The sequence below is a fragment of the Panthera onca genome, chromosome D1 (assembly GCF_046562875.1).
Source record: "Panthera onca isolate mPanOnc1 chromosome D1, mPanOnc1 haplotype 2, whole genome shotgun sequence".
Taxonomy (NCBI): domain Eukaryota; kingdom Metazoa; phylum Chordata; class Mammalia; order Carnivora; family Felidae; genus Panthera; species Panthera onca.
Genome location: NC_138348.1, coordinates 30276967 through 30565324, shown reverse-complemented (window position 1 = coordinate 30565324; position 288358 = coordinate 30276967). Strand labels below are relative to the sequence as shown.

At 40.3% G+C, this 288358-nt stretch overlaps 1 protein-coding gene across 9 annotated transcripts; it reads right to left on the bottom strand.

Moving 5' to 3' along the window:
- Positions 1 to 51057: 51057 nt before the first annotated feature.
- On the bottom strand, positions 51058 to 227667 carry MPPED2 (metallophosphoesterase domain containing 2). 9 transcript variants are annotated; one of them, XR_009602302.3, is made up of 9 exons: positions 226823 to 227514; positions 220788 to 221036; positions 178334 to 178515; positions 139715 to 139940; positions 58629 to 58744; positions 55335 to 55448; positions 53090 to 53150; positions 51970 to 52458; positions 51058 to 51847 (listed from the first exon to the last, which is right to left on the bottom strand). XR_009602302.3 is itself a non-coding variant. In XM_060606269.3 (8 exons), the coding sequence occupies exons 2-8, from the start codon at positions 220913 to 220915 to the stop codon at positions 52365 to 52367; spliced, it is 921 nt and encodes a 306-aa protein (XP_060462252.1). In that variant the 5' UTR covers positions 220916 to 221036; positions 227532 to 227667; the 3' UTR covers positions 51058 to 52364. The 9 variants fall into 9 exon arrangements, 8 of the variants coding, with proteins under 8 accessions (XP_060462252.1, XP_060462253.1, XP_060462246.1 ...); XM_060606269.3 differs by lacking the exon at positions 226823 to 227514 and adding an exon at positions 227532 to 227667 and having other exon boundaries at positions 51058 to 52458; XM_060606270.3 differs by having other exon boundaries at positions 51058 to 52458; positions 53090 to 53147; positions 226823 to 227515.
- Positions 227668 to 288358: the final 60691 nt, after the last annotated feature.

The window sequence follows — 288358 nt, the reverse complement described above, 5'->3', positions numbered from 1 at the left end:
CATGTATGTATGGTACTTAGAAATTTTCTAAGTGCTTTTGCATTTGGTATTTCATTTTCAACTCAAAAATTTTGTGAGTAAATTATTCCTATGATAAAGATAAGAAAATTGAGGCACAGTAAGTTTATGTGACTTATTTGAGGAAACCTACTGAAGTAGTAGCATAGCTGTTGTTTTCCTCCACCACCATTCATTTTTTTCCCTATCAAATCCCATGGCAAACCAAACATCTACAATTACTTGTTTAGTAACCATTTTCTCCTGCCCTATATATTAGTTATCTATTGCCATATAACAAATTACCTTGAAACTTCGCAGCTTAAAATAATGAACACATACTACCTCACAGTTCCTATCAGTCAAGAATCCAAGTGCCACTCAACTGGGTTCCTGTGACTTAACAGTCTCTCCGGAGGTTGCAGTCAGGTGTCGGCCGGGGCTGCAGGCTCATCTGAAAGTTCAACTGAGCAATGATTCACTTCCATCCCGTTGGCAGGACTGGGTTCCTCATGAGCTCTTGGATGAGGGCCTCCATTCCCTTCTGGCTGTCAGCCAGAGACCTCTCTCAGTTACTACATGGCCTCTCCATAGGGCAGGTCACAACATGGCAGTTGGCTTCCCTCAGAGTGAGCACATGGGAGGGCAAAACAGAGAAGCCCAAGGCAGAAGCCACAGCACTTTGTGTAACCTAATCTTGGAAGTGACATCCCATTACTTTTGCCATGTTCTATTCATTAGAAGCAAGTCAAAAGGTCCAGCTCACTCTCAAAGGGAAGAGATTACAAAAGGGTGTGACTCAGGAGGCTGAAATCACTGGAGCCTATCACATATCACATGCTCCAAATTAAAATTACACCCTCAAGAAGCTTAAGGTGAAATAACTCTAGAGTTAAGTGTATTATCCTTCAGTTTTTTTAAGCAAAAACATTTTTTTTTTTATAGTAAAGCAGAAAGGCTTATTCATCCAAAAATTATAGCTGGCAGCTTGTCTGATATTTTGGAGCCATTGTGCAAAGTGGACACGTATGGATGGATCTGTGATTCCGCCATCCATCTCTCCCTCTCCTCAGAGCATGCTAATTTCATAGCTTGATTTTTTTTTTCCATCTGAACCGAAAGTCTTGCCTTCCAGACAGCACGAGTGAATGACACTGCCTGCACGTCAGAAATTGCAACTGACATTTCAATTTTGCTTAATTTTTTTTTCTTTCTTTGATAGTATTATGGAGAGAATTTACATTTGAATAAAAAGCAAATAGTGCATGTCAGAGTAAGCATCAGGGAATGTCAAATTGTTTTTTTCCAATTACAACTCTATTTCAAATAGGGTAATGCAATTAAAGGATAATTACCAGAAGCACAAAGCCAAGGTTACAATCAGAAATGGTTACCCTTTCACTTGAAGTCCTGTCTTGCTAAATAAAATATTCCTGAGGGGCAAGTTACTGTTTGAAAATAGAATACACTCATCCAGGAACAACCAAACACTTGGCAGTGTTGACCAAAACATGTATTTGTGCATAAATACCAGTGTTTGAGACAGATGAAAAGACAGTAAAGGTGAGCCGCATTTTCCCTGGTTTTATCACTCTGATTAATAATGTGATAAATTAGCTTTAGGATGCAATATTAATTAACAGTATATTAGTTGCATTTTATTGCCAATAACATAACAAGCTCTGAAATAGTAGTCAGAATAAACTGCTGACGTGGGCTTTTCTGCAAACTGAGCTGTAGTTTGATTTCTCATTTGTCCAAGTGAAGCATCAGCAACTGAGTAAAACCAATTACCTCAAAACCCACCAAGCCCTCGGCAGCAACTTAGTGCATCTGAGCTTTGCCCAAATGTTATTACTTTCAAATTAGAGCCTGGTCTGAGATGGGGCACCGAAGAATTTCTACTGCTGAAAATAATTCAATATGGCAGTCTAGTTTTGTTATACTTTGCAGAGCCAGATAGAAAGCAAAGACTCCTTCCAGGCCCAAGACGTCTTGAATCCGTAGCTGTCCCCTTCCAGAGGCAAGCTGGAGGTACAGAAGTCAGATGTAAAAGGAGAGGCATTTTCCTGACTCCCTCGAGCAAATTATATTGTTGAAAAATTCCCAGATTGTAGTGTTCGTTTTTGAGGTGAAGTCCTGGGTTTGGGTGGGGGACACTTTAGGAAAAAGGATGCAAGGCATACGGAGGTTTGGATAATGGGAGTTACGTCACCTCACTACATAGTGACAAACTCTGTAGCACGAAAATCCTTAGGTAAAAAGAGAAGTTATTGAGTTAGCACATGGTCAGGGGAATTGAAACAAGCTGGGGGAGGTGCATGATGGGTACTTGAAGAATTTCTGTACAGTTATTTGTTCACTTGTCTCCCCGACAGCCCCTTGCTCTCTGCCTCCCCCACCCTGCTCTTCTCTCACAGACACAGTTACTTCCTATTCCTTTATCTTGTTTAATTTCTTTCACAGCACTTATCACTATCCTAAATCACATTTCACATAGTTTAGTCATTCATTCCTCATTTACTTATTGCCTATGTCCTCACCAAACTATAAACTCCATGAGGTCAGGGGATGTGTCTGCCTGTACCCTGCAGAACCGTGGCTGGCACGTAGCAGGCATAAAAATAGCTGAAGCAAAGAATGAACCCATTCACTGAACTCCATTTACCAAATGCCCAATGTCTAAGCTCAAAAGATTCCAAGATGATGAACTCCTAACTGTCCTTCTCTGGAGTTTACTATGTGCCCTCAATGAGCTAAAAAGCTTTGAGTGTAATGAGTAAAAGCTTTACAGTATCTTAACTTAATCCCCAAACAACTCTGCAAAGCCTATGTTTCTTGTACCCTTTTTATTTTCTTTTAGGTAAAGACATAGCAGCCCAAAGCGCCTGGCTCACTCAATGCCCCACAGCTAGAAAGAGGTTAAAGTCATGAATTAAATGCAGTTTGCCACTCTGACTCTGGGCATTGTATTCAAAGATGAATAAGACACAAACATCCTTTTTTGAAAACCTCACAGTCTCATGGTTTGGATTTGAAACATTATGTCTGAGAAGGTCATCTTTGCCCTGCTGGGCCAGGGGAAGAATCTAGAGAACAGGAGATGGAACATTTGCCATCCTGGGAATTTCAGGAATGTCCTCCTTCCTGGCAGGATCTGGTATTCCATGGTGTTTTGCCTTTGGGTGAGATCAGATTCTATTAGGGGTTCGTGAGAGCAATATATATTCTCACATCGCTGGTTCCAGGTCTGTGTGTGAGCTCAGCGTCTGTCAGGGATCCTATTTACTTTTAATAAATCCAACAATGAGTGATGAACGAGTGATGAGTCTTCCACCTCAGAGAATCCAGCACGGGTAGGACCCAGCCAGGTGCATGGGGAGCCAAACTCTTTTCCAGCATTCATTACTGAATTCTAAACAGCCGACACCAAACTCCACAGTCAGTTCAGACCACAGACTTTCTGTACAAACTATCCCTCTCTCTGGTCCTGTGGAATAAAAGAAAGTTCCTCAGACTATTCATTCCATGAATTAAAAGAAAGAAAGAAAGATTAAAAAAGGTCTCCCTCAGTTACAATGCTATTCATGTCCTTTGACCAGAAAGAGTTAGAGAAAAACTTCAGGATTGATCTGAGGGATGCAGAGCCCAGGTTCCATTAAAGTGTATTAATGCCAAGGTCTGTGCAATTAGTGAAAAGTCAATCCCCATTACTAGTTAACACTATTGAATATCTGCTTTCTTTAATAAAAAGCCATGTCCAGTACAAAGAGAATAAATCAATAGGTTCGCTGCATTTAGATCCATTTTGCTTTCTTCTAAAATGCACAGAGAAACTCCCTGTCAGAGCTCCACTGTCTGTCTGCCAAGCTCAGTCTGTGAGCTGGCAGCTGGCCCTGACGTTTTTGCCTGGAATCTTTCATTAGCACTCTCTTGCCTCAGCTCTCATTTCTCTAATCAAAAAATTCGAGTTTACCCCGTGCCTAAAAATCCTCTATTTGAGCTTGGTCTTGATCTGTCTCTGATTTGGACGTGTTTAGAAAACAAGCCATGAAGCAGCTATGGACCTACTTCTAAGCCCCAGGTTGGCTAGCTTCAGCCCTCCCTCAGGCGAGGAGAGACTGAGGTGGACAGAATCTCTTACAAGAGGCCAAAGCATCCCTAGGGCATGAAAGAGTTTGCCCCTTTAGATATACCTTTTCCATTCTTTTACAGCTGGTTAACCTTTTTTTGCTGCCAATTTTGGAGGCAGCCTGGAATGTTCCAGATCCTCAACTCTGAAGAGCAAAAAAAGGATACACCTGTCCCTTGATGTTTACAAGCCCTCTTGGTTCCCAGCATTTTCCCAGAGGAAGGACACATTCACCCCCCTGCTTAGGAGGCTGCTTCTCTGTAGCTAAGCCAGGCTAATCATCTTCTTTGGTGTAGACCACAAGAAGGGGAAAGCCGTTTAGATACTACTCTCATTACAATGCTTGGCTTATTACAGATTAAAAGGACATTTTGAACCCCACTGTCTCTCATGTACTTGATTATATGTAAGTTACTCTTAAATTGGAATATTGTATTTCTACTAAAGTAAATTACATTTCCCCAAATCACTTCATTTTATTTACCAGAATGCTTAGTCTTTGATTGAAAAAGGAGGATTGATATCATTTTGCTTCAGTTGGGTTTACTGCACAGAATGATTTGATATTCCTTTTATATCCTTTGGTCCTTATTTTTACTAGCAGGTCCTCATTCATTCACTGATTCAACCCTCCTGCCCCCTCTCTCCCTTCCCAGAGTGTGTGTTCGCCAGTGTGGGTAGGTTTATTGATGATAATGATTTGGGTCATTATTAGTAGGAAATATTGGGTCATTATTAGTAGAAAATAGTAGAAAACAGTAGAAAATATTTCAATTCCATTTTTCCCCAGGATTCAGCAAATAAGAATAGATTATTTTTTTGCTCTATACTAATAGCAGAGATTGTCTAATTGCATAATATTATACAGATAGTATAGGTAGTTTTTAGTTGGTTCAAGTCTCTCTGCAACCAAGAAGGTGGCTCTATCTAATGAAGCGAGAGCTAGCTAAACCCATGTCTGCATATTCCTGTCACAGAGATCCTTTTACACCACTTGCCACAGCGCTCTCCCTGGTCCTGAGGTCTGCGTCTGCCATTGCAGATGATCACAAACTAGACCCTACCCTATGAAACCAAAGAATGATCCACTACTGTTGTGGATGCTTCCTGAAGCCACTGACATCACCTGTTTTCCTGTCCCACTTCACAGAACAGCACTGAAACAAAGAGTACCAGTTTATACCTTCCTAACACAAGGGTGGGAAATGTTCTGTTGTGAGGAGGCATTTATGGCCACACAAACAGCCAGGTTTTCTTCACATTCAAGGTTAAAGATTTTGATAAGGCAGGTTGATTAGTGACAAGAAAAGACTTAAAAGTCATCAGACAGGCTGGTAGCACCCAATAGCTCAGGTGCCTCAGCTAAAGGGACGCTGACTAAGGAACAGATGACTGGATCAAGGGACCGTAGATCTTTGTCATCCCAAGTAGATGAAGGCTGCCCTCTGGGCCGGAGGAAGTGATTCAATTCCCATTTTGGGATGGTGCTCACAAAGTGATCAGTCAGCATTGTCAAGAAATTAATCTAAGATGAAGTATGGTAATGAATGTTGGGAAATGAATAAATGCAGTCCCAAGCAATCTGCCTATGTAACATTTATAGAGGAAAACTGCCTTTTAAGGGGTTCACAGTTGTCTTTGGTCCTTTAGCAAACCCTGCTGTGACAATCTTGAAATGAATAGCAAAAGGGAGAATTGAACTAAACTATTTCACTTTTCAAAATATAAAGAGATGTTTTAAAAGTTCAAAATTCACAGAATTGCCTCCAATGCTGCAAACCTTAGGCAACACCAAGGAATCAATCCCTCTTGCCTTCAAAGTGGTGGGGGGTGGTCAGAGATGTTCCCTACTCTGTAGGCACTCCTGAGAACTGTCTTTTGCAAGAGAGTCAAGGTGCCAACCTGGAGCTGGCAAGAAAGTTACTCCATAAAATGAGAATGGAATGGAATGCACTCTCACCTTTGAATTCAAGTGCTTGTTAAGATTTTTATCTGAAATGAATTCTGATTAATATCAACTTGGACTATGGAAAAAAAGACATTCAAACATGTGTTTATACTTGTCGACACGGGTAAAGGATACACCTTAAATCTGAGTCATAGTAGAGAAAAGCATATCACTGATACAGTTACCAAGAAAGTCAACATTCCAAATCTGCCAAGAGACGGAAATTTGTTTCAATGATTGCCCCCTCTACAGCCATAAGAACAAGCTACAATGGAGTGCCCTCAACCCTCCCCACACGACTTTGTTCTTTTTAGTTATTGTCTCAGTTTCTCACTCCAATACTTTATTTTCTAATCATTTCAAGAAGAAAGAGAAATAAACATACCCTCCATGGATGCTTTAGAAGACTTGTTGCTGGTACAGAGAGAAGAGAGAGGGTTGAGTTTCATATTCTTAGGAGAGAATTGTGTCCATGGCAATGGAAGTCACACACACAAACACACACACACACACACACACACACACACACACACACGAGAATAAAACAAGCTCATCTCCTTGGATGATGATGATGCCAGATGCCTGCAATCAGCTATCTTCATTAAACTTGAACTGTTACCTTCAGTCAAATTAGGTCTTTCAGTGGAGATAAGATGGAATTTCCAAACTGGGAAGATCTGGAGGGTGGCTGGATAAGCCCTGTCAACAAGCAGCAGCAGATTTTTCCACTTTTCCACTGTTAGCATATGGTCTACATCCCTTGGACACTCTTCCATTGCCTATTTCTTCTTCCATGATTTTGTATCAGAAATTATTTTAAAGGATATGAAACAATTGTATCTAATGGCTTCCCATCTCACTCAAAGTCCCTCATCGACAAGCCACCAACCAAACACTCATGCACCATCTTCATTCCTTCTACAGCCTCCTCCAGGACACTAACCTGTGTGCTAGTCCTTACACACTCAGCATGTTCCTGATTCAGGGCCTTTGCGCTTGCTGTTCCCTCTGACTGGGTTGCTGTTACTACAGTGCATGCATGGTGAAATTGGGTCTTAACTCGAATGTTGCTTTCTCGAGAGTGCTTTCCTGAGGTATCGCCCCTAAAGCTTTAACCTCCTCCATCTCCCAAACATACTATACAATTCACTTTTTCTATCTTATTTAGTCTGTCTCCTGACTTGCATGTGGAAAGGACAGTTTTTTTATTCACTGTGGTGTCCTTAGTGCCTAGAACAATACCTGGTATGTAGTAAGGGCTCAATAAATACTTTGAGTGAATAAATGAGTATCAATGATTTACCAAGGGAGATACTTAACATCTCTCCTTTATTGACATAAAAAGGCCAGATCTTTTTATGGGATACTAGAAGCATTAACATGGTGATCTTCATTATAAATGGCTATGAGCTCTTACCATGTGCCAAGCATTATGCGAAATGCCTTACATGTGTTGTCAACCCTTGGGCTGAGTGTGATCGTTTCTAGTTTACAATGAATAAATGAGGAGCCAAGGAGATCAAGTAACCTGCTCACATTGGCATATTACTATGAGGTTGAGCTCAAATAGAAGTTGAAGTTTGTCTAACACATAGGTTTCAATCAAGGGTGATTTTTGCACACCGCCTCCCCAGGACATTTAGCAATGTCTGGAGATCTTTGTCATTGTCACAACTGGAGGCTGTTATTGGCATCTAGTGGGTGGATATGAGAGATGCTGCTAAACACCCCACACCACACGAACCAGCCCTCTACAGTAAAGAATTATCCAGCCCAAAAGGTCAATTGTGCTGAGGTTGAGAAACCCTGGTCTAACCCCATAGACTGTTTTTAGTCACTTTGCAGTTTTGCTCGATTAGTTGCTAGTGGCAGTGAAAACAGCATCAACTCTTTCATAAAGCAATATGATGATAGTGTTTCTCAAGAGTGTCACATGTTTCCATACCTTTTGAAATCATACTTCTGTAAATCTGGCCCCAGGAAGTAATCTGAAATGTAGCAAATGTCCCCAAATATTTATCATGACATTATTTGTAATAGCAAAAAATTGAAACATCACCTAATGTCTTGTAAAGGAATCATTAAGTAAACTCTGGAATATCCACTTGTGGGAACATTAAGCAGCCATTAAAATATTTATTAGCAGTTTATAAGGAAATAGGAAAATGCTTACACAGAAATGGTAAATTTTAAAAATTAGTTTCAAAATTATGTATTCAGTAGGACTATTTGAAATCTGAAAAATATTATATAAAATTATATAAAAGAGGTGAAGCAGAAATACACTAAAATATTAACTGTGTGGTAGGACAATGGCTGGTTAATTTACTTCTTTTCTCTTTCAGTACTTCCAAAATGTTCTATAATAATAACATATTCATTTTATAATATGGAAAAATATTTTTTAAAAAGTAAGCCTTTTTTTCTTTTGTAAGAAGAAACAGTGGTAAATAGAACAACTGTCCCTTATGTGAACTTCAGACCTGTTGTGGTGGATTTGTCTTGTATGTGGATTTATTGTGTTTATTAGCTTTTATTATGATTTTTTCTAGGTAGCTGTCTTTGTTCTAGGAAGAAAGGCATGGTTAGTTATTTCATGGTAGCTGGAATTAGGTCCACCTTTGCCAATTGATAGCTCCCCAAAACACGTTACTTCCTCATCTTAAATTGTTTAATGTTTTAAAAACAGTTGAGCCCGTTAGATCAAAGAATTCCCACCCTTAGAATCAGGGCCGCTGTCAAGACAGTTGCTGTTCAGGACCCTGAGGGATGCGAGAAGGAGGGCATGTGCATGGTTAACCTCCTTTGTATGGACATCCAAAACTAGGTGCCGTCTGCTGACTAAGAGTGGACTCTGCACTCCAGCAGGCCTTGCTTCAAATTCAGGTTCACACTCACCAATGTGTCTTTGAGTCAGCTCTTAACCCCTCTATGCCCTCTCTGGATTCCAAACCTATGTTTAAATCCTCCACTAAATGCTGTTAATGTCTGATACACTCCATGCTCCTTGGATACTGTGACTTGGGACCATCCACTGAAGAAAACCTGTCCCACAACCAGCCTCGTCCTTTTCCTACACCCCACTTTACAGATGTCTTTAATTGGAAGGAAACTTTAGGCTTATCCCACAAAAGTCATGACACCACCTATGAAAGCCTAATTAAAGAGGCACTACCTTCGTACTTTGCTTTAATTCAAACCTACCTTCACCCCATGGATGGCCAAGGGTAAGGCTTGGCTTTCTGGTCCACCCGAGGTGGCAGCCTAGGATGAATAAGGAATACAGACAAAGCAGCTGCAGAGGTAGAAAGAACAGACAACTCAGTTATTTAATTAACCCACAGAGTCTCTGGAAGGTAAAACATTTTCTTTGTAAAGCCCTGAGACCTCCTCTTTTTTCCAACCAGTAGGTCTTTATTTCCACCTCTCCTGTTCTTTCCGCTCTTGACCCTTCTGCAATGCATTGTTAGATGACTTGTTTGCACAGGATTTTTTTACCCCAAATTCTTGAGGCATTAGAAATTTTCTCCCTTATCAATTTTCCATGGACTTGCCCTCTGTTCCCTAATGGCACTGGATTGGTACACACCACAGACATGGCCTCAGAAACAAAAGGAAAAGCAAGAAGATAGAGATACACACAGCCAGCCTCCCTGGCTATTCCCAGTGTGTCCCATTGACAATGCTGTGCGGAAGGGAAATTGTTCTATCAGCGACTGTGTTAGATTCATGACCCCACCACAACCTTGAATTGGCCTTTAGTTGTCGCTGATGGGAACTGAAGAACAGAGCCTGTCGACATGATTGCTACTCTCCAATGAATCAGAACATACAGGGCGAGGAGCAGCACATTAAACCAGCAACAGAAATATATCACTGTACTTTTATATAGATGTATTGCTTTTGCCCAGGCATATAAATGATTGGGCCAGGCACTTACTTTTTTTTTCAAGGACTATAAATTAAAAATAAGCTAAGGGTTTTTAAATTATGTTCTTTTAAAAAAAATCAGGATAGCTATTTTAAGGCAACAGTCAAATATTTAAAGATCATTTTATATGGATATTTCAACCACTGTCATTTGGGAGGAAAATCAGCCCTCGCCACCTGCACTCAGGTTACTTAATACATGAGCACTGATTTCTCATGTGCTGTCATTTGCTAATTGATCTTTGTAAAAAGTAAATGTTTCCCATATTTACTTCTTGGCTTGCTTATTGATAAAAGTATAGTTCACAAATTTAAGTTGTGATTTTTTTTTTTAAATAGACAGCAAGCATACTCAACCAGCCTAGAACAAGGTGCTCTAAGAGTCAAGGTGTTCAGAGAAAGCTAAGAGAGGGGATCAATAATTCTTAAATTTAGAGGTTTAGAGAGCCCCAGTGAGAATATGCTGAGGCCACTGGACACTCTCCCCAGAAGCACACAGGCATGCTTGCACTTATAAGCAAAACTCTTCATTTCACCTCTAGGACGCACAAACTCCCTAGAGCCAGGGCTGAAAGATCCCTTGCCTTTGAGCTCATCATGTAAAGCTATAAAAGGTCATGACCCCAGGATGATGATGATCAGCTCTGAAGCATGTCTCAAGTAGTTGGTCACTAACAATAGGTAAAGTGTGGATATTTGCAAATGATTTATTTTTTGGAAGTATGTATGGTTGAGGAGCTTCAAAGGCTCTCCTGTGACAGGATCATTCTCACCTCTCACTATGCCAATAAGACCTATGTGGTCTAAGCCCTGCCTACCTCTCTGAATCACCTCTTACAGCTTTTCTCCTCACCCTAAAAGCTCCAGGTACACAGCTTCCTTTCTAATTTTCAGCCCACTAAGTTCTTTCCTGCCTTGAGGCATTTTTGATGCTGGGTGATGTTCTAGGCACAGTTTGAACAAGGACTCAATAACTCTTTTTTGTGGATCTTACAATCTGTGGAGGGAAACAGACGATGGGTATCTGAATAAATCTACAAGTCTGATCATTTCAAATGTTATGAAGCAATTGAAATAGAATGATAATGGAATACAGAGTAATTGATAAGTGGCCAGATAATGCCTCTTTGGGGAGATGTTATCTGAGATTATATCTGAGATGAGAGAAATGTGAACTAGCTGTGGGTCAAAGGAAACATTTTACAGTAGCAAGTGCAAATGCCCTGAGGCTGTAAAGAACTTGGTGGTTTGGAAAGTCAGAAACAAAGCTATGTGGCATCTGATATGTTCTCTCCTGGAAAAGCTTAAATGATCTCTACTGCTGCCCGACTCATGGATATTCCATAAAGCATTTGTGGTAATTTCAAATTAAGTTCTATATTTCCCTGCAATAATTTTGAGTTTTGGTCAAAATCTGGATATGCCAATTGAAGTAATCCAAGACCTGGTTTGAGATGGAATAATATGAGGCCCAGAGAGGTTAAGGAATTTGCCTGAGATCACACAGCCAATTAACAAGTCAACTTAGTGAAAGAGACCAAAGAAAACCCTGGCTTCTGCATTTGCAGGGTGGTTATTCTTGCATCATAGCACTGCCTCATTGACTGGGGGGGAGAAAGCAGGTTATGTAACAATGAACATTTGATTAGTCTAATTTTGGAAAAAAAATGAATATATGTACAATTATACCAAAATAATAACATATTTGATCTCCTGGTGATGGAATTACTGATGGTTTTAGTTTTTTCTTTGTGCTTTTCTAAATTTTTCTGATTTTCTATAATCAATAGGCATATATTTTAAACTTTTATTTTGAAATAATTTTAGAGTTACTGCTATAGGCTGAATGTATCCTCCTCAAATTTATATGTTGAAACCTACTCCCCACTATGATGATATTTGGAAGGTGATTGGGTCATGAGAATAGAGCCCTTATAAATGAAATTAGTGCCCTTATAGAAGAGACCCCTAAGAAAATCATTAGCCTTTCTTCCATGTGAGAACATAGCAAAAAGATAGCTGTCTATGAATCAAGGAAGTGGGCTCTCACCAGCTACCAAATCTACTAATTGTCCTTGGCTTTCTCAGCCTCCAGAACCTATGAGAAATAAGGCTGAAATCAGATCAGCACTGATGGAATACTCATTTGAACTCACCAGGGTCCCCACTAATATCTTCTTGCAGGTTCAAAATCCAATCCAGTTTCCCACATTGTATTTAGATGTCATGTCTCCTTAGTCTCCTACATTCTGTGACAGTTTCTCAGTTTTTTTTCTTATCTTTAATGACCTCAATACTTTTAGAGAGTCCTAACTAGTTATTTGTAGAATATTCTTCAACTTGAATTTGTCTGAGGTGTTCTCAGGCTAGTTTCATGCATTTTTGACATTTTTGCAAAAAGGTCACAGAATTTGTGATGTACCCTTCTCAGTGCATCATATGAGGAATTACATGATGTCAGTATATTTTATTACTGGTTTTGTTAATTTTGATCACTTAATAAGTATCTTTTGGAAGGCTATGTTGTACTATGCAAATCATCATACTTTCACCTACTAATTTTAGTATCATAATGATTCTTATCTATAAAAGTTATTACTGTTGGGGTGCCTAGGTGGGTCGGTCGGCTAAGCATCCAACTCTTGATTTTGGCTCAGGTCATGATCTCACAGTCATGAGATTGAGCCCCGCGACAGAGCTCAATCCACACTCAGAGTGGAGCCGGCTTGGGATTCTCTCTCTCTGCCCCTCCCCCCTTCATACTTGCTCTCCTTCAAAATACATAAAAACAAAATTATTACTGTTTTGTTTCCTAATATTATTCCACATTTATTTATTAGAAATCCGCTGTAAGAAAGACTTGTCCCTTTGCTTCCATTTATTTATTTATTCAACTATTTTTATGTATGTGTGAACTAATAGTTATTTATTTTATTCGTGAGTTATCATTAATGATTTTGGTTTCTTAAACTGCCCCAGATTTGGCCAATCAGAGCCCCTTTAATTTCATTCCTGTGTGCTTTTAACATGTCCCCGTCCTTTTTTTCAGCACTCCTTTACTTTCTGGCATACAAGATATTCTAGAATCACCTTGTGCTTTCCTCTCTTCACCTCTGGCACCAAACATTTCTCAAAGAGAAACCAAGATATGGGCACAAGATATTCCCACTGGTACCAGGGAATCATTGTTTCTAAGCCCTCCCAAGTGGATAGAGCTTGGAAATAAACAAAGTGTACTCACACATGCATGCAAAAATATCTTAATTTTTATATCTACCCGTCTATCTATCACTGATTTCATGCTGATACCTATGATTCTAGTCAAACTCTATAGCATTAATTTTAGGATCCCCCCTTTTCTTATTTATAACCCCTTTCTCCAACAGTGAGCGACCTTTCACTATGTACATTTATTTATTTGTTCAAGCCTAGAATGTACATAAAGAGTTTCAGAATTTCTAGTACATGCCCTCTGAAAAAAAATAAACTTACCAACTGGAGTATAGTCTTTGTACATAATTACTTTTGTCTTTAGCTGAATCATATCCAAGTACTGCTCTTCAATGTTACTCATATTAGTTCTTTTCTTCTTTTCTCCTTTTGGAGTAGTTATATAATTAATTTGTCATACAGTTAGGTTCATTTTTATTGTTTGTATTCCATTGGGGATCTCCTCATATCCTGTTTTTTTTTTATAAACTTCATAAATTTATTTTGGGAGTGTGCAAAATGTACCTAAGAGAGCTATATATTTTTTAAAAATACACTCAAAGAAGTGTCGCTCTCTCTGATCCTTACTACCCTGTCCTGTTCTCCCATTCTTTCCATCCTGTTCACCCACCACCTCTCAGTAAATAATTCAATTAGTTTCTAGTGTTTCCTGTCTGTATATCTTTTGCACAAATGACTGATACCTATATATTTTCTTATATCTCCTTCTTTCTTACACAAGAGGTAACATGCTACAAATACCCTTTACACTTTGCTTTCTTTTTTTTCATTTAACAGCATATCCCAAAAATCACTCCAATTCTTTTTTTTTTATAGTTACATAGCACTTCATTGAGTGACTATGCCACTTCCCTATGTATGCGGATTTTAATTCTTTCTAATATTTTGCAATTACAACTAATGCTGAAATGAATAAACTTGTGCAAATGTATTTACATATTGCTGGACATATATCTTCAATATACATTCCTAGAAGTGAAACTGCTGCATCAAAAAGTAATTGAATCTGTAGTTTTGTTAGACACTGCCAAATTATCCTCAAGAACGGACATGCCAGGGGCACCTGGGTGCCTCAGTTGATTAAGCGCCTGACTTTGGCTCAGGTCATGATCTCGCAGTTTGCAAGTTCAAGCCCCACATCAGGCTCTCTGCTTTCATCATGGAGCATGAGAGCCTCTGTCCGCCTCTCTTTCTGCCCCTCTCTGCCTTCTTTCTCTCTTCTTCTCAAAAGTAAACATTTAAAAAATGGTCATGCAAATTTGCATTTTTATCAGCAATATATATGAATGCTTGTTTCAGGGAGCCTACCTGGTTCAGTTTGTAGAGCATGTGACTCTTGATTTTGGGGTCGTGAGTTAGAGCCCCACATTGGAAAAAAAGGAATACTTGTTCCTCCATCATCTTGACAACAGAATGTGCTATCTACTGGTTAATTTTCACCAATATAATTGGTGAGAAAAAGCATATAGTTTGTTGGTTCAATTTGCATTTTGCTGATAATGGCTGGTGGGTTTGAATATTTTTTTTATATGTTTAAGAGCCATTTTATATTTTTTGTGTTCATTTTTTCTCATTTTTGTATCATACTTCTGGTCATTTATCTCTCAATTTTTAAGAGCATAAAGAACTTGAGTGGATTAGTCCTTTGTGGTATATATGATAAATATTTTTTCCCAGTTCATTCATTACTTTTGACCTTCTAAAAAGGTATTTCTGCCCTGCAAAATTTTTACTTAATTTTATGTAGTCAAATTTATCAACTTTTTTCGCCTCTAAATTTTATTATATTTATGTATTTTTTATTTTTATGTATTTTTTATATTGATGTATTTATTTATTTATATTTATGTATTTTTAAACATGTGCCTATTCTATACCTGAAAGACTTAGACACTACTTCAGTGCCAAGAAAAGTAAGAGCTTATTCTGGGATATCTTAAACCTGAGAGAGAGGAAGGAAGTAGAAAACTCAAGGTCTCTGCAATCAGGTGGACTTTCTTCCCACCTCGTTCACATTTGTCTTTTAGCTGTGAGCACTCTGGCAAAGTATTTAACCTTGCAGAGCTCAGTTTTTCTATAAAATGGGATGGTAAAACCAACAGGGTGCTGCTGTAAGGATATGAAATGCTTATTTCAGTGCTTTGTACTAAGGAAGTATTTGTTGTTGTTGTTGTTCATATTACAACTAATTCTAAGTGATAATTTTATGACAATCTCAAAAGATGTATCTGATATTTTCTTCCCAACATTATCTGACCAGGACTCTATGACTTTTATAAGAGCAAAGACTCTAAGAGATTTTCACCCAGTTACCTGCATGCTCATCAAAATTGTTCTCCTCTTTACTTTCTGAAATATTTTATTTTTTGAAATGCTACCATGTCTCTGTTCTATAATGCATTCAGAAAATAAAAAGTGAGGATGAAAGATTTAATATCCATAGGACACACTGAACTGGCAGATAAGAGCATCAAAATGAGTTCCAGAAAGGATCCTCATTAACCCAATTTATTATCACCTTATCTCTGTAAAGCTCTTTCCTGCCCCCCAATCCAAGTTCAAAGTTTTGTGGGCTTTCCCAAAGGACACGTGTTCCGCAGAACCAGGAATCTTCAGCTGACACTGTTTATTGTCAGCACCACAAAGGTACTCATTGGAAATCCTGTTGCCAAATGTGCTCTGGCCTTAACAGGCAATTCCTTTTCAGTTTCCCTGTGAAATGAAACAGATGCCCATAGGGAAGTCTGATGTCACCTTTGTTTTCAGTACCATTCAAAGCAAACACAACCAAGACTATTCCCCTAATCCTTTGGCAACTGCCTCTAAATTACTTGAACATGATGAAGTTCCCATCTACCAATAAGTTAATTAGGTGGACGTGTGTCCTTATAGAGTACAGATGTCTTGCAGGGCAAAAAGAGAGAGAGAGCGAGAGACAGAGACAAAAGGAAAAAGAAAAAAATGTTAAAGGGCCCCATGGATGAGAATGGATTTTCTTCTACTTCAGTCATGTTTGTTTTTCCCATTGTCTTATTCCTAAACGGGTGATTTGGACATAGTCCTCCACCACCCTTTTATAATTCCTCAATGCCTCAGGACTCATGCAACTGATAGAGGAAAAAGAGAATAGAAGAGACAAATAAAAGGCAACTAACTTTGATTGTACATCTACTACAATATGGGCACTACATTAGCTACTTAGAGATATATTTCAATGGTCCTTAGTCAAGGGGGTACCACCTTCAAGTGGCGTTTGGAAAGTTTGTGTAGCCATTTTTTGTTGCTATAATAATTTAAGAATACTACTGACATTTATGGAGTAGTGTGGTAGAATGAAAAAAATAAACACTTGCCCAAGTTTTCTGGCACAGAGCCCCTAAAATGCTTGGAATCTCCTGAGCGATGAGTGTCTTGTCTTCTAATGAGATAGCTGTTAGGCAAGGAGTACGGAATGAGATGGGGAATGGGGGAGGCTATGGGGCCCCTAGATACCTTCAGGATGAGGGGTGGTCACCAGAAAGACCAGCCACGATGATATGGTTAGAACTTTCTGTGCCCCTCCCCTCCCCTCCCCTCCCCACCTCTGGGGAGGAGACAGGGGCTGGATATTGAGGTCAATCACCAAAGTCCAATGATTAAACTAATTATGTCTACATAATAAAACCTCCACAAAGAAAAGAAAGAAAAAACAAAACAAAACACCTAAACAAATGGGGTTTAGAGAGCTTCCGAGTTGGTGAACATATTTCCATCCCAAAAGTGTGGCATGTCCATAAAGGGCAGGGAAGCTCTGTGCCCCCCTCTACCCTAGACCTTGCCATGTTCATATCTTCCATTTGGCTATTCGTAAATTGTATCTTTTATAACAAATTTTTAATGGTAAGTGTAGTACTTTCCTGAGTTCTGTGAATCATTCCACCAAATTATTGAGCCTGGGGTGGGGAGATGGTGGTGACTCCCCATCTGTGTCGGTAGGGCAAAAGTGTGGGTGACTTGGGCATTCCATTTGAAGCTAGTGTCTGAAGTGGGGGAAGCCTTATGGGAATGAGCCCTTAAATGTGGGATCTGCCCTGACTCTAGATAGTTAACATCACAATTGAACAGAACTGGATATCCAGTTGGTGTTGGGAGAATTGGTTGTTGGTGCTGGAAAACAACAACAAAAGTGGGGACCAAAGATGAATCATGCTTGACATCCTTCAGTGCATGGAACAGTTCTGCAAAAGGAAGAATTGTGCCAGAGTCCACATGGCCTTCAAGGGGCTCACTAGTGCACACCTGTTTATAATTATCTGAGCCTAGAACCTGACTTCATTTGATTTACAGAGTATGTTGGCATATTTTTATATACATATAACTTTCCAGAATTGCAACTATTACGTAAACTGAGGGAAGACTGCATTTTATTTTGTGCTCCATGGTACTTGAGTTGCTAATATAACACACTTGTATTGGTCTGCATTTGTACCTGACAGATATATGGTGAAAAATGTAGGTATAAACACTGGGCCGCTTCATATTGTCTAGTGGAATTGTGCCTGAGTATTTATAAGTTATTTTATTATAAATTACTTTCCTTTTATATCTTCTTTATATCACATATGGGCATTTGGGATTTTTTATGTGTGCATATAGATTATGTTATTTATGAATTTTATTTCAGGATAGTAAAGGAGGCATTGCAAAATATTTGTAATAAAACTACAGCATTTGTTCTAGGAGAGTTGAGACTCACTGTATTATTTTATCAACTCCTTACAATGATTTTGAGAAGATCTCTTATTAGCTCCATTTTATAGATGTAGGAATTGGAGATCAGAGTAGCTAAGTCTCTTGCCCAATGTCAGTCATGCCAGGATTCAGTTTCTTTCTAGGTCCAAAGGCCCAAATATAACAGAAATAAAAGGACAACAGACAGAAGGATGAATTAAGGAAGGAAGATAGGGAAAGCAAAAAAGAGAGAGGCAAAAATATGGAGGAGAAAAAAATGAAAACTAATTTTCATTTCAATTGTTAAACTCAGATGACTAATCTAAATATATGTAAGAGGTTTTCACTGATATTGTTTGGAATCTGCTATACATAATATATACTAAAGATACTGAGGATACAAAAAATAATTTTTAAGTGCATGAAAAACTTGTTGTTAAGAAGAAGGAATGCATTCACTTAAATAAACAAACAACATGGTCCAGGATGTGTTAAATGGAAGAGAGGGGCAGCATGATTTATTCATCTAAATGCACAGCCTAGTTTCAAGACAACCTTGCCCTTTCATGCCATAGACAAGGAATGAGAAGCTAAATGGTTATATGTTCAATGAAAACTTCATGTGGTGGGATGATAATTTTTTCCCTCCTAAGTAAAGCTTTTTCCTGTATCTGAGGTTGATCCTGGCTTTATAAGACACAACTTACTGCCAGTTTTACTTTTCTATAGCTGATGCTTGGGGGTATCCAGACTTTTACTGGAAAAAAAATACCACATCCCAAAAAAGCGAGGATCAGTCAAGCTGCCAGTAAATGTGTCATGCTTGGTGCCATATCCAAAAGCCACAGTAACCACAGGGTAGATGAGTGGCCCACTTCCTGATCCTGTCTGCTGCCATCGGTTTTCCAGGACCAGTGTTAAGGGAACTGCTGTCTCTTTGGCCCCATGGGAGTTATTTACCTTTGAAGACTCACAGGCAGAGTCAGATTTCTGTGAAGCTAAGGAAACTTAAGATTCAGGGACCTTCATTTGGGAGGGGGCACCAATATGTTTCACATGGTCACAAGCTTTAATAACATTCACTAAAGTAAGATATTGTAACTACAATTGGTTAAAGCCACTGTCTCTTTCCATTAGGGCATCCCCTCCCACCCACACCCTTTTGTGTCAAGACAGTGTTAGAGTGACAGTGTGTATTTTCAGTCCCAGCTAAGAACTTGGGATGGGAATATATTTAGTTTGGGTATAGTGGGATATATGTTGGTGGTTCACATTTACTTTTCTTTTCTAGATCATTGTGTTTCTTTTCCTCTATTATCTATCTATTATTGACATATATTGACATATAACATTATATTAGTTTCGGGTTTACAACATAGTGATTCAATATATATTGTTACATGACTCATTTCTATACACGGTTAAGTATGGCTAACCGTACTGAGACAAAAATGGCTTCCAAGAATATTCTTTTCACTGATTATGCTGGCTAACCTTCATCACTGAGCATGTCATAAAGATACAAGGCTGGGGTTTCATGGCACTTCCAAAGTCTCAGTACCTGGCATCAGATGTTTATAGGTAATGTGGAGAAGCAAGGCATGAAATGTTTAGAGCCAGATGTTGGTCTGTGGAAAATTCTTCCAAATCCTAGAGGTCGTATATAAAAGAAAATTACGTAGGCTTTCTCAAATTTGACAGTACTAAAAATTTATTGATGTTACCCATCACAACTGGCAACCAGCATGTTTGAAAAAAATACTTCTAATCTATCAAAAATAAAAGACACATTTTGATATTAGAAGAAAGATTGAGTTATCTTTCTCTTTTTTTCCTTAGATAACATTACAAAATAATTGACAAATAGAGTTATTCAGAATACTGATACAAAGGTGTGCCTGGGTGGCTCAATTGGTTGAGGGTCTGACTCTTAATTTCGACTCAGATTGTGGTCCTAGAGTTGTGGGATTGAGCCCCACATCAGGGTCTGCACTGAGCATGGAGCCTGCTTGGGATTCTCTCTATCCCTCTGCCCCCTCCTCCACTCATGTGTGCGCTCTCTCTCAAATAAGCAAACAAAATACGGATTTTGTAAGAACATTTATTTATTTGTTTATTTTGAGAGAGAGAGAGAGAGCATAAGAGCTTACAAGTTCAAGGAAAAGGCAGAGAGAGAGAGAGAGAGAGAGAGAGAGAGAGAGAATCCCAAACAGGCTCCGTGCTGTCAGCACAGAGCCTGATGCAGGGTTCAATCTCATGAACCATGAGATTATGACCTGAGCTACTAGATTATTCATTTATTATGAAAGGATGTAACTCAGGAACAGCCAGATGGAAGAGATGCCTAAGGCAAGGTATGAGGATGGGATATGGGGCTTCCATGCCTTTTCCAGGCTCTACTTTCTCCAAATTTCCACCAACCTGGAAGCTCTTTGAAACTCATCCTTTTGGGGTTTTATGGAGGCTTCTTTCTATACATACGATTGATGAAATCATTGGCCATTGGTTCAATTCAACTTCCAGCCCTTCTCCCCTCCCTGGAAGTCAAGGGAGGTAAGACTGATATTCTAACCCTGTAATCATGAGATAGGTTCTCCTGGCAACCAGCCCCCTTCCTTAGATGCATTCCAAAAATTACCTCATAATATATAACAAGACACCTTTATTGTTCTCTTAACTTAGGAATTCCAAGAGTTTTAGGCCCTCTGTGCAGGAAATGGGGATGAGACCAAATATGCCTTTCTTATTATAAATCACAATATCACAGTGGTGTTTTGGATAATTTAGTAATAAAATTGTTATGTTCTTTTTCTGGAATTTGTGAAGCATGGATTATTGTCAGTTTTTTTTTAATGTACAGTTGGTCGAAATTCATTTTCTTATTCAAAATAAATATTTATTTTTGTACCTAACTTTTCATGAGTAATTTTATATCATTTACCTTAAAGAGGGCCTTTCAAATTGCATAAGCTTCAGGTCTCACAAGACTTGGATTCATCCCCGCTCCTGAGGCCTGTGTTAGCTATTTTCAAAGTGTTAATATGCAAAGATGGCTCATTTCATATGGTACCAGAAAGCTAGAGCTTTAATTAATGGTGGGAGTTACAGAAGGAAAGATTTCAGGTCAATTTAAGAAAAGCATTTTATTATTCAGAGACTTATAAAGCTGAAGAGGGAAGCTATGAGGAGTAATGAGTTTCACGACAGCAGATGTATTTAAGTAAAAGCTGCACAATCATCTGGCAGTGGCCATCGTCCTGTGGGCCCACACTTGGAAGGCTGTTTGGGCATAATGAACTTTTAGGTATACTTTGATGCTGAGAGCTTCTGCTTCTTCTTGTTTGATATACCCCTGGACCCCTCCTTGCGTCCCCAACAATGCTCTCACAGTAGAATCTTCGGGAAGGGTGGGTGGTGAAACAGGCGAGAGTAATGAGGGCAGAAAACAAGGAACACAACAATCTTTTTCTGAAGAGGATCGGAAGGCTCGGAAGTGAGATTAATGCTGTGGCATGTTCAGCGGTTGAGAGGGAATCCACAGCAGACAGTTTCAAGAAACACCTTCTACAAGCTCCCTGAAGACCTAATCATGTCCTAAGGGAAAGGCCCAGCTTCTCACTAATGGTGGAGGCAGTTGCTTTGCCATTAACCTTTTCAAAGGGTCACTTCCACACTATGAGCCCAACATGCCACCCAGAAAATGTAACTGAACATCAGTTTTGCTTTTCCTCTTGCTTAACTGTTTTAAATGTCCTTGAACTGCATTTCTCCACCAGGCTTAATTTTATGGATTGTGGATTACATTTACTGCTCAGCACTTCTTGCTCAACCCTGGACAATCGCAGACCTACTGAGTTGTTAACTCACATGGTCAGCATTAATGTCTGAGACTAGTTATACCAAATGACCGTAGCATAGTGTGATTAACACCTGGCCTTAGAGCATCCCAATGAAATCAGCACTTTGCTTCTTCTTTTTCACCCAGCACAAACCCAGGAGGAATGTACAAGTAATGGCTTGGGTTAACTGTGCTTATCTTCCAAAGAGTTCAAATTTTTACCCCAATCTTACTAGATGCCTTATCTTGGAAAACCGTATTTGAAAGCTGCAGGATGGCCACTTTTCCATTCCTGCATGCAGGTTGCAAGATTTCAGAGAAAGATGTGACTTCTTCGTTATCACACAGAGTACAGTAGGTTTTCCTGTTCTTTCTTTTCCCCCACTAGCCCAAGTTACTTGGTTAGGAGAATTCCAAAAGGTTGTTGTGGAAGCTACCAAAAGCTTTAGAATCACAGAATCTTGAACTTGAAAAAGACCTAAAAAGTCATTTATTATTTGCATCTTTCCGTCTCAAATAGAGGTGACAGAACCTGCTGCATGTATGACCTGTGGCCAAAGCCACCTTATCTACTGATCAAGATAGAAGCTCACTACTGTCAGATGAATGCAGCCCAGAGGGCGGAGCATAGTGAGTGTACCTGCTCTCCGAGGGCACACGAGATCATTACCAAAGGGTTCCCGGTTCAGTGTTAATAACTTCGTCAACTTTTCTGGGTCTTTTTCTCATTTTGTCAGCCCCATTCAGTGTCGATTGTCGTTCTGTGAAAGTATGACATATGTCAGGATGCTCAGGTTAAGAATGTCAGCAATTCTATTTAGGAGGAGGACAATCTGCAGCTGCTGAGAGTAGGAAGAAAATTCTGAAATGTCCTCTCTTGGTTCACTTAACCATCCCTCCCACCGCTCCTGTGAAGGGGAGGTTGACAAATTCCTGATATCAAAACCAGCTGTCAGAACAACATAGGGTAATAGCTGTCCTTGTCAAATGCACCAATTAATTCACCTGACTGTCAATGCTAGGATAATTGATAGACTCCACAATCTGGCTGAGTAATGAAAGTCAAAGGCATTACTAAGTCCATTTCACCCCCTAACAGGTCCTGTAGTGGAACTGGGGCTGTCAGGGCTGGAAAATATTAATAAACCTCTGCAAAAACTAGAGCTTGATTTTTAAAAGTATGTGTGTAGGCACGGGGAGGGAGGTTCCCTAATCAATTGTATCTGTTACTTTGTGACCAATTCCTAAAAATATTACCAGAAAATGCTCAATTCCTAAAAATATTACCATGGTAGATAAGTAAACATTCTACTGACTTATTCTAAGGTCTGTTTGCATGTGACTACATCACTGCTTGGGCATGCCATTTAAGACTGCAGTAGCTGAGGGGTGCCGGGTGGCTCAGTCCCTTAGGCTTCAGACTCTTGATTTCAGCTCAGGCCATGATCTCACGGTTCATGAGTTCAAGCCCCACATTGGGCTCTGGGATGATACTGTGGAGCCTGCTTGGAATTCTGTCTCCTTCTCTCTTTGCCCTTCCTCCATTTGCTCTTTGTATCTCAAAATAAATAAAAATAAACTTAAAAAAAAAAGACTGCGGTAGCCTGGACCTTTCTGCACTATTTACTCACTTTGCTTAAAATAGAAAATACAAGTCTGGATCAACAGAAGTATCCCCAAAAGACTGGGTAGAAAATATTCCTTATTCTTGTGGCTGGATAATCCAAAGACTACCATGCCATGAGAGAACTCTCATGGTGAGAGATCTCTGCTGAACATATGGTGATATAAAATGTGGAATTCCAGGGTGACAGTCACAATTAAATCGTTCTGGCAGGGAGGACCAGGGAAATTAAATGCCTGGTAGATTCCCTAGGAAGGTCAGAGGGTCATTTCCAAGGAAGTCAGCTAAAGAGAGGCAAGTAGGTACACTAGGTCTAAACAGGCAAGGTGTCAAATAGAAGAGTCGTAAGATCTATGCCTGTGAACAAGGTTGAACTCTGGTCTGTGCATTCTAATTTTGCGATGTTTCTTATACTAAGGTATACTATTTGCTGAGCAAGGACCATCATCAGCCCACAAGTAATAGTGATAACAAATAACAATTTACTGAACACTTGCTATGTTCAGGTACTTTGCTTATATTTTATGTATATTAGGTCATTTACTTCTCACAACAACCTTATGAGACAGATGTAAGCGAAGGCACATTTTCAATGTTCATAGGCTTCTAGCCTAACAGAAAGACACCTGTGATCTCCATCTCAATTTTCCCCCAATTCCTCCCTTCCAAAGAGGAAGGATTCTTTCTTGCTGGTAAAGGGACAAAATACTGATATAATTATTAAAATACTGATAGAAGGGTAGAAGAATGCCTTGCTGCTGATGGGGGGTGTGGGGTTAGATTTTCAGGAGTACATGAGGAGAGAGGCTTAGAGCAACTGTGGGAGTAAACTAAGTGGGTGGGAGAGTATAAGAAATGAATAAATACTGCTGCGAACCAAGTATTTAAATTGTCTATAACATCTTCTGAGGAAAGCCAGCGAACACTGGAATAACCTTTCAACTACTTTTGGGCTGTTGAAATCAGTATGCGACATTACTCTGAGATAGAACTACATGATCTGTGAGTTCATTTGCATTAGGGTATAAATATTACCCATTGAAAGACAAGGATATTGGAACTCAGAGAAATTACATAATTCACCCCAAGCTTTCAGTACACATTTGTGGAACTGTGATTTAGCAGCACAGACGAAACTACCCATTTTTGCATTCCTTCCCATGATATTCTGGAAGAGTTCCATATTCAAGGATTGTCCTTGGCCAATTACACCAAATCCCTTAAGCCTCAACTCACAATTTAACTGCTTTTCTCTCCGTAATAATACTTTCAAACACAGAGTGCTTACTATGTGATAGGCTACGCCAAACACTCGACTTGTGTTTTCTCATTTCATCCTCCTGTGACCCCCTGAGGCAGGTATCATTGTCTCCAGTGCACAGAAGAGAACACTGAAGGTGCAAGAGATCAAGTGAGTTGCCCATGGTTGCACAGCTAGCAGATAGCCAAGTCCAAAGCTGAACCCAGCTCTGTCTAAATGCAAGCCTCTCCCTCCCTCTGTTTCCCTGAGATTACTGTGTTGCTTCAGGTAATTGCAAATTGTCTGTTGAGAGTGGGAGGATCTCGAATCTTGCTCAGAAACACTTGAGGCATCCTTCTCACCTCTGCCTGTTTTCTTTCTGACTGTTTGGGTTGTCTGTTCGTCTACAATGGCTACACCATTTGAACAAGCTATATATGTGCAGGAAAGAAATGTCAGGCAAAAGAGCGAGCAGTGAATCCCAGGCAGGCTGGGGCACAGGGGATCTGGCATTGGGAATTAGCTTCCCTGGAACAGCCTGATCCATAAGCTGGGATTTGTCTACGCAGTCAGCCTTCAATTTGGATTTGTGTGAATCAGGAAGATTTGTTTTCTTCTGTAGTAACGTGAGGTTCAGAGTTAGTTCAGGTAATCTTGGTTCACCTTGATTATGATCCTTATGACCATGTTTCTCAAACTACCTACCTAAGAAAACACCAGCATAGATTTGTGTGGTGTCTTCCAATGGGAATAGTTTCTCTTGAAAAGTAAAACATTTTTCTTCATTTCTATATTTCCTCTTGAGTGAAGTTGTTTAATGGAAAAAATAAAAGATACAATGAAAGAAAGGAAAACGAAAGGAAGAAAAAAGGAAGAAAGGTCCAGTCCTGATTTTTTGACCCAAGGATAATGAGGATGAGCTCTCCTAATTGGACCTTGTGTCAGTGAAAAGTAGATACTTGGTGCCCACTAAAGTCATCCTTCTTCTCCCCTATCATCCCAAAGTCAAGAGGCTTTCATTTCATTTCATTTCATTTCATTTCATTTCATTTCATTTTTACATTGGCCAACTGAAGCTGTCGTGTTCAGGAGCTAAATGTGTTGTCCTGTGTGGGCATCACATCCATCAATTAATGTTTCTGCCTTCTGTGCTAAAGGAATTATCTCCAAGTTCATCTTGATGAATTTTTCTCTCTACCTCATTACCCAAGCTAGATACAGCAGAGACTTTTCATGTTTAATGGCAACCATCTTACACACATTCTGATTCTTTTGAATGCACATATGCCTATTTATAGAGGCCCATGAGCATCCATTGACTATTTACGCATTAAAGACCCTTAAATTACAACAACCATACAAGTCCCTTGTAAAATAAAATCAAACATTATAGAAGTGTTTTCAAAAAGTGAAAATCCCAGAATAGAATTTCTTTTCAATGAATAATCAAGAGTAGAATCACACTATATATATACTGCAATTTGATTTTTTTTCACTTACTTTATTTCAAATCTGAATACATAGTAATAAGATGGACATTAATAACTGTTAAACTCTCCCATTTTTAGAGTGTATTTAACTTTTACAGCACATTCACATTTAATTTCTTAGTTGTTCCTCAGACGGACCTATGAGATTTTATTAGAGAAGACTCTCAGCCCCTAAGATTCCTGAGATAAATTCCTTATTTATTTCTCTGTGTTTATTATATTCTTGCTCTTTCAGTAGAATGCAAGCTCCGTGAGGGCAAGGGACCCGGTTTGTCTATGTCAGGACTATTTCCCCCTGGTATATAGTAAGTGGTCAATAAATATTTGTGTACAAATAAACAAATAATTTATTTGAAATAGCTCTATCTTCTGGATAATTGAGTTTGGGTTTTTAAAAATGTAAATGAACTCATTGCTGAAATATATAAAAGGCTTTCTCACCTTCTTAACTGAAGCATATTGTCCATAATTTAGCTATTTTGGAGAGGTACAGATCATTGTTATATCATTATTAATTACTTTGTTATGTATCATACTACCATGATTTTAGGGCCCTTTGCCTCTACCCTAAGAGACTTAGACATTCGTTTAATTCTTCTTGGCTTTATGAATTTTCTGACTTTAAAAAAATCAGTAACAATTGATAATATCAATTTTATTTCAGCGAGCATCTACCTCAAGTACCCAAAATATGCTAGATTTCATCATAAGTACAAAAAAACAAAGATACAGTTCTAAGGCACAATATCATGTAATCATAGTTCCTGGATGTCAGTACACAGGAATCCTTCTCATTTTGTATTTGCTTCTGCTATGTAATGCTATGTATGTGGTAAATTTAGGAATGGAAAACCAAGTGCGTTAGCAATGTGTGTAAAGTATGAGAAAACAAGTGTAGAAATAAGGTATCTCCAATTTGTATTGTTAGGAGATTTTGTATGTGGATTGTAGAAGATCTAGCCTGATGCCTATGGAAGAGTTTTTGTTTTTTAATTGCATTTGATTTTCAATCATGCATAGGGGACCTGGGTTCTTTGTAGAGAGGTATTACTCTATGCTCGTACAACAGAAATGAAACTGAAATCTGAAAGAATAAATATCTCGTCTAAGCTTTTATTGCTTGTTAGAAGCAGAGCCAGAACCAAACCTCACCTTTCTTAATCACTCATTCTATAGATTTCCTACCGGACCACAGACTCACAAGAATTTGTTACATGGGGCACCTGGGTGGCTCAGTAGGTTGAGTGTCTGACTCTTAGTTTCAGCTCAGGTCATGATCTCATAGTTCATGGGATCGAGCTTTTAGCACCGAACCTGCTTTGGGATTCTCTTTTTCCTCTCTCTTTGCCCACCCCCGCCCCCCAACTCATGTCCTCTCTCTCTCAAAATAAATAAATAACTACTGAAAAAAATAAAAAAAACAGCAATAGGACATAGTAGCCGATTCAAAAGATAATCAGGTATAATCTCTTGCTATTCTCAAATCTTAAGCTTTTATAGTTGCTCTAGATACTTGCTTGGTGGAGCAAAGCACCAAGCCCATAGAGAACACAATGTCGACACAGCTTTACAGCTAATCTTCAGCACAGGCTTTTCTTGGGCTTCTTGCTTATATTAGTTTCCAGAGCCAGGTCACTTGTGGATCAGGCCTTCTACTGTCCTGGGTGTTTGAATTTTCATGATAGGTGGTAACATTTGTGTTGACGATGCTGTGAAGGGTCTTCATGCAAGTGCACTATTACTAGCCAGAAGGACCTTCCCGACATATAAATGAAATCATGTCCTTTGACTACTTAAACCTTTCACTGTCTTCCTATAGCAATTAGAATGAAATCCTAAATTGAAATTTGCTAAGAGAGTAGAACTGAAATGTTCTCACCTATATGTGTGTATGTGTGTGTGTGTGTGTGTGTGTGCGCCCGCATGCACATGTGTGTGTGCGTGTGTGCACGTGTGTGGTGATGGATGTTTTAATTAACTAGTTGGGAGGAATCCTTTCACAATGCAAATGTGTATTAAATCACCGCAGTATACGCTTTAAATATCTTACAGTTTGATTTGTCAGTTACACCTCAATAAGGCTGGAAAAAAAAAAAAAAAAAAAAACAATTCAAACTCTTACCAGAACCTGCAAGGACTTTCGTGATTTGGCTCTTGCCCCAGTCCCTCGCCCTCTGCTCACCAATTACGGCCACACTGGCCTCTTTTTCTGCCTCTCTCTTACTGGAAGCTCAAAGCTCTGCATTTGCTGTTTCTTCTGCCTGAGCATTTCCAGATCTTCACGTGCCTGCCTCATTCTAATTGCTTAGGTTTTCACCCAAATGTTTTCCCATCAGAGACTCTTTCTTTCACTACCCTCCTTAATGTCACCCACCCACCCTACCCTGTCAGTCATCTTCTATCCTATCACTTGGTTATTGTCTTCATAGCATTTATCACAATTTGAAATTATTTTTTAAATTTACATTTTATTTTCTTTCTTCGCCCAAAGAATAGGAGTTCCACAGGGGCAAGGACTTTTAGATTTTCACTTACTGTTGTTTTCCCCAAAAGCCTAGGATAGTGCCTAGCACATATAGAAGTTCAGGATTCGGTTGTTGAGTAAATGAATAAAGAGCTCACAGATTAGATGAACATGGACCTCTCATCACTGCTCAAGCGCGTGTTATGCTCTCAAACTCATTCACAACAGCCAAGCCCTTCTGACTGTGGTAGATTTATAGTCAATAATTCTTGCCCACACTCATGCCAGTAGGATCGTTATAGAGTCCATGTTAATAAATGTGTTTACACGTCATATATAATGACTGCAGAAGCAACAATAATAATAATCATAACTATTATTATTATTATCAACATGCATTGAGTTCGTGCCAAATGTTGGAAACAACACTTGCCTCACATTATTTCTAATCCTCACCACAGCCCTACAAAGTAAGTGTAGAATCCATGTTTTCCAGCATAGAAAGCAAGGGTATGCATTCATTATGTCTCAAACCTATCTGCAGACTCCCACATTCCTCTCAACATGCACAGGAATGCTTATTAATAAACTCCTACTCTGAACAGATATTCTGTTAGGGACTGGGGTCTTGGGGAGGGATAGGAAATGAGGGTGGCCTCAGTGCTGCTGGCACACATGGGGCTGGAGAGGCACTGTCTTCATGCTCTGTACCAGCCAGAAAAGAAACTGAGCAGTGGGATGGAGCAGGGTGTGGGAGTGACCCCCATAACAACTAAGGGTTAATTAATTTCCTGTTTGGGGGGAAATAATCAAGAGTATGATAAGCATGCCAGGTTTTTTGAGATTCTGCCTGCACAACCCTATCCCCTTTTTTCTTATAGTGAACACTTCTAGCAGAGCCCCATCTGCAAACGAAATTTCCACGGTGCCCCCTCCTGTCCAGCTCTCCACTGCACTTCACTCTGTGACAGTGATGGCCCTCACTCCAAACAAATGCCCAGATCTGGCCCCTTCAGAATTCAGAGTTGGGGACCAATGGGGGAGGGGCAGCCATGTCGTGTCCTTGGCAGATGCCCGACATTGACACGGTGGGGAGGGCTTTGTGGGAGGAAGGTGGGAGCTGGGGTGTGCCCAGCTGGAAGCCGCCCGTAATTTAACACTCACAGATGGAGACTGAGGGTGATATGATACCCCCAGCTGTCTGCCACTGCCGCCTTCAAGGCCCCCTTCGGCTGCCTGGGACTCGGGATGCTTTAGGAAGGGCCTGGTGCGGGCGGGGGCAGCCTAATAAAGCAGCTGGTCTATTAGAAGATAAGCTTTGTGGAGAATCACACAATCATTCCGAATCCCCCTAATCCCAAACTTTATTGCCCTAGATAATAAGCTTTGGTGGCGACGCTCCATTGAAATATGGAATTGTCTGCAGGCTGGAGGCACCTGCTGTGTCACTCAGCTCCGGGGGGGCGGCAACTGCCTTGAACACAATTCAGGGGCAGGTGCACGGCTCCCGCCTGGGCTCCAGGAGGGAGGGAAGGGGGACAGTGGAGGGAGCCAGTCGCGCTCCCACGAAGGGCTGCAAATACTCTGTGCCCAGGAAGCCTGGCTTAGGCCTGAGAATGTTCTCCCTGAGGCTTGTGTATTAAGCGGTTTGGGCGCTTGAGAAAGAAGGTGCAGGAAGGAGCATTTGTTTGTTGGGGATGCTAAGGCTTAGAGAAGGAACCAGCTCTGTCTGCAAACCTCTGTGGTCAGTGGATGATCAGTCTCTCTCTTCCTCCTGTAATTCCTTCTTGAAGTTGCCCCTTAGGCCCACCTTGGCACAGGTTGTTTCCTCTTCTGGCAGAGTTATCTTCTGCCTTCTTCCCTACATGTCCACCTGGTGAGCTTCCCTGTCTCCTCCTCCATGATGCCGTCTGTGTCCCCACCGAAGAGAATTGTGTGTCTTCTCCTATGTGTCTAATTCTTGATTCACTTCAGCATTGTATCCCACACAACAATTAATCAAATAATCAATTAATTTCTTCTATTCCTGTTTCTTCCACTACACTAGGGCATCTTTAAGGAGGCAAGGATCATATCTGATTCATCTTGTCCTCAGAATCTTTGGAGGTGTTGAGAAAGCATCCAAAAAAGAAGGAAGAGGGAGGAGGAGGAGGAGGAGGAGAAGGAGGAGGAGGAGGAGGAGAAGGGAGAGGGGGAGGAAAGAGATGAAGAAAAAGAAAAAAGAAAAGGAAAAAAAAAAAGACTAGAAGCAACCTAAATGTACATAAAGTGAATCCTATATGGCCACTGAAAATAATGAGGCAGATCTAAGCATACTCACAAGGAATGAGGTTCAAAACACATTGTCAAGTGAAAATAATGCAAAATGTAAACAGTGCCAAGAATGTTATCTTATGTTAAAAAATAATAATGATAATAATGGTTGTCTCTGGAAAGTATACATGGAAAGGGGTCAAGATGAGTAGAAGGGAGACATATTTTACCCTTTAGCCCCTCTTGTAAACCTGAAATTTTTAGCATATGTGAATATTGCCTTTTTGAAAGGGTAAAAATAAATAGACTCATGTGTAGAAAGATAGTTGCTGAATGCACAAACAACCTGCTCATGCTCAGGTCTGTGTTACTCCTCTTATTCATTTTCCAAACATGATCTAAACAGTGGGATGTGTCTACCCAAAGGCATGTGTAGCCTGTTCAGTTCCCTGAATGCAGATGAACATCTTGGGCTGAACAGGAATTGTCAGTTGCCATCAATGAGCTAGGAAGCTATGGATGAGAAGCTTGGAAGGCCTGATGCAGGAATTCCATGCCTGCTCCAGAATGTTCAACTATGGATGGGAAACAACCAAACTGGCCTTTGAAGAACCTCTTAGGAATAATAGATCTGACAGGAAACATGTTTAAAGAAACCTGTCAACTTTTCCTAATTGTTCTGATTAGGACAAAAATGTTCAAATTCCCCTGATGAACATATTCTTTCTTGCTTCTCCTTTCCTTCCCACCTCCCTTCCTCTCTGTCCCTCAACTACAGTTACAGATGCCCTTTCCAGAAGGTCTGCCCTCCCTCAGATGAACATGACCTAAGTTATTTGAATCCATCTCTGATGGTGTATTGATTACTTCCCCATCCCCATAAACAGCCCTTTGGCAACTCTCCAGGGGACTGCCTGCACTAGATTAAATTAAGAGCAATCTTGGCTTTTAACAGGGCCTCTCCACCAAGCAGTTGCTTTGTAGGAGTGATTCATGAGTTTAGTTAATGATCCTAATGGCCTCTAATAAGACTGATCCCTCCTTGCAACATAGTCTCTGGGCTATATAGACTGGATTTAAGGAAACTTCATTAAGGATGGGTATATTCCCAAATACTGCAGATAGAATATCAGAACAAAAATAGCGTGTGTGGTCACTTGCAGAACCAGACTGAGAACTCGACTCAGGCGGAAATGGCAAATTCTCATCTTTGAAAATGGCATCCTGGAGATTACCTATTCTTTGTGGATTAATGTGGCAATAGAGTTCTTTTGGTCCCCCTACTAAACTGCTATGCCAGCTTTTGCTTCTATGTTCTCATCAAATGTGTGGCTGTGGTTACGATGTACAGAAATTCAGGTATTCCTTGCTTCCTTTCCTCTGGTGGGATTTAGATTTTAAATAATTCTCAATTAGCTAATGAACAATTTAGGAATCTTTAATGGCTTCATTTAAGTATCCCATGATGCACTTTGCCCCACAATCCTCTGTTTCTCTAGAAAGAAAAAAACATACTGCTTTTCTGTGACCTTTCTGCTGATGTTAGTCACGTTGATCTGCCTCACATAGCATCTGAGAGGCTAAGGCAGGTGTGGCTGGCTTTTTTGGTAACTGACATGGGTAGATAGGGTGCCCTTAGTTTTAGGAATTCCATAAATTATCTTCTTCCCAAAGGTAGGAGAGTATAGCACAGTGAAAGTTTGGGGCATTGGATAAACCTTAATGGCCAAATATACAGAGCTCCCAGATCCATCAGCACACAAAATGCCCAGGCCACTAAAAATCTTCCTATGCCCCAGATCATCTACCTTTTAGGGAAACATCCTATGTCATTTATTCAAGTACAATGGTTCCCATTAAATATATTTTGTGTATCATTGTGAGCGTTGAAATGTAAGTAACCAGTTGGCATGTTATTACATTTTCAGATATTCAACTATTTATTTTAATTTTAATTTTAATTTTCCACTTTAAAAAATTTATTATTATTATTTTTAAGTTTATTTATTTATTTTGAGAGAGAGAGAGAAAGCATGAGCAGGCTCTGTGCTGTCTGTGCAGAGCCCAACTTGGGGCTCGATCCCATGAACTGTGAGATCATGATCTGAGCAGATATCACAAGTTGGATACTCAGCCAACTGAGCCATCCAGACACCCTGAATTTCCACTAAAAAAAAAAACCAAAACCATATATATATATATATATATATATATATATATATATATATGAACAATGTTTTTCAGATCTCAAACGCTGTCAATCTAATAGTCCGGGTGCCTATGTGGCCTAAAGGATAAAAGAGCCCTGAAACCATCCTTTGTTCCCTGGAGGAGCTTATGGTAATGAAGGCAGGATTCTGGAGGGCTTCATTTCATTGAGTGAACAGTGGCAACCTTTGGAGCGTTCCAGAGAAGTGTGTTGACCAAGGGTGCACCCTTCCATTGCTCTGAACTTCAAAGGAACACTGTTTCAGTTAATCTTTGCTGTGTGACAAACCACCCCAAAATGTGGCTAAAACAATGATTTATTATTTTTCATGATTCCGTGAATTAGCTCCAAGGTTTCTGCCTGGGTTCACTCAGGCAGCTGCACGTGGCCAAAGGGCCAGCTGGGCTCAAAGATAAAGACGGTAGTGCACCTGGCATGTGTGGCAGTGGGTGCTGGCTGTTGGCTGGGATGCCTCACTTCTCTCCCATTTGACACCTCATCTTCAGTAGGTTAGATCAGCTTCTCTGTATGGTGGCCTCTGGGAAGCATTCAAAGATGGTGGAAGTGGATTGGTCCCAGTAAGTCACAACCCCAGTCCAGAATCGAGGGGTGGAGAGATAGACTCTCCTCCTAGACAGTGGAAGGTGCAAAATTATAGGGCAAAGGGGCCCGGACGCTGGAATGGAAGGAATTCGCAGCCATTAAGCAACATACCACAGCCATGCCACACAAGGACTGCAGGTCCCAGAAGCTAGGGAGAGAATGTCTACAGCCTGCTCAAATAAGCATTCCATTCTTTTTCTTGAGCTGCTGCCGCACCCTGCAGAAAGGCTGCAGATCAGTCCTTAGGTTCCTCACTGAGGAAATGTGGAATATTATCTGTCAGGGGAGGTACCATGGCACCTAATGAAACAGCAGAGAAGAGTAGGTTCTCCAATCAAAATGCTTGGTTTGAATTCTGGCTCTACCATGCACTGGCTGTCATATATAAACAAGAGACATAAACTCTCTAGGCTTCAGCTTCTTTCTCTGTAAAATGGGATGATAACGGAATCTTTTTTTTTTTTAAGTTTATTTATTTATTTTGAGGGAGACAGGGACAGCACGAGGGGGGGGGGGTGGGGGCAGAGAGAGAAGGATAGAGAGAATCCCAAGCAGGCTCCCTGCTCCCAGCGCAGAGCTTGATGTGGGGCTCAAACTCATGAATCCAAGAGCTCACAACCCGAGCCGAATCTAAGAGTCGGGCGCTTAACTGGCTGAGCCACATAGGCGCCCCAATAATTGAATATTTTATTTTTATTTTTAATTATGTGTATATGTGTGTTCTGTGTAGATTCAATGAGGAATGTCATTTTGCTTCGATATCTGATATTTAGTCATAAGTATTATTTCTCATTATTTCTCAAAGAGACAGAATTCCAATTAAAGAGAGTTGTCTGAAATAAGTATCTTAATATATATTTCCAGAATCTAAAAGAACAAAGAAAAATTCAACGTCCCCAGTTACCCTGACATTTAAAACCCTACTGTTGTGCTGGAAGGTGGGCCAGGGAGTAGTGTGAAAAGGGTCCACATATTATAGTGGGACCAAACTGCGTTCTAATGCTGGCTCTGCCAGTTACTCACTGTGTAATCCTGAGCAAAATACTTCCCTCTCTGAGTCTCAATTTCCTCACCTGCAAAGTACTCTTAATAATAGAATATACAATTACAGCAAAGGGGTAGATGTGAGAATTCAGGTAATTTAGGCAAAGCAACTGGAACACAGTAGGTGTTCAAAATATACTAGTTCTTGGGGCGCCTGGGTGGCGCAGTCGGTTAAGCGTCCGACTTCAGCCAGGTCACGATCTCACGGTCCGTGAGTTCGAGCCCCGCATCAGGCTCTGGGCTGATGGCTCAGAGCCTGGAGCCTGTTTCCGATTCTGTGTCTCCCTCTCTCTCTGCCCCTCCCCCGTTCATGCTCTGTCTCTCTCTGTCCCAAAAATAAATAAACGTTGAAAAAAAAAAAAAAAAAACAAAACAAAACAAAAAAACAAAATATACTAGTTCTCTTCCCTCCAGTTTTTGAATTTCTAATTTGCCACTTGAGTTCAAATAACAAGTTCAACAATATTTTTTGAGTGCTGGCATGTGGAAGATCAGACTTGACTTCAAAAGTTTTTTTGTTTGATTTTGGGGTCTTTGCCAGAGGCCAAAAAAGCAGCAGCTTCTCTCTTGAAATGTTAAATATGTTTTGTCCTATTGGCAGTTCTTTCTGCTCTGCCCCTTTAAGGAAAAGACCCTGAATGTGCTACTCACCCCATTAGTGCTAAAGGCTGTGAGTTTTTCAGTTCTACTGAACTCTGCATGACCCTCGCAGACAATAATTGCTTTAACATAGGGTTAGACAACAGCAACAAACTTGTCTAAAAATAAGCCAGAGCTTAAAATACAACTTAACCTGGGAGATTTAAGTAGGTAAAGAAGATGGCTTCTCTCTGGAATTGCTTCTTGATTAATCACCCCATCTGAGGCTGTTGGAAAAATGACAGTTTTCAAACAGGGCTTTAAATGTCTACCGTTCTACTTTTCCACACTGGCAGGGAGCCAGTCCCTGCAAGCTCCTGGTTCTTAAAGGGGACGGGTTCTTTTGGATTTTCCTGAGCTATAGTTCAGAAGAGAGTAGGATAGTAGTGGACAAACTGATAGGAGTTTTCATGCTTTTCATTGAAGGTCTGTCCATCTTCAAGACAAATTCAAGAAACAGCCATTGAGGCTAGAGGAGGGAAGAAGCAGTATCTGGGGATATTTTCAGCTGTGCTCAGTCAGGGATCAAGTCAAATCAGCTTTGATGTGTCCACTAGCTTCTTTCCAGTCACATTATCCAATATTTTGCATTCTACAATTGTCCCAGTCTTTCATCGACTTGTTTCTCATCAGCCATTGTCCCTCCTGCTGGCCTCTGTCAATCTTAGGGTTTTTCCCAGCCATTACTTCTCTAACAATCTATGCCTTGAATTTGGGAATCTACAATTTGCAGCCAATCTGGGATCACCTTCCATCCACGGTTGATCCCCTGTCCCAAATCAATTATGAATCATTTGGGTTAGTCTTGCTTCTCCACCACACCTAGTGGGTAACCATAGCATCACTGAAAGATACCAGTGGCCAGTCTGCTCCCCTCCATGTCCTTGATATTGGATAAGCTGGTTTCTGCCCCCACCTCACACTGGACATAGTCTCTGTGGTCTTTAGGTAACTTTGGCTTTATCATCTAGACCTAAAGCCTGCCTCCAACTGGTAGGATTTTCAAAGAGTTCATCTTGTCCTTGGGTCAGGGATTTTTCTTACCTAGGAGAGCATTCTTCTTTGCTTGAAACCAAATAAGCTCTTTATAGGGTTGGGTTGGCTTAGTGGTTTTGCATTGCATTCTTCATCCTAACCCTAGAATTCTGCAAAGGATTCTCTAGGGATCTCTCACTTCGTTTCAACTAGAGTGGTTTAACTCTGACCAGTGTTGTGTACCATAGTGGAGGAGTTGCCCCTAGGATTTCCCCTTGTGCCTGCACATTCATCCCAAGATATTCGTATAACTTGTTCTTTCTCTTCCTTTGTGTCTATGGTTCAATTGTTCTCTACAACCACGCTACATAAAATGTCAACCCTACCTTTCCCAATATCCTATTACTTTTACCATAGTATTTATATTGATGTACTATATGGTTATTATTTATGGTGATTCATGGTCCCATGGGTTTTCATTTAGTACTTCACCCCCTGCACCTAAAATAATGTGGACATATAGAAAGCACTCAGTAAACATTTGTCCAATAAATGAATAAACTATACTTACAGAAGAGTTCCAGAGTTCTAGGGTGTTATGTCTTATTTATCAGAAGTCAAAATGACTTCTTGCTGGAATAATTTTCTTTCTTTTTACTTTATTAAAAAGTTAATATAGTCAATTTGACTTTTTTGAGGGTGGGAAGAATGTGGCTCTTTGAGTTTTAACAGATGTACAGATTTATGTTAACAACCTCTATCATCACAGTCAGGGTACAAAATGGTTCCATCACCTTTCCGCCCCCCCACACCCCAAAACTTCCCCACTCTGCCCAACTAAAGTCACATATCACCCCCACTCTAATCCTTGGCAATCATTGATCGCTATAATTTTGCCATTTTGCCATTATCATATAAATGGAATCATACAGAATATAAACTTTTTGGTCTTCTTTTAGTCAGCATAATCTCCTTGAGATTCATTCAAGTTGTTGTGTGTATTAATGGCCTATTCTTTTTCATTGCCAAGTTGTATTCCATTGTATGGATGTCACACAGTTTGTCTAAACATTCACCCACTGAGACATTTGAGTTGTTTCCAGTTTCTGGTGATTGAAAAAAGAGCTGGTATAAACATTTGTGTACAGGTATTTTGTGTAAACCTAAGTAATCAGTTCTCTAAGGTGAATACCCACGAGTGGGTTTGCTAGGTCGTATGATCGATGTATATTTAATTTCATAAGAAACAAGTCATTTTTCAGGTTTCTGTACCATTTTACATTCCTATCATTAGTGCATGAGAATTCTAGTCGTTCTGTATTCTCATCAACACTTGGTGTTGTCAAATTTTCTTTTTTTCTTCCCATTCTTTTACTTTTTTTTTTTTTTTAGCCATTTGACAGGCATGCAGTGGTATCACACGGTTTTAATTTGCAAGTAGTGGCATCTCATTTTCTTAATGGCTAATGATGTTTAACATCTTTTCTTGGGCTTATCAGCCATCCATATCTCTTCCTTGGTAAAGTGTCTATTTAAATCTTTTATCATTTTTAATGTGATTTTTTAGACTTTTAAAAATACATTCTAGCTTATAAGATGTAATGTGATTTGCAAATACTTTTTCCTAGCCTGTAGCTTGTCTTTTCAATATCTAGTGTGTCTGACAGAGCAAAAGTTTTTGATTTTAATGAAGTACAACTTACCTTTTTTTCTTTTTTAGAATATGCTTAGAATATGTTATTTCTAAGAACTCTGCCTAATTCCAAGTTATGAATATTTCCTTTTATGTTTTCTTCTGAAAGTTTCACAGATTTATGCTTTACAATTCAATCAAAGATTCATTTTGAGTTAATTTTTGTATAAGATATGAGGTTTAGGCCTAAGTTTACTTATTTTTGCACAATCACATTTATTTATTTTTCAAGTTGAATTGTTCTAACATCATTTATTGAAAAGACCTGCCTCTCTTCATTGAATTGCCTTTGCACCTTCATAAAAAAAAAAAAAAAAAAGAATTGGTTATACTATACAAGTCTATTTTGGACTTTCGATTCTATTCCATTCAAGTATATACCTATGGTGCCTTTGGTGAAGGCACCAAAACCACACTGCCTTGAGTAATGTATCATTATAGCAATTGTTAAATTGAAATAGAATGAGTTCTCCAACTTTGTTATGGAATAATTTTCTAACTGCTGTCATTTGGTGCTACAAAAGAAGGAGAAAGTAAAGAGAAAAATCTTTTATTGAAAACTATCTATGTGATATAGACACTGGACCATGGAAATTTATTCTACTTAATTTTTCAAACAATGTATTTCAGGTAGGTATTATTTTCCCATTTCTGAAGATAAGAGAAGTGAACCTCAGAGAATTTTAATAATATGCCCAAGGTTATGTAATTAATGAGGCTGAGCCAGGACTTACCCCCAGGTCAGACTGACCCTCAAGCTCACAACCTTTCTACTACACAATAGTTCATGTCAACTCTTCTGATTCTAGAAGTATGGGATATGCCTGGGAATACCTTGAATCCTCAGCTAGATTTAATTTTCAAGAAAGTATTTATATTTAAAAAAAAAGCCCTCAAAAAAAAAAAAAAAAAAAAAAAAAAAAGCCCTCTGTGATTTCCCAAAAGTTATTTTGTTCCCATGGTTGAGATGCAAACATACTCTTATTTATACAGTCTGAACAGAAGGTTCAGTTTGACCTCTTGAAAAACAGTGCTGAGTTAATAATCTAAGAGTAGATTGTCACACTGGCTACAGGAAGATAAATAATCAAGGATTTTAAGTCTTTAATTTAATATAACTTATTCTCATTAATTAAATGCCAATTACCTGCTTGTCTTTCCTGGGAACTGGCCTTTGCAATTAATCTTTTCAGAAACGTTGTACACACATGCTCACAGAGGTATTAATATCACTCTCAAGATTTACAGGCACTGGACTCTTTGGCTTAAACCATCCTCAAACACTCTCCACTGTAACCGCAGATAATCGTCATAAATTTCCTGATCTTTGACCTAACCGGTTCTTAAATTTCCATTCCCTAACGGGCTTGAGGAGTTCGTATTTATCATACTGAGACGCTTACTTCTAAGGATCAACGCATTCCAGCAAGGCCTGGATTTCAGATCGCTGACCCATCTTCCTACTTGGGGTTTTTGCTAGTCACAACAGATAAGACTCCTTGGGGACTAAGAGAGTACTCTGTCCTCTGACTCCCCTGAGTAAAATCATTCATTCACGGACAATATAACCTTGCAAAATACTTGGAGCAACTTGACCCCTCAACAGCCTTTTGAATGCCCCTTCCGTATGGATTTAAGCATTTGACGGCGGCACATATCCACTGCTGAAAATATTCCCATTCCAGCCTTTAGCAGCTGGCTGTATCTGCAATTTTTATTAAATTTCTTATCCTCGAGACTTTTTATTCCTTATGCTTGTACATAATAACTATACATTTTATGGGTGCTATAAATTTAAGTTTTGCAAGTGGCTGGTGGTTTGGTTCTCAGAGCTGGTCTTGAACAAGTGCCTTCTCTTTCTGTATTTCAGCTTAACAAAACAAGGAGACCGAGGAGGAAACCAAATTTATTGAAGGAAATCTCAGGTTTACTTGCAAACTCAGAGTCACAACTTCCTACATCTGACCAGCTTCCATTCTTTCTTTGTTCACATTTCTATTTCAGTGCCCAGTATACACAATCATCTTCATCTCAATCACTAATCAAATGTTCTTTTTTTTTTTTTTTGTTTGCTTATTTAGAAAAGTTATGCATGCACATGCAGAGTGAATTTAAAGAGTGTAGAAAAGGACAAGGGAGATAAGTCATAAATCAACCATTGGAATATATAAAAAGGTCTAATAAATGATTTGATAATGGTAGCACATATGTGCCAGGCACCATGCTAAGCTCTTTGCATCCATTTTCTCATTGACTCCTTTCAATAATCTTATGAGATCAGTACTGTTATCACTCATTTTAATGAGGAGGGAACTGAGGCTCAAAGAGATTAAAACTTGATCAAAATCTCATAGCTAGTGAGTGATGGAATCCTGTCCTGAACCAAATCTGCCTGGCCCCAAATCCCGTGTTCCAAACATGATACTAAAAATGTGAACTATTCGCCACCATTATCATCTCAGATTCATCTTTTCAACCATATACCGTATGACTTAGCTTAACCATGTGACTAAAAATCTGTCTATTATGGATCTTTAATATGGGCAGGGCAAAACATCTTGCAAGAGATGCTTCATAGATTAGCTGGTATGATTTATTCCTTGAGTTTCACTAATCTATTTCTCTAATTTGTAGGAAACAAGGAAAACTGGTCTGGGGATTTTTTAATAACTCATTATCCTTATAAATAAACATGGGGTACTATGATCCCTATGACCACATCAAGGGCTATGAATTATTGTAGCCTTTTTCCCTTTCCGTAGCAGAGACAGACTTAACCTCTATCACTTATATTCTTTCAGCTAACCTTCATGGCCACACCAATGAGTTATTGGGAAGGTGCTAGGGATGAAATTGTGTGGGGCTTTGGACAAGAATATGTAATGTTTGTCCTCATTAGTATACTGCTGACCTAAACCCAACCTATTCCACTCGTTCCCCAAAGGGGTGGCTCTAGGTTTTACGTGACTCTATTGCTGATTATATCAGGGCTGGACACATGACCTGGGGTACCAATTCCTTGATTATGAAGAAGATGATCAGATAATATTTTTTATTAAGCATCAGATAAAAGATCCATGAACAACTACTACTGACGTGCCTCAAGATTCTTGGTTTGTTCTCTTGCTAGGCTTGCTTGTTTCTTGCATTTATTATGTCTGTATCCTTTAAATGACCCTCCCCACCTTTTTTCAAAGTGAATTAGAGTGAATTTTGGTTCCTATCCAGTATCACTTAGACAAGAGAGATGTATTAAACTTCCTTTACTATAAGAAATAGCCCTTTGCTAGTACAAATGTGTACAAATGGGTAAAGATCTACCAACTAAAGAGCATAAAATGATATGTATCAGACTTGAAAGAGTTAACTCCCCACAAGGAACTAGGGGTTGACTTCCTTCTCTTCAACTGGACCCAGATTAATTTTGGTTGGTTGCAAATGGTGTTTTTATTCAGGAGGCATGGGACATATGTGATAAATGTGAGGACTATCATATGTCTTATAAAGAGCTAATTGTTTGTGAAAGATGCTCTCCCAGTGACACACACAAGTCTGATGCACACTGGCTGCTGGCTCTTCTATAACAATTTCATTAAACTATCAACCCTTATACCAGAACATAATGTGACAAAGCAGAGATTGTCTTCTTTGACCTTGGTAGGATCTGGAAACATTAAAAAGAGATCGAATACTTTTTTTTTTAAATAATAATAAACAACTTTATGAAGACGTAATCACTCTGCATACTAAATTCAAGCATAGGACTTATAAGCCAACCATTTTCTCATTAACACTGCTGTTAATTTTTCATGCTGTATCCAATTTTCTCTATGTCTCAGACTAACCACTTACTCTAATTTATTAGCTTAGGAATTGCTGAATTACAAAGGTAAGAAAAAATTGTATGTTTCGCCTTCCCTCTAGAATTAGACTTCCAACCCAAGGAACTGGAATTCTTCACTCACAGAATCATTTCTCCCCATCCTTTAAATTGGTGTTTTATCAAATCCCCAGCCTCTGGAATGTTGGCAGACATTACTCAGAGTAGAATGTAATGTACTGTTTCGGGTCTTCGTAAAAGTCATTTTGCATTTATCTTCAGAATTATTTTATCATTTTACGAATAGTTTAACATATTTACTCATGTGTAAATGGACAATGGTGAAGATTAGAGAGACTTCATTTGCAATGAAGACCTCAGTAGAATCTCAAAAAAAAAAAAAAAAAAAAAAAAAAAGGCTGAACTACCAGCTAAAGATTATAAATTGTGGAAATCAAATTATGGCCATAATCTCTAACCTTTAAGATACTGCTTTTTAAAAAGACAGAAAATTTCTGGAAAAAAAAAGAATATATATATCTCGGCCTCACAAACAGAGTCTTGAAATTTAGCGCTGTTGTGAAGAAATATGTAAAGTCTTGAGTTTGTAGTTAATTCTTTAATTGTAATTAGAGAGACATATTTGTGGAGAGGAGTTTTGTGACTGACTTATTTGGGAGAAAAAGGAGGGATCCTAAAACATTAGGAAAATTCAGCACTGTCTCAAAGCTTTAAAGTAGTTAAGGTCCAGAACCATGGGAATTATATTCCATTCTTCATTATGTGGGTGTCCCTTTCAACATACTTTGCTGATATCAATGTTAGTATTAGCCAGTGAAGTTCTAAATCCTTGACGAATAGAGAGTGCATATCTGTTTTAAGAGATATCATCCAAACTTTGAAAGCGTCAAAAGGCCTAAAACTTTAACTTTTGAGATGTAACATTAGCCAGACTTCTCTGGCTTATAGACATGCACTCCTAACTACATGATCCAAAGGCCAATTGCTTTGTATTCATTTCTTTTTCCAATAAAACATATTTGTCATCAAACCTTCTTAAATGAATTTACTGACACAGTTTCTGTTCACACACATCATGGCCCAAAAATGAAAGTTATGAAATGTAAGCTGTGGCCAGCAAAAGCCACTACAGGAGATTGAGCCTGTGTGTTACAGGACAGCAGGTGGAGAAAATGGAGTAGCATCACTGATTTTCAAACACGTCACTTGGAGGAACACAGGTACATTTGCTCTGATTCAGGTTAGACCAGGTAGTTAAAGCTTTGGTTGCAGACTCTCTTTGGCCCAACTCCGGGCTGAGGACTTATGCTAAACAGAGTGCCTACACGATAAATATTAGTTATCTGGTGCATGGATGTAGAGATATACATTTGCTTCCCTGGCCTCAATCTAATATCCCCCAGCTATATGTTCCTGGCCACTAAAAACACCTGAAAGACATCTATTGGGTGTGCCACCCCACTTCCAAACCTCCTTTCTAAAATAAGGACTAGGGGTGCCTGGGTGGCTCAGTTGGTAAAGCATCCGACTTTGGCTCAGGTCATGATCTCGCAGTCCGTGAGTTTGAGCCCCGCATTGGGCTCTGTGCTGACAGCTCAGAGCCTGGAGCCTGTTTCAGATTCTGTGTCTCCCTCTCTCTCTGCCCTTCCCCTATTCACGCTCTGTCTCTCTCTGTCTCAAAAATAAATAAACGTTAAAAAAAAATTAAAATAAGGACTAAAACAGAATCTCTTCAGGGAAGTAGTAGAAACATTTTTGTAGCAAACTAAAAGAACTGTATACAGATTCAACTGGGGAAAGACAATTACAATTTTACAAAATTTTCAGATGAAAGAGAACTGCATAAAAAAACAAAAATGACCAACATACATCTACCTCCAGAAGGCCTCTAGGTCAGCAGTAATTATTTGGGGGAGGGTGGGGTGGTAATGAAAGGAGAATGCCTCTATTGAATTACTTTTAACACTGGGCCAGAGTGGTAGGGATGAAGGGGTTCTTTAAATAGCTTTGAGAATGCTGAGCTTTACAAACAGTAGGTGATGTCCTCAGCATCCCAGCCAAGCCATTCACTGCAAATACTACCAACAACCGCAACACTACTGGTGTGGATATAAATATTCATATCAATAAATGGGATACTGCTGAATCCACAAGTATAGCTGGAATAGCCTGCATATTGTCACTTCGCCAGAGATACATAATTTATTTCTTAGGAAAAGTCTTCTGTAAGAGGAACATCCTCACCAAATAGGTTCCCATGTGCCATTGTGTTGACTGTGTTGGAAAAAGCCAACACATAGAGACTGTGATGAGGGGTCTGGCTCTCCTTTCCCCCACAAAAGCCAGCAGACCTCCTATTAATAAAACCACCAGGCAACTCACTTGCCCCCTTTGTCCGAGGGTGTCCTAACATCAGAGAGGAAAAATCTATCAATTCATAGTTTAGAGAAAGAAAGTGATCAAACGACATGCACAGGTCACACCTCTTAACCTGGGAAGTCAAAAGGTTCATTCAGGTTTGGATTCGGATCTCTTGCTTTCTCTCCTTCCTTCCCCCACTCCTCCATCCGCACTTTATTTTTTTATTGAGTAAATTTCTCTGAGCAATCTCTAAACTCAAATAATTTTACTGCCATTCCTGGATGCGAAACCCATAGACCTCACCTTTCCTCGGGAAGGTGACCTGTTAAATGCAAATGCAGGAGAAATACACGTCCATCTACCTTAGTTTCTGAGTCTTTGCAGAACACATAGCTTCCATTCATATGATGTGAAACCAACATATCACTCCCAAGGCAACTAGTGGTCTTATGATTATCTCCAGATTTTTAATTTTCATTATTTAGTCCTTTAGAAAACAATATAAGGAAAGTTCTTACCCTTCTGTACATCTTATTTCAATTGCATTGGTAACCAGAAATATAGCCAGTCAAGGAAAAAGGTTAATTGGTTATATATTGGGCATAATATTGTTGAAGTAGACACACACACGCGCGTGCGCACACAGACACACACTTTCATGAGAGAAACTTTAATACGAAGTGAAAAGTATCATTTTTCTTATTTCTTATTTCTACGAAATATATTTAAACAAATTTCTCAGGTGAAACCCTCCAAGCTGTATTTTTCAACTTTTTACGTTAAGAATTAAGATAAACCTAGTATTTCACATCTCGCCACAATTTATTAATGCTACAGATAGGAGTACTGTGTTTAACATTTCAGGGTCTCTGTATTATTTGATGCTTCTAACTGTTAATTTCATTATCACCATCATCTAATAAGACAAAAACTTTGTGGAGGTGCCCCTTCTCATGTTCAAGTTAGTACTTGAAGACCTTATTTAGAGAATGTCATACCATGCCTCCGCTCAAGGAACCTGCAGCAGATAAGAATTATCTTGACGTTCCTGTTCTTCTATTTCTGATCTCCCAATCTATGCAAAACTGAGGGGTTAGGGGCCAGAAGTCTCCAGCATGGAGAGTTCAAGGAAGTGGGGCAAATTGAAAGAAGGAAGGGGAACTGCACTCATGCATGAAATACCTTTTCTCTTCCTGGTGAGTGTGACTTGAAGAGAGCTCATGGGGGGGGGGGGGGTGGGAATCACTGCTTGTTCAAATGCCCATACACAGCTTCAAAGGCCAAAGCCTTGGCTACCATATCCCGTAATCCAAATTTAGTGGTCACACTCACAGGAACACAAGCTCTTACATCTGAGAGTCACAGACCACAGGGGACACCTGGACTAGCTACCCGGGAAACACTGGTCAGAAGGACAGCAGTACAGCCCAGGCCAAAGTCACCCTCTAACACAAGTTGAGAACAGCATAAAGAAACATGTACTTAGTGCAGTATTTCTCCAGAGAGCTATTTCAGATTCCACATAAGAGTAACTGGTGGCCTTGGATAAATCATTCCTCTCATTTATGTGCTGAACGGGAGAAAACAAGTCAACAACTGATGCATGCAAAAGCATTTGGAGGTGATGGATGGAGACATTATGGTGCATTTCGTCAATGGCATGCCATTAGAGAAAACCATTTCATAGAGTAAATTAAGAAAACAAACCAGCTACGTGACACACTTGGAATTGCCACTGGCCAGACCGGTTTTTCTCCTGCAGGAATGAAGCTGCATGGGACTGACATTATCATTATCACTCAGACTTCCTCTCCTGGGTTAGCTGCCAGTGCCTTGTCTGAGACTTAAATCCCCAGCTGGCACTTCTCATAACAATGGCTACTCACAGAACTGGACAAACCTGACTATCACAGGCCCTGATTTCCTTTCATTGCTGTTTTGAACTATTATTTAAATCTTAACTGCTATTTAGCTTCATGTGGCAATATCTTGTTTTCTTCACCAAATTACAAGGACCTTTAGTGACAAGAATGGAGTTTTGCAGCTGAAGCTTACGAGTACGCCACTAGCCCTACAGTGTTCAGATGTCTGTCGATTTTATCTGTGATTAGTTTCTCCTACCTTTCTCACATACCTGGCTATTGTCTGCCAAACATTGATTAATTCACTGAGAAAGCATTCTTCAGACCTAGATGCTGGGAATGCAGTAACAGAAGACCTGGCCGCTGACCTCATGTAGCTTGCAGGCAGACAGCAACAATCAGAACATGGTATAGGTAGAAATGCTTGTGGGGGCTATGGCAGTACCAAAAGGAAGTGTTCTGGGTATGAGTAGGAGGATTCAGGGAAGGCTTCCAGGAAATATAAGTCCTTTTTAAGAATTAAGTAGCTGGTACCTAAGCATTATAGCCAGTGTATGCAAGGGCATGTTGGTGAGCCCAAGCATGGAGCATTTGGGTTCCAAGTCATTTGCTATTTCAGAAGCTTCTACTGAAAAACTCAACCTATTCTCAAGGTCAGCCACTAAGGTCAGGACAGAAATGGGCTATGAAATTACAGGCCCCTTCCCCTGGTAAGCGGGCTCTGAGAGCACTCGGATGCACCGCATGGTAACCGTGGCTTCATAAAAATCAAAGCTGATTGATGGGTGCAGGCTCTCTGCCTTCGCGTGTTTAGTCTGTTCGTGCTTTTAGTACCACTGTGGCCATGCTTCCTAATGGAAATGCATTTCTCTCTCTCACCATTACCCAGATATAGATGCTTTCAGATATGAAAGGCCTTTTACCTCAAGATTTTTGTCTTGTAAGACATCCTTAATTCAGGAAGGAAATGAGGAGGAGTCAAGAAGAACCTACTACAAATGTTTTGTCTTATAGTTTAGAGAGAGAGAGGGAGGAATTTAAAAAGCTCGATTTATGTATGGCTTGAGTTTGTAGCTCTACAACCTTGACTCCGTCCAGCTGAAGGAATTCACTTTCTCTTGTGAGGGGCTCTGAATAACCTGGAAAAAGAAGCTAAATGTTTCCTTTTGCCCCCCCCCCCCTTTTTTCTTTTGCTTTAAGAAACTATGAATGACAGCATAATAAAATCTTCTGTGTATTATAATAGCTCCCTGGGCCCAGGAACTTAGTGATATTATCATAACAACTCTGACAAATCCATCATGAAGTAGGAATTATCCCCATTATACAGGTGTGGAGTCTGAGCCTGAGGGAAGTAGAGTAGCATGTCCAAGGTTACCCAGATGGTAGATAGCCATCAGTGAGATCAGAAGGCAAGCACATCCAATTTCAAAGTCAGGGGTTCTTACTGATACCCAATGTCTTCCAGACTGGACATAAACATGTGTGTCAAAACATGTGACAAAGAGCAACATCTCTCTTGTGGGAGGAGGAATTGGGTGCCCATCAGAACTGTTATATGTGGACTAGTTGAGGGGAAAGAAAGTGAATCTTCTTGGGAACACCTGGAGGTCAGATTCTTAAGTTTTGTTTTGTTTTGTTTTGTTTTGTTTTAAATAATCTGGTTTAATAATAATAAGTCACAGATGGCATGTTTTTCTCTGCTACAAAATCACATTATGTCTGGCCAAATCGATCTCTCCATCTTTGATTATTCCTGAATATCAAACTGAAAAAGCAGTTCATGCTCAAAGTTAAGAGCCCAAATGCCAATGTGGGGCTATCTCTTGATTTTCTGTGACCATGGTGGTGCTACTGACCCTCTCTGAACTTCTTGTGAGTTGTAGAGGCTGACTTTACAATGGGCACCAGGGAAGAGGAAGATTTATCAGAGAGGTTTTTGAATCAGTATGGTTATCTTTCCATGGAAAGGCAGGATAGGAACAAAATGGTAGAGGTGACATCTTGAAAAGGAAGGGAAAACAGCTCTAAGCTTCTGGAAGAGCCTTGTCAGAGTGGACACAGGCAGCAATCTTGCTACTTTATCACAAAGTAAAAGAAAAAACATTTTGCATTAGGAAGCTGACATCCAGAAGTGGGTTGAATACCTTCTCTAAATCCTTCTCTAAAACCACCCATTAAGAATGTCCAGTCCTGGAACCCTCCCCACATCCCATTGCCTCCTGTTCCATGCCCAGCAGTGTTTCCAAATGCCTCAGCTTACAGCCAAATTCTCAAAACAAAGTAGACCTTAATTCACTTTGGTTTAATAATTAAACAAAATGTACTTAAAACTTTTAGGAAAGTGGGAACAGGGCACGAAAAGATACTGGGAAACCAAAATAAAAGATGGATGTTCACTCCACTGGAGCAGCACATCCTTGCTGGTGGAGGGCTGGGGGAGGGGGCATTATTCTGGGCACAGCAAGTGTTTTATCTGCAAGTGACAAATCCCAAATCCTCCCAGCTTCTGTTTCTCCCTACTTAAGACCTGGGTCACAGTATTTATTTACTTAAGTGATGGAGATGAAGGCAGGCTTAACGCTGGCCACCTGTCAGAATAACAGTGACCTGCCTCTTAAGGGGATTTCAGCAACCCCACATCATCTATATAAGACAAAAGGGGATTGGGAGAAAATGTAGAGAAAAAATTCAGTAATTGAGCTTGAAGGAGATGGTGACATGGAATGTAAAGACTCCACAGGGAGAAAGATGCTAAGATCCACGGGTGGCATTTAAAGCAACTCCGAAGAGTGCAGACTCCTTCCTCTCCTGAGATTAGAAGGGATTTGCAAAATATGACCCCCAAACTGAAAAGTCAGGCCCCCTTATCTGCCTCTCACAAATGCCCTTGGGGTTCTTCATAGTTTAGAAAGAGAGGTTCATTATAGTTTCCAAGGAATGCAAACAAATACACTCTCTTGGAAATAATGCTACTGGGGCTCTCAAGGGTGAGGAGGCAATAGACAGGTCCTACCTGGAGAATCTCAAGGCAGCATGGGGGACCTTATTTAACAAACTGGATGCCAGGTGGTGATCTCCGTATCACAACTTACAACAACTTCATCATCAGCCCTACTTTACAGTGATGCTAAGTACCCAGGCAAAGACATCAGAGACAGCTGGAGGAGGGGTTGGGGCTTGGGCAGGCACACAGACTCCAGGCTCTGTGCTCCTATCCACTGTGCACTGTGCTGTGTGCCTCAAGCAGAAAGGAAGTGGTCCAATTTGATGATGTAAGGCCACACTGAAGGATGCTCCAGTAGCTCATACATACATGATAGAAATGTCCCCAGGCCCGTATCAGTTTTCCATCAGCTGCTGAAAGGCATCAACTTTTCTAGTCCAGAGGCAGGGTGATAAAAAGGGCAGAGGCTATGAATTCAGACAGACCTGGTCTTGAACCTTCCATTTTCCTAGGGAAATTTATTTAACTTTTGGAGCCTTGGTTTCCTATCTATAAAGTGGGGCTTACGTGACCTCTCCCAGGGTTTTGTGAGTATTAGAAACAACATAGGAGACCCGCTCAGCAGAGTGCCTGGTGATGAAAGAGTGGAAAGTGCCAATTTGTAAGAGTTATTTCAAATGTTCCTTTGTTAGAAGGCCCAGTGGAGAAAGCTTCAGGCCTTTGGATGGTCATTCGGGCCCTCCTGGAGGTAGTTCATACATACGGAGTGGTGAACCTGGACCACGAGCCAGTCTAGCCTGTAGATTTAGCAGGCTGGACTGCTTCCTGCCCACTCACAATGGAAAGCAATTTTGGTAAGTGCTTAGCTTAATTAGTTTGGGTCCAGACATGCTGTCAAGGGCTGCGCATGCACACTTGTCATCGTGATCATCCACCTGTCTCTGGAAAGCCTGCTTTTCCAGAAGTCTGAGCTTAGCTCCTTGTTCGGTAACCAGATGAAATTTCCATTCAGTCACCTCTCACTCCAGCTCCCTAGGGAGTGCCCTAAAGTCAACACCTTCTTCTACTGATGTAGCAGATCAGAGGAGGGCTGTTAACCTCTCACAGTTAACCTCCTTTGACCTCTTTTGGCCTATCATGGCTACTCTGGTCATGGACCACCTCTGCTCAGGAAGGGAGGTCAGACCAAAGCATCCACCACAGGCTCTGGGTGGCGTCTAAGACACTTAATAAATATTACCAACTATGATAGCCCCAGATGATTACATGGGCATCTGAGCTGGAATTCTGGCCTAAAACACTCTCTCTACCCTGCTGGTACTGAAATCAAAAATTCTTCTCAGCAATGACACCAAAGAGTCCACAATGGGAGGAGGGAAGGAAGATGTGTCAGAATACAATCCGATGGGCACTGGAACATAGACTTTTGGGATACACTGCAGATTCAAGATCATGTCGCTTTTTTTCAATGGCTGTTCCAGAGAAAATAAAACAGACATAACTTTATTTTCCACACCCCACCACTGCCTGGGGCCTCCTGGCTACCATAACATTTTAGCGATGGACGTCAATAAAAATAAATAAATAAATAAATAAATAAATAAATAAATAAAACAGTGAGGAGGCGATGGTAACTGCTCCTGGGGAGACTGTGTAGTGGCCACTCTATTACCCATTGGTTCACCTTCTCACTACCACACATCCACAATAGCATCTCCAGCCTCCACTGCACCGGGACCCTTCCTATAGAAATTACAACGGCCAAGACGAGATATTCACTCTCTGAAACCTACGGCAAGGTAGATGACAGTGCGATGGAAGGAAAGAGTAGACAGAGTGCCTTATCGATCTACCTGCCAGCCTGGGAAAGGTGGGCAATAAAAGACTTATTGAAAATCAGAAAAAAAAAAGCACTTATTCTAATTCTCCTGAGAGGGAGTACTAATGTTGCATATGAATAAATCCACCCCCTTTCCCCACCTGGGGATTAAAACCACCATCCTCCTAGCCAATCCTCCAAACAGGACAGATTTAAAAATCTTGCAATTTTATTTGCATATAAAGGCCGCTAGATATAGAATATCACAATAAATTTAAAAGAAACAACTGCTTTCCTAAATTTCATTAACAAGGTAACATAAAATAGGATAAAGCTTAACAGCATTTACAATGGGAAAACAGAAATGACTATTAGCGACAATATTTTGTGCTAGCGAAGATTGCATCGACACACAGTGCAAAATGGGGGGAGGGAGAGGAAGTAAGAAGACAATTCAGGGTATTTAAATATAAAGGACAACTAAGCCTTATTTTAGTTACCTTCCATTGCATCCATGTATAAGTCTGTACACGCCTGTAACTGTAACCTAGATTTAACTCAAGTTCTTTGAGATCTTGAGTTCTGAGAAAATGTGTCAGCCCCTTCGGACTTGCGATGCCCTGCTATAAAGCATCGCTTTGCAGTTGTACTGTCCTTGGCAATATTAAACTCCTAACTTAGTCATAATACACAAAAAATATTTATATATATAAACCCATACTGAAAAGGAGTCTGCGCGCTCAATTTTTTTTAACTGCGTGAAATACCTGCTCTTGACAGATTCCATTTCCATATTTTTAAAGCTAAAATAATTTAAAAGAAAACAAACAAACAATGAGACCTTGTATAACCACAACATGGATCTCACTAGCTAAGCCATCCTTTAAACGAAGGTCGTTTTCTTCTCCGGATGCAGCTTTCTTTATAGTGAGAGTGTGAAGAGAAGTCTTTCCACGCCTACTTTTGCCGAAAAGATTGTTACAAATCCAGGCCACGTCTGCAAAAAAGAAGCATTACCAAGAAAACAACAGCAATAACAAAACACCAAAAAATAAAATACTTCAAACAATACTCTTAAACAGTTGTGCAAATCTGGGTGGTTTTTAAAACACTACCTACCTGTTTCTTTTTTCTTTTCTTTTTTTTTTTTCTTTTTCTTCCAGCTTAAAGCATATTAAAATAAGACTTTCATCACCTTTTAAAAAGAAAGCTTGGCTGTCCTTTGGCGAATACTAACAATTTACAATGGCGTGGCCTTTGAGAAAACGGAAGTCATTTTACAAATTCACAATGCTCCTTTCATTTCGAATGGACGCCCCATTTAAAAAAAAATAAAGAAGCACAACCTCTAGAGTCATTTGTGTTCCAGTAATTTACAAAAAGAACTCACAGGATTTGGAAATAAACAAGTAAGAGAATGTAAGTTTATAATTAGAAAAATGACAGTTTATAGACCTTCCCTCACATTCCAATTGGGCTTTTTAGAGCTTCAGGAACCCTGTGGGTTTGGAAGGTCAAATATAATTGGAGGGTTGGTCGGTTGAAAGCTGACTGTACACGTTGAGGCATTGATGTACGTTGTATAACCGTCGGTCATAATGCCGTAACCTGTGGAGACAGAGTGTCATGCTTACTGTAATATATACAAATGACAGTGACTCAGTGGTGAGCTGTCAGGCAAGGAAAACTGAAAAAATCTTTGCCAGTGGGCAGTGAGATGAGATTCAATGAAGCCTCCCCAGATGATAACAGCTTTCAGAAGCTGCCTTCCAATTACATTCTGTTTTCTTTAAAGGGAGAATCCTCTACTTCAAAGAAAAGTGATTCTTTTTTTCTTATTTAAGCACTAGATTTGTCAGGGAAAGACTGTGATTTCGTTACTAGTGAGAATAAAGAAAAAACATTTCTTCCCCTCTTTTTAAAATATGATTTTCATTTCAAAGCCCTGCATTAATTATTGAGTTCTAGGGAACAGAATGAGTAACATAAGCGACTCCTCAGGGCACAGGCATCCAAATCCCAAATGGGCTTTGGGACAGGTTGGGGGGGGGGGCGTGGGGGAGAGCACTGCACTGGGATCCAGGAGGGTGGATGCTCAGCTTCCTTATCTAGGAGATAACTGATCTTAACTTACTCGAATTGTGTGGCTTTGATTCCATTTCACTCAAAAAAGTCAAATAACCGAACACCCGAGTGATTTGCAGAGACATCACCATAAGACCCTGTTTCCTAAGCTCACCTGGGCACTGGATCAAGCCAAAACACTTCCCACATGCAGAATATAAATCTCTTGCAACCTACTGGAAGAAAGTTAAGAAAGTTTTTCTGGGTCTTTGGTATGTATGCCTCTTTCATAATTTTCTTAAATGTTTATTATTTATTTGCTTATTTAGAGAGCAGAAGAGGGGCAGAGACAGAGAGGGGAAAGAGAGAATCCTAAGCAGGCTCACACTGTCAGCGCAGAGCCCAATGTGGGGCTTGAACTCATGAGCCATGAGACAATGACCTGACCTGAAATCAAGAGTCAGACACTTAACTGACTGAGCCACCCAGGGCTCCCTTCCAGTTTGATAATTTTTAATTCGTTGAAATTTTTAGCATGTTTGCAAGTTAGCACATATCCCTGGATACCCTATATCTACCTGAGAACCTCTACAATTAAGTTTGTAATTCTGTGTTGGTATCAGGCTCTTATGGCATAGAAAAATATGTCCGTGAAAAATTATCAGGACTTACAGAAACAACAGGTTTTTCTTTCTTTCTTTCTTTCTTTCTTTCTTTCTTTCTTTCTTTCTTTTTTTTTTTCCTTTCCATTTGCTAAAATTTCTCCAAGCAAGCCTGTGGAGAGCTTAATGAGGGTCAATGGAAAAATCTCTTAAGAAAAGAAAAGAGGCATTTAAAATGTGCACTGTTTAGTTCTGGGGTCATAAAGTCTTGTTATCTCTCTCCATCAAGAGGTTGGTATTTGCCCTCTCTCTGCCCTCTTCAGCTGTCTTAAGTGAATAAAAGTGAGACAAGTTTATTTGAATATGATCTCCTCCCTTTTAAGCAAGTTTATTATTTTGGGGCTTCAGTGGAATTCCCCAATAGTCTGGCTAGTTTAAAGTTAATTAATGATTTAAAAAAACCGGATGAAATGCAAACTCAGAGGTATGCTGTAGGTGTTCAAGCCTGATAACTGTCCCCCAGAACTGCTGTTTAGACATGAGCTCCCACCCATTCTCCCCCACCAATCCGGTATCATGCCTTAAAGAAATGCCCTCCTTTTCAGGGACTACGGCTCCAAGTCAGGGTAGGATGATGTCTACTGCGGAGCTGCACCCCGCATTCCATGCACTCAGCTGGTGCCTGCACTTGGGGCAAGCTGAATTTTCTCTGGCATTAGGAGGATGATTTTCAATACGTATGCCTCTAATGCCTAACCTGGAAGCCAATGGATTTGTGGGCTTTGAAAAGCAAACTTGGTTTTCTTGCTTCATCAGACACGTAGGCCTCAACAACTCACCTGCAGATTCATAAAGAACTCCAGAGTACAAGCTGTAAGCAGGAGCTGGAGAAAATATGGAGGCTGCCTATGTAAACGCACCACTGCACACAAACCCGTGAAACCGGGAGATACTGGTGCGGCCAAGAAAAATCTAACGCCTGCTGAAAGACAGCTTTGTGTCTGTCTAAAGACCCTAGGTTTTAAAAAGGAAGGACAGACGAAACCTAGAGCCCTAAAGTTTCCTGGGAGGCTTTTGGATTCTGTGAACTTGACTCCACCCTACCTTGAAAGGCAGAAAGAGGCAACTGGACCAGTTTCCAGTTGGGGGAGATTTAATTATTCCCTTTAGCCTCAGCCTGACCTAATAGCGCTGATGATTTCTGAGAAGTCTGAAATGGTTTTCGGAGGTTCATAAGGAAGTGACTACCTGCAAATCTGCAGGTTCCTGCCATTTCTGTTCTATAACTTTCACTGTGTGTCCAAAGTTATTTTTCAAAGAAAGTCTTGTCTTCCTGGGTCCTGTGTGTATTCCATATGAAACACAATATTTACAGGTAGAAAGAGGCATTGGAAGTTGTTTAGTCTAATATCCAGGCCATTTCTTCTAAATGTCTTAAAGAAAGAATTTGTCCTTTTTTTACCTCAGGGCTGTTCTACAGTGGTGGTTAGCAAACATTCCTCATCAGAGCCCTGAGATTCCAGAAGTTGCCTTGGGGTGTGGGGGTGGGGTTGGGGTTGCTGGGTTTTCCCTAAGGTGAACCAGACCTACTTCTTTCTCTCCACTCTGCTTAAAAGAGAGAATCTCCATATAAAATATTTATCAGCTTTACATGCAGGTATTTCCCCTAACAATTGATATTACAAAAGGTTCTGCCACTGGTAAAAAGAGTTTGACAACACTATTCCAGTCATTCCAACTGTACCCAAGGTCCCCATTCTGGAATGAGATCATGAATAATGATACAAGACCTTGTGAATGCCTTTCTGCTGGTCTTACCTTCATGGATTCCACCAAATACATGGAGCTTGGGCCGGACTCGCCTCTGGACTGTGTTTAAAAGCTCCACACAGCCGACTCTTTGAAGCTCCTTTGGAACCCAGTCTCGAAAACCTAAGGGCAAAATGCAATCAATACTCTTAATTTTCCTTCTTCAGGTAAGGTTTCATTTAGACTTTCAGGAAGCCATAACTCACAGAAGGTTTATTACATTATCTGTAATCCTAGCCTCTCCATTAAAGCTCACAATGGCTTTTAAGGAACTTTTCACTTGTCACTTTGTCTTCTTTAGGTTCTTGAAATTTTTTTTTGGTTTCCATTTTTTTCTTCCTGTTAATTAACATTTTTTTTTTTCTTTCTGTAAGGGATTTGATTTATGCAGCCCTGGTTTCAAATCTTCATGGGCCTAATGACATTTATTCCCGGCAGTCCTGCAATATCTCTTTCTTTCTCAATTCAGTTACTTTTCTCTCTTTTTTTTTTTTTATTACGTCTTTCTTATAGCAGTTTACCTCTAAGATGGCTCAAAAAAGACAGGCTGGTAGGGACTGTCTGTAAACTGGCCACAAGATACCTTGCTCTCCTCAGGTACATCAACTTTAACCCTTGGTAGTTCTTGATGACCAAAGCCTGGAAATGGCAAGTTCCTCCTCCAGTCTCCTCTCTGGGAATAGGCAGCAATGTGACCACATGGTGGCATCCAGTCAGCTGGGGCTAACTGACTACCTTTAAAGTAAAAGCCACTTACTTCCATGTTTAATGTAGAGAATCCATAAAAACTGACATTAATTATAACAAAAGTCAGGTATCTGGATGATTATGGCCAGAAATAGACCCCATTTGCCTGAGCAGGATGGGTGTAAAGAAGGCAGGTTGGACTAATGGCTAAATCATCATCAGTGGGAATCCATACCACAGCTCTGTTGGTGATTTCTACTATTCAGAAATGATCAGGCAGAAACGGACTGATAAGCTTATTCCACTTTGTTTGACGGAACTGCAGCAATGAAGACAGAGCATTTCTGTAAAGACATGTTAACTGGGGTGTGGGGAGTGGCTAGAGAGTCTGGTAAGAACATCAGATGAAAACGGGGCCCTATAAAAATTCAACCGGAGGTTTGATTCAAAATTCTGTTTGTTAGGGGAAAAAATCCTTAATCCACAGTGATTGGCATATTCTATCATGGATGGGTTTTCCTTGAAGGAAGAAATTATCTCATTTCATATACAATCAACCTGAGAAGGCATCCTGCTTATACCATGATAGTAAAGTCTCACGGTGAGATTGCTACTCAACAGGAAAGAATTAAAGGCCCCTCTCCATCCCCACCCCAAACCAGCATTTTCACAAGAATCCCAATAACATACTTTGATTAAGGTTCAACTTTACCTTATGAAAACCTCACCTGACCTTTTATTGTGGAACTCCTTGAGGTAGAACTTACTTTGCTACATGCACAACCACTCTCTGGATTACTCCATATTTACTACAAGTAAAGTAGTATTCAAAGTTTCTGGGATGTCTCAATTCTTTGGAGGCTAGAACGCAGACTTAGGACTACCACCACTTGCTTCTGTACCGACATTAATGGCCTGATGAGTCTGCGAATCAAGTGTTCTGCTCAAAGTTATATTCCAAATAATACTTCAGTCACGTAAAGCTGTCTGTGCTGAGGATATCCAAGTCCTGTTTACAATAAACAGCCTGAGGAGAATCATGTCTGCATGGAATAGCCTGCTCAGGGAAAGGACCGAGTTGGCTGAGATGCTCTCTCTGTAGGGTCTCACTGGGTAACTCAGGGCTGATCAGAATATTTAGCTAGCAATTCAGGATTTAGTCTCTAATGGCTGCAAAATAGGGAGCTTAATTCATTATGATGATAAATGTTGTTGGAAGTGTGATCTTTTAAAACATGGGGTGGGATGGGATGGAATAGGGGGAAAAAGGCATGGGGATGGTGATTCTGAAATACTGAAAAAGTCAGGAACGGCTAGATCCTGTGCAAATCTGGACAATTCCCCTGTCTACAACACAACCTGCTTCTCTTCTCTTGCTTCTCCACATCATTAAAATGTGCCACCATGACTCACGCCTTGGCCCTCCCTTCTGCTATTTCTATGTGAAACACAGAGCACTCACTTTCCTTGGAAGGGATGGAAAGCAGCCCTAAGTGGGCTGGAGGAAACAATATCTACAAAGATTAAATTCACAGTAGGGGATGTGTGTTAGATTTTTTATTTTTCAGGTTGACAGAGGAGGGAAGTCATATGGACCACAACCTCAAACCATAGGGAAAGACTGAAAATAATTTATTTTGTAACAAGGGTTTTCTTCCTTTCTCTAAACCAACCTTTGCTAGCATTATGCATTTGAACATTTATTAAGAGTGTAGATTTCATCTTATATGTTTTTTACTGCAATCTAAAAGAAAGAAAGAAAGAAAGAAAGAAAGAAAGAAAGAAAGAAAGAAAAAGAAAGAAAAGAAAAGCTCTCCTACTATAAGTGAAGCATCTGAATTTCCAGAGTTACACCTTTGTTGAATGGGGATCCAGGTGATAGTCCTGTTTGACAATGTTCTGTGGCTAAGCCAAGGAGATAACAAGTTCATGAATAATTAAAAGAGAATTATAAAAGTCAAAAAATCATATTCTGGCCCATAACCTGCGTAACTAAAGGTAGCTTTGAAGCATGCTGGCAATCTAAACCTGGATGTAGGTTTGAGGATTCTGTAGGTTCAAGGATTCTGTAGGATGAGTATCTTTAAGTAACTTTCAATGTAAGTCCTTACTTAACACCTTAGTTTTTTTTTTTAAAGGATTCTTTGCTTATATAATCAGCTCAAATGTTTAACTTTAAAGATTTCCCAGGTCCCACTATTACATGGGAAAAGATAATGAGCTACTTTAAACAAAAGTTTCCATTATTTCGTTGCCATTCAAAAGCCCTGCAATTGAGAGGTCTGTGCCTTCTTCCCTCCAGTCTCCACTTCCCTTACTCCAAAGTGAATACAGTTCTTAAAATAAATGATCGAGCTCCAAAGACTGTGGTGCTCCATACTGATTTGATTTTCCCTGACTCAACTAAATTAAAAAAAAATTTAATTTCAAAAACACCTGTAAGCCTAGCAGAACTGCTGAGTTTAATTATCATACCGGTTTCTTTAAAGACATTGGCTTTTCTTTTTGTATTCACTTTTTATTTTTTGAAGGAAATGATTATATCCCTGAAGCATTGTTTATTATGCTTGGGGAAAAAGACATCTATTATGACAAAAGGACATTTGCTTCACTTACCTAGAGGAGGTCCGTGTGTCATGAGTATGTCGATGCCCTCAGGGATGAGGTTCCACTTGTCCAGCAGAGACTGACCTCTGGGCAGGTTAAAGCCCCATCCATTAAACCACGGGGTCCTTTGGGGGAGATAATGCACACGGTATCAGGCCAGTGGAGCCACGTTTCTGCTCTACAATATTTCTCTCTCGCACATTCCCCCACGGTTTGCATCGCTCTCTTGTCTCTTTTTGATGATTGGCCCTGGCAGCAGGATGCTTTTTTGTTGACTGCTTCAAAACCAACGCATTTGAAAGCAAGTGTGGAGCCTGCGAATTGTTCAACCAGAAAGGGGCACAAGAGTCTTTACAGTGGAGACTCTACCCAGCTGACCTCTATCAAAATCTTAACAATGTTTTGTCTTCTCCCTCAAATCTCCATGCTTCCTAAGATGCCTAGCTTGGATCCAAAGCATTTCTACCCTTCCTGTAAGAAATTCCATCAGTACCCCTTCCTCCCCATCACTGCAAAACTGCTTTGCTGGAAGGATTCTTACAGAAGTCCTTGGAGAAAAGGACAAGGGCTCTGAAGGCAGAGCATGTACCTCCGTACATGGAGATGTTTTGAAATCCTGGACTGAGAAAGCTGAAAACGTTCGGGGCTCTGACAGGTGACAGGGGATCCAGGGAACAAAGAGCAAGCGTGGCCTTTTCCTCCTGTTCTCAAAAGGAAGGTTTGAGGGTCATTCTGGAATCCACTCTCCTGACAGGGAAGGTAAGCAGTCCACCCTCCCAGGAATGAGTTTCTGAGGTTGATGCTTCAGGCAGGCAAAAGTGAATGAATGGGGGTTTTGTCCTCAATGAGAGCACGTCTAATTGGAGCTGAACATGCCTCTACCATTTATAATAATAGAATAACCAATTTTTCTCTGCACATACTACTGGCTAAATCACACCAGAACAAAGCAGTTCCCAGTGCTGTCCTATTCCCAAACATCTAGATATAACCTTTATTTGTTGAAACTGACTCTTTCCCATTCTGTAGGAAAACTCCTACTTGCTAGCACATACATGTAAAAAACAAGTTGGTCAATTTTCTGGCTAAGCTCAACTTTCCTCTTCAACTTAAGCTGCCCCTTTCGTGCCTATTGAAAGAGGTGACCCTGTGTCCAAGGTAACTTGGTCAGTGACAGCAAATCAAAAGAAGTTCAATCTTATTTAAAGCCAATCATGGGCCAGACTATCAGATTCTCTCAAGACTTGGAACTCAGAAACACTGACCCAGCATTCATTTGGTGGTGGGCACGTACAGGCAAGGACAGAGTGGAGAGGGCAACCGAAAACCATGTGAAAATCTGCCTTACAAGTGAGAAACCTGAGTTCTCACTGAGATGCTTGAAAGAAAGTTCCAGAGGTAAGAGACTGTGTGTCCCCAGTTAGAAAAAGAGAAACCAAGAAAGTATCTGACTTGGGTCCTACAACTATCTTCCAAGTTCCTAAGCCATCCTAAGGGGCTTACTTATAGTAACAATAATAACTTTTAAAGCTATTAATTGTTGAGGGCTTACTCTCTGTCAAGGTACTACTATTCTAAACACTTTATTTGTATTAACACATTTAAATTTCACAATAAGTTCAGGAGGTAGGTACTATAACTAACTCCATTTTACAGATGAGGAAATTGAGGCACAGAGAGGACAGGTAAACACAACCAATAAATTGGATATGAATCCAAACAATCTGGTTCCAAAACCCATATTCTTAACGACTGCACAATTCCTCTTCTTCCGTAGACTTGAACTAACTTCCTACTTGCCCTGGGTGAGCCTCTTCTGTATTCTTTCAAGTTTAGTGTCTTGTTGCCTGAAGTCAAATGAGCTCTGACCATGGAATCAAGTACTTGGTTCTAAAATCCAGCAATGAGATGGTGGAGTGGACATCAGTGGTTTTTGTCTGCCTAGCTCTTTCACCTTTCTTTTTGTAACAGTGCCTGAAATTTTTTGGAGAACCTCTCCCTCCACCTCTTAGTTCATGTGCTCTGCAAAGGCTGACCCAACCCTGTTCTAGGATCTCCCTGACCAGTGACTAGTCTAGGGATGCACATGTGACCCAAGCTGGGAGTCATCCTCAGGCTTTTTCTGGTACTACCTAAAAAGAGGTCATGGGTTCCTCTCTGGGATCCTGGGTCTTGAGAACTGTGTAGGCCTGGAATTGCCTGGAAGCTTTGTCTTAGCTACCATGCAGACAGCCCGGGCTTGAGAATCAAATCATCATCATCATCACACACACACACACACACACACGCCAAGCAAAGAAACAAGAGTACCCTGATGACCTTTTGGACATACGGATCCAGTTGTGCCTGAAGCCAATCACATTTTTCCTTTCAACTATATAAGCTAATAAAATATTTTCCTTTTTATTAACTTGAGTTAGGTTCTGTTTCTGCAATCGAAAGAGTCCTAATTCAAACAATTATTGTGTTTAGTGTAAAAACGACCTATGTACTTACTGCAGGTAACACTGTCCACCCCCACCCTTGAACCGACCCCAGAGATGTCCATGTCCTGACCCCTGGAACCTGTGAATATATTACCTTGCATGGTAAAGGGGAATCAAGGATACTGATGGAGTTCAGGAGCTAATCAGCTGACCTTGAAATAAGAAGATTACCCTGGATTATCTGGGGGGGGGGGGGGGGGGGCGCGATGTAATCACCTGCATCGCCAAAAGCAGAGGAGGGAGGCAGAAGAGGAGAATGGAGTGATGTAACCTAAGAAAAACCCAAAGTGCTGTTGGTGGCTTTGGACATGAAGGAGGAACAACACAAGCCAGGAGATGTGGGCAACCTCCAGAAGCTGGAAAAGGTAAAGAAAGAAAAGGAATTCTCCCATAGAGCCTCCAGGAAAGACACTTTCCGGTTGACATCTGGATTTTAGCCTAGTGAAATCCATGTCAGACTTCTGACCAACAGATTGCAACATGGTAAACAGGTGTTATAAGTCACTAAACTTGTGGTAATTTGTTACAGCAGCCAATAGGAAACTAATACAGTACCTAAAATGTCTGAGCTGTAAACTTCAGGACCTGTGACTGGCCCTGGGCCTCACCTAGAGCACAGCACGTGTTCAATCAACACAGCCCTGGGGTGCCTGGGTGGCCCAGTCAGTTAAGCATCCGCATCTTAATTTTGGCTCGGGTCATGATCTCATGGTTTGTGGGTTCGAGTCTTACATCAGGCTCTGAGCTGACCGTGCAGAGCCTGCTTGGGATTCTCTCTCTCTTCCTCTCTCTCTGCTCTTCCCCTGCTCTGTCTCTCTCTCTTTCAAAATAAATAAAAAAAAAACTTAAAAAAAAAAATCAACACAGCCCTCAGCAGCCACACTGCCTTGTAGCTCAGCTAGATGCTATGCTTTTGGTTTCTTCGGAGGATTAGGAAGTGCTGGCTTTCTTATCCCAGGCTGCTGGGGAGGCACCAGGTACCACAGGCCTGAGGGAAGCAGCAGGTAGAACCTTTTAGGGCTCAATTAGTCAATCTTGCTTACATTTGTCTTCTAGGACTTCCTGTCTTCAGGTTCTTAAACATTTTCATTAGAATCTGAAATAGAGCTGAAATGCCCATTCTTTCCCTTCATTTCACAATGACCTCTTTCCAAGATTTGTCTTAAAAGTAAAAGAAAAAAAAAAGACAAGTTCAGAACCCAGTGAAAACTCAGTGAGCATTTTGGCATGAGAGAGAGAAAAATAAGCAAAAACATCTGTTTTCCTAGGTTTTGAAAACAAGCTTCTGGGCCTATGGTTCCTGTCTGAATGGCAAATAAAGAAGGCTTGAAAGAGTCCCAAGCACACCCAAGTAGTTGGTACAGTGAGGGGTTCTGATTTCGCTGCCAGAGTCTGTCTGAAGGCAGTCAGCCTCTGGACCCCCAGGTCATCCCAGGGGCTTCCAGAGTCAAAGAAACAAGACTTTATTTTCCAGTCTTTCTGAGCTTCTCTCACAGAGTCTTCTTGGGAAACCTATAGTCCTATTGCCCCAGGAAGTGCTCCGTTTTTTAAGTGCTTTGCGAAAGAGTAAGACAAGCCCATTGTGTACAGACACTCCAAATTTCATGTTAATGTAAACTTTAATGTTAAGCTTGTGACAAAATCCAGAAGTTTCCAAGTTAAGGGCAAACTTTAAAAATATCTGGCATTTATTTTGACTCAAACCTGTATGTATGTGTATGAGAGTGTGAGACAGAACTTAAATTATAAGAAAAGGAACATTTATCAAGTCTCTGATATGCTTTATATAGAGGTTTTACACAGACTATTAAATTTAATTCCTCATAACAATCCTTGAATTATTATTAACAGTCCTTGAGTACTGCCAACTCTATTTTTAGACAAAAAGGCTGAAGATCAGTGATATCAAGTAACTTGTCAATATTCCCAGGATTGGTAAGTAGTGGAGTGCAAATTCAAACCCGGATCTTCTGGCTCCGAAGCCTCTGCTTTTGCCTGCACAGTGCTGAACTAAAACCTTCTAGCCCAGTTTTGGTTTTGGCTCACACACTTGTGAAGTAAAAACAGGGCTGCTCCGTTCAGTCTCTTAGGCTGAGCACTGTACAACTTCAGCCGGTGCCAGGGCATTGTGTGATTGAAGTGGCTCTTAGTAAAAATGCAGTGTGACTTCCAAGATGTTATTATGGCTTTTCTGGGAAGTTTTCTGTTCCTTTAGATCCTCCAGATAAGGCCTTTTCCACAAGACAGTGGCCAGGCAATGGTAAAAAGCAGCCCAGTGATGGGTTCCAGAATTATTCCAGCATGGCGTAATAAATGGGCATACAGAAGAGACCTGGGTGCTAATACTCATTCTGGCATGAATTTACAAACTCACATGAACCTTCGGTAAGAGAAGGCCCCTCAGTGGGCTCCTTTCCTCATCTGAAAAATGAATGAGTGCATGGACTTGATGACTGGGTTTCAGGATTGCTTGTAGGTTGCAGAAATCATATGCAGAAGCCCCACACCCAAAGCAGGGACATGAAGGGGTGCTCTTGCTGAAGGGCTGGTAAGAAGGGGCTGCGAACCTACTCACTCATTTAGTCTGCTCCTCCTTTCTGGCCTGCGCTTCTGAGCAAAGCCGGCAAAACCCAGCACTTGATGGTCCTTCTATGATCAAGAAATCCTAACATTCTATAAGTCTGTGCAGACTATCAATGTTCTAAATAAATGCCGTGAATTGCTCTCAATGAATTATCTAAATTGCCTGTAAGGGACCGAGTCCAGTGTGGAAGAAGTAACTGCACAGAGCAGAGACCAAATGTGTCAGCATCAATGAATAATGCTTTATCCAGTTGAGTTTCAACCTGAAACATGAAACCCCAGCAGTGAGCCCATCAGGGGTTCACTGGAAAATATGTGCACAGTCGACCTCCCGAGCCCCACAATGGGTTTTGTTCTGTAGCAATGGGGGGTGCGGGGGGGAAAGGAGGAGGGAGGAATCCAGGGGAACAATGTCTATTGCCTCAGCCAAGAACTTAATAATTAGCTGTGACTAACAAATACCACATGGGAACCAACTTGTAAGAAAATGTCCCACAAAGCGCCCTATTGCCAGTGGGCCAATCAGGACCTGTAACCCATCTCCTTATAGAGAGGGATTAGAAAACTCAGGCAGCTAGAGCTGCCTAAAGCCACTGGACCAAAGACATGGATGGAAGCTGTGGGTGCTCTCAGGGCTCCCTCCCCCTTGCTCTTGCAATTAGGGGCACTTGGCCTCTCCAGGCTGAAAGTTCAGGAGCAGGAGCTAAGGGAGTTAACATAGGCAGAATTTGTTCCAAACAATGTCAACACAAAACAGGTTTTCTATATGGAAGCAGGTTGAGATGAAATCGCTACAAAGGTCATCTGTGTTTGCAGTACACGGTGCTGTGGTGTGGGCAGAAGGGAGCTTGCTGGACCATAAATCTGAGGTTGGGACAGGTGAATGGCTGTTTACTCCCCTACCCACATCAGTGGGGGCCAGGAGCGCCCCAGGAAAGCAGGATTTGTTAAAGAAAAGTTGGCACTTGGTCTGCTCAGATGGGCTATTCAGGTTCATGGCGCTGGTACCTGCTGGTCAATGTCTACAAATTCCCCCGGGTGCAGACGGTCCTGGGAAGGCTGCATCACGAAGACTCAAGATTGGGATTGTGATTAACCATCTCCTAGGTGCCTCCTGCAAAGATGAAGGCTTGGAAGCCTGGTGGGATCCCCTGGGATTCTGCCTGGAAAGTGTGAAGGGGAAAGTGCAAGGGTTCACAGCTGGGGTAGCGGCCATGCCACTGCTTAGGACTGTGAGAACCTGGGGATTCTGTAAAAAGTTAGCCATTCTTGTTTTGGAGGGAGGAGGGACAAACATGGATTATGGAATCACAGACCAATAAAGCCCCAGGTCTGCTACTTACTGGCTTCTCAGTCTCCTCATCTTCCAAATCGAAATGGAGTATCTGCCTATGTGGGTAAAGTGAGATCATTTATGCAAAACGTTTGGGAGAGTACTGGCACAAAGTGTTAATGTGAAGCTTTTAATTTATATATAATATATATGAGCAATATATGTGTATGTGTATATACACATGTACACACACACACATGCACGCACACAAACACAAACAGTCGCTCATGTTACATTTTCTTCCTACAACCTCCCAGGCTGCGGCCCATCAAGTAAACAGACCCTCCTGCTCCAGACTTTTGAAGAGTCCCCAGTGAATAGGCAAACATTACTAGATGGCTAGATAGAGTCTGATTTCCTCGGGCTGATTACTTATTAAAAGGCACTTCCTCAGCTCACTTTTGAGTGGAAGTTTTCAAACAGGCACTCGCTCACTCGCTCGCTTGCTCAGTCTTGCATAGACAATCCTGTGGAATGTGAGAGCACAGGGCAAAACGTTAGTCAAGGCTGCTTAGCTGGCTAGTACAGGTGGTTAGATTTTGACAGGATCTTAAATTGGGGGAAGTTCAAGGAAGGGTCCTTGGGTCCTTGGAATATTAATAACAGGGCCCTTGGACAGGTTCACTGGCGGCATTGACAAGCTACTAATTAACACCATCACCACAGCCTGGCATCTCCAGTAAGCAAAATTCAGAAACCAGGGGCCAGTTTCCACATACACTTTCTTTCCTAAATGGCGGCACTTTAGAATTGCAACCTTCCTCATGCCTGGCACTCCCAACCTCCGTCGGCCCCTCTCCCACTGCACATCGCACCAGGTCTAACAGAAGCTAATTTAACCACCGCTGGTTAAAATCACACCGCACTTCACAGCCCCTTTCACATGCCATGAAGCTGTCATGATAATTCTTGATCTCTAGCTCACCTGACAGCTCAGCCCTCCCTTGACTGCAAAGCTTCCCGTCAGTTAGAAATAGCAGTTTCCCTGGCACCACATGTGTCATCCCGAATATCCAGATGAAAGGCAGACGCCTGCCCCACTCCCTTTCTTGCCTCCTTTTCTCTTCTTAGCTCTGGAGTTTGTTAAGAAGCCAGCCTTTTCCCCCAAGTCCCTCCACTTGGCAGCCTGGAAGTTACTCTTCCGTGCAATTAAAAAGATGCTTTGCATTAGCTCATGGAGGAACATCACACCTTGTGCAGCAAAGAGACACATGCACCAGTTGACATGGCTAGGAGAGAGGGACAGCTTAACTTCAGGGCAAGATTTACAGCCCTGTGCAGCTGCCTGGGAAGCCTGGCTGGCCCAAACCACAGGCTCAGCTGCCTGCAAAGGGCAGTGGTGGCTCCTCTCTCACGCCAGCTGTCTAGTCCCGTCTCTTCCCTGTGACTCTGTAACGCGCTCTTTCGTTATGAGGTCCTGGGGATGAGAACAGATACTGTTTTGATAAAGGGGAAGGCCTGAGTGAATAAATGTGGTCTATGTGCTCTGGACGGGACAGGAACAAATCATACCTAAGGCGGTCACCTGAGGCCCATGAGCTGTGGGCAGGGGCTTCGTAAACCAGGTAGGGCACACTGCGGTCTTTGCAAACATGCCAACTGTGTCCCTTTTCTGTAACTAATAAGGAACAAGTGTCCGAATGAAGCCTCTGTTACCCATTTTCCTCTCCCCTGCTGGAAAGGAAATAGTGTAAGCGGAGTTTCCTTCAGGAACCAAGAAAACAAAACCCACTATGACCTGTTTTCGAATGTGGTGTGCCTTGAATTATTAAAAATAACATTACAGTGTCTGTTGCCTTCCCATTGGGCTGTGCAGGAGACTATGCTCATCAATTGTGCAAAGAGCCTGACAGGGCAGCAGGAAGGCCACGCAGAACTTCTGTCTTGGTGGGCAGGTCAAGCAGATTTGGGACATGCCCAGGTGCATCCAGAAATAGCATTTTGTTTTGCAGCTGAGGAAATCTGGTGCCCGGACCAGAGAATGGGCCCTGCCTTGATCTTTAACCCCCGGCAGGGGAATTTCTCAAAGAGGGATACCAGCACCACTGTCTAGGTTTAAAAGAAAAAGGGGTCAGTGGATGGAGAGGAGTAGAAAAAGAAAAGCAGCATTCCTCCGTTTTTCTTTTTTTGCCATTTTTAAAATTGTAGTAAACTATATATAACATAAAACTGACCATTTAATCATTTAAAAAAAATAAAAATAAATTTTAATGTTTATTTATTTTTGAGAGAGAGAGAGAGAGACAGAGAGCGAGCAGAAGGGCAGAGAGAAGGAGAGACACAGAATCTGAAGCAGGCTCCAGGCTCTGAGCTGTCAGCACAGAGCCTGATGCGGGGCTCCAACCCACAAACCACGAGATCATGACCTGAGCCAAAGTCAGACGCTTAACTGACTGAGCCACCCAAGCACCCCCATTTTAACCATTTTTTAAAGTGTATAATGCAGTGGCATTATATACATTCACAGTGTTGTGCAATCATCACCACCTTCCGTCTCCAGAACTTTTTCATCATCCTAAGTAGAAGCTCTGTGCCCATGAAAGGACAGCTCCCTCTCCCCACCCTCCTTCCAGACGCTGGCCAGCACTGGTCCAATTTTTGTCTCTATGAATATGACAACTGCAGGTGTCTCATGTAAGCAGAATCGTACCACATTTGTCCTTTTGGGTCTGGCTTATTCTCTTTAGCACAGTTGTGTTCAGGGTTCATCCATGTCATTGCATTTGTCAGAATTCCACTCCTCTTTATGGCTCAATACTACCCCCTCGTATGGCTTTACTGCATCCATTTTTTTCATCTAAGGTTTCTGAAAGTCTAGGATGTGCCAGGCACTAAGCTTGGCCATAGGGAGACATGAAGTCTCTTTCTTTGTGAGGTGTGCAGTTACTGAGTTGAAAGCCCAGTGAGGACGGGCTCAGTATGGTACTTCTGGGGCATTTATTCATTCAACAAACATAACCTGGATGCCTGCTGTGAGCTAGGGTCTGGCAAGGTAGGTGCTGGGAATACAAAATTGAATACAGTTCCCAGGATAAAGCCATAGCTCACCATTTTCACAGGTAAAGCTGCCTTGGACAGAAGTCTTTAATCTCTGGCCCTCATTTCTTTTTTATTAAATCTATTCTTTTTTCTAATGTTTATTTATTTTTGAGAGAGAGAGTGGGAGAGGGGCAGAGAGACAGGGAGACACAGAATCTGAAGCAGCCTCCAGACTCTGAGCTGTCAGCACAGAGCCCAATGGTTCAATGTGGGGCTCGAACTTGCGAACCATGAGATCATGACCTGAGCCAAAGTCAGAGGCTTAATCGACTGACCCACCAAGGCTCCCTTGGCCTTCATTTCTAAGTAACCTAATTTCAGAGGAAGTTGGGGAACATCAGAATGATCTGAGAATTAACCCAGTGACTTCAAGTGAAGACCCGCCCCCAGGCCACGAGGTGACCAGGAGCATACTTGGCAGGAAGACTTTTGGGGGGAGATTTCCTTCCATTTCGTCCTGCACACTCCTTCATAAGGCTGGGCAGCTGAAGCCAGGACCACAAAACACAAAACCACATCCTACTAAAGGCAGCCTGTGAGAGCAACGTGTGTCACATGTCTGGCTGGTTCTACAGCACAGGACGAACAGGATGGGAGGGGCCAGGAAGATTGCCAAGTACTCCGGCAACTTGGCAGAGAGCATCTGTACCTTCCTCTCCCCCTCTTCTACCCTGCAGACACGTCACAGAAACCTAGCAGGTGGAGGAGTTTCTTAACTTAGATTTCCCAAAAGAGTAAGAGGAAAAGTGGGTCCAGGATTAGCTAGACTTTTTGTTACATAGCAAACTCTTAAGAACTGATGTTAACAGATGGGATGGCCTGATGAAATGTCTGCCCCCAACAAGAGACTTTATTACGTTTAGTTTGAGAATGTGTCTGTGTGGGTGGAGGTTGTCACACATTTATCTTGACAATAATGCTGGTTTCTTTTTATACTATTTCATATTTTGGGGGCACCACGGGGATATAGCTAGGGAGGACCACACTGGCAAGAAAGCCTGCCGCCTGGAAAATAGATGGTAAAAGAATAAGTAATAAGTGGACAATATAAAATAACTTCTCCATGAATATGATGTAACCAGGAAGACCGGAAGCTAGGTGACTTCAGTCTGGTTCAGTCTGCATCCCTAGCACCTGGCACAAAGCAGATGTTCTAGTATTTGTCAACTGAGTTAAGAGCGACTGTCCATGAAGTTTGTAACTTCATGAAAAAATGCATACACCATGATGGTCAATGGAAAAGCAAAGTATTAATTCACATATCAGTATGAATTCAAGTATGCAAAACATACTTAGAAAAAAGACACAGACCAACATACTGAATGGTTATTTTGGGGGTGGGAGGAGGATTAGTGATGATTTTTTTCCTTCGATTTGTCTACTATTTTCTCCTTTTTCTATGAGGATTAATATCATTTGGAAAGAAATCATAATTTGGTGTAAAGTCTTCATACAGCCAAATGCAAGCTGAATATGAGCAGACAGATCCATGGTCTACTTAGACTCTACTCTGACTGCAAGGTGGTTCCCCCAGGGAGTGGAGCATTTGGGACACTTTTGCTCAGGAAGCTGACAGGGCTTGCCTTAGGGGGCTTCCCTCCCCCGCAAAAGAAAGGCATCTTTGGCAACAGAAGTCTTTCCTTCGTTCAAGTAGTTCAATACATGTTTGCTGAGCACCTGCTATATGTCAAGCATCACTCTGCTGGTGGTGGGTATGCTTTTCATTTTAATGAGGAATTTCAGTTTTAAATGTAGACAATATCATGTTATCTGCACATACTTACTACAAATCATCTCACATTTCTTCGTTCACAATAACTCCAAGTGGTGAGCAAGGTATGAGGTTTAGAGAAAACAGTATACAGAATTTTAAGGACTTGCCCATGGTCACCTGCAGCTGAGGTGGCATGAACATAACTTTGTTGTGCAAAGGATTAAACATTAGACAGGTCTGGGTTCAAATTCTGACTGCTTTCTGCTTAGCAATGTAACCTTGGGCAAATTTCTTCCATCTGATCTCAGTTTTCTCGTGTATAAAGTGGAAACAGTAACACCAACCACATAGATTTATTGTGAGGATTAGACGTGATAATATACGTAATGCATTTGGCAGAATGTGTGTCCTATATTGAGCATTAAATATTAGCTCCTGTCGTCATCAGCATGTTAATATCACTACAAATATTAGTATCATCAATCCCTTGCTCTTTGTTCCCTAATCTTCTTCTTATCAACACAAAGTGTACCTTCTCTCCATTGCTCAGATTTAGAATGTAAATACCAAAGAACCGAATGATTCATTTGAAAGCACTGAGTGTTAACATTTAGGTACAGGGGACCCAGCTTTGGTTAATGCCAAGGCAATGAGTTAAGAGACAGAGGACATGAGTTCCAGCTCTAGGTCTTCCAACTGGCTTGCCATATAACCTTGGGCAAGTAACCTCTCTGATCTCTCGTTTCCTTAACAGTGCCACAGGGATAACAATCCTTATGAACCTTGCAAGGCTGTCAAACAAAAGCCCATAAAACCTAGCTGCACCTAAAGGGAAAGTGCCTTCTAATTCCCATGTCACTGGCTGTCTGTGTTGCCTGTTTGTGCTGTTTGAAAAGCTCAGAGGAGCCGGAATAAGTGACAAGGAGGTCAGATGTAAGTTAAAGTGTTGGCCCCCACTGATCTACCATCTTGGCTCTAAACAACTAGCTTCGGTCCAGACCTATTTAGTACAGTGAGAAAACGGTGAGTGCAAACTGGCAGGACACACAATCAGAGGGCTGAGTGAGACGCTGAAGCTGCCCCTTCAATTCAGAGGTTAAAGCAAGCAGAAAGACCCTGGTGTCTCCCTCACCATGCCAGCCAACCATATATTATTAATTGGGCTCAGCAAACATTATTGAGCACCTTCTGCTGCAAGGCCTTGGCAAGGAGCTCCAGGGAGATCTAAATGCAACGCGAGACCATCCCAACCTGCCACCTGGCTGGGATAACGAGATAGTCACGGGCAAAACTGTTCTCCCCTGTCTCTGCCCATTAAAATTCTACTGAGCCCTAAGGGCTCAACTCCTATATTCCTCCAAGAAGCTTTCCCAGATCCCCTCAATGCTGTAATTGTCATTTGTAGGATATATCGTCCTCTGCATTATTACTGGGTTGTGTGTATGCATGTGTGTATTTGAACTGATGTCCCACCTCATTCCAACAAGCATTTGAGGCAAGGTCATGTTATGGGTTTGTCTATCTTCCCCAATGGATTGTGAGCCATGCCCAAGATCTAGCATGATGCCTGAAACATAATAGATGTCAAGAAAATATTCATAATAACGAAAAAAGCAGGAGAGTTTAGTATAAGCGCCCAAGGAAGTGATCCAAATAATGTGTGACTGATGGTTAGAATGGGGCAAGACAGATTAATGTCTGAGCTTGTTTAAAAAAAAAACAACAAAGGTCATTTAAAAACACTGGATGATATGTTTCATAGGCCTGTGCTGCCACATACAATAGTCATTGTGTGGCTACTGAGCCCTCAAAATGTCGCTAGTCCCACTTGAAATGTACTGTAAGTGTGAAACATGCTGTATTTTGGAAAGTTCAATGAAACAAAACCCTAGGTGACAATATCATCATTTTTATACTGATTACATGTTTAAATATTTTGGATATATTGGGTTGCATTAAATATATTGTTAAGTGAATTTTATCTTTTTTCACTTTTTAACGAGGCACATTTAAAATTACATATTCGGTTCATGTTAAATTTATATTGCACGACACAGTCACAAGGCACAGAAATATTCATACGATGATTCAGAAATCCCTGTTTAGGGACTGTACCTTAATGAAAGAATCCAAAAGTAAGTAAAAATGCCATGCACAAAGTTATTCACTGCAGTGTTATTCATAAGCGCAAAATATTGGAAACAAGTATATCCTCAACTCTGCATAAAAAATAGGAATGGTAAGACAATTACCGCTATTGGAATATCTAGTAAAATGTATATTATGCAAATGCTAATTACCAAGAGTAAGTAGCAACACAGAAAATTCTTAAAACATGATACTGCTTAGATAAGCATAGGGGAAGGGGAAGGAAAAATAAGATAAAAAGAGAAAGGCAGGCAAACCATGGAGACCCTAAATACAGAGAACAAACTGAGGGTTGCTGGCAGGATGTTGGGTGGGGGTATGGGCTAAATGGGTGATAGGCATTAAGGAGGGCACTTGTGATGAGCACTGGGTGTTACGTGTAAGTGACGAATCACTAAATTCTACTCATGACATCATTATTACACTATATATGAACTAACTTGGATTTAAATAAAATTTTAAAAATGTTTTAAAAAGGACTGACAAAAGAAAAAAATATAATGAATATGAAAACAGAAGAAAAAATATTGAAGCTTCATTCGTGACAAACAAAACGACATAATATTGCTTGAAAAAGCACTCAATGTCTGAATCTATGTATAATCTGCATGCAGGCATGTTCTTTCATCCAACTCATCATACATTTGCTGAACTATTACTACACCCCAGGTTCTGTGTTCAGGGAAGACTGGAATTAGAGATAATAGGGGATGGGGGACAGCCAGGTAAACAGACAATGGTGTCTGCAAATGGAAGTACCAGGTAAAATGGCCATCTGAAGGAGGCCACACCTAAGCTTTCCTAGGGTGAGCAAGGACTGGGGGAAATGTGAAGAAAACAAGAAAGCTATTCTTCTGGTGAAGGGTGGTATGGGGTTTTTCTTGGAGTCCCAAGCTTTCTGGGGTTTTTACCATGAAAACACAGAATGGAAATCAGCATTTGACTCCACAGTGCCTCTGGCACTGAGCCGGGGTGCGTTGCTGGCTCAAAGAAGAACTGGGCAGCCCTTGCCAGAATGGCTCTGTGGTCCGACCTGTGTCGTAATAGGTGCTAACACCTCCCACTCCATCGCCCTCAGTCTCAGTTTGCTTATCTGTAAAATGGAGATAATTAAAGTATCTGCCTTATCTATACATTGCTGAAAAAATTAAACGCAATAATATGTGTGAACTTCTTAGCTGGGTGTTTTTGCTCATAATAAGCATTACATAATTGTTGACTTTTATTATTATTGTAAAGATTACAGGAATAGCATGAAATAATTGATCGGGAAGATAAAGTAGAGGATGGAAGCCATCTACTCCCAACACTTCATCCGAGTTGAACTGGTTCACTTACTTTCAGTTTCTAGAATCGTTTACAGCCATTGAATTTACTCAACCAAGTTTTCTTCTTCTTCTTTTAAATGCCTTGAAGGATGATGAAATTATAAATGTTCTATATAATGTGACAGCGAAATAAGTTAACCAGAGAATTATTTAGGTCTGCTGTCTTTCACTCAGCAACATAAGAAAGCCAGACTGTCCTTTCTCACTTAAAATTTCACACTCCACCCCCCCGCCCCCCCCCCCCCCCCCCCCCCCCCCAGCAAGCTACTCATTCGGTCCAAACTCTTCAGTCAGAATAGTAAGTGTAATTTATCAATCTCTAGGTGACCTCCCTTAGACAAAAACAAAACCAGGTCAATTGTTTCATTGTTTCTTAAAGAGTTGCTAATGAATTCAAGAAATCTTGAAAAAGAAACATATCATTTTTCTGATACTCAGTCCTGCTCTTTTTCTAATAAAGAGTCTAAGCAAGTTTGTGTGAAAACAGACTCTTTGTTTTATAAATAGAACACCGTTTAAGTTTTTTTTAGAGGTGTCTGCTAAAAATAAAGAGGGTTATGGTTTACTTCTTTATAGCTCTCAAAACAAAACTCAACACAACAAAAAAGCCTGAGCTTAACTAAATGTTATATTTCTATTTTGAAAGGTAGCTTTATATGAGTCAGGCATGATTTCTTGAAATGAAATTCCCCAGAAATTAAATTTCCTGTGTTTATCCAAGGTGTGCCTATGTTAAGTAATGACACCATAGTGTTTGTCTTTTTTTTTTTTTTTTTGACACCATGGTGTTTTGTTTTTTTTATTTTTTAAACATATGCCCCAGAATGAATACAACCGAATGCTCTGCTTCCATTCTATAAAGTCCTCACACAATTCCTCTTTGGAAATTGCTTCCTTTGTGGAGTACAATAACCATTTTTAGGTAGAAGTTCTAGGTGATCTGCTCCCAAATTATCAGCATTACTCTGAAACTGTACCCATTGGTGCCCAAACTGTGAACTGTGATCCAAACTGTTTGTAGGTTGCATGGATGCACCTGTCAAGTGTCATGGTGTGGAAACAATGCCAGGTTCCCAGGGAAGTCCCCAGGAGCCAACAAGGCCTGTTTTTCAACTCTGGATGCTTGGCACATGGCTCTCCTTGCCCTGGCTGGCCAGAGGCTCCAGGACCAGGGGCCGCAGACTAAGAGTCGGACACCGGTGAAATGAGGTTTCCTTCCAGGGCGGTATTTTCCACAGTGTATCCAACAGATGTGATCTGTTGAGACTGTTCTGAGTCACAAAGGGTTCTAGGGTTAGAGAAGTTCGAGAAATGCTACTTACTGCATTTCCCTTCCACTTTGGCGGTGTAAGGTGAACATAACCATAGTAAGACCTTGAGAAGCCCTGCAGAAAAGAAATCTGTTTAACTTGATATAAGTGTACATGTTCCAAACAGATGAGGCTCCTTTCAATCCCACTGCACTTTTCTCTATCATGCCTATTAACGGTAGCTAACATTTATATAAAGCATATGATGTGGCAGGTACTGTTCTGAGCACTTTACAAACAGGAAATCATTTAATGCCCACAGCATCCTTTTGAGGGAGAGGTTAAGATTAACCTTATTCTATAGATGTGGAAACTGAGATAAAGAGAGGTTTCCAAAGGTACAGAGACCTGCGTTTAATCACCATGCCAAGCAAACCTTGGAAACCAATCTCCTTGAAAGTCACTTAGGACACAATGTCCCATGGGCAGGCCCAGGCCTGTCCCACATGGCCTCTGTCACCCTTTTCTTTTCTTACCCTGGCCCCTCCCTCTCATGAGTCTTTTGAAGCTAAATTTGGAAATTTCCTTCTTTTGCAACAGAAAATAACAAAGTCAACATGGGTCTTTTTTCAAAAAGACTGAAAGATTCACCCACACTTTGAAGGAAATCAGGTTTACTTCATCCTGGTATATCAGTTTCTTACTGATATACTTACTATAACAAATTACTACAAATTTAGTGGCTTAAAACATCTCAAATTCATTATCTTACAGTTCTGGAAATCAGAAGTCCAAAATCAGTCTTGCTGGACTACAATCAAAGGATAGGCAAGGCAGGGCTGGTGGCTTCTGAAGGCTCTAAGGGGGAGAACCCATTCTCTTGTCTTTTGCAGCTTCTAGAAGCTGCCAGCATTCTTTGGCTCTGGATCCTGCATCAGTCTGACCTTTGCTCTGTGGTCACATCTCCTTCTTTCCACTTTGACCCTCCCACTTCTCTCTCATTAGGACCCTTGTGATTATATTGGGCCCACCCAGATAATCCAGGATAATTTCCCCATCTCAATCCCATCTGCATATCACATCTGTTATAATCACATCTGCAAAATCAATTTTGCTATGTAAGGTAACATTCACAGGTTTCAGGGATTAGCATGTGGCCCTCTATAGGGGGCCATTATTCTGCCTACCATATTGGCATTGCCCCAATGGTGAGCTGACAAGGAGACAGACAGGGGCCTGGAATTGATGGGGGTGGAGTGGGGGATAGAAGGAGATGGAGATTCCTCAGGGGCCCCCAACCGTGGCTGCAAGGGGAAGGGGAAGAGACAAGGCCATGGGGCTTCTCCCTTGCTCACCCGCCCGGTTTAGCATCACCAGCTCAGCTACCATGGCCCCTGAACAGCAGAGGTGAGATGAAAAAGAAAGGCAGGGCTGTAGTTCTCAAACAGATGCATTTAGTCCCCAGGGTTGGTTCTATGCTGGGAACACCTGAGTCCACAGATCATCCTGATTTATCATCCTGGATTCATAACTTTCCTTAAAGGTGTTAAAAATTTAAAAACTGAAACCACTTCTTTCATATTAACCTAAACCTAGGTACGTTTCTGGTTCCGCTTAAAAACAACACTTTCAAAATCTCCCTGGTTGTGTGAGTGTATGGGAGATAACACAATCTATCTCCAATGTTAACAGTGGTATTTAAGTAAATTAATACCTATGAGATGCTTAGATCAGTGCCTGGCACATAGGAAGCTCTCAGTAAGTGTTACAATTTGATTTGATTGTTTTATTCCACCACTACCCAAACCATTATATAGTCTCCTGCCCGGTGCTTTCAATACATTAGCTGCTTTTAGCCTCACAACAGCCCTAGGAAGACAGGACTGTTATTTTCTCCATTTTACAGATTTTCAAATGAGGCAAGGTGTACTGTGTGTAAATCATTTGATTAGGGTCATCATACATCTGACTGACAAAGTTGGGATCCAAACTCTGTTTGCTTGCAGAGCACAGTTTCAGTGTTTCTTTGTTTCTCCTGCACATGTGCTGCCCAGGTTCTGAGCAGGTTCTGGGGCTCTACTGGCCCCAGTCACAATCGCATGTTACATCAGCATTAGCAGAACTTCTAGTAAGCTCCTACGGGGCTCCTGGTTGTAGGTTTTCAGCGTTACTAATTCTGCAAAGAACACATTTCTGCTTACTTCATGGTTGGTGCCAGTGTTTCAGAAAGTGAGGGAAACAGTTTTTATCCCTCACACTTCCCTGGTCACCTTTACTCTCTGATGACACACCATCTCCTATGTGTCATGGCCACAGCCTTTAACTAGTCAAATATCTTCCTCCCAAAATCTTTTGTCATAAACAGTATCAAAAGTGGCACTATCTGCCCTCAACAAATGGAAATTTCTAGGAGTCGGATTTTTCCTGGATCTCCTTCAAACAGAAAACTTTGAACCTGTGGCAGTAGCATTCAATCACGGTGGCTCTAGATTTGGAAGAATACTTTATGTACACAAACTTTGTGGTCTTCGGAGGCTTCTGACTAAGTAGACCACAGGGAGAAACAGAGAAAAACATATTTCCTGAAATCCTCACAAACGTGAAGAACACGAAGCTTTCCAAGTCCATGAGCAATGACACTTGGCTGGCCAACAAAGGCTGACCACCCACTATCCCTATCTCTTCCCTAGACTGGAGTCTCTCTTGGTTTTATGAGCTAGAAGTAACTGGGGGTTCGAATTTCCAGCCCTGCCTCTACCAGCAATGCCAAAGTCCCCAAGTTAATCTATGTGGGGTAAATCTGTAAGTAGCCAAGTAGGGATCTGGTCAGCTCATCAATAAACTTCATGTTCTCCCCCCTGACAAGAGTCAGGGCAAAGTGGTTCAGGAAAGCATGGTCAGCAGAAAGGAAAGCATGGTCAGTAGAAAGACACTAGAGTCAGGAACCAAGACCCAGAGTTTTAAGCCAGCTTTTGAATTATAAATAGATGGGTCACCTGCGTAAGTTACTGAACTCCTTATGAATCTATTCTTCATTAGCCCATCAGTGGGTAGAATGCTGAGTTTCAGCATATTTAAAAAAAATTTTTTAGTGTTTATTTTTGAGAGAGACAGAGAGCATGAGCGGGGGAGGGCCAGAGAGAGAAGGAGACACAGAATCTGAAGGAGGCTCCAGGCTCTGAGTTGTCAGCACAGAGCCCGACGCAGGGCTCCAACCCATGAACCACGAGATCATGACCTGAGCCGAAGTTGGACGCTTAATTGACTGAGCCACGCAGGCATCCCTCAGGATATTTTTTATTTCACTCACTGGCAACATAATCTGCCCACCTGAGATAACAGGGCTTGGTCCATTAAATACCTAATTTTCTTTAGTGTTTCTAAACTGTAAGCTCTATGAGGGAAGGCATTTTGTCTTTGCTGTATCTCCAACAGTGCTTGCCCCTTATTGGTACTTGATGGATATTTTATGGGAAACAAATTCTAGAGAGGTAGCAAGGTGTAGGGCAGTGGTTCTCAAATACTAGAGTATGTCAGAATCACCTGAAAGGCCTCCTCCAAAGTTTAGTAGGTGCAAGGTAGGGCTTGAGAATGTGCATTTCTAAGGAGGTCCCAGGTGCTGCTCTTGCTGTTGCTGGGACCAGAGTTTGAGAAGCACGGTAAAGAGCAGGCTTCTGTGTCAGACTTCCTTCGTTCAAATCGTGGCTGTTAGTTTAACTTATTTCTCTGGGCATCAGCTTCCTAATCTGTAAAAATGAAGACAGCAATGAAACCTACCTCACAAGGTTCCTGTCTGTAAACCATTTCGGATAGAGTCTGATACTTCATAAACCTTGTGTGTGCTATTATTGGGAGATTTTTCTCTTCTGCTTTGATGTTTTAGTCTGTGTTTATATTAGTTCTTCCAACAACAAAATTAGTATGTATAATTTGGAAATCTTGGATCTCACCCCGGTAGTTACCCTGGACACCACTGGGGTGCACATTTTCCCCACTGAGATCTATGTGGACTTGGGCCTTTGCTGAGTAACAGAAAGATTTCTCACTTAATAAATCAACTTTATCTTTAGACTTTTAAGGTGACCATCTATATTTTCCGAATCAGGTAACATCGAGGTTCTAGTCATAAGTAAGGATGTCACCTCCTGCCTAGAGAGTGTGGCCATGCTGGTCATTTCTAGATGATCAAGGCCACGATGGATATCACCTCTTTGAGACCACCTGTGCTGGGAGGTGCAGAGAGCTTCCTCTATTTAAGCTGAAGGAAATTAACAGTGGAACAAATTAAAACAACAATCAGATTTAAGTGGCCTCTATCAGGAAATTAACTTTAATGGATATTGTCATCACCAGGCCTACCTCAGAGCTGCTGGTCTCCCAGTGTTGAGACGCAATAAAAACTAGGGCCTAAACACTCAGTTACCCACCCACAACTTGGAATGAATTTTCTTTTTACTACCTTATGTTTGCTTTAATATGTCCCTTTCCCTGTTCATTGAAGCTTTTCTGTGATTCTATTAAACTGATTACACACCTCTGCAAGTGATTGCACACCTTACCTGAGACAGAAGCTCAAATGGGGACTGGGAGATGAATTCCCTTGTTTTGCCACTTTCTTTCAAGTGGGATCTAAACTTCTCTTTCCCCCAACAAATTCCAACTCTAGAATGGCACGGGGGCTTGGAAGGGACTGTTCTAAGTCCTTTCTCTTCAGGAGAATAAGAACCAGCCTTGTTATCCAGGCCTGGGGTTCAGCTGTCATCTTTACTTCTTCTTGTAGTAAGTACTACAAGATCCAGAGATCAAGACCAAGATCACTAGATCGAGAGTAGTGCAAGGGAGGCAGCAGAGGGTATCTGACCTGATGGGATAATCTTCTGACTTATTAGCAAAATGAGCCTCCAGGACCAACGAGCAGGAATCCTGAGGCAAACAGAGCTGATGGGCCTGGCCACCCAGTCCACCTGATGGCAGCACAAAGCATGGACTCTGGAGCCAGTCAACCGGGTCTGAACCCTTCTTCTACCACTCCGCTGGGTGAACTCTGGCAAACTTCCTCATGCTTCAGTTTTCTCATCTGTATAATTGCAACAGTCGTTCCTCTACCTCAAGGGTTTATCGTGGAGTTTAGTTAAAATAAATAAAACGCTTAGAATGTTGCTTGACATACCTTAAGCGCCAGTTGTTTGTTAAATGACTAAAATATGTTGAGCCCTCCTGTGCATCAGAGATCACCAGGACTTGGTTCTTATTCTCAAGGAGTTGGTTCAGTAAAGGAGACAGACTTGAGAAGGAGTAAGCAGCGTGAGCATGTGTAAAATGATGAACTCTAGTCAGAGGATAATTATAACAGCTTCCTCTTATTAAACACCTGCTAGGTGCTTTCCACATGCGTCCTCTATTTAATCTCTGTAAGAGTTCCACAAGGTAGCTATTATAGTCTTCAGTTATCAGTGAAGAATAAGACTAAGTTTAAGTTACGAAATGAAGAGTCACGGCCAAGCGGTTGACCTTGGATTTGGACGCAGAGCTGCCGGACTTCACGCTCTTTACCGGGACAAGATAAAGGGGTGAGAGAACTTAGGAAACCACCTGGAGTGCAGGAGATTAGTTTTTATTGTAATTCATAAAAAACTGTGTGACGCCAGAGAAATTACCAGACTCCCCTGTGTTTCCACTTCTTCAGGCATAAGACGGTACTATCTGGGTCCTACATGTACAGCCTTGCACGGTTATTGTGAGATCAACGGAGATAACCAGGACGGCCCTGAGAAGCATCTAGAGAGCCAGAGAGAAGTAGGATGCTCCAGCTCTAAACCTCAGGGGCAAAAGCCCTCACTGAGTGACCTGCCACCTTCTCCTCTATTCCTATACAGTCCTGGTTCTTCGACAGCAGGACAGGCCTCCCCCCCGCCCCCGCCCCACACCCTCGTATTCCCGTGGCATTTTGCCCAGTGTTAGCCACAGAGAGGGAACACACTGAACAGTTGTTCGGAAACAGGACTCTAGCAGGGGAGAAAGATTTAAGTCAGAAATGGCAAAAGTGTCCAAGGACCTCATAGAGGGATGGGGATTCTGGTGAAACAACCCAAATGACACTGAACAAATTAACTGGGAATGGAATGTTGTCTGGTTTTGAAATGTCCTGGGTTCAGAGAAACTCAGGTTAGGCCCTTGCACTTCTAGATTCGGAAAAGAACAAACCCTCCAAACCTTGAGAGATTTGCCAATCACTAATTATATGCCAATTATTCTATTTTGGGCTTTTGCTAATGAGATCTGGGAAGTGTCTTAATTACCCAAAATTATGAAAATAATTTCAAACTTGACTCTAGGGCTAGTTTTACTCCACTTAGGAAGAAAAATATAAATGAATGTACATGGGGTTATTTTTTATTAAGAACTAGTTTGAATTTGCTCGAACTCTAGCTTTTGTAAAACCCACATCTCTAGCTCTCAACGCTTTAATGCTCAAAGTTTCAGGCACTTTGGCAGTGTAACTATTATCTTCTGCTTGGGGGAGGGTGGTGTGGTAATTTCCAGAAAAAGGCTATCTCTTTAAACTGTGGTGCCCCAGAAATCCCAGTCCTTGCCAAACAAGGAGAAGGTGAATAATACTCCATGATCAAGGGGGTTGGGGAGATCTGGGACATAGGACAGAAGCAGGAGTAGACTCAACAAGAGGAAATAATAAGCTTATTATTTAATATGTGCTTTCCCTCATGAATTGCCTCCTATTGCACAATAAAAGGGGATTGCCTCAGATAACACTATGTCCTATTTGTATATATGTTTGTAATTTATAACCTGTCTTTGTGATGTCACAGGGAAGGGAATCTAGTATGGAAAGTAGGAGCCCAGTTCTTGGTCCTACATACTACTCTATTACCTTAAGCAAGTTACTGAACATCTCTGTGCTTCCGTTTGCTTGAGTATAAATCAAGGTTATTCATTTCTTACCCCACAGTGTTAATTAAAGGTAATATATGTAAAGCTTTCAATGTGCCCTACACTAGGGGTCAGCAAACTATGGCCTGTGGACCAAATCTAGCTTGTTGCTTGTTTTTGTAAATAAAGTTTTATCGGGACACAGCCATGCCTGTTCATTTACATACTGTCGTGGCTACTTCCACACTGTAATAGCAGAGTTCAGGAGTCACGGCAGAGACCTTATCGCCTGCAAAGTCTAAGATATTTACAATATGGCTCTTAACAGAAGAAGTTATCCTACCCACTATAGACTCCAGAGCACTGAATGAATGATGTTATTAGGGCAGTTGTGGAATGTTACAAGTGCACTGCAATGACATTCTACATATAAAAGAAGAAAAGCTCAGTAGAGTTACTTTCCTTAGTTAAGGTATTAAAGCTAGTTAGTGCCAGGCTAAGACTGGGAACTGACTGTCTGACTCTAAGTCCAATATTTTATCCATTATCCTCTGCTGACATATGCTTGTTCTACTCAATAAACAATCAGGATGGAGTTAGCACTGCTGATGAAATCAATGGCTGAGGCCTTGCCTTTGGCTTCTGTGTGAGGCATGCCTGCTTATATGTCCTGTCAGCTTGGAATCACCACGAGGATGCATCCAGAAGATGCTAAGAAATCCCACTACAAACACATTTTCCAAAGAGTGTACTGTGGAGTGGTAATAGGTGTTGGGTGAAAAAGAGGGTTTCATAGTCAAACATATCTGTGAAAGGCCAAGTTAAAAACTTTCCTTCCTGCAGGACTTCTCAGAGCCTTTAGTGGATTAGCACACATTGAGAATCTCCAAGAGGACAGAGTGCACAGTACTTCCCAAATCAATCCCTCCCCCTCCCTCCTCATTCCAAGGTTATCCAATAGGTCTGAGAGCCTTCAGACACTCTGAAAAATACTGCATTTTGGTCTCAGAAATACTATTTCTCCATTTCTAAGAGGGACTATACATCCCCATACCCAGATGACATATTTTTTAATTAATTAAAATAAATTAAAACCAAGGAAATGCCCTTTTAATTACAGCTGAAGCATTTACTGACCAAATAGTTCCCAGGAGTTATTACTAGAAACACATGCTTTCCAATGCTGCTGAGAAAAGACTTAAGTAGCAGTTTGTGCTCCTTCTAATTTTCCCGGACTTTCATAACTCTGGGTTGACCATGAGACAATCAAGATCATCTGTTCCGTGTGGAAAATCAGAAATGGAACACGTGAGGGATCATATTTTTATACATTTGCCACAATTCCCGTCTATGAAACCAATCACTCTCAAAAACATCTGCAATGTATGAAATACTTACAATTGACTACAATCTTGCGGTAATAGCTTAATTATGCCTCCAAAAGATGCCCCCTCATTCCAGGAGCCTGGCAACAGATCTGTGAGTCTGTGGTTCAGTCTCATATTTCTCTCCTACTTTGTCCTTTAATTCAATCCCAACTATGAAAGCAAGAAACATTTCTAAAGCTTTGGTCCCAGGGCCATCGCCTGCATTTTCTTGGCCCCCTTTCTTTTTCGCATTGTATTTCCCCATTTCTCAGGCCCAGTGGGAACAAGTTGTGGCCCCACCATAGTCTTCAGAACCCCACTCCAGGATGGCTTAGATGGCCCTCTTCTCCCCTGCTTATCACTCTGAAACATGCATCATCCTTGAATTGCTCCTTCACTGGAGTGTCCTATGAGACAGGTCTTGTCTACCACTGTATCCTTAGAGCCTCACCTGATGCCTGGCACCCAGATATAAAAGAAGTATTTGTGTGTGTTGATCTCTGGCTCATTGGAACAACTGGCTCAAAGAGGGCAAGAAGGGAGCACTTCGTATATATTCAAGATACCTGGTTTAAGTAGAAATGCAGAGATTGCTGGAAAGTTGTGGATGGAGATGGGAAGAACTGGAAGAACACAGATGTTCCCTCAAACATGGCGGGTGAAAAAGGAAATCCCAAGAGTTTAGATGGGAAGAAAGAAGAGTAGTCACCGAAATACTCTGGGGATGTTTTAGAGGAAAAAATGGATCCCACTAATTAAGATCCATGATGTAGGTACCTGGTTAAATGAACTCCGTGAGTGTCTGGAGAACTGTCTCTGGTAGGAAAAGAGCCTATAGGAGCAACAGAAAAAAACATTCTCTGATTTCCTACTAGGTGTGAAGAACTATCTCAGGGGAGCAGGGATGTAGACGTTGTAGTGTACAACTAATTTCATGGTCTGATGTGGGAACCAGATATGAAAATATTTTAAAACAATGTGGTAAGTGTTGGCATTCATTCATGACTTCATTCATTTGGCCACACAAACAAAAGTTACCGAGCACTCACTGTGTAGAGGCTGGAGTGACCACCTCCACCAGGAAGAGTTCTGCAATATCACACATAAGGTGACAGACATGTCCTCTGATTATGCACGGGGGCTCCATTTTTAAAAGCAGTTATCACTATTAAGCTCTGATTGTAATCTGCTTTAGATCAATCACATGAGAAATTCCTCAGCTATTAATATGTCTCTTTGCGCACAGAAATGCAGACTCCTGAAATCAGTCCTGCTTCCCCATCCACACTCTGCTGGGGACCTACGAGGAAATGATAGATATTAAGAAGTCATGAAATAGGAGTGCCTGGGTGGCTCAGTTGGTTAAGTGTCCGACTTCAGCTCTGGTCATGATCTCATAGTTCTTGAGTTCGAGCCCCGTGTTGGGCTCTGTGCTGACACATGCAGAGAGTGGAGTCTGCTTTAGATTCTGTGTCTCCCTCTCTCTCTGCCGCTCCTCTGTGCTCTCTCTCTCTCTCAAAAATAAATAAACATTAAAAAAATTTAAAAAGTCATGAAATAGAAACAGCATTTATGATGAGGAGATGGTAAAAGTAACAGTAGTTCACATTAATGAGCATTACCTCTGTGTCAGACACTAGGCAGAGTGCCTTACATGCTGGAACTTATGATTACTACTTTTAAGTATCAGTTTCCTTTGGTTTAGGCAGAGGAATCCACACCTTAGTGAAGTTAAATAACTTGGTCCAACGGCACTCAGCACAGGTGGCAGTCAGGTTCTGGTCTGCCTGGTTTCAGGGTCAGTGTCCTGTCTCACTGAGCTCACTTCACATTGTAGGAGGAGAGGGAGGGAAAAGAAGGGACAGAGGGTGGAAAGGGGGAGAGAGAAGGCAGAGGAGAGAGAGTAAAGGGAGACAGAGGCTAACCATTTTGGAAAGGTATCATGGTGATGTGGAAAGTGCCCAGTCTTTGCAGCCAGAAGATCTGGGCTCATATCTTAGCTCTGCAGAATGAACTCAGGGAATGGGTCATGCTTTATACAGAGTTGGGGGTCATAAATAGTGGACCCCTCCTCTGGCACCTTCTGTCTCAAGAGAATGACCAGTAAAGTAGTTTGAAGGAGTTCTGCTTACCTGAAAACAGTGTGAATCAGCAACATTTCTCACTAGGAGAGAGACTGCCTAACTAAATAAAAAGCTCCTCTTAAGCAGGGATGAGCCCACCTTATGTTTCTCTTAGCACCCAGGTGCTTGGAAGGGCACCCTGTTCCCAATCCACATTTGATATCTGGATGAATGCAGATTGCTAAGGGACATAAGATTTTCTGGAAAAAGCACTACCTTCTTTCTTTTTTTTTCGAAAAGGTACTAAACAAACATCTTTTTGTGTTCTTGTCAAGTTGTGAAAGTTAAAGCAAAAGCAAGGAAACTGATTAAAGCTTTCTGTAATGAGTTCAAAAATAAGTAACATATACACAACGGCTATTCACTGGGAAAGTCGAAAAGAAACCAAACAGGATGGACTCCTAGTGTTAGGTGAGAAGTTTACCCTGAAAGCACAGAAAGATGGAATATATGAAATTGAGGGCGGCATGATTTGCATTCCACCTACATTGTGAAGTAATGAAAATAAAGCCATGCGCTCAGGGCACAGCTGTCACTTTCAATGTCTCCGAATTGTTTTGCTTGTCTCACAAAATGCTTCAAACGTATCAAATGCACTTGCCTTCCTGAAGTAGTCCATAACAAGACTGGAAATTAATAGTGGTTTCTGAATTACTCTCAAACACATGAACATCATCCCTGGTTTTTTTTGTTGTTGTTTGTTTTGTTTTTTTAAACAGGACACATTTTTCCAAGATGAGCTAACTCCACGATGGCTAATCCATTTAAAATAAACATTCCAAATAAACTCACCTCAGGGCTGACACAACAAATAAAATGCACATTTACAACGGTCTCAAATAAGCTAATAAGACTTAAAAAGAATAAATAAATTAACTCACTTAAGAAAAGGACATTTATTGTCATCTTGCTCCATTCCACTTTTCCTTTTGGCTTCATATCTGTATTTTTGGGTTGTGCTGGTTTGTGAAAATTTTCCCCACTTGCTTAACTTATTCGAGTTTAAAAATGTTTAAATTATTCAGTAACCCACAAAACATTAACAAAATCTTAGCTGCCTTTATGACAGAATTAATTTCTTAAAACCCCATAACTGTGTAGGACATGGAAGCAGCCACTGTACTACCTTAATTAAATAAATTTCAGCATGTCCTCCGACTTCACTTGTCAGGATTTCTAGGAGTCAGTGATCACCCACATTGGGATGAAAGAACAGGACACACAGCAATTTCTTAACAGCAACCATATTAATTTTTTTTCCTCTGTGGGAATTGAGAAATTAAGTTTGGGGGAGATAAGCAGTCCCTCTAAGGCTTCTGTTTTCTCATTCACTTTTTTCCCCTGACAACACCTAGTTTAGGTATCCAGTCACTGACTGAATGACCTGTGACAAAAAGAAAGTACAGAGAGCAAAAACCAGGCTGGCTGGCCTCATTAAAATGTCTAGTGGGAGAACTCAGTAGGTGAGGAAGGGCTCTGGGCGTGTAGGGCTGGCACAAGGGAAACACTGTTCAATCTTCTCATATCATAAATAGGAAATAAGGCTCAAAGGGCTGACATGACTTGTGGGTAGACCTTCAACTAATACGTAAAACTAGACTGTATTTTCTGATTCATAAACCAAATTCTTTCCATCCTGTTTTTGGACTGGGGCTCATGGGACCTGAATTCTGATCTAACCTGTTACTGATTAATGTGACCTTTTTTTATTGTGGTAAAATATACATAACACACAATTTACCATTTTAACCATTTTCAAAGGTACAGCTTGGGGACATTAGGTACATTCACAGTGTGGTGTAACCATCACCACCTTCCACCTCCAGAACTTTTTCACCTTCCCCAACTGGAAGTCTATACTCATTAAACAATAACTCTCCATTCCTCCCTCCCATTAGCCCTTTCTACTTTCTGTCTTTATGATTTTGACTACTATAAGTACCTCATATAAGTGGAATAATATGATCTCTGTCCTTTTGTGTCTGGCTTCCTTCACTTAGAATCATATTTCCTTTTTTTTTTTTTAACGTTAATTCATCTTTGAGAGACAGAGAGAGACAAAGCATGAGCGGGAGAGGGGCAGAGAGAGAGGAAGACACAGAATCGGAAGCAGGCTCCAGGCTCTGAGCTGTCAGCACAGAGCCCGACGTGGGGCTCGAACCCACAAACCTTGAGATCGTGACCTGAGCCGAAGTCAGACGCTCACCCGAGTGAGCCACCCAGGCGCCCCAGAATCGTATTTTCGAAGTTGGTCTGTGTTGTAGCATGTATCAGAACGTCCGTTCTTTTTAAGACTGAACAATATCCTATTGTACGTACATAAATTTTGTTTTTCCACTCATCTGGTGATGGACATTTGGGGTGCTTCCACCATTTGGTGACTGTCAATAATGCTGCTATGAACATGGATGCAGAAATACCTGCTTGACTTAACATAACCTTTGATCAAGTAATTTCCCCTTCCCTAGGGTCGCTATTACCATCTCTAAAATGATGGTAGAGGGATATGTATCTTCTTGAGTACCCTATTTTCTACTAGTATGATCATTTCTCCTTGTACCATCTAGTATGTCACTAGGCTGGTTGCAGATAGCTATTAATCGAGCCCAAATTTAGGTTGATACGAAATGAATAGCTTTGTAGTCAAGGTCAACGATTTCAAGTTCCTTTCTGGTCCTGGAAATTCTAAGTGTATATAGAAAATGGGATATGCTACAGGGCACTGGCAAGTTTCCTCTCCTACTCTCCCTTCCCAGTGTTTCACCCATTGGGAATTCATCCTGAGCAAAGACTCTTAATTCAGCTCAACCTGACAACTACTTATTGAGCACCCAGCAAGCAAGCACGGGAGCTCTGTGCTAGGTATTCACTGACTTGATCGCAGCTTCTCTGAAACTACTTTTTTGGGGAAGACACTGTGATGGAATGACGCATTTTAAAAATTGCTAGCTATTACATAGCATGACTTAAAAAGGATAAATTAACTCACTGCAGAGGAATAACAAAACAAAACAGTGTTAAGTCAGCAGCAGAAACAAACATCTCTTCATCTCCTGGAATCTTTGTCCATGTTTGCTTGCCTGCTGCAGCCTTCACACTCTGCCGGGCTGCTCCATTCTTCCTTGCAGGCAGGATTTAAAATATCTACGGAGCCTGCTCGGCAAAGCAATTAGAGAGCCCCTTGTATATTTCAATCTGGCTAATGGCTTCCCAAGCCATTCCCTCGCTAAAGAAGTGCCTACCAGCAAAGGCAGCAGAGGAGCACCCCTTGGACTCCACACTCCTGTAATGGAAAATGAGCAGCCCAATCTGTTCCCCCAAGACTGTCAGAGTGTGCCCCTCCCCACCCCCCAACGCCGAGTTCCAGCCTGAAACGATGTTTTATGTCCAAGTTACTGATTTCCCTGAAAACAGTGACTTAATAATGAAAATGTGGACATTTAACTTAAGTGCTCTTTTGTAATGATTTTGCATTAGTGTTCCGAGGGGCAAAGCAGCCACAAAGTTAACATATTGTGTTGTTTTAGCAGGCAGGGAGGGAAAGAGGGAAAGAACAGCTGTTGAAAACAAAAGGTCATTTTATCTGATAACGTTAAAAGAACATTAGATTTGGACTCTATGAACAGGACTGCATAAGCAAGGGGTCATTCCAGGCAGACAGGCCACTGTTTGTCAGGTGGGCTCTCCCCGAGAGCCCTGTCTGGGTGTGACAGAGCCCACTGGATCAGAATCCGTTCTCCTGGGCTGATGCACGCCATGGAATTTCACACAAGTTCAGAACTTCTGACAGTCTGATTTGATAAAAATCCCAAACCCACAGTAGCCCATTATGTGGGCAAACTATTCATTTTATATTCACCTCCTTGTCGTGTTAGTGCAGAGGTCATCTAAAGAGGAGGCCTAATTAATCAAACTGTCAGAGGCAATGAGGAGGAGCATGTTAATAGGACTTTTATTTCACCCAGGAAAGCGGCGGCCTGACAGGGACCAGAAAATATGGCCTTGGTGTTGCTGTTTATTAGCAATTCTGAGATCAGTGGTAATAGGAGCCAAGCAGTGTGTGGTTGATAAAGTGCAGGGTGTCAAGAAGCAGCAGCAACTCGAAATTAGACTGACAAGAGCCAGCACTCGTTGGATATTGATAGCTGATAAAGAGGAAGCCCAGTGCGAAGGGGCACATCAAAGAGGGTGGCAGAGCTGAGAAGGGTTTGTGCAGTCGGGTGGGCGCAAAGGAGAAGAGGCAGAGTGGGGATTCTGTCCTTTGCTGATGGCTCCAAGGGCCTGCTTCCAAATGAATCTTTACTTCATTTAACCAGTATTCTTCAGAGGCTGCTCTATACCAGTCCCAGTGCTAGATGCTGGGAAGGCCAAGATGCCACCCCCACTGGCTAATGCTGTGCTTATTATTTTGGGGGAGCAGACCCCCTTAAGAATATAAGGATGACTACCCACCTTCCAAAGAGAAAATTCACATTCACACCAGAGACACAAAATTAACATACAATTTGGGGGGGGGTGTTTTTAGAACTGGGGTTCCCTGAGCAACTCTGGTTAAGAGTTCCCTGTCTGCTATCACTGTCTACTATGGAGGCGGCATTTTTTCACAGGTGAATGAGCATGATTTGGGGGGAGAATGGGACAAATCACAAGGACACTGTTCTCATAACCGCGACTTCCACCGGAGGTCTAGAGAATGCCTTTAAGTCATTCACACTGAGCCCCGTCTTGTGCTTCCTGCAGCAACAATCTCGTTGCTGAGGAGGGAGTCATGATGATGTACACAGGAATCTGCCAGCAAAGGAATCAACATCTCCTGGAAGGAGAAGGGCTCTGAGAATCAAGGGCACAGTAGCACCCAAGGAGTTCCATACAGTCGGGACTGAAGCCAGGCACCCACCAGGAAGCCTCATTCTCTACCTCTGGGCAGAGACCCATGCTTATGATTCTTTCATGGGTTCCACACATGACCATGTTGAGCACTCAAGTTTTACAGCTTTATCACACTGATTTTCACCACAGCCTTTACAAAGGCTCCTGCTGTGTGTCTGTTTTGACCTATAAGGAAAACGGCCTAAACTATTTTAGACAACTTTCTTTAACAAAGACGAAATGCAAGGAGTTAATTTTTTTGTGTTTAGAAGACATTCCCTCACAGCCTGGAAGAGCATCCCCCATTATTTTTTTAACCTCCTTTTTCGGTTTCCTTCACAGCACTTGTTCTAATTCATAACTGGATTTATTTGTTTTACTTGTCCATTTAGTTGCTTGTGGTTCAGTCTCCCCCCTCCCCCCATTAGACCTGAAGGTTACCATAGCAGGCTCTGGGTCTTTTTTATACTAATAGGGATCCATTGCCAAGCACAGAGCCTGGCACATGGTAGGTGCTCAGTAAACGTCTGTGGAATGAACGAATGAGTGACTCTCCCTAAGCATAGCTTAAAATAAAATTAATCAGAGTACCATGAATCTTAGAGTTCTGCTGTGTTTGAATATGAAATCATTATTTCATTACAAGATATTTATGGACTCTCTATTACTGCAAGGCCTTGTCAGATCTGGGAATTCAGTTAACAAGAGAGCCTTGACCCTGCCTTCATGTGGCTCTACAGTCTTACTCCTTGTCTGGATCAGAGTAAGTAAATAGAATGAGTGAAGCAATGTGGTGATAGCAGGTGTAGGTGGTATAGCACAAAGTGATATGTGCGTATTTTCTTACTGATCCTCACAACTATTTTTTAAATTAAATGCTGCTTTTGGTCCCATTTTACAGATGAAGATCTGAGCTCTGGGAGGTGAAGTGAGCTGCTGATAACCAGCAGTGGGCAAATGGGGGAGCTGAGATTTGTCAACAGCCAAGTCTGACTCCAAAGCCTGGTGTATAGAATCAGCAATAGAGCCCCTTTCTAAAACACCCAGAAAACAGACACAGAAAGATAACAGCTACACTTGTTAGGGTTTTGCACCAAGTTTTGTAGTCAAGAGTTTAATGGCATGTGTCATAATGGGCATTTTCAGTTTGCAAAGAATTCCCATGTAAAAGGACACATTTCATGCTCAGAGAAACTCTTTAGGAAGGAAGAGAGAGAATATTGGCCCCGTTTTCCAGAATAGGCAACAGGCTCAGAGATGGGCTGGCTCAGGGCCACCTGGCTGTTAAGCAGTAGAGACGAGTCCTGAACATGGTCTTGAAGGCTTTTTTAATTTTGCATTTAAAGGATTCATAAACTATCCCAGTGGATCCCTGGAAAATAATGTGTGGGCAGCACAGAACCATGAGACAGCAGAGCGGCAGCGTGGTGTGGCACCAGGGTCACCTGGGTCACTGTCCCAGCCTCACCACTAAGTAAAAGTGGGGGTCTGAGCAAATCACTTTTGCCCTCCGGGCCCCCGTTTCTCCCCCATAAAGTGGGGATGGGGACCTTGAAGACTTGCTCTGACAGTAATTTTCTGGCTGTGAAACTCACTGTGAAGCCCTGTCTCCTCCCTTGTTTCCTTATCCTTTTCGGCTTCATCTTTTAGATGCTTTGATGGCATTTGAGAATTAGATGTGACACAGCTTGACCCCGCATGACTAGGGACCTTGGCCGTCAGGTCTCAGAAACACACTTCCACTGCGGACCTGACCCACGTGCAGTGTAAAGTAGGGGTTCGGAGTGAGAGGGGGGTCTTTGCCAGCAGGCAGCACTGTCCTGATGGATAACGGAGATTCTGAACGGCCAGTGTCCTCCTATTTGTCATTCAAACTGGGCTGATTCAGGGACTCGGCTACTGAGAAATCTTCACCTTCGGGCCAGAGATCTCATCTATTTAGAATCTATCAGGAACCCTCCCACCCCCATCCCTGCGTGGGAGATGCTATTTTAATGTTAAAAGAAGCCTGTTATCACAAAGTCGATTTAACTTTTACCATTTTGCCTGTGTGTTCCAATAAATGTTAGAGGAACTTTCAAAAGAATACAATTGCTCTGTGCAGTGGGCCTCATTATCACAGAATTTAAAGGGGTGGGGGCGGGATACTTTTTTATCTCCCCGACTGGCAGGCTGCAGCGGGAGATCCAGCTGGAGGTTTGGAGGCAGGAGACCTGTGCCCTAGTTCCTGCTCCCCATGTAACTTGATGTAATTGTGGGCAAGTCATTTAACCTTGATTTCTTAAATTGGGAATAGAATCATACCAATTAAGCCTGACTCAAAGGGACGTGGGGAGTGCAGGGAAGCCAGCGCAGGATTCCTATGTCCTGCCTCCTCTCAGTTCGCCCTTTCTGCTCATGGAACGCTGCTTGCAACCACCTCAACTGGTCACTACAGAAGGAAAGCAGGAATCAGACTGTTTCACTGCTCTGCTTAAAATTCTTCAAGGGCTTTTCACTGCCTAAGAATAAACCCCAAATTCTTGAGTTCCTCACACACAGTCCAGCTGTGCTGGGCACTCTGTGCCCTTTACCCTTTCACCTCTGTCTCCTTGATCTTGTTATTTCCTGTTCTGAAGGCCTTCTCTCTCTAGCACTGCCAAGTGGCCAAGGTTCAGTCACCCTTCAAGGTCTGGCTTCAACAAGACCCTGTCTTGGGGTGGGGGGGATCTATGGACCTGTCCTGGCCCATCCTGTGGCATGAATACTTTCTCTGTTCCTACAGCATTCCATGGGGGCCTTCATTCAGGCCGTTTTTGTAGTCCTGGAAATAGCGATATTTCTATTTCCTCCCCTCTCACTGTAATCAGTTTCTCTTGTGGTCCTCCCATCTGGATTATCTGTGGTACTTGTTAGAAACGAGGCTTTCTGGTCCCACTCAAACTCACCAAATTACACCTTCTGGAGGTGTGGTGTGACCCGTGCCCACTAGAGTCTGTGAATCCCTGTCCTAGCATGAAGCTCTCCAGTGGGAGGAATCATACCTGCTTCACTGAGTGTCTCTCCAGAGCTTAACACAGTACCTGGAACACAGTAGGTACTCAATAAACATTTGTGAATGAATAAATAACTTAAGCCCTTAGGACACATGCAAGTGGAGTTTTTGCCCTGGAGGTCTGACTCAAACATGACTGGCCTTAAGATGTCTCTAGAAACACATTTTGTCTGGCAGTGTGGGCCCATAAAAATTGCTGTGAGGAAGAAAGAACCAGGAGAGCATTGCCACGCTTCTTTGCCAACATTATTCCATATGGTTCTGCAAAAAAGATGGCAGGGACTTACAACAAAAGTGGGGTTTGAGAAAGAAAGGACTTGGGGGCCCCAGCAGATGGAGACATGACAGAGGAGACCCTCCTCACTGAGGATGTCCAGCATGCACTGTACCTGTTTCAAACGTGGTTTCCTGGTGAAGTCAGCAGGCATTCCCTGCAAGGACGTACAATCCAGTCCTGTGCTATGAGCGCTGAAGGGAAACACAACCCTTTGAATTGTTCTTTTTTTTTCCCTATGCAGAACATTAAATAAATAGAAAAAGCTAAACTACCAGCAGTTAAAATTAAGCCTCTGGTGATGACCAAAATAGATGCAATAGAGTTCCTCAAACCTTTCCGTCATAAAGAGAATTTGGGGACCAAACCTACAGAGGTACCACTGTCACATCAAGCTGCAGGCTCCGTCCGGAAAGCCTCCACACCCCTAGGGGATCCTGGTCCAGAAAGACACAGGAAGCTGCAGAGGTGGGTGAGGCGCCTCTATGTTATCCATTTAGTCTTCTTCAAAACAATCCCTTTGAATTGAGGCTTTGCAGGGGCCATAGCAAAATGAAGATAGAGACCACTTTATTTTATTTCTGGGGCAATCAAGTTTTTTCTCCAATAGAGCAATTTCAAGACTGCCTATTTTTGTAAATAGTGTACTGCAGCCCCAACAGTAACACCGCACCCCTCGTACTTGCTTCTGGCTGCGTATGGTGACATTCTCACTGAATTCGTTTCCTTTCACATTAGGAAAATAACTGATTTTCCCTTCCTATGGGGAAAATTGAGTGCACCAAAATTTCTGGTCATTTTCTACATTTTGCTCTGTGATTTTAAAATGGCAGATTTCACTGGACACTGATAAGACCAAGAAAAAAGACTGTTTCTTCTACCTGGAGCTTCCCCATTTGGCTCAAAAGGGCAGCTGTACTCCTGCTCAGTCTAACTCTCCATCACTCCCTTCAAAGGCTGGCCAGGAATCTCAGTCTCGGTCTCTCTGGAGCTATCTTTGCCCTCAGTGAGGTGGGACCCGGACAGTATCTGGATAACATTTGCTTGTGGCCGGGATCAACAAGGCAACTTCCGGTGCTCAGTGTTTTTGTAGTACACAAAAGAGGTCAGGGGAGTGTCATTTTTTTTTCCTCCCCGGTGAGGTCATCCGCATCTTGTCTCCGTGCCACACACCTTTGTTTCATGCATTTCTGTGAGCAAGCAACAACCTCTTCAAAAGATTCCTTTAAAAGGGAAGGGGCTTCTTTTTACCTTAGCAAGGAGACTATTGTTGCTTGAAAACAAAAGGCATCTGCACCTTAATCCTGATGACATTGCTACAGGAACCTTATTTACAGTATGACAAAAACCCGTTCCATTCTTACAGCCTCATTAAATCTAAGCCTCATTTAACTAGCGGGACATTTTTACAATGGGTTTACTGGCGTACCGTGATAAATGGCTGTCTAACATCTTTCAACAATAGTCGGGCTACAGCCATAACCATGATGTGTATACACACAGCATCAGTTTAACAATGCACAGTGCTGAATAGCAGGAAGCAGAGGTAAACATTTTCCCTGGGTGTTTCTGTATGTGTATGTGGAGGGGGGGGGGGGGTAGAGAATTCACCAGAGGGAAAATGTATAAAAAAATTTTTTACAAGTTTAATGTTTCTGCTGAGGAGATGACCTTTGAAACTCATGACCTATTAAAAAAAAAAAACAACAATTTCCTGAAATTTGATAATTTGATCATTTGATCCCTCAAAGATAAAAGACTGGCAATAAAATGAAAATGACCCTGCTCTCTATTTTAAAAAGATCTTGTGTCTAAAAAAATGAATACAATGGCTTGTGAACATACACAGTTCACAAGTCCAGCTTGCTTATTCAAGAATATAGGTTAGGATGCAGGGCAAATCAAAATAATCATGGCCAAGCCAGATTCTGAAGACCAAAGCACTTTAAAAAAATAAATACAAGCAAACAAACACACAAACTGCATTTTTTCTTTGTGATAGAGAACCTAACCATCACATGCATACTCAAGACTGTTGGGACCTCTTCAAGGTACTTCCAGGTGCCAAAGGGTGGAGAAGCATAAGCTTTCCTAAATTAGGGGAGAAACATAAATGTACTCAGCACATTTAGATCCTACCTGGATTTTCACTGGCCTCTGATTTAATTTCACACCAAATGCTATTGCATAACTGGACAGAGCAAAGCCTCTAGTATTTACACTGGAGACTAAGGTCTGACATTCTGTCTAAATGAAATTTCCCAGTTGTCCCAAGCAGTTTTTACCTTGTTTCCATGCTAGCGGTTTGAAATGTCACTACATATTGTTGCAATGACAAGTGAGCAGGCCAGTGCTCAAAGCAAACAGGCCTGGGAACCAGCCTCACGTCTTCCACCCCTCTCGCCTCAGGGGTGCTGGCCCATGCTCCGTCCCATCACATGGCACTGCCAAAGGGGGACCAAAAGTTCTGCCAGTGACCCTCTCCAAAGGCTAATTAGGAGGGAGTGTGGACAATTATCACTGACAAGAATGGACACTTGATTTCTCTCTGTCTGCTTCCCTCACTCTGTTTTTAAGAATCAAAGGCTGTCTTTCAGAGTGAGTTTTGGCAACAGCTCTATTTTTATTATTAGAATATACATGTAAAGCAAAAAACTAGTTTTCCATTAAGCTAATTTTCATGGTGCTAAAAAAATTAAAAAGCGAAGTATATGCCCTTAGGTTACTCCCATGTCTTGTTTTTTCTTCCTCCTCTTAATACCAAAAGGCAGCTTCTACAACCTATGCCTTCCTCTCCATATGGGATGGGAGGTAATCAGAAGGCACGGCTGCCTGCTTCATCAACAGTGTAAATCAATTAAGCATCGCTATTCCCCCCAGGAAGCCATCCCTGTGCAGATCAGCCTGGCTTAACATGATGAGATGTGGGAACTCCCCACTCACAAAGATAAAGATTCCTCACCTGGACAGTCCTGCCAAGATGAGAACAGTCTTCGGGCATATCCAGAACTCATGAACCTGCCAGCCATTCTGCTCTTGGAGACTCACAAACTGATGCTCTGACCAAGAGGCTCTGTGATTGTTTCCCCCCTCTCACACTGACAGGACTCTGGCCTGGGTAATGTTTCATCACATCCTTAGTGCAAAGCCTCTATGTCTTACCTTCGAAGTAGAGCATAATTTGTAAGAATTTAAAACTCTCAGGGTGCCTGGGTGGCTCAGTCGGTTAAGCATCTGACTTCAGCTCATGTCACGATCTCATAGTTCGTGAGTTCGAGCCCCACGTCAGGATCTGGGCTAACAGCTCAGAGAATGGAGTCTGCTTCGGATTCTGTGTCTCCCTCTCTCTCTGCCCCACCTCCTGCTCATGCTGTCTCTCAAAAATAAACATTGAAAACATTTTTTTAAATTAAAAAAAAAGAATTTAAAACTCTCTCCAGACATGCCTCCAATTGTTCTTTATAAATATGATTTCTGTATAGAAAACCTACACTCATATAAATAATGGAGGAAACAGTGTAGCAGGTCCTTCTGTTTTGTGTGCCTTCCCCTAAAGTGAGGAGCAAATGAAGAATCTGGGGAAAATTCAGCTGGGGAAGAGACAACTAAGGAAAACACCAAATTCCTTCTGAATATCTTGAGGAACTATCTGACCTGTGGAGAAAGGCATAGATGGATATGGGTTCAACCAAAGGATATTGGAATAGAACATCTAGCTTTGCCTGACGAATGGTCCTTAGCTGAGAGGAAGAGAAGCAGACAAATGCAAGGGGAAGGAGGATCAAGGAGCATGCAACCAGCAAAATCAATCCTGACCATATATGGGGGTAACAGGTGTCCTGGCCACATTCCATTTACTACTTGGGTGATTCAGCTGAGAGTAGATGAATTCATCCATTCTCATTCTCTCACTCATATTCTCTCTCTCTCTCTGTCACTCTCGTTCCCATGTGTGTGTGTGTGTGTGTGTGTGTGTGTGTGTGTGTTTAGTGGAGCACTGTTGGTAGAGGTGCTGGCTGGCTAGATAAACTTTAAAGAATAGGCGATCGTGAGCTTCTATAATCCTAAAAATCAAATGGAAACAGGAATGAAAAGAAATGGCCTTGCCTCTGCTTCCTATTTTTTTTTAGCATCCCCCCAACTTTTTTGTAAGCACAGTATATCTACTTGGGGCCTTTCCAATTTCTTAAATAGTGTCATAATAGTTTTATATATAAGACCCTTTTCACCAGCAGTTTTAAAGCACTTATGTGAGCACTAATTATTCATTAACCACACATATGAACGAAAAGTATCTAGACTGTCAACTACATAGCAATAGGAGCTAATTCACACCCGGAAAAAGTGACCTATACCCCTGTGAAAATTAATACCTCATCGAGAGGAGTAAGTTATAGAAAGAAAATTCAGTTCCTGGTAGCAGTAATTTTTCTTCCTAGTCTTTGATAAATTTTATTCTCTGCCCTGTAAAGGGACGGAGCTCACTCATATGGTCTCAGTCTGTCTGTGAAAAAGACTCATCAGCATTTATGGAGTAAACCAACATGCTTTGAGAATGTACCCCCAGCACTGCTCCCTGGACATGTTCTAAAGGAACTTTGACAGCAAGAAGGAGTGGGGACTAAGTGAAGGAGAGATTTTCTGCCGTGGTCTGTGACAAAGTTCTCTCAGGGACTAGGGTCCTTAATGATGACATAAATGCATAATAAGAAAGCTCAAAAGGAATTTCTCATTCATGTATTAGTCTGGCATTTTGACCTTCTGGTTTTTCAAAACAATCCCTTCTTTTTAAATTGCTGAAAGCTGATATCCTCCAAAAGTCACATGAGAAGCTTAAAATGATCCTTTGGCATTTTCAAATTGTTGACATGTGCCCCAAGTTTGTAAAGTTTCAGACCCTAATAGTCCCAAAAAGTAAACAAAGGGCCATGGAAGAAAGCTAGCATTTACTTGGTGCCCACTAAATTCCAGGAATCTTTACATATGCATTTAATCTGCAAACCAGCTATTTCACAGCTTTTATGCAAGAGGTAAAGTAACTTGCTCAGAATCCCTGTTAGTAAATAACTGAACCAGGGTTCAAACACAGTTCTAAGTCCAAAGCCATGCTCTTTCCTACACTCGAGGATGGCAATAAAATGTGTAGTTTACACTGTCTTGGCATTCTGGAGCTGGTAACAAGAGTCATCTGGCATTTATGTGTGGACCACCATTATTCATATTTCCATCTTAACTCATGTTTGAGTCTTCCCAGAATCTACGTTCTCAGAGTAAGGATACAGCTTGATGATTGGTGAGCCAATATGCATTAAATTCCTAATTTCCTAATGCCCAGGGCAACCTCTGGTATTGCAGCACTGAATGGAGTCCTTCCCGTGACACGCAAGCAATTCACGTCATCATGGAAGGAGCCCTCACTTGAGCTACTCCCTGGGCTCCTGTTCCAGCTCTTCCAAAGCAGCACTTCCCATCTCCCTCTTAGTCTGCTTTCTCTTGTGCCAAATGAGAGGTGAAAATCAAAGGATCTCCAAGGTCCTTTTCAGTTCCATGACTGAGAAAATGTTTTGAGGTTGGGAGAGAAAAAGTTAAAAAATAAAATAAGGAAACATAGAATGTTAGAGATGGAAAGAAACTCACAGATAAATTAGTACAGTATTTTCATTTTATACATGAAGAAAGTGAAAGCCAAAGGGACAAGGGAACATCTAAAATTACATAATGAGGAGGGTGCCTGAGTGGCTCAGTTGGTTAAGCGTCCAACTCTTTTTTTTTTTTTTAATGTTTATTCATCTTTGAGAGACAGAGAGAGGTAGAGCATGAGCAGGAAAGGGGCAGGAGAGGGAGACACAGAATCGGAGCAGGCTCCAGGCTCTGAGCTATCAGCACAGAGCCTGACACGGGGCTTGAACTCATGGGAGATCATGACCTGAGCTGAAGTCGGACGCTCAACCAACTGAACCACCCAGGCACCCCAAGCGTCCGACTCTTGATTTTGGCTCAGGTCATGATCTCAAGGTCTGTGAGTTTGGGCCCCGCTTCGGGCTCTACATTGACAGTGCAGAGTCTGCTTGGGATTCTCTCTCTCTCTCTCTCTCTCTCTGCCCCTTCCAAGCTTGTTCTCTCTCAAAATAAATAAATAAAAACTAAAAAAATAAATAAGATTACATGACTAGGAAGTAAACATGTACACAACTGGGCTGCCCTTGGGTTTCATGTCAACCTTCGTCCTACAACATAGAGCAGAATGAGCTTGAAATAAAACACTGAAGGGAAAACTATTTAAAAATCAGTAAAAAACCACAATTATCCATATCCCAAACAACACAGATCCCGAATTAAGAGAATATTAAGTTACTTTGTCCTCTACTTTTATAGGAAGGAGGCAGAAAGATGCCCCCCATCAGGAGTCGATTTACAAGGAGTGGTTCTGGGAATAAATACACAGCCAATTCAAATACCTATAGCTTCAAAGCCAGTTGTTCTCACATTTTAGTAGGCATAAAAATCACCCTGCTAAATCATCCTGCTAAAGTGCAGATTTCCTGCTCCCCACCCTCCTCCCTCCAAAGATTCTGATTCATGTCTAGGTAGGGCCCAGGCAGTGGAATAGCAAAAACTGAGGTCAATACAGGTTCCTATATTCAGGAACCACATGTTCTAATGCTAAATGAGTGGGGCCAATAAAATTGTCTTACTTATGATCACCTGGAGACACTAGAAAACCCTGACTTAAAGTTCCTAGGGCAATTCTGCCCAGTTATTAAAATAAAACATTTTTTATTTAATCTTCAAAAATGTAAACTTACCCAAACATCCCGTACACCAAAGATGCCTGTTTATCAGCGTTGTACTACTGTCTGCACAATGTTAGTACATTCATAAATAAATCCAATTTCCTTAAGTGGGACTTTTATGGAGCCATGGAATATTTGGTTTGAAATAGACAAAGTCACTATGACAACTCTCATTTTATAATAAGAAAACCCACAAACATCCCAGCAGACAAAATAAAAGCTAAACTATGGCTTCTGAAATGCTGCATCTCTTGAGGTTTTTCTGCAATTGGAAATGTTCGAGTCTTCCTAAGAAAGAAGGCATGGCAGTGCCTTTGGGTCATGTTATAAGGAGAGGCCTTGACAAGAAGATCATGAAATATTCAGTATAACTGTTTTCAAATCCACAAAGTTTCACACAGAAGCTCCTTCTCTGGGTCTTATTATTCCAAGATATATCGTGAGTTACCAGAGTTATGGGAAATTGCAGAGGACGTTGTCCTGCCTCCTCCTCTTCACCCCAAACCTGCCACGTGTGTGGCTAGGTTGGACTAAGTATAGCAGTATCAAACACTTCCTTCCCTTTGAAAGTCCTGAGCAGAACATGTATATTGTGACAATTAGTTTTGGCCCAGGGTGGCAATTGTTTTCAGAAAGCCCAACTGACACTCTCTTTTTCCAGAAATGAAAGGACATGGTTTGAACTATCCAGAGGCAAACAGCAGCAAGGAGTCTTTATCTGAGAATCAGCCCAGCATCTGCTCCACTTTGCAGCCCACATGGACACTTGTGCAAGAAAGAGAAAACACCGGGGGCTTGGCCATTACAGAGGCACACGGAGCATTTTGTACTTGGCATAACCAAGACCAGGTGCACCCTAAAATGAAACAATGGCAGGCAGGTGAGAGTTTCACACCCTGCTTATGGCAGTTTCTGTTTAAATGCAGAGTATCCCGTGTTCTTTGTGAAAGTGGGCTCTTCTTCTGTGTTCGTTATGCCATAGTTTTTGCTTTGTCTTTTTATCCCCCTTTATCCATTTCTGCTTCTCCTGGTCACCATATAAATGTAGACTCCAATTCCCCATCCTACTCACACGAAGTGGAGAAAAACCTTTCTGGACAAGAATCAGTAGTCCAACAGTCCCACATTTTGGGGGTAAGGTGGGGTGAGAATTATGTCTGCTGAATACATATGATGTTGTATGTGTGGTTGGTGAGCATGTAAAATGGTGTAGCTGCTGTAGAAAATGGTATGGCAATGTCTCAAGACATTAAATCTAGAGTTACCATATCATTTAGCGATTCCACTTCTGGCTACACACCCCCCCCCAAAAAAGAAACTCAAACTGATATTGTACACCCATGTTCATAGCAGGATTATTCACAATATTCAAGAGGTAGAAGCAGCCTAAGTGTCCATCCACAGATGAATGGGTAAACAAAATGGGGTATGTACATACATGGAATGTTGTTTCGCCTAAAAAAAGGAAATTCTGACACATGCTACAACATAGATGAACCTTGATGATATTAAGCGAAATAATAAGCCAGATGCAAGAAGACATATTGTATGATGCCACTTAAATGAGGTACCTAGAGTAGTCGGACTCACAGAGGTAGCAAATACAATGGTGGTTGCCAAGGGCTATGGGAAGGGAGACATGGCAGTTCTCGTTTAACGACTACAGAGTTTCAGTTTGGGATGACAAAAAAGTGCTGGAGACGGATGGTGGTCATGGCTGCGCAATATGAGTGTACTTAATGCCACTCAACTGTATGCCTGACAATGGTTAACATGGTAAATTTTATTACATGTATTTTGCCACAATAAAAAAAGACCTGATGGGAAAATTATGATGTTGCACCAAGATACTGTTGAATGAGACTCAGCACATCATTTGTGCCACAGCAAAGTTGAGAGCCAGCAAATCCATTCCTGCTGGAGTGGAAAGGATGCTTTCACTTCCGCAGAAGGACAAAATCCAGCACCCCACAGTAGGCATATGATGAAAAGGACCCTAAAGAAGAGAAAATGTTCCCTGGAAGTTCACCACAATGGCTAATTCTTCTTCTTTACGAAGAGTAAATGTTCTCTCAGCCTTTACATATTTAAGCAAAAATCATCTTGACAATTTAACCTCTAAAATTTTTTTTCCAAAGTCTCATTTCAGATTCTGAAGGTAAGCACCATATATTTCCTATCAAAAATGGAAACTGAGCTATGTTTCAGGAGATTATCCTGTGTAAACATTCAGGCAGAGATGCGGGCCCTCACGGTCCTGCATAAATTCATCTCATCAACTTATCAATTGTAATTCAACAAGTCTGTGTGCCTCCTTCAAGTATTGCCAGATTCAGAGGCATGGGAAGTGGAATGTCGGGGGACACGCAAGGAAATATTGCAGTTGCCAATTAAGGTGATCTTCACTAAAGGGCTCGAAAAGCTCTGCCCTGGTCTGAGCACATTTTTGAGAACATAAAACAGAAACTTCACATGTTATACCTTATTCTTCATTACCCCTGTTTTCCAGGGTAAAGACATCCCCGTTACCAGGGAGTAATCAAAGATAAAAACATTCCTTTGACAATAAATGGAAAACAGCAAAAAGCAGAATGCAAACAAAACAAATTATACAAGCACTATCCCCCAGCACAAACTCATTTATGTTATTCTACGACCCATAAGGAAAGAGAAAAAAAAAGTCACCCAGGGCCTAGAGTTTCAACTTAGGCATGAAGGAATAACAAGACTTCAATATATGCTTTGCATAAAAGTCACTGCCTAAATAATGCATGTAATTTAAAATAATGTAAAAATACCAAAGGTCTTTTAAAAGTATGTTAAGAAACATTCTTTAAAAAGAGAAGGAAAATTAATCTCTTTTAAGTATTATTTTAAACAATGACTTCCTTCATTTAGGGTAAAAAAAAATCCTGTTTCTATTTCTAGCCCTCAATCTATTTTCCTGGACTGGATCTCTGAGAGACGTTTACTAACGTCCAAGTCCTTGTAAACAAGGAGTCCAATAATACCCCATTCCCATCCACTCTAACTCCCATTTAACAGATAAATAAAAAGCCACTATAGTATGTTTAATTGATGGAAACTGAAATATATAGATATATTTATTACCCACATGGCAAAAAATATGGAAAGGGGCATAGTTCCTATCATCTGGTATTTATTTGATGGATGGAAAGTTTAATGAGAAATTTAAAAAGGCACATATGAAGAGATTTTAAATCTGGAAAGAAAAAGGTCATACAGAAGGGAGTCAGTTGGGGAAAAAAGTACTAACTGTTGGAAAGAAGAAAGATGGATTTTCCTAAAGAACCTGTGGTTTAGGAAAAAATGAAATAAAATTGTTAAGAATAGTTGAGTGACTATGGGATGGAATCTCAATTTTTATGCAAATGGTAAACTTATAAAAGAAGAAGAGGTTAAAAATCCATAATGCCTTTTCTTTGTACAGATTTCTGTCAATACAAAGGTCTCTCTGCCACTTATTCAGACCAATTCTGAAATATCAGTTACAATATACTACTGAGAACCACTGAAGAAAAGACACACCAAATAATTGCCAATTATATAAAGGAAACAAGCTTCAAAGGAAAGCTGCCCACTTCCTGTCTCCAGTCAATAGCTCAGAGTGGACATTTGTTGTTGCTTTCCCATGCCCATTCCTCCATTTCCTCTTCCCCACAGTCTTGGCTTCCACTTGTAGATCCACGGTGAGCTGACTGGACTCCAGGCCAGCATCATAGATCTTGCAACCCAATCTAAGGCCATTGGTGCATTCCATCCTGTTGGCTCTAGCAACTAATACAAGGGTAGAGATATGCAGAATCAGCTTCAGGATTTTACTGAGTCTGCCTTCTCCCTAGATGTGGTCTCCTTTCTCCCCCTTAGTCCCTCAAAGCAGTCATTTTGAAAACATGAGGAGATAGTATGCCCAAGAATGGCACCAACAACGGAAGGAATGGAAAGGGAGAAACAGTTTCCCAGTCACATGTTAAGGCCACACTAAAACCTCTTGTAAAGCCACATCTACTTTAAAGTTTTTCAAATACATAAGCCAATACTTTCCATTTGTTCAAGTCAACTTGGGTTGAGTTCTCCATCACTTGTGGCATAAATATTTTCACTGATATGATATTATGCCCAAACTATTATTATACACATACGCATACACATTTTACAAACAGTATTATATTAGTTTCAGGTGTACAGCATAGTGATTTGACATTTGTATATTGTGAAATGGTCACCACAGTAAGTCTAGCTACCATCTGTCGCCTTACAAAGTTTATATAATATTCTTGACTATAATATATTTTAATTTTTTATTATTATTTTAAAGCTTTATTTTTAGAGACAGTGAGAGAGAGCAGGAGTGGGGGAGAGGGACAGAGGGAGGGAGAGTGAGAAAGAAAGAAAGAGAGAAAAAGAAAGAGAAAGAAAGAGAGAGAGAAAGAAAGAAAGAAAGAAAAGAAGGAAGGAAGAATGAATCTCAAGCAGGCCCCATGCTCAGCATGGACCCTGGGATCATGACCTGAGCTGAAATCAAGAGTCAAATGCTCAACCAACTGAGCCACCCTGGTGCCCCTACAATATATATATTTTTTAATTTTTTAAATGTTTATTTTTGAGAGAGAGAGAGAGAGAGCACAAGCAGGGGAGGGGCAGAGAAAGAGGGAGACACAGAATCCAAAGCAGGCTCCAGGCTCCAAGCTGTCAGCACAGAGCCTGATGTGGGGCTCGAACCCACCAACTGTGAGATTATGACTTGAGTCCAAGTCGGATGCTTAACCAACTGAGCCACCCAGGAGCCCCTACAATACAGTTTTAATAGAGTAAAATATCTTTAATCGGACCCTATACTAATGAATTTTAGCAACTGTACATCAGGGAAGGGCTAAGTTGACACTTATTTACACAGTTTAAAGAAACAAGACTCAAAAAGAGCATTTATTATTTTTTTAAGTATTTATTTATTTCGAGAGAGAGAGTGCACATGAAAGTTGGGAGGAGCATAGAGAGAGGGAGGGAGAGAGAGAATCCCAAGCAGGCTCTGTGCTGTCAGTGCAGAGCCGGATGCAGGGCTCGATCTCACAAACAGTGAGATCATGACCTGAGAGGAAATCAAGAGTTGGCCACTTAACCAAATGAGCCACCCAGGCACCCCCCAAAAAAACATAAGCTACTAGATTATAAGTGATATACAGCAAGCTTTCAATAAAAATTTGATTAAATAATTATATTGATATATATTTAAGATGCCTTCACTATGCAAATACTCATTACAGACCTGCAAAATGAAAAATACATAGCAACCTCTTTGATTTGACATTTTATTAGGACCAGAGGTTCCAGACTTTTGGATCTCATGACCAGTAAAATGTCCAGGAATGTTTTCGGTATTCATACATTGTTATTTTTTATTCTACCATGAAAGGATAATAAATCACAAACATGTACATTCACACAAACACACTCACCACACTCGATTATCATCCACTACATTTCATTAAACATTAAAGACCAAAATGTAGGATGAACATAACTTCAGAATAAAGGAGAGTCCTTCCCAAGAAAAAGAAGTTGATAACACACAATGAAAACACATCACACATACACACATGGTCTTTTTTTCTCACCTTGTCACAATAATACTGTGAAAGTTTATACCTTCTGTTTCTTAATGAATGTGACCAAACTACGCCATTTTGGAACTTAGGCTTTTCCCTAATTCAGACTGTCTCTTTCTCAATCATCTAGATAAATGTTTGTGGTTTGTGCCACCAGGCAAAAACCTGTTAATTTGAGGTTATACCACCTATGAGAAGAAACTCTAAGTTCAGGGAAAAATGTAGGAATGCCCAAAGTTGTTTCTTCTTGCTCATTTTCAATTAACTTTTATGATTTATAAAATAATCATTTTATCATTTATTTTGTTTTAGTTTCTATTAGGAGTGTGCAAGACTTTAAATGAGGATGTTCTCAAGGAACTTATTGGGTTAGGAAGCCAGTATTAACACCCATGAGACACCTGGGTAACTCTCAGAGGGTTCAGTCCTACTCAGCTTTGAACTTAGCTTCTGTATGAAGCGAATGGGAGTCTAATTCTCTGCCTTCTAGTTCTACTACTCACTTAGCCATATGATGCTAGGCAAGTCGCCTCTGGGTCTTAGCCCCACGGTCTACAATGACAGTACACCTTCCCCACTATGCTGTGAAGGTGACATAAAATGTTTAGCACAGAGTGTGGCATGTGGTTAAGTTCTCAAACAGGAAGTGATACTATGCAAATTAGGAAGATCTCAAGTGGTTCAGGCTGGAATCGCATTTAGAGTTTCTGTAGGTATGTTAGCAAGTGAAGCTGGAGTATTAAAGCAACTGGAAATAGTGATGGGGTCTATGACATATTGGAGCATACATGTACCACATGAAGACCTTTAAACTTACTTATGTATTTGCTTAAACAAAATACTGTTCATGGAAAACAATACATCCAAGAGCCAAATGTAGCCCTAATTCCTAGTTTGTGACCTTCAGCAGGTAGAATCCAAAGACAGTGAAAAGGGGATTTCAACGAACGGAGTTTCTCTGAAAGTTACACCCAAGCTTGTAGTAATAATAATGCCTTTCCTGAAGTGACCACTTGCTAACACATCATTCTCTTTCATTCCTGTGCCCAGCATTTACCAGTCTCTGATATTCTTCTCTTACATAAATTTCTTTTCAGTCTATTTTCTTTTGCTAGAATGGAAGTTCCATGAGAGCACAGACTTTGCTCCTAAGCCTGGCAAAAGAAGGTGGTCTATAAATATTTGTTGAATGACTAAAGGGACATTATTATTATTAGGTCCCATGGATTTCTTTTTTTTTAATGTTTATTTTTCAGAGAGAGACAGAGTGTGAGCAGGGGAGGAGCAGAGAGAGAGGGAGACACAGAATCCAAAACAGGCTCCAGGCTCTGAGCTGTCAGCACAGAGTCTGATGTGGGGCTCGTACTTATGAACCGCGAGATCATGACCTGAGCCAAAGTTGGACGCTCAACCGACTGAGCCACCCAGGTGCCCCTGTCCCATGGGTTTCTTTTTTTTTTTTTAATAAAGAATCTTTTTTTTTTTAATTTTTTTTAACGTTTATTTATTTTTGAGACAGAGAGAGAGCATGAACAGGGGAGGGGCAGAGAGAGAGAGGGAGAAACAGAATCTGAAACAGGCTCCAGGCTCTGAGCGGTCAGCACAGAGCCCGACGCGGGGCTCGAACTCACAGACTGTGAGATCATGACCTGAGCCGAAGTCGGACGCTTAACCGACCAAGCCACCCAGGCGCCCCGTGTCCCATGGGTTTCCAAACAGAAGCACTACTTTCTGAAATTTTATAGATTAGGAATTTTAGTTTCTGAAATATAGTAGATTTATTTTCCTCTTTGAATGAGGACCCAGTTAAGAGAGTAATGTGTGATAGCCAGGTAATTCAATAGAGCTATCAATATTTTTATGGAGAATTAGCTTCAAAAGTATTAGAAGAGGAACTTGAATTTAGCAATTGTAGGCTACCGCTGCCTCCTATGGGGCTGGACTGACAAGGGCAGCGGGTGCTATTGCTGGAAGCCGTGGCCACCCTGACAGTTGAGATCATAATGGTCCCCCCAGCGGAAACTGGGCCCACTGAGGAAATATACTGAGGTTTTGGACTCAAATGCATTTGAAAGAGATCGTTATTAAGGCCTGCAGAACCAGGGCATTCTGATACTTTGCTTCTGAGTCAACTTGGTAAGAATGGGATACGATGTTTAATATTATATCTATCTGAACACACTTCTAAGCCTCTGAACTGAGAGAGAGAGACAGCAAGCGAGCGAGAGAGAGCACAATATTATAACAACTATCTTAGGCCTATGTATTTCAAATTTTTACCTTCACATATGATGGAATAGTTAACAGAAATATTAATCTCTGTTTGGTTTTCCTCTGCTTTACTCTACCTTATTCAAAGAACGCCTTTGTGTTCCTTTACCTCAGGGGTGTTTGTATATCATGGTTTAAGTAGAAGTTGCCAGAAACACCACTACTCCCACTCTTCCTGGCTTTTGTTTTCACTGACCTAGCATGGAGCTAGGTCAATGCATTGGCGGGGGAGAAGCTGGGTGAGTGCCCTTGGGGACAGGGGCGGGGGTGAAGGATTACCAGAAGCAGTCAAGATAAGCAGAGGGGGACTCCTCTACGGTGAAAACAGAAGGACTGTCTCGAGTAGTGAGGACTCAGCTGGAATTTCTGACAAGGAGGTGTATTGGGTGGAGTAGTAAGAAACCCTCAGCAGGAACTACTCTGCTATGTCCCTCAGGGCAGTGAGTCCCCAGCCCAAGTCAGGGAAAACAGAGCCATCTCCCGCTTTCCAGAGACCATGCAATACCAGCAAAGGGTCTATCAGCAGTGGACCCCATCCACAGGGCCCCCTCCAAATGGCCCAAATCTTTTCAAGGCCTTGGGTTGGGAGCCAGGGCAGAGAGAGCCTCAATCATGGGTGAGATCTAATTTCATCCTACGCTAAGGGGAAAGGGCTCAGATTTAGATTTATTTCAACTCTAAAACCAAACAAACAAATACGAATGAAGTGAAATTTTCTCGCATCTGTGTATCACAGAATAACATTCACACCTGCTCCACATGTTTAAATGTTTAAAACCTCAAGTTGCTGGTGCAGAGTTATTGCTCACGCCTTGGGCTTTCATCATAGCTGCAGCTGTGGGATTGCTGAGAGTGGGAGGGGTTGGTTTTAGTCCAAATCCTTGCCTCAGTGATGGACTTGCTGATGCCACGTCACGGTAAGATGGCATGGATGCCTCTTAGAGATCACTTGGGGTGGACAGAGAAGGGGACAGAGCTCCCCAGAGGCGCCAAATTCAAGTCAAAGGTGCCATATGTTAAACGGTGTTTCTCAAGCTTTGGTCCTCGTGTGGTATATTCATGATTCATTTGTCACATCTGTGTACCACCTGTACTAATATTTACTAAATATTTCTCTACATATGGATTCACTTTTATTACTTAAATTTATCCTCACCCTAAACAGTAATATCCATGAAATCACAAGTGTGGTGTGCTACACACACACACACACACACACACACACACACACACACTTTACAATATGCATGCAATAAATACAAAATTACTCAAGAACAAATGTTCATCTGTGCACTGCCTAAGATTATGTCATGCTTCATTATGTGGCATAACTCAGTGCAGTTTGGGAAACTGCATCATATGCATTTATGTAAGAACTACAGTTGTTCTGGATATTCTGATGGCATCTTCTCTTGCCTTTGATCCCAGTTTCCAGACTTTGATAACTTTCTGACGATGACTGGTCTGAATACAAAATGGGACTGAGAGGCAGAGAGTGAGGTGGGGGAGAAAGGAGGGCCAGAAGGAGGAGGAAGAGATGAAATAATGAGAGAAGTAGAAAGAAGAGAAGAAAGAGAAAGAAAAGATGTCAGGCAAGCAATCCAAACAAAACCACTAACGGCATGGGAGCCCCTGTGTTTGTGTTTGTGTGTCTGAGTAATGCAATCACGTCAGGAAGTGTGTTTATCAAAAACATGGTTATTACCTCATGAAGGGGCAGGATTATCCTAAACAATTACATAGCACTGCTCTCCAGCATAAATCTGAAAATAGGAAGCATTTATGCTTGAATCCTCCAGATCCTTCTAGGCCCCTTAGAGTTCACCTGCCACATGATCTTTGCCTTTTGGCTCTACAGAGACTCACAGCTAGCTGCAAAGCCAGCCCCCCTTGCCTCCCCTCTACACCTTCCCCACTTACCTTCCTTATCAGCTCGGGAAGAAATTTCTGCAAAACTCTTCCTCTGGTCACTGATATCTCTGGGAACCAAATCCATTAAGATATTTTTGATCCTTACTCATGCTATTTTGAATGTCTGGTGCACAGGAAGGAACCGATAAAAATAGAATTACAATGCCCTTACCGCCAAAGTAGCAAAGGGGCTGATTAAGATTGATGTCTGAATAAATATACAATAGCAGGCCCTACATTTTAATAGCTTTTGATGGAAGTAGAAAAGGAAAATACAGTTTTCACTGACTGTATGTGTATACATTTCTGTTCCCTTATCATGTACTTTTTTGTCTTAAAATACGACTCCTCTCTTTTAAAAATATTAAAAGTCATGTAGAATAATAACAGCAATATGTAAAGTAATGGCTGATATTCACTGAGCACTTACTGGATGAATACACGTACTAGCCTACCCAAACCCCGCAACAACCAACCAGACAGGCATGCATGGATACTATGATTCCCTTTTCCTGATGAGGAAACTCACAGAGATGCACCAATGGCACAGCAGAGACCAAAGTCTAGGCTTGCTTCTCCAAATAAGTATATTAGCATGGGAGTTACTAATATCTCTAAATTCATCCCAACCTCCTCTGCAGTCAGAGGCCTCTGAGATGCAGGTTGCTATGAGGACTAAATGAGAGGCAAGTAAAGTCCTTTCGGAGGAGTGCAGGCCACATAGTAAGCCCTGGAATGCAATGCTGCTGCCAGCCCCTCCCCTTCCCTCTCCTCCTCCTCCCCCTTCTTTCTTCCACATCTTCCACTGATTAGGAGGAAACTTCTTTCTCTTTCTCTCCCTCTCTGCACCTATGAATCTTATGATATAAAACAAGTAAATTTCAATGAAAGGCATAGCCTAGTTCCCCCAGTTTCTCCAAGTAAAGGATCTAGGGTTCATTGTCCTGTCCTGGAGGGTACTCAGAGAATTCCAAGGAGACTGCCTCTAGCCCAACTGGAACCATGTCCTTCAACAGGCAACATTCAATTTATAGTTTGCTGTCACTTTAACTCAAAGAGCCTTGCTTACCTGTGAGTGATTATACTGTGCTTGATGACTGAATTCTTTCAGCTGTCTGTTTTAATCATTCTATCCACTTCTATCTTAGCACGTGCTTTAATGATTTAATCTCATTTAACGTTTTACTTTTCAAGTATAAACAGGATGGTCCATCATGAAATGGACACCTGGGTAAGCCACTCATGATTCGAATACAAGTGGTTTTAGAAAACCTTCTCCCTTCACTTACTCCCTACCCTCTTGGTCCAGCATGAACTTCAGCAAACAAAACTCTCCCTCCCCTTAAAAGTAGATTGCCCACATCTTCATATCATTCCCAGTCTCATTTATTTTTATTTTTATTTTAATTTTTTTTTTTTAACGTTTATTTATTTTTGAGACAGAGAGAGACAGAGCATGAACGGGGGAGGGTCAGAGAGACAGGGAGACACAGAATCTGAAACAGGCTCCAGGCTCTGAGCAGTCAGCACAGAGCCCGACGCGGGGCTCAAACTCACATACCGCAAGATCGTGATCTGAGCCGAAGTCGGACACTAAACCGACTGAGCCACCCAGGCGCCCCTCCCAGTCTCATTTAAATCATCTGTGCCCTGAGCTACTGTACCTATACTCCAAAAATCTCCCAGTCCTCCCAGCCAAGGGTGTGGTGGTTTATTTCTACTTTCAGACTTGCCTTGTTATGACTCTAGCTTAATGTGCGTGGTACCCGATAGCTGCTTCTCTCTTTGCTCCTACTCTCACCTCATCTGTCCCAAGTCATCCCGTCTAGGTCTCCAACCTTCATATCCTATGAAATAATCCAACATTTCTCACAGTAAGACTCTTTAGAACAAGATTATAAATTAATCCATTGTCAGGTTACTGGAATCATTTAATACTAGTCAGTCAGCAAGCCAGAAATCTAACTTGATTTCACCCTGACCCTCAGGCCATCAGTCCTAAATCTTCGGATTCTACCTTCTCAACATGTTTTGAGGCTTTCTCTCCTCTTTATCTCCCCTGACAGTGTTTTAAGGAAGACACTCAACATCTCATTCCTGGACAATTCCAACAATATTCTTGATTCTTGCTCCACGCTCATTTCCTTCTTCACTCCCTTCATTTTAGTCTATGCTGCTGCTAGAGCTCTTTCCAGAAGATAAAATAGTCAACCAGTTCTCCTACTTCCTTCTATGGCTCACCAGAGCCAGAAGACAAAGTCCAAACTCTTACACCTGGCCTATCAGACCCACTATGGACCCCTTCTACTTGCATTCTAGGGCAATGGAATTATTTTCAGATCCTAAAATTTTCATTGCCTCCATTCGTTGTATGTGCAGCTCTTTCTGCCTGAAATATCCTCTTCTATATTCTTCTCAGTCTTCCCGAAGGCTTTCCGTAACCACCCAAGTTGAATCGAGTGCTCACCATGCCTCTGCCTCCAGAGTAATCTTACTAAACTAGCTGCAACACTGTGAAATTTGTGAAATGATCTACTTGTCCCCTCTCTAGTAAGTGACTTATGAGGTCCTCTAGGGTCAGTATTCTGTTTTGTTCAATCTCCTGTTCCCAGCATTGCACTACTTAGAGAAAGCCTTTTCACATTTTGCATATAGCTTTTTGGCCCCACCACTATGTTGAGTCTATTAACTTGACTTTTTTCATTAAACAATCTTATAAAATAATATATTTTTCCAACTGAGGATTGTGTCTCATTAGTTGGTCATGAAAGGAATTTAGTGACCAGCATTTCAAAAATAAAATATATAATGAGATATTACTTCATACTCACTTGGATGACTATAACCCACCCACCCCCCAGAAGTATTGGCAATAATATGGAGAAATTGGAGCCATTGTGCTTTCCTGGTGGAAATGAAAAATAGTGCAGTAGCTGTAGGCAACAGGACAGCAATTCTTGAAAAAAATTAACACAGCACAATCCAGCAATTCCAGTTCTGGCTACATACGCCAAAGAAGTGAAAGCAGAAACTTAAACAGGTATTTGTATACCACGTTCGCAGCAGCATTTTTCCCAATTGGCAAAAGGAGGAAGCAGTCCAAATGCCCTTTGACAGATGGGTAGTAAATTATACATGGTCTAGACATAGAATGAGATATTATTCAGCCTTAAAAAGGAAGGAATTCTGGGGCGCCTGGGTGGCTTAGTCAGTTAAACATCTGACTTCAGCTCAGGTCATGATCTCACGGTTTGTGAGTTAGAGCCCTGCATCCATCGGGCTCTGTGATGACAGCTCAGAGCCTGGAACCTGCTTTGAATTCTGTGTCTCCCTCTCTCTCTGACCTTGCCCCGCTCGCACTCTGTGTGTGTGTGTTTCTCTCTCAAAAATATGTAAACAGTAAAAAAAATGAAAAAAAAAAAAAAAAAAGGAAGGGATTCTGGCACATGCTACAACATGGATGAACTGTGGAGACATTATGCTTAGTGAAATAAGCTGATCACAAAAGGACAAATATTGTATGTAATGTATGATTCTGCTTATACGAGGCACCTAGAATAGTCAAGTTTACAGAGAGACTATAGAATAGTGACGGCCAGTATTAGGAGAAAGGAAAACAGGAGTTGATTGTTTAACACGTATGGAGTTTCCATGGGGGAAGGTGAAGATGTTCTGGAGACATGACAGTTGTGCACATTATAAATGTACTTAATGCCACTGGACAGTACATTTTCAAATGGTTAAAATGGGGGGCTCACTTGGTTAAGCATCTGACTCTTGATCTTGGTTCAGGTCACAATTCCACAGTTTGTGAGATCAAGCCCCATTTGGGATTCTCTCTTTCTCTCTCTTTGCCCCTCCCTTGCTCATGTGTGCACTCTCAGTCCCTCTCTCTCTCTCTCTCTCTCTCAAAATAAGTAAACTGAAAAAAAAACACCAATTATTTTTATTTTTGGTTAAGGTTTATTTATTTTGAGAGAGAGAGAGAGAGAGAGAGAGAGAGCAAGCTAGCATGAGCAGGGAGGGGCAGAGAGAATCCCAAGCAGACCCTGCACTGTCAGTGTGGAGCCCAATGCAGGACTCAAACTCATGAACCATGAGATCATGACCTGAGCTGAAATCAAGAGTTGGTCGCTTAATGGACTGAGCCACCTAGGTGCCCCCCAAAAACTGTTAGTTGCAGGTAACAGACACCCATTCAAAATGACTCAAAAAAAAAAAAAAAAAGGCGGGGGGGGGGGGGAATCATTGGCTGATGTAACTCAGAAGTCCATGAGGAAACTGACATCGAGCATGGTTTAATCCAGATACCTATTTATTATTATTGGAATCCATCTCCATTTCTTGGATGGATCTTTGGCTGTTGGCTTAATCTGTAGACTCTCCCCTTGTGGTGGCTTCTGGCAGTTTCAGCTTCACATTCAATCAAGAGAGTCTAATCATCCCACCTTGACTTCCATGTCCTTTCCAGAACCAATCAGTATGAGAAGGAGGATGGAATGCTCTGACTGGCTAGTCCTAGTCAAGTGTTTCTTCCTGACGCTGGCATGGCATGGGGAGGCTCTCACCTGTACCATCTGAATTAACAGCAGAATAGACGTGAGTTTTCAAAGCAAACTGGTGTGCTATCACCAGAAGAAGGTGAATTGAATGTACCACAGACAACAATCATAGTTGTCCTCTCCTCCAAACACAAACACAAGACACATGATTGTGGCCAAGAACAGAGTTTCTGATCATGTTTTTCTTGCAGCCTCTTTTTTCAAGAACCATGGTAATTCGTTGATCCCAGATCCTTTGCTTCTGGCCCTGGAAGGCAGACATGCTCTCAATAGTGGGTAGTAGTGATGACAAACTGAAAATTCTGAAAATGTATTTATATTAAGGCCCAATAACCAGAAATTCTGACATCGCGGCTGTATTGGTTATCTAAATCTGTGTAAAAAAACTACCACAAAATTTAGGTGCTTAAACAACAAACATTTATTATCTTGTAGTTTTCATAGGTAAGGAATTGAGGCACAGCTTAGCTGGGTCCTCCATTAAAGGTTCTAGCAAGACTATGTAATCAAGGTGTTGTCCAGAGTTATAGTCTTATTTACAGGCTGGATTTAGGTAGAATCCACTTCCAAGATGACTTCAGTGGTCCTTGGTATGATTCAGTCCTTTGCAAGTGGTTGGACTGACAGCCCCAGTTTCTCATGGACTGTTAGCCAGTGGCCTTCCTCAATTCTTTGCCACATGGGTCTCTCCATAGGTCAGCTAACAACATGGCAACTGATGACAATCAGAGTGAGCAAGTGAGAGAGAAAAGAGGGCCAGCAAGATGGAAGCCAACATCTTTGTAACCTAACTTCAGAAGTAACATTCTATCATTTATGCCAGACATGGGGCTCAATTCTACGAACCATGAGATCAAGACCTAGGCAGAAATCAGGAGTCAGACACTCAACTGACTGAGCCACCCAGACACTCCCCTAAAAGTATTTTAACTAATACCCTCATCCTGCTTTCCTGCTCTAATGTTAAAAAAAAAAAAAAGCTGTTTACCTTTACAAAAAATGTTGCTGATACAAATTGAATTTTTTTCCTGATTACAATATCAACAATAGCCTTGAAATGTAAGTTACTGTATGCTTGTTTCTATAAATTGATTCTCTTATACCTGAGATGGTTAGATATGGAATCGAGAATTTGAGTTGTTTCGTTTAAGAAAACTTGAACTTCTGGGGCACCTGGCTGGCTCAATCCGTTGAACGTCCAACTCTTGGTTTTGGCTCAGGTCATGATCTTACACAGTTTATGAGATTGACCCCCACACTGGGCTCTGCACTGATGGTGTGGAGCCTGCTTGGGACTCTTTTTCTCTGCTCCGCCCCTGCTCCCATTCTCTCTTACAAAATAAATAAAACTGAAAAAAGGAAAAAGAAAACTTGAACTTCTTTCCATCTTTTTATTCTCTCTTATTAAAGAAATGACAGACATAAACATGCCTCATTAACTCCTTCCTTCCTTCCTTCCTCAAATATTTGATTAAACATACCAATAAATGTTGAATGAAATAAGAAAGCCCCAGAAGACTACATTCCGCCTAGTTTCCTTTTAAAGATCAACTTTACTGGGATAAAATTTATGTACAATAACTTGTATCCATTTAAAGTGCACAATTTGTTGTACTTTTTCAGATGTATACACATGTGTAATGATGAAACAGGGCCACAGTAAATATTTCCATCACCCCCCAAATATTCTGCATGCCCTTTGCAGTACATCCTTCCCTCTGCCCCAGTCTAAGCGGCAACCACTGATCTTCTTTGTGTTAATTTAGATTAGTATGTATTTTCCAGGATTTCATACAAATGGAATCATATTTTACGTACTACTTTTGGCTGGCTTCTTTCCCTCAGTATATGATTTTGAGATTCATCCATGTTATGTTGAATGGATCAGTAGTTCGTTCCTTTTTTATTGCTGAATAGTATTCCAACGTGTGGATATATAATACTTGTTTATCCATTCATCTGTTGGTGGATATATGGGTTGTTTTCTTGTTTGGGTTATTGTGAATAAAGCTGCTATGAACTGTTGTATACAAATCTCTGTGGAGACCTATATTTTTACTTGTTTGCTGTAAATACCTAGGAGGAGAATGTCCAGCTTATATGGTAGGTATGGATTAACTTTCTAAGAAACTGGTAGAAAGTTTTCCCAAAAGGTTTAGCATTTTACATTCACACCTCCAGGATGTAAGAGCTCTACTTCTTGATCCACACTTCTCGTTTTCTGGTATTGCTGTTTGAAAAATGTTTAGTCCTTTTAAAGGGTGTTTAATGGTATCTCACTGTGTCTCATTCAGTTTGAATGTCAAACATGAATAATGATGTTGAATATCTTTTTTTGTATGGTTAATGGCCATCTGTTTATTTCCCTCTATGAACAGTCAATTAAAACTTTTGACCATTTTTTATGAGGATATTTGTCTTCTTATTATTAAGTTGTAAGAGAATTTAGATATCCTGGATACAGATTTACATAATTGTCAGATTCATATATTGAGAGTTTGTTCTTCCAGATTGTGGACAGCATTTTGACTTTTGTAATGGTGTCTTCTAGAGAGGAAAAGTTAAGTCCAATTTGGCTTTTTTTTTTTTTTCTTTTATGGTTCATGCCTTTGTGTATCCTCTCTAAGAAATCTTTTCCTACCTCAAGGTTGCAAAGATTTTCTTTTCTCCTGGACATCTTATAGAATTAGTTTTGTATCTCAGTGTAAGATCTGTTTTGTATTTATTTTTGTATATGGTGTGAGGTATGGGTCAAAGTTTTCCATACTGATATTTGTCTAAGTACAATTTATTGAAAACTAATGTCTCCCTTTAAATTGCCATGACCCTGTGTCAAAATTCATTTGACCATATATATATGGGTCTGTTTCTGGACTCATTTTTCTTTTCCACTGACCTATATGTCTACCTTTCACCATTACCTCACTGTTTTGCTTATTAAAAGCTTTATGGTAAGCCTGAAAATCAGATAATGTAAGTCTACCAACTTTTATTTTTTAAGTTGTTTTTGGCTATTCTAGATCTTTTTCATTTTCAAATAAATATTAGATGGGGCACCTGGGTGGCTCAGTCAGTTAAGCATCTGACTTCGGCTCAGGTCATGATCTCATGGTCCGTGGGTTCGAGCTCCACGTCGGGCTCTGTGCTGACAGCTCAGAGCCTGGAACCTGCTTTGGATTCTATGTCTCCCTCTCTCTCTGCCCCTCCCCTGCTCATACTCTGTCTCTCTCTGTCTCAAAAATAAATAAAAACATTAAAAAAAATTCAAATAAATATTAGAATCAGCTATGTATTTACAAAAATCAAAAGCCTACTGAGATTCTGACTCAGTTGGTAGACTGAGTTGAATCTGCACATCAGTTTTGGGAAAACTGAACAGTCTACAAACACAGTATATCTTCATTTGTTCAAGTCTTTAATTTCTTTCAGCAATATTGTTTCATTTTCAGTAATGAGATACTCCACATGTTTTGTTACAGTTACCCTTAACATTTTATGCTTTTGGTGCTTTTACAATTAACATTTAAAAAAATTCATTTTCAGTTTTATGCTGCTAGCATACAAATATACAGTTGATTTTTGTATATTAATGCTGTACCCTCTAAACTTGTTCAATTCACTTACTGCTTTTAGATTCTTAGAAGATCTCTTAGAATCTTCCTGTTTTGTAAATTCCTTAGATTTTTCTGAATTAGCAACCATGTCGCATGCAAAAAAAGACAATTTTACTTTTTCCTTTACAATCTTCATTTAATTTCTTTTTTGTGCTGTTTAGGGCCTCAAAAGAATTAGTGTGTAGAAATATAAGCCCAGGAACCCTTACCTTGCTCTCGGTCTTTGTGTGAAAGCACTCAATATTTATCATTAACCATGATGCTAGCTGCAGACTGTGGCCCTGTATTAGACTGATAAAGTTCTCTTCTACTCCCAGTTATGGAGAGTTTTTATTATGAATGAGTATTGACTTTATTCAAATGCTTTTTCTGTTACCTACTGAAGTAATCACATGGTTTTTCTCCTTTATTCTGTTAATAGGGTAAATTGCATTGATTGATTTTTTATTTTTATTTTATTTATTTATTTATTTTTTTTTTTAGGTGTATTTTTTTTTTCAACGTTTTTTATTTATTTTTGGGACAGAGAGAGACAGAGCATGAACGGGGGAGGGGCAGAGAGAGAGGGAGACACAGAATCGGAAACAGGCTCCAGGCTCCGAGCCATCAGCCCAGAGCCTGACGCGGGGCTCGAACTCACGGACCGCGAGATCGTGACCTGGCTGAAGTCGGACGCTTAACCGACTGCGCCACCCAGGCGCCCCTGATTGATTTTTTAAATGTTAAAGCTATCTTGAATTCTTGAGATAAACCCAAATTGGTTGTAACACTTTAACTTTTCTGTATGTTGTTGGACTTGATTTTCTAAATTTTTTCAAATATTTTTTGTCTGGTCATGAGGCATACTATTATGTAATTTTGGGGGAAATGTCTTAGTAAAGGCATTTGGTATTGAGGTTATGCTGGCCATAAAATGAGCTGGGATGCATATCCTCTTCTTCTACTTTCTGAAATAGTTTGTGCAAGATTTTGGCATTTCTTCTTGGAATGTTTGATAAAATTCACAAGTAAAACCATCCGAACTTGGAGTTTTCATGTTGAAAAAAGGTTCTGAAAATGAATTCAATTTCATTGTTATATATAGGGCTATTCAAATTTTACATTTTATCTTGTGTATTTTTTTAGTAAGTTGTTTAATTTTTAAATTTATCTGTCCATTTCATCTAAGTTTATTGGCATAAAGTTGTTCATAATATTAAAATATATTTTTAGCGTTTCTAAGATCTATAGTGATAACTCCTCTTTCATTCTTGATACTGGTGATTTATTTATATTCTCTTTTTTCTTAATCATTAATTAGAGGCTTATAATTTTGCTAATATTTTCAAAACAAGTTTTAGCTTTGTTATTTTACATTTTCTCTTTCATTGATTTCTGCTCTTAACTTTAAAAATTCTGTCATTCTGCTTACTTTGGAGTTGTTTTTGCTTTTTCTAGGCTACTGAGATGGAGTCTGATGTAACAACTTGCTTTAGGTTTTTATTCTTTCCTAATATAAACATTAGGGCTGGATGTGGTTCATCTGTACTCCACAAATTGTAATGTACTTTACTTTCACTACTATTTAATCTGAAATTATTTCTAAATTTGGGGATTTCTTCTTTGACTCATTTAGAAGCATGTTGCTTACTTTCAAAATATGTGGAGTTTTCAAATACATCTTGTTATTAATTTCTAACAAAATTCCTTTGTGTCGAGGGCATATACTCTGTATGATTTCAACCTTTTTAGATTTACTGAAATTCGTTTTATGGTACAGCCTACGATCCACCTTGGTGAAACTACTATGTGCACTTCAAAAGATTGTACAGCCCACGGCTGCTGTGTGAAGTGCTCTACAAATAGCAGTTACGTCCAGGTCGTTAGTAATGTTGCTCTGATCTTCTATGTTTTACTTATTTTTTTTAATCTCGTTTTACAATCAATTAGTGAGAGATGTGTTAAAATACATTATGATTATGGAATTGTCTATTTTTTCTTTTTAACACTGTCAATATTTGCTTCATGTGTTTCGAAGGTCCAATGTTAAGCACATACACATTTATGACTATTATGTCTGTCTGATGAATTGATCCTTTTATCATTATGGATGTCCCTCTTTATCTATGGTAATACTCTTCTTCCTAAATTCTATTTTACTTGATAGTAATATAGCCACGTTAGCCTTTTTATGCTTACCATTTGCCTGGTATATCTTTTCCCATCCATTTATATCTACGTATTTGTATCTTATACTTAAAGTGCATCTTTGTATTTAAAGTATGTCTTTCTATTTAAATGTGTCTTTTGTAGACAGCATCTAATTGTTTTCTAACCCTTTCAGATAGACTCTGCCTTTTAGTTAATATAATTATTCATGTGAATATATGTAGATCAACTCTTACTTGTTTTCTGTTTGTCCACTTTGTTTTTTGTGCCTCTGTTCACCCTTCCTGGCTTCTTCTATACTATTTAAAGTTATTTTAGAATTCCATCTTATCAATTGGTTTTTAAGTGATACATCTTTATAGTGTATTTTTATAGATTGTTCTAGTTACATTATACATCCTTCACATTTTACTTAAAGTTAATATTGTACCATGTCACGCAGAATGTAAAGGTTGAAATCCTGTCTCTTTACCTTACTTTGTGACATGGTTCTCAGATGCATCATATCTATAAATGTTACAAGCACAAGATATTAAAATGTTTGTTTTAAACAGTCATATGTGTTTTTGAAATTAATCAGTAAAAAAATAGGTTTCTATATTCAACCAGATATCAACCATTTCTGACGCGCTTCATTCATTCCTGAAGATCCAAATTCCCTTCAGTATCATTTCCCTCCAGTGTAAGAACTAGACTCTCATGGTGTGGGTTTGGTAGCAAGAAATTTTCTTTGATTTCCTAAATTTATCTGAAAATGTGGTTATTTTGCTTTTATTCTTCAAGGATATTTTCACTGGCTATAGACTTCTAGGCTCACATATTTTTTTTTCTTTTAGATCTATAAAGAAATTGTTCTACTGGGGCAGCCAGGTGACTCAGTTGGTTAAGCGTCCAACTTCAGCTCAGGTCATGATCTCATGGTTTGTGGGTTTGAGGCTCTCTGCTGACAGCTCAGAGCCTGGAGCCTGCTTTGGATTCTGTCTCTCTCTCTCTCGCTGTGCCTCCCCTGCTTGCTCTCTCTCTCTCTCAAAAATAAATAAAAACATTAAAAAAATTGTTCTATCTTCTGACCTCCATGGCTTGATGAGAAGTCTGATGCCATTTTAATCATTGTTCACTATATATAATATGCTGTTTCAGTACCTGGCTGCCTTAACTATTTTCTCATTTTCTTTGGTCTTTAGTAATTTGACCATGATATCCTTTTTTTTTTTTTTTTTTAAGATTTTTTTAATGTTTATTTTTGAGAGAGAGATGCAGAGAGAATGCACAAGTGGGAGAGGGGCAGATAGAAAGGGAGAGAGAGAATCTCAAGCAGGCTCCATTCTGTCAGTGCAGAGCCCAATGTGGGGTTGGAACCTAGGAGTTGTGAGATCATGACCTGAGCCAAAAAAGAAGAGTCAGACACTCAACCGACTGAGCCTGTTGTCTCGGGCTCCCTGGATTACGCTATTCTTAAGCACAGTTTGCTTGATATTTTCCCTCTCTAGGGTCCACTGAGCTTCTTAATTTGTAGACTTCTGTATTCCAAAAACTTGAGGATTTGGGGGCCCTTATTTCCTCAAATAACTTTTTAGTTCTATTCTGTCTCCTCTCCAATGGGTCTCAGATTACCTGTAGGTCATACTTTTGCTATTGTCCTTTAGATCCTTGAGGCTGTTAATTTCCAATAATTTTTCATTCTGTTCTTTAGATTGCTTAACTTCTATTAATCTACCATCACGTTTACTCATTCTTTTCTCTGTTCGTCCATCTGCTATTCAGCTCATGCAGTGAATGATATACTCAAGTACTACATGTTTTCAGTTCCAAAATTTCCACTTGGTGCATTATTTTTTACTTCACTTTTGAGATTTCCTATTTTTTATTCATTATAAGCATATTTTCTTTATCATCACTTAGCATAATTATAATAGCTACTTTAAAATTGTTTTCTGATAATTCTAATATCTGATTCACCTCAAGGTTGGCCTCTGTTCATTGTCTTTTCCTTGACAATGGGTCATGTTACTCCTGGCTCTTCACATATCAAGTAACACCAAATACTGAATACTTTGAATGTCATGTCGCGGAGACTCTGAATTCTGTTATATTTCTGAGAAGGGTCACTGTTCACAGTTTGTCTCAGCAGGCAATTATCTTGGTTGGAATTAAACTTGAAACCATCATGTCTGTGGTGGGCAATAGCCCAGAGCTCATGTCAGACTGCTTTCAACCTTCCCATCATGCATGGCTCAGGAATCAACCAGAGACTGGGACAGAGATTACATGCAGAATTTGGTGTTTCTCTTACGTGGCTTTTTTCCTACAATTACCCCTCACTCCGTGGTGGTTCTAGTAACTCTGAACTTCTTCAAATGGTTTTTCCTGCCAAAAAGAGTACAAGTTCTTTGTTGGAATTTTAGCTACCCAAGGTTATAACTCTGCCCAACTGTGGTTTCCCTCAGGGAAAAACCACAGGAATGGAAAACTCACTTTATGCTTAATACTTCCTCCAAGTTTCACCTCTCCTCCAAAAATCTACCTGCTTGTGTCTGCTCCCTAAAGCCCTTTGGTAGTCATTTGTTTTCTTCAGAATTCAGTTATTTGTAGTAGGTTCAATCTTTCAGGAGCTTATGCCACCTTAAGTAAAGCAGAAACCCATACTATTTTTTTTAATAAAGTTTAAAACCAAAAACCGTGGTGTGTGTGTGTGTGTGTGTGTGTGTGTGTGTTAAGACAAATCTAGATAAACAAAACAATGATAAAGACAAAATTCAAATGAATGTTTACCTGCATAAGAGGGATAAAAGAAGGGAAATACATAGATTAATACAAATTATTGTCAGTGTGCTAGTTCTCTGGCTATGTGTGGGTTAACAGATGTTTACTACTCTATTCATAAATGGATTAGTAGCATAACAATAACAAGGGCTATGCATAGGCCAGTGATGACCCTGTGTCATGGACCAGGACTTTAATAAATTCAATTACGCCCATCTAAAAACAGGTGTTCACAGAGTCTTCACCTTGTTTCTAGACTCTTGAAAAGTCGTAATATTAATAAGGCTCTGACAAGATCTAGTTGCAGGATTTATGAAATGGCTAAGGATTTATGAGATTCATTTATAGGTAAAATATATGGACCATTCAAATTTAGGCACATCTGAGACACATGGTTCATAATGGGAAAACCCCCTAAATAATGTTGCCATTTTGAATGAGAAGGATAAAAAGACAAAACCGTGTGTGTGTGTGTGTGTGTGTGTGTGTGTGTGTGTGTGTATGTATTGTTTCTTTTTTCACAATGCATACAGGCTCTTTGACCAACACAGGAAAAGTTCCCAAGGGTGTAGAAGCAAGAAATAAGAAAATAGAGTGAACTTAAGAATGTTGAAGCATTCTCAAAGCAGCAGAAAACTTTAGCTTGCATGCCTAAAAGCATATCCACATGTCAAGGACCGTGGGACATTTTCCCAGAGGGGACTGGACACGAAGCTTCCCTGGTCTTAGTATCTTAAACGAGGCTGAATGGAACACCAGGGAATATGCTGGAGGGAGGGAAAGCACACTGGCCAAAGGGGTGGAAAAAGTGATGCAATCAGAGAGCTCTTTCCCATCTCTAATTTTATGACTCTCTGTAAAAACGAAGGAGAATCCAAATCACTTCAAAATAAGATCACCGGAGACCTGGCTTGGAAGACTGGATCCAATGAGAAAAAAGTCTACAAAAATTTATTTTCGTGGTTGATAATCACATACCCTCCAAAAGATACCTCCATATGACTTCTGCTTTATAGCATATAGAGGGTAAAATTTTAAATTAATGCAGAATAATTTCTCTGGGAATTGGGAATGGTAGGGGAAAAATCTACAAACAATATCACTGTAAAATAAAGGCTTTCGTTCCCGACAATCAAAAGCTTGACAAATCATGCCAACGTTTTATTTCTCAGGATATTTAAAAGACCACAACAGAGAGCTCTTCACCTGCTTGCTATCTAGTTTGATTTTAAGGAGAGTGCGGTCCCAAAGACAAACCTCAAAAGGAAAACAAAATACCATTAGATTTTCCTTTATTTTTTCTTATTTGATGCTATTAATAATAAATGGTCAGTATTTTCCCAAGTCAAGGGGGAAAAAAAAAACCAGAAACACCTTTCTGTCACTTTCTTTGAAACAGCCCTGAAAACATATTTTAAAGACTATGCTTTAGAAAACTTTTTTTTTTAAGGACAGAAATTCACTAAATCCTCTAAAATTCAAATCTCTAATCAACTGAACACCCCTCCCCCCTGCCCACGGGTGTGAGGAAATAGGGCCTCTTTGGGGGAAGGTAATCCTAATTATGTGGCATGCTGGAGAGGCACCCAAGTTTATGTCAGTAGCAGATTCTGATAAGATAGGCACCATAAGAATGGGGTCTGGACTGTTTCAACGCGGGGGGAGGGGGTGTTGGTGTAATGTTGGTATTTAACTGTGATCTAGAGGCCAACAAAGGGCAGGGTGGACAAAGCACAGCCTAATGAAGCTGCTAGTGTCTGGGGTGAAAGAGCCACAAAGCCTTTCAAATTAGCAGCTGAATCCTGACACTCATTAGTGATTATACATTCGGGGGCTGCAACTTAAAGCTCCAACCAGTAAAACAGCCAAGACACCGCATACACACAAAGGAAATAAAGTATGTACAAAAATAAAGAGCCGGGACCTTTCAAATGTCTTCCCTTTCACATTCTGACATTTTTCTTTTTCTTTTCTTTCTTTCTTTCTTTTTCTTTTTTTTTTTAAATATTAATGACAAGACTGCAGTGTGCTTACCTTCCAATTTAGTACGAAAATAATTACCACTGCGACTAAAATGAGACTTTCATTTTTTTTTAATCAAGGAAGGTCTAGTCAGAAATTGCTTCTGCTAAGTTCTGTACAAGACATAATATACTCTTGTTAACTAACAAAACCAATAAATCAAGCTGAAGCACTTATTAAAGTATCTTACAGCACTAAATTTATCACTGATGACAAATTTAATTTGGGACTCTGACAGTTTGCTCCTTGCTTGTACTTCAACAGCTTTCTTTCTTTCTTTCTTTCTTTCTTTCTTTCTTTCTTTCTTTTCTCTTTCTTTCTTTCTCTCTTTCTTTCTTCAGGAGGAGGGGGGGCGTGAAGGCGGGAAATTATTTCACAAGTAATGAATGCTGAAATTTAGCAGAAATTTTTGGAGATGTAAAAGACAACTTCTGATAAAAAAAAAAAAAACTGTGGTTTTCCCACAGCGTCGCTGTCACTGGGGAAAGCTATGCATTAAAATTCTTTTCCAGCGATTCTGTCCTTCGCACATTAGAGTTAGCAGAATTTTTAAAATGGTGATAATGAGCACTTTACGAAGCAATTTATAATCATCACTCAGTTAACCCCCACTCTATCTCCACGGTTAGGTCAGTGCACGTCCCTTGATAATGAAGATAAGAAAATTGAGATACTGCATTTTCCTTACCTAACAGGTAGAATAATTTTAATCTATGGCAAGGTCATTCGGCACAAGGGAGGGTGAAAAGTAAAGAAATTCACAAGACTGTGTTGAGTCTTCTTATAATTGCCCAATACTGTAGCTAAAAGGATGATATTCCCGCTTTAAGTATCAAAAGAGAATTACATTACAAATACACATAAAATTATTATTAATAGGCAACCTTTGCTCAACACCATACTTGTAGACTACATAATGTGAATAATGCCTTATTTTCCCGTTCTGGTCAACTGCACTAGTTTATCATACAACACAACCGGGTTATATAAGTTATATTTTCTATAAACTTTTCCTCTTCCTAAAGCATAGCTCTACATTTCTACATTGGCATTTTCTTGTTGTCTTTTTTCAAATGGTGTTTTCTTTCTTGACAATACAGTCAGCATATAAAAACCAAATTTCACTGCCTGGTCCCAGTTAAGGCAAACCAAGCAGGCTGAACCACAGCCTGACAAGGAGAAGGCATTAAGCTCTGGAACAAAAGCATCCAAGTCGACCTGTTTTGCAGTCTGATTAATAGAAACAAGCTCCAAGGACTAATCACAAGCCGAGCCCTGTTTTGCAGATTAATAGAACAAAGACACAGGAGAGGAGAGGAGGGGAGCTTACGGCACTGGAATACAAATAAGCAAAGGTAGACACCAGACTTTCCTCCACTCTAGTCATCTCCCCTAAAGCCAGATTTACTGACCCAAACCCCAGGGTGTCACATTCAGGGAGGAATCAAAATGCAGCACCAAAGAGATGTGAGTTCTCCTGGTCACCCCAGCACCAAGTGAGCCAGGTAGGTTCCACCTTCACTTTCTTTGGGGATCTGATTTAAAAGAGGAAACAAAATTTCTTTGCAAATGATGCAAGAATCATGGTGCTTTCAGGGAATCTTCCCACCAACCCACAGCACTAGTTGATCAGGACAGACGCTTTTCCACTTGTCCATCTTTTGCAATGGCCTGACACACAGGTGTCTGTGAAATGTGTGCATACATGCAGGCCCACAAGTATACAAGAACTATATTCACAACAGCATAAAGTCAGAATAATAGAGTCGATTTCCAAATTACCCCTAGACACACATTTTACAACTAGACAATGGGGCCTTTTTTCCTGACTGTAAAAATAAAACTTCCTCACTCTAAGAATATACAAAATCCCAGGAAAGTAGAGTGAAAGGAAAAAGGAAAAAAAAAAAAAAAAAAGGAACACTCATAAAAGAAAAATCGCTGTGATATTTGTGGTATATTACCTCTCAGTTTTCATTTTCTCTATATATTTATATACATTCTCTATAATGTTATGATCCTTCTGTATATTTTTGGTGGGGATATGGGCTTTTGAAACGCTTAGTGCTAAGCATAAGAAGAAAAACACACCATTGCTCTCTGACGACTGGTGCTAATTCCTGAATGACTAAAACCAGGTGAATGTATGAATTTTTACTGGAATTGTAAAATCTTCATCGACTTGAGATCTGATAAGCTGAAGGCAGTTTACACACCTTGAGAAACAATCTTTAGGAATTGGGATGTGCACTTTTTGCATGATTTCTCTCCTTAATGGTTTTCTGCAGCAACTATTTTCCCTTCATCTTATTTTTTTTTATTTTTTGTTTTTTTGGAGACCAAGCTTTTTTGGTCTCATTTAGAAGAGTATGTGAGTCAATGGATAAAGAGAATGGATTTTCTGTGGCATATTTGTATCCTCTTTTATCAATAATCCAATTGTTCTGCTCACTGCAACAATCAGCAAAGTTAAAACGCATTTATAATGAAAATCATAAATATCAACAATTACAACATCTCAGAACTGACTTTAGAGCACAGTTAAGCCTGTGGTTTATGGGCAAGGCAAACTTCAAAATTTCCAAAGAAGTGATTGTGTTTCTCTCTGGCTTTTCAGGAGACTTGGAACTCTCCAGAAAGTAATTCTTATAGCAAATAAATTAAAAAACCAAAACCTTCCTTAGTACCAGACTTTCCCTTTAATTGTAATCCTGAACAGCACATACAATGTATTTGAACGTGGGAAGGCACTCAATACCCTGAAAATTCCCTTGCCTTTCACCGGCCAGTCTCCGAAGATGCCATACAGGCCACACAGAATTCGCCTCTGGTAAGAGCTGTCTAAAAGCACAAACGTCAGGGCCAGTATTATACACACACTTATGTTTTCCATTCTCCTACTCATTCTGCTGGACCTACAGGTAAATACTTGTCCTTACAAAATCGTATCTTTTTCAGGGAGAGGCTGAATCTGGGTTAAGAAAAGGAAGTTCTTTGCGGTTGCATCTGAAAAAACTGGAAGGATTAAGGAATGTTTAGTAACAGAGGCATCATAAGAATACCCTAAAATCCTCATTCTCAAATGCTTCCTACGAGTTCATTTATTTAAATAATATGAAAGCAGACCCCACAAACTGAGTTTCTTGAACAAATTTACTTTCTACAATTTTTTGTTTTGACGTGACACCGAAGGAAAAGAAGAAAGAGAGCAGGAAAGTGGCTAATAACAAGCCAACAGCGTGTTTCCAACTAGTTTTGCCACCAACAATTTCTTTTTTTAATTAAAAAAATTTTTTAATGTTTATTTTTGAGAGAGAGCGAGCGTGAGTGCATATGCTCAGGGATGGGGCAGAGAGGGGACACAGAATCTGAAGCAGGTTCCAGGCTCTGAGCTGTCAGCACAGAGCCCAACACGGGGCTTGGACTCAGGAACTGTGAGATCATGACCAGAGCCAAAGTCAGACACTTAACCAAACTGAGCCACCCAGGTGCCCCATCAACAATTTCTGATTAGGTTTTAGTCTAGCAACTCTTATTCTGTAAAGATCAAAGCAAGAAAGTTTTTTTTCTATTGATACCTGATTTACAGTAAAAATAGAGACCCCCAACTATGGCCAGTGACATGGGGTTGGACTTTTAAATCATTAAGACAATAAAGAGTTTTTTCCTAGTTTCTGTCTTTAGTAGTCCTCTTTCTAGAACCATGGTACTCCAAGCTACTTTCCATTGATCGTGAAGTCTCCTATGGCCTGGAAAGTCAGTACATCTTAGTGGATCCTGTATTATGATTGAGATGTCCCACAATTTCAATACATCTGTAGCTTACAATGTAGGGAGAAAAATCCGTAATCTATAGTTATTAAGCCAGGCAGGCATCGGAGGCACTTAGTTTTATAAACAATCATTCTGTACATAATATGTAAGAGAAGTGCCTAACCAGTTTTAGGAAAGAAGGGAAAGTCAGGCTGTCAACTCTGACTTTTTTCTTCCTTTATAAACGGCATTGGTTTTATTTAGCCTTCAATGTTTATTTACTATAGACTCACATGAAATGTTAGCATTACTTTTTTAGGGGGAGCAGGGGGGATGGGATCTATTCTAAACCCACCACACCAGACATCAGAACTGAACGTATGTAAATTACCCAATAATATCACCAGCACCTTCATATGCTGTCTTAGAAAATTTTATCTTGGGAAGAATCTTACTCCGGCTGGTTCTTAACTACTTCCTCCAATTTGTCTTTATGTGCAAGGTGCTTCTCTTTGTTGCCTTTTCATTTTTGGCAGCGAATTTCATACTTGGATGTTATTAGTTGTAGCAACTGCATTTATACTTTACCCAAGCTAATCTTTCCTTATGTTTGAGCAAAACCGCCTTTCTATATCCTTTCCTGGATTAATGCAGATTTGTAACTCATCTTTTCTACTTTCTACAGAATGCACACGCATTCTGAGAACCCAGAGGCTTTCAAATTTGCCATTAGCTTCCTGTTTAAGCAGCCCTCATGGAACATTCCACATTCAATTTATAGTCCCCATCCAAGATTACCTTTATTTTTCCTGGGTGAAAATGCACTACCAAGCATTACTCATACATTTCAAATGATACTTCATGTAAGTGACCTTAAAAATGCCACATAGGGGCACCTGGGTGGCTCAGTCGGTTAAGCGGCCGACTTCGGCTCAGGTCATGATCTCATGGTCCATGAGTTCGAGCCCCGCGTCGGGCTCTGTGCTGACAGCTCAGAGCCTGGAGCCTGTTTCAGATTCTGTGTCTCCCTCTCTCTGACCCTCCCCCGTTCATGCTCTGTCTCTCTCTGTCTCAAAACGAGCCCCGTGTCGGGCTCTGTGCTATAAATAAATGTTAAAAAAAAAAAAAAAAAAAATGCCACATATGTCTTCATTTATCAGACATCTATTCAGTCTTCCATGTCTTTTGACCAAATGCAGCCAATATATGGGGTTCCTTTCCTAAATGGTTTCCACTACTCCAGATCACAAGCAACTTGCTGTGCACAACTGCACAATATTTGCTTTTAAAATTCTCTTTCTCTCTTTCCCACAAACACAAACAAGGGGAATCATTTTCCTAGACTAAGTTTCCTCTTCATTTCTGCCCCCTTTCCTCTGATATACCAGCATAAAAGAGAAAACAAAACAGAACAAACACAAAACAAACAAACCAAAAACCAAATAAACAAACATAGCAGCCATTGTGAAACTACACAATTGTTACCTTTCACAATAGAAGATAATAGTTACTGAGTGCCAAGAACTTAACCTACATGATCACATTTGAATCCCATAAAAATATATAGAGTAGTGAAAAGAATAAAGGCTTTGGGGTTGATGTCCAGTTCTGCTACTTAGGAAATGAGTGTCCCTGGGTGAGTTAACTTCTCTAACCTTCAATTTTATAATCTCCCAAAAGGGGGTAATTTTATTTTCTTTATATGGTTGGTGTGACACTTAAAAACAATGTTATAGAAGATGCCTGTACGTGAGTGATGCTTCTTAAGTAGTAGTTATTACTATTTGCATACTCAATGGAAACTATATAGTTTCATAGGTGAAACTATGGCTCAGGGAGATGAAATAACTTGCTTAACAAAGTAAATGATTCCTAAATGATAAAACTGAGACTCGAGTTCACTGGGGATAGCTGTTTCTAAAGGCCAAACCTATGGCCTCTATTCGTCACTGCTTCTCCCTTCAGAAGGGATAACAGGCGTGCAGGTGTTTATGCTATGTCCTGCCTAGGGCTCAGACATTTCAGGGTACATTTTCCTGCTGGGGACGCCCTGCAAGAAGTTTGTTAACCTGAGGAATGGATGGTTTAAGGGAAAAGAGAATCAGCAAGAAGTGCTCAGCCCAGTTTCAAACAAAGCCTTCACTGTCAAAGGGCTGTCCCTGGGCACAACATGGTTTGGCCTGTCCCCTGTAAGCTCCCACGGGCTTATAGGTGAATCATTAGGAGGTGCGTGACATTGTGCCTTGACTGCTTCTCACTGAGCAGCGTAGAAGGTCAGAGGGCTTCTCCCCTGTGGAGCACAGAACACAGCATGGCTTTGATTATCACGCCTCTATTGGGAAACAACTTTGGCAGCATGCAGACTCCTTGGAAGGGCAAAAAGGAAGGAAGTCTGGGCGGATGTGGAACCTGGCCAAAGGGGAGCACTTAGTGGAAGTGGCAACTTCTGAACTGTGCACTCCAAAGCTCATTTCACCTTCTTCACTGACGGTCTGGAGGATTAAATGAACCTGGGTAGTTACCTGGACTTATTAGTGAACACATCGGCTCTATAGGGTAGAAGGGCACCGTGGACGGCAGGGCAGCAGCGGTGACTGGAACCAGGCAAATTTGGGTCAAGACTGTCTACGGGACCCCAGTGCACTCACTCTCTGGTACTACCTGGAGAAATTCACATTACACTTAACAGTTCAGAGTATAAAATCAGAAATCCATGTTGGTAAAAGAGCTTAAAAATAAATGATATAGAATCCGCATGACTAATTCGACTCTAAAAATTCAACCATTGGGAATTTGACCATTAAGAAAAGAGAATACCACATATCTGATAACTGGTTTCTGATGTCCAAAGACCTCTCTAAGTACCCAGCTGGTCTAGCTTCTTACCAAATTCATGCTTTACACTGACTACTTTTACTACAGCTTGAAGACACAGTCTCCAAATCTAACAGAAACTTCTGTAGTTGCTCTTAGCACAGAGATAAGGCATCTGAATGTAAAGAAACTGACGGGAATCTCAAAATATTGTCGGAGACTTCCTTTGAAAATTCTCATTGACTTCATGTTAAGTTTGTCCAACTACTCCCATCCCCCAACTTTTTATTGAACCATGCTCACCCGGAGAGATGTTATACTCTCTGTATTTACGAATGTTCAGGATGGACCTAGAATGTTCACAAGGCTCACAAACATAGTTTAGTGCTCCGTTTGGTTCTATTTTGCTCTGCCATCTCTAAGTCCTCCTTGTAAATTCATGGCCAGGCTTGATCTCATATTGGAAATATCCTTTCCTGTGCAACTCATGACTCATCTGTGTAGACCTTCAGTCCATCCGCCACAGACACAGCTCTATCACCACCACTACCACCCTCATTCATTCATTCATTCATTCAGCTGATACGGGCACACCATCCACCATGTGCCAGGCACTGGCCTAGCCTGGGGTATGCAGAGAACAAAGCTGACAGGGTCCCTGCCCTCACAGAGCTTAGAGCCACTGTATAATCTCCTTCCATCCACCAGCACCAACTATGGGTTAAAAAGGAGCCTGTTAGGGGCGCCTGGGTGGCGCAGTCGGTTAAGCGTCCGACTTCAGCCAGGTCACGATCTCACGGTCCGTGAGTTCGAGCCCCGCGTCAGGCTCTGGGCTGATGGCTCGGAGCCTGGAGCCTGTTTCCGATTCTGTGTCTCCCTCTCTCTCTGCCCCTCCCCCATTCGTGCTCTGTCTCTCTCTGTCCCAAAAATAAATAAAAAACGTTGAAAAAAAAAAAAAAAAAAAAGGAGCCTGTTAGTGTAACATGAGAAAATGAAAGAACGTCCAGCGGCCAGCCGGCTGGGTCTCAGTGTTAAGGGCCAGGTCTTCCCTGGAGCATGGTGTGTGGACCCATGCCAGGCCTGACGTCAGCGGGGCACCTGCCAGCACTTCCTTCTTGGTGCATATGTCCAGGACCTGCTGTCTTTCTCAGCTGTGACCTGGTGCCTTGGATGGAAAACACCAGAGACATCCAATACATGCCCCTGCTGATGTGTGTGCAAAGGAATCATAAGTTATCTCTATGGAGCAAGAGGACAAGAAGGAGGTGATCCACGTCTTCTGGCACACTGAGACACAGATTATTCACAGAAAACTTTAGGCTCTGGAGGATATCGTGAAAAAAACAAAACAAAACAAAACAAAAACAACCTGATCATTTCTTTGTTCTCTCAATATCCCTATTTTCCCCCTATGAGTACCTTACCTGGAATCCTAAGAGCTCCTGACAAGTACAGGCGTGGATTTCTGTGTGCCTCTTTTGCAACTAGACAGAAACAGCTAGGGACGCCTGGATGGCTCAGTCGGTTGAGCGTCCGACTTCAGCTCAGGTCATGATCTCATGGTTCATGGGTTAGAGCCCTGCATCGGGCTCTGTGCTGACAGCTCAGAGCCCAGAGCCTGCTTCGGATGCTGTGTCTCTCTCTCTCTCTCTCTCTGTCCTCCCCTGCTCGCACTCTGTCTCTGTCTCTCTCAAAAATAAAATAAACATTAAAAAAAAAAAAAAGAGCTAAGTCTTCCAAGTGGCTCTTTCCTGAATTGCCTCAGGTCAAGGAGCAGGACATGTGGTTACTAAGGTATCTTGGTTTAGTATACACAGCTCAGCACAGGAGTGCTGGACTCCAGTCCTTGTGCCCCCAGAACTCACCTTGTCTGTCAAAAACGTTATCTTGGCCGCCTCAGTCAAAGGAGGCAATACTGAGCAGCACCAGACGTATGGGCACTTGGAAATGCTGGCTATTATTAATTACTATTATTAACACGACTCTGCCTATTTCAACTACTTAAAATTATTTTTTTAACTTAAATTTTAATTATTTCGGATCGTTGGGAAGCCCAAATGAGACAATGCAGGTGACAATGCTCGGAGTGAAATAACCATTTCAATGTAAGTTTATTTATTACTCTTGTTTGCTAATTGAAGTTGTCTCTCAGGATGTACAAGCAAAAATTCAATTTATGCCAATAGCTGATACTAAGCGTAACTGAATGCACATGAACACTTCCATACACCCCTCCACATTCTACACAATCACCACCAATACATCAGATGAAGGCACCAGGGCGGGCTTCAAGGGTTTGGATGGAGCGGGGAGGGGGATAGGGGTGGGGAGGAGGTATGAGCGGATCTAACATCAGAAGCTCTACACAACCAGGCTTTGGAAATGGTATTTACTGCTATGGCCATGAATGGGAGGTAGAAAGCAAAGTGATCAGTTTTGCTTTCTCCTTTTTCAAATAAACAGGGCAGTTGTTAAACCAGAAGTGAATCTGATCCCGTGCGGCTTTAAGAGCAGTCAGCTGCATTCTGGAACAGGCAAAAATGTAAACAGAGCCTGTAACTCTAGATCAGGGCAGAACACCCATTGGTTTCATATGGGAGAGTCTGCGGGCTCTGTGCCAAGAAAAATGAAATGTTAGCCTGGGCCTTTAAACAGAGTCATGTAAAAGCAGAGTGCATATTTGTTTAACACACACACAGGCCTTTTTCCATGCCAATACCTTTCTGAACCCTCCTGAATCAAAGCTGGAGTCCCTGAGATGATGGTAGGAACCAAGATTGTTGGTATAGTCCTGTTCTTTAGCGTGAAAAGACTTTCCTGCTGAACGTGGAGTGTTTCTTTCTTTTCTTCCTTTTTTTTTTTTTTTTTTTTTGGCCCAAGTTAATTACAAAGTATGACTGTGAAAATAAAATAAATGAGCCCATTCCACCCATCCCCATATCTGAATTCTATCATATGAGTTGCCAATTGGTTTCCTAATCCTCTCACTCAGTATCTGCTGTTAATTTGTTCGCTATTTCAAGAACTTGAAGACTGTCAGCAAAATACATGATGCATTACAAAACTTATAATTGGAAATAAAAACATCTGAAGCTTTTCTGACAGGGTGAACATAAAGTACTATTGCACTGATCAGAACAAGGAAACGTGAGCAACCTTGTAGCTATTTCTGTGCAAACACAATTATAAATGCTGCAGAGAGTGGAATCAACACTTAACTCCCACTTTTAAAAATGCTGAGAAAATTACATCTAAATGAATGAATGAATGAACTCAACATGTTTGTAATCCGAAATGAGGGGAAGGGAGGAGGGAAAAAAAAATCCCACTCAGGCTTCCTTTGCAGATGCAACTCAATGGGCTTTCTCTTGGTACTGTAGCCATTTTAGAATTACACTGTCTAGGCCCCATCTAATTTTCCTGCTGGAGAAGTTAAGGCACTTCCTCCACAGTTACTAAATCTGACAAATTACACCTGGGTGTACTCTAACATGAAAAAGTGCGTTCTTTGTTCCTGACCCCTTGGTCAGCATAGAGATCAAATTCCTGGACATTGGGAAGCCCTGCTCATATTCATTAAAAGCCACGGGAGACCAGCCCTGCATTTCTGTTCAAGGGAGGAACAAGGTGAAGCCACTGCTGAACAATACAACTGCTCTGCTCGGGTCGGAGCAATATGGACTTTTTACTTTTGGCAGCTTGGCTCTGGATCAATTAGTACCTGGATTTTTTCTACACAGCATCTTAGTATCAAAAGAGCAATTGAAACCCCTCCCATGCCTCCCCTCCCCCTCACCCCCACCCCCCACCACCAACAAAAAAAAAAAAAAAGGAAGGGGCTGGTCCCACAAATGAGTTTACTGAAACCTACTTGTGCTAAGATGCTGGCTCTAGATACAATAACCAAAAATACAAAGATGATTTCAAAATTCTACCTCCCCTCTACCCTGGCCAGACCACAGATTAAAATATCATCTCCTCTTTCAAACCATACTCAGCCTTTGGAAAAGACAGAACTGAGAGTGATCACAAAGAGGAAATCAGGAACCATTGTGGTGGCAGAGAAGCAATGCGATGGATATGAGAAATCCACAAGCTTTCCCATCATGGGACTAAAGTCCTGTCTGGCAACACAAGACCCTCTTCTCCTCCCGCAAAGAATGAGAGAAAAGCAATACAGGAGACGTTAAGAAAAGCTGTGACTGAACTGTTACTCCCAAGGAAGGTAATACATCATGGCTGATTCCTTTCTTCAAGATTCGTAGAAGAACAAGATGGTGAAGGAATACACACAGAAACCACAAAATCTGCCATGAGGTCTCATGAGGCAGGCCTGAAACCAGTCAGCTCTTGACCTCCTTCCAAGGGATCACCTCTCTTCCAGGACAAGGTAGCCCACTTACACCTTCTTCAGTATAGGAAGGCCACTGAATTTTCCCAGACCCATCTAACCACATCCAGATCTTCTCCCTTGGGGATCTGAGAAGTACCATGGCGCACTCCTATTGCAAACACATATGAATCCTTTAAAGTGTTGTAAATTAGTCTCCACGTACAGATTCCTGCTAAATTGTAAATTTAAAGACATTGCTTTAATTCTCCCTCTTTAGGAAGCTTTCAACTGTGCTACAAGTTAAAACACTGTAATTAATGTGGACTGATATTTCTTTTCTGTACTGAACACGAGTCACAATCCACATTTTTTAAATATGTGAGTTGTCTTCTATCTTCCTGGTTGGATGGCAATCACCTTTGAGAAACCGGTGACAGAATGGAAATCCTTGGGATCACGGATGTTATTTTGATTGTTTTGAAATTGAGACCACTAGTCATATCAAAATTCATTGGAAATCAACCATGGAAATCAAACTTAAACCACTTTACGTTATTTTGGGGTTGGAATAACTAATGGGTACTAAGCAGACATTCACCTACTAGTGAATCTCAGGGATGGAAAATCCTAACTTCTGAAGGAAGAAAAGTGGTAGCTCTGGTATAAATCCCCCTAAACTTTGCTTCCACTCACATTCTTTATTTTTAATGTTTATTTATTCTTTATTTTTTGGGGGGGGGGGAGGAACATAGAGAGGGAGACAGAGTGATCCAAAGCAGGCTCTGTGCTGACAGCAGAGAGCCCAATGTAGGGCTTGAACTCATGAACCATGAGATCATGACCTGGGCCAAAGTCAGACACTTAACTGACTGAGCCATCCAGGCGCCCCTGTAAGTCAAATTCTTAATAGTGAAAGAGGTTAAAAAGTGTACAAGATATTAAAATAATCAAGCATTCCTGAAAATATGGATACTCTTTGAAAATTCTAACTTTGGTGACCATTTAAGGGAGTGGTGCCTGAGAGAAAACAGGGCAGACCTTGTTGGCCCTGTTTTACAAAACCAGACGTTCAGTGATTTGCCTAGTGCCACTCAATCAGCAGAGGCTGACCTAACGCTAGAACCCACCCCATCTGACTCCTGGTGTAACAATCTTCATATGACGATGGACAAAAGTATGAAGTAAACTTGAAAGACCAGCCCCCCTATGAGTACTAGCTCACATTTATTAAGTGCTTACTCTATGCCAGGAAATCTTTAGGTGCTGTGGGTGCACTATTAACTCACTGATCCTCATAGCAACTGTATGAAAGAAGTAATGCTGACATCTCCCACTTTAAAGATGAGAAAACAGGGGCAGAGAGATGTTCAGAAATTCACCTAGGGTGCCAGGGCTGAATAAGTGATAGAACTAGGAATATCTGTGTTTTCGGCACAGAAAGGCCAATGCAGGGATTCCTAAATCAGTGTCCAGATTATCAGCACTCCTGCGAATATTAATTTTAACAAAATACCTTCACAGTGGGATCCAAATGACTGACAGCTCCAAAATACATATTGAAAATGAAATTTGCTTTTCATCAACCTCTGTATTCTTAGTTACAAGTCAAAGTACCAGCAATTCCTATGGGTGACACATATCTCCCTCATTGCAAGGAAATGCTAGGCAGGTGATAGATTAAACTTTCTGGAAATCCCAACAAATTATGTATAAAGACAACTCCAGGATAACATTTCAGAGGGCTCATCCTGCCTATTTTCTTGATTAACTACCCTCTCCAATATTAAAATAAACAATTTTTGAATGACACCAATTCAGCTCAGATACAAACGTCTGAAGTTTGTACCATCAGAAAAGGATTATGCCTCCATCATATCACAGATTTGAGTTACTATGTGGGTTTTTTTTGTTTGTTTGTTTGTTTGTTTGTTTTATTTTGTTTTGCTTTTCCTTGAGATGCTGCAAGATCTGCCTGTGGATCCAAAGTCACTCCCTCGTTCATCACAGCCGTCAACTGGGTTAGCTAAACCCTATCCTCAACAGAACTGCATCTGTTCAGATAATGGAGTTTGTTTGTTATCATCATTCCAAGGAACTATCAATCCGGAGATCTCTGAAAGTCCGGCTTGTTCGGGAACGGCCTTCCACGTTCTGTGCCTTCGAAAATTTTTCAAAAATTATCTTCAGGTGCTAAAAAACTGAGCTTAACTCCATGTAGTGCTTCTCTGTCAATCAAAGGTCATTCCTCAACTACTGCATAGTCATTAGGACGTGAGCTGTGAGGCTGGAAAAGCTCCCTCTCCTGCCCTTTGCTCAGAAATGCTAATGTGGACACCCTATGTTACCTGAGACCAGTTTTCAGATTACCGTAGTTTGATAGGACCAATTTCTACGGTTTGTTCTCCTGCCCTTTACCACCTTCTCATGTATAACAAACATTAACTGATATACACTAATACAGCTGGATATAACCACTGCAGTGGCCACACCACCACCACCACCTCAGTCACACCATGCACCCCACAGTCAGACTCAAAATTAGGAAGCTACCACTAACTATCTGTGTGATCCCTGCACGGTTACTCAACCTTTCTGTGCCTGAGTTTTTTTCCCCTGCCAAATGAGAATCACAACAGCGTCCATTTCTTAAAGGCATTTAGAAGAAAAGGATATAAAAGACAAAAAAGGACTTAGAACAATGCCTGCCATGTAGCAAGGACTCAAGTAAGAGTTCACCATCATTGCCAGGTGGATTTTAAAATAAAATATAGTTCCTGTGTTCACTCAACAGCCCTTCTGGATACCACCTAGTAAAGCTAGGGAAAAAAAAAAAATTGTCAACTATTGAGAATATATCTCAACTTTCTATTCTACAGAGAATGAACCAAACTGGCGAGTGAGATGGCCAAAGGGAAGTCACGCTGTTTGTCCTCTTGCAGTCTTAGCCACAAATCCTAGGGCAGGGCTGGGATACTTCTCCAAGTTGGGTGGGTAAAGGTTAGTTCTTCTGCTCTATATACATACGGAGCTCTCAAAAAGTAGATATATAAATAAATAAAAATCCAAGACTCCCCTGATGTTGATCTTCTAGCCTAACACTCCCATTTTCAAGATGAAGAAACTGGTTTGGAGGCTAAGTGACTTGTTCAAGTTCACACAAATACTCAGTGGCAGAACCAAGGCCAGAAAATGATAATCATTATCCTTGGCAAATGACCAGGCATTCTTCCATATCCATTACAAACGCCACCTAATTTAATCCTCATAACCCTCTAAAGTAGGTACTATGTCCACTGTCTTGAGATGTAGAAATGGAGGCTCATCCTCCGTGAATTAACTTCTTCAAAACCACACAACTGACAAATGACGGAGACAAGATCAAAATGCCTCCTATCTGGCCCCAAAGAATATGCACCTGTTTCAACCTGTCTAGAGCTCAGTGCTGAGCATTCTAGTGCTGAGCTCTCAACCTGCAACTTCCAAACTGTCTGCACATCAGTCTCGTCTGGGAAGCTTTAAAAATACAAATTGCTGGGCTCTATCTCAGGAAAGAGAATCAGAGTCTCTGGGGGTATGGCTTCAAAATCCGTATTTCTTCCGAGTTGGTCAGGTGGTTCTGATGTGTAGCAAGATTTTAGAAACCCTAATCTAAGCAAGATATTTTATGAATGCGTCCAGTATGAAATGAGAGGGAAATGAGTTACCTAAGGCTGATGGAATGTTCAGAGTAGATGCATCTGCATGAAGAGTAACACAGTGACCTTCCCCCAAATCTTCCTGTGTTCCACAGACACACACGCAGCCTCAGTCGCATAAACATATACACACCTACCAAAGCCCCACTTCTACTGATCTTGCCTAAAGAAATCCGCACCATACTGAAAACAAGCGATACTCTTTCCAGCAGTGCCGGAATACGTGTCATGTTCGAACTGCAGCAATAAGGTTTCTTTCCGCTCTTATCCTTTGCATTGAAAGCACCTAAGTCTGCACCAGGATTTCTTAGCTAAAAAAACGAAGGGGAAGATTGTTCGAATGAGCACTTACCAAGGTGCCCCGTATATCCTGAATCCCTTCACTGTTACCTCCGAGTCTTGTAAGTAAATACTGTTTGTCAGGAGGGACTGAACGTTGTCAAAGTCCTCTGGTTTCAATTTGGACACAGAGGGGAAACGGTAGTAGTCCTGTTTAACAAGGTCTGCCATGAATTCTTTATCAAATGTCAGTTCATGATTCCCAGCAATCACTATTTTATATTCATATGGCAGGTTTCCTGAAATAAGAAAAAAGAGTACCAATTAGCACGTTCATTTCCCATCACGAAGTACAACAGCCGAGACTGGGTGATTAGCAGACAGTACACCCAAGTGAAATAGCTCACACATTCCTTTATATTTCCATGGGAACCAAAATTTATGACTACGCCTTTATGCTGGCAAAAAATGACAATAAACAGGAGACAGGAAGCTGCTAAGAAGCTTAAAAGCTACTAAGAAGACATTCAGCTTTCTTGTTCCATTTCCCTCTTCTCTGTGCTACAGATTCACTGTGATGAATGTATACTGTGACAAATCCGTACTTAATAATTATCCAGAGAAAAACACTTTAATCACAATCCTTAACAAAGGTCTGGACTTGGTTGGTCCTCAAAAAATAAGCCAACCAACTGTTCTTAACAGCTCAGATAACTGCTTGATTTGCAGGACATCCTTCAAAAGTGTATTTATAGTATATCATACAAAAGACATGACATAGGGAAGCATTCCACAATTTACATAAATGAAAGGAACTATGTAGTACAATTTCATATTGTCAGTTAAAGTTTACCTTTTGGCTTGTGAATAAAAAGAACATTAATAATGGCCCCCTGATTAGAAGGCTAACTTTCCTCCCATTGGGATGGGAGAAGAAACTGTAAAGCTTAACCCCCTTTTAATATTTATGGTATGGAAATGTGAGTTCTCGGTGTGTGCTTTTTATGCAAAAGTTTCCCGATCAAAATGAGATAATTCTGGGAAGAAGAATGAAAGCTATAAAGGAAAACCCAAACACCAGACTTCTGCATAGATTTATAATGTTTGAATAAAGTATAGATCATACATATTAATAACTCACCGTGATGCTGTAAGAACCAAAATCCAAAGGGAGATAGTGCCGGGCAGCTGTCCCCATCCTGAAATTAATGCCCTTTCTCTTCTTTGTCATTACCCATCCCTCAAGCCTCACTGCAGAGCTGCTGCTCATTTTATTTCATTTCATTCTATTTTAGGGGAGAAAAGGGTGGGGCAATGGTGCCTATAATTCCAGCTTCCTGAGACTCCTGGGTCCAATGCAAAATTAATGTTTCCTGCTATTCCAGGAAGAATGAAAGTTACCACTAGCAGGAAATTGGATACACTTGTTGTAAGAATTGGTCCTTACCAGCAAGCCAGAGTCAATGATTTAATTAATGAAGCTTAGTGGGGAAGAAAATTATATTTTGGGGGCGGAGGCAAGTTTTGCCATAGGTACATGGACTTCAGCAATGCAAACTGCAGAGACCACGCCATGAAGTCCGCAATCTCAGCAGCGCGCTGCAAACATATTTGCCAACACTGAAACGATTTTTAAGATCACCAGAATATGCTTTGTAATGCTGTTTTCTTTAGCTTTGGATGTTTAGGTTTCTATCAGTAATGAAACTGCATACATAGCACATGGTCTAATGGGGAAGCTTAACAGAGAGATGAAAGCAGTCAGAAAATAACACCGCAGAAAGCTGAAACCGCAAACATCGCGGCCAAGCGTCAATGGATATGCTTGACTACTAGCACACGGTACTACGTGCCATGACTTTGGCCTCAGTTATGCACAAGGCTGTGCTGAAGAGCTCACAAAAAATAGGAAGCCTCTCTCAGGTGTATGTTTTTGCGCGTTTATAATGTGCACTAGCATAAGGCAATAAGGAGCTGTGACGTATGTTGCAAGCTACTTGGACAGAATGACGATATCCTGCACTTAAGATACAGTTGAAAGATGTATCAACAGGCCGTAAATCTCCAACACTGCTCACACTGGAAATCTGTGAGATGCCTCATGACTCTAACATCATGGTTCTGTGACCCCCTTTGGCCTGATACTGCACCCCCAGAATCACCTGTGCTCCCAAAGCCGGAATGGGCTGAAACATTCTCCTGGACAGTAATGGGTATCAAGGCAGGTCATACCTGCACGAATCTTTGAGCAACTCTATTTGTACAAGTCACGCTACAGCTGCCCAGTTCCCCTTTAATCTTTCATGATGATGGACTCACTGTAAACCTTTCTTTATGCACCACTGCCCTTGCACGAGGGCTTGGCTTCTTGCTTTTTCCAGTTTAAAGTTTTGGTTTGGGAATGGCATGGATGAGACTGAGAAGGCAAAAGAAGTCTATTTCCCCCTTCCAACCATTTATTTTAAGAAAGTAAAACCGCTGCAAAGTAAATCTTCCTCAGGAAGACAGTCCTCTTCGGTGTCTTTTACATCAAATTTTGGAGACTCAGCATAAAGAAGTAGCTATCAGAATGAACAGCCAAAGAAACAGTGATGATATTTACACACTGCCAACAAACTCATCTCTTTCTGAGAATTCAATAGTAGTTTCCAACTTCCATCCTCTGTTACCTATGTTATGAGATATACACCTGATATATGCCTGATATTTGCCTGACATATACCTGATACATGCCTGATATCTATCTATCTCTATCTCTATATTTATAGGTATATCTCTATAGATAGATATAGATATAGATATAGATATAGATATAGAGATAGAGATAGATAGCTGAACTGACCTTTCATCTATAATCTTCCAACCTTTATGTTTTATATGAAAAGTGTAACCAGGACAGCTGACAAATCTCCTGTTACTTGATGGTATTTAGGCTTTTTTTTCCCAAGGCTATATTAATATGGAAGGCTCTACAGTCAAGCTCCAAACTTCTTGGTATTCAAATAGCATCATTGAAAAATTGTCAGACAAAGAGGTGCCTGCCTTTATCCATTTTATTCAGATCAGGCCATTGAAGTTGACCTGCCTGAATAAAAAAAACCAAGGCCATATACAGTTATTCTAACATGGAGAAATTCTTGCTTTGAATGACCTAACGAACCCTAAGCATTCATCTTTCCCAAGACATAGTATATGTTCTACTAGCGATATACGCGATTATTTTAAGTGGAATGGGGATGAACTTTTGACAAAATGTCAAGTAGGTTTTAAAAATGCATTCTGGAAAAATATAATGTAACAGTACAAGTAATGATACATGGCTTCATTTTTCATTTCTACTTTTCATCTCTATTTTTATTTTTCTATTTTTACATATAAAATAAGAGGTGACTTAAAGAAAACTAAGCTAATCATAATACAGATAATTCACAAATATGGCAGAATGACGTCTATAGCAAGTAAATGAATACAAGCAAGCAAGAAAACAAAAATAAGCAGCCCTTGACACACAAATACAGACACACACACACACATACAATCCTAAACCATGCTTCTTCTTTGAGATGCTTCTTCATCTCCCATCTAAACTTTTGGAAAGAGGATTCCAGCTTGCAGCTGGTAGACCAAATACAGCCCACAGATGTATTACACTGGGCCCTCAATGCTTTTGTGTGTGTGTGTTTTTCTAACTGAACGTTTATTTTTTTTTAAATGTTTATTTATCTAGAGAGAAAGAGAGACAGAGAGCATGCGAGTGTGCACGAACAGGGGAGGGGCAGACAGAGAGGGAGAGAGAGAATCTCAAGCAGGCTCTGCACTATCAGCACAGAGCCTGATGTGGGGCTTGATCCCACAAACCATGAGATCGTGACCTGAGCCAAAGTTGGGAGTTGGATACTCAACAAACTGAGCCACCCAGGCACCCCTGAACTAACATTTAGAAGTCAAGATGTACCATGCAAAAAATTCTGATTTTCTAGCTACTTTTGGAAAATCAAAAGACCAGGAAATACAGACCTCCAGTTGGCCACGGACCTTCCCACTCCCTATGAATTCTCACACGTGGCCCACTTACCATGTTTGTGTTGCCTGATGGTCTCCTCTGTTATTAGAACCAGCAATTTAGAGATGTATGGTTACTCAGAATTTACCAAATGCAATCTGGCTTCTGTTTCTATTCTCTTCCCAAAGCTTCCCCAGAATGTCAATAAAAACTTACTAATAGCCAAAGCCAAGATATTTTCTCACTTCTCATCTCCACAGATCACACCACACTGCAGTGACATCCCTGTCCCTCAAAGTCTCTATTCTCTTGATAACAGCTGCTGCAGTCCCTGGTTCTCCTTCTCTTTCTTCGGTATCTCCTCTCTCCCTTCTCTTCTTCCTCAGCTCCCTTTGTCTCCCATCTTGTTTTCAGGGGACTCATTACACTCTCCCTCTTCACCGTTACTTCTATGTATATTATTTAGTATTTCCTTACTGTATGTCTCACATTTCTATTCTCTGTAGACCAGTTTCTCAACTATTACAGTTTAAACGGTGGAGGCAGCATGAGGTTAAGAGCAGGGACTCTGCTGAAGGCTTCACCACACATTGGCTGCATGGCCTTGGACAGAGTCCTTATGTTCTCTCAAGTGTGTTAGCAAAATGAGGATAATAACTGTGCCCACTTCAAACCCTGTGTTTAAGATAAAGTGAGATAAACTTTCTAAAGCATATGCATGGTATGAAATAAGCAATCAGTGCATGTTAATTATTTTTCTTACTCCATTTTTATTTTTTAGTTTTGCTTTTTGCATGTGATTTGTCTGCCCCTCGACTGTGAAGTCCTTGATGGCATGGAACACGGCTTGGGGCTCCTTATTTGACCCAAAGTATCCGGTTCAATACCTTCCAAATGGAAACACACAGTATTTGCTGAATACGTGGAAGAATGAATGAACTTCTGTATGATTTGCCAGGAGCTTCCTTAGGAGAATTACAGGAACTGAGCTTATCATCTTGGGATATGACAAAGTTTAAACCACTGTCACACTGTCCTCCAGAGACACATGGTTACACAGAATTTACTCAGTTTAAGCCTCCTGAAGTGTCCTATTCTCTGCCCCCAAATTCAGTCTAGCCAAAAAATCTCCAACAAACCATTTTTAAACTGGACTTTCCTCACATCTAAATGGGGGAAATGATAATATCACCCCCAAGGTTTGGTGCACATTAAACAAGATGCTGCATGTAAAGAACTGGTACAGTTTCTAACACGTCATGACTCAATAGATACAAGCTGTGATACAGTAATTATTACAATGATTACCCTTCCCAGTTGCCATCCAAGAAAATATTAGTTTATCCACAAATCGGATCACTCCCCGGTCACAAGGGCACAATGTCACTATTGCCAAGGAAAAGCATCTGAGATGGAAAGAGAACTTTGGTTTTCCAAAGGCAGAAGTTGGCATGGTCTAAGGTGTCCTTCAAGTTAACAAAAGTTATTATTAGAGTCATGAAGGCATCTGGCTCTAGAGGGGATGGCGAGCGGACCTATGAGGCCTTCCACCTGCATGCAAGGCAAACCCAGCTGCTTCTGTCAAGATGAGGCTCACCCGGCAAAGTGTGTCCCTTGAACACACTGCTTCTCTCCTTCTGTATGATTTCTAATATTTACTGGTTCCCAAACACTCTGCCAGGATCAGTCTTGCATTCCCAAGCGAATAGTATAACCAGTGATTGGGACCATCTCTCAAGAGTGACTGTTCATCTGGAATATCCCTAGTATCTTCATAGAATCAGCTGGGGGTACTCTTCTAGGAGTACAAAGAGGGGAACAGAATGACTAGAAAACTTTAGGATCTTCAGCTATGCGCATGTCTGATAATCCGCAACAACTTTAAAGCAGACACACAGCGAACCGTGCCAAAGTCAGCCTCCCTTCCTTACCAAACCTTGGACATTTAATGTGTGACTTAAAGTGGCTCCCATGAATCCCAACACATGGACCCAGCAGGATCTTCAGAGCCAGCCTGACCTGGTGATTTGAGAGCTGTGTTTCCGTGAGCCTCCCTGCAGCTGGAGCAGGGTGATGAGGAGAGAGATCAGGGCACAAGGGAGAGACCTGCTCCCGCGCTCACCACAGCGGCCATGCTTGCCCTCGCTTTACAGTCTGGGGAAAGATTGCCTGTGAAGGGCTATCCCTGCTTTAAAAATAGTGAAGAGAAAGCCACTGGTTTATCCAATTCCATTTTACCCATGGAGAAACGGAGCGCCAGAGAGGTGCTGCCGCCTGCTAAGCAAAACCACAGGCCAAGATGGAGGCACCAGTGGGACAAGAATAGCGCTTCTGCTTCCCGTGCTACTTTTCTTCCAGGTGATCCCACATTTTTAAGTCTTAGGAAGTTTGGCTCAAGACCTGCCCCTTACGTGAGTCCTCCTCGTAGCATTCCTCCACATAGGGCGATCCTTTTCTCTAGCTCTACGCAGCTATGGCCCTTTCTGTTTGTATCACGAAAGAAAACTGGCTGGGTCATGGATTTCTCCTCCAGGGGTCATGAAGCAGTTTCAGCTTCACACTGCAACGACACACATCCTGGCTCAATTAAGGCATTCCCCACATGCTACTGCAGCTGTGGGTGTAATTTCTTACCCACCAGCTCCCAGAAGAATTTGGGAGCCTACCCAAGGAAGGGAAGGTCATGGCCTTGGGAAGGAGAAGGGAACCAACTTTATGCAGGGTCATAGAATTTAAAAACGTGTTGGCTCTACTCTGAGAACTGAGATAAGACTTTGACAGAATACAAGTCCAAGGTAATAAATCCAAACACCTACGGAGACTGGAGAGGTAAAACAGAAATGTGACTTAGACTAGGTAGAAGTAAGGAGGGTGGTGAGGACCAGCACCCGTGTGTATCACCATTTAAAAATAAACATATAGCAGCACTGCTCTGGCTAAACAAGACTCCTTGCTAGCTTGCCCCTCCCGCCGCCACCAATAAAAGTTAATGTCCCTCAAAATTAAGTATTATACAACTGTGACCTAGTTTTCTGCCACAAATCACTATAAAATGTATTCCACTAAAAAACTTAAGTTCCAGTCAAATCAAAATCCAAAGTCAATTCCAGAATAGTCACTTCTCTTGGGAATCTGCCTGCCGCCTGCTAGAAGACGGCCTCCCACCCCACGTTCTTCACTCCTTATGAAAGGCAAGTATGGAAAATAGGGGTAACCAAAATGGTTTTGGCTAATGCCAAAAACCGCCTTCCCTATGTCCCATTTTTTATCAGGGATCTGATGAGCAAGGCTGATGGACTGCTATCTCCTATTTATTTCTGCTAAAACTGAGGAAAACAAAAACCCAGAGTATGGCAGTAGTTCTTTGTGAAGGAGAGCAACCCAAAGCAAACGTGGCTTGCAAGGTTTTGTGGGTAAAAGAAAACCTAGTTATGTAACAAATATGTATTTGACAAATTTCAATACCTCCAATCTCTATGCCCACTCCCCTCCAAACCCCTAAATGATAGACTTTGAAAATATATAAAGAAGCCAAAAATGTGTGTGGCATAAGGCTCATATGAAATAAAGTTTACTACGCAGCAAGAAGAAAACACACAGATGACAAGACAGGAAGACAATGTGCTATAGCTTCTAGATACCCAGGAAAATCAAACTCACAAGGCACAGCCTTCGGGCCGACTTTCCCTCACCGGTGTGCTAGGAAAAAAAACTAATTTACTGAAATTAAAAAGGAATAAAACAGATATACAGTCAGACCTATTATCGTGGGACTGTTTCTAAACAAAAGAGATATATTACGACTCAATCACATTTCTGAAACCCTCAGCCTGCATGGGGCAGTGTCAGGGGCCTGTTTTAAGACACTGTTCCCTAATGCCAGTGTTATAAAAGGATCTTGTTATAACCCCAAGGTAGATAAAAGGCAGCATTTTTTTTCTGTTTAACATTATTATTGTATTTTTAATATCATGACTCCAGCAGAGAGGGAAAATGTTCAAACTCCTGAAGTCTCTCCATTCCACTGAGGACTAAGAGTAACTTGGGCTTGAAAACTGTTCAAGCAGAAAATTCTGCAAGATGAAAGAAAAAAAAAATACCAGTGGCCACAGGATGGAAGAACTGAGGCTCCGGGATGGACTAAGGAGATAGGTCAGCTACATTCCTTCCTTGGATTACTAGGGGCTGATAGCTGGGCAGGGCTGAGTTGAGCCTGGAGGCAGGGAGAGGCCTCTGTCAGTCATAAGTGGGCAGAGCCCACCTTTCCCCACTGTTCCCTCAGCACCTAGAAAAATGCTTGGCATGAGTTGATGCCCACTGCCTACTTGATAAATGAATGAATGGACCTCCGGCAATCCCTCTCGGCTCACGGTTTGCACTCACTTGCCTCGGCTGCGAAGCCACCAGAAACATTCAATCAGGGCAAAGCTCCGTCTCTGACCTCAGTCTGTCCCCCGTCAGGCTCCATTAATTTTCACAAGTCCTGACAGCTCTAACGTTAATACTCACACTTGCTGATGGAGCCACACAGCAGGTTCAGACTGCTACCTTCTCCTCTGAAACTCATGCATTAGGGTTTCTTCCATGCTTGCAATGGGAAACCAAGTCTAAGAAATATTAAACACAGAAAACTATATTACAATAATGTCAGGGCTGAGCCGGAAACCCAGGAGAATGCGAGGATTGCCGAGTGAAAGCCCAGTGGTTCACGGCAGGAATCAGGGATAGCATAAGAGGCCACAGCTGAAACGCTCCCTCCTCTTCTTCAGCCTCCTCCATGAAAAGAATCCCAAGGCACCGGAAGATGCTGTAAGCCTTAATCCACACAAAGGAGACAAAAACCCGTCCCCCACCCAGGAAAGCAGACCCCTTCTGGACCTCAGTAGTCACCAGTATGTGGCACTGATGGCAGGTAAATCACTGGGAAGTATAAACCACGAGGGAGCAGGCTGTTAGCACCCATAATTACTAAAGACACCAGCTTAGAGATTTCACCGTTGCTCAGCAGTCCCTCGGTGTTGCATGCATTTCCAGTCTCAACCATAACCTTAATCTAACATAACTTTCCATGATTTAAACACACACACAGGCACATACACACATTCACATTCACATTCACACATTTTAAAAGGCAGTCACAAAGGAGTAAAAACAAATGGCAATATCCATGTTGTTTCCCAACTGAGTATCACTAAGTTTTCACCCAGACCAATATGGCACATTCTACATATGAAGACGTGACGGTAACTGGTCTGCTGAACTGCAGTTCCAGTTATACTCGAGTGTTACCATCTGGCTGGGGCCACAGGTAGTTTCTTCACAGTATTTCATCCAATCTCTCCCTTACAAATGGAGGCTTGGCTTGTTGAGAAAGATTTACACCCCATACAACAAATTCCATCTGAACAGCTAAGACTATCTCCTTAATTACCCTTCAATCTACTTCTTCAAGCTTCAGAAAACTAGATCCAAATCAGGGTTCCAGTGAACAGTCACAAAAAGAACTGGTGAAGACACTGTCAAGGCTCATCTGAACCAGCTGTGTGCATGTTTCTATCATTCAAACATACTGGAAAGTAGGGATATATGGCATGATGGAAAGGTCATGGGCTGTGGAGTCAGACAGATATGGGACCAAGTTTTTGGTTCTGTCACTTATCATCTGTGAAACTCAAACTCAAAACATGCTCTTTAACCTTCATATTACTCATCGGAAAAAATGAGGATAATGGTACAACCTGCATTACAGAATGGAAAATGCAGACTGAGTGTGATCACTAAAGGACCTAATCCTAACTGGACACACAAAGATAATTATTATTTATTATCATCATTTTTACGCTGTCTTCCATTGTGCATTGTAACCTCATTCAGGGTAAGGGGCCCATCTCCTACTTCTTACCACCTTAAAACAATATTCCATAAATATTTTGAATAAACTAGTAGCGTTGACTGACAAAAACCTATGGTGAGCTGATGAATATATTGTTTTATTCCCCATAAAGTCTTTAAAAAGCAAATTATAAAGCAAGTGGCAATTATTCTACTGAATAATTGGGAAAACAAATGCAAATCCTGTGTTTATATTTTTGGCCATTAAATATGGTGAAAATCAAATTAAAGAAAAATAACACAGGCAAAAAGACCATATTCTTTAAAAGAAAGAACACTTTTAGAGAATTTTAGATCCCTTCTCCACATTAACCCTTCAAATAGTAATAAAAAATCATTTTGTAATAAATACTGTTTTTTTGCCTGCTGAAATAACGTTTGGGCAGATGAATGCAGGATTTCAGTGTGTAGTGATTCCAAGGGGCCGGTCCACAGAAGCCAGAGCAGAGGGTTGACAGTGGAAATAAAATCTCTGCCTTAACAGCGCCACTGGGGCTGGATGAAAATGGTCTTCTAGAACTTGATTAAAACTAAATTGAAAAAGAACATATTTGGCTAATATTACATTAGACTAAAATATAGAAATGAACCCTAATACTCTCAAAATCTAATAAGAAAAAGCCATCTCAATTTCCAAACTTTCAAAAGCATCTTCTTTAAATGCATCACAGATCAATTTACATGGTACTTTTGCCAATAAGCAAAACCAAATCACAGGTTCCAATTGGCTTATATTGGAAAGTATGAGAGCAAATGCTAGAAAATGCAATTACTGCAAACAAACTCCATTTTCTCCCCTCTGAAGGGAATTTCAGAGAATATTTTATTGCCATCAAATAATATTTCTGAAGGCATCAATACACAATTCTATTTTCTTTTCAGAGTCCCTACTCACTGTATAATCTAATCCACTCTACAGAATATCTTGAAATTTAGAGAAGAGCCCACGAAAGGGGATATTACCTTGCACACACATCCTATGTCAATTTTAATAATTTACATTCTGGACAGGACGCTGCACAAAGCAAAATTTAGGATCCAATAAAATTGACTTTTCCCATTTTATAATTCAAAATTTTAATGAAGCATTTTAAGGATAAAATTTTAAAAGAAATCTCTCAGGGAGGGTTATTTTGATCAATAGCGACAGCAATGAGGTGGAGAGAGTGGAGACTACATTCATTTCCTCTTCCGTTTTTGCTTCTCCCTCCACCCTTTAACTGGCAAAATTTTCTATTAATAAGAATACCAGACAATCAGGAGCTACAAAGACTTCCTGTGAGCTATGAAATTACGAAGTCTCCTAGTGGTAAAGTTCGGTTTCAATGAAACACCAGTTCCAAAAATCTTTGATCTCTTTCCTTAGGAATAGCATCGTGGCCTAATACCACAAGCCTCCCCTCTGGAATAAAGTAGTACAGAGTAGTATAATTCCTTAGGAAGAAAGCATTTTTGGAAAGTCTATTATGGCCTTAGGGTTCAAGGTTCCAGGAAGTGGAGTTGGAGGTCTATTTCACTTTCACATGTATGTTCCTTTCTCATATGTTATGGTCTGAATGTTTGTGTCCCCCCAAATTCATATGTTGAAATCCTAATCCACAGTGGGACAGTATTTGGAGATGGGGCCTTTGGGAGGTTATTAGGTCATGAGGGAGGGGCCCCCGCATGCCCTTATAAATGATACCCTCCAGAAATCTCCAGCCCTTTCCACCATGTGAAGACACAGAGGGCAGACACCATCTTTTAACCAGGTAGAGGGCTCTCATCAGAACTCTACTGTGCTGGTGCCTTGACCTTGGGCTTTTCAGCCTTCCCAAGGTGAGACATATGTTTCTGTTGTGTATAAGCCACCCAGTCTGTGGTATTTTGTTACAGCACCCCAAATGAAGTAAGACATCGTAGTTTTCCAGTTTCCAGAGATCCAGTCCCCAACCTCTTAAATCTACAGTTAAAGACAAATTTTCACTGGTCTTCCTAAATCCATGTTTTCTCATAAACAGTGTGTTTAAAGCATACAGTATTCTTTGCAGCTTTCCTTAAACAATACAATTAAATATGTTAAGGAATCCAGGTAATCTTGGCACAACTGGAGAGCATACTCATTTGTTGAACACTGTTCCCAGCAAGACAATAAAATGAAAAGAAAAAAAAAAAAAGAGCAGAGGTGGTCAAATGTTCTGAACATTTGAAGTCAACTGAGCACATACTGTTTTAGCCTTAAATTGTTCGTTAAAATACACGTCTATTTTTCTCCCCATATCATACACGCCCATGCCCTCTGACAAGGTGTGGATTTCCCCTACCTTTAGGTTTGCTTCTTTTATGAGCTGAGTTGTAACCCCTCAAAATCCGTATGTCGAATCCCTCATTCTCAGTACCTCAAGTATGTGAATGTATTTGAAGGTAGGGCCTTTAAGGAGGTGAATAAGTTAAAATGAGCCTATAAGGATGGGTCCTAATCTGATTCAACTGGCATGATTATAAGAAGAAAACAGTGGTGCCTGGGTGGCTCAGTTGGTTAAGCGACCGGCTCAGGTCACGATCTCGAAGTTTGTGAGTTCAAGCCCTGCGTTAGGCTCTGTGCTGACAGCTCAGAGCCTGGAGCCTACTTCAGACTCTGTGTCTCCCCCTCTCCCTCTACCCCTCCCCTGCTCACGTTCTGTGTCTCTCTGTCTCTCAATAATAAATAAATGTTACAGAAAAAAATTAAAAAAAAAAAAAAAGAAAACAATATGGACCAAGAATGTGCATGCACATGAAAAGCCACAGCAAGAAGGTAGCCATCTGCAAGCCAAGGAGGGTCCAAACTTACTGACACCTTGATCTTGGACTTCTAGCCTCCAGAACTGAAAGAAAATAAAATCTGCTGTTTAAGGCACCCTGTCTGTGGTATTTTGTTACAGCACCTCTAGGAAACTAAAATATCTTCCTGTAAGGCAGACTTTGCTTAATCCATTCTACATACTCAAGCTGAGGTGATCTTATCAGAATACAAATCTGATCGTATCTATTCCTTCCATGCACTTACACACTCACCCACTTTAAAATCCTCCCAGAATCCCTATAATTGTCTACAGACCAAGGGCCAAACGCCCTGTGTGGTACGTGCAGTTCTTCATGATTTGGCCGTTTCAGCCACTTCTCCACTCATACCCTGGGCTCGGAGTTTGCCAAGCACTTGTAGTTCATAGAATGAGAGTATGTCTACAGGGCTCTCTCTCTCCCACTTGCCTGTGGACCTCAGGAGGGTCAGATTACATTTTATTCATCTTTACACTCTCAGTAGACTTCAACAATTATTTGTCAAATAAATGAATGAAGAAATAATTTTATCCTGGCTAAGAATCATGTAGATATGAATAGCTAGTGCCTCAATTTTGGATTCCAGATGGCCTTAAACTGTAACAAATCCTGTCTCCTATATCCTAGGCTAACACCAGTTGTACACATCACAAAGTATACTATTCATTTACAATTGAGAAAGTAAATCCAATTTTAGAAATGTGCTTTAAGGAAACATTTTTTTTTGTTGTTGGGTATGGCAAAGAGACTGGCCCACACATAGGACTCAATTTTGTTCAACGAGTGAAGAAATAAATGGATGAATAAATGAAAGAATGAATTACACACATCATACAAATGATGTGTTTCAATTTCAAAACAAAAGGGAATTACTATTGTTGCATGGTTACCATTACCCATTTAAAGATTTTTCCAACCTTTGTTCTCAGGATTGGGTAGCTCAGAGGAGATAATCAATAGCGGAGTTAATGGAATAGCCATTCGTTATTTGAGGAAGGTGCCTGTATTTCTTCTTCACTGTATCCCTTCATCTGAAAGTTCTTACCCATAGGCCTCTCAGGCAAATCACTGCTGTTTTGACAGCTGGCTTTCCCGAGGCCACTCTTTACAAATGAGCCTACTGCCTAGGCCAAACAGGACATGTGTGTGCATCTTCTCAGGACCCCAAGTCACTGGGTCAGATGAAAGAATCCATGCTAACATACTTCAGGGCCAGCTTTTTCCCTTTGCTTCCTACATAAAAATCAAGAGGCAGCAGGGTGCTCCCGACCTCTTCTCTAATTCCAAGCTCACTGAAATTCTAACCTAGGAAAGTCCTCAGAGATCAGAACCAGTCCTTCTATGGAATAGGAAACTAAGACCCAGCAAGGCTAAATGACTCCTCCAAGGTCACCCAATGAGTTAACTGCAAGATGGACCCCTCAATCTTGCAGATCTACCTTCTCCTTTTCTACCGTATCATATAATTACAGAGTTGGGGACAGTTTAAATGATTTGCTTTACAGATCAGGAAATTTAGGTTCAGAGAAACTGAGAGGCTCCTAAAATCAACCTGCCACTACCTGTAAGTACCATCCAATAGCCCTCTGGGCATATGGCCACTAATTTCTTCATATCTCATAGACACGCAGGACTACTCAAAGTTCACTGTCAGAATAATCTTTATTTTAAGGCCATTTTCTTCCTTAGGACCCATGGAAAACATCTGTTCAGCAACCTTAACTGTGGGTTTAAATCAGAGAATAACTTAAGACAATAAAAATGATCTCTCTGGACTCAGCCACTGTCCTTCCAAACTTTTCTTCTGTTTCCAACACTATCAGTGAGGCACCTTTGGTGAAACCCAAGTGGTAAAGATCTTCCATGAGGCTAACATCCAATTTCTACTTATTTTTTTTTCCATCAGAAGCTAAGGGCTTGTGTTTGCTTACTCTCAGCCAATATTGCACCCCTTTTTCATATCAAATACCAAGGTGGCTTCTCAAAGTTCTGAGTAAAAAAATTTTCCAGACTGTTATCTTCATATAATACACAGGCCTATCTCAACCATGGTATTCATTTCTGTATGTCTCTGAAATACTAACATTTTCCACTAGGATTATTCTCCTCAGAGTGGGAAATAAGGCCAGTATCACTGATAGTTAAGTGCTGAAAAGTAGAGGTGAAACTTTTTTGAAAAAAAGACTATTTTCATTAATTAAAAAAAAAATGAATTTCTTTGAAGTGCTTTAGCCAGGAACTGGAGATTAGACACACTAGCAGGAAAAGGAGACCTCTTTGCAAGTTCTAACATAATTCACCCCAACCAAGAACACCAACCATTTCTATTCAAACCCATCCAAAGCTTGTACAGTTGATTCCTTAGTAGGAAGGTCTGACCAGATTTCAGTTCTTTAGGTTAAACTGTTCTTACTTTTTAACTCTGTCATGTGGCATTTCACTTTCAACTCCACAGTCTCAGATTCACCCACTTTGTAGTTTTCTTTCCCTTTTAGCTCATTTAAAAGCTCATTTCAAAGTTCTTGCAAAGTCAGGTCATAACCTAATTTCCTAATCCAGCAGCCTTGAGGAAAAGAAATCCTATTAGATCCCATTAAATCTCATTAAATCCCTGACCCTCTCAAAAGTCAGGATGAGATTTGAGAATGCCCATGGAATGGTCACAGTCTTTCCACTACAGTCACTATTCCCTGGGACTGCTGGGTGTGACAGTCAAGTATGCTTGATATGGGCTGGGAATATAATGACGCACAAAACAGAAAAGGATCTCTGCCCCTGTGGAGCTTATGCTCAGCTGGGAGCAACAGTTAATAAACAGTTAATAAATTAACAATAGTTAATAAATCTATTGACTTAGATTACGATAAATGATAGGAAAAGAATTAGCAAGTGCCATGAAAGAGAGTAACACAGGACATCTACCAAAATATGGCAATCAAGGAAGGGGTCTTTGAGAGGGATCAGTCAACATTTTCGGTCTGCCCATCACTTCATCAATTACCAGTTAAGATACATAAGAAACAGACTTCCCTAATCATGTGTAACATAATGTAAGGAGCCATGAAGCACGTATGTGTGTACACACACACACACACACACACACACACACACAAACACACACACACACACACACACACCAGAGATATTTAGATCACTCTATCAAACACGCAGTTTCTTTAAAATTTCAATTTTCATGAGAACACTCAAATACCGCCATCTTCTATTATTGATTAGCTGAAAATTAACTAAAGTATATTTTTTTCAAAACCTACTCTTGTGATTGAAATCTTTCTAAAATGTGTTCAATCAACTTCTTCGAGATCATGATCTGAGCTGAAGTCAGATGCGTAACCGACTGAGTCACCCAGGTGCCCCATTCAACTTCTTGTCTCAGTAAGACAAGCAAAGTAAGGGTCTAATGTTGAAGCAACTGTGTGGGAAGTAAAAAACGTACAAGATTGGAATGAATGTGTGTATACTCACTGCTCACGTATTCATCCCCCTCCTACTCACCCCAGCCCCCGGGGAAGCCATGTGTTTATGAAAAGTGGGCCTGTTCTTAGACCCAGGTGAACGGATCCTGATGAATTGGTGATTTTTTTTCCCTTGCCAGCGACTGGTTTAAAGAGGTGCATGTCACCCAATCCTTGTATGTGAGCCATGAGGGGCAGTCTGCTGAAGGCTTCTGGGAAATGGACACTACCTACACCAAGAAGGAATGACCCCTTTTCCCACTAAACTTCATGTTATGCCTTCATGCTGTGCTTGGCACTTCACGAGTCACTCTCCAACCTTAGTGGCAAGGCTGATAACATATGAGGACAGGAGAAAGGGATGTTGAAAGAACCCAGGCCCCTGAATGACCAGATCCAATGCTTTGCTCCCAGCCTGCTTGTTATCTGAGATAATAAGTCCTTTGCTGTTCAAGCTATTCTGTTTCTTGCAGCCAAAAGCCTCCTGATTTAACTCACTATGTTTACACTTCCACATGCCTAATTAATAGTGTTTCTCCCAAACACTGCTATTTGTATACCTTCTACTCCTCCTTACAAGAGCCTGGTAAGAGATCCTGATTTGTGATTTGCTGCCTTTGGCACAAATACTCAGGGTTCCTGTAAACAAATCCTATGATGATGATAATTATGAGGCTTAGAACCAGCACATATAACACCCATTCTTTGTTGGGCACCGTCCTAAATAACTATATATATATTTACCTACTTAATTCTGCAAGAACTGTATGAAGTAGGAACTATTATCCCCTTTTACAGATGAAGTAACTGAAATACACAGGTCATAGTGGAAAAGAATAGCCTATTGTTACGGGTGATGAGAGCTTGCAGAATAGCATCCCTGAACTTGACAACGGATACTGTCATAAGCAAGAACGGTGGCTGTGAACTGGCAGTAAAGCCTCAGAAGAGCTCATTAAAACCCCAATTATTTAGATCCACCAGGAGAAAATCTGATTTCATAAGACTAAGCTAGATTTCAAGAATCTCAATTTTTTTTAATGTTTTTTTTTTTTTTACTGAGAGGCGACAGAGAGAGTGCACAAACAGGGGAGGGGCAGAGAAAAGGTGAAAGGGAGAATCCCAAGCAGGTTCTGTGCTCTCTGTGCAGAGCCCAATGTGGGGCTCAATCTGACAAACCATGACATCATGACCTGATCATGACCTGATCAAGAATTAGATGCTTAACCGAGTGAGTCACGTGAGCACCCCTCAAGAAACTCAACTTTTAACTATCTGCCTGGAACATTGTGATAAGCAGTCATTTTGAGAAGACATGAACTTGAACTTGGGAAACTGCATGGCTCAAGATCTGGAGGACATACCAGAGGATAAACTGATTTGATCTATTAACTCCTTTTCCAATAGATATGCAAACAGCTTCATAAGTTAACTCCTATAAGAATGGTGAGATAACCTTAATTCTGTATGGATTAGAATCATAAGCCAAGGTTAATTTGCTTCCTAAATCCTACAGGACACAACAGTTGCATGTGTTTTCCTGTCTTCCTGACTGCCTGCTTCCTATACTGACTCCAACTTTCCCCACAATATGCCAAGAACCTCCACAACAGACATAGAACAGTCTACAATGTGAAGGAAACTTAAAAATCCCACCAAGCCAAGGTGAGAGTCATTTCAGGAACTTTCTAATGGAGATACTTGAAAGTGTGGATTGGTTACCAAGAGTTAAAATAAAGCAGGCATACGTTTCACTATGGCAATTTTCTGTCTACCACGGAGAGCATGAACATGACCAAAGAGCAATGACACTAAACCATGAATCTCCTCACCCTACAACATGGCAGACATTACTAATCAATCATAACATCTTTCCCACTGAGTCTGGAAGGGGCATGAAGACCCTTCCTAACAAAGTGCTTCAGGGCTGGAAATCCCTAAGAACATGAATAAAAATTAAGGTATCTCACTGATAGATCAAAAAAATGTGAAAATATGCATTCATTTCTCAGACATTCATCTGGCGCATCCAAATCTCGCTATTATTATTTCTGTAGCTCCTCGTTTCTTGTTCCTAAAGAGCACTTGGATAAATGTTTGCTGAATTCATTTAATTTTTTTCTACTACTTTGGCCAAAGGATTTAACATTTCCCTAACAGGAATATTAAACTCAGCAGAGCCCATGAAACACTGGAACCAAAACAGTTAATTAGCAAGTCACCAAGACTGGAGCAAGAAGCAGGAGGCAGAGCTTAGAAAGCTGCCCATTTTTCTTGTAATAAAGAAAATAAAGACAGTAATTCTAAGAACATTTATTAACCCCCCAGTATGGGTAATTGCCATCAGATGTGGGTCTGTCAGTCTTGCATTAACATAAGCTACTGCATCTTGGTTTTCAATGGCACAGTAATGCCCATGATACTGCAGATAAGTGCTAACGCTGGAGTTTTGAGAACCAAGCCCTGTGTCCAGCAAATGCTTTTAAAAGAATTTCACTCTCAATGGTTGCTTGCCCAGAGAAATTCATTTTATGTTTAAAAAAAAAAAGTAAGAAAGAAAACAAGGAGGCATTCAATTGAGCAAGCATTTTCTTAACTCATTTTAAGATAATCTCTTGCGTTCACCAACAATTTCTCCAATGGGTGGAACCACAGAAAGAGACTTTGTATGGTTTGGCTGCATGTTTCATTCTATATTGGTGTATGACCTAAAATAATGGAATGGTGATAAAACAAAAAAAGAAAGGCTTTATAATAGTCAGGACACGCCGACCAATTTTAAATTGAATTACACAGCCTGCTAATCTTTATGATGGGATAAAATTTCTTTCAACATTATGCATTATACTAAAATTTGCAGCACTTCCCCCTCCCCACTTCTCGAGCTGAGGGCCCCCCACGCACACCTCCCCAGTGATAAAGCTTCTTTTCAACCCCAAAAGCATTGTTCCTGCTGACTGGGAAGGCAGGGCCCAGCTTGTGCAAGATTTCATTTTTATAGCTATTGTTAGTTGGTGTGCATCTATATTTCACACCAGGGTATATACAAATGGTATTATGAACACTGGGCATCTTTTCCTAATGCCCACAAGCACACATTTTTTAAAAAGGATAGATTCGAACATATACATATATGGTGAAAGAGATTTTTAAAACCAGTAATATCAAGGAGCTTTGTTAAATTTTAGAAAAGGATGTGCAGAACACCATACATGCTGCATATGTGATAAAGAAGGCAGCCTGCAGAAACTCTGAACTATCCAAGTCCAGAAGTGGGAGTCACCCCACTGAAGTATGAGCCTGTCTGTCTGGGCTGTGTTCTTGCTCATTTGGCATGTTTCTCTCTCTTTAGGTGCTGGAGCAGGGTACTAATGTGAGGGGAAAGAGCTTGTTCCAAAAGTTCAACCCTGCTCACCCTGATGAAGAGAATTAAGACAGGGCAGCAAGAACTGTCTGGATTAACTTTCCTGATCCTTCTCCTCCTGTACAGGGAAAGGGAGTTTCCAAATTTACCTTAGTAAAACCATGTATATTCCCAATACCTTAGACTACGGAATCTTAGTCTTTGAAGCATTTGACTTACTAAAATAAAAATGAAAGACACACCCATGAACACGGAGTTGTGAAAGATTCCTGTTCCCTATCAGTGGGCTATATCTGCAACTTTTTGTTTTTCAGTATCTGCAAGGCACGCAGAAACCATAGGTAAGAAAAAGAACTTTGATCTAGGAAGTACTAAAAGAGTATATGATGAATTATAAGCTACAGAGCAACTACCAGAAACTACTAATAGTGTCTGTTTTAGATATTTCTAGGAATAATAGACATTCTTTTAACTGACACTCAGCAGTCCTTCTGAGACACATGGTGACTGCTGCCCACAGTGCACTGACTAATGGCAGCCACGGTTATCCCTGGTGACACCTATACACCTCTGTTCTCATGTGTGGCATCCCAGAGTCACCTGCATTTCCCCCAAACTAGTTTCTGTCAGCTGTACGTTTTACTATAATTACGTAATACAATTATGTGTTACTTAAAATGATGAAATAGGAACATTAAAAAATGGCATAAATTTGCCGCTGTTCAAGGAGTAAATGACAGCACTTTAAAAAGTGAGGGGAGGGGCACCTGGATGGTTCAGTCAGTTGTCCGACTTTGGCTCAGGTCATGATCTCACAGTTTGTGGGTTCGAGCCCCACTTCGGGCTCTGTGCTGACAGCTCAGAGCCTGGAGCCTGCTTCAGATTCTGTGTCTCCCTCTCTGTCTCTTTCTCTCTCTCAAAAATAAATATTAAAAAAAAAGTGAGGGGAAAAGAATCATAAAAATCTAGAAGTATTCGGTACTCAGATTGTTTTGCAAGGATCTTTACGTCTTTCCTTGCCAATAAGTCAACTAAAATGGAAAACGCAATAAATATGATGAATGTTAGGTAAAGATAATAAGTTATACGTGTGATTTGCCCAAGAGAGACAGTGTTGACCTCTAATCACTATGTTCACATCCAAAGGAAAGGCTTCAGTGTGACTGCAGAAGACTGGCCCCAACATATGCATCCGTGTGCTTTAAGTTAAAATAAAAATATTTGGCTACATGTTTATCATTGTCACAGGTTCCTACTTTAGCTGACTTTTTGACTAACTGTACTTTCCAGTCCCTCGCACGCTGGGTTAGGAGGCTTTCACTGGAGTCAGGGCTGCACAAGGACACAGACGTGAAGGTAGCCATCCCTGACCCTCATGAGGCCTTCTCAAAGAACAAAACATCCAGAAGCAAAAGCTGTATCAGCATTACAAACATGTAGACAGACATGTATTTTTGGTTTCTACCTATTTTTATAGGAAAATCACAACTTTCCTCCCCTCCAGAGTGCTAAATATGCAAGTTTAAAGATACATTTGTCACTTCATATACCAGTCATTTTCAGGCTCTGTGGTTACATTACTTTCTGAATCCAGGCTTTCTGTGAAGAAAAGATTCATAAAATGAAAAATATGAAAATATGCAATGAGAAAATGAAAATACCAGTTTTCTTTCCCTAAATTAAGAAACTTATAAATGACAGCTTCTTACACAGTACTAACTACATGCAGTGCTCATCCTTTGCCACCACCACCACCACCATCATCACCATCACCACCACAATTACCACCATCATCATGATCACCACCACCACCATCATCACAATCACTACCACCACCACCACCAGCATCATCACCATCACCACCACCACCAACAACAACACCATCATCATGATTGATCACCACCACCACCACAACCACCACCAACATCATCACCATCATCAGAACCACCACCACCACCATCACCACCATCACCACCACCACCAGCATCATCACCACCACCACCACCACCACCACCATCATCAGCATCACCACAATTACCACCATCATCATGATCACCACCACCCCATCATCACCACCACCACCACCATCACCACGGTCACCACCACCACCACCACCAGCATCATCACCATCACCACCATCACCACCACCACCATCACCACCATCATCATGATCACCACCACCACCACCACCATCACAATCACTACCACCACCACCACCACCACCACCACCATCACAATCACTACCACCACCACCACCACCACCAGCATCATCACCATCATCAGCACCACCACCACCATCACCACCATCATCATGATCACCACCACCACCATCATCACAATCACTACCACCACCACCACCACCATCACCACCATCATCATGATCACCACCACCACCACTACCACCACCAGCATCATCACCATCATCAGCACCACCACCACCATCACCACCATCATCATGATCACCACCACCACCATCACCATCACCACCACCACCACCACCACCATCATCATCACCATCACCACCACAATTACCACCATCATCATGATCACCACCACCACCATCAGCAGCACCACCACCACCATCACCACCATCATCATGATCACCACCACCACCATCATCACCACCACCACCACCACCACCATCACAATCACTACCACCACCACCACCAGCATCATCACCATCACCACCAACAACAACAACAACAACACCATCATCATGATCACCACCACCACCACAACCACCACCAACATCATCAGCAGCAGCAGCACCACCAATACCATCACCACCATCATCATGATCACCACCACCACCATCATCACCATCACCACCACCACCACAATTACCACCATCATCATGATCACCACCACCACCACCATCATCACCACCACCACCATCACAATCACTACCACCACCACCACCACCACCAGCATCATCACCATCATCATGATCACCACCATCACAATCACTACCACCACCAGCATCATCATCATCACCACCACCACCACCACCACCATTATCACCATCATCAGCACCACCACCACCATCATCGCAATCACTACCATCACCACCACCAGCATCATCACCATCACCATCATCACCATCACCACCACCACCACCACCACCACCATTATCACCATCATCAGCACCACCACCACCATCATCGCAATCACTACCACCACCACCACCAGCATCATCACCATCACCATCATCAGCACCACCACCACCACCATCATCACCATCACCACCACCACCATCATCGCAATCACCACCACCACCACTACCATTACCACCACCACTACTACAACCACCCCCCCCCCACCACCACCATCACCACCATCATCATGACCACCACCACCATCATCATCACTATCACCATCACCACCACCATCACCAAGACTACTGCCCTCTGCTCCTGTTCCAGGAGCAATTCCAGATTCAGGTGATAAACCCACAGGGCTTTGATACACTGTGGGCAATGAATCGTGATTGGCTGTGTAGTATGAAATTATTTAGTCAGTAGGTTAAGCATTAGACAACCTTGTCAACATTGTACAGAGAAATGAAAGCTCACAGGCTGTCTGGCTTACAGTCTGATATCTGTCCTCACAGGGGAGTTTAGTCTTCTCAAAAGAAAAAGAAAATTTACCTCCCAACCTTATATTCAAACCAAGGAGAAAAATTCAAAGTAGAGGGTAATTAAGATTCATATAAGTGGCAGGGAGAAAGGAGAGAAAACTGTTTAATTGTGCAACTTTACCCCATAAGAGGATAAAAAATGTGTTATTTCCTTCCTGCTCCTGAAATTTCAATAGAACATAAGGAACAAGTCGGGAAAAAAGTTTATTTCAGTTTCATAAGGCACACAAACTTGTTGTAATAACATCTAAATCTGGTAGATCAATAATGCATGTGATAGTTAGCTGCTTAATTATTCATTTTGGATATACCAAATAGGGCTTTAAAACAAACTCCAGATGTGGATAGAGCTAGGAAATACAGGCAGTGTAATAAAAAATAAAAGTCATTTTTTTCCCCAATGTAATTCTTTTACGGAGCATTGTAAAAATCTCCTCTAATTTTCAAAATTAGAAAGAGACACTCTGATTAAGAACTTTATATATAAGGGTGCCTAGGTGGCTCAGTCAGTTAAGCATCCGACTTCAGCTCAGGTCATGATCTCATGGTTGGTGGGTTCGAGCCCCGCATCAGGCTCTGTGCTGACAGCTCAGAGCCTGGAGCCTGCTTTGGATTCTGTGTCTCCCTCTCTCTCTCTCTGCCACTCCCCCACTCACACTCTATGTCTCTCTATCTCTCAAAAATAAACATTAACAAAAGGAACTTTATATATATATATTTTTTTGACAATTATGTGTTTTACAGACTATTACAAGTGCTAAAATCAAATGCCCTATATATCCCATTTCAAAATATGTACATAAAAAGGGCATATATCACAATATAAAAACATCACAAGGTGACAAATAAAAATAAATGCTAGCATAAGAGCAGTAATCAAAGATATGTGATAAAAAAAAGATTGTTGACAAATCAAAACAGAAGACTACTTGAAGGTTGCCATATATGGTTGCAAAAGTTGTTGACTGAACAAAAGTAGCAGCCAAAGAGAGGAGTAGGAGCTGTGTGCCATTCAACAAACATGAATTCATCAGGTCCAGGGGACACCTCTTTACACTTGGTACAAAAGCACCTCACATACAAGCAGCAGCCCTAATCAGGAATAACATATTGGAAAACCTAAAACATTTCTAAACGAGAGTGCAAACTACTCCTGTTTCCTTCCCTAAGTAATAAAATAGATAAACAACAACAAGAATAAACAAAATCAAAGCCAGGTGTAGAGATCTAACTGTGAGTTTCGAAATGAACCCCCGTTTTAGGCTAAACTATAAATGCCTACTAACCAACCGTCTTTGAAGGAATCCTTCAACCCACAGCTCTGGAATGTGTCTTCAAGTTTCCACAAGGACTAACTCAGTCAGGCCAGAAACACCCAGAGACTCTGAGTGTAGAAGTTTCCAGTACCAGATTATCAAGACGCTTCATCTCATACTTAACACATTCTGCCCAGCAGCAGTCTAGCAGCCTTCTATCAAACAACCTAGTTTTTTTAGTTCATTGTACCTTGCAACTTCTCTGAAACTTGACATTAGATTCAAAGTAAGAAGTATAAAAATGTTAACTGAAAAATGATTAATAAACTGGGGCCACCCATGGGTGTGAGAAGTGCTGTCTATACATTAATGGGCCTTCTGGTACTTCACCTTGAACTCCACTCCACTTTCTGCTCCTGAGGCTAATGGCCTGCCCTGCATGCAGGACTGGCCGTACTGAATTACATGGGCCAGGCTGCCATTATGTCCTCTTCTCTTTCATCTTCCTTGCACAACTCCAAATGAACATGTGTAGGGTGAGCTAATGATTTGCTGCGTATCTCTGATGAGTACTATATTATTTGCATCATAATATTTTCATTTCTTCCCCCTGCACATAATGCCACGTTGACAGCAAGGTCAGTTAAGTTACTATAAGGGATTTTTAATGAAAACAATTATAAATTTAAAATAACTGTGTTTAAAGCACTTAACAGTCACTAGGGTCAAGTGATTACAGCAGTTACAAGACCCATGGGACATGTTCACACCAAAACAAAGTGAATAAATTACCTCAGCTGGCGCATGTAATCACTAAGTGACCACAGAGGTCAGGCAGAGTGGAACCCTGAACACTTTCACGCAAAACCAATAATGAAAATTTATCAGTCAAAAGGAGGGGGGGGGCGCATTGGGGGAACATCAAGAATTAGTGTATGCAGTGATAGACTGGAAGCAGACCTGACTCTCCATGCCACTTGAAGGGCCAGGAAAATGACATTTGAAAACCCAGGGGACAGCTGGAAAAAAAGATTCCAGGAAACAATACACAGGCAGGCTGGGAGGGGATAGGAGAGCTAAAGTGGAAGTGATCTATGCAGTATCAGCAGGTTCAAAGCCATACCAAGTTCAAAGCCATACCAAGGGTCACTTTAGTATAAAGATGAATGTCCTGATCCAGAAACCTGTGGTTGGATCTGGAAATGTATTCGGAGACTGCAATGTAAGACGATGAGGGGATGTGATGTTAATAAAACAATCATCTCTAACATTTACATGGCACCTCATATCTTCTGAGGATGTACCTATTTCCCTTTGTTGTAGAGAAGAGGTGGCTGAAGGTCAGGGAAGCAACATGTTTTGTTCATGGAAGTACAACTAGTAAGTGAAGAAAACCAAACTTTTATCAAGGAGTCCCTATGAGCTCAAGATTCCACTGGAGTGTGCTCTCAGAAGACTCATAATCAAAAGAGGAGACAGGAAGCCCTAAAGTGATGTGTGCTCATGGTCTGAACACAGTATACAAGGGTGGGGGGGGAAGGGGTAACTACCAAGTGGGAAGGCAGGGCAGTTTCCCAACAGAGGTAACCTTTGAGTTGGGCCTTAAAGAATGAGCAAGAGCTCACAAAAGAAAGGAAGAAGACTGGCAAGCAGTGGGATCAACAGGAACAAATATTCAGTTATTTAGCAAAGATTTATTGAGTGCTTACTACGCATCCAGCACTGTCTGGGACCCCATCAGTGACAGGGAGCAAAAGAGACAGGCCCACTGTTCTCACAGAGCTTGCTTTCATTCATTTATCTGTTCTCTCAGTGCACATGTTCTGAGAAGCTCCCATGTGTCAGGAACTATTGTAGGTATAGAGAATACAGTGGTAAACAAGACAAGTCCAGACCCTCATGGAGCTTGCCTTCAGTGGAAGAAGAACAATAATACAACACAGAAGTAGGAAAAATAAGATCTTACCTAGGAGGTGGCATTTGAACAGAGACCACCCCCCAGACCAAAGAAACTAAGTACAAAGGTTCAAGGTGGGAACACCATGGACCAGAACATGGCTGTGGTCAGAGAAGGGGGAGCAAGGGAGAAAATGATAAGACAGAAGCCCAAAGAGCTAAGGAGAGAGCAGAGAGAAGTATGGAGGGGAGTGAGGCTGGAGAGATAGGTTACACCGGTTCATGAAGAGCCTTAAATATCACAATGGACTGCATCCCATCAGTTAACGGTTAGTAAAATACATTCCACAAAATATCAGTCTGGTGGGAAACCTCATGGAAAAGGGCTCTGGGCCTCCATCTCTGCATCCGTAAAAATGGTCATAACAGCATCAACCAACTTGAGTATTGTGGGTATTAAATGAGTTAATTCCTGTGAAGAGTCAGGCAATGGTGAGTGCTCAGTGATACAATGATGAGTGTTATTATTCATATATGATCCCAAGAAAGATGAATGGCAGGCTGGACCTTGGCAGTTTCTTTAGGCAGAGTGGAGGTCTGAAAGACACTTTCGGTGCCCAGGTTAACACTAATGTCAATGGGAAGGGGAATTCAGGAGAATGAGCAAGATTTGGAGAAGATATTAATTCACCGGAGATATACTCGTTTTGAGATATTTTGTGTACCTTCTGCAATCTATGGCAAAATACCTAGTCACTAGTTACATGCAATTATCTGCAGAAAGAGAGAGAAAGAGAGAGAGAGAGAGAGAGATAAAATCAGTACTCCACTCCACAAATAAAAATCTCAAAGAATAACAAGAAGCTCCCAGATTTTGGTACATAGAATTAACACAGGAAGACAAGCTGCCTCCCACCAGATAGAAAACAATGACCCTAAATCCTCGGCCCTCCACTAACAACCCTATGCAAAACTGGGTGAGATATTGAAGCGTTCTGAGTTCCAGTTGCCTAAAGAAAAAAGGGAAATCACACTGACAATCAGAGGCTGGATGTCAAGTGCAACGATCCGCTCTTTCATTCCCTTCTGCATTTTCAGTGCCTATCACAAAGCAGGACCTGGCCCTTAGAAGGCAGTTAGAATATATGCAAATAATCTTTTGAGGATGAAGTCCCTTCATGTTCTGGGAGACAAGGATCCTCCTCTAGGATTTAGCAATACCAGCTAATCCTTGAACAACGCAGGGGTTGGAGGGCCAACCCTCCACGCAGTGGAAAATCTGCACATAACTTTGACTCTCTGAAAATTTTAATGACTAACAGCTTATTCTTGACTGGGAGCCTTACCGATAATTTGAACAGTTGATTAACACGTTTAGTATGTATTATATGTATTATAGACTGTATTCTTACAATGATGTAAGCTAGAAAAATGTTATTAAATGTTATTAAGAAAAGCATAAGGAAGAGAAAATAATTTATAGTTCTGTAAAAAATCTGCATAAGTGGACCCGTGCAATTCAAAACCATGCCGTTCTAGGGTCAAATGTACATAATTTGGGGCTTCAGTTTTCCCTCTTCAATAAGATGGTTTGGAAAAGGTGGGAGACATTTTTGTTTCCAACAAACTCCTTTCCAAATTTTTTATTTTAAATAGTGACACAGTTATCATATGGTAAAATTCAAAAGGATTCCCGCTTTTCAGAGAGTGTTTATCCAGCCTTTTCTATTTAGCTGATGAAGTAATGGTGATATGTGTCCTGCCCATGTCTGTTTCTTTTTAAGAGATGGGGATTACTTCAGAAAAGGAGAAACCAGGAAGCTTTACAACTGAAAGCTGGAAGAAGAGTGGAGTCAATGTCCAGTTCTTATGTTGACTCACAATGACCCTAGTCTGTCCTTCCACATTTCTGGATCTCCATTCATCCATCAGCAAGACATCAGCAATACTGTCTGCCCATATCAACTTCCCTGAACCATTATAAGCATTAATGATCTAATATACTCAAAGGTACTTTGAGTCCTTTGGAGGAAGGATGTCATATAAATTAGAAGCATTATAATTAATGTAATTTAAGAAAATGGCTGGCCATAACAAAGAGAATTAGGTTCACACAGATCACAAATGACCTAGTCATCATGTCCTCAGGTCACTAACGATCCTTCCTAATGGAACAAAATCCAATCTTACTTATTTGAGCATATTCAGTTGTTCTGTGTTTGGGTTCATTTTTCCCCCAAGAACCTTCTAAATTCTATATCAAAATTGAACTGTGCTTTAAAAGTAATTTTGTCCTTATTGAAAAAATGTTTTATATATAAGCTAGACATAAAGCAATTCACTTTAGGGAAAAAGATTCTTCAATGTAAAAAAGGACAAGTAGATAATAAACATGAATCAACTGTTGTTTGGGTGAAGCAAATACAGTAGTACAGACGAGAAAACAGGCACTTTTTGAAATCCTACAATCTTCTATTAAGGAGAAAAAAAAGCAAAACCCTAAATAAATTCCTTAAAATAGAGGCTATTAAATAAATTATGACTTTAGAATGATAACTGGGAAAACCAAATTATGAATCAAAAGCTAAAAAGTACAGGATGTCAGGTATTGGTTTTTGTGAGCAGGTTAAAGATTAAGAAACTTCTTTGATATTAAACTCTAAACAATAAGAATCAGGGAATTCTAGGCTCTAAGGAACTTTCTAGCACATTCTCCTCTGTAAATCATGGGAGAAGCATCTTGTTTGTTCTTAAAGCCTCCTAGAAAACTTTTTTTTAAATGTTTATTTATTTTTGAGATAGAAAGAGACAGAGCATGAATGCGGGAGGGTCAGAGAGGGAGGGAGACACAGAATCCGAAGCAGGCTCCAGGCTCTGAGCTGTCAGCACAGAGTCAGACCCGGGACTCGAACTCACGGACGGCGAGATCATGCCCTGAGCCGAAGTCAGATGCTTAACCGACTGAGCCACCCAGGCACCCCGAAAACTTCTTTATTAGATATGACTCTTAAGTGGTAATAAAACTGTATCTCTATAAACATTCCAATGAGGCTCCCCTGCTCAAATCATTTCTGAAACTTTTTCATTGGGAACTGCTAGGGACTTCTTTAGAGGGCATTGTATCACACCATTGTTATGTTTTGTTTTGTTTTGTTTTTTAATTAAGGTATACTTGACATATAGCATTATATTAGCTTCAGGTATACAACATAAGGATTTGGTATTTGTATGAAACGCAAAATGATCACCTCGATGAGTCTAGCTGACATCTGTCCCCACACATAGTTGCAAATTTTTTTTTCTTGTGATGAGAACTTCTAAGTAACTTTCAAATATGTAATAGTTGTATATAACTATCCTACAGCATACAGTATTGCACAATACTGTATTCCACTGTACTATGTAGCTATACTAGAGCATACAGTATTGTTAACTACAGTTATCACTGTACATTATACAGTTATAATGTTTCACATTATATCCCCATGACTCTATTCTGTTGCCATTATGTCACACCATTATTTTTTATTGCAAATGTGTATCTCAACTTACCCACTTCACAAGCTCCAGTTCCTAATAATTTTGTACTGTTTAAAAAAAGATCAGAAACCTTAAATGTGACCACCGTGCCTAGAAATCGTTATGTGTAAGAGTTTAAACAGTAAATTGAAATCTGCCATCAATAATCTGGCTGAAGCCTGGTGTGCTGGAGTTTGTGAAAGAGGAGCCAGTGCACAGGAATGGTTCCCAGAAGGAGGGGCAGCGACACTGGGGAGGAGACGGGGTGTGCCAGATTAAAGATCAGGACAGGAGGGAGATGACAGGACACTGAGACGGAAGGGCAGGAAAAGGGCAGGCCTGGCCCCTCAGGGGTGTAGTTCAGAAGTAATCAGAATCTGAGGGGATGTCTGTGTGTGCTGGACCTGCAGTGCGTGTAAAGGAGACAGGGCCAGGTTTCTGGTGGCCACACGAGGCCAGGGTGCTCACCCTTTCCTCTGCTTCACAGGCAGAATGGGCCACAGGCCAGCAGATCACTATGGCATAAGAGACCATAAGGCCACTTTCCCTGAAGTTCTGCTCTCCCAGGGAGTAAGAGAAACCCACCAACAGGACAGGAAGAAGTCACGGCATGCTGAGTAACGTAACAGAACAGGTAACACTTGCTGACCATTCACTAACTGTACGCATTGAGTATCCATCATATAATTTAACCTCGCAGCAGCGCTTGTAGATTAGACACACTAAATATAGATACAAATACACAGATACAAACTTTTTTACAGACGAATAAATTGAAAATCACAGAATTAACAATGCTGAGAACAGGATTTAAACACAGACAGACAAAATCCAGTACTCATACTCTTTTTTTTTTTTTTTTTTTTTTTTTTTAATTTTTTTTTTTTTCAACGTTTTTTATTTATTTTTGGGACAGAGAGAGACAGACAGAGCATGAACGGGGGAGGGGCGGAGAGAGGGAGACACAGAATCGGAAACAGGCTCCAGGCTCTGGGCCATCAGCCCAGAGCCCGACGCGGGGCTCGAACTCACGGACCGCGAGATCGTGTACTCATACTCTTAACTTTACACCACACCACCTTTTTATACTTCAGCACACACACATGCAATCATATACCACATAATAGGATACATGCCAGCTGTTAATAGAAGCTATCCGTGAACTATAAGATATACTGGTGATCTTATTTTCTTCACTGTACCATTATTTACATTTGTTCACAATGAGTGTGTAAGCTGTCACGATCAGAAGAAAAGAGTTTGCGGTCGTTTTTAAGAAGCCCTCAGAGGATGAAGATTTTCTGCCACTGAAGACATTCAAAACTATGTGACACAAACTTTCAAATACAGTGGAGTATTAGGGAGAAAGCATAGTCTTACCAGAGGGAAATTTGACAATCTAGAATAAAACCACTTTTTAAGGTATGCATCATTTGTAGCAACAATTCTACTGCTAGAATTATACAAATATAACTTAAGTTATACAAATATAACTTAAGGACGTTTTCAAGGAGAGCAGGTAGGATGTTTGTCACATCAGTCCAGATAATAAAAAGAATGAAGACCAGGGCACCTGGGTGGCTCAGTCCATTGAGCACCTAACTCCTGATTTTGGCTCAGGACATGATCCCAGCGTCGTGGGACAGAGACTTGTGTTGGGCTCCTTGCTGAGTGTGGAGCCTGCTTAAGATTCACCGCCCGCCCCCGCCCCCCCGCCTGCCCCTCTCCCTAACTCACGCTCACACACTTTCTCTCTCTCTCAACTAAAAAGAAAAAAAAAAAAAAGAAAAATGAAGACATCTTAGGTGTCCAGTAACAGAGATCTGGCTAAATAAACCAGAGAGCACGCACACACACAGCAGAATGCTATGCTAATGCAGAGCACAATGTGTTAATTTTTTTTAAGTTACAGGATAATATGCACAGTTCTATTAATTTTTAAAAAGTCATTAAACAAAAAGCCCTTAAAGGGTGAATATTTGCTGCTATTGAGAATATTCAAAACAGAAATAGAAGGTGGAAAAATTTCTCTCAAATTCCATAACCAAATAGTAATTACTCTGAAGACTGGATTACAGAGGGATGTATATTTTCTACTTTGCATACATCGAACACTTGAATTTTTATACTACATGTGCGTTGTATTTATATAGAAAATATTCTTTTTTGGGAAAAAGTGTTTTAGTCATATTTATTGATGTGGAGAGTTATTTGTGATACTTTAAGATGAAAAGACACTATAAAACAGTACTAATATAAATTGCTATTTTGGTAAAAGGTATGTGTGTGTAAATACCAACAGAAAACATTCTATAAAGATTCACACTAAAATGTTAACGGTGGTTATTTCTGGCCATGGGTAATTTTGTTTTCTTCTTTCACTTATCTCTATTTTCTAAGTTATCAGGCATGAACATGTATACAATGTATTATAAGAATAAAATAAATAACCCACCCAGACTGTGAAAATTTCTCCTAAAGACCAGCTCCAAAACTCTGGGCCAATAGCAAGATCACTGGAAAAGGGACTTAGTCTCCCAATGGGATTCTTCTGAAAGAAGCAAAATCAATTTACACATCTATTATCTGTGATGTTTGTTACAGCCACACTCTGTTACAACCATGTCTAATACAATGCTCCTGCAAATATGAATAACCTTCTTAACATTTTCCTTGGGAACATTTTCATTCTTCTTCTCAGGCCTAGGGAAACTGAAGCTAAAAGCTATTACATAACCACCAAGACCAAGGAAAAGTCATAATGAAAAGTTCATGGCATCGGCATTGGCACTGTGCTAAAAGGGATTCTGATAGACTAGACCATTCTATGTAAACTTCTGGCTGAAAGAATAGGCCACCCAAGAACTCTGTCTAATTTTAATAGGAAACGAAACAACAGCAAAACCTTTCTAAATATTTCTGCACAGTATAGAAGGATCATTAACAATAGCCAACCAGTTGTTATAAATACTTTGAGGAGGAAGAGAAAGAAAAGGAAGGGAGGGGAAAGACACTGCACATACAGAACTACAGAATTTTAAAGTTTAAGCCACAAGTCCAGGCAGAAAAAAAGTCTTGCATCTTTCTGTTCATGCATTCATTCCACGATTCAACAACCACTTCTGGGAACTATGTCTTAGGCCCTATACTCAGAACTGGGTATACAAAGAGCTCCCATTAGGCACATGCTGTTGTCTAGTAAGAAAGAGATGAGTAAACAATTACAGAACAACCATGAATGTGCAACACGCATATGCCATAATCAAGAAGTACCAAAAATATCCTGAAGAGGTGAGGACAGCAGGGATGAAATCAAGTGGACAGTGAAGAACACTTAAGAATATCAAAGAGGCACAGGTTGGAAGAGCACAGGGGCAAAGCGAAGGAAGACCACACATGGCCCAATGCCTCACAAAATGTACCTTTAGGCACATCAGTGGTTCAGAATTTACTACCAATAAAAATAATAGCATTGTAACTAGCAAGTATTTTATAGTTGGCAAGTTTATTTTTAAGCCACTTCTGTGATCAGCAGGCATTTGTGCCAAGAAGGAAAAGAAAATGCTATAATGGTTGAGTGGCTAGGTTCCTAGTTCAGCTCACCAAAGGCTATTCATTGGTGACATTACCTGTAGCATATCTGACCTCACATAGTAATGGGACAATAGGATTTAACTATTACTTTAAAAAGAATTTCTTTGGGAAAGATGTATCCGTCTCTCTTTCCCACAACTCTGCAGTCCCTGGAAATAAGAAGCCACATGTCTCCCTGACCCTGGGCTGGTTCCCTTGAAGACAGCCCCACAGGTGGCAGCTGGGTAGGGAGAAGGGTGGGTGTTTTGGGAGATGGAGAACTGGGGTGTCTGATCCACCAGACTTGGGACAAGTGAAAAACAGGATTCTGGTGCCTCCCTCAGGGTGGCAGAGATGGAAATTTAAAGTTTTATTCTCCAACCCATGGCAGAGATTTCAGAGGAAAGGGGCTAACAGGGCAACAGCAGCAGCTGTCAGAATATACTGGTGTTTTTGAATTCAAGTGCTACTAAGTGGGAAAGATCTGCCCACAGAAGTAAAGATTTTCAGGCTCCAGTCAGTGGCTATTCATTTCAAGGACTGAATGAGTGCGATGAAATGCTAATGTCACAACATAATTTAGACATCCCTTGGAGTTTATGTGTCTGGCTGCATCTTCAGTATTCTTTATATTTACTTTCTTGTAAGTTACTGCTATCGAAATTGTCTACACCAAATGGTAAGAATGCTTCTCCACCTCATAACACCCTCCCACCAACCAGCTCACATACAGAGGCGGTTTTAACGTGACGTACACCCACCTTAGACCCTCAGCCTCCACATGTGTGAGTGTATGTGTTAAGGGAGGCAGTTAATCAAAAAACCACCATTTCACCCAAGATATGGTCCCTCCAGCAGGGATCCTAAGCCCCAGATTGGGAATAGAGAAAGACAGGAGGACACACTTAGAAAATGGAATCTGATGGCCTCAAGTTCAAATCCTGAGGTTATCTCCTAGTTGCTGTGATCATAATCATAGATGAGTGAACTTCAAGTCTCAGTTTCCTCATAAGTACAAAAGAAGCTAATACTAGCTTGCTCATAAGTAATAGAAGCTACTTCATCACTTATTGTGAGGACTGCATAAATGATATATGTAATTTGGGGATGAAGAACAGGTATATACACAAATAATACATGTTAGTTCAACCGTGCTCCCCATTCAAGTTCTAGTCCCCATGTGGCCATTTATTATCTCAGTGACCCTGGGTAATTCATGTGCTCTCCAACCTCAGTTTCCCCTTCTCTCAAATTAGAAGCCAGGAGCTCTGAGGGCTCTAAAAGTCCTAGAGTTCAGTCCAGTAAGGGAGGCTTGTTTTTGGTTTCTACTCTTAACACTCTTTGGTGCTCCCTCTTACAATCTTGATCATTCTTTAAATCCATGGTGCCAGTCCCTTCTGATTTTTGGATATTTTGCCTCTGGCTCTGTTGTCTTCCTCTACCTTATTTGTTGAAAGTTGTCTACAGGCCAGGACTGTGTTAAGACTAGTCCACACTTGGGGCGCCTGGGTGGCTCAGTGAGTTGAGCGTCCCACTTGGGCTCGGGTCATGATCTCACAGTTTGTGAGTTCGAGACCCCTGTTGGACTCTGTGCTGACAGCTCAGAGCCTCGAGCCTGCTTCAGATTCTGTCTCCTTCACTCTCTGCCCCTCCCTCGCTTGCATTCTGTTTCTCTTTTTCTCTTTCTCTCTCTCTCTCAAAAATAAACATTAAAAAAAAATTAAAAAAAAAAAAAAAAAAAAAAGAATGGTCCAAGCTTTATCACAGAGTGCATATGCACAACCACCATGGGGTATATTATTACTATACCCACTTTACAGAAGAGAAAAATCAAGGCTCAAGAGTTAAACAACTTATGAAAGGTAGGGAATTCAAAACTGGTTCTTCCCAGCTGCTTGTTATCTTTACATGGTATATTACATTTCCAAGTTTGACTGTACCTAGTTTGAGCTCTATCTTCTTATGACCATGTGCTGTGCTAGCTTACCTCATAAATCACTTTGTATTAATAACTGGGTGTTACACCTGCCAGGTGGCCTATGTCCAAATTAACCAGGACCCATCATCTCTGAACCAATAGGAAATTCTCAGGTCCTGCAGCTGGTAGGTCAGGGTGAGATTCAAGACTAGTAGGACTTAAATACATCTTTCAAATAACAGCATATGGTCAAACAGCTAACTCAACTTCCAAATGAAACTGCTAGAAACTACTGTGTTTTAGTTCAAGCCTAAAGTGCAAGCTTACCAGCTGCTTCAAAAGCCTACTCTTAATAGCACAGAGTGGTAACAGAAAAGGGCTCACACTTTGGGATCAGACAACCCCAGGTTGACTAGCCAAGTGAACCTGAGTGGATTTCTTAACCTCTCTGGGCTTATCTATTAAATGATGTTGGGTAAGATAACCCACCTTAGCCTCAGGTTCCCCATCTGCAAAATGGGATAACATTTACAACCTTATAGGGATGGCATGAGGACAGAAGGAATGCTTGGCCTTGTAGTACAAACAGATTAGCCCGCTGGAGAATAAGGGAAGCTGGTGGGATGATCAGATCGTTTCCAATCATTGAGGTAGTCTCGAGCAGAAAGTTTGGAAATGAATTAGAGGTTCACTGAACTTGAAGGGCCTGCCAAGATCTGTAAGGACTCATGCCAGTGAGAGTTGGATGCCTTATTCTGACAAAAGCCCTAGACTGATGTAACCCTTGCCTCCACTCTGCTAGGTCATCTGGCAGCAGTTGCTAGCAGCACTTTTTTCAGGTGAAAGGCTTCCGTTGAGCCAAGTGGTAGAGTGTAATCTCACATCATCTCTCATTCTTCAGCACCATAAGGCAGCAAGGGTAACTGAGCTATTCTGGGCCTTCCCTGTGAGATCCCAACTTTATCCATAGCCCATGGGCTCCCTTTGGCCTCATGTTCTGAAGCCTTTTCTGAGACATCTTCCTTCTGCCTCACGAGATCAGAGGCGACATGTGAAGACAAGGAACTGATCGTGCAAATGGACCTCAGCATTTTATTTCCTTATCATTTTATTTCCTTAGTTACGGCACATTTCCATTTACAGAGTACTTTCCCTTATAAAATCTCCCAGTGTTTACTTCTAATCTACTAAATAACTCCTCTGACCTCTTCTTGTTTTTACCCTTTAAATATCTGTTGATGGTCCATTCACCACATTCCCCATTCAATTATTAATGGCCCACAAAAACTTACTAGCAGCAATCATTTACTGATTAATCTGCACAACAATCCAGAAAGACAGGTAGTATTAATCCTTAGTTCTGCAGAGGGAAACCAAGGGGAAAAGAGAGGTTAACTCAGTTGCCCAAGGTCAGTGGCTAAACAAGATTATAACCAGGATCTATCCCGTCTTGTATCTCTGTAAACACTTCCCACAGAGCTATTCCCTTTCTTTCCAATCAATATGGTCAAGGCAGCTAGATCATTCCTGTGTTTCAGTTTCACAGAACAGTTTTGAACTGTCAAGATTCAACCTCAAGTAATTTTGCCTGCAAACAGTTCATAAATAAAAGTTGCTAAAATTAAGAGATAACAGTACTTGAAAGCCAATTTTACAAAAGCAAAAGATGAGTGAAAAGATCTGGATTATAGACCCAGCTCTGCCACAAGGAGACTCTGAGAGTCCCATAACTTCTCTGTATCTCTGAGTTATCTATAAAAATGAGAGTATGCTGAATGTTATTTAAGGTACCCTGCTGTTTGAGATGACGCAATAGCTACTAAAAGAGCATGAAATATAAAGCTCCAATATCCAACGTTGCCGAGATCATGGTGAAATCAGTATATCCATTCATTGCTAATGAAGTACAGAGCTACAATCCCCTTGGAAAGCAAGACATCAACATACAGCAAAAACCATGAAGAATTTCACGTCCTTTTACTTGGTAATTTAACTCCTACAGTGTTTTACCCTAAGAAATAAATCAATAGAAGCCAAAAGACATACACAAATGAAAATGCAAATTTCAGTGCCAGCAATCAGAGGAAAAATTACCAATTTCAATATTCATTTTTAGAGGGATGTCTCATTAAATAAAACCACAGAACCATATTAATGTCATGTTGCTATTTAAAAGGATGAACATGAAAATTATGCAAAGTCATTGAAAATCATGTCAATACTATTAAATGAAAATAGCCAGAAGTAAAAGAGCAGGTATGTACTCTGATGTCAACTACATAAAATGTGGATAGATGTGCAAGGTCACGGGAAAACTCAAAATAGTCATGTCAGTAGTTAGGCTTATTTTTTTGAAATATTTTAAGTGTTTTTAATGAATGTTGTTTTTCCATTAACAAATACATTTTATCATTTCATCAATTATTTAAAATTTTCTCAACCCCTGCCTTAATTTAGCTTGATGGAAAATGAATTTTAAACTTTCTGCCTAAATCTCCTGAGTAATTTTTATTGGCTGACGTATTATTCATGACATTATTCTTCCAGAGTGATTTCTGCTCTTTACTATATAATTCTTTAGTGTCTTCAGAGATTCTAAAATCTCAGAACCCCTGCCTTCTTTCCCTCACCTAAGAGGATTCTTTAAAAGATGTGTCATCTAATCTAGCTATGAATAACTCCATGATTGCCTTGCAATGCTAATATTTGGCAACTGCCTGACCCAGCAGCCCATATTTTTCCATAACCTCGACCTGCGGGTGCCCATACAGGAGCCACAAAGTTGCCATTATCCTTTTCTCGGTGTATATAGGATGGATTTCAAGTTTGGGGAGCTTTACAGCAGGACAGCTTATCTTTTCAGGAGTTTTAGGACACCCTCTAGTTCCCTTGGGAAAGTTGCTCCCAAGCAGTACTGGACCCTCCCTTCATATAAGGACTTTCACATCCTCCTTCATTTCTTAGAAATGCTCTCTTACTAGTAGGTCATCTGTACCTCTTTGCTCATAATATCTGGGAAAGATTGCAGAGCCAATGAATTAAAAATATGATTCTAGGTCTCATGTGTGCCAATGAATGCCCTCATTAAAGCAGCATGAGTGAGATGAGATGGGTTTCAAAGCTTTCCGTCCCTTTGCCCCAGAGCCGCTGAGGCCAGGCACTGAAAGGATGCACAGTAAAATTAAATATCTAAAAATTCATCTTTAATTAACAGAATTGGATTAAAGCTAGACACCACCGCATATCATACGAGAAATGGCTGAGCTGGCTTCCAAGTGCTCTAATTCAATTAGGACGCAGTGAGTGACACTCGGACGGGAAAGGTTAATTGGGGGCGCCAGAACGCAATCATTCCTTACCTAACCAGTCATTAAACTTCTTAACCTCTGAGGGCAGTCCCAGCTCGGTGAAATCGCCTGTGTGGAGAAGGATGTCCCCATAAGGCATCTGGATACCATCTGTTCTGGAGTGTGTGTCTGAGATGCAGACAAACCGCGTGTGGCCCGCTGGTTTTGGAGTGTCATATGGGATGGGGTCGACCCTAAAGTAGACATAACAGATCCCATAACAGTTAAATATATTAGAACCCTTGTAATTGTCATTGCACATACATATCGATTGTTATCCGTGAACACGCCCAGACAAACTGATGCAAAGGCAGAAGGGCCCGTTGTAACAAGGGAGACTTTGGGGTGCAAAGGAGAAAGCATCACCCATCTACAACTCCACTGAGCAAATTCAAAAAGGCTTACTTACCTGGTAGGAGAATTAAAAGGAAAGGATATCTTACATGTAGGATCAGAAATAACCCAGGAAACTGGCAGAGTGATGAATGGTGAAGTTTAGGGATATTGAACCCCAACTGGGGAAGCAAAATTATGCTATTTTCTCTCATCATGTTCCAATTGATCCCACTCCTCATTAAGAAATGGATAACTACATTTATTCCTTCTTAAACATGCATAACTTAAGCAATGAACTAATTTAGGGAGAACACTCAGCACATGCTTTGCCAACTGAGATGTGGAGAGATCTAGATAGTGCTTATATTTAATTTCCTTTCCACAACCATTCAACACCTGTATCTTCTTGTTTTTGCTAAGTGATTCACAAATCAAACCGTGGGGAGAGAAGGTGATGTCAAAATGGCAGGACTGAAAAGAAAAACATCGACTGTTGAAAGAACTTTGTCAAGCTCCTTCTTTACCACCATGAATTATCTGCAGTCCCAGTGATACCTTAGATCACTTGCAAGACTCCCAATGCCTTGGGCAAAGATTCTATTCAGTACAAATAGTAAGCCTTTTAATGGGTGTGTATAGATCTACATATACATTAATATATGTATAGTTTTAGAGACCTAAGCACTGTGAAATTACACTAGGGCATAAGAATCAAAAGGCAAAATGATCAACCCGAAGCAAAGAAAATGAAACAGAACAGTCTCATTTAATTGAGTGTAACAAAGTGTGCTAAATAAACTTGGTAAAAGAAATGCAAATCTGGCTCTTCAAGCATACAGTTTTAATTATTTAAGGGGTTTGTAGCAGAGTTAAGGATGCTTTAACTATATTAACTCTACACTGACAGCTTCCTTTAATTTCTCTGTAGGAATGTACACTTATTTTGGATTATGGGTGAAAAGAAGCAGTTATAAAGGCAAAGAGAAGGTCACAAGAGAGGCAAATATGCAATGCGGAGATTAGAGTGTGAAACATTAAATAAGGAACAATATTTCATGTCACAGCCCCGCCCATGATCGTTAACATGCAGCAGGGAACACGCTGAAAGCTCAACACAAGATTCCCTATATGTGTTGCCTCTACAGGCTTTGTTTAATTTTTCTTTCTTTTTTCCCCTTTTTTAAAAGAAATGATCTGGTTTAACAATGGCAATTTTAGTGAGGAGAATAAAGACATCAATACACAACCTGGACAGTCTTGGTGGCGTTTCTTTAATGAGTAAATCTTTTAACGTAATTTTCTCTTTGTCACAGAAGAAGGAAAAGAAGGAAGAAAAAAAGAGCAAGAAGAGAGAAGGGGGTGGGGGATTGTGAACTGGTTAATGCAGCGGGTCTAATTGGAAACCCAAAAAGAAAGTTTAACTTCTGCAAAAAATTAATGAATTTTTCCTGTAAAGGTTAGAAATTAATAATGCTATTACCATGGAGAATATTCACTAATCCACTGAGATCTCATGAGTAACCTGGAAACCCTTCTGATGATATGCAGTGTTGACTTTTTTTTATATATATAAAAACGTTTGGTGTCTTCCCTTCCATTACACAGACTCTATTACACTCAGTCTGAGCAGTTCCAGTCTCATCAATATCTCCTGTCTTCTACAAGTAGTTTCCCTGGAGGATGAATGCCTGTTCTCTGAAGCAGAATGCAAGTGAAAAGTTAAAGTGATAGGTAATACTCTCTTCCCACGTCAAGCGTTAAGATCCTCACTGGAACAGGACCGCGCACATTTCAACATTTGGATGAAAATTAAATAAATATCAGCCACTGGGCTTGTAAATATATGAATAAATTCAAATATATATATATATATATATACACACACACATATATATGTGTGTGTGTGTGTATACCCACACACACACACACACACACACACACACGTATCTACATAAATACATCTTTATTTTCCAGTTCTCATCCTAAGGCTAACCTATAGACACAGTCCCTATTTCTTCTTTTCCATAACTCAGCTAAGCTACAGGTACAACTACTACATCAAAATCCTTTACTAATCCATCAGAATTTATCAGACAGACATACCTTATAGTTATCATTTTCAATTTACTAAACAGAAAGTAGTACAGATATAACCCCCTCACTGTGAGCAGGCCCCTATTCTATGACTTCTTCTCAGTGTTAAGAAGCAAATCAACACATGGTACATAATCTGTTTCCCATCTTAGTTCTATACTAGGCAATAACTTTCTTCTGAGCCTACTGATTGGACCACCTGTCAATTTCTAAGTGGCTTCCACTTCCTTCCCCACCTTCCCACCTCCTCCAGAGAAACATTCAAATGTCCAACAGAATTGAGAAGAAAGGGAAAAGGGGGAAAATGTGTCTTCCTAGCTGTGAGCTGAAATAAAATGAATCAGAAGTACATAGGAAGGTGCAGAGAAGCCTCACCGGTCAATATCACCAATTTGATATCACCAAAGAGAATTAGGTAGACGCTGAAGACAGTTATGGAGGATTGATTCAAGGGAGAGGCTTGGGGAAGGGAGAGGTATAAAGAAGCAAATGCAAAATTTATATGCATCCTCTGACCCAGAGACACTGATGTCCTTTGTTACCCACAGGATTCCAAACAAGGCAAGAGATGGTTTCAGGAGACAAGACAGCACAGCATGTCAGAGCCATGCTGAAAGATAACATGACAACTATCACCTGGGGGGGGGGGGGGGTGGTCATAGGAAGGAAGACATTTCCACTCAAAGACATTCCGAGTTGAAAATAAGATGTCTAGTAGAGTAGGCAAGTTGCAGCAGATATAATTAAAGTTGAGACAACCCTCGGGACACTACTATTTCCAAATTGGGCATTTGGTAAATGCTTTGAAAATAAAAGTCAAGGCCATCAAATATTTTCACTATAAAAGTATATCTAAGGGAGACCATGACTACCATTAGAAGATCTACCTGTTTACATGGTGTGAAGACCCTCAGACTACATTTTCCCTCTTAGTTAACTTTTACTGCTTACTGTTTATGCTGCTGACTTCTCAAATGATTGAACATTTCCCCTAAGGCATCATGTCAAGTAGCCTAGCACATGAGTATCTTACCAAGGCAATCTAACCCCCAGAGCCAGATTCAAATATCACAGTGAGACTTGCACGTACATTTGAGTGCACCCCGGGGAAAACAAGAGGACATGGGAAGATGAGAAGAAAACACAGCATTGCAAAATCCCAGAGCCAGACAAAACCTTAGCGGGCATTGGGTTCAATGCTGTATACGAAGCTTGAATTCCTTCTACACCATCTGCCCTGCCTAACTGACACAAGTTTTCTTCCCAAGGTTTTTCAGAGAAGGAGAGCTCCTGGGTTGCCTCCTCTCCCCTCCAGGACCCCTATTCTTGTTTTTCGATACTTCTACTTGGCGAAAAAGTTTCTCATCCAGGGTCTGCACCTCTGCAAGCACACAAAAAGCTGAGCCCGGTCCTAAGAGACTTGGCCCAGAGCCTGAAAACTAACAATGTTGGCTGAGTTATTCGCTTCTGGCAAGTCATTTCATTCTTTGGGGCTTCATTTTTTTTTCTTCCTTCATCTGTAAAATGGGAATAATAACAGCCTAATCTGCTGTGTTGCTGTGAGGATATAAATTGTCAAGTACCGGGTCTGGCACATAGCATATGTTCAGGAAGTAAAGAAGGAGAATGACACGAGTGAAGCATGCTTGACTGTCTGGCTTTGAATCTCACTCCAGATTTATGAATGGCATGACACCAAACAAGGGGCTAAACTCCTGTCTCGGTTTCCTCCCCAACAAAAGTTATAAAAACAGCACCTGTCCCAGAGGATTGCTGTGAGGGTAAAGAGGTATCATGTACTCAAAGCATTCAGAACAGTCTGACACAACAGCAGACACTCAGTAAGTGGGTACGGTTTTGTGTTTTTGTTTTTTATGAAGTACTAATATTTTTGCTACTATTCGTAGCAGCAGCATCTTTTAGCTTCTCTGGCCTCCATGTCTTCTGTTACAAGGAGGGAACAGCTACTACACAGGAACTTCCTGAGCTAAAGGAGGTCACATACACAATACCTGGCACATACCCCACAGTCAATAAACACATTTATTTCCTTCCTGTTACTTTCTTCTTTAATCTCAATCTTCTGCGTTTGAAATACCAGGGAATAAGGGTGCCTGGGTGGCTCAGTCGGTTGAGCATCCAACTTTGGATTTTGGCTAAGTTCATGATCCAGGGTTGTAGGATCAGGCCGTGCATCAGGCTCCATGCTGAACGCTGATCTTGGAGGCTGCCTGAGATTCTCTCGCTCTCTTCCTCTGCCCTTCCCCCTCCCCTCTCTATAAAATGAAATAATAAAATAAAATAAAATAAAATAAAATAAAATAAAATAAAATAAAATACCAGAGAATAAGAATCCAGTCCCCTTTTCCCTTTGATGGTTCCTCAAATATTTGAGGACAAGTATCATAACTCCCTAATATCTTCTCTACTCTGAGGAGCCCTGGTTTCTCCAATGTTCCCTTGTGTGATAAGATTTCTGGTACCTTCACAGTCCTACTGGTCTCCTCCTCAATAGGATCTGATTGGTCTGAGCTCCTCCCTGTGCAGTGGCCGAATTCGTGGGCCTGTGAACTCATGGGCCAGCGAGCTGTGCATCAAAGATCTGTGTCGTTAGAGGTGATGGAGAGACAACACTGCTGGGCACACTGGTGGTCTTTCTGAGAGGAGGTATCGTCAAAACGTTTTCTAATTCAGTCTCCAACTTTTGTGCCAAGCCTCACTTGTTCTTGAAGCTTGACTGTCAAATGCTTATATATCTCATTGCATATTCAAACAAATAAACCATTCTCATTTAGTCAGTCTTGACACATTAGAGTTTTTTACCCATAAAAAATGGTAATATTACTGCTTCCACTATGGGATACTTTTCCGACAATATCTGTTATTTTTCCCAATAACAAATTCATACAGTGTTGTAAGCTCCATTGATAGATCTTCATAAAAGCTGTTATCATGTCATTTGTTATGACATGAATTTCTTCTTTAGACCATGTGTGCAGTAAAAGCCTTGTGTACACAATTAGCCTATAATTCAGTGTGAGAAAAGAATATTACCCTTACAAAGCGTTTTAACGGGAATCAAATGTATTTACCATCCCCATATTCCACTTGAAAATATTGTTTATGCATTCCACTGACTCGATCTTTAAAGTTTTCCAATGGGATACTAAAGCTTTCATTTTTTGCCCAGAAAATTCAAGTGGCAGGAAAGCTAAAGTTATATGTGAGACGTTACACCATCCACCCTGATACACTTTAGCCAACACTAAAGATATGCAAAACCTGCCAGCAAAACAATGAAATATAAATACCAGGTGTAGGGGCACCGAGGTGGCTCAGTTGGTTAAGTGTCCGACTTCGGCTCAGGTCTTGATCTCCCGTTCATGAGTTCGAACCCCACAGCGGGCTCTGGGCTGACAGCTCAGAGCCTGGAGCCTGCCTCTGATTCTGTATCTCCCTCTCTCTCTCTGCCCCTCCCTGCTCACATTGTGCCTCTCTCTCTAAAATAAAATAAACATTCAAAATAAGTCAATAAATACCAAGAGTAAGTTATTAGAATCACAAAATTTTATATTGGAAAAGACTTTAGAGATTGTCCAATCCACTGTTACACTTCTTTGAAAATCTTCTTCATGGTCTGCCTTATTCATGTATGCCCCCACTTAGTTTCTATGATGCATTTTACCCTTCATATACATTTTTTTTAAAGTACTGCCCTAAACAATATCATTTATTAACTCATAACTTAGATATTCTGGTTTTATTTTCCAACTACACAGTAAAACAAATAGAGAACTACTACAATTTAAAGGTTTGTCCACTCTAAATAACTAGAACTGAGATTTCTTAAGTTCCAGTTTCTCTTTCCATCCACTTAATTGTGGAAACTTAGAAAAACGCTGGCATTTGGAGAATAAAAAAAGATAAAAATTACAAAATCCTAGCAAATCACCTAAACTCTGGTACCATTAAGATCCAGAGAGTCTGGGGGCACCTGGGTGGCTCACTCAATTAAGCGCACACTTCAGTTCAGGTCATGATCTCATGGTAGGTGAGTTTGAGCCCCACTTCGTGTGAACTCGAGCCCCACTCCAGGCTCCTCACTCTCTCTCTTTCTCTCTCTGCACCTCCTAGGATTCTTTCTCTCTCTCTCTACCCCTTGCTCACTCAGGCTCACTCTCTCTCTCTCAAAAGTAAGTACATAAATAAATAATATACATATATACATATCTAGAGAGTCTGCTCAAAATTATTAGAATTCACTATTGAAACTATCCAAGTTTTAGTGCCGTGTATATTGACCCCTTAATTCTCATGTTAACTTATCCAGTCAAACTGAATCTCTTAAAAGCTCAAAAAAAAAAAAAAAAAAAAAATCTGCCTATTGCACTACATTGGGGAAGTGAGTAATGTAAAAGCTTGATTTTTTTAAAATACCGATAGAAATTAAAAGTATTCCTCATTCTCAGGTACATCAAGTCACATGAGCAAACTGATTGTCAATGTTTCCTAACACAGGTCTCTTTAAACAGACTACATTAGCTGACAGATAAGTCTCATTTTTTTGTGGGGCTTTTTTTTTGTTTTGTTTTTAAAAAGCCCTGTTTGTGGAGTCCGGGAGCTCCTGCACTTTTACCCATTGGTCATCACTTAGTCATGTGACCCTGGGCAAGTCACTTCTCTTGTAGCCTCTTCCTCAAGTGTGAAAAGAGGGGCAAGACCCAATGACCACCACCACCACCACAACTCCCCCCCCCCCCGCCACATGATTAGCTGCAAGGTTTGTACGCCACTATTTAAGGCTTCAGAAGTAATTCAGTCTCTTAAGTAGCTTAAGCATGTCCTTTCTCTTTGCAATTTTCTTCTCTGCTTTCCCAGACAATGCAAAGATAAACACAGTCCAGACCCATCCAAATATAATCCGAATTAGCGGGGCTTTATATGGAAAGAGAAGCGAAACCACAATGTAGGACTGCAGACGGGGCTTCCCGGGATATCTAGTGTAAAAGAGAACAAAGCCAGAATTCTGTTACCACAACAAAACAAAAATTAAGGGGTATGTGATTTAACTGAGTTGCGTCAGAAATGGGGCTGTTCTCATTTCTCTGAAACTATGAGCTGGTGAAATTCTCCTAGTTTAGCCATCGATGATGCCCGGGAACAGTAACGGTGCTGAAACACAGTAAGTAAGCATAACAGAACCAGATGTATAAATATATTCACATTTGTAGCAAGGGCACTGCTTTCCTTTAACTGCTGAACTGCTGTATCAACACTGTTCTATCACCGACTAATTATAGCTAACAAAGCCCACTGCACAAAGTATGTCTCGTCTATTTTTTCCTGGTACAGAAGTACAGTGCCGACATTCAATGAATATTAAGTGGAAACGATTTAATTCTTTGAGCACTGCATCTGATATGAATTCCTGGTCTTTCTACCAGTGCCATTCTAGGTGTTTTCATGCCCATCAGGGTAGCAATGGTCTGAGCCACTGACGCCTCTTGGCTGGCATATTGTTGGGTCGTAAATATCTCACTGGAGATGTACTATCTAGAGTTAAATGTTTCCCTCTCCCCTAACCTACCAACCAAGTTAATCGGCTTACAGTTCTGGGTAGTGGCCTTGCATCTGAGAAAAGAAGGCACGTGACACTGAACTGAGCGTCCGTTATTTCACACATTCAGTCAGGCATTTGGTGAACAACCATTTCTCAGGCATCTACCTGTGTGCCAGGTAGCATGACAGGTTCGGGAAAAACAAAGAAGCAAGAAGGATGGCTTCTTCAAGGATTCTGTAGTTGGTCCCTCCATTCATCTATTCACCAAACGCTTACTGGCATGCCTGGTTTCTGCTCATTGAGTCATTTCACGACATTTAAACAGGTGACTTTCACAACCGTGTGCAAGGTGTTATAATCAAGGCTGTGTGAGGTGCTGTGGAGTAAAGTAAAATGATTGGCACTGCTTGTGGGCTAGGATGAAGGACAGGGCATTACAGTGGGCAAAGGACACACGGTAGTATGTCAATCTCAAATGCCCGGGACAATCCATCTTCGGCTCAGAAAGAAGCAGAAGAGTGGCCTGAAGCTGGAACTTGAATTGGGATTACAACAAGCATAGACTTAGAAAGTCAGGCAGAAAGGAAGGGCTGTCCAGGCAACAGGAGGAACAGTGTGGAAGTACTCAGCATGAGTAGGGATCTCCAGAGTAAAGAGCGGTGGCTGGAATAGTCACCGGAACAGTGAGCAGTGGAAGGTTTGAAAGGCTATGGGCTTGGAAGCCAGATCACGGACAGAAAGACAGGTGGTGGGGCCTGAACCAGCCCTGGAGGCCATGGAAAACATCCTCCTCCCTCACCCACTGAGAGGTGCAGGGGGCCACAAAGAAAGCAGGCTTTTAGGAAAACTGAGGCTCTGTGCAGGATGTGAGAGGAGGTGGGGGCAGGGGAATGGAAAGATGGAAAGATAGAAAGGAGAGGGTATGAAACAATAGCGTAGAAATCTGACGATGATATTAAAATGGAAGCCATCAGGAGCATACTGCAAATGAGGGTCAGAGAAGTCACCACAAATGAACCACAATATGCTACACTATTAAGTCTCCTGTGGTTCCATCCTGTCCACACTTTTATCATTGATCTGGTGCTATGGACTGAATTTTGTGTACTCCCCTAAAATTCATATGTCGAATCCCTAATCCCTGATGTGGTAGTACTGGGTATATGGAGCATCTGGGAGTCAATTAGGTCATGAATCGGACTAGTGGCCTCATAAAAAGAGATAGAAGAAAGATGACGTCTCTCTCAGCCATGTGAGGACAGCGCAAGAGTGTAGCCATCTACAAGCCATCTACAATGCCTTTCACATGACTGTTTTCATTTAATCCTTGTGGCAGGTAGGCCCCATTTTTCTCCCATTTTACAAAGAGGAAACTGAGACTCAGAAAGATGAAGCAATTTGGCAAAGGCACAGGGCCAGTAAGTGGCTTTGCCCCAAGCAGACTGCTCAGTGTCTCTGTCCTTCTGCCATCCTCCCAGCTATACAACCTTCTCTTACAGAACACAACACACCCAGATGTAAGAGCAGATTGTCCTAAAATGGAGCACACAGATTATTTTTTAATCAATAATTACAATCACAACTTCCAGAACAAAATGTGGGTCATTTTCAAATACTGGTCTGAAAACACTTCATCTGACTCAGTCCAGGAGAAAGAACCTTAAGGAACATAGAAAACACATGCATTTATTTTTTTAAATGTTGGAGGAGATATTCCTGAGGAGGTGTTGGGTTTAATTGACTAAACAAGATTTTTTTAATTAAAACTCTGCTAAAGAAAAACAAATTCTACTGTCTTTCTCTACCTTTCCAACTCCAGAAAGCCAAGCTGTAAAGATGTTAAAGCAAGGCTTAACATCTCACAAGTGGTTGTTAATGGATTCATTGTTTAGTTAATTGTGCTGAACAGAAGTGCAGGTAGCTTCATATTTGCATGGATAATAGGTCTTCTTTAAAGTGTGTGGCCAGTTCAGTTGGGTTTTAATGATCCGTAATTTTTTTCTTTTCCAACTTTGGGTTGGGTTGATTGATTGATTTTCAAAAAATCAGTCATGCCTAAGGCAAAAAGACCATTTTTGCTACATTTGGGACATCTTGTTAGTACGTTTCAAAACAGATGCTTGTTTGTAAGGCTACTTAACATGATGCCAACATTTAACAACCTTTCAAAGTTAATCCAATACAATAATTTTCATACTCAATACATACTACTCTAGGGCCTGTTTCGTAATAAAAACAACTATTTTACCTCACATGTTTATCCCTTTCTGAAATAGCTAGTCCATAATTCAACCATAAAAATTACATAGTTCCCACACAGCAGAAGAACCCAAGGAGAACCTTTTCCCCTTCTGGGCATGAATACTTATTACCTTGGTAGAGTATGTTATAGTTTACATTTCCCCATGATTATCACAAGGTTGGTGTATACAAGGTACAGATCAGGTGGGTGACTTGACCATGATCACCCAGCTAGTATCTGGTTGAAAAGACAATCAAATCTAGGTCTGACTGTAATTCCAATGGTCACTTTACTTTGAACAATAACAAAGGGAAATACCCTCCATCGTGTTGTAACTTCTAATTACCACTGGCCAAACTCTGCACAGATTTCTCTGTTGAATGATGCTGGCAAGGTCTACCAACAGGTAGGACTAGAGATTATTCCTCCACCCCAAGCTTTTGAATGAGCCATTTTATTCATTTAGTCCACAGGTCGGCAAGCTACAGTCCATTTGCAAAATAAAGTCCAATGCATGTTTCTATAAAGAAAGTTTTACTGTAACTCAGCTACATTCATTTGCTTAAATATTATCTATGGCCACTATCATGCTACAACAGCAGAGTTTCATAATTGTGACACATGCCATATGGCCTGCGGAGTCTCAAATATTTATGATCTGGAACTTTACAGATAAAAGTTTGCCCACTCCTGATTCTGTCACTGAACAAACGTTAGTAAGCAACAACTATATGTTAGACACTACATTACTAATATCTAATATTTAGCAGTATCTATTATATGCCAGAGGCTTTCCCTATATTTCTATATTATTTCCTATATTATTACATTCAATTCTCTCAAGACCTCTGCATAATGTATATGTGTGCATGTGTACACACATATGCATGTGCTTTTCTTGCATACTCCAAATTTTACTAAAGATCCCACATTAAGCTTGGGACTCTCGATTTGGAACCTGTCTAAATCATGAGCCCTTTGCTATGCAATACTGCTTCTCAGAGGTGACTTTGGAATGAGCGTCCTTCCAGTGAAATGCCGAAGCCCCTAGGCATTATCTGATCCCACAGGGAGAAATGCCTTAGCCTTTGGGCTATTTTATAACTTCCTAACTTGTAGATAAATGAAAGCAATGCAAATAACTCTTATCTACAGATGCAAATAAGTTCTGCCCAGTGGAAGTTCAATCGACTCCCCCTCTAGTTTTGAATCCATTTGTAAATTCATGTCAACGTTCTTTTATTCCATACAAATTTGTGGTTCTCCCGTGAACCTGTTACAACAAATTTCTTGGTACCCTCATTTATTAGTGAGTTGAATCAAAATTTTAATGTGTTCATTTTATATCTGTATGAATCAGGGTTTTGAGAAATTATCCTTTAACAGGGGTTATGAAGATGCCTTTTTACCATCTTGAATCTCACAGTTTTGTTTGGATTACATACCAAACTGTAATCAATATGACCATAAATTTTATATACCTAAAAAGAGATGGGAGGAGGGAGAATAATAGAGAACACAGAGATTAAGAGGTCACTTTCAGGGTCGTTTATGTTGTGGAAAGCATCAGCAAGACTTAGATTTGGACCATGGTTCTTTCTGCCTGTGCTTAGCTTTACTAAGCATATTACTGAACTCCTATAAGCCTCAGTAATCGCATCTGTAAACTGGGGATGATGCTGATTAAATAGCTATTGCTTATAAAGGGACTGGCACATACTAAGTGCTCAATAAGTGTTAACCACCATTATTGAGATTCTTCTCTGAGAAATATTGAAGAAATTAGTTCTATTTACAGATGGGAAGGTCTTCACAAAGCGGGTATATTTGATCCGGGTCTTGAAGGGATAGTAGGAGTTCACCAAGCAGAAAGCTAGAGTAATGTCATTTGACATAAAAGGGACAGTGTTTTGTTTTTTTTTTTTAAACTGAAAGGTATGAGGGTGGGGAAGGTAAGTGAGACTGCCAAATTTACAAGAAGGCAATTACCAGGTAGACACTAAATTTATAAGGTGACCTGAATTCTCCTAAAGTTGTTAAAGCTGCTACCTCCCTACTTCACAGTTGTGTACAGACAGCTAAAGCCAGGTAGGAATGCAATATGAAGATACCAATTTTCACAAAATCCAGAGACCAAATCATCATGACTACAGGTATGACTACTCACAGGTTCAAGGACCCATCAGGAACAAGGGTATAAGATCGCATTTTATAGAGGACAACTTTGTAACAGCTTTCATTCAGCACAAACTCCCCCTCTCTTTTTTCTCTGTTTCCCTCTCTCTCATTCTGTCTTTTATATACCCGTAAAAATAACACACAAATCCAATTACACTCTGTTCTGACCTTGGCCAGACCCTGTTTCTTTCCATGCCTTATTCTATGTCATTTCTACATGAAATCACCCTGTTTTATCAAATCGGGGACTTTCCTGGATACTTTGGATGAGAATAAATTTCAGATTAATTCCCAGTTCTGAGTCAATATTTGCTAAAAGTTTACTAGAAAGTCTTCATCCACCATGTTTGCATAATTCTGTTTGCTCCTTTTCAGTCCTGCATACACCCATTTGAATGAGGAACTGTAAAGGGCCTGTTGTTATCTGACCTGCACACTCTGCAAAGGGCCCACAGGTCTGCTAAGACTCAGGCATGTCAGCTATCTCTTTCTGCTAGAGCAATGATGGGTAAGATGAAAAGGAGGTTAGAAATACTTTAGGTTTGGGCAGGAAAATAACTTCCTCAAAAAGCCTTTTCCTTTAAAAAAAAAAATACCACAAAAATGTTACAGGTACTCCCTGCGTCCTACTATCAGATATCATCCCGCCCCCAGTCTCCAGAGGTTCTGCTGTGTGATTGTTTCAAGCTCTCTTCTTCGTGAAGAGGTGAACACGTGACCACTGCCATCCATAAAGGCTGAAGTGAGTGTACTTAGCTAAAGGGCATTGCAATAATTTTTCTCTTCCACGTGAGAAAGTTAGCCTTGAAAATGCTCTGGCTCAGTGCCTGTTTTTAAATCATCTTTTAGGGAGGGATGGCCAAGGGGACACGTTAAGTTTGAACCAGTCTCCTTCTCACTCCCAAATCAACAGCTCTTTAAAATAACAACAATAATAATGATAATGATAATAGTAAGACAGTACCCCCTATCAAGCCTTCAGATTTGCTTTCAAGGCAGAAGACAATGCTGAAGACCGAATATTTTAATAGGGAATGCCTCCAAATACTCATTGCAGGAAAGCAGTCCCGGCAGATGGATTAAACTTGATTAGCATAGGGGCTGGCGCTGTTCTGCACAGACAACATGATTTCTATTGGAATCTAGGGTGAATGGGAGCCTGAGAAAGTCACTGAAAAGATATGTAACCCCCAACTACAAATCAACTTCTGATTCCAAAGAAATTAGTGTCTTTCCCCAACTCAGGCTGTAGCATGTCGCTGTGTGAGGAAACATGGTGAGAATCATGAACCCATTTCAATAAATGCAGCAGCAGGGCTAGACTATCATTTCTTTTTGTCCTGACTCTTAAATGTTTGTTTGCTACAGGACCCATGGTTGGGCAGTATTCCCACTATGACCTTGCAGAGGGATGGGAGAATAGCCAGGAATTCTTAAAAAAATTTTTTTAACGTTTTATTTATTTTTGAGAGAGACACCATGCGTGAGCAAGCTGGGGAGGGGCAGAGAGAGAGGGCAACACAGGATTAGAAGCAGGCTCCAGGCTCTGTGCCTGGAGCCTGTCCAGGCACAGAGCCTGACGTGGGGCATGAACCCACGAACCGTGAGATCATGACATGAGCTGAAGCTGGACGCTCAACCAACTGAGCCACCTAGGCGCCCCAGAGAATAGCCAGGAATTCTGATGTGAGTTTGCCAAAGTAAAACCTTGCTGAGCAATGGTGGCACTTTAGCATACAGATAATTTTTATAAGCACTTGTCCTGAAGGGAGGGAGAAGTTCACACACACCTACACTTGATGCTTCCATAGCTTGCCAGGCTGAAGAAATGGGTTTCTGAGTGAAAAGGGAAACCTCAGCCAGGCCTTCCAGGAAGTTCCCTAAAAACCAAAGATACAGCCTTCACTTGAGAAAACATGCAATAAAGACCTCCCACAAGGTCCAGTTTAGAGCTGGTCCCTTCTTGGTGAGACGGCACAAATCAGGGTAATCTAGCTGCTGGGGGTCTGGGTTCAAGCTTTTTTTCATCGACTGAATACAACTCAATTTATTCTCCCTAAATTGAATTCCTCTGGGAAAGTTCCAGTTACAACTTAAACTTAAGTTCATTACTTTGCCCCTTCTGCCCACGGTTCCCTTCATCTTTAACTTGCACATTGGTACATCCCTTCATACTTTTCCAAAAGACTGGTTCATACATAATCTGGCTTCATCCTCATTTTGTAGGTAAAAATTTCAGTGTCATTACTCCCATTAAGTCTGAGATCCAGAAGGGTTAAGTGACTTGCTCATGACCAGTGACAGCAGCAGGAATGGATCTAGGCTCCACGCTTCCCAACTCTCAATAATGTAAAGAATGGCAACTCTCTTTGACACAGTGAGTGCTATTTTACCATGCCTCAGTCACTGTGCCAGGCAAACAGTTTATGGAAATTACCTCCTCTATTCCTTCCTATAAGGTGGTACTATTAATCCCATTTTACAGATGAGAAGTACTGGGTTTCTGAGGTTAAATAATTTCCCCAAGGTCAGAGATACCATAAATGGGGAAGCCTCAATTACAAGGGGAGTCTATCTGATTCTTGGTTTATTCACTTACACTGCCTGTCTCCCAGGCCAATACCTCCTTCTATGCAAATCTAATGTTAAGTTGAAAAAATACAAGTGTTCTCCATATCTGAAAATTTTAAACATTAGGCATGACTTTGAAACACCTAATAAGCTTTTGAAATTCTAGTTTTATCCACTTTGATACTGTCCAACAGGAAACCCTAAAAACTACTACTTGCTATTTTTTATCAGGTATTTTTACTGGTCCAAATATCGTTTGTTTCTCTATCTTAGTTCAGTTAAAGGAAAACCAGATGGTTCAATATACATTCCTCGATGAAATTTACTAGAATCCCCAAAATACTTTATGAGCCGAATACGTTGTTGAGACAGACCGCGTGGATTCAAATCCCAAATATGTAATATACACGCTGAGAACTTGTCCGGAATATGGTGTTCCTGAGCCTCATGCTTTAGTTTTCTCACGTTTACACGAGGGGTACAGATACCTCAGAAAGATGTTCTGAGGAAGTAATGGGAATGCACTGAACATGGTTTTTAAGGATCAATGATTACCATAATTATCATTGTTTTGTCGTTACGTCTGTCTCTGCAAAATTTCTCAGGACTGCCCTAATTTCAGTAGGTTGACAAAACCTGAATACTCTCCTTAATGAAGTGCTCCAAATACAGCTGTCTTCTAGAGAGATGATAAATCGCCCTGTACCCTAACTGGGAAAGAACACATACCCTTTTGTATTTCATAATTCAACTCGGCTCTCAATATTAGCATTTGCCTCGTACTGTTAAAACTGTCAAGTCTTCTAGATCACCTCAGTACTTGCATCAAATAGGTGTGATTTTACACAAAGCAACGTGTTAATTCAGTCAAGTAAGGGTCACCTGAGAAACCAAAATCACAAAGAAAAGTGAATTTCCCTAAACACGAAAGTGAGTTTCCCCCAAATATAAGAAATGATTACCATGAAAAAAAAGCTTTTTTTCTCCTAATTATAAAATATATACTTGCTATAAAGTCACAGATAACTAACATTAGTAAAATTAAGAATATGTGTATAAAGAGCAAAGAAAGATGAACCCATATTCATCCAGCCAGAGTTAGCTACTAGTAACATTTTAGGATCTTTCCGTTTTGTCTTTTCACTATGCGTTTCTAAAATATAATTGGGATCATTCTGCATTCAAAATGTTATATTATGGGAATTTTTTGCTCCACTTAAACCATTATAATGTCAGCATTTTCGGTGCTACTGCAGACTCTTTATAAACGTTTCCACTGGCTGCAGGATATTTCCCGGTTTAGTTTTGTTACAATGTTCTTAACCGCTTCCCCTTGCTGAACTCCTCCAGAAGGCTTTTAAGCTGTCAAGCCCAGACAAGATCTCGAGACACACAGCGCTAACAACGGGGCCTGCCTGTGGTCCTGAACAGGGCCAGTTTGGGAACCAGCTACGTAACTTCTCACCGTAAGTGAGAAGCACCATGGGTCCTACTCTTCAAATACCAATAGGAATTCAGTGATGCGTAAACCCCAAATGCCAGTAGTTCTGGGCAACAATTACAGCAACTCCTCTAAGGTAAATAAAATAGGGTTCTCCACAGTCCTGGCCACCCACAGTGAGCGCAAACATCTCCCACCTTTGCAGCGTGTCCTCCAATGCAAACAGAGGGCACAGGTGACAGTATCTGCTTTTCTCCTCTTCCCTTAAAAGGTTTATTTCCAAAAATCATGTTCCATCACCACTTAACACCATTTGCTACCAACTGCACCATGAAACCTACTTTTTAAAGTAATGTACCATGTTCATTATATTTTCTTTCAGGGAAAAAAAAAGAGGCAGAAGGACTGGGGTTATGCAGGAAAAAAAAGCCGACATAAATCTTATAGATCTTGGTTATAGTCACGGAATGTAACAAGTCATAAAACACAGTTATCAATGCTCATACTACCTTCATGCCCATGCACGACCGTCATAGTAAGATTCAAAATTCAGTGCTATCCCTTTCGATTCAGGAACCTGTGAGTTACATTTACATTTCCCACAGTTAAAACAAATAAACAAACAAGGCTTTTTAAGTATTTAAAGGTATGCATAGAGAAGGCAGCAGTTATGAACCTCTAAGCACAGTAGCTGGAATTTTGAAAATCTTCATTGTTTGTTAAAAATAGATTGAGAAACAGGGAAGAAATTACTTCAAGCTGAAAGTCGGGATGGCCTCATGGAAAGGAACGGACTTTGTCACAAGGAAATCTGGGCTAGTATTCAGATTCAAGCCTCATGAAGGAGAGCTAATTAGCCACTTGAAAGATTAAATATGGCATCTACAACTCCAAGGACCATCTCTGGCACAAGGCAGGTATGTCTTACATTGTAAGGACTTAGGTATTGTTGACAAGTCCCTACTGTAAGAAGGAGGAAGCTATCAGGTGGTCAGATTGCACTGACGATTTGAGTGTAAATAATCATAAACATAAGGTCAAGGACCTTATAAAATTGAAGACTGCTGCTACTTTTTCCTTAACTTTATGAAGCAAACTAAGAACAAGGAAGAAAAACCACATCCTAGACTTCTGGTCTAGGCTGTCTTGTGGCAGCTTGACCTTAGGACAATTTGTGAATTTCCCAACAACCACAGTGCGGGGTTCCCAGTTCCCATGTCTGTTCTCTGCCCAGAGCAATGGCACCTTCATGGCTACCACTCAGCTAAATGCAAGACCAGGCCTCTGAACTGACCCTGACCAACCCTGACCATCGACAGCATTCAGAAAATCCTAATCCATGCCTCAAGCAGCTCACGGATGAGCCATTCCGATGCCTCGCTCTCTTATGCCCCTCACTTTAGTTTCTAGTAAATGGGCTTCTGTCTCCTTCTTGTTACTAAGCTTTTATAACCTCCCACATTTCCAGGGACTAAAATCAATTTTCCCATTCACTGTTCCTTTAAAACTAGGCTCCTATTTTTAAAGTTCTGCCCCCAAACTTTAGAATATCCACTAGAGGTCTACCACATGCTGCCATATGGTCTTTGGGTTAGCATATCCCCCCACATTTGCCGGCACTTAGGCCTGACACCATGTGCTGGCCTCCCTGACACAAGTTCACAGGTATATAGACCCAAACAGCCACATGAGCTCTAGTCCTTTTAAGAACCTATAGCTTACACCAACCCTAAATGCAGACAGTCTCTCGGACTCCACAGCGGTGTGCTGGGCTGGACAATCAGGACTCCTCCACCATATCCTACATGCCATTGTGTACAACAGCAGAACCATCATCACCTATTTAACTCAGCCCAGAGGACAAACTGTTCTCACTCAACTGCAAATTATTTTTTCAATGTTAGATTTTTCTTCTTCCTCTCTATAGAAACCACCCCAGCCCAGGTCCTCTGAATTGGTCATTCAGCCATAACTCACATCACTTGGGACGTTGGTCACTCCAAACACCACCATAATGTTGTCACTCTCTTGCTTTAGGGGTATCAAAAGATACACTGATAACACAGATTTTTAGCACCAGAAATAGTTTGGGGGAACCTATTTTACATCTTGCAGAAAAGAAAATGGGCTCAGATATTGAAAAAGTTATCCAATACCAAAGTATGAGTCAACAGCAATTCTGAAATTAGAAGCTCCCAGACCTAGAGCCTCTCAGGCCAAGGACATATTCTTCAATGAATATGTCTAGAACTAGTAAAAAGAAGAGATTCTTGACATGCTTCTATGGAACCTGAAATTCTTTATTCCAGCAAATAAAGGGCCCAGTCTCCACATATTTCTTTCATACTACCATATTAATGTGTTCTTTGGGAAAGTCTCATTCTGCCATAAGCCCCCCTTGCCTCAAGGTACCTCAAAGTAGAGAAAAAATTATCCTTCTTAACCTTTTACATTCAGTTTTGGGTATTTAGCTGAATGGGTTAACAGTCTTGAGTGTTCCCTCTGGAATTTCATGACCTGTGAGTGTGATGTTTCTATCTGTCACTCTCTCTTGCATTCTCATCTAATACCAGTGGCCTTGGAAAGTCCAGGAACCAATATATGGAATTCTGAGTAACTTCAGCCTAAACGCATAGAATGCTTGAAATCCAAGAATCACTGGAAATCATCCGCTCTAACTAGTATTTGTTCCATTTTACAGATGAGGGAACTGAGGCCTACACCATTTTATTCTCAACTGAATAAGCTTTTCTCCATTGATCCCTCAGCCTCCAAATAATGAATTCCTCCATATTTGTGTTTCTAAGTAAAAAAAGTCATCCTAGGTCATGCTTCTCTCTACAGAGCCTCAACTAGGGGAACTATTCCAAAAATATGTGGATCTGGATTGTATTTACTTCATGCTCTTCATGACTTCGGCCAGTTCCACATGGTTTTATCACGAGCATGGTTTTGGAAAAGAAAATAAAGCAGTCAAAATCCAAATTCTTAATTCATAGGTCTGACACTATCTCTTTGACACATGACCCATAAACTCAGGCAAATATACATTTCACTGACCAACTGCAAAACCTAGGTCACCCTAGGAGGCCTCTTTCAACCTTAGTTTTCTTACCTGCAAAATGGGGATAACATCATTTACTCCTGAGGGAGACGGCAAGAATTATATAAGATAATATACTTAGGCAGTCAGCACTTAGCTGGGTATAGAGTAAGCACTCAATAGTTGGCAGCCATTATTTTATGATTATTATTACCTGCGTGGATGTTGCCTTGTTCTATCTGGCTTGCCTTTTTTTAACTGGTTTCCTTGGTCTAACTTAGGCTGTACATGCTACAGTCCAGAAGATCTAAGATGCCTTAAATGAGAGAGAAAAGGGGAACCTCAAAAGCAGTGTTTAACCAAAGTGAGACAATAAAGTGAGGAAAAAGCCAATAGAATGGGAAAAAAGTAATCAAAACAATAGGGTTAGTTTTATACTCTAGGCTATGACAAATTTTGTATCGAGGCTGATTCACATCATCAGTGGGCATTACATTGAACCATTTTCTCCATAATAAATTGATAAGATTATCACTTTAATTTATTAAATAGTCCCAGACTCAGGCAAGTTTGCTTGCCTAGAACATAGCAGGAGTTCAATAAATATTTGAATTAGTGAATGAATGAGAGAATGACCATGCCAAATAAGCAAATACCTATCAAAACTCTGATACAGTTTTATATTTGCTCTTTTGTTTATTTGGCTAAGTAAGGTTTAGAATATTTCTATCTTAACTAGAGGTATCAATCCAAATTTTTTATTAGAGAAAATGTACGATTTTGTATAATCAAAATAAAAGAATTCAAATATATTTTTTGGAAATTGACGTGTATTTTCACTTATTCTTGACTCCTGATAGCTTAAAAGCAGCTGTTATGTCAAGTCAAAGTATTAGCTTTTACAATGGTATAATAAACAGAGCTATAATTCATGTTCATTTGGAAACATTCTTCCCTAGTTATTGGGAGATTTAAAACACATAGATAGCTAGATAATCTATTACTGTTAGTCTCCTTTAAAAAAATTTAAATGAATGGCAACTTATTAAGTAACAAATTGGTAAACGTCTCTAATCAGCCATCTTGGTCACTTAAAGAACAAAATGTGCAATTATTTCAGTTTCTAAGCTGAGAGACCATATTTCCCATGCACATAGGATCATTTGGATCAACCATTGGATCACCTTTCCAGTAGTCAGTCCAATACCTTCATGGACAAGTAGAAAGTTGCTATAGCAACTACGTGTAAGAGAACTCTTTGTGACAATGACCATAATGGGTCCAACCAAAGATGACATGTAGCCTCATGAGTCTAAAGAGTTCTGTGGCCAGCATGGGAAAAGCAAAGGGAAGAACTCACTAGTGAATTTTATTCGTTGGGCGTGTTGAACTGGCACTAGAAGGTGCCAGGAAGGTATGAATACAAGTCTGATGAAGACGATTTCTGTAGCTGGAATATATAGAGAACTCTTTCCATATATGCTCATGAACTGGCTCCGAAACAAACCCTGGAGAGTTTCACAACCGTTCTCTGCAATGCAGTTTTACAGGTAATAGGTGATAAGCGCCCCAAAAAGAATATACACATGCACGTATATACATATGTATGTATTTTATTATTATTCCATTCATTCGGGTGAAATGTATTAAAAAGAAATGAAAAGTCCGGGTCAGTAGTTTATAGTCACACTACTGGCATGACAGTCTTCCTCAGGTTGAACTTCTGAAGTCATCCTTTATCTTTCTCTTTCCCCCAAATCTACAGTTAAGCTATTCCCAGAGCTGCCTTGCTTATAGGTACTCTGTAAACTGCTTTCCTTGCCCTTCTTTCTCTTTCTTTGGTTTCCTTTCTTCTTTCCTCCCTCCCTCCTTCCTTGTCCCCTTTCTTTCTTTCTTTCTTTCTTTCTTTCTTTCTTTCTTTTTTCCCCCTAGCTTAGGAACATCAAAATTTGAAGAGAAAAAAACGAAAGCATAAAAATGCTTTACAGTCACAACCAATTCTTTTCAAATAGTTAGCAAACCTGGTCCTCCTCATTTGGACAATTACAACCAAAAGAAGGATCTAGTTTCAAAGTGCAGCTGTTCATTTGAAGTGGGATAGGCATGGTTAATTTTTTCAATGAGAAAATGGTGATGAATGGAATAGAAAATAAAGATATCTTCTAAGCTAGACTAAAGAAAAACATTTTAACTAAGAAGGTCATCAATTTGGAAATATTATCCAGAGAATTTTCCAATCACAGACAAGAGCTTTCAGGAAATCTTAAATGACTACAAATGCAAAATACGCCTTGGAGACCAGTTTAAATAAAACTCACAGTTGCAAGTTTAAACCATGCAACATCCAAGGCAGAGGAATCTTGGGGAAGCCACTGGATCCCAATGCCTATAATTACCTTCTTTATAAACCACACAGCAATAGTAACAAAGGTCCACTACAATTTTTATGAATACAAGTTTACTGAAGACTGCAATAACATTTCAATTCTTATAACTTCTGAAGATTATTTTACAGACTAAAACAAACAAATGATCTTTAAAACTACATCTGATACTGGTCACACAAGTATGTCCCCTTTGAAAATTCATGGAGCCAAATACAGTTAACTTGTACACTTCTCCGTGCATATGTTATGCTTCAGTTTAAAGTTTACTAATTAAAAAGAAGCTATACTGTGTCCTCTCCTTCCTCAGGACATTTTTTTAGATACATAATTTTTTAGGTAATACAAGAACACAAAATTGCATTATCTCCTTCAAAATCTTACCCAAAAAATGTTAAGCTCTTTTAGAATGTTAGTTTTTCTTCTGGGCTTAGTATGCTCAAGTCTTCTGATAGAAAAAAAATGCACGCTGTCTTATTTTAACTACCCACTCACATTTAATTCTTCCCATTTCTCTCTACTAATACCTTTCCAAATAAGCGAAGATCACCACTCATTACTAAACACCTTCACTGTTGCTCTATCACTGTAACTGGTGTGCTTTTCTTTTTGAAAGCAGTCTTCCCATTTAGCAAAGGGCATATTCAGCACTTGCTGCCTGCTGATTTGTGGGGTGTATCAATAATGTAGTTAATAAAGAGAGGTTTTGTGGATAACCACCCTGTGTTATAGATTATCTAAGAACTCCTACCTTTTCTCCAACTTGTCTTAAAAATTCATTAAAAATTCATGAATTAAGAAAACGTCAGGCATTCTCATTTGTCACTGAAATTACTGACTTTTGAAGTCAGCAATCATTACTGTTGTGTTAAATTATTTATTTTCAAGGAAATAAGAGGGGGAATCTCAAAATGACTTTTAAATCACTGGCTTAGAGAATATCTTTTGAAGAGCCCCTTAAGAGACGCATTTTATACTGGTCACTAGAAAAAATAAATAAATAAAATGGTGACGAACTGAGGTTTTTATTTTTGTGTTTGTTTTTATGTAAACTGTTTTCTTTAGCCAACTGCCTGAAAAGCTTCAGATTGCTTTATACTTCCAACCAACAGTGACTGGCATTTACTCTTAGTAAGCAGAAGTTGTCACAAACGACAGAAAGTGATTAGCAATCACTTGCTACACGATGTGAGATGGTCTTAAAACCCCATTTACCCCCTACTGAACCAATATCTTAGCTCATTCTAGAGAACACGAACGAGTATTTCTCCAGCAACTAACATACGTGAAAATATGAGCCGTAGCTCTGTAGAATGCAACAAATTTGGTCACAAAGGAAAATGAAAGCAAGCACCCTAATACCAACTCAAGACACTTTAGTTGGAGAAAAACAGCCTGCATCCCATAACATTTTATGATACCAAATGAGATGCAGGCAATGTAATTTCACTTATGTGATTCACTTACAAGCAATGCAAATGCAATCTTGCTGATTACATTGAAAACAAAAGACTGAATCTGCTTATTTATAGAGCAGACCAAGAGTCATGCGAAAATCATGCTACCCACCCCCCCACGCACAAATATGGAACAAAAAGAAAATGATCGGCCTGAAAACCTTTTCATCTCCACAGAAAGAAAAATGATGTTAACAGTGAAGCCCGAGTTGACCCAATATGCTTAATAATGTGGCTTCTTGGTGCCCTCAATAGAAAACAAGGTCAACTGCGTGAGTAATCGTTAGCTGAGGTATTCAACCCACATGCAAACAATGTCCAGCGTTTTATTTGTTTTATAGAAGTGTTCAGTAGGTACTTGCATCCATGTTTAATTTTAAACCTTCATTATTGGTCTGTGGGTGTGTGTGCCTGTTTACACACACACGTATCTGTATACAGACAATAGGGATGTATAATTTCTACAGTGAAATGAAGCCTGCTACAACAATATAGTCACTAGCTGGACTCTTCACAATGCATATTTTATGAACTTCTCTGCCTAGTGAGTTGATCATTCCAGAACTACTAATTTTAATCATCACCAAAAACTAGAGCTTTTATTAGAAAATTTTCCTATTATGAAGTTCAACAGTTAGAGCTCAGTGTGAAAGTTGCTGCCAAATACCATCGCTGCACCTCCCAGGAAAGCAACAGAGCTGGAAGAATTCTACTTTCTGTGATGCTCAGTTTTTAAAGATCTAACAGGTACTTCTGGCTCACCACCAGCAACTGAACCAATGCCCAGCTGTCAGCCATCGTACCAACATCCTAGGCATTTGGCTAGAGTCTTATTGAGAGTAAAATCTGTGGCACCCTGAGCAAGGAGGATCATCGCCAGAGCCAACTTGGGCGCAGCTGCGGTTTCAACATAAAGAAGTTTAGTGTGATACCTCACACCTGCCACAGAGAGCATTTCCAAGAGGCAAACTGCATGTGGCTGGAAATGCTCCTTGTGGAGTGACTCGTGGCCATAGGGTTTCTCAATCTTAATGACGAAGACACACTTCAATGGTCTCCCAAGTGATGCCAACACCGATTATGGATAACAGGAGCAATTTTCTGTGCAATAACACCACTGTTCTTTGGTCAGAAACATCATTTCCAAATAGTAGCCTCTGAGAACTTGTCAAAAATGGAGTTACCCTTGATCTTTGATACTCAGCCACAGTCAGGTCTCAAAACAGTACTCAAACTGAACTTTGTAAAATTCATTGCTTTGAAGCATCCAAATTTCCGTCTTTGTGTCTTCAAATGGAAAAGACCTAAAAGCATATAGCTTTGCTCATTTCCACACAGCACAAGCAGTAGGCCTAGAAACCATTTAACTTGTTTGGAATGTGACCCATTATCCAAGTCCACCGCACATGGTTACACACTTCTCAGCTCCTGCATCCTAGCAAAAATGCAATTGCTTCCCAAGTGTGTATAGTCCCTGAGTAGGAAATGGCAGTGGTTTCTGGAGCCCTGGGATCCAGAAGTTGCTGCCAAATTTGAGAGGAGCCAAGGGACATGAGAGTGATAAAAACAGGAGGAAACATTATAAAATGAAAGTGAAGTGTGGTCCCCCAGGGCAGAAAATAGCTGCTCCCATTTAATTTATACTGCTTCCCATCATAGGGTGCCTCCTACAGGGAGCCTACCTTGTTTCATGTTTGGGACAAGAGTCAGACCTAAAGATACTCTGACTATCTTGGGGTACCCAAGATATTCCTTTTGATTAAGAAATAAAATTGGGGGGTGCCTGGGTGGCTCAGTCAGTTGGGCGTCCAACTTCAGCTCAGGTCTCTACTTAAAGGTTCCTGTATTTAAATTCTGGCTTTGGGAGCGCCTGGGTGGCTCAGTCGGTTGAGCGTCCAACTTCAGCTCAGGTCATGATCTCACAGTCTGTGAGTTCGAGCCCCGCGTCGGGCTCTGTGCTGACAGCTCAGAGCCTGGAGCCTGTTTCAGATTCTGTGTCTCCCTCTCTGTCTGCCCGCCCCCGCCCCCCCATTCATGCTCTGTCCCTCTCTGTCTCAAAAATAAATAAACATTAAAAAAATTTTTTAAATAAAAAAATTAAAAAAAGAAATAAAATTGGAAAGCAATTTAAATGACTTAATTGTCAGATGAAAAATACTTCATTTCAGATATGTTCTTGAGGAAATTCTCCCTCGCTTCTCCTACTCAGTTAAAATTTATTATCTGCCTTGGAAGTTCTTAAGCACTTTCTGCTCAGTAGGGCCATAAAGACTGTACCTGCAAACCACCAGTTGTGTGTGACCTTGATCAGGTTGCTCAACCTCTCTGAGTCACCAACTGGCCATATGTAAAATTCTCCACATGTTATTCCCTCACAGTGAGCACAGCATATACAACAAGTATACAAAAATACAACTAGATACACTATTAATAATAATGCACACGTGATTACTTCATTAAGTATTATTTAATTCGGGTGCATCTGATTGACTCCCAAAATAGGCAAAACACCCCTAGCAAACAACAATGGGTAGCTTACAGTTCTACACTGTTCTAACTGCTAGACCCAACAAGACATTTATTCAACAGTAACTATTTATTTATTATAGCAGACCTATGCCATGTACTGGGAATAAAACAATTAGGTGAAACAGCCACTATCCCAACCCACCTTGCTACTTCCAGTAAATACTCATTGATTGACTCATTAAATGAAACATTTTCAGTGACACCCAACTTCCCCCAGACTCCCCACTCTCTTCTTGCTCATTTCCTCCCTACCTGTAGTGGTTCCCAAGGCTTCCATCATGGCAAAAAGCTCTTTGCCTTATGCCAGTATTTTAAAGGTTCTCATTTCCAAAAAAAAAAAAAAAAAAGGTGTTCGAGGACGATAGAATCACAAAAGAGACCTCAGCTACTTAGTGTCAAAATATGAGAGCTACCAGGGCACCTGGGTGGCTCAGTTAGATAACCATTGGATTTTGGGTTTCAGCTCAGGTTGTGTTCTCACAGTTCATGAGATTGAGCCCAGAGTCAGACTACATGCTGACAGCATGGAGCCTGCTTGGAATTCTCCTCTCTCTCTGCATCCTCCCCCTCTTGCATGTGTATTCTCCCCCCCCCCCCCCCGTCTCCCAAAATAAATAAATAAACTTTAAAAAAAATATGAGAGCTACCAACAAACCATCCCTCAGATATTGATGAGTGAATGACAGCAGGTGCCAGGGGCATCTTCAGGGAACTGTAAGGAGGAATGCTGAAGCAATTAAGTTTGGCAATAACTAGCCCGTGGGCCAATATTGCAATTGCAGGAATGACTCTCTAAAGATGATGGGAAGATTGTAAGTTCAGAGAGAATCTACCAGGAAGACAAAATTACATAAATACATATTGAGGACTGTTCATTAATCTGTCAAAGATGTATTTCATTACTGAGCCCTTGGGCACTGCAGAGGATTCAAGATCAGCCAGTATCAGCCCTGCCCTGACAAAGCTTCTAGTCTGGGAAGAGAAATAATGATATCTTGACCATCTCTTTATACCTGCAAATGTAAATTTCAAAATGGAGGTAATGGGAGTTGTAATGTTTGCAGACTTAAGCCATGTGATACCGTGTAAGGCTGTTCTTTTGATTTTTCTCCCACATGCTTGTCCTGGGACTAGGCTATAAGAAACAAGTGGAAACAAGAGATGTTATGACACTCTCTGACCCTGACAACAGGAAAGTTGCCTCTTTTTTTCTATTTCTTACTCTTTCCCCCAAATCTCATGGTTATTTCCCTGGGTTATATGGACAACAAAGATATACATCATTAAGTTATTTCATATTTTTAATGGCTTCCCCCAATTCACTGCAAGTAGTTGTTCCCTGACTTTGCCTGCCCTCAGCCTCACGTGTACATGTCTACTCAAGCTTATGAACTGCGTCTCTGGGTGCACCACACCTCATCCTCCCCAGCTTCCCTGGAAGGTGTTCTCCCTCTGATAACGACGCTGCTAACACCAATACGAGCCAACACGTTGACAGAACCTACTGTGTCCCAGGAAATGTTCTAGGTACTATACATAATCAACTGAGTTAGCATCCATGACAGCTTATAGTACCTGTGAGATGGGTACTTATATTTCCCCTCATTTACAGATGAGATTAGGTAGGGATTAGGTAGCTTCTCCAGAACCACACAGCCAGTAAAAAGCAGACCAAGACTCAACCCTTCACAGAATTGGTTCTAGAGTCCACACTCTTACTAAACACTACACTCTATTGCTTCTCTATCTCCTCAGATGGTGAAGTTTAGGAATATATTCCAGACCCTTAGGCATTTATTCTCAAACTAATCATTAAAGCCTCGTGTGTTAAACCTGACTACATGTTCTTAATTTATGGAGTATTCACACTATTTTACAAATATACCCAGGAGACCAAAACATGGGAGAATGGTAGAAGCAAATCCACCCTATTCTATGTGCAGCAAACACATTCATGGCCCCCTAATCTGACTCTGCACGTGAGCACACGAGATACATAAATCTGAGCAGACTGGTTGTTCATATAAACAATTCAAAGCCTTATCATGCCTCTCTGAACTGACTCCAATTCATCAAAAATGTAGGAGCAGGTTATATATGGTACCCTCCATTAACTAAAAGACACCAATAAATTTCCAAAATGTAGGACTCAGCACCAAAAAAATATCTCCATGTGTGCGTCTGGGTGGAGAAATCCCCACATATATTGCAGAATTCCATGCAGCCGCGTCTCCTCTGTGCAGTCTGGATCATGCATAATGCAACAGCACAACTGCTAACAGCAGGCGCGCACCAGATAATTTACACTTGTTTTTATGGACACGAGGAACTGATCTTTGAAGCTGTCCCTAATGAGATTCCGCTTGGCCCTAACAGCATCCTGAGAGAGTGTTCCGGTTTTCTACTTGGCATCCGGTGCATATTTATAATGCAGAATACAAGCTCATTTAAATTGCACATGTGGATTTTGGTGTCTTCCCTATTTTCAAGAAAGATTTTCATATACTAAGGAGCACTGACTCCTCAATTACTAAACCATACTTTACCTAAACAATGTCACTGCCAGTCACTACAGGTACTTATCAAAGAGGCAGGTCCATCAAAGGGCTTCTATCTACAAGGCGAAAAGCTCCCCCTAATTCTAGTTGAGCTCTCAAAGTCCAGAAACTCCAGTAGGTCTTCAGCCAAATGGCATCTCCAAAAAACCTAATTGCACAACACCTTCCTCAGGAGACACAGTCATGGAAACAGTCAGGGAAAAAAACCTGAAGTTGGTCACCTAAGTTAAAAACTTCCTGCCCCAAAGTGCTTGCCACCCAAGCCTCCTTTTCTTCTTATCTCCTCTCTTTTAAGCTCTGCTCCACATAAAATTTTTCCTTAAGCTTGGTACTTTATGCAGGGCTTTTTGAATCACTTGGTTTCCAAAAGGTTTATAGTTTAGTCACCCATGATCAGAGCTCCACTATATTCTTAGAGTTTCGCTTGTTTTCCCTTCCACCAAATTTTCAAAAAGGTTTTCAACTGCTATGTAACACCAATGGTGAGAGGATGGTGTTATCTGTACTTAACCCAAAACACAGATTTCTGTCAAAATAGTTAGTCTAGAATAGCTTATTAATAATTAAGTTTATCATGTCAAAAAAAAAAAGTTGCTACAAAACATCCGAGTACAGAATAAAACTAGTTGGTCTTATGCAAAATGCATGGTTCCCATAACAGATGACCCGTTTTCATGGTCCTCATTTCATGCCAACTCCACATATTAGGGGCAGTTGTCAGTCAGACTCCTGATGATCAGACTGAAGTATATCCTAATTAATTTTACGGTTCTATCCAATAACTGTTGACTCCAAATAGGATCAATGAACGAGCACTTGATAAAGGAGTTAAAACAATATACTTTCTGATGCCTCAGGGTTTAGAGAACAATATGTGAAACCCAGATCTTTCAGGTCAAGTTAAAAGTGAAACTGATGTTTTTCCTATGTTAGAAATGAGAATTTACTACTGTCAGTGTAAATGTCAGTGGAAGGCAGGACAGATTATATAGCATTAGTGTGGGAGTAACAGAAATACTCACTGAGCTTCATCAAGCTCCACCTTGAAAAAAACATGGGAGACTTATAGAAGTTACCCTTTTTAAAGCCAAATATATGGTCAAGTCTAAATAGATGCTCTCAAAATGAACGGATGATGACAAAGGAGCACCAACTTCCCGGAGAAGCACATACTAAAGGAGTACTGAATCCTTGCAAGCTCAACTTTCGCTCATTCATTCAACAGGTATTTGGAGAGTATAGAGAATGTGTCTAGTACTGTGATAGGGGCTCTCAAGAGAAGCAGACAAAAATAAAATAAAACTAAAAAGACAGAGTAGCTGCTTTCATAGCCCACTGGAAGACAGTCATTTCACAAATAATTTAAAAATACATTTATGACAAGTGAGGCCAAGGAAAAGCATTACTTGTAGGTACTCTGAATACAGATCTTTCTCAACTTATAATGGGGCTACCTCCCAGTAAACCTATCATAAGTTGGAAAAAGTTAAATACATCTAACCTGTGGAGTATCATAGCTTAGCCTAGCCCACCTTAACTATACTCACAACACTTAAATTAATTAGCCTACGGTTGGGCAAAGTCATCTAACAGAAAGCCTATTTCATAATAAAGTGTTGACTATCTCATGCAATTTACTGAATACTATACTGAAAGTGACAAACAGTATGGTTGTGTGGGTAAATGATGTTGTGAGTGTATTATTGGTTGTTGATTTTCATGACTGCATCTTGACTGGGAGCTGTGGCTGCCACGGCCCAGCATCGCCAGAAAGGATTGAATCATGTATTGCTAGCCCAGGAAAAGATCCAAATTCAAATACAGTTTCTAATGAGTATCGCTTTTGCACCATGGTAAAGTCAAAAAATCCCACGTTGACCCGCTGGAAGTCAGGGACTATATGAAGGCTCACGTAATCCAGAGAGAGGGCAAGGGCTCCCCTAAAGGAGTGAGGAAGGAGGAGGAAAGAAAGAGCATTTAGGGAGGAGGTTCTGTTGACATCATTCTGAACCTCCAAGTGCAAGGCAGTGGACCAGCCTGCTGTTCTCCCCACACCTCTCAGTACCTCTCACTTGGAAAACATAAAGAATAAAAAATCCAAGAGGTGTGCCTAGAAAGCTGGCTTTACAACGTGTCTTCCCTTCAACGTCAACACCGAAAACAGACAGGATCGAAGACCTTGGGAAAAATCGGTGGACAGATCACCAAAGTTGGCACTAACTGCTGCCAAATGTCTGGCTGGCACCAGTATACAGACTAAATTGGCCATAAAAACCTCACTGTAGTCCTTGCTCCTCTCAAAGGAAATAATTTCGTGATTCACAATGAGGCTTACCCAGAGGCCAGTCTTAGGGGGAGGCCTTGAATTTTGAGCTTAACTCAATTGCACGGTTTAGGGCAAGAGTTTCATGTTTCAGATGTGCAGTCAGGTAATCTGATCCCATCAGACTTTTAATGGCTTCTAAAAAAATCCAAAGTGTTAAATCCTTTTCCCAGCCTCCCTCAGCGCAGTCTGAGGGTGTTTTTCCCCCAACCTCCATTCTCTGCACCCTCCCCCGTCTCTTAGTTTTCATACTCAAACTGTTACTAAGTCTGAGACACTAATTTAATACACATTTCTTAATCCTAAAGTCTGATTGTAATCTGTGTGCTAAAAGAGTGCACACATACCTAATGTACTCCCTTTAAAAAGCACTGAGAGGAAATAAAAGGATAATGGAAGTGGAATACGTAGAAACGGCGCTTTATTTCAGAAACAACGCTATTACCGTGATTCCTTATAAGCCTGGGGAGAACATTCTCTGGTTCTGGGAAAACTCAAGGTAGCAGACCCAAGTAAATTCCACAGCTCCAGTAAAGGCACATCTCTTAGACTGACACTGTCTCAGGCAGCATGCAGGGAGCTGAGATAAGAGTTTAGTAAGTCTGTGCCCCTGGCTATCAGTAGGTTCACACAGACTCAATCCCTCCCTCCCAGTGTGGGAATCCCTAGGGAGACAGCACAGGCCCTAAAAACCTGAGAAGCAGGAGGAAACGGAAACAAAAACAAAAAATACAAACTTCTGAACAAGAATAAAACAGACACACCACATTTAACGGCATCGACAAGAGTTACGGTAATAATGGCTCACGTGCCACCATTAAGACTCTGCCGAAGCTCAAGGGTTAATGCTGGGGATGCGGTCATGACGTCATGATGAACAATATTATTGATACTAATAGCTACCATTCATTGAGCATTGAGATGCTGTGCTAAGTGTTTCACGAAGCACTAAGCATCATCTAATATAAACTTCACTATTACCTAGTGAAGCATATATTACTATGATCCCCACGGTAAAGCTAAGGCACTAGTGGCAGAGAATACACCCAAGCACATGCAAGGGGCATGGGGGTGGAAAGACAGACTGGAATCTGGACACACTGGGGTTTTTTTTGGTGGGGGGAGGGCGGCTTTTCAAATGATTTCATTTTTTAAATATTTTTAAATGTACCTAGATTTCTGCTGAGTAACACTCTCCTCCTGAGTTCTCCCCTCCAAAATACGTGTGTTCCTTCTTCCCTCTCTCATGTTCCTCTGTTTACAGCTTTATTAAGATATTAAGTCCAGCAGTGGCTCCTGCAGCCCGTGGTACAGCACCTCGCAAAACAGCACTGTTTGTTTATAAGGTGACACAACTTCCTGCAGAGTGTGGGGGCATGACTAAAATCCACTAATGGCCAGAAAGCTCATTTTAATTCTACACTTAACAAAATAAACACCTCATAAAGGCAGGTAAGCAGAAGCTACTTTTCACTCTGGACTGCTTTGTCTTAATAACCTTTGAAAGGAAGGAACCGACTGTGGGGAACGGGCTCTCGCACCCGCAAAATACAATTATGGCGCAAAGAGACTGTGATAAAAGCAAAGCCCCTCATGTAAAGTTAAATTATTTTTTTTCCTTAAAAGGGGGCTACCTCTCACAACCAGAGATCATTGCTAAATTGCAAAGGTTCTTTCTCTGCAAATTCTGGCTCCGTTAGTGGGATCTACAAGCCTGTCTCAAAAAAACAGGGCATTTGATTTCCCTGAAACCAATTCCCCAAAGGGCTGATTTTCCCCCCTCTTTTGTCCACAGAAAATGAAGTTCCATTCACATGTTGGAGGAAATATTTCAAAACATTCCCTTTTTCCTCAAAGTGCAGAATTTATGGTAACAGATAATTAACAACAAATGACAAACAATCTGAGCAGTAAAGGTCCCAGTTTGGTTGCCAAGATGATGGTATCAAATTCCAAGATAAACAGTGGAGCGTGCCGGCTGCCATTAACGCGGAGGGGTCGAGATGGAGAGATGCAAAACAGACGAGGCATCCACCACCAAGGGGCACAATGTGGAGCAAACAACCTCCCACAGGGTTATTATTCCCCTTCCGAATTCTCAGGAGTGTCACGGGCGTGGGGGTAGGATGGGGCTCACTCCACTGCACTGAACAGAGATACCCAGGCCTTTATATTTCACATGGGGAAAACATTAGATGCTTCTTTCAACGGCATGATGGAAAAATGAGGGCTTAAAATCCTATAGGAGTTAACACCTCCTTCCTCGCTTGTTCTTCCCAAACATCTGCCCTCCCCATCTTCTTTTCTCTAAATCTGTGGAGTCAAAATAGGTTTCAATATTACCAGTTGTGCCCACAATGTGAGGGTTAAGAACAAAGTGAAAACAAGTTAACCTGTAAAAGTCAGAATCTGAGCACAACATATGGTAAGTCTCCTAAGATACTAACAGACGGCCAACCTTGGGAAATCGCAATTTCAGATATTCTTAGATTTCTCAAAAGCCAGTTTATAGTTCGTTATTTGTCAAATCGCTTTTTTCTAAAACTATTGAAATACAAACCTAAAGTCTGATTTACCTAAAAGGACCTAACAAATCGTTCCCTCTCAGAGATCAAAACAGGTCAATGTGTCAAAAATTGCCATTCGGATCCTTTCAAGGGCTGGATTCATTCATATGTGGGGTGGGCAGACACACTCCAGAAAGCAAAGGTGCAATTTGTCTTATCTCCCTATTGACTGATGTTTAGGGATGCTGACACTCTCCTGGTATCACAGTCAAGCCCAAGGCCAGGAACATCATAATTACAAGAATGAGTTATGATCTAATGAATATATCTGCTAGTCTATCTGTCTGTCTCTTTCTCTCTCCCTTCCTCCCTCTCTCTGTCTCCTTCACACCTACTCCCATTTCTCCTCTTCTCCATAAAACACACATCTCCTCATTATATTCCTTGCCCACGCAAGCAGGACCAGTATGCAAAAGTTGGTAACATTTTTAAAAATGGAATATGTTAAATATAAGGAAAGACCAAGGGCAATGGGTATATTTGTGATTTCAAAAAGAAAGTATCTAATACAGTCTGATAGGCTTCTGTAGTTATCTTTGAAGTCCTAAGGCAGAGCAAAATGAAACAAAAAGAGGAGTATGTTCCAAAACTCAGAACTAAAATAGAGCTAGTATACTGTCTATGTCATAGCAAAAGGCTAAATCAGGAAATTAAGGAAACATGCTTAGCTGGTGGAAGACTTAATTTTTTTCTTGATTTCGGTTTCAAGTCTTTGTGCAAAACACATTTTAAACTAAGTGTGCAATATGTAAACGGTTTGAAACTTGGTCTGTGGCCCAAATACCTAAAACCAAATACCACAAGTAAGCCACTTTTCTTAGCCAATCAGTATAAATGCCAAAATAGCCCACCGCAAGATGGGAAAAGATATTTTTCCAATCCAAGAATTATCAAATCTTTGAGCTGGAAGGTTTCAGAGGCTTTCTGCACAAAGACATAAATGGGCTTGAGTAGAGTCTGTGTCACGGCAATCTTTCAAGGAAGCCACTACCAAAAGAGGAACCAAGAATGGTTTAATTCTCACTTGGAATTTTAAAGTTCAATAATATCAAGTACTGAACATTTACCTGTTTGCTTTATTAATGGCACTAGCTTTTCTTTCTCTTTTCTTTTTTCAACTGCTGTCAAGAGCTTTACTACTTAATATAAAACTGCACAAAAATTTAAACCCACTAGAGGGGCTTATATTCTTGATTTGTGGTAAAAGAAGAAAATACGAAAAGCCTGCAAAAATGCATTTTCTTATGTACATTTTACCCTTCTACAGGGACAGAAATTGAAGGGAAAAAAAACCTTCAAAGCAAAATAGAATAAAAATATGCAGACCCAAATACTGCAAGGGCCAATAAATCCAACAGAGTTTCCTCTTTGCAGAGTTAGTGTTTCTACACAGACAAAGCCTCCAAGTGTACTTCTGCATTAAAGAAAAAAAAAAAAAAAGGCAGACTAACATGGTGGTCTGCAAAAGGGTGGTGGTTTTGTCCATACTGATAGTGAAATAACAGTCCAATCATGCCAGGATGGCTACTGAAACATCTAGTTTGCAGCAGGCAGTGGAAGTCTAAAAGGGAATAAAATATGGAAGAACAGAGCTGAAGAAAAACTGAAAAGGAAGACAAACAAGCTGATGAACAGATCTTTGGAGACACAGCAAGCTTATTTTCCTTTTTAAAAATAATTCAGAATGACCTAGAATTTGCTAATCAACACATGGTAGATCCAGTGACATTGGTTTTGCTTCGATATCTTGAAATCTACACAGTCATAAGCTCTAAAATCTCGGAATTAAAATTAAATATGTCTCAAATACAGACTCCCTATTGCATAACTTCCTGGTCAGCCATTTTGTATGCTTGTCTCAAAACATCTCCATGAAGGAAGTTTAAAAAAAAATAAATAACAAAACCTGTACTTAGAGCAGGAGACAGATTCAATCCGTAAAGAGAGGGGATCTGGTGGTTTCCCAGTTTCAGGATGTGTCTATCTATTGTGGCCACCCTTTCCCTTTGAATCTTTCTTTATCTCTATAAATAGAAGTATTTCAGAATTTAAAAACCAAGTAGATGGAATCGACTTTATTTGTCAAAATTCTTTACCCTCCCCGAAAGTCAAGAAACCAAAAAACAAACAAAAAATACTACCTAGTTATACAACATACAACCAGGTTCTAAGAACAAATCCATATGGACAAAAAAAAAAACTATCTAATTTTAGGTTGCCTTTTTAATGCTTGAATGCAAACAAAGAAATCTACAGAACAAGAAAAAAGTCAGCTCTAAAATGAAGTCAAACTGTCACGGACCACAAGACCAGTACCCTCAGGGAGTATATAAGAAAAAGAACTTATTTTTGAAAAGAAATGAGAGAGGAAAAGAAAAATACTCTGTGTTTACATAGGAGTGCAAACGAAAAGGGCCATTCAGCATCTCCACGATGAATTTCAGATTGAAAACATTAACAAAAATTATGGCCATGCTAATGTGCAGGCCAGTGATAAATCTCTAATGAGAACGAGTGGCTTACCATGAGAAAAAAATGTTTAGATTTTTTTTTTTTCAAACAGCTAATGCAGCCCAGCTCCAGAGCAAAGGATGAATTTCTACCTTGTTAGTCAAGTACAGTTTCACAGAGCCCCAGACATTCATTCATTCACTGATAATACTCTTCCTCTGGGGTGAGTGTTAGGGGGTCATGTCTCTTCTCCCTCTCCACCATATCCCCGTGATGCCTCACTATTATATCCTTTTCCTACAGAATACTACTAATGATGAGGGATTTATGTTCTTAATTCCAAACAGATCTAAAGAAAAGAAACAGAAGAAATCTGAAGCTGCCAGACCAGAGTAGGAGACAATGACGCCAAAGGGCATCAAGTCCTGGAATTAAGAGAAGCCCAATGTACTATATGACCATATATTTAATTAGTGACCAAGGCAGGACTACCATATAAGTTCCCTGAAGTACTATCAAGTAGTCCACTACTGCAAGCTATTTCTTTACACAAGTGAACCTGAAAATACTAGACAAACTTCCCTTCAGGTATAGGATGAAAAAGGAGGCGGCGTCTTTGACACCTGCCCCCACCTTCCCACACATGTGCAAGTTGAATCAGACTGAACAAATAAACAGCCTTTGGTCAATTCCTTGATTATAACATAAAATAAAGCAAGTGCCACCCAAAAAAGGTGGACCCAAAGAAAGTAGAAGATTTACATTTGTGTCAGCCTTTGGTGCAAATCTTGCAGACAAAGCAGAAGGACTTGTAGACACATTACATTTTTATCATTCTTAAAAAAATGTTTTTCTCAAAAAAGCATTACATCGTTGTTATAAAAATGAGTCAAACCACATACAAGCATATAAAATAAAAAACGAAAGGTCTTTACCCACTACTCCCTCCCCCAATTCATTCCCTAAATAATCACCAGTAACACTGGTGTTCCTTTCTACATACTTGTATATTTTTTTAACCAAAAGGCACCGTTTCAAAATTCCCTCCTATAACTTTGTTTTTGCATCTAAGGATGCCTAACATGGGCCTGAAATAAACAGTTACTTCCCACCACAAAACATGGAACTTCAGATCACACAAACAAACAAAATCCTATAAGAATTGAGAATGGAATCACCAAGATACCCTAAAAGCTTCAGGTCAGTTTTGACTCACAACGTCCAAACAAATACTGACAAGTACTATACAATGCAATATAGTAAAAAGAACACAAGTTGGGCTTGTCAGATTTTATACAACCAAGAATCTCCGGAAAGGAAGATGTTAAAGCGTATCTCATGCTCACCAGTTTGACACAAGACCATACAGACAAGATCATAAATATTATCACAGCATCTAGTTATCCAGTGTTATCTTTCAGGCACTATATGTCATATGCTTTATCTCACTTAATACACACAACTGTCTTAAAGGGTCGTTCGACCCATTTTACAGACGACAAGACACAGTCATTTGTCCATCATCACTCTCCAAACTAGTCACTGGCAGGATCAACACTTGTATATAGATTTCTGATCTCAGACCACATTCTCAGCTATTATGTGAACATTGTCTTCATTCCCTAGCCAAAGCTCTGGCCCTTTGCACTCAATCCTGATTATAATTAATTCTTGATGCTTCTGTGTTAACCACAACCATAGGTGAGGAGCCTAAGACATTGATGGGGGTACAAGAACCTGAGAACAGGCAAAGAGGAAGAAGGCCACAGTGATTTCACAGAGAATAACTAGGCAACACTCAGTTCACTGGATTCCTTCTCCCCTTAGGACTGTCACTCCCAAGGAGTAACTGGAAGTTAAGTGAGGTAATCCTAGGTTGTGTATAACCTTGACAGGCACAGAGAAGTCAGAACACCTGCCAACCCTGATAGCCAAATATCCCATTCAGAAAAGTTTGCTGGGAATGATTCCTTGAGGAAGATAGGACAAAACTTACCAGTGACTTTCTTATTTATTCACTTATTTTTACTCCACTGATTTTCAAAATGAATTGAGACAGCTTAGAACAAAAAAATGCAGACTCAGTAAAACAATCAGTAAAAACAGCTAAACAAATAATGAGTATTAACTATGTACTAAGAACTCCTCTAGGAATTTCACAAGTAATAACTGCTTTAACCTTCACAGCAACCTTTTGAGATAGGCACTATTTTTACCATCCACATTTCACAAATGGAAAAAGAAAACACAGAGAACTTAATACATTTGCCCACAGTTGGTTACACAGCTAGTAAGTGGTGCAAACCAGGTTTTAAATCTAACAATCATATTCCACTAGAGATGTCAAACACCATACTACGCTGCCTCCCAAAAACAAGTGTAAAAGAACATGAGCAGAGTGATATTCCAGGGGTGTTGACAACTGAAGACAAAGACACGCAAAGTGACTAAAACTGAAAATAAAATATGATGTGAGCTTCCCAGCAACCAAGCCTTAAAGACAAAGGTGAAGAATTAACCTCAGTAGGGTGACCAACCCTCCTGGTTAGCACAGCACTAACGGGTCTCCCAGAATACAGGACTTTCAGTGCAAAAGCTGAGATGGCTGAATACCCTCCTAAAAAAGTTTTATAGTATCTTATTGGGCCTCAGATAATTAAAAATATACAAAATTCTTATGATGCTTTCAAACCTACATTGGTTCCTTCAGCGCCTCCTCCCACCAACATTAAAAATACTAAATACTGAATGATTTTCTCAACATTCTGCCTGGGATGTTGAGGAATTGTAGGGATGTGTGGGACTGAAGAAAATAATGGAGGGACTGTAGAAAAATGAAGTTCTGTTGATTGTTGGTTTTCAATCATCACATCTAATACTACACTCAAGAATCTGAGTAAGAGGGGCACACAAATTCTTGGCTAAATTCTGCCCTGTCAACTCTAGCTGTACTTTAATATTCTTTCCCAAGGTCACATAGGATTGCTTTCTTTAAAAAAATCTTCCTTGAGATATTACCATTTGCAAAAAGCACAGACGGACCTAGAGGTATTACGCTAAGTATACTAAGTCAGACAGAGAAAGACAAATACCATACAATTTCATATACACATATATATATATAGAGAGAGAGAGAGAACGAGCGAGAGAGAGAGAGAGAGAGAGAGGGAGGGACTCTAAAAAGCAAAACAAAATCATAAACAAACAAAAGCAGAAAACAGACCCAGAAATATAAAGAATAAACTGATGGTTGCCAGAAGGGAGAGGGGTGGGGGATGGGCAAAACGGGTGCAGGTGAGTGGGAGATCCAGGCTTCCAGTTATGGAATGAATAAGTCATGGGGATGAAAGTAGAGCACAGGAAATATAGTCAATGGTGTTGTAATAGTATTGTACAGTGACAGATGGTAGCTACACTTGTGGTGAGCATAGCATAAGGTATAGAGTTGTCAAATCAGTATGTTGTACACCTGAAATGAATGTAACATTGTGTGTCAACTATACTTCAATTAAAAAAAAAATCTTCCCTATGTCACAGGCAGAGATGCAGGCCAGTGGTTCTTAGAAAGCTTGGTGACAGCCTTGTCAGAACTCACAGGAGAAACCAAATCAAGACCAAGTAGTAAATCTCCTCAAGTCACTTGAAACAATAGCTTTGAAATCAGTGATGATCTTGATGGAGATGGGAAACAAGTCTTATGTATCCCCCTATAGTAACCCCTTGCAAATAAATGTTGTGTTAACAGCAATCTTAATCTCAGTATGTCAGAGCTAAAAAGATCCATAGCTATCATTTACTGCAAATGTGTACAGATGAGTAAACTGAGGCATGGAGACGAAAACTAAATTGCCAAGGGTGGGTCACAAAATTGACGTCAGACTACCTGAATTAAATGGGAAGTGAAGGATTCCTTAATTAAGGCAAAAAAAACCAAACAAACCCATAGTTTGTGTGAAAGAAAACAACAGATCATTTAAGGGACCAGAATTGGAATTCCAGTTCAGGTGATCCATTACAGGTCTTCATGGACCTCAGTTGCAAATGAAAAAGGAAAGGAAACATTTTAAGGATCCCATGCAAAATAATCAACAACTATTCAAGTGGAAAAGACAAAGTATCTTTGGGGAAAAGGAACAAGCCTCTGCCATGACATATTGAAAATTTCAGAAAAAGTGAAGGAATTTTAGACTAAGTATTTTATGGATATTTTCCAGACAATATAAGTTTCTATTTAGAATAAGCCCATTTTTTTAATATAAAAGAAATATAACATGATCACATATACCCGAGAGACCTGCATGCCTAGACTGTGCTGGGGCACCAAGCAAGGAAAAGTCAAGCCAAGGAAAAAGTGAGCCAGCAGCTTCACGGTACACTCACACCTTCGTACAAACACTCAAAATGTTAAGAAAGAACAGAAAAATTCCAATGAAAAGCTCCAAATCTAAGACACAATATCTCATCTCAATGCACAGTCAAATCAATGGATCACTCAATCAACCCATCAATCAGTGTTTCTGAACAACTGTTACACGCTCTCAATCATTGCTTTTAGGAAATGAATAAGGGAGACAGAGATAATGATGCAGGTGATAAGGGCTGAAATAACGACCAGGGGTGTTGTGTTGGGAAGGGGGGGCACAGTCAGTATGGACTAGGAGACATAAAAGAGGTTTTACAGATGCAGAGAGGCCTGAACTGGCTCGAGGTATCTGATGAGCAGAACATAAATGTGAGTGTCTCAGCCATGAGAAGCGATGAAAGCAATGGCACCAAGAAGGAGAGGCCCAACGTGTGCTCAGGTGACTGTGAAGCAACTTATATGGTTGGAACAAAGGGTTCAGGTGGGATGCCCTCAGCAGGTGATAAAGGTGAAAAGGCAAGTGTCCTCTATTCTAAGGTGGGATGTCCAGTAAAAGGGCTACACAGCTATCCAGGCTACAACTACAAAACCCAATTCGCAAGCGAAAAAAAGTTTCAAAAAAGGTATAATTTGATCCTTGGAATTTCTCATGGCTAGATCTAGGCAGATTAGTTCTAAGGTTACATGCTTTTTTAATATCTCTGTTCATTCACAGTTCACCAGCAGAATCTTATGGTCATGGATGAGTAAAGACTTAAGGTGATATTCCCTATCAGGCATCTTCCAAGGAATTGGAGGCAAAACATACTTTCTTTTGCCTGAAAGGAACAGAATCCACAAAGTTCTTTGTGATTCTTTAATACAAAATGTCACACGAGCAGAACAGAGCTAAAGGTATCCTAAGTCCAGCTTGCACAAATTCTATAACATATTTGAAGAAAAAGAAATCATTAGGAGCAGAAGAATAAAAGGAAAATTTTGAAATGAACCGAGTTATTGTTCAGAAAAGCCATTTTAACAAAGGAAAATCTTATTCACCTTAAAAACTTTTCCTTAATATCATGTTAACAAATCCTTCATCATCATGAATATATTCTGATTTAAAGAAAGTATAAAATTCTTCAAAGATAGGTTAGCACTAACCATTTCCAAGGATTTCTTTCTCTTTTTCTTTTTTCCAGAAATCCCATTATAGGTAATTGAGTGGCTCTACAGAATATACTTGCAAAGTAACATCCTAGTATTTTCACTAATACCCAGGCAGTCAAGAAAGATCTTTTTGTTTGGCTAGTGTTTCTAAACTGAGGCGGGGGGAGGTATGTGGATGTGTTCTGTATGTGTGTGTGTGGGGGGGGGGGGGGGCCCTACTATTTTTTAAATGCTCCAATAAAACAAATGCTAAAAAAAGAGCTTGTGACTTAGGCCCCAAGTTCAGTTCTGCCAGGAATGGAAAAAACAGTCAACAGAGCTCTAACCTCCTTTCTCTCTTGACTATACAATGGTTTTCAAAGAGGTTTAGTCCTACTATGAAAGACTCACGTTAAGACACTGGAAGGGTCTAATAGAGAATGAACACCAGGCATTGAATAAACCAGGGAGATGATGACCTTTTGCCCCTTCTGATGAGAGCCCAGCACATCCTGTAGCAAAGGAAGGGAAACAAGCTGGTATGCACCAGGTGCTGCAAAACCCTTGCCTCTGGGTTTCTCCCACACTCTGTTCCTTAAACAGTTTAAAACTGAAACATGACTTAAATAGTATTAGGGAGCGAGAGAAAAGTACAATTCCTGGAACCGACTGTTCCACTGTCCCTTAATCCTTTGTTCTCCATATTGTTGGAGTCCTGCAGCATGCAGCACACGTTCCACCAGCAACAGGCAAGACAATGGATTTAGCAGTGGCTGGACAATTAGTCCCAATTAGGCCTATTTCTCAGCTGAATGTAAAGGGGTAGTGGGGTGAGGTGTGGGGGGAAAAACTACAAAAATTTTAAAGAAATATTTCATCATGGAGGCAAACAATGCAACATGAAGCAAATTGAACCAGGGGTCAGAAGACTCTGCCAAAAGTCACTGTGTGGCAGTAGGCAAATACCTTAACCTCTCTGTTGTCCACAAAATGTGGGCAACCAACCACCACCCCTTAGATCTGACGATCTCAAGTCAAATTATGGTTGAAAGTACTCTGAAAACTGAAAAGGTTACACAGATGTAGAGTATTCCTCTGAGCTGTCTTGGAACCACAGATACCCATCTGTTTTACGAATCACATAACTTTTATTCTCCCTGACAGAAGTCATTAGTGACTTTCTTATTTTACTTCTATTTTCTTGACTGATAATTTTTTTTTGGTTCACGAGTGATACTTACATATGTACATGTGGCGGCTGGAATCTGCTCTGGTTGATGTTGTAGTGTGTGAATGCCTGGGTGGGGTTTGAGCTGTACTCATCCACCGTTATGGTAACTTTGCCTTGAGAAGGAATCCCATGAGCCATCCTTCCTCCCTATAGGCATGAGCAATTCACAACTTTCCGGAGCAAAGGATGGAAGCAGGCATGGTGTGTTTCAGCCAACCTCTGAACCCAAGGATCTACACATCAATACCACTGTGCGTTTCTGAAAAAAAAAAAATTATAAAATGAGAACAAAGAAAAAGAAGGTGTTTAAGAAACGTCAGCTAGGACACCGGGATGTGCAATTGGCTCAAGAAAAATCTTAATATGTGTTGTTGCCTCGTGGATACAACCTTTTCCAACCCTCACCCTGCAGGTACTTCAGAGTGGACACTGCAGTCCATCTAACACTGCTGGCTGCTAGCAAATCACTTCAGCGGTGTTCAAACTAAGATTTCCTCTTTAATTATAATTATGGCACTTAACATGAATTACGGAAGGGGCATATCCACAGTTGCCATGGTGTCTAACTATAAATGGTTTGTGCTCGAAGTGGAGAATCTTCCAAACCTTCCCTGCTAATTGGAATGTTTGGTCTGTACAGAGTTGATGTCATAGAATAATTTGAAATCTCAATGCTTAACACAGTCATATAACACAATGACCAGTGTAAATTTAAAATGCTGCACTTATAGGGGCGCCTGGGTGGCTTAGTTGGTTAGGCATCTGACTCTTGGTTTCAGCTCAGGTCAGGATCTTACAGTTTGTGGGTTTGAGCCCTTTGTCGGGCTCCGTGCTGACAGTGTGGAGCCTGAGCACTCCTGCTCTCTCTCTCTCTCTCTCTCTCTTTCACAAAAATAAAATAAAATAAATAAATAAAATAAAATAAAATAAAGTAAAATAAAATGCTACACTTACAATAGATACCAATGTGTAATTATAATACATACATAATATGTGCATGTTACACATAATTTTTTCTTTCACAAGCAGTTCCCCACAAACGTAGGTACTCAACGCCTGGTATACATATGTACTCCACTCTGGCCAAGAATCTTATGGTAAGGCAAATCGTTCTTGCTAAATGTAATATAATTTCTTTAAACACTCCAGTCACGTGGGGGAAAGTTAAACACATTTAGGCTTGGACCACGACTCTGGATGCATTCATTACGGCCCCTCTTAAGAGCCCAAAGAGAACACTGAAGGGGGGCAGCCATTACATCTACCATCTCATTCTTGCTTGGTGCTGTATAATTCTCAGTAGTTGGTTTCATTCTTTCAAAATTTCCATTAGTTTTTATTATTTTTATAAGTGTCAGTATATTATTTGCTGTGCCGGCTTCACAAATGAGGATGTTTATTTCTACAGCAGGTATGCAAAGACTGAGAGAGCAGATCCCTGCATTGAGGCTGTTGCAATTGATCAATGCAATAGAGAAGAAGCGGGGAACATGCTCCTTGAGTAACACTTGGGCGTAACCCACGTTCTTACTTTAAGTGCTCCACATCAGAATACATTTGCCATGTGCCCCATTAAGCTCCGGGAATCTTAGCTGCTATCTCAAATAAAAAATATTTAGAAAAATAAGATTAGATTTAAATTTGGCATGAAACACCTTAAATATCAAGCAAAAGGCAGATGGCCTGCCATAGGCCATTTATTTTATTATTTTACAACCCGGGGGTTGTGTAGTCCTCCATATGCTAGCTGGGCTAAGAAATTCCACAGTGTTCCACTCAAATCATTGCCTTCTTCATATTAGCAAAGCAAGCTAAATAACACCCACCTTGCCTTCGTTCCTAATGCACAAGGCCACTGCCAAAAGATGAATCCCTGGTGTTCTGGCATTTTAAACAAAGTGTCACTTTGGGTTCTCTTTCTTCTTCCTGACTTCATGGGAGGTAGAAGTCCTTTAAGCACCAGATGATAGACAACCAGGCCAGTAGGATTAACTAAATTAAAATCTTTCCCTGCTCCTTTGATGCAAGATATCTATGAAGAACTGCTTACAAATCATAATGTAGCAGTTTTCATACCAAGTTTGCAGCTGTTTCCTTAATTTCCCCCACAATTATATTTTACTGTTATTTTGCATAACAGTAAAACACAACACCTGCTTCAAATTGCAGTCCTGTTCTAAGTACTGTAATTCTCTTTTGAGACACAAAGTACCGAGACACTACTGAAGCGCAAAACTGCATAATTGCGCCACGCTGAAAAGTAAATACAAATGAAAACATCTTCCTGTTATAGAAATGACTGTCATTAAAAAGAATGTTAGCCATCAAAGCACAGAGGGAAAAAAATACGCATTTTCAGACTGCGGGAACTTAGTGTTTGCATAAATTAAAGAGTGGTGTAAAAATTACATGGCAATTCTTATGTTCCTGCCATCAATGTCTATTGTGTGAAATACAAGAGCATTAAGAAGCAAAGGAAACAAAATTCATGTCTACACCACTGTGACCTCTCAGTCACAATCTCTGCACTCTGTGCCACAACCAGTTTAAATATTTCTGGAGCAAACTCACTAATTAAGCTAAGCAAAACGGCCTAGAAATAAAATTTACACACCTATTATGTAAATATCTAGGCAATGACTTACAGTAGTTAGCATTAGACCCTCCCATTTGAAGCAGAGAAGAGAACTTAGAAGGTGATCAACTCACAGTCCTAAACAGTCCACTCGACCCTAAAGTCCAACTAGGATTGCCTTTTCTATCAAGTGAACATCTGTACCTCTTCGCACCTTTGCCCCAGCAAGACAAATAGAATATCTTTTCATCAGCAAGCACAGGCCCCTGTAACTCTGACGGGCTAAATGGGTGGCTGGCATCTCATTTGAATTCATCTTTACCATGTTCCCTTTCAAATGTTTTATCGAAAGAGTGCACCTGCAGTGTCTACCTTCTTTAATCTAGAGTCCTTTGAAGAAACTGTCAGACTGAGGCAGAGAGCTTCAAAACTTTCACAGGAACCTTTACAGACAAGTCAAGAAAAGGCGTACTCTTTAAAATATTGTGTTCACCCCTACTCGCATCACAAAATGAACATATCCTAAGATATTAAACACCAACACACAGAAGACTTTTTTTTTCCCTAGCAAACTCTCAGAAAGAGGGGACAATGGCCCCTCCTTTGACCTGAGAAATTTGGGAAAAGCTTGAAACAAAGCAGAATGATACATTGTCTAAAACTATCCAGAAGCTGATTCACCTTGCTTCACATATGTAAGCAATAAAACCTTCCAAATGATCAGATTCTGGAGCATCTCATCCTCCTTACATATACATCACTTTTTACATATAATATCTAAAGAGAGCAGTATTCTTTTTTTTTCTTAATTTTCATTTTATACTTCAGCACATTTACTCCACAAAACAAAAGAACCTGGTACTAAATGCCAGGAATCCTAAAGAAAAATCTAAAGGGGACTGACATTGCCAAACATTCATGTTGGTTGGTGCTAGTTTGATTTTCTCCTTAAAAAAAAAAAAAAAAAAAAAAATCATGTGGGCTCATTTTGCATTTCCTAGACAGCAATCACGTCTGGGTCCCTTAAGCTGTGCAACTTGAAATGTTCTTTTTCAGGAATCTAGTTGGAAAACCTTTTAAAGTCGGCTGGCAATGAAAGGATTAAAAGCTGGGGAATTAAATAACTGTCTCCACCTCCTAGACACCAGAAGTCCAATTTACCAAAAGTTTCAAAGCAACAACTCATGACCTCTCTACCGGAGCCCGCACCGCACAGCCTATGAGAAAGGAGCCCGTGATTTCCTCCTTTAAACAAGGATGCTCCTTTTATTCACTAGCCCTAAGAAGATCGCCCGACCGCCTGGCCGGACTTTGGAACTCGCCTGCTCCAACTCCGCCAAATTTCGCTCTCTCCTCCCACTGCCGAACGGATCGAGCGCTTTCTCAACTCACGCCCCTACTCTTTTATGCCCACCTCCAGTTACTCATCCCTGTATCCCGGAGCGATGCCCACAAGCCTTCTCAGAGGCGTCTCCGCCAGGGTTTTGGGAGGGATGCACAAAGTTCCACGTGCCTCTGTCCACAGAGCGCCCTCCCTCCTGCCGCACTTACACCTGAACTTGTCTCCAGCACTGCGGACACCAGCCTGGCACATTCTTTCGGAGAGAAAGGGCAGGACTTTTCTCCTGCGCCTCTGGCAACGCGTGGAGCCTATATATGGTGGGGCGGGGGGCGCGGAATTCTCTACTTTGGATTGGTTTGTTTGTTTTAAATCTAGGGTGGGCAGTTGCGGGGGGAGGGTGTCCTTCAGCAACTACACACACACACACACACACACACACACACACACACACACACTCTCGCCCTGCCCTCCCGGCTCACGGCCGGCTCCTCCGGGCGACAGCTCCCCCTTCCTTCCTGGAGCACCAGCTCGCCTTACTCGCTCAGTCCCCCGTTGCCACCACCGTCGCCTCCGCTGCTGCCGCCGCTGCTGGCACTGTTGGAGCTGGCGCTCGCGGCCCTGGGCTCCGCTGGGCGCCTGTCTTTCTTTCTCTCTCTCTCCCCCAGCCCCAGATTGATTGATGACCACCGGCGGCCAATGGCTCTGACACCGCGCCATCCTCGCTCGAGCATCACAGCCCCACGCCCCCGACGTCAGCCTCGCGGGCGCATTGGCATCCCCGAAACCTCAGAGCGGAGCCGGCGCCCGGAGCCGTCACCGCCGCCTCCCTGCTCTCTGCCCCGGCGCTGCCGGGCTGCTTTCCTGGAGCGGCAGAGAAAGGAAGGGAGGGAGCCAGCAAGCGTTGGAAGGGGGTGTGGAGGCTACGGATTTCCCCCCCTCTTTAGAAATCTTTTCTTTGCCTTAAAGTTTTGTTTGTTTTTTTCCACCCCGACCTGTTTGTGTTTGTTCGCAGCATCTCAAATCAATTACACATTTTTCATGACCCGCATTTACACTTAATTTGGGGGTATGTTGGGGGGTGGGTGGGTGGATAGTAAATGTTCCATAAATCTGCCCCACCGGGGCATCCTTAAATTCTCTTCTTGTTGGTGGATTCTAACTCCCTTCCCAATCTCCAGAAAAAAATGCCCCTTCACCTCCTAGGCCGCAAAACCCCGGAATTCAAAGGCTTTACAAAGATAACCCTGTTCCGTGCAAATAGGCAAAGAAACTCCTGCCTCTCTGGAGAAGAAACCGGGCGGCAACGGTTACTTTTTCTCGTCGCTCGTCCCCCGCCGCCCGGCCCGGGTCGCCGACTCGCTCCGCAGGCGGCGATCGTGGAGACCGGAGGCGGCAGGGGACAGCGAGGTTGGGGCGCGGGGACAGGGTGAGAAAAAGCCCCGCGCGAGAGCGGCGCGCGCGCGGGCGGCCCCGGGGGCGGCCGCGGAGCGCAGACCCAGCACAAAGCTGCGCGGCGCCTTCCCGGCCACCGCACCTCGCTCGGGCCGCGGCGGGCGCCCGGGGCTCGGGCCAACACAATGCACCCGGGCCTAGGCCGGGGCGGTTCGAACACATCACCCCGGGACTTTCTAGTAAACAGCTCGCCTAGTCCTCGTCCCCACCCCCATCCCAGCCGCCTGGCTTTCGCTGATGCCCCTCGCGGACACCCCCTTCACCCCTGCAGAGAAATCCCGGCGAAGAAGGGAGCGGGAGGTGGGGACCCTGGGAGGTCGGGGGCTGAGGACTGGGGGCGGCGAGGGGGGAGGGGAGATGAGCAGAGGGGCGAGATGGGGAGTGGGAGGGCGACAGCTCCTGAAAAAGAATTCGCTTTCGCTCTGGGGTAGAAAATACGCCCTCCTCGGGTTCCGAATTGCCCGGGAAGCGCCAGCTTGTGTGAATGTCAGGAGCACTGAGGCAGCCGCGGTCCGCAGCCTCCGAGCCCCTCGCACGCGCCTCTGACAAGGCACCTCTCACCCGGGCTCCGCTTTGTGTGTGCATTTTTTTTCCCTTCCTCTCGCGCGCGGCACCGGGCGCCCGGCCGCCTCCTCCCCCTCCCCCGCCCTCCGCCTCCCTTCCCGGGGCGGATTACCTTTCCCGGGCTGCGCTCCGGGTCCCGGGGATGCCTTCAGCGCCCAACGAGCAGGCGATCCATCGCGGAGCGGCCGGAGCCGGCGGGAGGCGCGCGGGGGGCGAGCGGGGGCGACGAGGGGCGCGGGCGGGCCAGAACCTTCGACCCCGGAGGTCCCGCCGCGGGCAGGGGCGGGGGACCTGGGGGCGCGGCACGAGAGGGAGGGGGGTGTGGAGAAAGGACCGGAGCAGCCTCGATCTGGGGAGAGAGCGAGCGAGGGGGCGAGGAGAGGGAGCGAGGGCGCGGCGAGCCAGAGGGAGCGCGAGCGGTGCAGTGACAGGGACTGCCACTGGGGTCAAAGGAGCACAGCTCCAGGAAGCAGGGCGGCTGAGGCGCCGCTCCGTGCGCGCTCCCCGGCGGGACCCCGCGCCCTCGCGCGCCCCTCCTGCAGCCCCGGCCCGCTCGAACCCGCACTGGCGCCCCGAGGCCCCGGGGTTGCAAGAGGAGGAGGGAGCTGAGGGCGAGGCCGGCAGCCTGCTGGTGCTCTCGGGTCAAGCAGGCAGCAGGAAGCAGAGCTGCAAGTTCATCACCAGGAGTGTGATCAGCGTAAAAATCATAGGGGACTGGGGAGGGGGGTGGCTACGGAGCCCCAGAAAAATAAAGGGAGTTTTCCCTCCAAATGGGCGTCTTCTGCAAAGAGAACACCCAGGCCCCCCCTTCATCCACCGACCTGCCTGGCGCTGTCTGGAGTCCTGGCACAGCTCCAGGGCGCCGAGCTCCCTTCGGGGGCAAGGGGAGCGGCTTGGGCACTGGGCTCAGACCAAGGAAGGCGACCCTGGGTCCCCTCCCATCTGCTGAGCTTAGGCTTCCCGGGGGTAGAGCCGTGCTCCCTTTCCTCAAGCCTTTCAACTCGCCACATTCACACACACACACACACACACACACACACACACACACCTTTCTCTCTGCAATGTTGTTCCTGAGAAAGAAAAGGCCAACCCAGTTGATAATTTTTTTTCACCTCCACGAATTAACGCAGGTTCAAAATAGGGAGGTGAGGAGGGGCAAAGACTAATTGTTTCCATTTTTGTCTTAGGGGCACATATTCCCCAAACAAGAAGCACTTCAAAAACATTTTAAAAATCAAAGTTCGTCCTCTGTTTTCTGCTACTTTGGATAACGGGGGGGAAAAAGACTTTCAGAATTGTATGCAAACAACCTAATAAAAGGAAAAGCCGCTGAAATGCTAAAAGACGACAAGGAAGAGAAGGCTTTTAGAAAACTTGGTTGGGGCTGTCTGCAAAAGATGAGGTGGCCCTGTGATGTTCCGCTCTTGTCAGAGCTGAAGGATTTGGACTGCAACCAGATCAAATTCCTTTCCAGGAGTCAGACCCAAAGATATAGGCATTGTCCAAAGGGAAATCCAATGGATGTGTGCGTGAGAGAGAGAAGTGTGCTAAGTATACTATTTGACAACTGACTAGACATCCTGGCTGAAATTATATCCCTTAAAAATAAAAAAGGAGCCATTTCAACCTGGTCTGTGGCCTCTGTGCTGAGACTAATTGGTTTCCAGGGTCTGGGAAGGAAGGGAGAGAGGCTGGTAGGAGCCCCTATAAAAAAAGATCAAACGGAATTCACTTGAAAATATTTCCCTTTTACAATGGGCTTTCCTGGCACTTGAATTTTAAGTAACCCATCTCTTAGGCCTGAGCTGAAATGAAGGGAGAGATGGTCTTGGCAATAAATTTATTTTGTTGTACACTATGCCCAGAGTGTCAGGACTTGTCAAATGTTCTGAGATCAAGAGGACAGTGATTCTCCTTGCCTAGCACAAATCACAGCAAGTGGCATTGACATTAAAGATGGCAAAGACAGGGGGAAGGTGGGGCACCTTTAAATTTAGTTTTTGTTTTCCAGCCCAGCAGCAAACACTGACTAGAATCATGTTGTTGAAGAAATGCTTGGTTTTGTTTTCCTTTTTCTACGACTTATCAGTGCACTCCTCTTATCTAAATGGTTTGAATTTTTTCACTGATTTGGACCGATTTAATCAGCCAAAAAAAAAGCAGCATAAGCCTTTTTTCTTTTTTTTTAAATAACTGGTAGTCATTCAAAACAGCCAAAGTTAAATTTGTACGTGAACCTGAATCTATACATACACACACAGATAATAAATAGTACCGTGTTCTATTTCAGTAGCACATTTTACAGGATATTTAATGCTATTGAGCACAAGTGAGTGATCCTTTACAAAGTTGATGAAAATTTGTATATCATTTTACTGTGTGGGGAAAAATTGAGGCAAGAAAAGATGCTTGAAATTGTAGCTTATAGTGCAGGAAGAAGTCAACCTCCACTCTGTCCCTGATGATCAATTACCCAATGAGAGAAGTAGTGACCAAGCTCTATGAGAGCTATGATTTTTATTTCTATTAGGCTACCAAAATAAAGAAGCTGGAGAAATAGAAGTAAATTTAAATAATAAGTCACGAACAAAAGGAACTCGCTTTTCAAATAATTTTCATTACATGGATTTCAACATATTGTGTTTTGTTAAATCATATTCTCCATCAATATAGCCACCTACACTAAAAGCTTGTTTTAAAATGATTGGATGTGAACCATGTCTGTCCCCTGACATCAGCTTTGAAACGTCAAGCTTCATTACAGCAAATTTGAAATGCTATAGGCTGATACTTTTTTTTTCTTTAAGATAAGTGAGCCTATAAGCTTCATTTTTTTGTCGGTGTTAAATTCAATTTTTATTGTTTATAATGGAAAACAAAAGAAGGATAAAAGTAAAATGCCAAGTTTATGATTGCCTTTATGCAAATATTACAAATTTTTCCCTTTAATGGAATGTAAATTTGGACCCTTTCTCCAGTGATTTCATCGAAGGAACTGGCAAATATGCTTCCTGATAGCCTGCTGCAATATCTTTTAAAATATCTTTTCAGATTGCATTTAGGGAAGAAAGTGAGAGAGTGGAGCGTGGGAGAACTTTAGGTGGAAGCTTGGAAAGTGGTTGCTACTTCCCTTAAAAACTAAATACTTTATTTGGCATTGGCTCTCATTCTCCCTCTCCCTATGAGGACAGGTTTTCCAGTACTTGAGGGACACGTGTGTAACTTAAACCTTGGTTCAATCCTGTGGTTCTTCTTCAGAAAAAAAAATTATGGAAACTATTGCATTTCTTTGAACAGTTTTATTAAAGTTAGATATACCAATCTCACTCTGGGAACAAACAGCAACTATTGTGCTTCTTTTTCTTTAAATTTTCTGCATTTTTATCATTTTCCAGCAAGGTTCAGACTATAGGTTATCAGAAATCAGAGCCTGTTAATAGAACTGCCAGTATGATGCAATTTGAAAAAATCTGACCCAACAAACTTCCTTATTTCATTCTTAATTCCTATAGTTTTTACAGTTTTTACTTGTTTCAAATGTTTTTGCTGTAAACCCCTCAAGTTTGAGAACTATGCCCTTTATTCCTGTTCTTATATGCTGTGTACCTAGCAGAAACATGGAAATAGTTATTAAATGAATGTATGGGTCAATGAGTGAGCAAGTGAGTAAGAGAAGGCTGGAGGGAAGGACAATCATACAATGGAGGAAAATCCATACCAGATATGCAGGAACGGAAGTGATGTCATGAGACTAGTGTCAGAAGATAAGAGCTAAGGACTTATCATTGTGTTCAAATAGTACATTTAAAGGGGTTTGCTAATGTCTTTGGAAACATGAAATAATACATAAAGCTGTTTAAGAAATTTATTTTCTCATAGAGAAACTAAAGATTATCATGTATCACATCTGTTTAAAGATAGCCTTTTTTTAAGTACAGTAAGATGCCAAAAAAAAAAAAAAAAATCCCCGAGTAAAATTTGTATCTTAAAATTTATAGAGATAATTTACCAAGATGTAGTCTCCACAGAAACTTACTGTGATTAACCTGATTTTTTGATAGATCCTTTCTGAGGTTCTCAAAATAAATATATAACGCGTTTCATCCTTTGTACTTAAAATTTCCTTTTGGTTAACCAATAAAAATGTTTATGACTGAGAAACATTCAGGAAACACTAGAACTGAGGAAATTTTGTTTCATAAAATAAAATTTTAAGGCATTATCTTAGAAAGGCTAAACTTTGCCAGCAGCTTAAATAATAAACATGGAGGGAGCAGGAATGTTAAAATTTTGCAAAACTCATTAATCCTTACCATACTTACTAGCCAATGTCTAGCATGTATCAACAAATCAGACAAGTATTATTTATGCAATAAAAATTTTAAAAATTAATTTTAAAAATCTGACAAGATCCTGAGCATGTGTTAGTGTGTTTTCCATCGTAACAGACTTGCATGATCTCTGTTACCAATTAATCTTTGCCAGGTTTTTTTCCCATATTATGATCCCAATTCTGAAAAAGTTGTGGCAGAAATTAGTGGTACTTGGGATAGGCTGGTCAAGGTGGAAGAACATTCTAAGTGAAGTAAAAGCCAAAGTAATCTCTTTTGAAAGATGGGCATGTGGAAAACCCATAATAACCTGATTAAAGAAAATGTATGTGGGGGATTTCAATTTTAATAATTCAATTTGACAAGCTAGTATAAGACATATCAATATTTTGAGTAAGCAACATATAACATAATTTTCCTTCTTAGCAAAAATACATGAACGAATACATTTTTAAAAAACAGTTTGAGAGACAAGCAGAATCTAAAACCCATTTCCTTCTGTATTATTAATGTAATGGTTTGATTATTCACCAAATATGTTTTAATCTTTGCTCTAGGCAGAATACTTATACCATGATGATGGTCTAAAGATGCAAAAAGCAGAGTTTCCTCACACAGTATAAAGTACATAATTTCATGGATCTGGGCAGTCTGGCATTAAATAATCACACAGATAAATACAAATTATATCTATGAAAAGAAGAAGCAGCTGGTATAAAAAAAAAGCATAAAATAAGGAGACTTTTTCTCCTCCAAGTTTGAGTGAAGACTTCCCAGATGGAGGAAGGGAATACAAGGAGACCATAGGAAAAAGAAGAAGCAGTGTGGTGGGTGCTAAATGAGGAATTGCGCAGTGCCCATGAGAGAGGTCTGGATCCGGATCTGCAGACAGAGGCCAGAACTGAAGGGCCAAGCTAAAATCATTTGAAGGTCACAGCTAAGGCCCTGTTCAAGATGTTTGACTTTATCCTGAGGGCAACTGGAAGCTGTTTAAGGATCTTAAGTAGAAAGGCTAACATGATTAGATTTGTGTTTTGAAAAGGTCGTTCTTCCTCCCAGCGTGGAGAATGGATTTTAGGGGGCTAGAGTGAACATTGGGAGGCCATTTAGGGGTTATTGCAGTCACTGGGTTGAAGGTGAAGGTAGCCTTCAGCATGACAGTTTGGAGGAGGCAAGACAAGGAGAGAAATGAATGGATTCAAGAGATTTGAATAAATTTTACATAATAAAAACAAATTACTAGCATATTGAAATCATAGTGTGGTATTATTACCCAGTCTGAGAAGCTGAGAGCCATATTAACCTAAAGACTTGTTTTTCATTCTAACATTTTTCTAACATACAGATCCTAAAACTTTATCTCCCATTCAGTGTCCCACACCTATTTTTGGCTCACAGATCTGGACTTGTTCTTTTTTCATATGAAACATAAATGCTGGAGGTAACTGTATTTCTATTTCTCTTTAAAGGTTTTAGATGCTCCATCACTTCCATGTCTGTCTTCATTGGAACTACTTCCCTTATATTTAATGTTCCAAACAATATTCTAAGGGATTCTTAACAACTAGCTGTTTTCTAAGTGAAATCTTCAAAGAAACAGGTATGCTTTCACAGGAAATACATAGACACTGACTAGAAGTAAGAATATTGTTCTTTCAAGTAGAATTATTCCGTGTGGACCCAATCAATCTTCACAAACCAATTGTAAGAAAGATATTGTACGTGTTGGGTTTCTTATTCATACTAGCTAAGTCACTATGGCCCTGCTTAGCAACTCAGAGTTCTGAGAAAAGATGGCAATGGAAATAAAGTAAATACAGACATTTCAGGACTTCTATAGTGGCAACTATGTTTTCGAACTTCATCCCTTTCTTAGCATTTCTACATTTTGAAAGTTCCATCAATTTCTTCTGTTCTCATGATTCCCCATAATGCCTACTTATAAACAAGGTAAAATCTGCCCACAAGAGAACAGCCAAGATCTAGTGCACAAGGTTTTACTAGAAGCTAAAATAAAAGGAAGGTTTACTGGAGGGTAGTTAAAAAAAAATCACAGCACTGTATCAAAATCCCTATTTCATGCTCAACACAGAAGGAACTTTAAAAGAGTTATTTTTTTTTTCATTTTCAATTTTTGTTCCTTTTCCTATTCATTGTTTTGTGAAAATTAAAAAATACAAGCAAAAGTAAAAAGTTAAAAATTAGCTGTAATTTTGCCATTCAGAAATATCCATCATAAACATTTTTGTTATATAGTTTTTCAGTCTAAAGAATTTTACAAAAAAAAAAAAACACAACAAAACTAGAAATACAATTAAGTGTATAGAGTGGTAGTTGAGAGGAAACCAAGGTTGGAATCCCATCTTGGGCTGTTACTATCTGTGTGACCATGAGTGAGTTGCTTAAACTCTCTGTGCCTTGATTTCCTCATTTGAAAAAAGGAGTCATTAAATATACCTACCTCATAGAGTTGTTACAAGGATTAAATGTGTTAATATTTTTTTAAGGAATTTAGATTAATGCCTGATACATATCAAGTAATCATTGTAAGTTTTGGAACCCATTTCTAAATCTTTTTAATACAACACTAATACATAATCATAAATAAATTGAATCCAGAAGTACATTAAGAGGTAAAAATTCTTCTCTTTCTCCCTCATATCCTGTTACCTATATAACTTACTCTTTCAAAGGAATAGAATACTATGAACACCTCTTCATGTCATTAAACATCCTTCTATGGCTCCATAGACTAGAACTTTCATTAAAAGTGCAATGCATGTTATAAATTCAGAATACCCAAAAGTCCATATTCCATCTCAGAAGACTACACATATATTATAATCATATAGATGAGTTTAAAAAATATTCCCTTAAAAATTCCATAGTCCTAAGACATATGAAGTAAATCCTTCTCCTATTTTTATCTATGGGGATGATTGAATGGGTCTTTGAAAGACCAGTGTACTTGTATCTAGTTTTATTTTCAGTTTATTAATCCCCCCCCACACTTTTTTTGAAGCATGGGCAATATTCTGAAAAGTAAAATTAAGAGTTTTATGTTTGGCAAGCTGCAGTTTTGGGTTATTCATGCTGTTGAAATTCATAAGCACAACAAATCAACTGATAGTTCATAGAGACGTGATAACCAGTTTAAATTCAAACTTTACCACCAGTTGTTGATACACCACTTACTTGTGTACTTTAGAGTTGTCTGGAATATATAATGGATCATAATCTGTAGCATTCATTTGCCAACAGGAGGTTCAAGATGTGATGGCAGTCACATGGAAAAGTTGTTATGGGAATTTAAGGGAGGGGGGATTGAAGAATTCTTTGGCACTTGGCAGCTCTTTGGCAAATTGTATGGTTGCTGCTTTTCCACCAGCTGGGATATGAAATAGATGGAAGTGTATATGGCCAGTGTTTATTTTATCATAAGATCTTCACATCAAAATTAAATAGTCTGTGGTAATCCTCAACCTTCACCATACACACAGGCTAATCTGGTTAAACAAATACAAGTGTGTTTGAGTATCAAGGAGTTGGCCTGGTGGAGTCTAAGATTTTCATTTTAGAAAAGGCTGTAGTAAGAGAAAAATGCGTTCCACAGCAGCTATTATCTGGTATCTGAATTTGCTGTTGGCAAACTGGTCCTTGCATGTCTTGGAGGCATATGGAAATTGATGATGAAAGTGTCTAGTGTAACTAGAAATATAATTTGATGAAAACTGAAGCAGTGAACTGTGAGAAACTGTTAAACCAGTGTCATCAAACAGCGCTTCGAAAATAATGAAACAGAACTACTAGCTCTTTATGAGTAATATTGGGTAAAAATGGGAAAAGCACATGGTATACACAAAAAGTTTAAATATATGAGGTAATGCTCTTTTTAATTACTATTATTACAAAGACCACTCCAAATGTCTACACCCAGACTCCTTTCCATTTATCTCTAAGTAGACAATGACATCACGTCTCCTCTAAATTATTCAGACTCAGGGGATGGAATTGGCTCATTCAATAGAGAATGCCATGTTTGGTGTTGGCACGGTACTTAAAGGCTCTCTCCACATTATCCCCAAACTGAAAAGCATATTTGATGGTGGCCAAATGGTTTAAAAAAAATTTTCCCCTCTAGACTTTAAGCATTCAGAAAGCCATGAAGAACAAAAATAGAACTGCACCATAAGGTATAATCATAAAACGTCATAGAAGAGGAAAACTTAAAAAGTGAAAAAACGCTTCAGTCATCTGAAGGCTAGCAGTTCGTGAAGTCATTAGAAGTCATTCCATACGGGCTGAGTTTGAGAAAAAGTCAGAGGTTGCTTTGTTCTTGGCTCTGAGTGAAATCAAAACCTACCCAGATCCTATACAAAGGCAACTGCGGACCGCCTTTTTCGTGCTCGGTATATGCCACTAAACACACGTAAATGACTTATGTTCAGAAAAGTCTGTGATTCTGTTCATATTAATCCATGTCTCAGGCTGGCAAAATGCCTAAGCATAATCAAAGGGGGTGGGGGTGGTGGTAAAAGCCTGCCTTTTCAAACAGGCTAGAAAATTTGTACCAAAAGATCACAGGGCGACAGAGACAGCTGGAAAAATTGGAGCTGGGGCTCTGATTTTCGTGCCAGTGTTACACCTAATGCAAAGGGAATGCAGATGATGGATTGGGAGTTATGTATGTTGTTTAGTTGGAAGCACTGTACTTGCACAGAGGTCGAAGTGTAACATTTTAAATATCATACCGTAAGGTAACGCAAAAGCAAAAAACACTGCAGTTGCAAAGAATGAATACCTCGGAATGCAGAGACAAGTTGCTAATAAAATAAGGTAAACTCATACAAGGAATAAACAGTGAGGCCAAAGCTCCAAAATTAGTTAATGGAAAGGTATTTCACTAATGTCTCTTAATAATCGTATCTTTGGAAAATGGTGCTAGCAAGTATTTTTACATACATAGAATTTTCTGCCAGATGATTTAAAATCCTTGGGCCACAAGGGGTTTTCAAATCAAAGGTTCTAGGACATTTGCGCTTCTAAAAGAAATGCTTATGATTTTTCTTGGGTTTTGTAGTGGTTTTATCTGTAAGGGAGAATAAAAATCCAAGGTATTCGATGTAATTCTCTGTACCAACTCTATTTGAACAGACCTTTTCATTCAAGGTGCTATTCAATATAATTTTGTTCAGATGAAGTGTGTCCTCCACAACTGAAACGTTGTATATAAAATGGAGATCATTGAAAGTTTTATTGAGATGTGTTGAGGGTCTCTGGGGTCCATACTGATTCAGGTTGTGTTTTCAGACTCCGAACTCTGTGGCCTTTGACAGGCATGAAGAAAAGCAAGACCAAAACAGTTCTCACAACACAGCCGGTGGTCACAAAGGACAGCCCATGGAGATGTCTGTCACTGGAAAAAGCAGCCTCTGGAAGAGAACCAAAAGAGGAAAAGAGGTGGGAATGGAGAGAGAAAGAATGTGTGTGCGTGTGTGGTTTGTGTGCGGGAGAGAGAGAGAGAGAGAGAGAGAGAGAGATTGAGAGATGGAGAGACAGATAAAATATAAAATTTGAACATCAAATGATAAAAATTAAATCCTGAAAAAAAATCAGTGTCTGGAATCACAGGCATATATTTTCCTCTTCTATTTTATCTCTAAGAATGTCATTAATAGAAGAGTTTGAAAGTGGGGGCACCTGGGTGGCTCAGTCGGTTAAGCGTCGGACTTTGGCTCAGGTCATGATCTCACGGTCCGTGAGTTTGAGCCCCGTGTCGGGCTCTGTGCTGACAGCTCAGAGCCTGGAGCCTGCTTCGGATTCTGTGTCTCCCTCTCTCTCTGACCCTCCCCCATTCATGCTGTCTCTCTCTGTCTCAAAAATAAATAAACATTAAAAAAAAATTAAAAAAAAAAAAAGAAAGTGTATGCAGTCAACACCACAATTACATTAAAAAAGCTAATCTGCTAGAACCTTCTGGCATCATAGGGAAACCCTAATAAGTTCCAGGGGGAGGGATGGAGTAGTCCTAGAAACAACAAACTTATTTTCTTGCCTTGTTATTTTTTTTTAATGGTTTCATCTTTAGTAAAGCAACATCGTATTTGACATATTAATGATATCATTTGCTACTTTTCTAACTTGCTTTTTTGACATCGAAGTGCTCTTACATTAAAATTCTTTTCTTTGTAGGGTGATATTTTGATGACTACCTCATAATATATAATGGAACATACATTATTGCTTAAAATGTGTGCACAGGCCCTGAAGTTCTTTTTTAAAAAGGATTAAAGTACTCTAAACACATATATACATAAACTCGTGTACCCCTAATATGTAAATTCTTCAAACAAGCCTGGTTAAGATAAAATCACAAGCTAATATGTAGCTAGGCTGCTATCCTGCTATTCTCTCACCACTTTTTTCTTTTTTTCTGGTTTTCCAAATAAACAGCAGGCCCTAAGGGCTCTTTGAACTCACTAGAGTGTTTAGCTCCAGCAATCACTGGTTCATGTAGCTTATCTTTTCCTGGTATTTCTATGTGATTTAATAGTTCCAGCCTGGCCAAGGGAATGAAAACTTCTGGGTCTGTTTCTGGAAGCACCGCACTCCCCATTGCCATCTGTGATAAACCAAATAACCTTTCTCTGCCTCGGCTATTTTCTTATAATCATGTCTGTTTTGCAGCAATGCAGTGAAGCTTGATAAATAGTTGAAGTTGTTCACCAGAGAAGCAAAGCCATCGTCTGAGTCATGCAGGTGTGCCTAGTAATTAATTAATGAATAAGTACCAACCTCTTGATGGTAATATTAATTAAATATCCAACATTAAAGTGGCATTTAATTGCCAAGGGATTAATAAAACAGATCCTTACTCCACTAGATTGGGATTCTCTAGTTCTAAGTGATAGAATCTGACCCTGGCTAAGAGAGAGTTTATTGAAAAGTAACAGGGTTACATCAATCAGAAGGCTTGGGGTGGTGGATTACATTTTCCAAAAATGACAGTTCCAAAGTATATTATATCCCACGTGTTCTTCTCACAATGTGAGGTTGACTGTACTCTATGTTTCTTCCTCTCAAATGTGGGGGTGCTTTTACAGTGCTTCTACCAAGTGCAGATGTGATACTACATGACTTTGAAGCTAAGTCATACAAAGAGATAGGGCTTCCGTGTGGCTCTTTCTTGAGGTGTGTGTCTTTGGATTGCTGAGCTGTAAGAAGTCTGGCCACCCTAAATACACCATGCTGGATAAACCATACAAAGACTTGGACAGATGACCAAGGAGCCCCATCTGTTCTGGTCCCCAGCTGTTCCAGTTTCTCTGACCAGGTGCCAGACGTGTGAGCAAGGCTTCAAGCTCTGCCATTAAGCCACCCCAGGCAAAAATGGGTAGAGGAGAAGCAAGCTGTCCTTGCTGAGGCCTGCCTAGGCTGCAGAGTCATGAGCAAACTAGATGTTATTGTTATTTTAAACCACAAAGTTGGGGGTGGATAGTAACACAGCCATAGTAACTGGAGCACTCGGGTAGGAAGCGGGAATCAAGGAGAGAAGATTGAGAGAGCTGGGAACCAGGAGCTAGAGAAATGACTCACTCCAAATGTCTCTTCAGTCTTGTGTCACTTGATGAGTCAAAATCCTGGAGAGTGTATCCACGGACCAAGTTGAGATGGTAGTTCACCTCCTGCCAGTATCTGAGCAATGCAGGAAAGATTTGGTAAATAGAGCCCCAGGCAGCTGCCATGGCTCCCCAGTTGTAAGGCAGACACCTAGACTTATCATACCCATCAAGGTTATAATGGGGAGAAAGAAATTTTCCAAAAAGAAATTGGAGTGCTTTTCAGAAGGACAAATGGATGACAGAAAGTAAAAAAACAATAGGTCAGGGGCACCTGGGTGGCTCAGTCGGTTAAGCATCCGACTTCAGCTCAGGTCATGATCTCAAAGTCCGTGAGTTTGAGCCCCGTGTCGGGCTCTGTGCTGACAGCTTGGAGCCGGGAGCCTGCTTCGGATTCTGTGTCTCCCTCTCTCTCTGCCCCTCCCCGATTTGTGCTCTGTCTCTCCTAGTCTCTCAAAAATAAAGAAATGTAAAAAAAATTTTTTTTTTAAAAACAGTAAGTCAACTCAGACCACATTTCATTCTACTTAAATAAACAAATTTTTCTATAGTTATCATATCCTTGAATATAAATTAATTGCAATTAGCATGTATGTTTTGTCTGCTGATGGTATTACTGAATGAAGTTATTGAAACAGTCTTCGAGATGAAGTAATTCCTTGGGTGTTAAAAGATATTAGGCTGCTTCCTTTCCTTCTTTCTCACCCCCTCCTCCCTCCCTCCTTCCCTCTCTGCCTCCCTTCTTCCCTCCCTCATCCCTCTGTCCCTCCCTTTCTCCCTGCTTCTCTTTCTTCCTCCCTTCCTTCCTTCCTTCTCTTTCTTTCTTCCATAATCTTTAATTATTTAGTGTTTATCTCCCAGTCTACAAAAATTTCACAAACATAAGACAAGAGACAATAGATTATAAAAATACTTAGAGCTGCCTTAAACCTTTTTTTTTGGAACAAGATGGAGGAATAAACAAATAATAAATTAATAAAATACTAACATTCTCCAGGGTCATTGTTTCTCAAACTATAGTCCTTTTTTACTTTACTCTGTATCAAATGCAGTGGCTCAACACACACACACACACACACACACACACACACACACACACTTAATTCAATCATTTTCAATCAAATAAGCTGCTCAGTTTCTTGAAAATAATAAGACTCACTGATTGTTCGACTGGATCGGAGGTTTATTTGACTGAATTGAAAGGCCATTGATCCAGTGGCCCCATGGATAGAAAACATAAAAGACAATTTTCCCGAACTGTCATTGTTCATTCAAGTTTTAATTTGTTTTAGTTATTTAACATGAAACATTGTTCTCTTTTAAACAATAGCACATGTAGTGGAAAAAATTATTCTTCATCATTGAGATTTCTTTCTGGTTTTAAACAGGAGAAATATATAAAGACATTCTTTAAACCAAGATACCTTCTTTTCTGTAGAAAATACATCTATGGAAGACAGAATTTTCACCAGAATTTAAACAGATTACATATATTTTAGACACGATATACACTGAAACAATACACAGTATATTATTGCTAAGGTAGTTTATGATCAGTTCCTTGAACATGCATGGAATAGATTTGGGAATGCAACAAAATATGAAGAATTCAAGCCAAGCTTGGGAATCTTACAGAGGTAGTTTCAGACTTTACTGATGAAATTATTTTATAGACAGACAGATCTCAGAAATTGAGAGTTTCTAAATTCTATTTTGAGGTTTAAGTGATTGCTTTTCTCCTTCTTTTTCTCCTTGTTCCCCCTAACCCTTCTGCTTCTCTTTAGCTTGATTTGGCCAGTAAAATCTGGTGAAATCAGGAAAGTAGCTTGAGTGTGGAAAAGCACTATAAAAATGAAAAAAAAAAACTGTATCACTACACAGAATTTTGTGAAAGTAAGATTTCTGAACTTCAGCCTGATTGACACTCAGGCTGGAAAATTCTTTGCTGCAGGAGCTGGCTTATTCATTGTAGGATGCTTATCAGCATCCCTGGCTTCTGCCCACTCTATGCTAGTAGCACCTCAGTCTTTTTTTTTTTTTTTTTTTTGGTTGTAGTAAAATATACATAACATAAAATTTACCACTTTAGTCATTTTAAGCACATAGTGCAGTGACATTAAGTACATTTGCCAGCATCCATCTCCAGAACTTTCCACCTTCCCAAATTGTAACTTCATACCTATTAAGTAGTAACTTGCCTTTCCCACCTCCCCCAGCCCCTGGTAATCATTATTCTACTTTCTTTTCCTGTGAATTTGACTACTCTAGGTGCCTTATATCAGTGGAATCCTACAATATTTGTTTTTGGGGGGGACTGGCTTATTTAATTTGGCATAACGTTTTCAAAGTTTATTTATGTTGTAGTATGTCAGAATTTCCTTCCTTTTTAAGGTTGAATGATGCTCCATTTTACAGATATACTACATTTGTTTATTCATTCATCTGGCAATTGACCCTTAGGTTGGATCCACCTTTCTTCTATTGTGAATAATACTGCTGTGAACATGGGTATACAGATATCTGAGTTTCTGTTTTCAGTTTTTCTGAATATATAGACAGAAGTGGAATTACTGGGTCACATGTCTCCAGGCATTGTCAAATGTCCCTTGAGGGGCGAAATCACCCCTAATTAAGAGCTGCTTGCCTAAGGAAACAAACTTCTTTGAACAAAGGTATTTCACCAGAGCTGAATTATGAACTTTTAGGTTTAGAAGGAGTATTATAAGCCATCATGATGTTGCGTGAATCATCTCTGTCTCATCTGAGACAAGTATTTGACCACCAGCAGTGCTTGGGAACTCAGTCACCCATAAGGCTACCTCAGTCTTGCCCCAATCAGTTCTCATCTTACTCTTTTAGTCCACTGGCTCTTTCCTATCATGCTAAAAACATATTCGTGTCTACATCCTATATCTTCCACCTGCTATTCACCAGCAAACATCTTAATAGAGTAATCTATAAAACCTCAACTCCCATTTATTCTTTAATCAATTAACATCTGAAACTGCCTTGAATACGATCACCTAATTGCTAGATTCAATCATATTTTCTCTTTATTCTTGACAGAGTCATGGCAATATCCAGTTTAACCTGACCGAACACTCCAGTGAGTCATTTATTCAACAAGTATTTATTATACCTACTATGTGTCCCTGTGTAACAAAGCATGTCCCTTGGCCTTTGTCTCTGGTTCCCGGAAGGTAACCTCCGAACCCTTGGAATTTCCCAAATAATTTGGTGTATCTTTGTTATCCATGGTTATCTCTCAGATCACACTTGAAAGTTTATGCTGAGGAGACTTTGTGGTAGGCCCTGGGAGCATTAATGCTAATGGAATGGGCCAGGATGGGCCTTTCTGGGTCTGTACCAGAAAGACCAACCATGTGATTAGACTTTGGGGCTTTGAGCCACAGGAGATAAGCCTGACCTGTAAGGAAGTGGGTGAGGATAGAGATTGAGTCATATGGGTAAGATTTAACCAATATTGCTTTTATAATGAAATTCTGATAAAAGCTCTGGACACTGAGATTCCGGTGACCTTCCTAGGCAAATACTCTGCAGAGTGACCCATATCACTGTGCTGAGATGATCATATGCATCCTGAAGGTCAAGAAGCTTCACATTTGGGAGCTTCTCTGATATTATCCTACTTGTTCGGATTTGAATTCTTTTGCTATAAAAAAACTACAATCATTAAGTACAGTGCCTTCCTGAGTTTTGTGAGTTGTTCAAACAAATTATCAAACCTGAAGGGGTAATGGGAAACTGAATTTATAACGATCTGGTCAAAAGTGAATGTCCTGTAGAGGTCCTGGAGACCTCTAAACATTGGCTGGTGTCTGAAGTGAGGGCAGTCTTGTGGAGGACGCTGCCCTTCACCTGAGAAGTTTGGCTTTACTCTTGGTAGTTAGTGTCAGAAGTCATTACAGTCACTCTGAAGGACTCTTCAATACCATGTTGAGCAAAACATTGATTCCTATCCTCATGAAACTTAGAATAGACAGAGCTATAGAGACATCAAAATATAACCAGAAAACCAAACATAGAAACTCCTCTGGGTACAAATGTGTTAAATTTCCAAAGACCATGTATAAGTTTATTTTTTCCTGAGTCCAAAACAATGCCCTACAAGTGATGAACATATGCACATCAATTAATGTTAGGTTTCACTTTGTTTCCATCAGAATCTTATGCCAATAATTAGTAGTTTTCATCATCTTCACTCTTTGTACATTCATTGGACATAATGAGATTAATAATGCTCATAAAACACCTTGAAATTAAGCACAGAGCAAGCACTCAAGAACCAAGAAAAATGAAAACAGGATAACTAAGATTAAAATGACTGTACATGACCACTTATATCTTCAGTCATTGGTGAACAGAGCTGACTTGGCTTTGCTCCAGAGCAAAGCTTTGTTTATACAATGTCAATGAATTTCTTTAGTTGGACTTCACAAAGAGAGGATATACATATATCCATATACCTGGTTAAATAAGTGGCTTGTAGATGGAAGTTTAGGGAAAGCTTCTCAAAGACTTGAAGGTTAAGTAAAAACTAGTCAGGCAGAGTGGGGAAAATTACCATTGAAGGAAAACGTTTTAACAGGTGCAAAGATCCTGAGGTAGGAGAGAGCTTGGTACTTTGGAGGCAAAGGAGAGTCTATGGATATAGTATGCCTGGGAATGAGACAGCGTTTACGTGAAGGGGTCTGCCTCATCAAGTTGGTATGAAAGCTCAAGTATCAGAGGGTGCTTGTGGGTGATATGTTTGGGTAAATAACATGGCTAATACTGGGTCACATGCCAAACCAGTCACACCACTGGGGTGTGTGCTTACCGGGGAATACATATGTGTATGTGGTCATGTGCTTGCTTGCTTGTGTGAACAAATGACTTAGAGCTGTAATAATTTGGGGTTGATAATAGGGAGACCTCTGACATGAATTAAATCAAGAGCTGTATGAATACTTTCCATGAATTATTTTAGTTAATGTTAACAGCAACACTATGAGATAGGCATTATTATTGTGAATCCATTTCAAATAAGAGAAAAGGGTAAGGTTGAATGGTTAGAGTACTCAGGCAGTGTGGTTTCAGAGCCCTCTCAGCTAACTTGATTCTAAAATCCATGACCCTGTCGGCATTTACCACAGGGGGGGATGCATTCTCTTCCCCAGTGCACAGTGGATCAGTTGTGAAAATGACAAGGTTGTGGTTGGATTTCCACACATCGACCTCCAATCAGTAGGGACTGTGAATTGCTCCCAAAACCAGCCCTGAGCCAGGCATCCAGATTTGGGACTAGCAAGGTAGGAGATGAAATATAAGTCCTCGGAGAATTAGAAATATATTTGGGGAATGAGCTTCCTTAGAAGAATGGATGTGGTTAAAGAGAAAGAGATTTGGCTTGTGAAGGGATATTGGGATATTGATGCAAAGGGTGCTAGATTTCAACTCATGGTTGATAAAGCCTAGAATATTATGGTTCTATAAGTCATCCAGCTCATTATGGTTCTTTATTTCCATCATAGTAGTGTGGCAGCTCCCACCATGACCCTTCTGTGTGCAAGATGAAGCTACTCCTCTAAACTGATTTCACTTCTTTTCAGTTTGTATTGGTCTAGCATCAAAACTGTCCAAATTGAGCCTCATCAAAGCTACTTACATTTCCCACAACTCTCCAGTGTTCCTGTGGTGCTAATCATGCTGAAAGTCTTATTGTCTCTCAAACTTCTTGTGCCTTCTCACTTGAGTGCATGTTTGGCATAAAATAGTCTTACCCATTTTACTCCATTTTAAAAGACCATTTCTACATCCTTCCATGAAGCTATTCCTTGAAAGTCACTTCCTTGGTAGATTATCCATTGTCTGTGTGAATAAGTTTTTGCACATAGTTATATTTGTCCTTTATTATATCCTGCTTTGGTGTTTCCCTAAATGTTGGGAACAGATGCATTTGCATGTGACACAGACACCTGGTGGGCACAGAGAAGATTTTAGGTGGTTCTACAGATGTAGCAATAAATAGCATCATGTCACATTGTCAGAAATACATTTCCTTTTTTATTCTTTTTTAATAATTGGGATTAGGACCAGCAAAAGTATCTGGTTTTCACTAAATGTATATTTAACACCTGTATATCACACAAACCTCCCTACATAGAAATAAACATCTCTCAGTGTTTGTATAGAATATAGTAAAATATTTTATTGTATTTTTTTATAAATATAAGGCAAGTAATAGAAATAAACCATTCACTATAATCTACTTTTTAACAATTAATAGATTTAAATAAAAAGTAAATAAATCTTAAAAATTAAGTAAATTAAGTAGAGTCTGTATGTAAAGTTGTCACCATGAAGCATATAATTCACCAAGGTAATGATATTCTCAAGAAGAAATAATGGACAATGGGAAGAACATTGATGTGGATATTGAGAAACTTTGGTTCTGGCAATGAGAGCTTAAGAGGACAAGTTCAGGAGTCGTGTCACCTGGTTCTAACCATGTGTTAACCGTGTAAACTCAGATGATTACTTAGACTTGTCTAATAGAACTTTCTATGATGCTGTTCTAATGTTCTATAATTTGAGCTGAACAATACAGTAGCCATTATTGAGCACGCGAAATTTGGTCTGTGCAACTAAGAGACTGAACTTTAGATTTAACTTAATTTTAATAGTAACATGTGGCTAGTGGATACCAATTACACAGTCCAGCTTTAAGACTCAGTTTGTTCATCTATCAAATAAAAATAATAAATATTAACACTTGCCTCAGAAGACAGTTTGAAAATTAAGTGAGATAACGCACGTGACATACTTAGCTTAGTACTTGGCATAGAAAAAGAACTTAATAATTTTAGCAATATATTTAACTAGCTTCACAGGTAATTTGGTTCACACCTCTGAAATTCAGTTGCTGCTTTTGTATTCTTAATTTAATGGTGTCTAAGATCATCTTAGAACTAATTACTTAGCTCAGGTCATCAAAATGTAGGATGGATAGTAAAGGCTCAATAAGTAGGAGCAAAGGAGGGCTTTTGTTGGGGTGGATTTTTTTAGCTGATTTGAACTCAGTTTCAAATTTCTTGGAGTTGTGAAAGTTTAAATGTCTAAGACAATAAAAGAAAATGCGGGGTAACCAAAAGAAACTTTGAATAAATTAAAAATATTGCTTTATACCCAAAGTGTTCTAAGTTGGAGGTCAAATCAAGTGTGAAGTTTTGTTGAATTGATTATGCCATGTGTTAAAGTTTCTGATATTCTAGTCTGACTGTATCAAATAGCCTCTCTCCCTTAAGAATAATGAGATTTGCCATTTATTGAGAGCTTATGGTGTGCCTAGCACCTGCCTAGTTATTACTGCTTATTCTAAAACAATCTTACAATGCAGGTGCTGTTATCCCTATTGTAAAGGTCAGGAAACTGAGCCTTGGGGAGATCAAATGAGTCATCCGAGGTCATACACCTAAAAGTGGAATCCGGCCCCACCTGGTCCTAAAGCTTGCTGACTTTCCCCTACAACACTTTGTGTCTCTGCAGGCACATCTAATGAGGTTATAATAGCTATGCAATATACTAATAATGTGCAATCAACATAAGAGCCAATTAATCAGAATCAGGATCTAAGTACTTTACTTGGGAAATCATATTTAATCCTTTTACCCCAATCCTATACCTACCATTTTTTACCCATTTTATCGACAAGTACACTGGGCACAGAGGGCAAACAACTTATCCAAGATCACCCACATGCAACAAAGATTGGAACCCAGGTACTCAGACACCAGTATGCAGGCTCTCAGCTACCACACTGCACTACCTACTGGTAGCACTCGTGTGAGGCCTGACCAGCAGTCCGTATGTGCCCATGTGTGCCAGACTCATCTTTCTAGCAGTTTCTTTATCATAACCTGAGTCTTTTTGTTGCCTCACTCATAATACTTTTCTTCTCCATGCCTCTCCTTCTCCAGTTGACCTTTTGTGTCACTACACTCCCATTCTTCTTCTCCTCTCTTTATTTTTACTATTGGGATTCTTACGTAACATTAAGAAGTGTGTGAATTTTCTGCCAAAAAGGAAAAAAAATCCTTATTGACTGGAATACTGAACTTTCGAAGCACCTGGAGTAAAAAAAGTGCTGCGTGAATTCAAAAAGTAAAAAAGCTCAAATCTCAATTCCTTCTTTGTGTTGCCAGCATATTTTTGAAGTGGTAATAGAAAGAGCAGTTATGTTGTTCTGAAGCTGCAATGTTTTATTTTCTGTTAAGAGAGTTTGGTTAAAAAAAAAAAAACTACATAGCTTTCTGCTTCTAGAAAAACTGTAGTTCTCAGGACTACAATATTTAAGGATATTAATGAGAAATATCCAAGGGAAACACTAAACATTGAGGGGAAAAATACATTTTATGTGTCAAGGAAAAGATATTTCTGTGTTGTAAGTGGGCCAAATTATAAGAATTATTCACAGACTTTTTTTTTATAGCACTTACCAGAGCAGTTAGGATAATCTATGCTCTATTGCATCATGTGGTACTTTCAGGATTTGGCATTTAAGTATGATACATGCTAAATTGAAAATATCCTCTTGTTAAAACGAAAAAAAATGAGAGAATTCTGTGAGTGGTTTTTCACCTGTCAGAGGTTATCGGAAGTTGTAATTCAGGAAAAAAAAAAAAAAAAAAGGAAAAGACATAGGTTGCCCAATGGTTTAATGCTACTAGGGAACTTTCAGTCTCCTTACTGGGGTTTCCTTTTGACAGGCAAAGAAGTGACACACATTGAAAACGACAATCATGAGAATGCACTGTAAAGGCACTCTAATCATTTTTAGAGTTTGTACAGAACATGCAAAATTTGTAGAATATGTACAGGATATGTACAGAATATGCAAAAAACCCAGCTAAGATTAATCAATAGTTTCTTTTCTTCCACAGCAGCCAGCCTAGAAATAATGGGACAAAGTCAGATGCTATATACTGAACTCTATCATTTATAAGTTTCTATGAGAATTTATATTTCTTCTAGCAACTGCTTTGGGCACATGCTCTGAGGTTCTATAAACTGTAAGTCTCCGTGTTTCTGTAAGCTATGAGCTTTCACCAGGGAGGAAATAATATATAATAGGCAATATGAATCATATTTTTATCTGATGTCAACATTCCAGGAAATGTGTTGATTTAAATAGGGTGAACCATATGAAATTGTCAATATTTGGCTGTTTTTGATCTACAAAATGTCCATTTTATATGGCTCAGCCTAATATTTTAAAAAGTGAATAAGCCACGAGGCAAAGATACTATTTTTGGATTCTAACAATAACTGGAGTTGCACTGGAATTTGTTTCACTTTACAGATTTGAACACTTTTACTTCAGAATTGTAGTTGGAAGTGATGGACTGAGAAATAAATAGAATTTAAAGTGTTCTCTGACATTCTTTTTAAAAAAATTTTTATCTATTTATTTTTAGAGAGAGATAGAGCGTGAGCAAGGGAGGGGCAGAGAGAGAGAGGGGACAAAGGATCTGAAGTGGACTCTGGACTGACAGCAGAGAGCTTGATGCGGGGCTCGAACCCACAAGCCATGAAATCATGACCTATGCAGAAGTTGGACGCTTAACCAATTGAGCCACCTAGGCACCCCAAAGTGTTCTCTGACATTCTTAAATATTATATCAGACTTGTTTACCATAGAAGACACTTTCAAAATTGTCAATGACCTAAACAAACAAATAATAAATTAATAATGCAAAGCATCTAATTGGGTTGAGTGCTTCTATGTCAACCTGAAAAATTAAACGGCAAAAAGAAGCATAGGTGACTTTTCTTCCTAGGAAACTCTACAGCCATACAAAGGGTCTCTTGCTTATATACCAACAATCAGGTTAATTAAAACAAGAAGGGGGGCGCCTGGGTGGCTCGGTCGGTTAAGCGTCCGACTTCGGCTCAGGTCATGATCTCGCAGCCCGTGAGTTCGAGCCCCGTGTCGGGCTCTGTGCTGACCGCTCAGAGCCTGCAGTCTGTCTCAGATTCTGTGTCTCCCTCTCTCTGACCCTCCCCTGTTCATGCTCTGTCTCTCTCTGTCTCAAAAATAAATAAACGTTAAAAAAATAAAAATAAAAAAAAACAAGAAGGAAAAGTAAACTGTACGTTAGGAATTACTTAACACCTTGGTCCCTTGATGTAGACATATGGGATTCACTTTGTCATTCAGACCATAGAGACAGCTCTCCAAGAGTGAACATGAAGTGACTCACCACAATTATTACTACTAAAAATCAAAGGTCAACTAGTTCCCAGAAAGAACAATTAACTAGCATACTAGTAGGTTACCCGCCCCCCATTTTTTATCTTGAAATACTTCAAACCTACAGAAAAGTTGCAAAGTGGTATAATGATTTTCCATATACTCATCTAGATTCTCCAGCTGTTTATTACTATTTTGTTTCCTCTTTCTTTCTCTCACTCTTTCTCTACCTCTCAATTGTTACTATCTACTCGGACAACCATAAATTAAGCAAAGATATATTTTAAGCTTATTTTCAGGGATTTTTGAACGTTCTTCATGTCAGGTGTGAATCTCTCTCATTCTCCAGTTTAACCAACGTGTCAAAGATTCATAGATTCGTTTTTGTCTTTGGAAAGTACCAGGTTACCTCAGGAATTCACTCCTAATCCAGCCCGTTCCATACCACAGAGTTCTAAAGTTCATTCCCTCAAGAAAGAGAAAGCAGGAATGGTAATTTTATCATTTACCCACAGGGCATGTAGGTGACAGAGATATATTCACTTGGTGCCCTCAGCAACAAAACAAAGCTCCAACAAATCAGTTTAAAGGGGGAAGGGATTATATTACCTTCCTCCTATCAAGGCAAGCTCTACCTCTCAGAGCAGAATCCTGTGGGGGATTTATGTGTTCTTCTTACCTGAGCATGTGCCTCCCTGGGATAACCTAATTGAGCTCCATGCCTCAGTTTCTCCCTCTGCTCTAACTCATCCCGCACAAGCTGCCAGTTCAGCCTTCTGGAAACTTTACTTTGATCATGTCATTACCTTGGCCAGAAATTGTCACTGATGTCTTATGTCCAACGGGATAAATTTCAAATGTCTTAACCTAAGACTAGTATTCAGCTGGTAGGACCCGGTATGGTTGTATCGGTTGTTGAAATGTTACAACACTTCCATGCCAGTTGGTAAAGAGAAAGCCTCTTCTTACTGACTATAAATTTCCTAATGATCCAGCCCAGTGGCCACTGTGACAGAGAGTAATGGGGTTTGGAAGTGGTGCTGGCATGAAGGTGGGTGGTTGGTAGTGATTGTTCAGGGATGGAGGTAATGCAGATGATGCCAGTGGTGGCGGCCTGTGCAGCTCCTGTCCACTCCAAACCAACACACCATCCTTGTTTTAGGTCTTGCATTCTGACCGTGCATCCGGTCCATTAAAAATAAATAAATAAAAAGTCTTTCACGCATCAGAAAGGGGAGCCCTCTTGCACTATTGATGGGAACGTAAACTGGTGCAGTCACTCTGGAAAACAGTATGGAGGTTCCTCAAAAAGTTAAAAATTGAACCACCCTACGATCCAGCAATCACACTACTAGGTATTTACCCAAAGGATCCAAAAATACTAATTCAAAGGGATACATGCACCTTGGTGTTTTACAGTAGCATTATCTACAATAACCAAACTATGGAAACAGCCCAAGAGTCCATTGACTGATAAATGGATAATGGATAAAGAAGATTTGGTATATATATATATATATATATATATATATATATATATATATATAATGGAGTATACTTGTCCATGAAAAAGAATGAAATCTTGCCATTTGCAATGACATGGATGGGGCTACAGAGTATTATGCTAAGCAAAATAAGTCAGAGAAAGACAAATACCATATGATTTCACTCATATGTGGAATTTAAGTAACAAAACAAAGAAGCAAAGGGAAAGAAAAGAGAGAGAAGAAAACCAAGAAACAGAGTCTTAACTATAGAGAACACCTGGATGGTTACCAGAGGGGAGATAGATGGGGGGGGGGGGGCATTAAATAGAAGATGAGGATTAAGAACGGCACTTGTCATGATGTGCACTGGGTGATGTATGGGATTGCTGAATCACCATATTGTACACCTGAAACCAATATTACACGGTATGTTAACTAACTAGAATTTAAATAGAAACCTTAAAAAAAAAGTTTCCCATGTGTCACCATCAGCACCGCAACAATCTAGTCCAGTCCTTCATCAGTTCAGCCTTCACATCAACCTATCATCCTCCATTGACCAGCCAGAGTGATATAAGTCAAAACACACCAGGGCAGAGTTTAAAACTCCCAGCGGCTTCCTTGCACATAGTAAATGAATATCCAACTTCAGGATCATAGTCAATAATGCCATACACTCCTGCCTACTCTCTGAGCTCATCTTCCTACCCTTGCTCTAAACACACTGGCTGAATCTCCACCCTCAACTATGCCAAACTTACAGCCTTCCCAAGACCTTTAGCATTTGTTCATTTGCTCTTCTTTCCACTTGGCACAAATTTCATACATTTGACTTCATGTCTCTCTTCTTCTCATAAGCCGTACTTTGTTCAGTTTCTCAGAGGAGCTTTCCTAGGCTAGTTTTGAAAACTCTTATCTCCCTACTCCATTACCCCCATTTTCTTTATTGTATCACAGAACACTTGAAATCATCATATGCATCTCTTTGTTTTTCTGCTTATTTTCTATCTCCCTCTACTGGACTCTGAGTTTCTAGAAGGCAGCTTTCTTTGTCTTGTCATTGCTTTCTCTCAGTGCATAGAATGGTGCCTGGCTTAGCACATTTGTTGACTGACTGTCTGATTGCCAAAAGCACTGAGCACAGGCACACGACAAGTACTCAATATTTGTTAGTTATTCTATCATCACAGGACTCTATTTAGATATATACCTGTTTGCCTCCCCTGCTCTTTTTGCCCCATCTCTCTCACTTTTACTATTATCTTTTTCTCTCTCTCACTTTTATATCCTTGAACCAGCAATCTGTTTGGCACTAAGCTGATTTTGTTGAACCTATTTTTTATTGCAATAAATAATAATCAAACTGTTATAGAGCTCAGATAGAGACTTTTGGGAATAGCTTTATCCTTTTTTTTTTTTTCTTGATTTTGAATTTGGGAAAAGAAAGAATCAGGGTTCTTGCAAAGATTGGTTATAAATTTCTCAAGTTATGCATATTTCCTATAAAACAAATGTAAACTGGCAGCCTGGAGGTTCAATATAGTACTTGGATGTGATTTGTTTTGCTCAGCAGCATATTAAAGTTTTTTCAGCATACATTTAAAATCAAAAGAATTCACAGTTTTACTTGGAAAAAAGAAATCACATTTTACCTTAAAAAAAGTTTATCTAAAAAAGGAAAAGAAAAGAAAAGAAGATGATCTGGATATAGTGAGCTCAATTTCATGCAACAGTTGGCTGGATCGTGAGCCCTTAAAGTTGTCATGGTCCTTACCTATAGTTTCTCATTCTTTTTTTTCTTAATTTTTTTTAATGTTTATTTATTCTTGAGACAGAGACAGAGCGTGAACAGGGGAGGGGCAGAGAGAAAGGGAGAGAAAGAATCTGAAACAGGCTCCAGGCTCTGAGCTGTCAGCACAGAGCCCGACGCGGGGCTCAAACCCACAAACTGTGAGATCATGACCTGAGCCAAAGTCGTACGCCTAACCCACTGAGCCACCCAGGCACCCCAGTCCACTAGTTTCTCATTCTTTCATCACATGCCTGGATCCCTGGAAAAATGTGAGCTTATAATTCTTACTGTAAAGAACATTTCCATTTGGGGAATACTTTTCTTTTTATACCTTGCTAGATGGAATTAGAATTTCACAGCTCATCTGATCCAGGGTCCTGCTTTTATGAGAGTAGGTAATTTCAGAAAGGCATCTCATTTAGAGCTAATGGGGCAGGGTGAGTAGCAGAAGGTAGGAAAGGGATAGATTTTTATGGGACAAGTTGCTTGTATGACCTTATGGATCCTCTATTTTCAAAAAGAATATACAATTGAAAATTTAAAAAAATAGTATCTTTCTCAGGGCATTAGAAGAGGCTATAGCAAGAGCAGGGCCTTGAGATTTAAGAATGATTAGTTCCATGGTAAGTCCACTTTGAGTGGAGTGAGGAAGAAGATAGAAAGCCCTATAAGCAATCATTTAGGCATTAAACATCTGTGCTTACTAAAATATCAGACATGAAACGGAAGACCAGTTCAGTTGATAGAGGCTGAAGCATGGGCTTTGTGCCAAAGCATACTGTTATTTTTTTTTATTTCATTAACCTCTTTATTCTGGGGATAATCCTCTTCTTGGATCTAAGGATTCTTAGATCTCCTGCAGCCTGAGTTTCCCAGGCTCCCCTATCATCTGGCTTTGGCTAATGGGAGCCACAGACTAGAGATGGGAGGGTGGGAGGAGGCAAGAAACCAGGGAGTTTCTCCGCTCCTTCTCTGTCTGGGTGGCACCTCCAGAAGCAGCTGTATCTCCTCAGTGGCTCTGTCTCCCATTGGATGAACCCTTCATGGATTCATCTTGAATCCATGGATTCATGGATTCAATCATGAATCATGGATCCAACTTTCAACAAGAGGCTTCTGCCCTGAGCTCTGTTCAGGAGGCTTTTTCTTTTGTCTCTCCACCATAGGGATGGTGGACCTTTCTGCTGGTTGCTAATCTCTGGATTACCTCATCGTTCCCCCTTTGGCTTACTTGTGTAATCAATTCCCTGCATTAAAATCCCTCTTGTTTTTTTTTTTTTAATGTTTATTTATTTTTGAGGGGGGGATAGAGAAAGAGGGAGACACAGAATCTGAAGCAGGCTCCAGGCTCTGAGCTGTCGCACAGAGCCTGATGCAGGGCTCGAACTCACGACCTGAGATGAAGTCGGATGCTTAACTGACTGAGCCCCCAAACCCTCTTGTTTTAAATACTCAACATGGATTCTCTTTTTCTACCGTAATCTGGCTGATGTTGAGGCATTTTTGTGTAGTCTAATTACTGCATTGTACTCATGCTTAATTCTATGATTTTACTATTCTTATTATATAAACTGTGATGTTTTTAAATAGAAAATGTTTATAGTTTTGTCGCCATATTCTTTAGACCATGAATTTGGTTTGTTTATTGGCCTGTTTGTTTGATAATTTGAAAATGTCTTTTAACTAGCCAGACCATGAGAAACTTTGGTTTGCATAAAAGACTGATGCAGATACTATTCATTGAGTAAATCTTATGAATGAGATGTCGAGATACCAAAGTAGTCCCAAGTACTATTTTTATAAAGCATGTGCTCTTGGTGTGGATTTAACCTAAAACTTGTATTATTTGTTGATATAAATAATCCTTGATTTAATAAATATTTTTTATTATGGAAAATGTCAAACATGCACAAAGAAAGTAGAATTGTATAATGAACCCCAACATTACCCTCAGCCAGCTTCAACAATGATCAACATTCTGACATTTTTTTTTATAAGTAGACTTCACACCCAGCACAGAGCCCAACATGGGGCTTGAACACAACCCTGAGATCAAGACTGAGCCACTGGGGGCACCTGGGTGACTTAGTGGTTAAGTGTCTGACTTCTGCTCAGGTCATGATCTCACGGCTCGTGAGTTTGAATCCACATCAGAATCTCTGCTGTCAACACAGAGCCGGCTTCGGTTCCTGTCTCCCTTTCTCTAGCTCTCCCTCCCCAGCTCGTGCTTTCTCTCTATCTCAAAAATAAATAAAAACATCAAAAGATATTAAAAAACAAACAAACAAAAAAAGACTGAGCTACCCACCTGCCCCAATCAACATTCTGACATTTTTGTATCACCTATACCTCTAGCCCATCACCACTCCTCCACATACGTAGACTTTTCAGATTGGCTTCTTTCACTTAGTAATATGCATTTAAGTTTCCTCCTTGTCTTTCCATGGCTTGATAGCTCTTCCCTTCCCTTCCCTTCCCTTCCCTTCCCTTCCCTTCCCTTCCCTTCCCTTCCCTTCCCTTCCCTTCCCTTCTCTCCTCTTCCCTTTCCAGTGCTAAATAATATACCATTGTCTCAAATGTTATTTATCTATTCACCTACTGAAGAACATCTTGGTTGCTTCCAAGTTTTTGGCAATTAGGAATAAAGCTGTTATAAACATCTATATTCAAGTTTTTTTTGTGTTGATGTAAATTTTCAACTTGGGGTAAATACCAACGAGCACAATGACTGGATTGGTGACTAATAAGTGATCTAATTTCTTTCCTAGTTATAAGATTATTCAGATTATTAATTTTTTCTTGTGTGAGTTATTATAGATAGCGCCTTTGGAGAGATCCAATTTCTTTACTAGACACAAGATTATTCAGATTGTTCATTTTTTCTTGTGTAAGTTTTTGTAGACAGTGCCATTATATCAAAGTTATTAAATTTGTGGGTGTAGAATTTTTCATAATTCCTTTTTATCCTTTTAATATCCATGGGTTCTGTATTAATGTTCCTTCTTTCATTCTTACTATGAGTAATTTGTAATCTTCTCTTCTTTTTTTCTTAGTTTGCCTGGCTAGAGAATTAACAATTTATTGATCTTTTCAAAGAATCACCTTCTGATTTCATTGATTTTCTCTATTTGCAATTTAAAATTTTTTCATGCTTTAATTTTTATTACTTATTTTTTTCTGCTTACTTTGGACTTAATTTGCTCTTCTTTTCCTAATTTCTTATGATGAAAACTTAGATTATTGATTTTTAGATCTTTCTGCCTTTCTAATATAGAAATTTATACTATAAATTTTTCTTTAAGCACTTTATCCTACATAACTTTAATAATTTTTAAGTTTTCATTGAGTTAATTATTTTTATTTTCCCTTGAGATTTCTTCTTTGATCTACGTGTGATTAGAACTATGTTGTTTAATTTCTGAATACTCTGGAATTCTCCAACTATCTCTCTGCTATTGATATCTAGTTTAATTCCTTTGCTGTCTAAGAAGAGATACTATATGATTTCTCTTCCTTTAAACTTGTTAAGACATGTTTTATGGCCCAGAACATTGTCTATCTTGAAAATTCCAAGGGAGTTTGAGAAGAATCCTTATTTTGCTGTTGTTAGATGAAGTAGTCTAGAGAGGTTGACTACATCCAATTAATTGATGGTGCTGTTGGGTTTAACTAAGTGTTTACTGATTTTCTTCCTGTTGGATTTTTCCATTTCTGGTAGAGAGATGTTGAAGTCTCCAACTATAATAATGCATTCGTTTATTTCTCTTTGCTATTCTATGAATATTAACCTCACATATTTTGATGCTCTTTTGTTAGGCACATACACATTAAGGACTGTTATATCTTCTTGGACTACTGACCTCTTTAACAATAAATATGTAATGCTCCTCTTTATCCTTGATACCTTTTCTTGCTCTGAAATTGGCTGTCTAAAATTAATGCAACTACTTCTGCTTTCTTTTGATTAATGCTAGTGGTATATCTTTCTCTATCCATTTGCTTTTTTTTTAAGTTTTTTTTAAAGTTTATTTAGAGACAGAGAGAGTTGGTGGGGGAGGGGCAGAGAGAGAGGGAGAGAGAGAATCCCAAGCAGGTTCCACACTGTCAGCATGGAGCCCGATGTGGGGTCTAAACCCCAGAACCGCGAGATCATAACACCAGCCGAAATCAAGAGATGCTTAACTGACTGAGCCACCCACGTGCCCTTCCATCCACTTACTTTTAATCTAGATGTGACTTTATATTTAAAGTAAGCTTTTGTAAGCAACATATACTTGGGTATTTTTTTTTTGACCTACTTTAACAGTATCTCTTTTAACTGGTGCATTTAGAGAACTGCCATTTAAAGTGATTATTGATATAATTGGATTAATATTTACCATATTGGCTACTCATTTCTATTTGTTGTCATTGTTCCTTGTTCCTATTTTTGTCTTCTGCTACTTATTCTGTCTTTCATGGTTTTAACTGAACATTTTATGTGATTCCATCTTCTTTCCTCTCTTGGTGTATCAATTATATTTCTTTTTTTTTACTTTTTTTTAGTGGCTGCACAAGTTTGCAATATACATTTACAACTAATCCAAGTCCATTAGACACTATATTTCTTCACATATACTAACAAATTATTTCTAATTAGTCCTTTATATCCCTGTATCATTGTCATTCATTTCACTTATATAAGCATACATAAAGCATATATACACACATAAGCATACATAATCAAATATATTGTTGCTATTATTAATTTGAAGTTATCTGATAGACCAATTAAGAATAAAAAAGTTATTTTATCTTTACTTATTCACTCTCCGTTGTTCATTCTTTATTTATTGACCTATATTGTCTCTTGGGCTGTATTATTTCTTGACCTATATTATTTTCTTTTTCTCTGATGAACTGTTTTTAACATTTCTTTTAAGGCAATGTACTGCAACAAATTCCCTCAATTGTTGTTTGTTTGACAACGTCTTTCTCCTTCACTTTTGAAGGATAATTTTACAGGGTACAGAATTTTAGATTGGTAGCTTTTTTCTTTCAACACTTTAAATATTTCATTCACTTTTTTCTTGCTTTCATTATTTCTGAAGACCCATATGTAATTGTTTTCTTTTCTCCTCTGCAGGTAAGGTAATTTTTTACCTGTTTTTATTTTTTCCTCCAAAATTGTTTCTTTATCTTTGATTTTTTGAAGTTTTAATGTGATATGTATGACTGGGTATAATTTTTTTTAGTATTTATCCTTCCTAGTGTTCTCCAAGCTTCATAGATCTTTGATTTGGTGTCAGACATTAGTTTGGGGAAAATCTCAGTCATTATTTTTTTAAATATTGCTTGTGTTCCTTAGCTTTACTCTCTGTCTGGTATTCCAGTTATAGATAATATTATACCTTCTGTAGTTGTCACACAGTTCTTGGATATTGTGTTCTTTTTCTTTAAGTCTTTTTTTCTCATTATTTTTCACTTTTGATAGTTTCTAATGTCATAGCCACACATTCAGAGATTCTTCAGCTTTGTCCACTCTACTAATGAGTCCATCAAAGGCATTCTTTATTCTTGTTGCAGTATTTTTTAAAAATGTTTTTTACTTATTTTTGAGAGAGAGAGAGAGAGACAGAGTGCGAGCAGGGGAGGTGCAGAGAGAGGGGGAGACACAGAATATGAAGCAGGCTCCAGACTCTGAGCTGTCAGCACAGAGCCCTACATGGGGCTCAAACAAGCAAAACCCGAGATCATGACCTGAACCAAATTTGGATGCTTAGTTAACTGAGTCACTCATGCACCCCATTGTTGTGATATTTTTGATATGTAGCATTTCTTTTTGATTCTGTCTTAGAATTTCCATCTCTCTGCTTCTATAATCCATCTTTTTTTGCATATTGTCTACTTTCTTCATTAAAGGTCTTATTATATTAATCATAGTTTTTTCAAAAAATTCCTCATCTGATAATGCCAATGTTCTTGACATTTTTGACTCCAGTTTTGACACTTATCTAGACTCCTTAAACTATGGTGGGTTTTTGTTTGTTTGGATGTGTGTTTTTTTGTCTTTTAGTATTCTTTGTAAATTTTTGTTGAAAGGCAGACATGATGTACTGGGTAAAAGGAAATGTAGTAAATAGGCCTTTAGTAATGCAGTAGTAAGGTGGGGTGGGAAGAGGAAGTCTTCCATAGTCCCATGATTAGGTCTCTCTCAGTGTTTTGGTTAGCCTGTGGCCCTGGACTATGAACTTCACTAGTGCTTTTCAGTCTCCCCCTGCCCCACTTTAGGTGGAACAGAATGGCTGGTGGGGGCCAGAATTATGTATTTCCATTCCTTTATGTGGATGGCTAGAAGGAACTGGAGTTAGGTATTTCTCTCCTTCCTCCAGGTATCTGATATCACCCCCACAGTTTACGTTATGGTAAAACAATTTCTTTTGAGGGAAGGCCTTGTTTAGAAGAAAAGAGTGCTCTAGCATAGTTCAAAATTGTCTCTCTTCCCCTCCCCTTGTTGGAAGCTCAGAGAATTTTTCTCTGAAATTGACTGTGAGGACCCATTTAGAGCTCCTGAAAGTGAAACACAAAAGTGTAAGGGCCTCCCTATGACTGGATCCCTCTGGAGTTTTTCTTTCTCAGGCTTGTCCACACTGAGCCTCCTGCAATTTGTCAATTATAGTTCAGGTTTTCTTACTCTGATATCAGTTCCTGTGTACGTTTCTGCTTATAAGTTTCTACTCAGGTAAATTGTGATTCTCTGTACTGCCTGTCTGTCTTTCCAATTTGGGAGCAGTGATTTGCCCTGTCACCTCATTTCCCTGAGAAATATAAGAGTTGTTGCTTTTTTCAGTTTGTTCAGCTTTTTTATTTACTGTTCGGATAAAGACTTTTAATTTCCTTACATAGAAACCAGATGTCAGAAGTCAAGTCATTTACTTTTTAGAGGCTCAGTTTCATTGTATGTAAATACACTAGTCTGCATCCTCAATAGTAATTAACTTTTTTAAAAATTAAGGGGTCCTTCAGAAAAAAAATCATGTTAGAAAGACACATTTGTTTTTCATTTAAAATGAAAATTATTTGATCACATCTCAGGAAAATATATACATTTATAATTTAACCTGAGTATACTAAAGAGCAGCAAATATGGAGGCACTTTTCCAACTATTCATGCTGAAATTAGATCTTATATCCCATGGAGAAGCTGGACAAGACTCGTCTTCTGATACCAACAGTTGCTCATCAGAGGACTACATTACATTTTAGGTGTAAATTTACATAGATGCTAAAATCTTATGTGATCCCACTATCCATTATAAGATATTTAAAGTCCCAGGAGACAAAACATTGATGCTATGGGAAAATATATAGATAGTTAATTAGTTATATACTTAATTCTATAGTAAGTCACAATGACAGATTTTAAGAAAACACAGAGGACTGAGATGATAGTTTACTTTTTTTAACCTTTTAATCAGTTTCTGAAAAATGTGAATTTGCCTATGAGCAAAAAATCTAAAATGAGACATGAACATAGAAAAGTTCCAGAGATGCCATATAAACTCCAGAGCTCATCTGTTGCTGATCAGAAACCTGAAATATTTCAGACCTTCACATAACCTTTCTGTGAGTATGAGTGTGAAGAATGGAGGAATGAATGGCTGCTGGGTTTTTAAAGGGGGGCTCATAGGATTAAGATTCATTCTAAGTGTTGAGTGGAGCAGAGGGAAAAGGGAGGAAATGATGATCTCATTGGAGTAGAAGAACTAAGAAGATTTTCTGAAGATCATGAGGCAAGAGGATTAAATAGATATGAAAGTTTTTGGATTTATATAAACAACTGTTGTTGAAAGTTTGCATCTGACACATTGTTTAAATGGTCCCAGATTTGCAAAGGTGAAATGTGGACCTGCTAATCGAATACACCTCTTAGCTTTGAAAGATAAGGGAATATATGCCTAATTATTATGCAAGGCATAACAGATGAAGATGATGGAGACATTCAAGTGATGGAGTTGTTGGATCTTCGAGCAAGTAGAAATCCTTTATCTTCCCTAACACATTGAGTGTCTGCTCCCTTCTGAAAGGAACTGCCTGACTTTCTGCTCACTATTTCCCAAGTTATTGGGAAAATAAACGAATTGCCTCCATAGACTGCATTATGTTCTTTGCGATTACAATTCTTCAAAACCCATTGTCAGCAAACCCAGACAGAATAAAGCTTCCTTTTCTATGTCCCTGAATGCTTGTACATATCTGTGCCAATGCCCTTATCACTCTGTAATGGCAGTGGGTCTCAGTATTTTGGTTTTTGAGCACCAAACTTTAGACATTAATTGTATCTATCACTATAACTGTGTTCATTGGGTAGCACTTCAGCCTTGTGTTGCTATTTGAGAGGGTTGTTTAACTCAATGATTTATATACTCAGGAAGCAAACTTCTCATGCTTTTCAGTAAATGCACAGTTTTCAACATCTATGGATTAATAGTGTATCTTTTACTCTTCACAGTTTTTATCCTACAATATGTCACACTGCATGAGCTCTTAAGCACCTCAAAGGGTCAAATGATCAAACTTTGGCACATACTTATGGAAGATGCATAGTATACCAGTATCACTTCACAGTGATTGAATACCACTGTTATATCAAAATGGTTAAATTTGGGGGCACCTGGGTGGCTCAGTGGGCTAAGTGTCTGACTTCACTTCAGGTCATGATCTTATAGTTTGTGAGTTCCAGTCCTGCGTTGGGCTCTGTGCTGACAGCTCAGAGCCTGGAGCTTGCTTTGGAATCTGGTCTCTCTCTCTCACTTTTCTCCTCCCCCACTTGCTCTCTCTCTCTCTCTCTCAAAAATAAATAACAAACATTAAAAAAATTAAAATGGTTAGGTTTTTTTACCCTTATTATAATCAAATGAATGAATGATTTGAATTGAGCATGAGATACTATATTAATTAGGTCTATAGATTACAAATGGAGAAATTTAAGGGACTTTTAAAAATATGCCATGCTGTAAAATTTGGGTGTTTAATTTTTAAGTCCCATAATTCTTTGACCTAAGCCACCACTAATTTTCATAACTTTCACATAAACATTTTCACAAACATTCTTGCTCTTTCTTCCTTCATCTGGTCTCTTTGTCTTTTGCTTGGCACAAACTTTCCTTAGTTTCTTCCCTAAAATTTCAGTACAACTCAGAAGTTACATAAACCTTAGCGTGAGAAACTTCAAAACATTAAACCTTTTCTTTTCTTTTCTTTTTTTTTTTAAAGCTGAGGAATGTATTTTATGGGGTTTGCCCAGGAGATTTCATTATTGCAAAGCTGGTTGTGGCACCTAAATAATTAACCTATAACCAATATACGGGTGAAATTACTGCCTTGAGCTCGCCTTGGTGACTGTTTGCCATTAAATTAGTAGAATAAATAATTTACACCAAAATGTAGGCCTGAGATAACACCATTAAAACGGATAGGACTTGTTCATTAATTGTAAGAAATTAGATGAAACACAATTCCCCAAGTGTGAGCTCTCCTGTGGTGTAAATGGTATGTTGTTTCTATAGTTGCATGAAGGAATAGATGAAGATCCCGGAATTGCTCTATTGATGCAATACCTAATTGAGTAAGGTGTGCATAAAGCATTACGCTAAATATCCATGGAGGAAAAGGTGAGTGTCTTTGTGAAGCTTTGAAATAATTAGAAGCAAACAAATGAGAACAAAAAATTTGGGGATCAAAAGAATAAAATTACTTATTTTTGTTTTCAGTTTATGGCAATGGTTCTTGAACTTTCATTGGTCTAAAATTATCAGGAGTACCACCCCCAAAGATAATCTGATTCAGTAGATGTAAGGTGGGGGCCCAGAATATTCCTCTTAAACAAGTACTGCAAGGTGATCCTGATGCAAGTGGTTGGTGGACCAAATTTTAGGAAGCACAGTTCTGTGCAATTTGATGGGTCTGACCACCTTTTCAATAAGATCCCCTTCTTATTTACTTGTATGGCTCCAGTACTTAGATTGGTGACTTTAATAAATACAATTTCTCCAGAGAGTACTTTGTGCCTAGCTCTGTGCATTAAGTGGTCAATAAGGCAGGTAGAACACTGGCTGCTTGGGTAGAAGGGGCAGTTTTCAACACTTCACGTCTTAGCACATTCTCTCAAAGTGGCTCCTTTGCAACAACTTCAAAGTAATATGTTGACATACTGGTAGAGACTATAATAAAAAGATGATGTCAAAGAAAGCAGTGCAAACCAAGAGTTAGAATGTTTGACACATAATGGAATAGTGCTCACACAGTGAGTGTCTTAGTCTGTTCATGCTGCTATATCAAAATGCCACAGACTGAGTATCTCCAACAACCAAAATTTATTTCTCACAGTTCTGGAAGCTGGGAAGTCCAAGATCAAGGCACCAGTATGGTCTGCCTCATTCTGGTGAAAACTCTCACCCTGGTTCATAATAGGCGCCTTCTCTATGTGTCCTCACATGGTGGGAGGGGCTATAAAGGAAAAACTCACTTCCTCTGTGTTTATCCTTTATTCACACACTACTACCACGTTTATAACACTTCTGACACCAGATGTATGGATTTTTTTCCTTACTCCAAGCAATTCTCTGTGACATCAGCTGGGTGTCCTACAATTCAATTTAGTTCTGACACTAATTGGAATTAGCACAGACTCCACAGGTTAAAGGCTTAGTCCTATACCAGTTGCAAGTAGGAGGTCCCCAGGTCACCTAAAACTTCTGTCTGACTTGGCTATAAATAGGAGATTCCCATGAACTGTGACTCCTTTGGACTGGATTGCTTGCTAGAACAGCTCACAGAACTCAGGGAAATGCTTATATATATTTGCCAGCTTATTATATAATAAAGGATATGATAAAGGATACAGATGATCAGCCATAAGAAGATAAATTTGCCATATAAGGGTGAGGTCTGGAAGTGTCCAAAGTACAGGAACTTCTGTCCACATAAAGTTGGGATATGCCACCCATCTGGTACCTGGATGTGTTCATGTACCTAAAAGCTCTCCAAAACCTTAACTTTTGAGATTTTTATGGAGAATTCATCACATAGGCATGATAAATCATAATTGCAATTTACCCTCTTCCCTTCCAGAAGGGTGGGGTGGGCCTGAAAATTCCAAGCTTCTAATTGTGGTTTGATTTTTCTGGTGACCAGCCCCCATCCTATAGCTATCCAGGAGTCTACCACAAACTGCCTCATTAGAACAAAAAATGCCCTTATCACCCAGGAGATTCCAAGGCCTTTAGGAGCTCTGTGTCAGGAACCAGGTCCAAGATCAAATATTAGAGGGATGCCTGGGTGGCTCAGTAGGTTGGGCGTTGGACTTCGGCTCAGATGATGATCTCATGACTCCTGAGTTTGAGCCCCTCATGAGGCTCTGTGCTGACAGCTGAGAGAGCCTGGAGCCTGCTTGGGATTCTGTCTGTCTGTCTGTCTCTCTGCCCCTCCCCTGTTCACACTCCATCTCTCTCTCTCTTTCAAAAATAAATAAACATTTAAAAAAACTTCTAAAGAAAAGATCAAATATTAGAGCAAAAGTTGCTCCTAGTGCTGTTATCACTCAGGAATTTACAAAAGTTTTAGGAACTCTGTGTCAGGAACCAGGGGCAGAAACCAATATATGTATTTTCTATTATTTCACAGGGCTAGCAAACTTTATGGGGCCTCTTTTACAAAGACACTGCTCCCATTCATTAAGGCTCCACCCTCACAACCTAAGAACTCCTGTGGAGCCCCACCTCTAATACCATGACATTGGACATTAGAGTTACAAACTATGATTTTTGTAGGGGACACAGACATTCAGATCATAGCAATGGGACAAGAAAAAGTTGTGTTACCTTCTTTATGTTTTGCTTCCCCAGGAGCCAACAAGACTGACCTTATTTTCTGGCCTAGATCCTCCCCAAGGGTGCTCTCCTATTGTTAGAACCAGGGGGTACCACAGCCTAGTGGAGGACACAATATCAAACAGGTAGTTTTTAGTCTGATGTATTCCATAAAAGAAGCTAAATGAGCATGTAACAAGGGTTGCTGACTTAGTCTGTGGTGGTCAGGGGGAACATCGTTGAAGAATTGCTTTTTAACCTGACAATTGAAGTCAGTGGAATTTAGCTAAGCCGAGAGTGTGGGGGTGGGGATTGAGGGGGGTAAAGTTTTCATGTAAAACAAACTGAATGAAGGGGTGACTTTGAGGAAGAAAGCTTAATTTGTGACAAAAGCTGAAAAACCAGTAAGGCTGGATCCCTAGAGAGTGATGGGAGATGGGCCGAAACGATAAGCAAGGGTCAGACCAAGGAGAACTTTGCAAGTCACTGAAGATTTAAGCTGCGTGACTATGACTAGCCACTGAATAAATATTGTGATTGAATATCACAATAATCTCAAAGTTGAGAAATAATCTCAAGATTAATAAATTTCCTTGAACTTTAATATGGCAGACTCTCCTAATTTTCTACCCCCCACTCTGCCCCTTACATGCTGAAAGAGCTCCAGTTTGAGTCCAATAATATACCCAGCCCCAGAAGATGAATCAAGGTAGGTCTAATACAATTGTGTCTGTTTTCTTCCCATTTGCCAGCTACTTATTACCCAGCCTCCCTTGTGTTGAGGAGTGGCTTACATACGGCTTATATCTGGCCAATCAGATGTAAAGAAATGCATGCTGAGTGCTTGTATTAGTTTCCTATTGCTGCTGTAACAAAATGCTACAAATTTAGTGCTTTAATGCACAAATGTATTCTCTTGAAGTTCTGGAGGCCCAGAGTCTGAACTCCATCTCATCGAGCTAACGTGGTGGCATCAGCAGGGCACTTCCCCCAAGTGTCTCCAGGAGAGAATTGGTTCCTTTGTCTCTTCTAGTTTCTGGAGGCCGCCTGTGTGGCCTCACATTGCTTCTACCTCCCACCCATCATTATATAACCTACTTCTCTTCTGTGTCAAATCTCCCTCTGCCTCCCTCCCATAAGGACACTGGTGATTACATTTAGGCCTCACCCAGGTCATCCAGAATAATCTCCCATCTCAAGCTACTTCTGCAAAGTCCTTTTGCCATATAAGGTAATATTTACAGTTTCTGGGGACTAAGACAGGGATACGGTAGCCATTATTCAGCCCGCCACAAAGCCTCTGAGTAAGTTTTTACTTCCTGAAATTGGACAGCCCTTTTTTCCATCTTCTCTTTCCTTGTCAGGAATTTTGGGGGGAGAATTTTTTTTTTGTAGCCATGGTGTTTTATTAATTTTTTTTAAAAAAATATATTTTCCCAGCTTTAGTGAAGTATGGCTAACAAGTAAAAATTGCATATATTTAGGTAGTAAAATGTGGTTTTTTGAAAGTATGCAACATGAAGATTATATATATATGTATTGTATATATAGTAAAATGATTACCACATATATGATATGATTCACATACATAGTGAAATGATTACCACAATCAAGTTAATTAATACATCCATCATCTCACATAGTTATTTTGTGTGTTTCTGTATGTGTGTGTGTGCTGAGAACACTTAAGATCCACTCTTTTAGCAACTTTCAGGTATACGACACAGTATTATTGACTATAGTCACCAGGACTTAATCATCTTATAACAGAAAATGTGGACCCTTTGACAAACATTTCTCTATTTTCCATACCCACCAGCCACTGGCAACCACCGGTCTACTCCACGGTTCTTTGAATATGATTTTTTTTTTAGATTCCATATGTGAGATCATACAGTACTTTTCTTTCTTTTCTTGGCTTACTTCACTTAGCATATTGTCCTCCAGGTTCAGCCTTGTTGAGGCTTTGATGCCTAGAGCTGCTACAGCCATTTTATAACCAGTAAATTACACCAAAGGATGAAACCCCCACACACTAAGGTCAGAAAAAGCCTGGGCTTTTGATAGCAATATTGAAGTGCTGAGCAGAACCTTGAACAATATGCCTCCAAATACCCTGTTAGGTAAGATCATTGTCTTTTTTGTTTAAGTCACAGTCAGTTGATACTGTTACTTGCAGCTGAATGCATCCTCACTGCTCCATTTGACAAATGAAGTGCAGTGCTATTTGCAACCAGGAAAATGTTATGATTAAGACCTTAGCACTATTAAAATAAAAGAAATCTCATTTAAAATGGAGTTGGGAAGCCCTGAAAGGGTAGCTCTCACACACTACCACTTGCACTAATTAGCACATGATGCATTCTCCAACAGCAAGAAGCTTAGTTTACAGTGGGAGGCAGGAAGAATTCCTCCTTGCTCAGCAACAGCCCAGCCAATGAGAACTTGGTGAAACAGCCCCTCCCAGCTTCCTCCTTTTCCTGATATAAGCAAGCCCCTCTCCATTGTTCTCGGGACTTGTCTATAGTCTGCCATTGTTTGTTTGTTTGTTTGTTTGTTTGTTTTTTGTCCCAAATTGTAATTCCTTTTCTATTACCACATAAACTCATTTTGCTGGTAAAATAACTGGCTCTTTTGTTTTTTTTAAGGTAAACAATATCAATATAGAAACAGAAACTTTCAGGGATAAAGGAGAATGAAGAGAACACCTGGTTCAGCCATTTTATTTTAAACATTACTAATTTGAAGATTACTAATTTGAGGTTCAGAGGGGCGATCGATTTCTGCAAAATCAACAGCCAAAATTTAGTTCACAACCTGGATTACAATTTCACCACCTGGCTCCTGCTTCAATAATATTTCCTCAACCAATGAAACCTTGGAACCATTGAAATAGCTTTGAGGGTGGAGAAAAAGGCAAAGAAAAAACATGTTACACTTGCGATGCAGTCTTTAACCAGGTTTCAAGTTCTTCTAACGTAATATAATTTAATGGGGAGAGCTCTTGACATTAAGAGGCAAAATTTATATTTAAATGGCTAGGATCGTGACACAGTAAGGCACTTTAAGGATGTTGGCAATGAGAACTGTGAGTAACTGATGGTTGTTATTACACAAGAACAAAGAAATTGATTCTCTAGGATTAAAGGTGTTTTAGTGCCATTGTTGCTCCTGGGGAGGCATGGACATCTGGATTTCTTTTTTTCCCCCCCTCAGGACAGCTTTATCCAAATAAAAAACCGTGTGTTTCATCACTCATAATGGAAAGTGCCCATCGCTCCTTGAACATCATCATATGGTTGGTGGCCGGTGGATAATGGAGCACAGAGTGTCAAGGTGACTGGCTTTCAACGCACACAAAACTAAAAATTATAGACCTGTCATTCCAGAGGCAGGCCACAATTAGCTGTCTGTGCAACTTGAATTTTCCATTTTGCCAGCTGAGTAATCAGTTGACTGGAATTTCTCATTTTGGATGCATTTCTAAGCCTTTTGTGTGCTGCTCTTTTAAAATGTGGATGCTCAAGTAAATAAACAGTGCACCTAATCAGATGTATTCTCTTTAGAAACACCATCTTCCCAGACATATAGGCAAACAACAATATTGTTATAATAGTAAGAACAGTATTATGACAAAACAATATAAGCCTTGGGTATTTCATTTAGAGATAGTTAAAAGTTCAAGCCAAAAAATAAGAATCATGCTTTAATATCTGGGAGTCCAACAAAAACAGATTCTGGCAGCAGGTAGCTTGATAAGGTCACTAAGTAAGAAGTACAATCAGTCCTAGAAGTTAAAACTTGGGAATTTCAGTCTTAGAAACAGTCACTAACTCAAAACTGTTTGCCCGTTTACTTTTCTTTCTTTTTTTGTTTTTAAGTTTATGTATTTATTTTGAGAGAGCGAGATAGAGAGAAGGAGGAGGGGCAGAGAGAGAGAGAGAATCCCAAGCAGCTCCGCACTGTCAGTACAGAGTTTGATCCCTGATGCGGGGCTTAAACTCTCCAACTACAAAGTTATGACACGAGCTGAAATCAAGAGTTGGATGCTTAACCGACTGAGCGACCCAGGCGCCCGTCTGTTTGCCTGTTTTCTATCTAGATTTGGTTTCTAATTCTATACCTGCGTTCTATCTGTACTCTACCCCTTCAGGGCTAGAAAAATAATGCCAAAATAGGGTCTATTGAAAAATTGTATTGCAGTTTCCACTCAGTTGCTATAAGTGCAGTAAATTCCAGGGCTCCACAATCTAAGAGCAGATTCTAGAGCCTTTAGTGAACATGGATCTTTACCTTCCTTGTCCTTTGCCCCCTGTCTGCATTACTGTCTCCCTTACTTGGATGTTCTCTCTCTCAATTTAAACTGCCAAGCCACAAGGACCCAAGTGAAGTTGACAATCAATGTGAATTAAGGAAAAGATCAGAAGTTTGAGATCGGAAGTCTTTGAGTAAAATTCTCTTTACAAGTCTTGGAAATATCATGATTTTATTTAACTTTCCATCATGGTTTTGATGATTGGTAATGTTAGGAACGTTACACGGAATAGAAGAGAGTTCCCCAATAGAGTAAAAGCACTGAATTTGTATTGTATTGAAATTGGTCCTAACTAGACCACTGATGGTGAAATATTGACTATTCTGGTGTTTCGAATGATTGAGTGTCATATGTTACTGGGAATTGATCCCTGAGCCTCCGTCAAGGAGCAATTGAATTTGTAATTAGAGTCACTTTTTGTATAACTCAGATTATGCAAAGATCATTCTGAAACAGCACCTGAGATATAACCCAAGATTGGTGTACGTCTTCTCTTTAATTTCTGTCTCTGGCTCTCTCAATTTTTGGTGTGCATTCAGTTTTTAAAGGACCAAAAGACCTTTTTTCATCTCTCCAGAAAAAAAGGGCATAATCTAAGATTGCAGAAGACTTGACTATCTATTTTATAAGAATCTAAATTGAGCAGTAAGAATCTAATATTCTGTCTTCCATTTAAAAAAAAATAGTAAGCTTTGTCATTGATTCTTAATGATTAGCCCAAAAAGGGAAAGGCTTTTCAAAACCAAGATAGAATCTCTTTAACTCCAAAAATGTCCACTTAAGAAATATAAACTGAAGATAAGCAAAGGCTATTTTCTCTAAAGGAAAGCATTTTCAAATGAACAGAACAAGGAAATGTGGACCTAATTATGTGGAGTCAGATGGGTATTAATTATTCACCTTTCCAGGGCCAGAATGGTGTTGTTGTTAAAGCATTGAAATAAGGCATGCTATTGGCTTCTTTCCTTTCCTTTCTGTTGCTGCTGCTCTGATCTGAACTGGCTGATGATGTGATAGCAGGAAGACAGAATGAGAGTTTGCCCTTCCCTTCACGATTGAGGATAGATTGTTTTTGGAAAGGGTAGTTTCCTCCATTGATATCACATATTATTGACTATCTGCTTTGAGACATAATGAACTTTCTTATGTTTGGGATATGCACATACCAATCTTAAAATAGCTAAATAAACTTTGTCCTCATTTTCAGAGTTCCATGTAGTCTAGACTTAGTATATCAGAAAGTAGCCAAAGTGGCCAAAAATTCATATTGATGATAATCACCTAGAGACTAGGTCTGTTTACTTTTGCACAGTCTCTTTTAAAAGCATTCTTACACATCTGCTCCCTTACCCAGGTGAGTTTACATGACGCACATGGAGTCTATCCATGAAATATACTTCACACCAGCAGAGTAAAAGATCAACACTTATATGAGTACCAAAAATGTGTTAGTTCCAAGTGGCAAGAAGTGGGGTCAGAAAGCATCTAGGGATAAGGGATTTGGTAAATTTGGGTTCTAGGCCTGACAATGATAGTGACTACTTGTTACCTAGCTCTCAATATGGATCAAACTGTGTGTGTGTGCGTGTGTGTGTGTGTGTGTGTGTGTGTGTGTACGTTGGGTGGAGGTAAGACTCTGTGACAAGATGGGGCTGGAGAGGGCGGAGGCAGAGAGAAACTCACCAACCCCGAAGAGTGTTTCCAAGAGTTGAGATCCCTTTGTTATCATGCCTACATGCTAATTACACTTGTACTCTACACACTTTTAATTCTTCAGGTAACCTCATGTCAACTGCCTTTTATAGCTGAGGAAACCAAAACCCATGAAGACAAAGTGACATGGCCCAAGTTGGACAGGTTGTCAATAGCAAAGCTGGAACCAGATTCTAAGCCTCTGATTTTCTGTGTAAGATACATTTTTTTCCCTAAATGAGTTGTTTTAACCATGGGACTCTGAAAATAAGCAATCTTTCCAAAGTAGCGCTGCATCCCTGTAGGTTCTCTCAAATAGCTCTTTTAAAAGTTGAAATAATTATATCATCTTAACAAGTCCATTATAAATTCTGATCCAGTATAGAAAAATGATTTATATATGTTAATTAAGCCACCTTTTAAATTCTATGACTATTAAGGAAAAGACTTATAGATATACAGCATAAGATTCCACCCTTCATTTAAAAGCATGTTTTGTTGGGGCGCCTGGGTTGCTCAGTCAGTGAAGCATCTGGCTTCCGCTCAGGTCGGGAGCTCAGGGTTCCTGGGCTCAGGTCATGATCTCATGGTTCCTGAGCTCAAGCCCTGCTGTGGGCTCTCTGCAGTCAGCACAGTGTGTGCTTCTGTATCTCCTGTGTCCCTCTCTCTCTGTCCCTCCCCCCACTCATGCTCTGTCTTTCTCAAAAATAAATAAACATTAAAAAACAAAACAAACCAAGTTTTGTTGAGGGAAAGGTATGTAAAGAATAGAACAGGATAAAAAAAAAAACACTGAATCAACTTGTGTGATACTGTTTAGGTAAAATTCCCTGGTGAGGCTGGAAATGGCTCAAAGAAATGTGTATTTGTAGACACGTTGGCAGAAGTTTGCCTTAAACTTGAATCAGCTGCTATTATCTTTAAAAGCAATATTCTTTTTGGTAAAGTCCAGGAATCATGTAGCAAAGTATCCTTTTCTTTGTGAGAGAAGTTAAATTAGACCACAGTTCTCTTAAGAGATTGAAAGGTTTATGAAAAATAATGTGAATCACAATAGATATTCCATTTTTACTAAATATAACAGACTTTCAGTCTCTAAATTAAGAAAAATTCCAAAACACCTCTGTAAGTAGTTTTTTTTTCATATAAGTTGCTACATTTGTAAAAAGGCAGGTGAGTTAGAAACAATGCTATAGAGAAGGTTATTTATATACAAATATAATGAATGAATTAAACTACAAATTAGTACAGCTCTAATAATGTGTTGTACTTCTCTTCCAAATCTCTGTTTATTATTATTTGGTAAGGAACTTTCTGTATACTATAACTCACTGATACTGTGATGTTGTTTTTCTGGGGGAAAAGTACCTTTTTTTTTTTTTCCAATGAAATAGAGGTTAACCAAATTTTATAGCTCCATTAAACTATTTTTTGCAGATCACCAGAATTATGCCATTACTATAAATTATCTTAAAATTATATGTACATAAAGATTGGCCATTTAATGAATGTATTATTCTTTGTTAAGATTATAGGTGGGCTTATATCCCACACTAAAGTGGTCATAAATAATGTAGTGACTGCTAAGTCAGGCTAATAGTAAAAGCAGAGTTTTGTGGTGCATCTTAAATACCAGCATTCTTGATCCTCTAGTTAAAAAAAAAAAAAAAAAGACAACAAAAAGTCATGTAGCAGTAGTTTATCCTTAACCTCCCCTTCCCCCGCCCCAATTCATCTGGCTAACTTTTGTAGGGCTTTTTCTTTTCATGAAAATTATTCTGTCACATCATGTGCGTGTATCTGTCACTGGATCTGAATTGCATGTGAATTATACCTTGAATAGATTCCCCAAACTGGAGGAGCGAAAATGTGCCCCTTCTGAATATTTTAGACTTGTATGAGTTCTCTAATATTTTTGTTTTTGTGCAAGGCCGCTGGTAAGGCGGCCTGGAGCCTTGAATGCTGACAGCCTCCATTAGCATGAATGCTGTTCTCTTATCTCCCCTCGCTCTCCTCCACTCCCCCCTCGCTCTTTCTTGTCTGACGGTTCCCTGACATCGTTGACAAGGCTGACACCACCAATCAGCTTCGACTCAGCAAGGTCACTGTTCAGACTTGACTCCTGATTGGCTGCTGCGCTTCAGCGTGTTATTACTGTCTGATTTGATCGGAGGCAGGGGGTGGTCTCCAATCAAACAGAGAAAAGGTCCTAGAGAAGGTAATTAAATCCTGTCAGAGGCAATTATCGGTTCCAGGGCCATGACTCTGGCCCTGAATGCAGATGATCTGAAACTGTATTCTTGTAGAAATTCAAGAGGGCTCCTGGCATGGTTCAGCTAGGCATAAAGGAAGCAGCAGGCTTTCTGCAAACAATGCGGCTCTGTATTTTGAACCTTTCTGTCTTTTTCCCCCTTTACCCGAAGACTTCTGTTTTCACTGATCAAAAATATTCCCTTTTCAGGTCACATTCTAATTAATTTAATAGACAAGGTTTTCCTTTCTTGTACATAAATAATGACGAGTTTTACCAAGGAACTTCTGCCCCCAACACTGGCTGTAACAAACAGCCTTTATCAAGGCAAACCAAAGCATTTAATGGAAGGACACCAATCTGCAGTTTAGACCAAGGGAGAAAAAAATTTGAAAGCCACTCACTTGGATGTTCTGCCTGAGGTGGATCCTGCCCTGTCTGTTTATACCTCACCATGTACATGATGGAGTTTGCTGCTGTGACAAATCTTGAAGTTTCTCCAAGGTAGTTCAGTGATGGCAGTATTATGCATTTAACACCTACAGTGTTTAAAGGACAGAAATACGCTGCAGCAGATTTTAGTGGGTGAGGAAAATGCTTCTCTCTTTCCACCAAAAAATATTTAGGCAAGTTAAATTTTTAACTGGAAAATAAAAACAGGAAAAAATGTTATCTTTTTTTTTTAAGTTTATTTTTTTATTTTGAGGAAAAAAGAGAGAGAGAGGGAGAGCAGGGGAGGGACAGAGAGAAAGGAGAGGAAGAGAATCTGAAGCAGTTTCCACTGTCAGTGCAGAGCCCAAAGTGGGGCTGGAACCCACAAACCCTAAGATCATGACCTGAGCCAAAATCAAGAGTCAGAAGTTTAACCAACCTAGCCCCCCGCAAGGCATCCCAGGAATGTTGTCTTTTAAATTGGAAGGGAAAGCAAACACAAACCCTGTAGATACAATATTGCTCATATATACATAGAGGACTTCAATTTTGTTTCCCTGTGTGATTTCTCTCCAACTGCTATTTGCCATTAAGTAAGCTTTGCGATGTGGTTTTTGCCCAAGAACCTAGCACTACAAAGTGAACCTCTCTCCAGATCCTGAATATTATTAATTGTTCTCAACGGTATTAATCAGTTCAGCATGGCAAACATTTGATCCAGTACGAAGGCACATCATAAAGTTTCTATATCCTCACACCTTGGCTTTAACAGGCTTTATGAAATATTGCACTTAATAAATGCCAACCTTCCAAATGGATAGCCTTGATTTCGACCTTTGTGTTTCGTGAGCATGAGTATTATTTTTTCAAGAATAAGATGTTCAAGACACCATTAAAACAATTTCTGTATTGTTGCTGATGAAACAGTTTACCCACTAGGGTTTCTCCCGAGGGAACAGTTAACTTTCCTCTAATCTTGGATGTTTTCTTTGTTCTAAAACACCATATTCTTTAATATGCCTGACTTTATTTGTTTTGTTGGAACATAAACAGATACTTTAATCAAAACATCATTTAAAAAAAGTAGTCCTTGCTAGTAGTCCATTAATCAGGAAGAGGTATCAGGCTAGGAGAGCAATTTGTGGGAGAAGATGTTAATAATAATGAAACTGTTTTTGGACACTGGTCGGCTGGATTAAAAAAAAATCTCAAGTCCAGATCTGCACACATGACTCTGAAAATGATGTTTAATTCATTCCATCTTGTGTTTTTGTAACATCAAAGGCTTCATCAACTTCCCTAACAAAGATAAAATCGATACGTAGATAGAAGCAAACTGCTCTCAAATTTGGCAATTTTGTATATTTTAGGTCATTAGAACTAAGGTTCACTACTATTGCATAACGATTTTGCTTTTCCTCCATCTGAGTGACAACTCTGTTTCACTTGTGAGCTCAAATGTTTATTTCTATTTGACCACTCATTGTATATTGCTGTGTGGTTAGATCACTCGGTTTGGTTTGGTTTTGCACTAACGTGGTGGCTGTCTTCATCAACACACCTCTTTTGAAAGAAGGCTTCCTCTTTGAAGAAGATAAACAAGCTTTATAAGTAAAATACAGAGAAAAGTTGAAATGTTTTCCCCGAATAATTAAGATCAGTGCTCCCAAACAAACAAACAAAAAAAATGAAAAGAGAAAGGGAAAGGAAAAAAAGACTGGACCATGTGCCCAGTTCACTGAAGAGCCCTCTGTACTCAAGGACTTTTTTCAAAATCTTGTTGCCCTTAGCTGCATCTTTTAAGCTCCCACTAGACTGGGAACTACCTGAGGACAGAGATCATGTCCTGTCCCGTCTGGTATACCCAGAAAACCAATAATTCGAAGACTGCATCATTGTACCCATATGGGCCTCTGGGAGATGGGACCACTCCCAAGCTGAGATTCTGGAAATCATCAGTGACTATCTAGTAATATTATTTAATCAGAGAAGATTAATTAAAATGTCCTGTTAGGGAGTGGACCCTGATCTGAAGGCTATTACCTCTGTCAGAGAGTTTAATTTATGCTCTAAATGAAGATGGGAACTTCTTTATGCTATTACTTTATTCTGTTAGCATTTAAGCACTAACCATCAGAATTGCCTTCATGCAAAATATGTGAGAGTTATTAGAATTATAAAGGTGGGCTGTCTGCATGTGTAAAGAGAACTCCCCAGGGGACATTGTATGGTGTTCAATATTAAAATGTATTGCAATATTCACAATGTTTATGCAACCTTATGTTCAGTTGCTTTGGTCAGCATTGTTGGAATTTGTCTTTAAATTGGGCTTTTCCAGATTTCTGGTGAGATTCCTACCACCACTGGGTGTAGGAGTATACAGCCCACACAAAGCCCATCGGGGTACGTTTTCAGGGTGGTGCATCTGGGAACAATACTTTATGAACAATGATAGGAGCTGGTGTACATTCCCTGCCCAACACCAGAATAAGTGCCCCCCACTGATTACTGAGTGCACTGAAAATACTTGACTAAATAAGACAAAAACCAACTGCAGTTCTTATTTGTAAGTTGGAACTCCTCAAAAGCAGTTGAAAGAAAAAAAGGATGACATGAAAATCACTATTAAGCAATGTGTACTAAGAGCTATATATTTTTTAAAAGGGGGTTGGCAGTGAAAAATTAGCTGGGCCTTGCCACAAAGGGAATGAAAAAAATTAACTTTCACTGTTTTGTGATTTTGCTGTGAATTTGCTGTATTGTAAGCTGCATATTCACCCCTCAAGGGATCTGAAAACTTATCAGATTTTATTAATTTATTGGCTCTGTGCTGAGGTGTATTGTAAACCAATTTTAAGTACTTCATTTTGGTATTTATTCACTGCTTACTAAACGAAGCGGCCTTTCCTACAAACCCCAGGGGTTTCCATAATCAGTTATATTATGCCTTTCCTCAACCTGAGGATATGAAATCTAAATACATTTAAATATTTTATTTGATGTTTCTTAATGGGTGTCACCTTCATTCTTGATTTGCAAAATTAAGGACATTTTCTTTCTGAAGCAGCCTCAAAGTTGCAAATTGACGGTGTGATTCAAGTGTCCCCTCTTCCTATTTTTAGTAGGTATCATTTTTTTATCCCCTTCTCCTGGAGACAAAAAATCCGGAAATGCAGGTGGTGGGGTAGAAATGCTAATTTTTTTTTTAGTTGGCCATAGATATATTTCGCATTTCTCACTTTCTAGAATTCCTGTATGGTTGACATACAATATTATATTAGTTTCAGATGTACAATATAGTGATTTGACAATTATATACATTATGAAATGCCCATGACAATAAGTGGAGACACCATCTGTCACTAAAGTTATTACAATATTATTGACTATGTTCCTTATGCTGTACTTTTCATCCCCATGACTTATTTATTTTATCTTGGGGAGACTCTGTCTCTTAACCATAGAAATACTAATTGTAGAATGAGTGTGAAGTTGAGTAGCAGGGTCAGAGAATGGTGGGGAGGAGAGGAGAGCTGTGGTCTGGCACCAGGAGATCCGAAGGCCAAGCAATGGAAATAAAGGAAAGGTGGAAGTAATGAAGGAGGGGCTGCTGAGAGAGAGGTGAAGTAGGAGTGGAGGGTGGAGATAAAAAAAGAACACCTCCTTGGTGAGTGGGAAGGGGGAGAGCACCTGACTGGAAGTTATAGGAGGGACTTGGTTCTAGATCAGGCTCTGTCCTAATTAGCCCCCAAGAATGTTAGCGCTCATCAGTCCTGCTCAGCATCTGCCCCATTTCCTTCCCTTTTCCCAGGCTTACTAAATAAAATACAGGACCCTCAGTTAAACCCAAATGTCAGACAAATACTGAATACTATTTTAGTAAAAATATGCCCCAAGTATTGCATGGGTCATACTCACACTAACAGATTATTCCATGTTTGTGTGAGATTCAAATTTTACTGGCATTTTCTTTGCTAAATCTGGCAACTCTACCCACCCACTGGAGACTGGTACAGGCAGATGTTGAGCTTCTCCAAACCTGAGGGCCAACGTCAGTGTCAGTATGAAAATTGCCCCTTGATCAAATTTGTACTAAGAACTTTCAGGTTAGTTTATTTCTTGCCTCTTACCTCTGTCATCTTTAGATATCACTACAAATATTTTCTTTTATGTTCTAATACCTACATTCCTCTGTCCATCTATTTCCCCCCACCTGGTATTCATTGCTTTCCTTTCCTTCTCCCAACTCCTTGCACAGTATCCCCAGGAATCCACAGTCCATGGTTGACAAAATCCTCTTTATGTAAAGGGGACTGGATCTCCTCCTCCCTTAAGAGAAACCCTGCTCTTCCTTAAAGATATTTCTTCCTCTATAGCTGGCTTGAGTGGAGGCCACTGTCTCTGAGATACTATGGAGCAAGGAAGCAGGGGGAACATTCTCATTGTTACTTCCAGATCCCATGCCAAAAACTTCTGGTTATTTGAGAGCTTATTCCTTCTTTTTGTACCATCCTCTTCTCTTTGCTGGCAGATTGTCATCTCCTGTTCCCTTTCCACAGGTGCGAAAGACTTTGTTCCTTTTCTCACCTCCATATATATGTGGAACTTTTACCATTATCCAGGAGAATTTCAATATCCACATAAAAAGTCTACTGGCATCCTTGCCCACATGCTGAGGTAGATTGCAAATAACCACAAACTCTTTGCAGATCCTGCCACCAACAGGTGGACTCCATTTCCCTATCTTTTAAATCAGTACTGACCCTGTGACTTCTTTGTGCAATTGCATGAGGCAGAAAGAACACTAAGCTATTTCAGAGCCAGGATCATAAGATATCTTGTAGCTTTCCTTCTGTCTCTGTTTCTCTCTCAGAACACTTCCACCATGTGAACAGGCTGAGTGTAGCTGAAGGGAAAGAGAAACTGCATGAAGCAGAGACAAGTAGGCCAGCTGAAATCCAACTCCAGGTACACGGGTGAGGCCATTCTAGACCATCCAGTGTCAAAAGAGCTGCCAACCAACTGTAAAGATCAGAGGTTTCCACCTAGACCAGAAAAGCTGTTGCATCCTTTCTGGCTATTCCAGTCATCCCAGTCAACTTATAGAACATGAGCTAAATAATAATTATTTATGGTTTTCTGCCACTAAGTTATGGAGGGAATTAAATAGCAAAGTTTAGATGAATTCTTAAGCATCAGGCTCACCTTTTTGTTTTTCTATAGGAATTCTATCCTTATCCTTGAGAAATTCCTCCATTTATATAGAGATCTTACTGGCTTCCTTGTCTTACATGATTTAGCTTCTTCACCTCTGAAGAAGTTCACCTTCATCTTGAGAAAACAAATACAGCCAGCACTAATGGTTAGGATGTGGAGAAAAGGGCAGAAAGGATAAAGGGGAGCAGGACCATGCCTCCATGTTGTGATCTAAAGAGGTGGAACCCTTTTTGGATTGACAGCATAACTGATGACAGGCAAGTGGGAAACCATCTGTTAAAGCAGAAACAAGTCTAGACAATTTAGTGAAACTTTTCTGTCTAACAAATATCTTCCCCTAAATCTTCCATGGGCCATAACTTTCCCAAATAAATGCCCAAGAGAGAGAATTGGATGATTGGGGTCAAAGTTTGCTTCAAGTAGGTTGCAATAAAAGAATGTCTCTAATTATGGGGTCTCAAATAATATAACAAACAGGTGATAACAATGATTTTTTTCATTGTTATATAATTGACACCTTGAGGTCTGAGAAGATGAGGTGCCAACAGATAAATTTCAACAGCTTCCAGAGATTAGATGGGTGTGATAAGCCCCCAGTGGTGGTAGATATAAAAAGTAGGAAATAATATGAAGATGATGGGGAAGTGGAGGTAAATTTTTTGAGCTAGGGAGCTTGATGAAGAACAGGCATCTGCAGTGAAAGTAGATGCTGAAGGAGAATAGGCATTGTTGGGCACTTTGTGAGCCTCGGGAAACAGCAAATTCAACTCTCTGGCCTCCCTTTTCTCCCTGGTATAATCAGTTGGTTGGATGAGATAGCAAATTTTTGATGCACTTACAACCACTTCCCTTTCCATAACCACCCAGACTTTGATAACCAATTACATCCCACTGTCCTGTTCATTCTGGACGTGTCTTCCCAATCTCCTTCAGTTGAACAAACCAGGCAACTCAATTAATACATTAGATAAATGAAATACAAGATGAAAACCTATTTCTTTACCCTGTACTGTATTATCTCAAACAACTTGTGCAGTATTAAAATTCTTTCATGTTTGATGTGTAAAAATCTCATTGCTTTCTTCCAAATCTCCTTTAGGAGATGATACAAGCAGTGGCATATTATAACTTGACCCCTCACATCAAATGGCTTCAAGTTCCAGAAAAAAAAAGTCAATATGTGCTCTCTTCAATCTATTTTTCAAAATTCTAAACAGAGAAAACAAAAAAAGACATTTAAATTTAATTTTATCAAGATGAAGGGGAAAATTGATTTTTGACCACATTATCAGATATATAGATATCAAGGAACCAACATTCAATTTTGTATTTTTTTTTCCTTTCCCATATATGTAAGATTGTAAATCCATTTTGAAGATACAATGACTGGTTTTGTTGTTGTTGTTTTATTGGATTTTTCTTAAAGCAGAACCCAAATCTAGCCTTGAAAACAAAAGTCTCCTCAAAACACAAAACCAACCCTTCTTTCAAAGATCATCTGCATTTCTCCTTTGTTCTGACAGAAAGTGACTTCCCAAATTATGCATCGTGTTGGAAAATTGTGGCACAGGGGTGACACCCAGTTTTTAAATAAAGCTTATTAGCATATCTTGAATAATCTTACCCTCTTCCTATGATACCAGAGGTTGCAGGAATGTAAGATAAGTCATGTTTTGAATTTTATTTCACTAAACAACTTTTGAATATACATTGAATGTAGTTGAATTATATGATAAAGCTGACCACCTTCCTAAAACTTACACATTCTTTGGGTCATTGTGTACTTTTAAAAAATATGCTGTGTTCTTTTCATAATATAAATATAATCAATACTTAGTGTGGAAAACTTGGCAAACACAGAAAACACAAAGAGAAAATAAATGATCCATCCAGAAGTTGCTATGCTTATCATACTTTTATCTTCTTTAGCTATCTTCCCTACCTCTTCCCTCCTGCCCCCCCTTACTCCCTTCCTCATTCCTTTCTGCCATCTCTCTGGCATAGTGAACCATCTATTGCTTTCTTTTTGTTTCTGATTTACCTTTAGCAGCATACTATGCAAATGCTTCAGGTAAATGTACATCCTTCCTCAATATTATTTCTCTGGACATTATTTGAAAATATGTTCACTTTTTGCATACTGGTCAATAATTAACTCTTATCCATCAATAACTTGAAACCTTTAATCAATTAACTATTATTCATCTGTGTTTTGTAGATTGTGCCTGCCTTGTTTTTTCTGTTCTCTGTGATAAACACTAATAACAATAACTATACCTTGTATTGGTATAGAACTATTTTAACTCTTTCACACATTATCTTCCTAGAGTGTCATAGCAACCCTTCTAGATAAGTAGGTGGGAAATGTCCTCTTATCCTCATTACTACAGGAGAAGAAACAGATGTAGAAAGCTTATGGTACCAGTAACTAGTTAGTGGCATAAGCAGGTTAGAGACCGATTTTCCTAATTCCTATTCAAAACTCTTTCTTGAGCAATTCCCAACCTTCCAAAAATACATAAAAAGAGTCTTTAAAAAAACACCATATGTATAACATTTAATGTAAAAAAGGGAACTCAAACAGAATTTGCCACTTTGTCAGCCTCAACACATAATTTTGAATGGATGCCAGGATCTAAGGAGGATAGGCAGATAATTTCATCATTACACTGAAAATAGACATTTCAAAGTAAGCAGAGTGGACAAATTAACTCATCATGAACAGATGATAGTTGTTATGTTCAATTAGTTTGTGAGATCTTTTCTTCAGAATATTATACAGTCGCAACTATCTAATGTTATTTGGTGTCCGGTAAGACATTTGACCTTTATGGAAGAAAAAAAAAATCTCTGTGATGCTTTCTTAGTCATGAAGAGCTTAATAATATAAAAATTGTTTTGCCTTTAAAAATTAAGGTAGGAGGTAAAAAAAACAGAATTCAAATTTTAAAATTTACACTCACAGTATGAACAAAAGATGAGAGTTTTCCAAACTCTGAGTCTGGCTGCTTTCTGTAGGAATGACATTCCTTCACAGGTGTCTGCTGACTCAGTTTTGGCTTTATACTTAGAAACCCTGCAGAGATAAAGAAATTTCTAGCTCATGGTTGTCAAAATATTAAACCATTCTTTAAAAAGAAGAGTTTATGGAATTCTAGTGTATGAAATAGAGAAACGTGGAACAACCATGGTTAAAGCAAGAGTGACAGGAGGATAAATCCCAATACACTTCAAGATTTATTCATTCATTTATTCATTTTTAAAACATTTTTTAATGTTTATTTTATTTTTGAGAGAGAAGAAGGAAGGGTAGTAAGAGAGGGAGATAGAGGATCCAAAGCAGGCTCTGTGCTGACAGCAGAGAGCCCAATGTGGGGCTCGAACTCATGAATGGCAAAATCATGACCTGAGCTGAAGTTGAACACTTACCGGACTGAGCCACCTAAGCGCCCCTCATTCATTCATTTTTAAGCATCTGCTGTCCTTGGTGATGGGGACCCACTGGAGGGCAAAAAGAAACAAGGTCCCTGACCTCATGAAGCCTACAGTCTAGTAGAAAAGACAGATATTTACCAGATAATCCTCTTATCAAATATAAAGCTATGACTCTCCCTGTAATGTACAGATGTGCATAATGGTATAAGAAATTTTAATAGGGGACATGGTCTACTTGAAGAGGTCAGAGAAGTCTTCTCCAATGGAATGGTGCTTAGGCTTGGATTTGAAACATGAATAGATATTTACTAAGGAAATGGGACAATTAAGGTACGCTAGGAAGAGGGAAACGTATGTGCAAAGGTCTATGCTCAGAGGTGAATAAGAGGAAATGAAACAAAAAAAAAGCAGTCCTGATTAGGGACAAGAGAGGGATGTATCAAATGAGATGGAGCTAGACGGGCAGGTAAAGGCCAAGCTATGTAGGGGGACAGCTGGCTGTGTTAAGGGCTTTTGTCATTGTCTTATGAACAATGGGTGTATGTGGCCTGACTCAGTTTGCAGTTTTGAGAAGATCACTCTGTTGTGGTGTGTACAGCACTCTGGGGAGGAGACCGTCAATGGCTGTGAGTAGATAAGTCATTTGACGAGTGCTGCAATCCAGGCAAAAGAGAACAAAAGAAGCAGTGGAGGAAATATAGAGCAGGGGGTGGATGAGAGCTGTTTAGAAAGTAAAATTGGCAGGACTGAGAGGATATTAGGGGAGAGTTGTGAGGGGAGGAGAGGCTAAGAGGGGGTTTCTGGCTGGTGTAATAGGTAACACAACTGATGGCAGGGTTCATCCCTTCAGAGCAGGGGACAGCAAACTGGGGTGCCAAATTTTGCCCGCTGCTTGTTTTTGAAAGTAAAGTTGTACTGGAACACAGCCATGCTCATTTTTTAATATATCATGTGTGGCTGCTTTTTTGCTATAAATGCAGAGCCGAGTAACTGTAACAGAGACTGGCTCACAAAGCCTCAAATATTTATTTACTGAGTCTTTACAGAAAAAGTTTGCCGACCCTGGCATTAGAGAGGGACTACTGGAAACAAACATGAGTTTGGAAAGAAGATATGAGTTTGGTTTTGTACATGTGTGTTTGAAGTGCTTTGAGAAAACCAAGAGAGGAGTCAAGTGGGAAGTTGCATATAGGACTCTCCAGGTGGGATAAATGTATGAATCAAGTGTATGATGCTTGTAAGGAAGTCACAAATATGGATGAAGTCAGCTAAGGGGAGGTTAGAGTGACAAAAAGAAGATACCTAGGACAGAGCCTGCAGAAACTCCATCATTCAAGGGCCAGGTAGTGTCGTGGGTAGACAGTGTGTGATGTCAAAGCATGTGGCATCACTGAAGCCAGGTGTCTTAATTTCCTAGGGCTGCTGCCACAAAATACCACAAGCAGGAGGCTTAAAACCACACACATTTGTTCTCTCAGAATTCAGGAGGCCAGAATTCTGAAATCAAAATGTTGGCGGTGTTGGCTTTCTTAGGGGCCTAGAGAGAGAATCTGTTCAAACCTGTTTCTTCATTTGTGATGTTGCTGGCAATCCTTGGCTTATGGATGTGTCATTCCTATCTCCACCTCTGTTGTCACAAGGAGTTCTCCTTTTCTTTTTTAAGTTTATTTATTTGTTTTGAAGGGAGATCGGTTAAAGACAGAGAGAGAGAGAATCCCAAGCAGGCTCTTGGGATGAGTTCTGCTATGCTGTCAGTGCAGAACTGGATGTGGGGCCCATCTCACAAATCATAAGATCATGACTTGAGCTGAAATCAAGAGTCAGACGCTTAACCAACTGAGCCACCCAGGCACCCCTGGAGTTCTCCTTGTACGTCTCTGCATCTGTCTCTTCTCTTCTTATAAGGACACCAGTCATATCAGATTAAGGGCTTATCCTATTCTAGTATGACCTCATCTTAATTTACCTATTTACATCTGTAGTGATCCCATTTCCAAATAAGGTCAGATTTCGAGGTTTGGGGTGTACCTGAATTTTAGGGGGACACTATCCAACCCAACATACAAGGAAAAAAGATAAGCATCGAAAGGAGGCAGTGTCACCAGGATCTGATGCTGCAGAGAGGTCCAGGGAGTGGTTTCAAACTTGTTCCGTTTATTGGAAAGTAGAGACCTGTAGTTAGAGGTGAAGTAGATGATGCTTAAGTCTGGATGTGCAGATTCCCTTCTTGTTTCCAGTCACCCTAGAGTTTTATTGATAACTTGTACTGGAGAGTCCATCTTTATCTTTGAGAAATGGCCTAGTCGGCGTCCCTGGCGTGGCCCAGGGGTCCTGGCTCGGGAGCAATGTGACAGTACAGATGCCACCTTTGGAATTTCTCTTTTTGATCTCTGCAACCACTTGATTTCCCTTGGAGATTTTTCCTTAAGTAATATCCAAGCCCTCTCCTATTTAGAGTGCGCAAGGGCTAATGGGATCACTAGCTGAGGTGAAATGGTTGCAGATGGTAATGTGAAAAGACTAATTTATTTTCAGAGGCTTTTAGGAATTCATGTGCTTTTAATGATAGCTTACTATAACCACAAATCCCTCATTTTCATTCTTTAAAGGGAGAGGATATTGCCCATTATTAACAACAGAGGAAGATAGGGTAGGCAGCTAATTGACCCAGCAAAGCTGACACGATTGTGGTGGGGTTATGAAAGCTGAAGAGTTTTACTATGCTCCTAGGACTTTTGTCTCATTTTTTATATCGACTTTTTTGACCTCTTGGCAAGCCATTTTCACCTGCTCGTCTCTCTTCCTCAGTCAGGCTTCCAGCTGGCAGGCCCACAGTGAGGTCAGTTTTCTACGATCTTTTTTTTCATCAAAGAGCTGATGCTGCTGTGTCCTCCCACCGGTGGGTTGACAGCTTTTTCTTGAAGAGGGCAAATATGGGTGGGACTAATTCCTGTCTGTCACTCTGCTCTGGGGTCCCGTTTTCTGCTTCTTTTTAAGCCAAGGGATGGGGATGACATCTTGCCTGTCACCAAGGGTGAGGGAAAATAGGGGTGGGTAGGAATAGAACGATGTGTTTTCTTTTAATCTTGACATGAAGAAAGGGGGAAAAAAAGCCTTCCAGAGCCATAGATTGTAAACTTCAGGAGGGAAAATGTTGGTTCCTTCCCTGGCCCCTTAAGCCAGCTAGACTTGGTGGTAACACCTATCTGTAATTCTGATAGGCCAGGGGCCCTAAGACAGCACACAGTAAGGCCAGAGTTCCCATTTGCTGAAAGCATTCACTCCATCCACCACCATCTCCAGTCATATTAGATTCTTGGTTCTGCTACCCAGACTTATTTCTGCCTCTGAGTTGCAGGTTTATTCTTAGAATTTCCAGGTCTTGGATTTTTCTGAGGGGTTTTTTGAGGGCTACTCTGGCCATATGAACTCTGTCAACTCATGAACTGTCTCTTAACCTATTACTTCCTCTTTATATGTGTACTTACAAGTGGGGTATGATATCTTCCTTCTAGGAGTGGATATGAGAGTTCAATGGAAATATACATGAAAGATATCCCATACACAGTAAGCACTTAATAATGGTTAGGATGGGGGTGCTTGGGTGGCTCAGTCAGTTAAGCATCTGACTTCAGCTCAAGTCATGATCTCATGGTTCATGGGTTTGAGCCCCACGTTGGGCTCTGTGTTGACAGCTCAGAACCTGGAGTCTGCTTCGGATTCTGTCTCTCCCTCTTTTTCTGCCCCTCCCCTGCTCACCCTCTGTCTCTCTCAGTCTCTCAAAAATAAATTAAAATGTTTGAAAAAAATTTTTTTAATTTTTTTTTTCAACGTTTTTTATTTATTTTTGGGACAGAGAGAGACAGAGCATGAACGGGGAAGGGGCAGAGAGAGAGGGAGACACACAGAATTGGAAACAGGCTCCAGGCTCCGAGCCATCAGCCCAGAGCCCGACGCGGGGCTCGAACTCACAGACCGCGAGATCGTGACCTGGCTGAAGTCGGACGCTTAACCGACTGCGCCACCCAGGCGCCCCCAAAAAAATTTTTTTAAATGGTTGGTACAATCATCATCATTACAAGGAGAATCCATGGTGAAAATGTTTTAGATACATACAATGAAATTTAATAGGGTTGATTTCCAGTTATATTAGTTATACATGGACACGTTTTCTATATTTTCTTCATAATTCTACTTTATACTGTCATAGAATCCCTTAAATGGCAATCAGAATTAATGATGGATTATTTGGAGAGATACAGAAATAGGCAGGTAAAAAAAATAGTTAAGGAAATTGTATTTGCTTTGGTCTTATATGTTATCTTAGGCATTCTCTACTTGTCTTTCCATACCCATGTCCCACCCCTCTAGGCTTTTATACCTGTTCTGTTTCCTGGGAAGCTATCTTCTATGGACTGAGGTTGCCTTACCCTTTCCTGAGGGGGAGGCGTCAGTAGAAGATTGGAGGGTGAGAATAAGGTAAGTTCAGTTTTTCTGTTTCCCTGGCTTCTTTGCTGAGGGCCATCGTTCCTGTCAGGCAGCTCTCCCTATAGTTATAGGTATAGGTGTCTCAACCTGTACCTATTCTTCCTCGTATCTTTCCCCATTGTTCCTTCAAGCTTAAGGATGGTAACAGTTCCTAGATGTTGTTGGCATTGGGATATTTCACCCTTCCTTGCAGGTTTCCTTTAATCTTTCTCATACCCTTATACATAGACACTTTGTAAAACTCTTCTCAATTAACTTGTTTAAGTATGCCACCAATTTTTTCACTGATACAAGAGTGTTTTACCAATTACAATGTAATTTGCCACCATAGCTGAATTCTTTTTTAATTTTTTAAAATTTAATTTTGTTTTTAATTTTAATTCGAGGATAGTTAACTTACAGTATTATAGTTTCAGGTGTACAATTCAACAATTCCATATATCACCTAGTGCTCATCCTGACAAGTGCACTCCTTATTCCTTATCACCTATTTCACCCATCCCTCCACCCACCTCTCCTATGGTAACCATCAGTTTGTTCTCTATAGTTGAGTCTGTTTCTTCGTTTGTCTCTCTCTCTCTCTCTCTATTTTTTCCCTTTACTCATTTGTTTTGTTTCTTACATTCTACATATGAGTGAAATCATACCATAGCTGAATTTTGAATGATTTTAAAAATGGCACCCAAGATTCAAAGGAAATTAGTCCAATATATTTGTCTTCAATTCCAAATGTTGATGAATGGAAATACTGAAATGATGATCACCTACACTAATCTTTAGATATATTGTTTGTTTTTTAAAAAATTTTTTAACGTTTATTTATTTTTGAGAGACACAGAGAGACAGAGTGTGAGTGGGGGAGGGGCAGAGAGAGAGGGAGACACAGAATCCGAAGCCGGCTCCAGGCTCCAAGCTGTCAGCACAGAGCCCGACATGGGGCTGGAACTCACAAACTGTGAGATAATGACCTGAGTGAAGTCGGATGCTTAACCGACTGAGCCACCCAGGCGCCCCTAGAGATATTGTTATTTTTACTACTATTTCCGTGACTACTACCCAGGATAATACAAGATGTGTGAAGACATAATAAAGGTAGTCCACATTTGTAAGGATTTACTATGTGCCAGGCAACCTTTAAGCCATTTCAATGCTCAAAATAGCACTATGAGGTGGTTACTATTGGCATCCATTCTGCTTTATAGATGAGGACACTGAAATGTGGAAAAGCCAAGTAATATGGTCCAGATGCTATGGTATGTAAATGGTTGAGTCATGCTTTCAACTGAAGCATTTGGATTTCAACACCGGCACCTGGAACCATTGTACTGCAAGTGACCCAACATTATAGTCATCAAATGGCTTTGTAGTCAATTTCGAAAGGTGAATGAACATATCGATCAGAGTTCCATCAGGAAATGGATGACATACTTGAAATTGCTAACTGAGAAATGTTTAATAAAGGACTTATTACAGAATTTAGGGAAACAAACCGGCAAATGGATAGCACATTTGCTAGTAGTAGTGGGGAGATTTACCACCCTACACCTCAAAGAACAGGATAGGGAGTGGGTATTGGAATCTAGAGAGACTAGATATAGCTATAAGTGAGTACTGCCAGGTAAAATCTGTGGCATTTAGTTGAGGAATGCAGTCAGCTGCCCTGACCACACAATGAAGGAGGCAGAAGAAATACTTGTCTCTTCTTTCCCTCCCGTCCACACATCTCCTGCTATTCTCTCCTGTTGGAGACAAATAGAACACAGAAAGCCAAGAGCCCAGTTGACACAGTCTATAAAGCTTTACCTCCCAGATAAGAAGCAAGATGGGGAATATCTTGGAAAGGTAACAGGAAATATTCAACAGAGTGAATATCTCTATTAAGGAAATGGTTTTTTTTTTGCTTCTGGAACAGTTTTATACGAAACTGATATCTAAACTAAAATTAGGTGTTAAAAAAGGTATCTCTTTCCTTTTCTTTATTTTCATTGCTTTTGGAAAGGAGCTGAGCTTTTGTAAATGCCCCCACGTATTGTTTGCTCTGTTAAATCTCTGGACAAAAATGTTTGTATGTCTTTGAGTGTGTAAGTATAACTTAGTGGATAGAAGCCACATTTTGTTCCCAAAAGTTATCAACTCAAGAAGAGTGATTCACCTTTAGGTTATTGTGTACAGTTATCACAGTACATAAAGGGATACTTTAGGCTAGAGTAATTTAAAGCTTTAAAGTAATTTAAAGTCCAAAAAAAAAATTGGACTGATCTAATCATAAACTTTTTAATAAACCTTTAGAAATTGTATGAGCCTTTTAGATGATCTGGTTTAACTTCCTACTCATTGAAGGAATGCTCTGTATAAGATATCCTAAAAGATATTTTCCAAGCTATGAATCCATAAATCAAGGAAACCGAACTTCCTGGAATCCTATGACATTACTGATCTGTAATTCTCACCTTTTCCAGAATGAGCTTTACCCTCTGTTATATTATTA

Bases quoted from the DNA above. Each gene is read 5' to 3' on its own strand.
- MPPED2 (XM_060606269.3), bottom strand. From the start codon at position 220,915: ATGGCTCATGGGATTCCTTCTCAAGGCAAAGTTACCATAACGGTGGAT. The intron at 58,745-139,714 runs GTAAGTGCTCAT...TCTCCCCCAAAG, and splicing joins AGGATATACGGGGCACCTTG to GACCCCGTGGTTTAATGGAT. The intron at 52,459-53,089 runs GTGAGCTTAGGA...CTGTCTCCACAG, and splicing joins TGGCTTGATCCAGTGCCCAG to GTTACGGCATTATGACCGAC.